Here is a 229,156-nt window from a genome sequence, read left to right as displayed (position 1 = left end):
GTTTGAATTTTGGCTCAGCTATGATAAAACCATCACTTTTGACCAGTATAATGCTACAGTGTGGGTGTACCCATTTTGAAAATGGGAGGAAAAAGATAATAAAGAAGTTCAGGAAAGCTGTGGTCTCCCACCTTACCAAATTCATACAATGGATGCCAAGGGTCCAGGACAAGAAGTACATCAAAATCTAGCTGGCTTTGAAGTCTTACTGTTATCACTTATGTTAGGAGGAGCTGTCTCTAAACACACAGTTGTAGGGGAAACAGTTTTTTAAATGACTTTTTCCCCTTGAGGTTCTGTTTCTAGAGACCTGAGGGTGGGGAAGTATCTCAAGCAAAGAGAAGAAATAAGGAAATAATTCCTTTTTTCCCTCTCTCAGATCGGATCTGTTATTATAAAGCTCAAGGGGAACCTTAGCAGGTTCCATGGCAGGAGAGGTGACCGAGGCAGAGGGACAAACACACCAGGCAGATGGAGCTTACGTGAGAAGTTTTGTTAGAAAGGGAAGGGGAGGGGGAGAAAAGAGGTAAAGACACAGAGTGGAAAGAAGAGAAGAGGGAGACAGGAAAAGTCATATCTGTCCCAGGGGAACAGTGGGAAACAGAGAGGGAAAGAGAGAGAGAGAGTGGGGATCCTTCTTTTAAAGGGGTTCTTCGCACCTGCATGCAGACTAGTACTCATGGAACCCTGGGCTGACCAGAGTACTGCCTGAGTGCATTCTGCCGGGCGACAGGGGCAGGCCAGCATAATGCCTGAAGTCTTACATTCCCACCTTTATTTATTATTGAAAAGGTGAGGAGTTAGGCATGGCAGGTTAGGGAATAAGGGTGTAGAGTTCTCAAGACTACGTCCTGCTGACACGGGGCGGGGTGTTGACCATCTTTGGTGGACCTGAGAAAGCTGATGCCATTTCTTGGGGTAGCTGGTTGTTTCATAGCAGTCCAGACTGCATGGAACTCTCTGGAGCCTCTTAGACCTGGCAAGATGTTGGCAGAGCAGAGGACAAGGTTGAGTTTAGGAAAAAACTTTTCTTAGGTCCTGATGCTTGAGGGAAGAAAGATCATGAGATGAGGAAGGGGTTCCTGAGGGGCCCCAAGATGAGGGAAGGGAGTCCTGCGATCAGGGAAAGGTTAAATGATATTTATCTGGAGTGAATCTGACCTATTTGAGTGGGACCCATTCGGCTCCCTGGAACTAATAAGAATCCTTTGAACTTGTGAAAATATAAGTTTTAGACACATTAGCATTTTTATTGCTAATGATCTGTACTGAAATTTGAATTGTAGAAATGGTCATTTACTCATGTCAGAAATGATTTGGTTGAAAGCATTAATGCTCTTAAAACTGACAGATATCTTTAGCACAATGCAGTTATCATAAAGTGGTGTAGAGCTGGATTAGTAGCTTATTAAAACTTTATTGATTAATGTTAAGACTATGAACAGTAGCATGAGAGAGAAATAAATCTGATAACTTGAATTTGTACACATTGAGTTACTTTGTTATACCTTAAAACATTTTTTACATAAACTTAATACCTCAAAACATCTTTTTAAACAAAGGAATGGTAAGAAGTTATATTGAAACCTATCAGCTGTCAGGCAGCATCAGAGTTCTTAAGAAGGATGAAATTTTAGCTGAATTAATTATTAGATAATGACAAAGACTTACTAGCTGGCCATATGGACAGCCATTTCCAGTGTCCTCCATAGTTGTTGAGGGCAGAGGCTTTAAGGACACCTGTCTTCTGCTGTTAGCATGGGGCCTGTGGATTAGGAGCTTTAGGAAGACTAGCCTACTGTTGGGGAAGTCCTGTGTATATGTCAATAAAGCACTGTTGGCCAATAGGGAAGTAAGATAGGTGGGACTAGGAGTCGAGGAGGACTCTGGGTAAGAGAAACACAGGGAGTCAAGATGTAGCTGTGATAAGGGTAAGAAATTCGGAACTATTCTCCGGTAAGAGAAATACTTAGATTAACAATTATGGAGTAAATACTTAAGTCAGAGCTAGCCAGTCAGAAACAAGCAAGACCAACAGCTTCAGAATTAATATAGCCTCCTGTGTGTTCTTTTGGGACTGATGCAGCTCTGGACCAGGCTGGCGGGAAGGCATCTCTTTACAGCCTACTGTTGGCCCAAGCAACGTGGAGAAAGTCAATTCCATTGTCCTCTTGTCCACAGTCCGAAGAGTCCTTCGTAGCAGTTGAGGTGAAAGGCAGGTTTACTCAGTGGCTAGCGTTACTGATTTTGTTGGTGGAGTTTCTTCAGTGTCCACCAGTCTTCTTAGAGGAAATGGAATGATGCCAGCAGTTGGTCTGTCACTCTGTTAAGAAAAGCTTTTTAATAAAACAGTTTAAAGGACTTATTCTCTAGATCTCTGAGCATTTGAGGGCTGTCTGTCTTTTTAGTATATCTCAGCAGACAAAATTTGTCTTTAGTCTTTAGCCTTACACACATAGGCGACTAGGTAAGGCTTTATTCCTGTAATTAATTTGTGTTTAGTATGACTACAAAGGCATTAGTGCAGGATCTGTCTGGAGAACTAGATCCAAGCTGAGAGGTTGTGGAGGGATGTTTTACTCAGAGCCCTCCATCCTTACTGTAACTGGTTTTAACTTAGTAAGTTAAATTTATGCCTGTAAGGGACAAAGAAATGAAGAAAAATCCCCTTTTGTAATAGAAGCTTAGCATTAAAAACTGACAATAGTGAAGATCACACAGTGTTGTGATAAAGCGCGAGGAAAACCTTGGCGGATTCCATGGCGGGTGAGGCTGACTGAGGCAGAGGGACAAACATGTCAGGCAGACAGAGCTTAATGAGAAGTTTAATTAGAAAGGGAATGGGTGGTGGAGAGAAAGAGGTAAAGGGACAGAGAGAGGACAGAAGAGAAGAGGGAGACAGGAAAGTCCTGTCTGCCCCAGGGGAACAGCAGGAAAGAGAGATGGAAAGAGAAGAGAGAGCATAAGTGGACAGTGTCTTTCTTTTAAAGGGGTCCTTTGTACCTGTGTGCAGACTAATAGTCATGGAACCCAGGGATGACCAGCGTACTGCCTGAGTGCATTCTGCCAGGTGACAGGGGCAGGCCAGCATAATGCCTGAATCCTTACAATATCCATTCCACATCGTTCATTCTGCCAACAAAAGCATTATAGCATACAGCTCTGGTCATGCATTTCTGGGCAACGAGGTCTTCCGAAGATTCCCATCACCTGAAAGTTCAAACTCTCTAGTTATTCTTTCCATTCTTATCTTTCATAAAAATAAATAAAATAAAATTGTGGATTCCTATGAAGTCCTTACTCCTCAGATTTGAAGCATCACTAAGATTCGCACTCCCAATTGTGATGCAATAACCCCTATTGAAGCAACTAGAGAATTTGAGAGCACTAAGAGATACTCAGATAAGCAGGACTCCAGGTGACAACACCCTCAGAAAATGATCATCATCAAGGAAAATAAAAAAGCAACATTTTATCTCAGGGTATTTTTAAATTTTGGAGTTTTCTGTTTCTGTGAAGAATGCAATTGGTATTTTGGTTGGAATTACATTTTTTTTGAGACAGGGTTTCTCTGTGGCTTTGGAGGTGGAATTACATTTTGGATCACATGGATATTATATTTTAATAATATTAGTTCTTTCAATTCCTGAATATGGTGTGTCATTTTTTTTTCGTTTTTGGTGTGTCTTCCTCAATTTTAAATCAGTGTTTTCATTGTAGATATCTTGCATTCCATTCATTGAATATCTTCCTGATTTTTTTTGGAGTGGTTGTGAATGGAATTACTTCCTTGATTTCCTTTTCACTAAACTCATTGTTGGTGTAGAAAATGCTTTTATGTGTGTATATAAATGGGTGTGAGGGTGGATATAGGCCACAAAACTAGAAAGGAAGCCATATGATGGTAAAAAAAGAGGTGTTGAGGATGGGGAAGAGACCAGCAGGAACTTGTGGCATCGGGTAGAAAGGAGGCTACTGAGAAGGGAATAGTACAAGAAGGGGCTCAAAGGAATGCGGGGACAAGGGTGAATGAATCACCAAAACCCAATTTTGTTTGAAAACTTCAATAGAAAACCTAACACTTTGTATGCTAGCTAAAAGTAAAATGCTATCACCAATTTTTGCATTTTGATTTTGTATACAATTCTCCTGACAATTTTAAAACAATTTTTTGTTTAGTCTTTATCTTTTCTGTACATAAAATTATGCCATCTGCACACAGGGATAATTTTAGTGCTTCCTGTTGTGTTTGGATCCTTTTAATCCTTTTTCTTGTCTAATTGCTCTGTTTAACATTTCTAATTCTATGCTGATATGAGTCGTAAAATAAGTGTTTTTTTTTCCTGTACCAGGCCTTAGAGGAAATGCTCTCAGTGTTTCCAAAGTTAGAATGATGGTGACTGTATGCTGTATATAGAATTGACTATGGTAAATATGGTTCTTCTATATATAAGTCGCTGGAGGTTTTATTATGAACAAATGCCAAATCTTATGGAGATTATTTTATGATCCTACTGGTAAAAGGTGAAATATTTATATGATGTGGAGAGAAAACAGGACACCTTTTTTTTTCTCTTGTGATGAGCATATAAATTTGTTCTTTATTATTTTGACATACTAAGTTTCTTGTATATGTTGAACCATCCTTGAATACCAGGGACAAATCTCACTTGATCATAGTGTGTAAGAATTTTGATACGTTGATGGATTAGATTTGCTTTGTGCTTTTTTTTATTTGTTTATGTTGGATTTTTGAGACAGGATATCTCTACACAGCCCTGGCTTTCCAGGAACTTGCTGTGTGGACCAAGCTGGCCTTGAACTCACCGAGATCCACCTACTTCTGTTTCTCAAGCAGTGGGATTAAAGGCATTAATCACCATGACTAGTTTGTAATTTGTTAAGTTTCCCACATATGTTTGTGAGGGAAATAGATCTTCATTAGTTTTTGTTTGTTTGTCTCTGTTTCAGTAGTAGGAATAAGAATGAGTTTAACAGATTTCCTTCCTTTTCAATATTTTTGTAATAGTTTGCAAAGGAAAACAATACTAAAATCCATACAGAACCACTAAGAACCCCAAATAGCCAAACTGATACTGAGCATGAAAGGTGAAGCAGGGAACATCCCATTACCTTGATTTCAGCACCATCTGCGAGCCTATAGCAACAACAATAACTTGGATCTGCCCAATGCATCAATACTAACACTGATGAACCAGAATACAGAACCCAAAAATAACCCCTTTTATTTGCAGTAATGTAAAAATATCTTGTTTTCTCTTTGATAATTTCATACAGATGTACAATGTATCTTGATGCCATCAACTCCTAGCTCCTCCTTCCTATTCCCCTTAGGTATGTCTGTCACTCAATACATCCCTTCCCCACCTTCATGCTATTTCCTTTTTGTTTCTACTGTTGTCTTGTGTTTTGTTTTGTTTTGTGGTAGGTCACTGAGTTCAGTTAGTGCTGCCTGCTGGAATGTTGGCTGATATTGGTTTGATCTTGTGCAGGTAACCACACCTGCAGAGAGCTCATGAGTGGAATGGCCATGCCACATCTTTAAGACCATATTTCATAGCATCCTTTGCCATCTTCCAGCTCGTATGTTCTTTTCATCCCTTCTTTGATATCTGCTGAGCCTTGGAGGCATGGTGTCGATATAGCTGTTCCATTTAGTCATTTAGTCTCAGCACTTTGACAGTTGTGAATTGCTATAATAACTGCTGCCGAGTGTTTATGAAGCTTCTCTGGCCAAAGCTAATAGCAGCACCAACCTATGAGGATAACTGTAAATATTTAGAAAAGCAATATGACAACATGTGTGCTTTGCAGAACAGCAGTAATAAGTTCCCTCTAGACCACCCACCATCCTCTCCCAGCCATGGGCTTTTGACCAGGCTTATGGTACTAGATATGAGTTGTCTACTGCAAAACCTCACATGCAATCAAAAGTGGTTAGTTGCCTTAGAACCTTCGAGCCATTATTGCACATTTTCCCTGCAGTTCAGTATTGTAGCATTCAGGGTTCTCCACTGGGTAAAACCATTGATGTCTTTTCTTCGCCAGGATTCACATAGCTCTTTCTGTCACCATGAAGTCTAGCTAACAGGGAAGAAAATTTAGGTCAGTTCCAGCTTGATTTCTCAATGTCCTTGATTTCACAGTATCTTCAGCAATAGGGTCTTTCCATCTACATATAGCTGGCAACCAAGAGCAATGGCAATAGCTTGTGTTGTTTGGTGCTTCTGGGGCTTCTGACTGCTAATTCACTGGGAGGTATTCCACATGTTAGTCAATAGGTTTTTCAGAAAGGCATCAAGAGTATACATTGACACAAGAAAAGTCTTTTTAGTAAATGATGTTTATCAACTGAGGTAGATATCTGCAGACCACTGAAACTAGACCCCTAGTTGTCACCATATACAGAAAACAACTCAAAATGGGCCAAACTGTAAGACCCGAAACAGTAAATCTACCATGTAGAAGCTTAGGGGAAACAAATGAAGACATTGCCATAGGTGAAAAAAATCAGATGTGGCTCCAAAAGCATGGGTAATAAATGCAACAGCAGACAAATAGGGATTTGAATTCAGATGGGTGTATACCACCATAAAGAAAAACATGGACAATGGAAGAATACTTGTAAATTATTCATCTGATAAGTAATAACCTGCAGAATTAATTAGGAACCCTCCCTCAAAATACTCAACAGTAAAAAAGGCAGTTCAAACACAATCTGAATAGATAGATGTCTCTTAAAAAGTACACATGACCAAAAAGTATAAAAAGTACTTTAATTTGAATGTTACCTTAAGAGTCTCTCTTCATGACAAAACTACCTTTTGTCTATTTTCTATGCATTTCCCCAACTATTTTAAAGTCCTTGTCAGAATCTATACGAATGTTTCTGTGTTTCTAGTCTTTTTCCTTCTTTTGGTCACTTGACTCTAATAACTTCTGATGCAAGTTGTATAAATGTACCAAGGCTGCAAACAATGTTCTTTTCTTTAAAACAAAGTCATTAGACCATCTGTACATTTTGATGGGAGAATTTAACCCGTCTGCACTCAACATTATTACCGATAAGAACTTAAGCTACTACTGTTCTGTTAATAAATGTGGGTTAAAAATGCATTCTTCTTTCCTTTGTGTAGTTGTCCTCATCATTTGATAGTTTTCTGGAGTGATAGATAAGTGATAAGCCTTCATTTCTCCCCCATTTATATGACTGCTTTGCCAGGGAGGTTTATTCTTTTGTGTGTTTTCATGAAGGTTTAGTTATCATCCTTTTGATTGAATACAAACCTCTTTAAACATTTCTTCAGTTCTTCCTTGTCTGGGAAAGATTTGTTTTCTCCTTTATGTAAGCTTTGGCTGACAGTTATTTTCCTTTCAAGCTTTTGAGTAGATCACTTCTGCTTCTTCTTGCTTGTGCAATGTCTGCAAATGTGTCTCCTGCTCAGCTAGTGGAGATTTTCTTTCACGTGTTCTGATAATTCTGTCTTGCTGCTTTAACACTTCTTTTTGTCTTGGCATTTGAAAATTTACTTTTCATAAGCCTTAGATGGACCTATTTTGTTTGATTCTGTGGGACATCTGACTTTTATGAATATATAAGCCAACGTCTTTTTTAAGATTCAGATTCAGGTATTTTGTCGTATAGATTTTCTTTTTTTGGTTTTTCGAGACAAGGTTTCTCTGTATTGTTTTGGAGGCTGTCCTGCAACTAGCTCTGTAGACCAGGCTGGCCTCGAACTCACAGAGATTAGCCTGCCTCTGCCTCCCAAGTGCTGGGATTAAAGGCGTGTGCCACTAACACCTAGCCCACTAACACCCAGCCCATATAGATTTTCAATGACTTTCCCCTTCTCTTTCCAAATTCCTTTCAGTTTCGTTTTTATTGCCACAGATACTTTTAAGGGGATGAATAGTTTCCATTATATATATACTTCACCTTTAAAAAATCCACTTACCCACATATGGATACTAAATCTTGATTCTTGTGAATAATGCCACAGTATGTACGGGAGTAGGGATACTTTTCAGTACTCTGATTTTACAATCTTTGAATGTTGAATTGCTGGGTCACATGCAGTCATAGTTTTTATTTTTTTGAGAAACTTCTATACTGTTTTTTCATGACATCTTTACTAATTTATGTTCCTGCCTACAAGGGTTCCTTATTCTTAATGGTTCCTTATTCTCCATAACCTTGCCAATACTTGCTACATCCATCCTTTTGATAACAGCCATTCTGACAAGGGTGAAGAGAAGTCTCTTTGTTTTAATATGCATTTCCCTGATGATCTCTGGGCCTGAACATTCATCCACATATGTGTTGGCTCTTTGTATGTCTTGTCTTGAAATAAAAAAGTATCCAGTTCCTTTGATCCCTTTAAAAATTGTGTTGTTTTTCTCTGGAGCTGTTTGAGTACCTTACATATTCTGGATAGTAACCTTTTACCAGGTATATCATCTTCAAATATTTAGTCTTATTCCATACATTGTCTTTTTTATTCTGGTGTCTCTTTCTTTTGCTGTGTAGAGCTTTTCTGCGTGAAATAATTCTATTTGCCTATTTTTGCTTTTGTTACTTGTGTTTTGAGGTCCCATAAAAAATCATTTTCTAGGTCTCTGAGTTGTTTTGTAGTTCAAGCCTAGTGTTTAAATTTTCAAGTCTATTTTGAGCTGATTTTGCACATGGTGTGCCACTAGCAGAAGCCTAGCCAGATCCTTCTGTGTGTGAACATCCCATTTATCCCGGCATCATTTATTGAACAGACTCTTACTCCTCATCACGTGTTCTTAGCATCTTTGTTGAACATCATTTCATTACATCCTCTTTCTGTTTGATGTCACTACAATGGTATTTGAATTACTTTATTTTGCAGTTTATTTTCAAGTTTGATACCTCAATGTCCCTGGCTTTGTTCGCTTTGTTCATGGTTATCGACTTAAACTCCTTTGGGGTACCACATGCATTTTGCAATAGCCTTCCTGGTATTTTTATGAAAGTGTTGCTGAAAATTTCACAGGAATTGCAATGAATCTGTAATTGCTTTGTATAGTATGAACAATTTATAATACTAATTGTCAAGCTCATAACCATGGGATACCTTCCTGTTATTTATATCATGTTCCATTTTTACATCGGATGCATGAGTGACCCAAGACATTGGAGATCAGGATTGCTACATCAACCAAAATATACTCTTCCCCCAAGTACCCTGAGACTGTAACAACAATTGGGATCTACAAATTTTGGAGTTTCCTGTTTGCAGGTTATGTTCAGTTCACCTGTGTTCTATTTCTTCTCACCTTTATCATATACATTATGTTGGTAAATTGCCCTGTGTTGTTTAAACTTATTTAAAATAAACTCTGGGAGGGAGAAGGCCCCCTCTTGTCTCAGACTCAAGTATGTTTATGTCAAATGTCCTCCAATACCCTCTGCCTTGTGTCAGGGTTATCATCTGGCCCTGTGGCAAAGCGAAAGGAGAACTAAACAGATGAGGGAAAACATGTGAAGAGCTAGAAGGCAAATCATTTTCAACAGTCATTACTATTATTTATACCAGGGCATAAAAATACCTGCAGTGGGAATTTCCATTGGGAGCTCCAGTTGACTGATTCAACATAAGGTTCCTCGGTGGTTCTGTGTGGATGTTCTAGGCACCATTGTGATGGGGTTCCTTTTGTTTTCTCTCTTAATCATACTACTCTAGCAGTCTCTGCTGAATGTTGTGGGGCTCAATTTGATGATGTTTTGATTTCTAACTTATTGTTTTTTTCATTTTTTGTCAAGTGCTTAATAAGTTCACTCACTGGAAACTGAAAGTCTTTTGTAGCTCTTTCTCTGGACCGTACAAAGTGAACTTTTATATTACCTCTTAGTACAGTGCTTGCACCATCTTCTATGACATTCTTCCTATTGAGTTTTCATTCGCAATTCTCCAAACTATATTCTATGTGACCCAGGCTCATTATATTATCAATCAAAGGAGACTGTCCAGAACCCCAGATGTGACTTGAAAATAAGGGGTGTGTGGGCACATGTGTGTTGTATGTAGCACCTTCTATTACTTTTTGTGTCGTGTGTCGAGTGTGTGTGTGTGTAAGTGGTGTATACAGAATCTTCTATTATGTTCTGTCACGTGTATGTTGTGAGTGTGAGTGCTGCATACAGCATCTTCTATTACTTTCTGTCTTGTGTGTACGTGTGTGTGTGAGTGTGAGTTGTGTATACAGCACCTTATTCTCTTACTTTCTGTCTTATTGCTTCCAGACGGTCTCTCACTGAACAAGAAGTTGCCATTTCAGCTAGGATGGCAGTCTCACAAACTCTCAGAATCTTTCCATCTCTACCATTCCCACCTGCCCAGTGCTGGGTTTACAGGCACTTGCAGCCTTGCCCAGTGCTGGGTTTACAGGCACTTGCAGCCTTGCCCAGTGCTGGGTTTGCAGACACTAGCAGCCCTGCCTAGTGCTGGGTTTACAGGCACTTGCAGCCTTGCCTTGTCTTTTGTGTGGTGCTCAGGATTCAAACTTGAGTTCTCAGGCTTGTACAGCAAGCACCCAATCTCCTCAACTCCACACACCTCACCTCAAAAGGTCAATATCTACGGCAACCTTAAAAAAGTTTGGTCTTGCCGGATGTTGGTGGTGCACGCCTTCAATCCCAGCACTCGGGAGGCAGAGGCAGGTGGATCTCTGTGAGTTTGAGGCCAGCCTGGTCTACAAAGCAAGTACCAGGACAGCCTCCAAAACAATACAGAGAAATCCTGTCTTGAAAAACCAAAAAAACCGTTTGGTCTTCTATCCATTTCCCTCACAATTGTGGCTGTTGCTTTTAAACTCTTATAACCTTCCTTTCTCACCTAAAATTTATCCCACTAGCCCTTGCTTGTCCTTTTAACTCTCATCTCTTTTGATTTTAATCTCTGCCGTTGGATTCTTCTGGTGATGGAAGAATTCCTCTCCAAATATTGGTCCCAGGAAACAGTTCAGTGACCCAAATCAAAGCAACCATTCTCAGGCAGAGGGCTGGGAAAAACTCAAAACTGTTGAATATTAACTAAGTTATCTGTTCACATAAATCTTTCATGCAGGGTAAACTTTCTGAAAATATGTGTGGGCATGTGTGTCTGCATGTGCTTGGGATATATGGCCTTTCTCCCAGGCTGTGCTGCTCATCTTCAGATATTTATTCTATTATTTATTATCACTGTCTCTATTATCTCATTTTAGATACTCCAAAACAAGTTATAGGACCAGGGCATAGTTTAATGTACCTGTGAAGTGCTAGACTTTGGAGAAAACCTCAGTTTCTCTTGTGTATTTTACATCAGCTAGGATGCTGAATGACAAGAGTAACACAAGCTTCGGAATGACAGAGTGCTGCGTATCAAATCTGGCTAGCCCACCCATCATTATTACGATACAGTTGGGCAAACCATTGCAGTCTCGGGATCCTCGTCTTTAGTGGTCATAGCACTTACTTCGAAGATTTAATTAGAAAGTTTCGTCAGAAACTGTCTATGGAGAATCTCTATTCTCACAGTACCTCTACCGACTCTTCTAGGTGTTGTGGTTGTGGTAAGAAAGGAGCAAATAAAACCTGCTGCTCTCACGATGCCTGGAACCAAGGGATATACTGTATAAACATGGCCTGATATAAAATGAACACAGTAAGGAAGTGACAGCCAGACTTTGACTAGACTTCATTTACAAAGAAAACACAATGTTTTCTTTTCTTTGTGTGTGTGTGTACATGTGCATGCATGTACTCAAGTATGGACAGATGTGCATGCATGTGGATGCCAGAGGACAACCTTGAATGTAATGCATATTGCTTTAAATAAGGTCTCACACTACTCCCCATGTAGGCTAGGTTGGTTGACAAGCGATTCCCAAGAACCACCTTTCTCTTCCTCCCCAGAACTGAGATACAAGAATGTGTCGTCAAGTCCAGTTTGTTGTTTTCTTTTTTAATGTGGGTGTCAAACTCATGCTTGACAGACAAGCATTTTACTGACTGAGCTGTCTCACAAGCCACAGAAGGTACAACGGTTATGTCTCTGAATTCTGAGGTATCTCTGTTGGCAGAGCTGCTGTTTGGTCCATTGTTTCAGGACAGAAGATTGTATCCCCCTGTGGTCCTGCCTCTCAGTGATTCCTGCTCCGTAGCAGTCTATTTCCCACAGCTTCCTTCTGCAATGTTAGGTTCTTTCTGTAGGACTAACACATTGAGGCAGTATCATGGTGCGTAGATTCTAATATTAGGCGTAGATGATAATGGGACTTCCACCTTAAGTATTCAGCTTCTGCCTCCCTCAGATGAGTTATTCAGAGGGAGACTTGCCATGCCATATTAACCTAATAATGATATCCACAAGGCGAGAAATTGGGGTCTCCCAACAATGGTCATGTCAGTGAACTTGGATACCCTAGCCCCAACCAATTTGCCAGATAGTTGTATCATTGGCTAACAGTGACCACAATTTTATGGGAGGCTCTGAGAAAGACCCATTCCAATAAATAACTCTCACACACCTATACTGTTGGAAAACTAAATACTTGTTACTTTGCACACTTGGTATTTGAGAATTTTATTTGACCATTCTTGGTCATGATACCTCCCACCTCCATTCTCCTTATACTCTGCCACCAACCAGGTGACACAAAGAGGTTAGCCCCAGGGTTCTTAGACTAGGGTTGGCCCTTCTGTACCAGCCATGACTGAGCCTTTCTTCTTTAAGAGATGACAATCCTGGCCCTATTGCATATTCTGTAGTCACGGGACATTTGTTTCCCCTTTGGGCTGATTTTATCTATACATTTCAACACATCAGCTAAGAAAGCTTCCACCTGAGTCCCTGAGGAAAAGAGTCACTTCAAAGTTATTCCATTGTCATTTTCACATTTCTCTCTGGAGATTAGGTTCAGGGTGTGGGTCACTCATGCCACAGCAGGTGAGCTTTCCTCCAGTCTTGTTAGGGCATGGACCGAGACTATCAAGGCAGAGGCTGATAATGAATTTCAAGGTCAAACCAGGTCTTGGAGATTCAGAGTCTAAGGCCTTAGGCAAAGCCTGGCCCCTCTGAGAAGCTGCTAGGTTCATCTTGCTGTGATCAAAACTAAGTCGGACCCAGGCGGTGGTGGTGTACGCCTTTAATCCCAGCATTCAGGAGGCAGAAGCAGGAGGATCTTTTGAGTTCGAGACCAGCCTGGTCTACCGAGGGAGCTGGGGTCAGAGGAAGTTGACTGAACCGGGTGTGTGTGTGTGTGTGTGTGTGTGTGTGTGTGTGTGTGTGTGTGCACCCACAGGCTGGAAGTCAATGCCAGCTCTATTTCTCAACTGTTTTCCACCTTAGTTTTGAAACAGGATCTCACTAAACCTAAAGCTCACAGATTTGGCTAGACTCTTTGAACAAGAATTCCCTTGTCTCTGCCTCCCTTGCCCGGTGATTACAAGTGTATGCTGTCACTACTGGCTTTTTAAAACACGGGTTCTATTGATTGAAATTAGGCTCTCATGGTTTTGTAGCAGGCAGTTTGCATCTGATTGAAGGGCAGACAACCATACCTGGGTTCTTTTTCTTCCACTTTCAGACAGAGAAGGTTGTCCGCTATCTGCCATTGATGTGGGAGAATGGTAGTGGGTCACTAAGCCCGAGTCTCCCTGTGTCACAGGAGTGGGAAGGTGATGTTATGAGGACCAGCTGCTTGTCAAGGGAACCTTATGGACTGCCTCAACTGTCCAGTGCCTTGTGGTCACTGCCACCACTTTACACATGATTAAAGAATGGTGGTTCAGGGATGGTGGGACTCAACCGAGACCTCCCTGCCATGGTGTGGCAGAAATAGAACCGGGATGTTGCTTAGCTGAGACCAAGTCCCATGTTCCCATGGGACCACATTACTAGCACTTCCAAAGGTTACCCTTGGGCAGCTTCCCAGCTCTCCTTTGCCCATATGTGAGGCCACCTAGCCTGAAACTTTTTGAAGGTAATTTGAGCAATAACAGGAGTTTCTAATTAGTTCATGATATGGTTTCCTTTCTGAATCTCCAGGCTTAAACAAAGAGGTAGCTTTGATCCCTGTCAACAAACATGGCAACACAGCCAGGTGAGTCACACACCACTCATTCCCAGTGGCTTTCCAACGCCTGGGCGCGTTACAGTACTGACCACTTAGTTTGTCTAGATTGTCTCCATAGAATCTGTTTCTTAGCACATGCCTGGCAAAAATAATTCACATGTCATCCACCTGTGCTACCATCCTGCCAGAACACCTCAGGGAGACAAGGGAAGTCTTTTAGTAAGAGAGATGCCTTCTTTCTGTTTGAGGACATCAGAGACTATCAATTGATTTTAAATTGGATGACAGTCAGGCTCATAGGATGCAAAAAAATAAAATGAGTCAGGGACTTGGAAAATGAGAGCAAGTTTGGAACACTGCTGACCAACATAGGTAGAAGATCATTCAACATTATGACCATGTGGAAAAATTTGAAATTTTGACATATGCTTAAGATATGAGACCATGTCATTAATCTTACAAGTTCTTGGTCAAAGAAAACCAAGTAGCTGGGAGAGAAATTCTCTTCCCAAGTCTCTTATATTGGCCACCTAAACTTCTGTCTTGAGATTTTAGTATATAAATATTTTGTTGAGGAATACATGAGCGGAGGAGGGATAGACTTCTCCTAGGATATTGCCTCCATTGACAGGATAGAAGCACTAGGCCACTGTGTTGAAATCTCTGGTGGGACAAGCCTCTTGAGTGGAACAAGACATGGTAAAGTAGGTGCTGTGTGGACACATTTAATAACCTTACAGTAAATGCACTCGTTGCTCATCCAGTGGCAATACTTGAGTGTGAAAGAAGCATCTAGAAGCAAATCTCAAAAACAGCCACAATACTTTTCCCATTAAATTTTACAGAGGTTAGAAAGCCAGAAAAAAATGAGTATTACAGAGAGAGAGAGGGAGAGAGAGAGAGAGAGAGAGAGAGAGAGAAATGGTTCATCTCTCTTCCAAACATATGGTGTACCTGCTAACAGATGTGATGGAATTCTGATATCTATGGTGTCCATGGAGGACTGGTTGCAGGAACCCCTTGTATACAAGATTCTCAAGTTCCTTTATAAGTTGGGATTACATTTACATATTATTTCATGCACTTAAATTCATCTCTAGATTACTTATACTTCCTAACACAATGTGACAATACCAGGTACATAGCTGTAATACTGTTGTTCTTCAAGAAATACTAACAAGTAAAATTTCTGTTCATGCTCAGTACAGGCACTGCTCTTGCTAAATATTTTTGATCTGTAGCTTGTCAAATCTTCAGATATAGAATCCATGAATGTAGAGTTAAGTGTGTTTCTTTCTCACATTCTTTTGTATGTTGTTTTGAAAACACAATTCATATTAAATTATAGTGCAATTTGTACCTTCCTTTTCTTCTATACTAGACCATAAGCAGCTTGCACATTATTATAAATTTTAATTAATGCTAAAATAACTAACTACTTAAGTAATATTAATTGGTATGTGCTAGACTTCATGCAAAAACACATTGCATTCACTTAATTTCCACTGAAGTCAGCAGGCTCTGTTACTGCTCTGATAACACAAAGGCTGACCCTGAAGTTTAATTAGGTCAGTTCACTTGTCAACAGTCACTCAGGTAAAAGCCAGAGTTAGACTGACAGCTCCTGTTTGCCAGGCTACTGAACATCAACTAATTTTTTTTGAAAGGCTCCTTGCAGTGACTGTTTTTCTTCTTACTTAATGATACAAAGAATATGGAGGTCTTACAACCAATGGCACTCTTAAATGTATGCAATTGGTGGTCTTATGCCAAGATTACTCATTGTATCTTTATAACCCCCCACATGAACTGGTACACACATGTGCACACAAACACACACACAGAAACACACACAAGCACGTATACACAAATGTATTTTCTATTTTTCTCCATGGGTTGGCCTGCTATTGTAAGCAAGTATTCCAAATTCCCAATGAACTGCTTTAATTAAGCATTTTGCAGTGAGGAAGAGACAAAACACCAGGTTCACCAACCCAACATTTCACCAGAGGAAGGCAGCTCTTCCCACTAACCTATGCTCCAGGCCAACACTCCATTTTCCCTGCCACATACTTTGCATGTCCAGTTTTCCTCTTCTCCAACATTATTTCAATGGCTGTAAAATATTCTAGCTACTAGGAAGGATGGATCACTTGATGGCCCTTATCTACAGGTATTTCTATTGAGTCATTGTTTTCACCGAGTAAGTAAGATAGGAGAAGGGAGTAAAAGGTGTTGGGAGAAACTCAAGAGTAAGAGGAGGAAAAGAGAGTACGAAGAAAGTGTCCATTTTCTCTTGGTTCTGTCGGCTACTTTGTTTCTGATCCAATATCAAAAATTTCATTATTGGTTTCAAATATGCCCTAGAGTTAATGTCCTTGACATTTGTGAGTCAATATAAATTTTCAATGATCCAGTTCCTAAAAAATTAACCAGTTGGAATTTTAATTAGATAACATTAATTGTGCATCTGAAGCCCAAGGGAAATTTTGGCTGTTGGTGACCTTGTGACCGATGGCCCTGGGCCAGCTGTGGCACTTGGGGTTGGCAATGCCAGAACATCTGGTGAAGCCAGCACTTCAAGACACTCCTCAGCTCCTGGAAATCTTGCCATGAGGATGACTCATGGTTTCATGAAAAGCTGCTGATCTCATGAGTTTCAGAAACCATTGCATGGTTGGGCAGGGACTCTCTGCTGAATGCCGTGCTGAAGGCTGCCTGAGGAGCAACACTCCTTCTGAGGTGGTGACATAGCCAGAAACTGGTTCCCATCTAAACCCTGGAAAGTACCATGGGTAAGGTCATGTCCAAGCATGTCAAGATCTTTATGCAATTGCTATCTTCATCGTCCCCAAAATCACTTTCCACCAAATCTAAATGATGGGTGGAGAAAATAAATCCAATTGTGTTGATTTCTATCCCTTGTTATTACTAAATGAATGTGTGCTAATAACTCCCCAAAGGAAGAAAAAACTTAATTGTTTCAGAAAAAAAAACTAATCAACCTTTCTGAACAACGAAGGAGAATCAGGAAAAGAAATCCCGAGGCAGAAAAAGAAAACTCAAGTGAACCCATATGCTCAGAGATGACCAGTGCTGAGACCTTGACCTTTTCTCTTCTGGACTCTTAAGACACATTGAAAAATATCTGATACGTTGAGGAATTTCATGGAGAGTTTTCCTTTCTTTATGAGAAATCAAGAGTCAAAATGTCGGGTCCTGCTGGAAATCTCAGTCCCAGCCTCATGTTTTTCTTCTGAGTGTTAACTAGCATTTTGAATTCCCTTGCTCATCTGTGTACATTCACAAGCTTGCATGAATGCCTAGATCCCGATAGTAAAAGTTGTTCACACTCCAAGGGTTTGTACAGTGCCCTTACTTGGTCCATGCCATTGTGCTATTTGCTTTTAACAATACCAATACACACTGATCTCCCACTACCATTTTAACTGCTGAATACTCCTCCATTATATAACTATAACACAGTTTGCCAAGTAATTTCCTCAGTATCTCTCTACCTTATTTTTTGAGACATCGTCTCTCTCAGTGAATCTGGAGCTTGATAATTGATCAGATTGACCGACCAAGGGCCTCCACGCACCTGCTCATCTCTATCTGCTAAGTCCTGAGATTGCAGGAGAAGTGTGCTGCCACCCTTAGCTTTCTTATGGATGTGGAGTATGCAAACTCAGGTCCTCATGCTTGCACAGAAAGTGTTTTTTTAATCAACTTAGCCATTTCTTCAGCCCACCAGTGTGTGTGTGTGTGTGTGTGTGTGTGTGTATGTGTGTATGTGTGTGTCCACATTTACTTTTATGTGTTGTTTGAGTTTTTCTAGAGAACTACTTTAGAGTTCAGACAGTTTTAGAGTACTTGGGTAAGATCGAATTGTCTCCAGACTAGTAGAATCAATTACCCTCCCACCAGCATTTGCAAATACCAACAACATGTCAGGTCCTTGCCGAAACTCGACGTCTATGAATCTGATGGATGTGAAACGCCATCTCATTGCTATTGTGATTTGTATCATGCAGACACTAAATGATCATGAGACATTTCCACGCACTCATTGTCTTAGCCTCTTTGCCCCTCTTCATTTCCTGTTCACACTGGTTTCCCATTTCCTTGTGTTGGAGTTTTAAAATTTATCTGTAGAAATATTTTAAGATTTATTTTGTTTTTATTAATTTTTTAAATGTATATGGGTGTTTTGCCTGAACTAGGTCTGTGCACCATATTGGTGTTTGGTGTCTGTGAAGGTCAGAAGAGGGCACTGGATCCCCCCTGGAACTGGGTTATAGATGGTTGTGATCTGTGTGCTGGGATATAGATGTGTGTGCTGGGAATCAAACGCTGGGTCCTCTGAAAGAGCAGTCAGTGTTCTTTACCACTGGGCCATCTCTCCAACTCTGATATGTAGGGATTTTTAAATGATGTCATATATGAACCTTTTCTGGTTATGTGATTTGCATGTGTCTATACATAGTACTTCCCATGTCTTTTATTTTGTGGAAGATATTGTCTGCTTTGCAGAGGTATTAACTGCAATATATTTTTTAAAGATTTATTTATTTATTATGAATACAACATCTTGCCTCTATGTATGTCTGCAGGCCAGAAGCACCAGATCTCATTAAGGATGGTTGTGAGCCACCATGTGGTTGCTGGGAATTGAACTCAGAACCTCTGGAAGAGCAGTCAGTGCTCTTAACCTCTGAGCCATCTCTTCGATTTTTAAATGAAGTCATATATGAACTTTTTCTGGTTATGTAATTTGCATGTGTCTACACATAGTACTTGGCATGTCTTTTATTTTGTGGAAGATATTGTCTGCTTTGCAGAGGTATTAATTGCAATATATTTAAATTTATTAATATTTTCTGTAGACATAAATTTTTGTTCTGCCTGCTCCTGCCGCTGCCAGTTCCCAAATAACCACTCTAAGGCTTAATATTAATTATAATTTGACCTTTGGCTCAGGCTTCTTGTTGGCCATAATTCATTCCTTTGTTCCTTCATCCCTCCCTCCCTCCCTCCTTCCCTCCTTCCTTCCTTTCTTATATTCCAATGGTTTGATTGATTCCCCTTTTCTCAGGAGTAGTAGGCAATACTTCTTAGCAAGAGAACTGGAAGGGTTGCTGAAAAGCTCTGGCCTCAGTATAGGTTATTAAAGAGATACAGAGGGTGTCTGGCATCTCCAGGGACTTTTTCTCCATCCACCATAATCATGGGCACAATATAACACTGATTTTTATTCAGAGCTTCTAATTGCTTCATCTCCTCAGGGTTAAAGATCAAATCAATACCTGAATGTTCTGAAGGACATGAGGTCACGAGAAAGCAGGCAAATGAGAGGCTCACATAGGATAGTGTGTACATTAAATATTGCTAGAGGCAAGAAGGGCAAGCAAACACTGGGTTACTGGCGTGGTGGTCACTGGTGATGATGATATGGGATGAGAGAGATCAGGTAGAAGAGAATTTGAAGCAGCTATATCAGATTCTACTGTAAAGGATAGAGCATGGGCTAGTGCCAGGGAATGGATGTAAGTCCAGAAGACAAACAATGTGTTAAAAACTGGCGAGGAACAATGTTCCTAACTTCATAAGAGTATCAGAGACTCAGAAAAGCAAATGTGAAGCTGTTTGCTTCTTTGTTTTTGATCTTGCAAAGTTAGGTGATAGCTTAGAGGAAAGACAAAAAATGGCTCCTCAGTTTGGCATTGGCTGAGTTCTTTATGGAGACAGAGTCTTCACAGTGTCGAGTGTTGCCCCTCCCTAAATCTCCTGTCTTATTTGTTCTAGATGCCAAGCCTTATCTAATATATATCCCAGGGCTCAAGATTCCCACATTTTCTGAACGAGTGCTTGGTCACGTACCAGAGTGCTTGTAACTTTTCAACCATACGATGAACTGAGAAGTGCCCAGGCAAGCAGGTGCTAGCTGCTCACCAGGGAAGACAGGGGCCTAGTGCCTCCGGCTCATCTGTGATTCATTAGTGAGCGCTAAGCACACCCCATACTGAAAATGGACCGTAATGATTTATTTCTTTCGAACAGATGGCAACATCTGGCAAAGCGGTCTCTATGGAAGAGAGAGGGGAGGGCTACTGAATGTGTTTTTGCTTCGGGGTGGAGCTCTGGTGCGCAAATGAAGGACTTAGTACCATTCAGGGCAAGAAGTCAGGCAGAGGATGCAGGTGTAGGTGTGGGAGCTGGAGACAGCAGGAGAATAGAGAAAGGAGATGACACTGAGTGAGAGCGGAGCTCTCATGAGGATGCACAGAAACAGGTCTCTTGTTGTGTATGGTGGTAGCCACTACACTCCCAACTATTAGGGAGGATAAAGCAGGGAGATGAACGAACCTAGAAGCTTGAGGATAGCCTGGGCAACATAATAAAACCCAGTCTCAAGAAAACAAAGCAAAAAAATCAACCTTTAATACCTAAAAACTAAACCTAGTAAAGCAAAAACAAATAGGCTCCACGCATAGAACTTAGGATCCTCTGAGGAAGAGAAACAAAGCAATAAACAGAAAACACAGTACCTACATTTGCTTCCACAATGAGTCAGAAGATGGGGTTTTAACCAAACACTATATGGGGCATACAGAGGTGCAGGTAAGTGAGCAGCTTTCCCATCACGTGACCAAGTCTTTCCACAGAGCTAACATTCTGCAAAAGAAATAGCACAAGTAAGTACCCTCTGAAGTCCTTCCTCCAAGTCAACAGACTATTTTAGATAACACAGTAAAGAACACCTTGCTACCTAAAACTTCCTTCACTCCTTCAGTTATTTCCTTAGGAAAGATCTCTAAAAATGGAATTTCTGGGTCAAAGTCTGACATTTTTCTGTTTTTGTTATATTTAGCCAGATTGCTAGGTTTCACAATTTGAAATTTCATGGAAAATCATGGTAAAGTTTTGCAAAGCACTTTGGCCATTGAAGGGTAGGAAACTCTGTAGTAAGACTACAAAAAAATGAGTTTGAGCAAGACTGAGAATAATTTTAGAGTATTCCTAATGTGATGGGGGATGTTCTTCTGTGTATATGTAAATAAAGCACTGTTGGCCAATAGGGAAGCAAGATAGGTGGGACTAGGAGTCCAGGAGGATTCTGGAAAACAGAGGCACAGGCAGTCACAATGTAGGACACCAGAGGAGTAAGAGGTCTGGACCCTTTCTCCAGTAAGAGAAGACCACGTGGAAATACTCAGATTAGCAGTTATGGGTTAATAATTAAGTCAGAGCTAGCCGATAAGAAACCAAGCAAACGGCCAACAGCTTCATAATTAATATAGCATCCTGTGTGTTATTTGGGGGCTAAAGCGGTGAAGGGACCCAGGCAGGAATCCCACAACAAATGGCAGTGGCTGGAGGGAAGACTGCACGTTATACTAATGACTTTGGATTTCTTTTATTTTTTTTCATCTTTAATTTTATTTAAATTAAAAACAAGCTTGCTTGACATGTCAATCCCAGCTCTCTCACCCTCACCACTTCTCCTGCTCCCCACAACTCCCTAACCCCCACCCCCTACCCCATTTGCCCTCTGCTCCCCAGGGGAATCTTCAAAGTCTGTCATATTTATTCCGGGCAGGGCCTAGGCCCTCCTCCATGTGTCCAGGCTGAGACAACATCCCTCCATGTGGAATGGGCTCCCAAAGTTCATTTGTATTCCAGGTCTAAATACTGGTCTACTATACAAGGCCCCATAGATTTCCCAGGCCTCCTCACTGACACCCACATTCAGGGAGTCTGGATCAGTCCCATGCTGGCCTCTCAGTCACCAGTCTGGGGTCCAAGGGCTTCCCATTGCTCCAGTCAGCTGCCTCTGTGGGTTTCACCAGCCAGGTCTTGACTCCTTTGCTCATGACTCCTCCCTCTCTGCAACTGGTTTCCAGGAGTTCAGTTCAGTGCTTAGCTGTGGGTATCTGCCTCTGCTTCCATCAGCCACTGGATGAAGGCATTTAAGGTAATCATCAATCTCATTATTGGGGGAGGGCATTTAAGGTAGTCTCTCCACTATTGGTTAGTTTGCCAGTTGGTGTCATTCTTGTCAATCTCTGAAAATCTCCCTAGTGCCAGATCTCTTCTCAAACCTATAGTGGCTCCTTGATTTCAGCCTATGGATATGAAGAAGTCCTCAGGCTTTAAGTGGAGTGCACAGAACTGCTATTAGGTACATGCATTTAGGACTAACTCAGGACACAATGCAACTTGAAGTACACAGTACTTCTTGGATCTCCTCCCCACTGGCCACAGAACACCATCTGCAATTGAGATCACAAAGCTAATCTTTGACCACAAGCACACAGGCACCAGAACAGCACAGAGACCTCCTGTAGTATCTTCAGACATTTTACGCCATAGGATCATCTGACTTTACTACCTTGAGGCACTTGAAGCTGCCTTCATCCTTATGATCTCTATGCAGGATGCAAAGAAGACAACCCCTTCCCATAAATCTGCTTTTAGAACTGGTAAGAATGGCTCTGGACTTCCAACTTAGAAAGCTCTATTCTGTTCTTTCTCTAGTTATGACCTTTGCTGTAAGGTGAAAGTTCCATGGTACCAAAGGACGTGACTCACCTAGAGTCCATATTCTTTATTTAAAGCCACAATTCCAGACATATTAAGTTTCTGTTCAAACAGCCCTGAAATTTCTTCAGGAGTTGGTAGGAACTGTCTCCCTGTGTCCATGGTCCTGAGGATGGAATGTACCTCTCAGAAAAGTGGAAAAATAGTAGAAGGGGGATGGAAGTTGGACACATGGGCTGGCAAATCTACAGATACGTGTGTGCAAGATATGGCTGGTGCAGGTTCCAGAGGAGCAGGGAGAGGGCTCCTAGAGAATGTCAGGGTGGATTATGAGTTATCATGCTACAGTGTATCCCAGCCTTCTGTTTCTACATATTTTCTGCAGGAGGGGGAGGCACATGTTTTTTTTAACTGTAAGTGTGCTTTCCTTATTCATATTAAATATTAAGAACATGACAGCTGGGCTTTCACTTTGACTTTGATCTGAGTTCACCCCTTGGTTCTGTAACCTACCACAGTTTGATGCAGATGTTCTTTAGAATCCATTCCTTGGCATTCTACCGGCAGGTCTGGACAGAGTTATTCAACATGGATGGATCAAGGATATATTGCAAGACATTTTATTTCATGCCAGATGAGTGGGCTGGCAGTGTGAAAGACGCTTGAAAAGGTCTTGGGCTTTGGCTATCTGTCCAAAGCCCTGTGAGCTGGTGGTTTGGCATGGCTGATTTTTCAAAAGCTCTCCTCTTGGCAAACCAGTTTGAAGCTTTTCTCTGACGTCATTGCGGCTACTACTCTGGCACAATCTGGTTGTAACTTTGGCACTCAAGTGAATTGTGGCCAAACTGAGATTCTATATGGCAGGCTCTTACTGAGTTGATTACAGTACATTGACCTCCCATAGCTCACACACCCGGTTAGTTGAATGATGAGATAGATGGTAGAATGCAGATGTAAAGAGGACTAAAATTACAAACCAAGGGCACCTCCTGGTCTACAGCATTTGGAAAAGAAGTGGGACATTGAGATTGGAACATTCAGAGAAAGTGGGGACAAGGATAAATTTGGCAGAGAGAAAAGTAAGGCAGGTATCATTGCAGGAACTGATGGCTCCAATGACGGTGTTGTCAAAACTGAAGAATGGATGAAGTCGCACCCTTTGGCCTTGTTTTCGTATAATGAGCACTCAAAAAGACTTGGACAATGAATAAATATATGAGTGAATGAGTGATTGAATAATCTATGCTTTAACTAGCAATGTGTTAACTGATTTTAAGTCTAGAAGAATAGAGAGCAGTTAGGACATGGGTATACCTGAGTGTCATTCTTAGGGTATTGTACTTCACTTGGCAAACCTGAGTGATTTATTAATTTCTTTATTCAAATGCAAATAAGCATCCAGGTGTTTAATTTGTGTAGGGCATTGTAATAAATACCAAACATAGAATTGTAATTAGAATACTCTACCAGACTCTTGTAGAATAGTAGGAGGAGTCAAATGACTCCAATAAACAGTCAAGAGCGCTTTATTGGAGATATGTCCCAAGTAAATGAGTGGAGACAATGGACTAAATTATCCTTCTGGAGGGTGTGGGACAATGAGTGTCCCCTAGCAGAAGTGACATCTCACCGGGGAATTTGAGGTTCTTGGAGTACAAAGAGTAACACTGGAATTTCTATTTTCAGTAATATAGAAGATTGGAGAGTATAATAAAAAGAAAATATAATTTTCAAAAACAAAGAAAGAAGAAAAACAGCTAGTATAATGTCAATTAAAGCTCTTTTAAATAATATGCCTTCTACAGATTACAGGAGAGAAGGGGCCCCTAGGATGCTCACCCTCTAGTGAGAACACAAACCCACAGGTAAGGCAGCTGGCAGCTTCTCTAATAACCGGTAACCTAGATTGTTGTGCGCATTTGTTTTGACAGCTGCACTTGTAACACGTGAAGAGAATGGACAAGGGCTTGCTCAGAATGGGCGTTAGAACAGAGATTCCCACATGACATTAAATCCTGGAGAGGGCTAGCCATTCTCTTGGTGAAAGAACACCCAAGATGAGGAGGCACACTCGATGTAGATTGCAAGGGAAGAGACACGTCTCAGCTTTGGCATGGGGTGGAAGTAACAATGATCTCCCCCACAAGTTCATGTGTGCAAGAAGCAAGTATCCATGTGTGCTTAAATTCCAATTTGTTCTACCTATGATATCAGAAGTCATTCCTGAGTTAGTTCTCATCTGTACCTAGCACAAGATACTAATCTTGCACAAATAATGTTTTATTGTTTATTTATCTTTTTATTTATTTGTTATTGAAAGAGACAGAGACAGACACACATACACACACATGGAGGGGGAGGGGGAGAACACATGTTTGTGTGTGACAGTCCGATGATCACTTGCAGGCATAATTTCTCTTGGTTCACCATGTGGGTTCTGGCAATTGAACTCAAGTAATCAGGCTTTGTGGGAAGCATCCTTCCCTGCCTAGCCATCTCCCTGCCCCCTTATTTACTTATTTGTTTATTTTATTGAGACAGAGTTTCACCATGTAGCCCAGACTATCTTAGTGCTCACAAAACTCCTGCTCCAGCCTCCTGTGTGTTAAAACACCCACATCCAACCTAGGCAATGTTTTAATGATCACATAAGTAAAATCACAATACACACTAGAAAACAGACTACCATAAAGAAAAACAAACCCATAAAGATTGAAGATGTTGACCCATGGATACAGAAGCAAAACTCAACATTAAATACAATGAAAGAAGATAGTAGGTAGATTTAAATCATGTAGAACTTCTAGAACAGCATCATGGTAATATTTTTTTTTAGAATTTAATCTTCTTATTAGGATGTTAATTTGAAGGCTGACTTGAAGAAACGTTTTAAAATTCAGCATCCAGGGACCATGATATGGAAAATAAGAAAGGATCATGAAGAGGAATGGGAGATTTAAAAGGGTCTTTAAATTGTTTTCTATATTTTTCCTAATTGGTTGGTGACACAGAGTGGAAAGTAAGTGGCTCCTGGATGTCAAAAAGGAGATAGTAGGAAGATCAGAGCTAACAAAGTTGAGAAGATGTGTGTTATGACGTTTTTTTAGATTTTAAGAAATACACCCATTAGTATTAGAGGTTCCAACAGATCATGAGCAAGATAAACACAAAATCAGCAGCTGGATAGTTGTAGCAGAAAAGACAGCATCTAGAGAAAGATACACAGACACAGCATGAGGAATTATAGTAAAGGGATGCAGTATTAGGAAGGATGAGAACCACTGGTCCAGGGTGACTTGCAAAACACGCCTCCTTTATCTCACCCTCAAATGCCCACTTTCTACTTCTCAGAGCCTGTAATATGTTGCTTTCCTGAAAAAATGAACTTTGAAGATAAGATTATGCTCTGAAGAGCTTGAGATAGAGGAGATCACAGATTATCTGGAGGAGTCCAGTGTAATGGAAGGCTAAATTTTGATAAATTCTTAGGGGGCTAAGGAGATAACTCAGCAGTTAAGAACTTACACTGCCCTTGCAGGGGCCCCAAGTTTTGTTCCCAGCGCCCATATTGAGTGACCTGCTGATACTTCAGCTCCAGGGAATCCTCTGGTCTCCAAGGGCATCTCATGTGTACATGTTCACACACAGCCACATGCACATAACTAAAAATGATAGAAATAAATCTTAAAATGATTGATTCTGTATATTAAAAATAAATTGTTTACCCAAGGACATTCAAGGGGAAGTCACACACCAAGATAGAATGTGTGCTCTACTTACATAGTTTGAATAATTAGTAACCAGAGTATTTCACATACAAAGAGCTTTTACAAATCAAGAAGACAAACAACCCAACAGAGAAGCAGCCAAAGCTACACCCAGACATTTCCCTAGAGACAACATGAATACCTAATAATCTATGGTAAGATGCTGAACCTTATTAGTTATCTGGAATGCAAGTGAAAAATCACAATGAGATTCTATTTCACACTACAGGATGATAAAATGACAAACTTGAAAACTCCCACAATGCTAAGAACTGGCTAGAAAACAGAGCAATACAAACCAACCCAAGACCATGTGGCAATACTAATCAATGCCATGTCACCTACTAAAGTTTGAAACACTCCCTGCTGTGGGAAACAGAAGTTCTACTTTTCTGGTGTATGAAGAAACCCTTGCTCTATGAAAATATCAATGAAATTATTTATGGTTAAAAATGGCTTCTAAGAGTTTAAGTGTATGCAAATGAGAATTTGAGAACAGCAGTTAAAAATACAAAACAAAATGACACATCTGACTAGCCTTTGTGTATTAATGACAGTAGCTCTTCCATGGGCTTTAAAGACAGGAAAGTCTGGATTGAAACCTGGCTCACCCATTTAGCAGCTACATGGCCTTGGTCTGATGGTACCTCTGAACCCTGACCTTTGTCACCATAGACTGAGGATCAAGCCCTTTTTATAGGCTGTTGTGAGAATTAAGCATATTATATACAAACATTCAGTGTATAATAATACGCCTTAGATGTCAACTATCATTCCTGCACCATTGATCACATCAGACGGGAACTCTACAAAAGAAAGAAACAAAGCACCAGCCACTACTGGACGTCTACAATATCTCAGTTACTCTTCAAGGGGAGAAAAGATAAAATCTTCAATGCTGGATAAATTCAAATGAGAAAAGAATATTCCCTTTAGGTAAAATGTGAAGCATCAGGGCGAGGATGTGGTGGGAGGAGGATTTAGAGAGTTGAGATCTAAGTGTGAGTCTTCTATGTGTCAGTTTATTCCATGTAAAAAGATCACTGTGAGGATGAGGAAGGTAATGCAAACTTTCAAAGCTCTGATAAGCAAAGGATTCTGCAAAACGTTGAATAGTTGTAGCAATGATGCTCTCACTCTCATCCTCCTGTTTATGCCTGCACCTATTTGGCACCCAACATTCTATTGCTGGTTCTGGGCCTCCTGAAACTCTGGGTACTCCTTTCCAGTTATCAAAACATACCCATCTGGGAAGATGGCTCAAACAGTAAAGTGCATGCTGGACAAACATGAGGATCTGGGCTTAGTATTTAGAACCCACACTTAAAAAAAAACAGGCATGGTGGTGTGTGCTTATAATTCAGCATTGAGGAGACAGATGGGCAGGTTCTTGGGACACAATAGCAAGCTAGCCTACTTGAGAATTCAGACCAGTGAGAGACCCTGTTTCAAAAATACCACGTAATTACAGGTGACGTGGTCCTCTGGCTTCCATACTCTTGTGCAAAATACACACACACGCACAGGCACACACTACCCATTCTAAATCTGGATCTTTGGGATATTATTGCTGGAAGGCTGGCTAATTAATAAACCAACCTGCATTCATCTGCCAAGAAAACCATGGACCCTCCCACTCCATTTCCATGTTGTTATGGGACCTGTTCCTATTGGTGGCATTTTTAAAGAGGGAAAATCTTTTAGTGAGAATACTGACAAATACTTGTAATTGTGGATATTGTGGTAAATTTTTGGATGGGATATAGCATGCCAAAAAGAACTCCCCAAAGCCTTGACCTCCTAGAGCATCTGGGAATAATGTTCAAATGGCATTTTCTGTTGCTCACAGAACATCCTGCTATGTTGTCTCGTCAGCTTTTGTTCTGGTGCTGCAGGGAGAATGCTGAGACAGAGTGTGACCCTCGGGTATATAGATGAAGACTGTGGCTTGGAACGTTAAGGGAGTGGCTTGCAGAATCTAACACCTACCTAAAAACCAGGCTTCATACTCCTCCTTCCTCACCTCGGGAGCACCTGGACCACCCAAGGGACTGTGGAATCACTGCGGACCGGCTTGCCCCCACCTAGTGTTCTCACTTCCTAGGGCAAACTGGCAAGTCACGTCAGCCAGAAGTTTAGACACAAAAAGTATGGCCTGCTGTTCTCTGTACACTCCAAAAGTAAAATATTTTGGGTTTATTCTGTCTTCAGAAAGCCCCAGCGATCCAGCATGGGCTGAGAGCAGGTGATGATTAGTAGACCTGTGTCCCTCCCTAGTGCTTTTCCTTTGCTCCCAAGGTTTTCCTCATCCAGAGCATCAGAGAGTTGACCCTTTTCTACCAGAAACTTTAGACACAATAATTAACTTAGCCTCCTAATAACTTAATAATCATGCCTGGTGTCTCAATGGGCATGATGTTTTCAGGCTACCTCACAGTCATTAATTAATTCTGCATCCAGCTGCCTGGAGCTATAGGTCACCCTGATCACCTTCAGGATGTGACTGACTCATCAAGACAGGCCAGGGATCTACTTAAGGTCACCTAGTGTCTGAAGCTAGCTGGTGGTAATCAGGGTTACCTCTAGGATCTTCTTCCTCTGAGTCTGATGCTCTTATCTGGGCCTCATTTCCCATTCCACTTACCTTGGTGAAGCCTGCTATCCAAACTCATGTATTCTGGTGTCCCCAGAACCAAGTTCAATAGTGAGACATAGTCTCACTATACAATATTTTACAATATTGTATGACTGACTAATATGCCTTATTTTTGCTTCAGAGACATGCATTTTATTAGAGTGTCTTCTGCAGCTTCAAAAATCAACCTATGTGCACAAAAGCGAAGTACACACAAACACAGGTGCACACACATACACACACACACAAACACACACACACACACAGAGAGAGAGAGAGAGAGAGAGAGAGAGAGAGAGAGAGAGAGAGAGAGAGAGAGAGAACTTCCCATCCTAAATCTGGATGACATTCCAATGGCAGGATCTCAGGTATGTGTCACCATCAGCACAAAGGCTGCTTTAGCAATGGGGCTCTTGAGGGAGAATATTCTTATACTAACCTCTAGGCCATGTAGGCTTGGACACCTTGCTGGGTTAGCCTTCAGGCCTTTGCTTTGCTAAACTTGGCCATCAATTCTCTGTAGGGACAGTAGAGAAGCAGAGCACTTGGATGCAAACATTACATACTAAGAGCAGGAAATCCATGCTTTAATAATTTCACCACATTCCCTTAGACAACCAAAACAGGTACCATGCCTCCCATTACCTGGTGATATTTGCTCTGGCCCAGCACATGTTTCCAAATTCTGACCTGCTTAAGTACATGACTCATCGTAGTCCAACATACTTGTGTGTGCACACATGCCCATGTCTGTATATATGTTCCAATGTGTGAAGAGGAGGAAAAGGGTCCCCTTGAGGGATGAACCCACCCAAGTCCAACTATCTAGAAGGCTCCTGGGAATTTGATTAATGTGTGATATGAAGTCTACTAAAGTGGAGGTGGCTAATGACAATGATGGTTGAACTTCATATGTTCTAAGAAGGGCCTCAGAAGGCTCAGGGACACAATGGCTTGTGCAAACACCTTTATGAGAGGCTTAAGGGACCCCTGAATGACTTGCTAACTCTGCTGTAGCTATTATTATTCTTAAACAGCAATTGGTTGGGATTGGAGAGCGAGAGAGCCGGGTTGTGGTGCCCAAGGCTTGGGAAAGCCTTTTCAAAAGCTGGTATTTTCATGAAGCTTCTTATGCAAAGGGGAGTTTTGGAGCAATTAATCCAGGCACAAACAATTGACACCTAATCAATTTAGCAGATGCAAACAGAAGATTCTGGAACTTTCTTTTATTGCATCTATCTATCTACCTATCTATCAATCAATCATGTGTTCATGTGTGAGTGTATGTGCCACAGTACTGCATGTGGAAGGTCACTTATAGGAATCAGTTCTCTTTCTACCATATGAGTTACCGTTGTTGAACCTAGGTCATCAGGTTTGGTGGCAAACGGTTTTACCCGATGAGCCATCTTGTCAGCCCCTGGAGCAAACTTTCTTATCCCAGGCTTTTTTCAGTAACGAGTTTAAGAACTTGGCAAAGACTTTCAAGGTAAAAATCTCCCATGGAAAAATTTCTTTCTGTCTTTCTTGTTAGTCCTTGAAAGTTCTAGGTTAGCGTCTTGCGAGTTATGTAGGCTGGGCGAGTGCTAATTCTCTGAGCCTTGGGTTTTCATCTCTGAAGATTTGGCAGGGTTTCAGTGGTGATTAAGCAAGATGATAATTAGGATTGTTGTTTGTGATAATGATAATTGTTAACATGTGCTGCATTCTTGCCATACGCCAGTTTACAGTTGTATTCCAGGTTTACAAATAACTTCTAAGATACCAAGCAGGGAATGGGGGCTAAAGGAGGTGACACAGAAGGAGTTTAAAATATCTATTTGCTCAAGACAAGATGTGTGAAGTAATTGCATTTTGACTAAGTTGGAAAGAGTGTGGAGATACAATGGAAAGGACATTGCAAAGTATTAATTATGGTTTTATCTAAGAGGTGGGTCTGTACATGAACCTAATTTTTCCCCCTATGTAGTAATCTGTATTTTTGAAATGACTACTTATTGCTTTGGTGGTATGAAAAAAATGATAGTGGGGTGGAGAGCATGTGGGTGGTGAGGATAAAGGCATTGTTCCCACCTGCCCCCTGTCCTGCCTTGGGCAACTGAGGCTTGAAGTCCTGTTCAGTTCACTTAGCGGAGCTGTATTAGCACTGTGGCTTTATAGAGGATACTCAGAACTAGACACTTACTGGTTAAATTTGATTTTGTGTGATTTTTACTCAGATTTTAAAAACCGTATTAAAAATCACTAAGCACCTTTTCCATTTATTTGCATGCACTAACCCTAACCCTAACCCTTCTCCAAAGACCTGAACCTCCCTCAATCATGGGCAAGATCAACATCTGTGTTAACATCCAGTGTTTGCAGACTCAGAAATAAACGTGGAGTCAAGGTCACTGTTTTGGGTCATAGAAAGGAATGTGCATCTTGGGGTTGAAGAGGAGTCCCAACCTCCTCTCAGTCTTGGTATTGTCCTTGTGTCACCAAATATAAGCAAAGGACCAAGACAAGTGTGTGGTAGGCAGGGGGGGGAGACATTGCAGACTAAACTATGCCCTCTTGTCAAGACATGTCAAGGGCATCTGGTGAGTGGGAACAAGAGAGCCATGAACTTGGTGGTGGAGAGAGGAGGGTAGGATAGGTAGAAATACCACCACCACACCCTGTGCTCTGCTCTACCTTGTCTGGTTCTCCCATACTCTCTCCTCAGTGCAAGAGATCCAGTCACACCAGGAGGGGCTTGGCTGATAGTAACAACAGCAGTAACGCCATTCAGTTTTAAGCCCTTCAAACAATATTTCAATAAAGTCTATGGGATAGTTGTAATTTCTGGTGATCTCACATCTCAGATGAGGCAGTCCTACTTGTAGAAGACGGGTGCCTTGCCAGTGAGTCTACAGCCTAGTTGCAGAGGTGAAGCTCAGCCTAGCTTGGTATGATTCCACAGCTCTGTGCTCTTAGCTATAAGCCTCACCAAACTCCCCTGGTCAAAGGCACCTCAGCTTCCCATCTTTCTTCATGTCATATAGTTCAATTTACCCACCATAGGAGCACCAAATGGGAACTCACTTTCCTGTAAGTACCTGCTTAGGATCCAACTCCCCCTTCCTTACCTCCCTTTTTTATTCTTCAGTCCCAGCTGAATGCTTCACTGGACTTCCCATCTGGAACTAATATTTCCCCTCTAAACTCTATCACAGAGAATTGTAAAGAGTAAATAAACAAGCAGTTTATATGTATAATTTATGTATGCATATTAAATTTGTATGGCTTTTAAACGAAGTGCAGTAATGGTCCCTCCCTTCAAAGATATACTTATATTCTAGTCCCTGGGATCTGTGGTTGTGTTACCTCATGTAGTACAAAGGACTCTGCAGATGTGGTTACCATGAAGACCCAGAGCTGAGAGCATCCTGAGCTATCCAGTTGGCCCTAATCTAATCACTGAGGCTTTTAAGATGGGAGAGAAAGAAGAGTAGTTCAAAGACGTGGTGTGAGACCTTCTCCTCCTGCCACTGGCACTGCTGACTCTGAAGATGGTGGAAGGTCACAAGCAAGGGAAAGTGTCCCTGGAATTCAAGGACCTTAGCCCCATAACTGCAGGTAACTGTCCACCAAGACCCTGAAAGAGTCGGACTCTTGTGTCTCCAGACAGGAGAGCATCATGTCAACATTCCAATTTTAGCTCTTGAGGCCTGTGTCAGAGTTGTAATCCACACCCTACAAAAGGATAAACTTGTGTTGTTTTAAGCCATTGCATCAATGATAATTTGCTACAATAGCAATAGGAAGGCAATAGGCATGGGGGTGCCTATGAGAACATTTGTGACATTTTCATCACCGTGGTTGCTTGAGAATGTGGATGCTTCTCAGGCTAGCTTAAAAAGCCTTAGTTATTTGTCATTTTGTCCCCAGAGCCTCAAGCAGTTATGAATTCCATGACATTTCATTCAGCCATCTTTACTATCGGAGTAACCATTTTAGCTCCCCATCAACTTGGGAACTGATAGATACAGTCAAGCCAGCAAGGGAATCGGAGCACTTCCCAGATACCTAGGTTTTTATCCCATGCAGGCACACAAGAAGTCTCTGCCCACTCAAACATCAGAGAGGGTGTGTGACTTAACTTTGGCCAAGAGCTCTGAATAAATGTTCTCTCTCTGTCTGTCTGTCTCTCCTCTCTCCTCAGCATGCTATCTGGTGATATTCAAGATGGTACTGGTCTGACAGCTTGCATACCATCAGGATTATGTGCAGCAAAACCTGGCAGTTGATCCAAGATGCGCATGTACATGAAGAAAATGAGAAATAAGATCTTGGCTTTAATAGCTCGGATTTTGAGGTGGCCGTTACATAATTTAGCTCATCTCTAACGAAGCCATTTTCTGACTTCTGTGTTCCTATGATTTCTACGAAAATGAGGCATATGAACAAGAGATAATCCAGTTTACTGCTAAGGACTCACTGAACCCCAAAGGAAAAGGAAATACAGCTTCTGACACAACTGAAGACATTAGGGGTGGCAGCCTATGCAGGCAAGTGGGGTACGGGCAGAGGACTTGAAAAGCAGCCTCACACACAAGTTCGAACATAAGCTCTGAGTGTTACAGACCTGCTTTGAATTCCATCCCTGGTCTTTGACATGAGACATTGGACAAAACAAGCCCAATATTTTCCCTTTGAACATGACACTTTTTTTAGTTGAAAATAATAAAATTTATTTTTTGAGTGAGTCAATTAAATTTTAAATAAAAGATATTTAGGACATCAAAGAGTACATTCTGTAGAAAAGAAAGGACATGTTTTAATTGCATTGAAAAAGGCATCACTGTCACAGGAAGTTAGTCTAAAACACAAGTTAGGCAAGATATTCACAAACTTCAGATTCTAGACATACTAGGGTGAAATACTAAATTCTGTCACTTGCATCCTGAACAAATCTAGTCTGGCATTTGCTGCCTTACATGAACTGGTCTGGAATTCATTCTTCACTTTCAATGCGGAAGTTACCAAGTGCTGTGTGCAATGTGAAACAACAAAATGAGACTTTTAACTTCAAGGCTGCCGAGTGTCAAGAATTGGGAAACAATGTATTCCAAAAGGCCAGCCTGTGGTGGTGACGCCATGAGGTGAGCATCTCATTGAGAGAAATGGCAGTCAGGGGAGATGCCACCACACAACATGCACATGAACGTGCCTCCTAAAACTGTGAGCAGCCTAGAAAACAAGGAAGCTGCAGCCCAGGGTTTCCAGAGAAAGGCCTTCCTCTGTTGGTTTATCATCTTTGTAAGGGCTTCTGAGGAGAGATGGCCTCTCTGTGACCTCTTTGTTTGATGCTTGAATGCTTCTTGCAAGCACAGAGCAAGCTCTGACTCACCAATACTATGTGGGCGGCTGGGACCCTTGTGGCTACAGCCAAGACTTAATCTCTAAGCCACCTACAGTCACGTCCATCTGCTCAAACCTGTGCTTCAGAGAGCCCCAGACCATAGACTGATAGAGTCAGGAGTGTCAAGAAGGGGCTCCTGGGAAGCCTTGAGCCTTGGTGAAGCTCCTTTATGATTAATTCTTGGCTTGCTGAAGCCTTTTCTTTCTTCTTTACTCAAGTATTCAAATACCTTACATCATCTTTTATCATTACAAAAACAAAATGAGATGATTACAGAAAACACTGATGAATAAGTAAATAAATAAACCAGCCAACCCTTATTCTGACATTTAATATCTTGAATTTCTCCTATCAGATCTTTCCTTGAGCATGTACATGCATATATACATATGTACAAACACAATACATAACATTATAAACATCTTCCTGTGAATATATTTATCACATATAGCTGTGTAGTATTCCACTGAATGAGGAATACAGTCCCAATTTTTAATCACGAAGATATATAGACCATTTTCACTTTGTAATTACATGGCAATATTTTGGTAAATGCCTTTATAATCACTCCTTTTCTCTGTTCTTCCATTATTTCATGATTTCTAGCAATAAAATTTCCCATCTTTCACTTCTCACTTGGGATATATTCTAGTGGCAGAGTTGTGGAATCAGAGTGATTTTAGGACAGTCGTCCCGGTGTTGGGTTGGATTTCTTTCTTGCAACTTCACAGAGTGATAATGAAATACATCCAGAGTGTTAAGTTTTGCTGTTATGGAGTCCGTTGCACAGTGCTGTGCTCTCCATAGCTATGTTTTAGGTTCTGTAGCAACACTAATCACAGCTATGCTTACGGGAATTGCCATTGCTTTCTGTGCTGTTCTCGGTGATCCCCTCCGGCTGGCTCTCAAAGGAGGACTGGGCCATTTCCCAGGAGCTCCTTCACGGAGCAGGGGATAGAGGTTCTGGCATGGTTTCTGCTCAGGAAGGTGACACTGAGCTTTGCCTGGCCCCTCCGAGCCCCTCAACTCTAACAATAGGTCTTTATGCTGCTTGCCTGGTGACACCTGCAAGAATGTGGTGTTCATTGTTACGCCCTTTCCTTGGCAGGTTCCTGTATTGAGTTTGGCTTCTGCTGACTAAAGTAAGGGAAGCTGACCTAGTTGAGATGAGAGGCTGAAAGAAAAGTCCCAGTGTTGTCATATGGCCCGAAGGCTCCATATGAACCTGTCAAAATAAATATATGTGAATTAATTATCCCAATGCAGCAAGTCCCAGTGCTGAGCACAATCTGCGGCACACAGTGCAGCATGCTAAGAGCGTTGCATGGTGGATGCAGGGGGGGCACAAAAGAATCCTGCCTTGCCTTGCAAGGGTTGTGTGTTGAGCACAGGAATGAGCTGCTTATATCTTCAGGAGTACTTGCACAAGAGGTGCAAGGCCTCTTATCATGCTTCATGGGTAAGGTTAAATGGATGCCTATTCTTCCATTCTTGAATAGATAAAAACCAAAGTTTGTGAACCTAACAAGGGCTGTGTTTAATGATAAAGAAGTTGGATGCACCAAGTCACCTATCAAGTGTGAGCTTATAATAAAAATACCTGTAATACATAAGGTAGCTAAAAATGCTAGAAGAAGTATTTTTGCTGAAATACGGGGACCCATGGGATCCAAGGTCTAGAGGTCTAACTCAGAAGCAGCATTCGGGTTCTTAGTGTGTGATAACAGTCCAGAAGAACAGCAGTAGAACAAACTGCCAGGATAACCGGCTACAATGAAGGAGGAAGAGGGATGCCATGGAAGTCTTTGACTATGTTATAGGTTTGTCTTTACTAGGGATCATATCCCTGAGGGAGACTCTGGGGGGTGAATTAATATTGAGTAAACAAAGCCAGGCAAAGGAAGTAGAATACAACTGTTAACAACGGAGTAAATGTGTAACAAAGGAAACATAGCCATGGCATGTTACTTGGCTCATGCATGGCCAATATTTTCATATGTATTATCATATAAACAGTAAATATTGAATTAACAAAAATAATACAGTTATGTGTGAGTGAATAGGCGAGTGGAAGTGTGTACTTTGAGGGAGAATCCAGGAAGAGTAAAAAATAATACCAAGAGGCTAATCCTTACCATCCACCGTGGAAAGTCAAAAGACATGCATCTAGGATGGAAATAGCCAGTTCTAATAGGAGAAGTGCATTGTTTAAAGATAAAGAACTCAATATCAAGGAGATTAAATTTGAAGGCTATTGCCTTTTGGGAGAGCAAGTTACAGATAGGAAAAAATATAGCAGGGACTCCATTTTTCATGGTGGCATTATAAATTGAACATTAAGGCTTCTAGGGAATATGAAAGTAAAAAAAATGATGGAGATTTCTTCTGAAGTCCCAATGGTTAAATCATTGGTTGATTTTTGTTTAAAATCATGTGCTCTCCTATTGCTTCAGGAACAATCACAAGAGAAAAGGGGTGGCTGGGGATTGTTTGTGGATGTCTACTCTACCTGTTGGGTTCTCCTGCTGAGATCTCATTTGAATGGTCTATTGCTTTTCGTTTGTTTGCTTGTTTTAATGTGACAGCATAGCCCATACATGGTACATATTCTAGCGCCAGTTTCTTCTTGGATCTCATGGGTTAAAGAGCAATGGCTCCCTACAAGATGCAAGACGTTATGTAGCCACACAGGAGATACATTCTTCTTTCTCCATCATGGTCTCTATCTTCCTCTCTAGTGAGAAGGATAGATATATAAAGCATCAGCCACATTTTTCACTTATTCACTTCTGAAACCAAGGCCATTCTTTGGGAAGTTAATAATTTGAGTCCTGTATGATACTAACAAGGGAATAAGCTAAGAGGGTCTCATAGTCCCCTTGCCATGCCTGCTGAACCAGGGCACTGTAAGCAAATGCTCAGGACCACAACTACTCTGTAGTGAATCTCTTGGTGGCACAAGTGAACAACCATGGGTCCCTTACATAATGTCGGCTTTGCCTGGACCCCTCCAATGGATTAACATCTTTGATCATCACAGCACTAAAAGTAGCCATTAGTCTTTCCCACATTTTGTAGATGAGGAAGCAAAGCCCAGAGACATCAATTAACAGGCCCACAGTCACACAGCCAGGAAGTTGAGATACAAACAAAGACAGCCTTTTTCAGAGCAGGTCCTTTCAAATGCTTCCCATAAGCACCCTTCTACTCCTTTCGTAATACTCTTTTTCCTGAAATTCTCTCATGGAGGCTTTCTCTAGGGCATTATAAACCTTTTTCAATCTCTCTCCCATTTGGATGTGTTAATTAAATGGGATTTTCAGTAAACATCTGGCCTGAAAACTAAAGTGGGGAGAAGAAATCCTACATTGACCAAACTCCTGACACAGGCTAGGCGTTTGAAATCCTTGGCGGCAATCTGATCCCTGTGTGGTAATGATTTGGAATTAAGAGTTAAAGTCTCACGCCCAGTGGCTGACACCCAGAAAAACTGCTCACTAATCTCTCGGTGCTCGGGAAGAGAGGTGGTGGGCCAGGAATGTCTTGGGTGACAGCGAGGAACAAGGGGCCCCTCTGCATAGCAGAAACTAGTGACTCCCCGAACCAGTGCCAGGCAGCCCTAACTGCTGATTTGAAGCTCAAAAGACCTTGGACTTGGGACTGAACCAGGTGGGGTGGAGAGGGTCTGGCCTCATTGAGAGCCTCCTGTTCCTCAGTCACTCCACTCCAGCCTCAAGGAACCTCTTTTGCGATTCTCCACCAGACCAGGCTTACTCCTCACTGAGAGGTTTCCACTTGGTTAAGAATGAGCTTTCCCATCTCACACTTGAGCGAATCTCACCTCCACAACATGTCTGCCAAGAAGCCATCCTAGTCGGTGGTAGGGCACATCCTTAATCCCATCACTCTGCAGGCAGGGGCAGGTGGAGCTCCATGAGTTTGAGACCAGCCCAGGCTACAGAGTGAGTTCCAGGACGGCCAGTGCTGTTACATAGAGAAACTCTGTCTCGAAAAACAAATAACAAAGCCATCCTATGCGTCCTGAGTTAAGGCAGCCACACACTCCCTTTCTCATCTTTCTCCTATATGGTGTGGAAAGGTAACAAAACAGATCTGGAGAAATGGCTCAGCACTTAGGAGCACTTGATGCTCTATCAGGAAACCCTGATTCAGTTCATAGCAACTCATAACTGCCTGTAAATCCAGTTTCAAGGCATCAATCACTCTTCCGGCTTCCACAAGCACCCACACACATATGGCACATACCCACACAACAATAAATCTTTTTTTTAAATAAAAAGTGACAAAATAAAAGGTCTTCATAACACTTATCACTGGTGTGTTTATGCATTTATTTTGTTTTTATTTATTTATTGGATGCTTCCTCTTTGGATGTGAAGCAGGGATTTCATCTTGCATAAGTTTCCACCTAGAGCCTAGAGACTAAGAATTGTGTTGTTCTACAAAAAATGTTTCTCACATGAATGATTGATATCCAGGAACAAGGCAGTGGGGCGGGGGGGGGGGGGCTTGGTCGTGAGCCCACACTGTAAGAGAACAGTGTGGTCTTTCCTTTGGAGTCCTTCCTCCTACCTAGCCAGCACTGAAGACCTCATTCCCAGTATAAATGAACCCTTTCTTTTGGAAGCTCTGTGACTCCTGTGGGGGATTAAAGCTAGGGTCTAAAGGTCTCCTTGTTCACAGGGAATGGTGGAGCAAAGGCTATCCTGTGAGGATGCTTCCTGCCATCCAATGCCACATCAGCCTGGCAGGAGCCATTTATCCTGGCCTGTCAAATCAGAGCTTTGTTTACTCTCTATGTCTCCTTGGAGGGTCCTGGAGAAGCCTCTAAGCTCTGAGCAATTAGCAAACCCAAGCATTCTTGAACCAGGGTGATAAGCTTGCCCAGCTCCCATCTTCCTTCCTTGATTCATATAGCTCAAATACTCATCTGGAAGACACTCCTGCTTAGGTAAGATGATGGGGGCCATGATGGTAGGGGAGTCAAACCCAGCGTCAGTGGGGCTTTCAAATCAAGCTTCTCCTTCCCTCCCCTCCAGCCCCACCCCAGTGTGGTGTGGTGCAACCCTGTCCTCATGGGTCACCAGACTGGTGAAACCAGAACAGTTGGAGGCCAAAGGAAGCACTTGATGACAAGAGGGTGGGGAGGTGAGCAAGTGGAGGAGTGGGGACTTCAGACAGGAACCTGGTAGGGGGCAGAGAGAAGCACTGGAGTGACTTATTTCCAAATAGAGACAGAGTTTAGAACAGCTTCACAGTGTTTATCACAGTGAGATCTTATGAGGTTGCTGTGAACGGGGCCCTGTATGCATTGTTATGCTATTTGGTTTTGATAAAAAGTGGCATTGTACAAGATGTTCCTTGGCCACGTAAAAGCTCGCTGCATAGCTAATGGTGGCACAGAGCCATACCACAAGTTGAGCAATGCCGTGGTGGGGATTAAGGCTGGTATTTTAATGTGAACTTTAAGAGAAGAATTGAAAGAGCAAGAAATAAGAAGAGACAGAGGACCAAAGAGAAACTGAGAAGTGGGAGGAAGCAGGAAGAAAGGAATGGAGAAAGGAATGAAAGAACAAAGGCGAAAGATGACATTTAACGGGGGACACACATCTTAGTAAAATGGGAGCGAACTCACCTGTTCTGGAGGGAAAGAAGGAGGGCATTCCTTTGCCCTCTTTTTCCTTTTTGCCTTTGTTCCAAAGCTTTGCTCATCTGTATGCACACTCATTTGTCTCCTCCTTTCCACTCCAGACAAGGAGCCAAACTGTCTGAGTGCTTTCCCCAATGTTTCAGGTTGCCAGAGAACTTTAATATACCCTTTAACTTGGGTCAAAAGCATAGACTTTCCCTTAACCTACATTTGAACCTGGTCCCAGGGACACATACATCTCACCCTATCAAAAACTTGTGGGTCATCATCACAAGGCCAACTTATTTCTTCATTTTGCACTCAAGTCATGAGGTTGTAGATGGTTTAAAATCTGGCCCCATTTCTGAGAAAAACCCAGTGAAGATCTTGGCATTCAAAACAATGCCTTCCACCATGTGCTTAGGACTAGTGCCGGATATGGAAACAAACTGATAGAATCATGGTTGAGTCCCTGGAACCCTCTGAAGAACCATGACCAACCCATCAAGGACAAAGAGCTATGACCTGCAAGCATGAATGACTGGCAGTAGAGTTGGGACTTGGTTGACTTCTGTTCTGTTGTCACCAACAGTTGTTCAGCACTGATGTCCTCCTTTCTCAAGCAGGTTAGCATTTGCTTAGAGACTTCTCATCCAGGCCATCCACTCTGACCCCAGCAACTTGGATATACTTTCTAGGTTATACAGGACCATCACACAGTGCAGGTCTTGGCATGTTGTTTCTTCTGCACACCCTCTCTTCTTTTTTTCCCCTTTTAGATAGATTTTAAATTTCTGACAAGTAACAACTGTACATACTTATAGGCACAGTGTGACATTTCAATACACACATGCAATGTATGATGATCAGAACAAGGCAGATCTATCACCTCAGACACTCATCATATCTTTGCTAGGAACACTCTAACTCCTCTCTAATGACTATTTTGAATCATACAGCTGCTGTCAATCATAGTGGCCTATTGTGCCATTTAACTCCAGCAGCTCCTCCTTCTGTCAGCTGCCTCATTCCAACTGCCTTTCTCCCACCTCTCAGATAGGCACCTGCTCATCTTCCATGACTTGTCTGACCTCCAAACCTCCTCTTTTCAGAGCAGCCTTTCCTGTCTCTGCCCTGCAAGAACCCAATGCATCCTTCTTTGTCCTTCAGTGTGGCCTGTACAAGCTCCTGACCTGTCCTCTCTGTCTTCCCCCATTTACCCAGAAGCCTTTTGAGCTTAAGGACAGTATCTGGCTTCTGTCGATATCTTCCCTGCCTAGTACTGGGCTTAGCACACAGAAGGACTCAGAAATTGCAAGTAAATAAATGACTGTGATGAATGACAGGAATGAGTAAATTTTCAGAAGAACTTAGATTTTAAGTATCAAGAGGTTAGTTTTAGCATGCTGGGCTCCTCTGGCTTTGCCCCCATGGCAAAACTATTTAAACTGTACTCTAATGAATAACTAGCACTTCATGAGACAGGAGCCCTTGGCTCACACCGGAGATTCAAGACCAGATGTGCTTTCTGAACGAAGGGAACAGAAACCATGAACTATTAAAGTTATATTATAATTAGTTACACACAAAGGAGAAAGGGGAGAGGAAAGAACACTTACTGGACCAGAAGTGATACTAAGTTCTTTAGGATATTTCGTGTGTTCTTCACAAACAGCCTGTGCTAGTGCACACTATTGTCCCATTGTACAGCTGGGGAAATTCCCATTTCAGATGGTAGACATGACAGCTAACCCAGAGCACATCTTCTCCTTTATTCTATGGGTTGTAGAATGCTAGAAAATGGCTCCTGAAAAGTTCTAGGGCTGAGGAGAAGGCTCAGTGAATTAAGCCCCTGATGAGCAACTGTGAGAACCTGGGCTTGAATCTCAGCACCTTTTTAAAGTCAGATGCTACAGCATCAGTCTGTAATTCCAGGACATCTATGATGATCTGGGAAGCAGAGACAGGAGAATCCCCGAAGTTCATGGGCCAGCTAGCATGCCCCAAAGGCAGAGAGCAAGATGTAAACTTACGGTTCTTCTCTTTCTAGTAAGGTTTCCAAGCTTCAAGTGGCTAACATGGCCAGAGTTTAGAGTTCCAAGCTTGAGTGGCTAACATGGCTTAAGTTTGGAGACAGAAACAACTTCAGAAATTCTTCAAATCCCCGAAGTCATACAGCTTTGGATCGATGCAGAGAATGGGGATAGAAGATTAACCAATGTGATTTTGAATTTTTAAATAAATGCTTATGTTCTCATAGCAGTACAATACTACAGACCAGTTTTCATCTTAACTCTGCTTTATGACAACTAGAAAGCGATTATTTTTGGTCTAACAAACTGAAGATGTCATCTTTCACTGAGAGCTCAGTGAAGTCCTGTTGCTGAGAGATTCATAAGGGATTTTCAGGGGTCTCACTGAGCGTTTTGAAGAATTTTGTGGGCTCCCAGACGTGGGTAATTAAGTGAGCTGACGGTAGCTAGGGGGATGTGCAGGGAGGGCTTACTCCCTTCCAACTGTGTTCCTAGCACTGACATTATTTAGTTAAATGGTCATAACAGCCTGTGAGTTGCTTATTTTAAATTCACCTATATTGAAATATAATTTAAGTTAGAATAAATATTTGCAAACATTTAACCATATCACAACCAAAATAAGGAATAATCCCCCACAAAAAGTTCCTATACCTGTTTATAGTGGTCCTGCCCCTCAACCCTCAGGCTAAACCAGTTTTCATGTCCTTGTTGTTGAGACAGGGTCTCTTGCAGCCCAAACTTGCCTTGAACTGTACATGGAAGCTGAGGAGGACATTGACTTCTGGTCCTCCTTATGCTTTCCTCCCAGGTGCTAGGATTACAGGTGTGTACCACTACACTCAGCTTTACGCAGGGCTCGGTGAGCACTCCACCAACTGAGAGGCATCACCTGACCAGTGTGTACTGTTACCCTGGCTTCTTTAACTCAGCACAATGCCTTTTAGAGTCATTGTTGTTGTGAGAAACTTACTTTCACTACCACACATGACAGATGGTGGAACTAAAATCTGTCATGTATAAATGACTTGATCCAGCTTGTAAGTAACAGAATCAGAACTCCATCCTGGCCAGGCTGATCCTAGTGCCCACGTACCATTTCAACTCCTCCCACTTCTGCACTGGTCATCAGGGCTCCTGACTTGGGTTTAACTAATCCATGAGCCCACACAGTGAGTGGTCCACCACCCCTCAGTCATAATGCAAGTTTCATATTGAGGAACCCTAAGATGTTATATACAGAAGTACGAACAGTGTTCCCTCCTTGTCCTCCTTTCTGCTCCTCCTCCTCATCCCTTCCCCTCCTTCATCGTTAAGATTTGACCCAGAAAAGATTTCAGCACAACACTCCAGGAGAAAAAAAATCTGGACGAGATAAACATTTTTCTGATTGTTAACCAGGAGTCTGCGCCGACCGCAGACTCCCAAATTTCTGCATCCTCAGCGGTGGCTGTCGCACAGTAGGGACTGAGTACTGACTAAATGGAGACTTCTTATGCAGTCACTTGATGCCCAGGTTGCCTTGAGCAAGGATCTCATCCCCTGAGGATTTGTCTCCTTGTCTGCACAGGCAAGTGTCCAGGAAGCAGCACAGTTAGCACCCGGTGCTAACTCCAAGGTGGCAGGCTTTCTTGTTTCTTTCTATCACTGCTATCTCCAGAACTGAATTCCAGTTGTGATTCAGATGTGATAATGTTCTGGAATGTAATGTGGAAGAACTGGGAGAAACCAGGGTTTAAAGATGAATTCAGCAAACATTTATTGGCCACGGACTTAGATGCCGCCCCCTGAATGAGGCTGACCCTTATCACGTGACGGATACATTGTAGCAAGGAAGTGGGCCACCTTTAATGACTCCTACTCACAACAGGCCTGGAGTATACTTTCCTAGGTACCTACCAACCATGAGGACAGCAATGGCCAGTTAATACTGAGTTAAGATCTCACTACGCTCCTATTGCATTGTTTACTCTTCACAACTAGCCCCAGAGGATCCAGAAACCCTTTTCCAGGTGAGGGAAGTGAAGGTCAGAATATTGAGTGACCTTGCAGGTCAATAGCCATGCTGCAATTTGGATTCACATGCAGAAAAGTTTTCAGCCTAAATCAACATTAGTTATTTCTTTTGAGACAGGGTCTCACTGTGTACCCCAGGCCGGCCTCCAACTCAGAGATCTGTCTGCCTCAGACGCCTGATTGCTGGGATTAAAGGTGTGTGCCACCATGCCTGGCTCCATTGCATTTTTTAAATTGAAATACTTTTTTTCAGGAAATATTTGGATCTGGTGGGACCTGAGGGAGATGAAACAAGAGCTATTCTAAGAGACGTGAACTGGGAAAGGTATGAGGGAGCCAGTAAGCCTTAAGTGAAGAAAGCACAGTAGAAACTCCCACTTCTATGATGGATCGTGGAAACTCTGACTTGGAGTGTGTTAAGAAGAGAATCAGTGAGGATGAAAGTTCTCCTTTTTAAAAGAAGGACAAGAATTATCTGGCACCCTCAAGCATCCTTTGTGCCACAATGAACTTTTCCCAGTGACCTGAGCCAAAAAGGAGCATCTCAGAGTTATGTTATTAGAGACATCCAAGTCAATAAACATTTATGTGTGAACAACTGAGGGGCTGCCACTGAAGTAAAACAATTCACACACTAGTTCTTTAGTGGCCAAGACTCCTCATTGGATATACGTCTTCTAGGCATGCACACTTCTCTACCCCTGGAATCAGACTGGCTTCTTCATTCCATGATGTCTTTTGCAACTCTGGGAGTATTATATGACCTGAGCTCCTCCTGTGGAAGAGACATAGGAGAGAGGAAACATGGCCAGGACTAATCCTCTGCAGACAGGTGGCTGTAGGTCTGGGTTTCAGTGCCTGCATTGAAGACAGACAAGGTGACTGTTGACCTTTTCCTCTTGTTGGCAGATGGTTGATTGCTTTACCGTCAAATATTAAGAGCACACACAAAATAGGAAGGGAGGAGGAGAAGCAGTCGTGTGACTCTTTTAACAAAAAAGCAAAGCTGTTTCACATGCTGTGCCTCACCCCTGCACAAGCCCAATAATCTCTCAGAAGCCAGAAACACACCATTTACCCACCACTGGCTGCACGGACAAAGTCAACATTTAGCTGTGTGCACAGAACTCCAAGTCATGGTTTAGAGGATGGAAGGCAGGAGTTAGATACTGGGCAAACAGGGTCTACTGTAGAGTCACATTTCCTCACACAAAGACCAATACAGCAAGAATTAGTTCCTTCTCTCAATAGCCTCAACTCCAGCTTGGAGACCAACATGACCTACTTCGAAAAATAATCACTGTGCAGTAAGCAGGGGAAAGGCGCTTCATTTTCCTGGGATGACCATAAAGAGTCCTAGGAACAGACTGACCTCACTCTAAAAGGAAAGGAGCTCCAGAGATGTGAAGAAAAAAGTGTGTCACATTGCTCCAATAGGATGTCTGGTGTGTCATGCAGGGTAGGTGGGAAGGTAGGGGCTGACAAGAAAATGATACAAGAGTTAAAGGGACGATGTCCCTGCCCTACTGGCTCTGTGAGCAATAGCATTGAGAAGATGATGGGTAGATACAATTTGCCCTTGTTCACCTTGAGGTTTTGCATCATTTCCTTTGGGAACCACTTTTCCATATTCTACAAGACTGCCGTCACATGGCCCAGCTCTCTGTTGCCTGAGAGTTGAGCCCTGACCCAAGAAGAACACCAATCCAAATCCTTTATGGAACTGATATGGATGCTGAAAATGAGGTTCTGTTCCAATAAATAAATGGAGCTCCCAAGAGTTATGTTTTCCTTCTTTAGAGAAAAAGAGCTTGAAAAATGGAAAGAGGAAGCATTTGGGGCATGGTACACTTGATTGAGCATCTGCCTCCTGTGTAGGGAGTCCTAGATTCAGGCTCCAGTACTGCTCTGTAATGGTGTACACATGGAAACCTAGCACTCAGAAGGTGGATCAGAAAGACCAAAGCGCATGGCTATCTTGGCTATACAGTAAGTGTAAAGGCAGCCTGAGCTAAGTGAACATTGTCACACAATAATTAAAAGAGGGCAAGAGGAGGAAAGGGAAGAGGGACTGGTGAAATAACTCTAAACCTTAATTCAGTTTATCTCAAACCATCTCTAGTCCATGAGTTGCTTAAGCTAGCTACATTTCTGTCTTTAGGGCAGCCGGTTTGAATTAGGTGACTGTCACTTGCAGGGTCCTTGAAAGCAGGGAAACCCAACTGACACTCTTAGAGTGTTCTGGTTTGAACCTTCTCAATTGTGCTTCCTTTAGCTGCCAGAGGAGAAGAGTCGTGTTTTCCACTGTCCCCTCATCCATGTGCTGTCTGAGAGAGCCTCTGTTTCTCACCCAGCTGGCTACATGGGCACCCACTTCCTGTCCTGTGAATGCGGGCTGTTTTCCCAGGCTGTTATCTGACTCCACCATCAGCCAGCAGGCTTCTAGGAAACCAGTGTTCTACAAGAGAGAATGCATGTGGTCAGAGCTAAGGGTAACTCGCTGGAGTTACTGTAAGCATAATGGAGCTCTGGACCTCGTTCATGGCTTCTGGTGTTCAGGAGTCAGCCATGAGCGGCCACAAACAAGACAACTCACGCTTCTAACAAATCCTCTGAGGCTCCAGGGATGACCTGCTGCTTCAGACAGCTTTCCTTTTAAGTGCTTCCTATGCCTCCAACCAAGCTGCATGCTAGCTGTGTGAGCCTGGGTGAATGATCTCACCTCCAAGCTTCTATTTCTTCACTGATAAGACAGGCCAATTACAATCAAATATTGTTGGCTTGCTGTGTTGGGGTTGCCTCCATCTCAGGGGAGGTAACTGCTATGAGCATGTTCCGCACAGGGTTGACACACTGTGACATTTCAGTCTGAGTTATTCATTGTCATTGTTACCTGTGTTGCTATGGATGCCACCAGCTTCATTTCAGTCTTTCAATGAATGAGGAAACTTATGCTCAGAAGCAGTGAAAGACGTAGTTAAAGCTACCTAGGTCAATCCTTGGCCAGCAAAAAGCTAGAAGCCAGACCTTCCTCTAATCTAGGTACCTGCATAGGAGCAACAGTGATCATAGAGTACCTAGAAAGAATTTGACCAAGGAAACTAAAATTCTCATTTAAAGAAGCAAGAGTATAACCTAAGAGGAGAAACTCTATGCATTAGAGTGAGTGACATCATATCATGAATGGCCACTGTTATTTCCATGTCTATACATAAGTTACAAGAGGCCAGGGCTGACTCCAGCAAGGCTCTTTGAAAGATGTGAGAAGTGTATTCTAAGACATCTGTGGGGGAGAAAGAGCTATGGGTAGTAGCTAAGTAAGCCGCAGAAGGTGAGAGGAAAGAATTCTCATTTGGGGAGAATTATTACAAGGTGATGGTAATAAAAGGCGTCTTGGTATTGTTAACATCAATATCACCGTGGGCAATTGGATCTCAAAATAACTATAGAGATGAGTCAGGCTTCTAAACTGATCTAAGGAGGGACTTTATGGAGTCTAATCCATGGCAGAAGAAAGCATCACAATTTTGTGGTGAAAAGCCCAGCTGTTTTGTAGACTGAGTAGGGGAGACCACTTCACTCTTTGGAGACAGTAAACAAACAGAACCTATAACAATGGAATTGCGAGTGGTTAAAGATTTAAATATGAAAGGTAAAACAACAAAAGGAATTGTGGACTTCTTTCCAACCAGTGGCATTATTAATAAAAGTTTTTGGCCAGACAGGAACAGGAAGAGATAAAAATGTGTGTTTGTAGAATAAACCCCATTGTCTTGCTACTCAACTTCATGTCAAAGAAAAGAAGTTCCTGGGAGAAAAAGACATAGATTATCAATGGGAAAAACCCCAAAACCTTAAAAGTTAACAGAGTAGTGAAGTGTCCTGAGTCATTCATTGCAAGCAACAAAAATTAAAGCAATAAAATCAAATATCCATCATATTGATTAAACTGTCATGATTCCATTATTTTACTACAGTGGCCAAAATTGACAAATGCAGGGACTTGAGAGCCAATTTTTCCCCCACAGCGCTGTCATCAGGACAACACAAATCATAACTTATTCCCTCTGATAGCTCCCTGTCCACTAAGATAAGGAGGGAAGATGTGGTGGTTTTCTGCTAATAAATACATAAATAAGGCTTAAAGTCCACCGAGTTTTCACTATTAGTAGTGGTCTATTCTGACTAATCTAACTAAAAGGTCTGAAAATGATCTAAGTAAAAACAGCCCATGTTTTTGAGTTGACAACTTCGTATTACAATAGTAGTGATTATTCCCAAGTGTATCTATAAATTAAAAGTGGTCAGCATGCAGCAAGGCCAGAATCCCACAGCATTGCTGGGTGGCAAGCATGCACTATTCTGGGCACTTTGTAGTGGCACATAAATTCTAAAAACAATCCCAAGAAACATAATCTGTAGACAACTCCAAAGGAATTCCTATTATTATTATTATTATTATTATTATTATTATTATTACCACTTCCACTTACAGAGAGCTGGAGTGGCTAGCCACATGAATAGCATGAATGAATAGACTGGGATCCAAATGGAGTCATTCTGAATTAGGGGAAATATGTAGGTTAAAGCCCAAGCCAGAGTTCCTTTGAGAGTGAAACTTTACATTAATGATAATCAGTTTGAAGTTGCATCTATGCAGAAGATGATCTAGTCAGTGTGGGTCATGTGGCACTCTCTAGAGTCCAGTCTCCTAGTTGCTCTGCAGTGCTGCCTCTCAGAGCAAGATCCTAGCATTTGGGCCTCTGATTGCACAGGCCAATGTCCTTTCCATCCCAAGGAGGCTGTATCTTCCAAACTCCAAAGGGAAAATAACAGCAAAAACTGGCTCAAAGGGAATTGAAAAAAACATGAATGAGGAATGTGATCTGGTTTCAGAGTTGAAGCAGTTGAGTCGGCCCCTCGGGGGACTTAGGCTGGAGCTGTCATTAGCAGAAGGATAAGCTCCAGTTAGGTTTTGGCTTCATGTCAAAGAAAGGGATGAAGAATCAGAAGATGTGAGCTCTCTCCCAACCTGGAACTAAATTGGCTCCTTGCTCTCACTCTACACTTGGGAAATGGAAATGTGCCCCTCCCTCGGGAATCCAGCCTTGCACGGAATTAGCAATTATGCAGGAACAGCTATACTAAGCTGATGGCTATACAGGGACAGCACTCCCCAGTGCCTTGTATCTATGATCTCATCCATTCCTTACGGAACCATATGAAGTGACATCTTCTTCATTATTATGACTATTATTCCATTCATTTTTTAGGTGAGGCAGCCAAGGCCAAAATGTATTCAGTTGCTTTCTGAGAGTTTCATGATTTAGAATAAATGCAGGTCTCTCTGCCTTAAAGGTCATGCCTTACTATACATTTCAGTTTCTCCATCCATTCTCCCCTATCAGACACAACAATGCCTTGTAGAGAGCGGGAAGGTCAATATCTTTACTCTGACCCATGTATGAACAAGGAGTAGTGGTGGTTCTTAAAGCTATCAAAGATCAGCTTCCTTTTTCAGTTAACCCTGGGAAAATCTACTTCAAAGGAAATATGTTGACTGGAGCAAAATTATATCAAGAGAACTTTTGAAAAATTTTAAATAAATAATTGAAGTCCAGTAAGATTGTGGTAATGGGACTCTTTTCCCAGGAAAGGAGAAAAGAAGATGCTTGCATAGACGTAAACTGAGTCACTATAATTGCATAGCATCAATGGCCCATGCAGGTGGGAAAGCGCCCTCTCCTCCCCCATGGCTATTTATTGTCTCTGGCATCCCAAACTCTCTTGGGCATGTTCATCAAATTATTGAAATTAAGAACAATCCTTGTTGGCAAGCAAGAGATCTCAACCTTCATCTGACCCTCAAAGTTTAATCCTTATTAACTTGCTTTTGCTTTTGAAGATGGATAAAATTAAAAGTCTAGGCGTTGGTGGTGAAAGCTCCTAAGGCAGTGGTAGTCCTCAGACTCACCCATGCCATTTCACAAGGTGCCCGTGTCCACTGGCCAGGATGTAACAGATTTCACATTCATAAAATAACAGTTACTCCTGTGTGTGATGTGACTGAAAGACCCTCAACTCTCAACTTACTTACCCCCTTCTCTTCTGAACTCAAATCCAACTCTTTGACGGATGGAAAGACCTTTAGTGGATTCTGATTCTACTCCCATCATTCACTCTAAATGACACAATCTTTTTGGAATTTTGTATCCTTCTTTCATTTCAACAAGAAAAGCAAAAGTGAGACTTACTTTTTGAGAATAAAAAAATTCAGAGACAACCCCCTTAGAGAATCCTCTAGCTCCTTTGGGAAGATTAGCTTCCTAATAACAGTTTCTGGCACCATTCCTCAGGCAACTTAGCTAATCTGAATAAATAGCTCAATGGTGTGGTAATGTGGGGTAGAGGCATGGTGGAGAGAAAAGCTATTAGGCAGCTGCCAAAACACACACACGTATGTATAAAGGTGGTTCTGACCCGAAGCCTCATAGGCAGTACAGAATTATCATCTCTTTTCATGCAGCTTAACTTTCACAACACTTTTCAATACTCAACTTGGCAAATATCCAAGTAAACACAAGAACAGAGCTGGCTTTTAAGGTACTGGAATTCCCAGAAAGTGGAGTTGAGAAGGGGTTAGAAATACTCCACACACACAAAAAAAAAAAATACAGGGTCACTGAATTGCTTGAAGTGTTGAAGCCAAGAAAGTTTCTTCTTTCTCAGTGACCTACTTCATGCCTTCTTTTGGAAGAAGAGACCATTGGGAAATGTACTTGATTCATGTTGAGGTTCTTGAGGCACAAGCTTTCAAGCTCAGTGAATTGTGTTGGGTGTGTGTACATTCTCATGTGTGTGCACATATGGAACATGCGTGTGTGTGTGTGTGTGTGTGTGTGTGTGTGTGTAGAGAGAGAGAGAGAGAGAGAGAGAGAGAGAGAGAGAGAGAGAGCAAAGACAACATCCAGTATTTTTTCCATTAATATTCACCTCATTTTCTGAGATACTGTCTTTCACTGAACCTGGAGCTTTCAGATTCATCTAGACTGGTTGGCCAGTGAGCCCCAGGGATCTTCCTATCCCTGCCTAGCCAGCCCATCTAGTTGCATTCAGCTTTTTATAGGGCACTGGCATCCAAACTCAGGTCCTCATGCTTATGTCCACCACAAGCACTTTACTAACGGTGCCATCTCCCCCGGCCTCGCATGTCTTATTTGCCTCTTCTCCATTTGAATACTATAAGCAAGATGCTTTATAAAAATTATGTCTTGGATTCTAAGACCATAATAAGATGATACTTTGAGCTATATCGTGATTTCTTTTTTCTATTTCATTAAATAATAATCACCCATTCCCTTAACAGAATTGGTCAGAAGTGGTAGCCACAGCAACAACTTCTATTTATCTTATCTTCCCTAAGTGTCTGACTTTGTTCCCACCACTTTGTGCGGATTGTTTCATATATGCATTCCAGCAACCTTCCTCATCCGTTTTACTGATGAGGAAACTCAGACATAGAATGTGTGTGTGTGTGTGTGTGTGTGTGTGCGTGTGAGAGAGAGAGAGAGAGAGAGTCTTACTGGGTTTAATTGTGGTTGCTTACATGAGCCTGGTGGGAGGGTATTTACTGGTCATTTACTTCTTGGTGTAGCCACTGATGAATAAGTTCATACTAGTAGATCAGAAGCTTCTTATGTTTAAGAAATGTTTGCACACCCCAATGCCATGAAGACACTATATTTTCCTTTCTGAAAGGTAAAACTGTTTTACTTTCACGTGCATTTAAAGTCTTCAACAAATTCGGCCTATTTGGTGGAAAAATCAAGTTATTTGTAGTGTACAGCCTGATACATGCATGATATATTCAAATATATATATATGTATATATTATATTGGGGATAAGTCAAACTACTAAACATATATATCTCTTCACTCTATGCTTTGTTTGTGATCAGAACATTGAAAAACCTATTGTCTTATCAAGTTTCAGCATATAATATATAATATATACACAAGATGAATTGTTATTAGCTGTAGTTACCATGATATACAACAGATCTCTGGTATAACTGAATTTAATATTCTCTTTGCCTAACGTGTCCTATTAATCTCTACCCTCTGATAATCACTGTTTATTACCTCTTTCGATATGTTTGATTTTTTACATTTAGATCGCACATATAAGCAGCGCCACATGGTGCTTCTCTCTCTGTACCAGCTCTTTTCACCTAATTGCGTTCAGGAAGTTCACCGACACTGTTTCAGTCACAGGATTCTCTTTTTCTTAAAGGGTGGCCAGTGCGCCACTGCGCATACACAGCACACGCCCTTCATCCATTCACCCACTGATGAGCACGCACGGGTTGACCTTATATTCTGGCTTATATGAATTACGTTACAGTAATGTTTCCTTTGCTATGGAATACTGGGTTAGCGCTCAAGAGAAGGTGGTTTATACAAGGAGCAAGCCTGAATCTTCTCTCACTCCGAGTTTTTGTCTTTCTGACGGTTGATTCCTTCCTATAGCACACACTTCCATCATTGAGGTGCCATCCAGGTGAGGCCTTCACTGGAGCTGAGCCAATGTCAGTGCCATGCTCTTGAACCTCCGATCTAAACAGACCTCTTTCCTTTATCAAGTACTAAGACACATTATAGTAGCAAAATAGACACACATGCCTTTTCTTTACTCTCTTGCCTAATTGCTTTGGCTGTAACTCCAAGTACTATGTTGAATGAAAGTGGTAAGAGTGGGCATCTTAAGCTATTTGCGCAAGAGACTACATAGACATGGAGGGTGGAGAAGACGCTACGCTTGTGAATATAGAGTACAAGATGCAAGGCAGGCATGCTGGTGGGGCTGAAGACACCGAGGGCCAAAGCCAGGGGGAGAAACAGCAGCTGTGGGGCAGCAGGAGTGGTCGCAGGGTGGTTTATTGAACGCAGCTCTCTCAGAATCCTGGTTTCTGGAGTGCAGAACTTCAAGGCAGTAAGTAGATAGATACCTTTACGTTCAGGAGATCTGATGGTAAGAATAGGTGGTGAGGTTTGCTGGCATTAGGAGAAAATTCCAGTATTTAAAGGCAAAGGGTCCTTCCAGCTCTAAGTATCTGTAATTCCACAAATCACCTTAATCATCAGGCTTTCCTGGTGAAATGAATGTTTTGTAAAATGTTCTAATATCATTACACAAAATTCACTGTCTCATTAAAAGTTGCTATTTTACTTGGCCCATTATCAGCACATTTCTGGTGTTACTATCAAAGCCTGTGATTTTTATAATAGTACAAATTAAGCATCTCCTATTTGTTTTGTTTGAACAGAATGTTTATTTGTCACTCTATCACCCCCTAACCTGGTGCAATAAAAACATATGAGGCCAAAAAAAAAGGAGTGGCTATCTTTGTTTTGTTTATAAGGAAACTTTACGGTGAAAAACTTTCAAGTTTCAAAGCAATACTTATTTTATGTATGAGTGTTTAGCCTGATTATATGTCTATGTACCATGTTTATGCGGTGCCTATGGTGACTAGAAGAGAGCTTCAGATTCTCTTGGTCTGGAGTTACAGACAGTTGTGAACTGCTGTATATGGATGCTGGGAATCAAGTCCACGTCCTCTGCAGGAGTAGCAAATGCTCATCTATTTTCCCTTCCCAGGGAGATCCATGTGTCCCTCTTAGAGTCCTCCTTGATACCCAGCTTCTCTGGAGCCCTGGATTGTGGTCTGGTTATCCTTTGCATTACATCTAGTATTCACTTATGAGCGAGTACATACCATGTTTGTTTTTCTGGATTTTGGTTGCTTCACTCAGAATGATTTTTTTTTCTAGTTCCATCCATTTGCCTGCAAATTTCACAATGTCATTGTTTTTTACAGATGCATAATACTCTATTGTGTAGATGTACCACATTTTATCTATTCTTCAGTTGAGGGGCATATAGGTTGTTTCCAGGTTCTGGTTATTGTGAATAAAGCTGCTATGAACATAGTAGAGCAAGTGTCCTTTTGGTATGATTGGTATGTCCTTTGGGTATATGCCAAAGAGTGGTAATATTGGGTCTTGAGGTAGATTGATTACAAATTTTCTGAGAAACCACCATACTGATTTCCAAAGTGGCTCTATGAGTTTTCACACACACCAGGAATGGAGGAGTGTTTCACTTACTCTACACCCTCACCAACATAGACTGTCATCGGTGTTTTTGATCCTAGCCATTCTGACAGGTGTAAGATGGAATGTCAGAGCTCTTTTGATTTGCATTTCCTTGATGTTGAACAATTTCTTAATTGTCTTTCAGCCATTTGAAATTCTTCTGTCGAGAATTCTCTGTCTAGATCTGTACTGCATTTTTAATTGGATTATTTAGTATTTTAATGTCTTGTTTCTTGAGTTCTTTATATATTTTGGACATTAGCCATTTATACATTTTGGACGTAGGATTGGTGAAGATCTTTTCCCATTTGTAGGCTGTCATTTGGTCTTATTTACCATGTCCTTTGCCTTACAGAAGCTTTTCAGTTTCAGGAGGTCCCATTTATTGGTTGTTGCTCTCAGTGTCTGTGTTTCTGGTGTTATATTTAGGAAGTGGTCTCCTGTGCCAATGTGCTCAAGGCTACCTCCTACTTTCTATTCTATCAGGTTCAGTGTTCTTGGATTTATGTTGAGGTCTTTGATCCACTTGGATTTGAATTTTGTACATGGTGATAGGTATGGATCTATTTCAATCTTCTACATGTTGACATTCAGTTATGCCAGAACCACTTGGTGAAGAGGCTTTCTTTTTTCCATTGCATGATTTTGGCTTCTTTATCAAAATCAAGTGTGTGGGTCTTCAATTCAGTTCCATTGGTCCATGTGTCTGTTTTTATGCCAATCCAAAGCTGTTTTGTGACTATGGCTCTATAGTAAAGCTTGAAGTCAGGGATGGTGATGTCTCTAGAAAGTCCTTTATTGTACTGGATTGTTTTAGCTTTTCTGGTTTGTTTGTTTTTCCACATGAAGTTGAGTATTATTCTTTTGAGGTCTGTGAAAAATTGTGTTGGGATTTTGATGGGTATTGCACTGACTCTGTAGATTGCTTTTGGCAAGATTGCCATTTTTACTATGTTGATTCTACCTATCCAAGAGCATGGGAGATCTTTCCATTTTCTGATATCTTTTTCAAAGATTTAAAATTCTTGTCATATAAGTCTTTCACTTGTTTGGTTAGTGTTACCCCAAGATATTTTATATTATTTGTGACTATTGTAAATGGTGATGGGGAGATGTCCTGGGTAAACTTGGGGTGGGGAGGGGTGGTTAAGGGGAAGAGGATGGGAGACAAGAACATGAGGAAACAAGATGGTCAAGTCGTGGGAGGCATGGGGTCGGTGAGCAAGGACAGAGGTATCTTGATAGAGGGCGACTTTAAGAGACTAGGGAGAAACCTGATGCTAGGGAAATTCCCAGGACTCCACAAGGATGACCCTAGTTAAGAACCCTAGCTACAGTGGAGAGGGTGCCTAAACTGGTCTTCCCCTATAATCAGATTGGTGTCTATCTTAGCTGTCATCATAGAATCTTTATCTAGTAGCTGATAGAAGTAGATTCAAAGATCCACATCCAAGCACCAGACCGAAAGGAGGATGAAGGGATTATATGAGCAACTGGAGTCAAGATAATGATGGAGATACCCAGTAGGAGCTCATGGACTAGATTGACAGCTGGAGAGTCTACATGGAACTGAATCAGGCTACAGTTTTGTAACCTAGTCTGTTTGTGGGACCCTAGCAGTGGGACCAGGATATATCCATAGTGCATTAGATGGCTTTTTGAAACTGATTCCAAATGTTGGGATGCCTTGCTCAGTCTTGATTGGATGGGTCTTTGTCCTGCCTCAACTAAATGTGCCAGGCTTTATTGACTCCTCATAGGAGGCCTTACTTTTCTGAGGAGTGGATGATGGGCTGGGGGGATGGAGGGAGGAGGAGAGGAGAGAGGGGGAACTGTTGGTATATAAAATGAATAAAAATATAATATAATATAAAAGGTAGTGAGGACTCTTAACCAGCAAGCTCTCTCTCTAAGCTTAACTCTCTACTTTTTACCATTAAGTGTGATGTTAATTCTGGGATAGTTTCTTATGACCTTTATTACTGTTGAGGTACACATTAACTTGTTGAGAGATTTGGCAGAAAAGATGTTAGAATTTATCAAATGCCTTTTTTTGCACCTGTTGATATGTCTATGTGGGTTCTGTCCTTCATTTTATTGGTGTAGCATACACATTTATTGTTTTATTGTACATTGACTCATCCTTGCACCTTAGAGATAAATCAGTTGACCATTGTAGGTGATCTTTTTAATGTGTTGTGAAATTTGTCTTACTCATATGTTGTTGAAGGCTTTTGCATTTATGCTTATAGGGGATTTTGAACTCTGATTTTTTTTTCTTATAACATGCTGTCTTAAGTTGGTATTGGGGTAATACTAATCCTATAAAATGACTATGTAAATATTCCTTCTTCAAATTTTACAGGAGTTTAAGGAGTGGTATTTATTTCTTTAAATGACTAGTGGAATTCAGCAGCAAAGCAATTAGGTCCAGAAATATTCTCTGATGACAGAATTTTAATACCAGGTCTATATCCTTGCTTATTGTCATTCCATTCACATTTCCTATTTAGTCATGGTTTGGTCTTGCTGAGTGGTGTTGATCTAAGAACTCATCCATTTCTTTCAGCTAACCTAATTTGTTGGCATAAATTGCTCATATATTGTCATGATTCTTCATACTTTTTTGATATCAGATATGACTCCTCATTCAATTCTGATTTTTGAATTCTTTTCTCCATTTTTAAAAAGAATTTTTAATTTTGTTGATCTTTTTTATTGCTCTTCTAGTCTCTGTTTTACTTGTTTATTCTCTCCAATATTTATTATTTTATTTCTTATCATAACAACTTTGGGCTTAGTTTGTTTCATAGTTTCCTGAGGTGTTACATCAAATTGTTTACTTGGGATTTTCTTTTACTGGTTTACTGCCACAACCTTCCTTCTTTAATTGATTTGCTGTGTCTCAAAAGTCTTGAAATATAAAGTTTTTACCTTTGTCTCAAGATGTTTCTGGATTTATACCTGAATCTCTTTTGATCTGTTTTGGGGTCATGTTATTCAGTTTCTAGACAGTGTTAGTTATTTTTCTTAGGGCTGCTACACAGTGCATGACAAAGCAAGCTAAGAGAGGAAGGGCTTCTTTTACTTCTAGTTTGAAGGTATGGTCCATCAAGATGGCAGTCCTGACCGCAATGGACAGAAGCACAAAGCACTGAGTGTGGCTTCTCGGCTTCCTTACTTCTTTGGGACCCCACCCTGCGAAAGCGTGGGTCTTTCTACCTAATTAACCTAATCTAGAAACCACCTCACAGACCTTCCCAGGGGTCTCTTTTCCTGATGATCCTAAATCCCTTCAAAGTGACAACCCAGATTAACCATCATACAATTTCAGAGGAATTTTCATTTATTTTGGCTGAAGCTTTGCTGGCGATGACGGAAGCACGCAGCAGCTGCTCATTCATGCTCAAGAGAAGGCAGGACTCTCAGGTTAGAACCATGGAGAGGCAGAACCTTCAAAGATTTACCTGTAAAGACTGGTTCATGGCAGGCAGGCCCCACTGTCTAAACAGTCCCCAGCTTTCAACACAGTGCCACAAGCTAGGGACAAAGACTGTGTGTGAGCATTCCAAATTTAAATGATATTTTTTAATTTTCCAAAATTCCTATTGTTTCTTTTTTATAAGGTATTTATTTTTATTTTATATGAATTGGCTTCTTGGTTTCACGTAAGTCTGCGTGAGCACGTCAGGTCCTCCAGGACCGGAGTCACAGACAGTTGTAAACTGTCATGTGGGTGCTGGGAACTGAACAACCCAGATCCTCTGGAAGAACAACCAGTGCTCTTAACCTTTGAGCCATCTCTCCAGCCCCTCCTATTGTCTTTTAATTGGATACCTTTGCAATTGAAAAAGATGCTTGAGAATACTTCAGAAGACTTGTATCCTAACAAATGCGCACATAAGAATCTGCACTCTGTAGCTGTTGGATAGCATGTTCTCTACCTCACAGATGCATTTCTGTAAAACAGTTCAGGTCCTGGGTCTAAAATACAGCAGTAACTGATTTGTGTGTGTGTGTAGTTTGATGAGATAGGGAAGCTTATGGCTAATTTTTATCTATCTGGCTGTCTAATTGACTGAGCATGATTTTTAAAATGATCATTCTTTTTCTCTGTATAATGAGAATTTTTTCTTATTTCTGATGTGACAGGGGAAACACTTGAAGGTTTGTCTCTGGACATTGTGCTAACATTGTCTGTTTGTAGATATTCTTTCCAAGGTCTAATTCCAACTAATTCTGCTTTGTTGAAGACTTAAAATTGGGGCTTGGTTTATAATTTGCAGGAGTCTTTATTTGTTAGATGAGCATAGATTTCTGCCTCTTTTTTCCATTGATGTGCTGCCTTTAACCAGATGTTAAACTCTACTTGGGGATGATGTGAAACTTTATTCCAGCACAATCCTATTGAATAACAATGAATCATCCTTACTACATGGTAATTGATTGTAAATGTTAGTTTATAATTTCATGGTGAAAAGGTAAAGTGGTCTACATGGTTTGGAAGTTATTCTAAAAAGAGGAGAGAACGGATTCCTCTTTTTATACTCCCTAAAAGAACACCCTTCAGGGTTAGTCCTCCTGTTTTTTGTACGTGTGGGAGGATATGCTAGTGAAACTAATTTTCTTTTGGGGAATGATTTTCATGATGGATTTAATTTTATATCATAGTATTAAAAAGTCTTGCTTGCTTTTTAAATTAGTTGTTGTAATTTAGCTTTTTGCCTAATTAGTCCATTTTATTGCAAACAACATATATAATAAACAAATAAATTAGAAATATAATATATTCAAATGGTGCAGTTACTTTCTTTCTAGTGTCTAATGATCCCATATTTTGAGTTAAGTCCCAATTGTGATTATGTGTGGTTTCTGAATTAACATCCTTGATTAATTTGCCAAGAGTTTATCAAATCATTGACCTTTTCAATGGTGACTTGTCTGCTTTCATCTTCTCCATTGTACACTGTTTTCTCTGACTTCATTTCTGGATTTTTTCTTTCCTCCTCCTTAACGTTCTCCATTTTCCAATTGTTAGTCATCCTCTATTCTATCATGCTTACTAAGACTATCCATTTCAAATGAATAATGGTATCAATATAGTTCTTTTAAATCTAAAGCACAACTTGGTGATATTTAAAGGGAAAACGAGAGATTAGCAGGCAGAGTTATGAACTGTCTAATTTAGTGTAGGCTAATCAGTCTTGTCTCTCCAGGACTAGCCTGTTCCCAGGAGTTGGCCAACACAAAACAAGCTCCATGTTTGTTTGTTTGTTTGATGGGGGGGTGCTGTATCATTTTGTTTTAGCCTGTTTTTTTTAAAGACTTATTAGTATTTTATATGTTTGCTTTGATTTTATTAGAGACAGTAAGAAAGAGAGAGAGAACATAATTTGAAGTTGGGCAGGTAGGGAGGTGGATACGACCTTGGAGGAGATGGAGAAGGAAAAAGCATATTATTTTGCATACAAAATATGTTATATGAAAAAATTTGTACATGTGGATTCATGTTTATATGTTTGGAGATGCATGTGCATATATGTGTGGAGGCCAAAGGATGACCTCAGGTGTCATTCTCAGGAATATTTTTGACCTCCTCTAAGATAGGGTCTCTCACCAATTAGTCTGGAGTTCAACAATTAGCTAGAAGAGTTGGCCAGCAATCCCTAGGGAGTGCCTGTCTCTATGTCCACAGGGTTGGGATTACAAGCATGCATCACCATGCTGGCAATTTTACTTGGCTTCTGGGAATTGAAGTTGAGTCCTAATGCTTGTGATGTAAGCTTTTACTGATTGAGTATATCTTCAGGCATTTTACTATTTTTATGCATTTCAATTGTCTAATAAGTTTCTCCCTTTCCTCCCTCTTTTAAAGCTTTTTGCTCCAGTTCTCTCTATTTTCTGCAGTACTTGACTCGTGATGACCCATGATACACTAACTCTGGTATCTGGTCATCTTCAGTTTTGTTCCCATTGCTTTGTCTACACTGTTTGTTTTTGGCTAGACTTTTGGTCTGTGTTCTTAGCATATTACACTATACATAAAGATCAAAACTGTCACTCAGTTAATTCTCTTTGATGGCTAGTCCCCAGTTAGATGAATGAATCAGAAACTAGATCTTACTATAGCTGCCCTTATGCTTGAAGAAGCCCAGACCCTGATGGGATTTGGGCAAATTGTTCCACTCTATGAGTTTAGAGATAAACAAACACACAAACAAACCCACCCTCTCTTTTTAGAGCATTTTATTGAAGCATATTATTATAGGAAACTCTTCCTTTTAAAGATGGTCAATATCCTAGTCTACTCCATGAACTATTGCAGAAATCATCGTTGTGTTTGACTGAGTCTTTGCTCTGTGGCTTAAACTCCTAGCCACATAGCTTAAGAATTCAATAAAGGTCTTAAGAAAGAACTGGGTATGTGTTTGAAGATTTCCAATTTCCAACTTGTCTGTCCAACCACCACATACTCTACTGGGTTCTCTGTTCCTTTGCAGAAAACCTACGTCTGGGCAAAGCCTGAATTTACAATCTCAGCTCTTGAGAAAAATCAATTTCAGAGGATTAGCACAACTTTCAACTATTCTTTGCTCCCTTCTGTCTTCACCTTTGAATTCCCATTGTCTCACCAGCTCTGCGATGGATTTAAGCAGATTTATTTACTTAGTTATTTATTTTGCCATTTTTCAAGCTCTTTTACCTTCTGTGGAAGATCTGATTTGTTTCAAACCAGCCTTATGCCTAACACGTAGGTATTTTGAGAAGAAAAAAATAACTCACAAAGAAAATTCTGGAAATGAATGCTCTAGAAATGGATTGAAAAAAGCTAGAAGTGACAAATGACCTTTCAGAGGGTGTCAGTGTGGCCCCTGAGGGTAGACAGAGAGGAGCAGGAGGAAGTGGGCCAGTGACACCTCATGGATTTGTAAAGGAGGTCTGGCTTTAGCTCCATTTCTACCTGAGTAACCCTCTCCGTGGCTGGCCTTAGGTCTCAAAGCCATTCGAGCAAATGGCCTCTGCCAATATTTATTGAATAAGTAAGAGTTAAAATAGATAAAAAGAATGACCCTCAAGACAGACATGTTTAACTGAAACCAGAAGTAATCAAGATCTTCTGTTTACACTGAAATAGACTCACCTACACATTTAGGTGACTGTGTTAGAGTGTCATAATTGGGGATCTTACCTGTGCAGTGCTGGGCCCCTGATGCTTCAAGGGCTGGACCCCTGAAATGCCATGTGGTTTAAAGAAAGAGCCTTTAGACACAGATGCACACACTAACAGCAGGAGAAGTCTGCAGGATATGGGAGAACTATGAGAGTCAGTAATTCTGGCTATGAAGCTTAGTGTTGTTAGAAAAAAATGACAGTAAGTGTCATGACATGTCATGTCTCTTCAGTAAAGCTTTAGTTGAACATGTTCCTCCAGTTCATTGAAACATTTCCCTTTAAATAATGCTTTTGATATAATTTTCTATCTCCATTAATGTCCTCCCCCTGGTGCTGCTACCACCACACTGTCTACCTCTGAGATTCTCTGAGTTCTCAGATGTCAGTGCTCTCTCCTTTGAGAATCTTTCTCCATCCCCAGGGCCCTAGGCCTTCTCCCCACTATCTGCACTTGGTCTTCATTTTCTGACTGTTTTTCACCCTCTACTAGACTCAAAGCTTCACATTTGAGAAGGATGGCATTTCTCTTGCTTCCCATTGAATTCTCTACCCTTTGTAGGGCTCAGAGCACAGCCGGCATCAGATAGTATTTATGTAAATAACGAACCTTTAGGAGTTTGCACTTTTAGAGTGTTTCAGACTTGGACTTCTGACATGCACTCCATCCCAGTTACAGTTCTAGGTGCTTCAAGTAAGCCATCGGGACTCCTTACGATGCCCTGGCAGAGCAGACATGTGTAGGTCCACTCAACACTGAGTAAAGTAATGGGCAGAGAAGGTTCAAGGTGATGGGGCAACCAGCAGAGGATATGAGGGTTGGAGTCACATGCCTTTGCCTCCAGCACCCAGTTTCTTTGGAAGACATTGCATGACTTCTGCATAAAAGGTTCCATGAATGCAAGACCTGCTCATCTTCTCTTCATTTTGGGTTCCCCACAGCCCTTAGTTCTCTGTTCATACTCCTCCAGGATCAAAAATTGAGCAGGCACATGTTAGTGCCGGAGAAGCCTTCAGAAACTTTTGAGAGTGCCACTTGATCTATTTCCCCTGCAAACAAATGAGCTCCCGGTGGCGCTCTCCTTTCTGACGTACTATTTTGTTTGTTTTTGTTAATTCCTCTCAGATGTTCTTTCCTGTATAATCTCCTTCCCTGTAGGTGATAGTTGGCATAGCTCACATCTGTTGAAATATCTGCCCTACCCAGGGAAGTAGCCAAATAAGCTGCAGTGCTCAGCAGTAACAATAAAGTCGGGAGAGCAATAAAAAGATGGTAATGCCTTGGGGTGGAGACAGCATTCCTCCAATCCCTTCTGATTCATCTGCTTTGAACTGGTGCATCAGGATTCAGGGCATCTTTTTGTCTCTGTGCTTCTGCTCAGAGTCATAGGCACACTCAGGAATGGGTTCCATAGCTAGTCCATGAAGGTACTCTGAAAAAAAAATGCTGGACTCTGGTCACCAGTCCTCTACCATGTCTGCATTTCTTCTTCCAAATTGATGTTTTGGACTCCTATTCCAAGACATATTCGTGGAAACCTTGCAACGTTATTATTGTTTTTTAAGTTGCAGTGTGTGTGTGTGTGTGTGTGTGTGTGTGTGTGTGTGTGTGTGTGTGTGTGTGGTATTTGAGCTTTTGTGGTTGCTCTAATAATCTTAACTATTAGAATTCATATTGTAACAAGTGATTGTTACAACTTAATTACAACAAGTGAATTTTTATTTGAGGGTGAGAAGCTGCACTGATAGGGTCTCCTTGGGCTTGCTAAAACAAGAAAGATTATTGTTTCTCATATCTAAGAAGTACAGAAATAGACGGTCTCTGACCCATCAAAGGACTAGGACTTCAATGGCTTCATTGGAACCTCATGCTAGGGTGTCCAACTGTCCTGGTGAATCTAGGATTTTACAGGGATTAGTCCTAGATGCCCTTTCTATTGGAATGTCCCCTCAACCCTGTTCATTGGCTGTATTATTTGCTGGCTTATTTTCCTAGTTCTCTAGGCAACAGCCATGATGACAGTTGTAAACTACAGATTTCCATGAGCCTCGACACCAGTGATCTCAGATAAGACAAAGGGTTTGAATCCTAAGAGTCCCAACAGCATTTGTTTACATGCCATATGAAGTGTGAATCCAGAGAGACAGGGTATTCATTTGAATACCAAGTGGAAAAAGGAACCACGCATGTATTATGCAAGGTGGAGTAAAATCCTAGAAAGAAAGATACTGGGAAAACAAAAAGGGGGTGCCGATCATACAAAGCTATTTATTATTTATTCTATACCAATAACTTATAATTATTACCAAATAAATATTTTAAAGGTTAGAATAAGGAAAACTATTTTTTAATGCTTATTGGCAAATAGAATAAAAGGATTGAGCTTGACCCCAACAAACAGTGATAAAAGAAACTGTGGAAATTACTTTAACAAACACCCTTCAGTCCCCTTATTAACAAGGTCTTTCCAACACCTCTAATCTGCTCTGTCCTACACACAAAGACTGAAGGGACTTGGGGATCATTGCATGGGGCTCCACAGGGGAAGCATTTCACTGTACAGTTGAAGAAAAGCTATGGAGCTTAAGGGATGGCTTAAAGGTCAAGAACACTTGCTTGTCTTCCAGAGGACCTAAGTTTGATTCCCAGGTCCTACATTAGTTGACTTGCAACTGCCTGGGACTATAGCTCCAGGTGATCAGGGGCCTTCTTCTAGCTTCAGAATTTAGAGGGCGTCCACACTCATATGGCATATAATCACAGAGATAAAAATAAAAAGAAGAAAAGGAAGAAGGAGAAGGTGAAGCAGGAAGAGGAAGAAGAAGGAGGAGGAGGAAGAGGAGGAGGAGGACTGATGGGATCTCCTTCATGAAAGATGTTTCCAAAAGACACTTATCCCAAATAAATTTTCCACTTGGTCCATAACTTTGTGATCCTTTAAATTCCTTTCAGTTAGAAATAAACTCTACCATTCAATTAGCTCCTAGGAAGAAGGACTCTTGGATTGAAATTTAAGGTATCCATGACTAATGATATCACACCTCTCATAGTTGTTTGGATTGGGGCAGGCTACTGAAGTGGAGAAGATGGATCCATGAGACTTGAGGAAGGAGCTTGAGTGGACTTGACAAATGCTGGGTATAGTCATGCACATCTATAATCTCAGCACTCAAGAGGCTAAGACAAGAATACTTCCATAAGTTTGAGGCCAGCCTGGGTACCTAGACTACATAGTAAGAACTTGGTTCAAAAAGGAAGAGCAAGAGGAGGAGGAGGAGGGGAAGAAAGACAGGAGGGGGAGTGGGAGGAAGAGGACAACGGGGACAGGAAGAGGGGGTAGAGAAAAGCCTTAGAAAAGAGCAGCCCAGGCTAAAGCACTAGAAGTAAAGTCCTGAGTGGTTTCCAGGCTCCTAGCATGGGGAATGAATGGGACCCTCAAGTGCACATAGGACATCTGGTCACTTCACTCCTTACCGTTTTTATACACAAGCAAAGACTGAATAGGAGTGTCTAGATCAGTTCTACTGGACAGAAAATAGAATTCTCAGGGTCATTACAGGACAGGAAGAGTATCCTGTGATCTATCTAGGGATGAAGGGTCTAGACAAGATCCTTCTCAAAGCTGACAACATAAACACTCCTCTCTGAGGAACACCCCCCACTTCCTCAGCAGGAAGAATAAACTACTCTAACACCCACCACTGAGAATGCCAGCGACTATGGGTTGACTTCATGCCTGGCTTGCTTAGAGCTGGCCCTGGCTCAATCATCCTTCAAAGCTAGTGGTTAGAGCATTGACTCAAGGCTCAGTATTAAAGCTAACAGAAGCATTAGCTGGGTTTGGTCTTTCTCTTTTGCAAACTTTGGTAGGGAAGTGCCCACTGAATGCCTGACTGAAGGTTGCAACACCTTTCCAGGTCCCACACGTCTGCCCATATGCCTTGCTTTATTTGTCTCAGCTGTATTGACTCTGCCTTCTAACATTTGATCTAATATTCTTGTGTGTCTGTTAACTGGCAAACATAAAGGAGCATAAATCCACAAAGGGTCTCGGAAGACTCTGCTCTTTGCTATATTCATGGGATTTAGAACAATGTCCGGTTTCAGTGAGCACTGTCAGAGTTAAAATGGAGTCACATAAGCAGCACATGTTAAGGCCAGCAGTTTATGAAGGAAGGTATCATGTCCACCTGTGTTTGACAGCAAGAACTATCCCTTTATACTCTACTGAGGTACTCCACTGTACAAAACCAATTGTAACCTGATGTAGATGATACTTCTGTAGGCACCCATTCAATAAGTCTGCCTAACCTCAGACTGGTGCCTCCATTTTTACTGATCTTAAATACCATTGCTTGTTGATGCAAATTAATGCTTATGTCCCCCTCTCTGTACCTACCAAAGGTTCTCTTTGCCTAGTCTTTTTTGAAGTCAACTCCAGTTTCCATGACAGGCATGTCCTGCATGGCAGCTTTGCTTGCTCATCCCAAATATTTACCGTTTTTTCTTTATAGAGACTTTCTTTGTTATTTAATCCACAGTGAAGAAATAGTTCTGAAATAATGAATGAAATTAATTTATACATGTAGAAAGTTTAGGAAAGTGTTGAACACATATTTCATACTCAAACATTTTAGTTATTGAACTTCAACAAAGTAGAAAGATATATTCTGGGGTTTTAAAGTTAAAATTCAGAAAATAGCACTCTTTTATGATAAGGCAGAGACAGGCTTGATCCCTAGCAGTTTCTGCTGCTCACACCTATGTTTCCTCTCCGTCCAGATTACTTTGGTCTCCCTTGGCCTTGAACTCCACTGCATGTTGTCACTAGAGAGCTTCTAAGTAAGCACATGGAGAACTTCCAGATAGACAATGATGATGTATTCTGCTTATGAAGACTGAAGATGTAAATCAGTGGCCTATAAAGACATTTTGATAAGGAGGAAGGCTCCAGATCTTGTTTGTGCCTTCAGAAGTTCGCAGACCTCAGGGTACAGTAGAAAACCGTAAAATGAAGTTCTGTTCTCTGTGTTAAACAGGCTTTACCATCTTGCAACCCATGTCTTACCGGTTGGTTTGTGGTTCCTTGGCACTCTGTGAATTCTGCTATATATACCAGGATGCTTCAAGACTCCTGTCTTTCACTAAGCACCCCACTTCCCAAAGCAGACATAGATACCAGGCTGGAAGGAAGTTTTGCTCTTACCCATTACTTTAAACATGAGTAAATTGCATGTTAAATAAACATCCACATTCAGGTTGATTTCAGACATTGCTTTTATAGTCCTGAGATGTCTGGGAAGTGCTTGGGAACACATGGAAGGTACATATGTTTGTTTTGTGTTTTAGCTTTTGGGATATCTCAGTATAGAAAGGCACTTCAGAAGCATGAGAGAGAGAGAGAGAGAGAGAGAGAGAGAGAGAGAGAGAGAGAGAGAGAGAGAGTGTGTGTGTATATGTGAGTGTGTTGTGTGTGTTGGGTGTTGGAGTGGCAGGGATGAGCAGTACCATTTACCCTATAATGAATCAGGCCATCTCAGACATTAAATTGAGGCAAACAAAGCAGGATGGCGGGGTATTGGAGCCTGGAGTCTTGTTGCTGTTCTTCCCAAGTGTCTGCTGTAGACCTCCACCATATCCAACTCTCCGTCATGCCCAACCCAAGGCTTGGCAGTCAGGGCCCAACAATTGCCCACATGTCTTCCACATCATCACAACTGATCTACTTGAAAGGGTCAAATAGGCCAATTTCCCACATCCTGTGCTTTTCTTTACTTAAAAGCACCAAATGACTAGCCCAGTGACAACCCTGTGAAAAATTTTCCATGAACTTAGGGGCTAAAAACCTTCCTTTATTTAATTTCAACTTAATTGCATCAATTAGGTTCCTTTCATGTTTGCTCAACAAACTCTTTTGTTTCTTTCACTCAGCTCTGAGCAACAGCTGCCAAATGGAGTCTTTGTTCTGGGAGCCTTTTCGAATGGTCTTCACACCAATCCTGTTTGTTTTCCTCAGGGGTTCTTCTAACAAACCTGAAGAAGTATGGCTATTAAGCCACAGAGGGCAAACTTAGTTGCCAGCTGCCATTTACCCCACCCCCATAAAGTGCCCAGAAAAGAAATAAGGCCTTTCTTCTCCACTCTGAAGGGAAAATGATTGAGTTGGAAGAGGCTTCTGAAACCTTCAGATATCTTGAATTTCCGTTATCATCTCTCCTTGAGATATCTCCTTCCATTATCCAATCTTAAGCATCTTCTGGAATGTTCATTCTCTCAGGCCATAGGAACATCCCCATTGCTTGCTTCCTTTGTGTCCCCCCCCCCCGCGTCTTTCTATCTTCTCACACTCCCCACAGCTATCAGATGGATATAAGTAATTCTAAAGTGAAGCCAAGAGAATAACCCCATTGCTGTCACCCCTAGGATTGAACCTTCCCCCACCTTCTCTCAGAATCTAGGGTATTGTGCTTACCCCTAAGCTGCTACTCCAAATTCTTCAGTCTTGATTCTACTTTCTCAACCCCTGGAACTGACTTGACCAAGGCAGTTGCCATTTAGTCCCTTCACTCCTTCTGTTTAGAAACCATTCTTCTAATAATGGAAGAGATTATTTCTCCTGTCTCCCCAGATCTGGGCTAGCTGTGGTTTCCTGCTTCATTATTAAGATCCAGAATATGTTCAAAGCCTTCCAGCTCTAAAATGTAAGAAGCTTGCTAACATCTACCTGGGCCTTTTGGAATATCCTCTTTGAAATATTTGCTCTGGGGATATTAGATACCATATAAGAAGTCCAATTATCCAGAGATTGACAAATTATAGAAAATTTAAGTCATGTGGAGAAGCCCTAGGGAGCAAATTCTGGTGAGAGAGAGAAGCCAGGCATTAGAGTTATCCATGAAGAAGCCATCTTGGAAATAGACGTTCAGCCCCAGCCACACCAGTGGACACAAAATGAATGACAGATGAACCAATCCAGCCAAGCCCCTCCACATTCCTTAAGCACAAAATTGTAATAAAAAATAAACACAGTTTTGGAGGTCTTTTTTTTAATACAGCAATAGTCAAGCAGGCAAACATTTCTTCTAACAAGTCTTTCCGATCTTCCTAAAGCCCATGTGGGGCTATTGCTCATAGCCCCATCTCATGGTCCTTACAGCTACTTTTCCACTCTTCCCTCTTGCTTTTTCCTTAAAAAAGTAAAACATCCCTTACATTGGCTGGAATTTTTTTTATCTCACTGCACGATTTTCTTGTAAGAGTCACTCAACAAATGCAAGTCCTTAGGATGTGCCAAACACAGAGATTTCAATGGTTAAGTATAGTCCCACAGTGCTGGTATTCTCTCTTCTATCAGGGGTTTTCGTCCCGCTGGAAACGGCTCCTACGTCCGTCTGATGATAAGCTCCCCAGAAGAAAGGCTGCCTGGTTCCTTCATATTCTTTCAATCCAGTATGGTGCTATTACAAAAGCAGGTGCACAATAAATTCCAACCCAATAATTAAATGAATTGTGTCTTTGCATTGGTATTGATATGGCCAGTTACCTTTAGATTTGGTTGAGTTCATCCAAGTTGATCTTTGCATAGTTCAACTTCCTGAAGAGGGTGCAATGGTCAAAATACAGCAAGAGTAATTGTAGCAAAAAAAAAAAAAACCCAGAGACATACTAGGGTTAGAGCTGAAGATCAGAGCAGCAAAGTAGCCAGCCACTAGAGCATTCTTACCTCTACTAATGCTCAGACCGAAGGGGCGATCCTGTTCTCAGACTGTATCCTCAGACTGCACTGAGCTCCTGTCTCCTCCTGCCTTATATTCCTCTCTAGTTCTGGGATTAAAGGCATGTGATCCCAAGTGCTGAGATCATCTTTGTGTGAGTTCTGTTTCTTTTTTAGACTGGATCAATTTCGTGTAGCTCAGGGTAGCCTTGAACTAACAGAAATCTGTCTTCCTCTGTCTCCCAAGTGCTGGGATAAAAGGTGTCTACCACCACTGCCTGGCTTCTATGGCTAGCTAGAGTGCCTAGCTTTGCACTCTGATCTTCAGGCAAGCTTTATTTGTTAGATCATAAACAAAATATCACCACAGGTAATGATTTCTGGTATCTGATGGCCTGGCTTGGGTACCCTACAAATTCAAATGTAACAAGAATGAGTAGTAGGAACATTCCACAGAAGGAAATGCTCAGAGAAACCTTCCATGCTGGTGAGAGGTCGAGCTTACAGGGACAGCTTTCATATCTCAGCATGTTACAAGCACCCACCATGAACCCAGTGCCCCTGTCTCTTCCCTGCAGATAGCAAACAAATAAAATAATGGGAGGAGGCCACAATTCTGTGGTTTTTGTTTTGATTTGAATATATCAAGTAATCTAGCAAATGAACTAGCTCTTAAAACCAAAGCAATGTGCACTTGCCTGAGGCTAGGTTCAAAAGAAAGATTTATTGAGATCAGAAGCTCCATGTATTTGTAGGAAGCTGCCTCACTGGTCCATTTTCCTGGGCTCTATTATCACTGGCTATGGAGTCACTTGGAGGGTCTGGCAGTTGTTTGTCAATATGGCTCAGAAAAAAACCCAGGGCATGGAGGAATAGCGTGTACTTGGCTCATTAATTCACCAAGGAGTGACTTCTCCTTTAATCTGAGACATTTGGTGATGACTGGAGACATTTTTGGTTATCACATTGGGGTATGGAAGGAAAGCTACTGGCATCTAGGGATGCAAGTCAAAGATGCTGTTGGACATCACACAGTTTGCAGAGCCACCCCACTACAAAGACTCATCCATTCCAACGTCCAGGCTGAGCTAAGATCGAGACACAGCGACAGAGAACTTCAGTGCTCATTAGAACCACCCAGAAGCCTTGTTGAAACACATCACTGCTTTGGCAGCTCTGGAGCAAGGCCCAAGAAGGTGAATTTTAACAAATTCTGACGCTGGTCTTCTTTGATTCCAGTCTGAACTGCTGCTCTGGCACTTCCTTTCTCGACACAGCAGAAGCTGAAGGTGGTCATCTGCTGCTGAAGATGGTGGGAAGGTCGAGGTAATGAGCCGCCCTGTGATTCTGTGATTCTGTGATTCTGGAAGACTTTTCTGCCATTCAACAAGAATCTTGCTTGGGTCAATGAACTTCATTCTGACTCCGTCTAACTGCTTACTGGGGAGGAACTGAGGAAAAAAATAAAATATAAGAACAATAACACACTTGGGGGGAATAAAAAGGAGAACCTGAACCAGGAAGGGAAATTAGCTACTCCTAGGGTCACTTTTTGGCACATCTTACAGAAAGACTTGGAGAGCAGGTGACAAAGGCTGATTCTCCGGAGGGGCAGCCAGACCAACAAAAGTTCAATTAGTAAGTCTTGGCAAATAAAGACAACAAACAATTTGGCAATAATAAATTAAAGCCATGCTTGGCTCCTACCCAGGCTCGATACTGTATCCCTGCCAGACTTTGTGAAAGGATGGCTTTGAAGACTTCTGAAAAGGGTCCATTTCTTGAACAATCCCTGCTTTTGTTTGTAGCCTTTCTTGGCTTCTCAGTGCTCTTCTTCACTTGTCATGAAGGGCATTCACAGCAGTGTCATGCACCAGTGTCCCAAGATGTTGCTGGTTCAATCCCTTCTTCCCAACATGGTAAGAGATGCCCACTGCCCATTTCTGCTGTCACCTGTAGAGAACTTCATAGGTGGAACCTACAGGCTGGGAGAATGAAAGAGATGAGATTTTTTTACCTTAAAATTCCCATTTCTAGGAAAGCAGAACAAATGCTGCACATTCGTAGACACACAGTTTCATTTTGATCATGTTTTTTCAGTATGAGGAAGCTAAAACATTTTACACAGCCCTGTATGGGACTCACATGTCTCTATATTCTTTGAGTCCCCCAGAATGCAGACAATAACATTCATGGGAATGACATGCTAATATTCACTGAGTTCTTCTAGCACATCAGATATTAGTCTGAATGTTTTGAATTTATTGTTTTCTTAAAGCCTATGAGATAACATTTTATCACTCATATTTTACAGGTAAGCCAAAGAATTATTGAAGTCCCTTCAAGTTAGGGCCAGAAATCATAATTCCTCTGTAGAAAAATGAATCTACCACATTACTGTGTGCTAGATGGATATTCTAGAAACCACGGAGAATCCAACTTTAGACAAATGTGTATATTTAGGCAAATACATTGCTATAGATCAACTCTTTCTAACACTGGGTGTGGGCTGCCTGGCAGCTTCTAACCCTGCTTTGGCTGCTGGCTCTGATGGTTTGGGAGAAAGAAGTGATGTTTGGACCACTCTTAGGAACACTGAGTCCACCTATTCTCAAAAGAAAGGAGAATCCACCCCTCCCCCAAAGAAAGGAAGGAAGGGAGGAAGGAAGGAAGGAAGGAGAAGGAAAGATATTTTTTAATGTTTTGTGAAATTCAAACTCATGGGCAATTTTGGCTTTGATTTCAGTGATCAAGTCACAGCTCATCTGTCTCTCTAGTGTCTAAAAGAGGTAGCAGAGACCCAGGATTGAGTTGCCCCAAGGGTACACACCAAATGATAGAAGGAGACTAGAACTTGGAACAACCCATCTGTATCTGCGCTCTTGCCATTGTCCCATTCATATTCCCTTCACAGGCTGTCCATGGCATAAGCCACATTCATTTCTGAACCCAGTGAATATGGTAAAATTCCCAAAATTGGAAGAAATTCAGCATCCAAAGAAAGGGTTTAATCTTCTTTCTGGAGGGCTGGAGTGAGGGCAAGAGACCTCACAGGTGTTCCCTTGTATCCTTATTTAGAGATGTGAGATGTGTATCATCACAGCTGCCTAACCTTTGAGATGACAATGATGCCACAGGGACCCATGTACTGCCACAGTTATAGAGTCTAGTAAGATGGTGCTCTATAGGCAGAGGTCTTAAGGTCAAAGAGGCTGAATGACCAGAACATACAGAAAGAGTGAGGGTATTAACATAGGCAATTAACATTGATGTTAAATGGTAGGTGATTGTGAATGGCAAATCAGACAGGCGTGGCTTATTTCACAGACAACAGGAGAGCACTGGAGCTTCCAAGATAGATTTTTGATATGACCAGTATTTTTCTTTTATGCAAACAACATGGTAGGTGCTTAGATTTTGGAAACTGATATCAGATGGAAGAAAAAGAAGACTAGAAAATTATGTATCAACCTAGACACAGGTGCTTAGATTTTGGAAACTGATATCAGATGGAAGAAAAAGAAGACTAGAAAATTATGTATCAACCTAGACACAAACGCATTCCGTGGTACATCAATTGTGCTTCTGGGTTTAGCAATAGAAATCAGAACATGCCTTTAATCCCAGCACTCGGGAGGCAGAGGCAGGCGGATCTCTGTGAGTTCGAGACCAGCCTGGACTACCAAGGGAGTTCCAGGACAGCCTCCAAAGCCACAGAGAAACCCTGTCTCGAAAAAACCAAAAAAAAAAATCAGAACATAATAAAGTACTAAAAGGGGGGCTGCGTATACAATCAAGCCCAAATAAATTTCCATCAGTAGGAAAATGGAAAAGCAGATGATGGGTTGTTAATGTAGAATATTATTCAATAGTATTAAAAGGTGTATGAAAAAAACTTGCTGAAGTTGCACAAGGAATGAAGCACGTTATGATACTGGTAATTCTAGAAGCTGAGTGAGAGTTGCATGGGGGTTCATTTTATTATTCTGTTTGTTTTATGTACATTTGAAGTCTTCCATAGTATAAAGTATTAATCATAGGCAAAAGGTCTGGGCCAGGACAGTGAGAAGAGAAAAACCACAACAAATGAAAGACGTTACAGGGATGGACTTCAGGTATCTTGGTGACTACTGGGGCACAGGGTGCTGTTTTTAAATTAGACAGATTTTTGAAAATAATTTACTTCAGTAGCAATGCCTTTAGGAAAGTGAAGATCAAGTTTCAAAAGGAAAAGAGATGGATTCTGTATATGGATACCATATGGGTTTTGACATTGGACTGGGACAAAGAAAGTATGACACTCAGCAAAGAAACAGGAAAGAAGGATGAAGTCCCTCCTTGAGTGTTCTCTTGAGTAAGGCATAAATTTCAGTCTCTGAAATCAATTATCCTATAGGCTAATTCAAGCATCAGGTCAGGTAGGAGTCATCCAAACTATGTGCGTTGGATGCTTGTAACATACCAAGCCAAGCAATGTATGTCCAATATAATGTGACTTGAGTGACAACAAAGACAACAGATCATCATGTAGAGTCCCAGAAGGGAGCTCTAAGCTCAGCATAGTTGAAAAAAGAGCTCCACACTTCAGGAGTTCTCAAAGAAGAACCCATAGTTCAGATGGAAACCATGCCAGCAGGTGCATTGGAGTTTATAAATTTCTGAAACCCTATAGGATTTCTACTTCTCAATTGGGGCAGAATTCATATAATTATAAACTTTTATAACCCCGAATTAGACTCTAGGAGATAATTGTTAGTCACATAGTATGTTAAAGACATTATGTTAGGCAGCATGGAGGAATTTAGGCTTGAAAACTGAAAAGACTGGTAACTTACTCTACGAATTAAATTTTAAAAAGCACGAAGAAAGATATAGCATGCAACCAGATCACAGAACAACCTGTTCATTTTAGAGGTAAGGACATTAAGTATCAGAGAATTTGTGCCACCCTCTCAAGATTGCATACCTATTTTTCCTGAGAACCTGGAGCTATTTTGATCCTTACTCTGGTGCCCTAACCAGATAGGTTTTATCTCTATCCCAGTGTTATTTCTATGGTGGTATTCCAACTCTTCCATATCTACTGTAGTTAACACTTGCTCGCTCCTTGCAGCAACCTTTTCAGGCTCCTTTGATGTCATGAACTCTGGTTGCAAGTGCTCAGAGTGGGTAGACGTGTGCTTCTCCCAGTGTGAGTCTAGTGATATATGCCATAAAACTCCACTCTGGACAAATGGCACTGCTGACTTACTCCCATTTGAAGCCAGACCTGACATCAATTAAAGCCTTCATATAATCTCTAGCTTGTGATTAAACACATTTTTAAAATACAATTAGTTATGAGCAGCTATGCAAGCCTTTGATTCATAATTGACTGATTGTTTCCAAAAAGTTGACCAAGGGAGCAATAATACCCAGTTGGCTCTACAAGACACATTGCAAACACACACCCTAATTCCTGCCTTTGCTCAGGGCTGAAGGTACCATTTGCCAAGTGGGACCCTATTTATCTTTCCAACCTCACTTTTCCAGACTGTAAATAGACATATGTCACCCACTAAGTCAAAATCTCTCTCATAGATTCCTATTGTCCTCTGGAAAAAGTCACAACTCATTGTCACGACCTATGAAGTGTTTTGTACTTTGACCTCTGTTGCTCATCTAACCCTGTGGGCCTTGCTTCTTGAATCCTGGTAACCCACCTTTTCAGATCATGGAACTAGAATAGTGATTTCATGAGCAAGTTTATATCTCTTCATCTGCACTTCTTTCATACAGTCACTGATTCATTCAGTAAATATTTCATGGGGCTTTATTGAGTGTCAGTTCCTATGTTGGACACTAGTGATTAAACGATAACTAAGAAGTCAATGAGCTTCAGTTCTTAGAGGTGGACATTAAAAAATCATACATGTACATGGTCACTAGTGTCTACATGTGAAGGGGTGGAGGAAGGTCATTCCAGGCAAAGTGGAGAGTCAGGGGAGAGTCCCCTATGGAAAGAAGAGGAAGAGAAAGTGAGTGGAGTGATTAGAGACACATGCTGGTTCTGGAAGCCATTCAGTTTTAATTTCCATCCTGGGGCAGGATTTTAAAGACATGTAATAACACAAAAATCTATTATTATTTTAAAAAACAACTTCTGTAGACTGCTAGGTTAAAAAAAAAGCAAAAATGAGAGCTTGGAGAAGTGTTAGGGTGCTGCTAAGGAAACACTGGGCCTTGGGATGGCCAGCTATCCTAGCTTGCCTACAACTGAGGGCTTCTAAAACTTCTAAAAGCAAAACTAAAGCATGCAACTTAAGTCAACCTGCAGGCAAGACACAATGGGGCCTTTTGGGATAAGATAGTACTCAATGGAGCCGAGCGGTGGTGGCGCACACCTGTAATCCCAGCACTCAGGAGGCAGAGGCAGGCAGATCTCTGAGTTTGAGGCCAGGCTGGACCAACAGCCTCCAAAACAATACAGAGAAACCCTGTCTCATAAAACCAAAAAAAAAGAAAAAAAAAGATAGCACTCAATGGAAAGATACAGGTGATCTATAGGTAGAATACTTATTGATGGACAGAAGAAGTAGGTAATGAAAAACGAGGTGCTTTGTGTTCTGGCTTTTGTAACCAGTCAGAACCTTCCGTTGATAATGCAAGAACAATTTCCCAATTTCCCATTTCTCTGTCTGCTCATGGTGGTTTTGTTTTGCTTTTTGTAGTGTTGGTGATCAAGTCCAGGACTTTGAACATAGTAGATAGCATTTTACAACGGAACTGCATTCCCAGCCCTGATTCATGGCTCTTTTGAGAAGAAAGCAAGCCAGCCTGGTAGAACAGCATAAAAGAAGCCAGCTAATCACTGCGTGGCAACTTCTAGGGTTTTAAGCAAATTGATGGCTTGAACTAGGGCCAAGGCTATAATTGGTCAGTTTATCTTGTGCCTTTTATTTTAGGAAGACAAAAGCAATTTATAATTTTTATGATGATCTTCTTAAGACCCTCCATGCCAACCCCCACCACCTATGGCTCCAGCTAACAGACAGACCAGGAGACAGACAGATGTGATCAAGTTAACATTGATCTGTTAACTTGATAAAGTGAAAGACTCTTATGTTCCCTGGATTACTAATGCTGCTGGGAGTACATATTTTTGCAGAGAGCTGGTTCCCCCCACAGTCAGAGGGTTGTGTTGCACAATGAGCATTCCCTATATGCTCTGGTTTTGCCTTCCACCCGTATAAGCATCTCTGTGACCCTGGACAAGTTACCTAGCCCTATAAGTTTCCATTTTATTCCCTGTAAAACAATGCTAGCAATTATCCACCTTAGAGCAACCAGACAAAAAATAAAGATAAAGTGTGTGCCTGCAGAATAAGAGGCTTTCAGGGATGGTTCCTTTCATTATCTTGACGCACATTCTTCTTATAGAGTATTGTAGCTTTTACTAATACAGTGAAGGGTGTTGAGACCTGGAGAGTCAACACATGTGTCTCCTTAACTAAATTTTAGAGAAACTACCCTTTGTTGTTTAAAAAGTAGAGAAGGGAGCTGGTAGAGTGGGTGGAGGCTCATTTCCTAGGACTCTGTTTCATCTGCCCTTGAATCTCAGCTATGCCACTTCAATAATCTCTGCAGCCACTTCATGCTTCCCTCTGCTAATCTGTAAAAAAAAAAAAAAAGAGGATGGTTTTTCAATGTAGCTATATGGCAGGCCTTTTGTAAATACTAAATGAGATTAACCATGCTCAGTGCTTAACATGGTTCCTGGTACACAGTGAGAATTGAGTAAATACTCTCTACAAACATGGGAAGAGGTTACCATTGGCTCTTGCCACTCTCCTGTTCATGACTGACATTCATGTTATACATCAAGGAGATTCTCGCCTTCTACAGAAGTTGGGTCATGAATAATTCAAAGGCTAAAATTAATTTCCTTTGAAAATACCCACCAACAGCCCCCAAAGTCCCATGCACTTGGTTTCATGTTTATAACTCTGTAAGCCAATATATATTTATGAATTTATAATGTATACATAGTATATAATAAAATAGATACAAGCAAAATTTGTATGTGAAATACTCTCATGGTATTTTCATGTCTTTACGAAGACAAAGTACTTGAATTTCCATGGCTAGCATATATGCATTATATTATCTAATTATGAAAGTCATAGTGAACATGTCTTTGCAAAGCTAGTGCTCTTTGTAGTCAAAAGGACTGTAGATAGAGCAATGCTAGTGGATCACTGATGCAGTGGTTCATAGTTACAAAATGTAAATAAATATTCAGCTAATCAAATACTAAGTGGCTGTACCTATCATCATTTGTTGAGTGATATGTATTGATTATTAGAAGTCTGTGAGTAACAACACTATGCTAATGTCTTGTGTGCAACATAGCCCTTGATTAATGATTTGGCAGTCACTGCTTAGGTTCCAGTCCTGGCTCCATTGTCTATCAGACTGGACTTCAGTATTCTCTGTTGCAATATGAAGGTCTTAACAGTGGGTGGTTCAAAAGGATTAGGAATTCATTCAAAGTGGCTAGAATAATGCCTTGCCTCTAGGGAACATGCAGATGGTAGCTTTTGTTATTATTATTTATTTTTCTGTTCAGGAACTATTCTCCATACTATTTCAGGCAAAAGAGTGTTAGGACAGAAAGCCTGTAGGATAATGTTCAGTTTGTATTCATGTGTAGAATCATATTTAGTTTGTATTCATTGCAGACTTGAGACATTCTCTTTCTCCTTACCATGTTCCCATCATAAAGGAACTATATCAATCTCACTTTTGAGATAAAGACACCAAACCCCAGAGCTATCATTGCTGAACAACTAAAATTTTGGAATTGCTTTGAAAAAAAGCCTACTAGAATGACTAAATGAAAATTCTGAACTAATAATTCAATACAGACTCTTCTTTCTAAAAATTTGTTATTTTCTTTTAACATTATTGTTGACTGTTACATGTGTGTGGCATGGTAAAATCTGTGCCTTAGTTTGTCTGTGTTAGTTGCTGAAGCACTGCTCCATGTATGAATTTGTACTCATATACTGAGAGTCTCAAAGAGGACAGCCGTTTCCCAGAGAACCCTGGGTCATGTGCCCATCTTTCCAGCTACCTTCTTGAAGAAGTTCTCCCTGGTATCAGATGATCCTATCATCTGTGCTGTATACCTCTAAGACATTGACCTCATAAACACTTTCCAACAGTTAACCAATTCTACCACTTTAACTAGCTCTCCCACCAAGAAAAGGTGGGAAAAGGCTGTTTTTGGAGATAAGATAACATTTGCCACAAGGAAAAACACAGATAAGCATGGCGTGATGGAACTTGTGGTGGGTGATTGAATAATTTGATTTTACTGTATTTATTCAGAATGATTTTTTTGATGTCTTCATATTTAATTGATCTACTTGAATTGACCTGTTTTGTAGAAGACCTTAATGTCATTGACTAACAAACAAGCCCAGGCAGTAGTACAGGCATCTGGTCAACCTGGAAATATTGAGCAACTATCTGACTCTTTACATTACGTTAATGATGTTGGTATCTTCAGCATATCTCTGTGTTGGGGTCTTTTTTATGCAAAGCAAAGAGTCTTTTATTGAAGTTATTTAATGAGCTAAACCCATTGGGATCTTTAGGTAATCTTGGTTTGCTCTGAAAAATCAGGTGACCACAGCTGTATCATCTATGTGCACTAGCTTTAGCCCAGAATGTTCTCATTAGTCAATCAGTCATCAGTTCCTTTCCAAAGCTAATGTCCTATCACTTTTGGATTTGATTTCTGAGAATGGCTTGCTCATAACTTGATTCTAAATATTACAGAGCTAAATTGTTGTACTCAAGTTAACAGGAAAAAATAGGAAGTACTTCTATGCTAGGAAGGCTACTCTGAACTTTCTGGTAGCAAGGAGATAATTTTTTCTTTTACTGTATTCTAATAATTGCTATTTATTTCCCTTATAATAAGGCATTATAGGATTATCTTTGTGTCCAAACAAGCAGAAAGGTAGATCTAAACAAGAAAACTTTAGGAAATCTAACACACTTCTTGGTATCAAGGAACCACTCAGGCTCATATTACTGAGATGTGTGAAACAAACCACTCTCTTCCTCCTGCCAAATATAATCAGTAGCCACATGGAATGGCAAAAGTGTTCAGTAAGTACCTTAGTGCTCAGGATTCAAAGAACTGCACTAGATTTCTACCAGGACTGTTCACGTTTTCAGAGCCAAACTAACAGGAAATGATTTTTTTTCCTGTTTTCATCGCACCAAAAGAATAAAGGAAAAATTGCCAAAGCTGACTTGGCAATGCACAGTGCTACCCAAGAAAAGAGGCATCATGGAAAAATGGAAAAAAATTCTAAAATCACCATACCCAACTCCTATTACTACTCACACATGCACACACACACACATACACACACACACACACACACACACACACACACACACGCACCACACCACACCACATCACTCCACTCCCTTGCTTCCTACCATTTCTTGCCCTAGTTCGGCCAATATAGAATTGTGTCAGCGTTAATTTCAGCAAAAGTCAAATTAAAAGCACTAGAACCATCAGGTTTTCCTCCGATGAGACAACAATTCACATCCTTACCTTTGGAGTCCAAAGACTGGCATCATTTCTCAATCTCTGCCAAAGAAAACAAAACTATCCCCTCCTCTGCTCTTAATCTCATGCCAAACAAAACACTGACTCTTTTCCCCAAACCCTAAACATCGGGATTAAATCTGCCTGTGGAGATAATAAGTCTGAAATTTGAATTTTAAATGACTTCTTAATCAATAGGCAGAATCAACACTTGATGGCTGGAGTGAACTCATTCTAGATGGCACTGAGTCCCTTCCTTCCCGGTAGCTTGTGATTCACACTCTAGGGCACATCAGTGCCACCAGATGCAGGTTTTCACAATCAGTTTTCCATTGGGATCTTTTTCCCACAGAAATACAGAGGGCTGTTGTTACTAAACCAGTCATTGCGGGATATGAATAAGTGTTAATAGAAAGATGTTTTAAGATTACAGCTGTGATGTCAGAGACAGCAGGTTGGGGATGCTAGGCAGTATTGTGTGGTAAAAAAGTGAATGTTTACAGAAGCATGGTGCCAGGGACAGCTTGAAGAAAATCAGTGTGTGATCCCAAATACAATTTCTTGGGGCTTTCTTTCTCCTTACTCTTTTACAAATAAAATATTTGGAATGGACATTTTCCCATAAGTCTTAAAAAAGTATAATTGATTTTTTAATTGCCTTTTGTTGTTAGTAGCTTTAACTGCAGGGGATGAGCTAAAATTCTCCTTTGCTAACATATCCTTTGGTATCTAACAGCAGCAAGACAAAACTTTTGGACTTTAGGACAGAAAAATACCAGAAGTCCTTCCCAAAGATGTGTCCTCCAGCCCTCGATTTGGCCCTTTCTACACCATATAGGTTAGGTTGCAGCACATTTACCTAGTAAAAGTTCCCCCTTCTTCTCCTTCTTTCCTGTTATCCATCCCCCCTTGGCTTTCTTCTTCTTCTCTTACTTTTGGAAAGTCCTTCCTGGCCCTTCTACCCCACCTCTTCCCAGTAGCAAGAGAAACTTGTAACCACACATAGAAACTGACAGTGAGAAAATGACAGACACATAAAGATATTGATCTGTACTGCCAAACCCAGTGATAACATTTTCCAGACACAAGTGGCAACTTTCCACAGTGTTTTCATAGGAAATACTGTCAAATTTCCAACAGTATCTTCAGCTGGGCACTGCTGGCCAGGTATCGAGGGTAAAAACACACTGGTTCCTGTCTTAAAATGCACTTTAAATCTATAAACTTGAAAATCTTTATGAAAAAAAGAATATTTCTCAGAAGTTACTCTTAGAGGGAATTTGTCCCTTTGTGACAATATATTTTAATATCGTAAGCAAATTTTCCTAATTTTTTTGTAGGATACCATTGTGGTTATTTATTTTTAACTTTTTAATTGATTCTTGGAGGAAATTTCATATCGCACACCCCAATTCTGCCCACCTCCCAGTGCCCCTACATCCTCCCCTCACCCCTGCAGCAACCCTCCACAAAAGAAAATCAAACAAAACAGAGCCAAACAAGCAAACAAACAAAACAAAAACTTATTTGCTTCTTCTTTCCTGTCTTTTCAACATCCCTTCATTCGTCCTGGTGGCATTGGGAGCCTCGGTGTGTCACACAATACACCCCATTGTCCAATCAGCTTTACCAGCAAATGTCCACGGCTACTAGGCTCTGGTCTAGTTCAAGGCCTCTAGCTTCTGGCACACCATCATTACTGGATCCTCACCAGAACTCCTCTGGGATATCCCGTGTTTGCCCCAAGTCATGGGTATTCTTGGGGTATTGTTCCACAGGAGCAGTCCCTTCACGAGCTCCAACAGGTCGTATGTTGTAGATTTTAGTGTGGGCCAGCCTAAGTCCGAGTGTGGAGCTCAGTGTTAGCTGAGTTGGTTAGTCCTGGCCACTGGGGCCACCTGCCTCAGGTGAGGGGGTGGAGTCAGCTCCCCTATGTTTCTGCCCTCAGGGATGCTTACCCTCGCCTGTGTTGAGGGTAGGCCAGCTCTTTTGCTTCAGTGTCCAGCAAGAGGCAAAGCCAGCTTTCTCTGGGTCAGCGAAGGGCGGGGCTGACTTATCATGGCCTTCTGATTTCATCTTGAATGGTTTCTTTGGCTCCCTGAGGTGACATGAGCCACAGACATCAGCCCATACCCCAGTTGTGGCTGGACCATGGACACAGACATGGTCCTCGGCAGCAGCCAGGTCTGGATGTCAGTATTGCCTCAGGTATCAGGGCAGGCCACTCAGATTGGCATGAGCTCCTACTGCAGTGTGGCCCTCGGACACCAACATGGCCAAGACCTGGGGTGTAACAGGAGCCTCAGACATCAGTACACATCCTGGCTGTAGCACAGCCATGGACCCAGACATCCCCTCAGCTACAGCCCTGGCACAGGTGGCACCATGGCACCAGGTAGTAGTATTTGCCACTCAGGTCTGTATGGCCCAAGCAGCAGCATGGCCTCTGGCACCAGTATGGTCCCAGGTGGCTGACCAGACCCTGGGGCAACCACACGGCCTTAGGTTGCAACAGGAGCCACAGATGTCAATTCAGACCCTGACTGCTGTAGGACCATAGCCATCGGCAGCAGCGCTGCCTGGACATCACCATGGCCCTGGATGGCAAGTGGACTTCCCACATCAGCCTACACCTTACTATCTTTACCATGGCCAGAGGCGGCAAGCAGGCCTCCAACTCCTTGGCCCCTTCATTTCTTCCTTTCTTCCTCTTTCCACAGCACAGGAATCATTCTACTTCTCTTTCTCTTCCAGTTCTCCACCGCATATTAGTTCATCATAATGGGATCCACCTGCCTGGTGCCTCGAGGTGCCGGGCAGGCCATGGATGCCTTCTTCCTGCCAGCCAGGTCCTTGAAGGCCTGCATTGCTATCCCAGCCTAAGCAGAATGAAATTTCCCTGATTTTAAAAACAAATTGTGTGCATTAGAAAAAAAGACTCTAAAAGTAAAAAATAATATGCTGAAGGAAAATTAAAGCTTAATGTCTTCAGAATTCTGCAAGTTGAAGTGTATACATGTTCTTGCTGTCTATGTTTTAAGCAGTTAAGGCCATTCTGGGGTATAGTGCTCAGGAATTAAATGATACAACCATTTATCTCTTTTGGAACATCTCACGAAGCAAGTCTTGTTGACACAACAGTGCTGAAGAGGAGGAGTGCTGACAGTGTGTGACCCTGGGGGATTTCCTGTGCCAGTTGCTCTGGTAGTTTAGACTCCATTGCCATAGTTAATGGGATTACAGTCACCACACATGATAATTTTCCATGCTTCCAGGACAGACATGATGCTACCTACCCTTCATCTGAGAAGTGTTCTTCAATGAGGACTACACTTGTACGCTTCATGCAATCCTCCTCAGAGATTTAAGGTCTTTTTTGAGGTGGGTTATTGATAATTTTGCAGATCTCATAACCCCACTCAGATGTTTGTGAATAAAAATCTGAAATCTATCATATGCCAGATAAAAGAGTAGAGAAATATTTCTTACCTTTAAAAGAGTAAAGAAAGGTGTTTTCCCCCTGTAGTACCTAAGAACAAAGGAGCTATTTCCAAAGCAACATATCAATAAAAAAGTAAACCAAGGAAATTTTATTGGGGGGATACTATACATACTCATATAGGAAAACACTTTGGGGGCAGGCACATTCTGAATACACTTGGTGAAGGAGCACATTGATGAACACACTCAGTTTAAGGTCACTGTCCAGGGAGTGTTGATGGTGGACATATCTGGGGGCATTCAAGGTCATAAGGTCTTATTTAAAAGGTTAACATGGCGATGGCAACACATTTGAGCATGCTCAGATTGTATCATAAAGATAGCTGATAGTAAAGTCTGGGAATTCTTAGTTTTCTCTAAATAGTTTCATGGGGGGGGCATTTTAATAGATTACTCCTGCCTTGCTTAGTAACTAGTAATACAACCTTGTATTAGAACATCTCATGTTTAGAAGTCAAAAGATTTTCTGGCTTTGGTCTATCTAGGACACATTTAAAAAATATATAGAAGCCTATGTTAACCCTAGCTTAATCTGAGGAAGCAGGGTTGTGAAGGCCCATGTCTTCATTGGGTTGGTATTTCATGGTTCTTTATTTACAAATTCTAGGGAAATGCCATGTTGTGATTTGGTGTTGACATCTCCTTAGCGCACAACACCACACCTGAGAAGGGCAAATGAAGGCTATGGGTGTAATTTGGTGGAAGAGCCTAGCACACAAAAGGCCCTGGGATCAGTTCCCAGTAGGATATTGTTAAATAGTGGTTGGGATGGTGGGTATTGGTGAATATGTATTGATAAGGAAAGAAACACTAACTTTTATCATCGTATACTCTCCAGTCATTGTTTGGTTTCAGCTTAGGAACAAACCTAAAAAGCAGATCAAAGAAACAATGGAAAAACAGGACATAGGAAGTAACCCAGGAGACAAAGATATTCACCCTACTCTCAAACCAGACTCAGGGTCTTCCAAAAAAAATCCATTTCTTTGTCTCTCTGTTCATGAAACAAATGATTTCATAGGTGCAGCATTGGAAAGTAGTTTAAGTATCATGAAGGGTACACAACTTTGATCACATTTCATACATGTCAGGCAGAATTGAGTTCAGACTTCTGCTCTAGCTCTTGCGAATTCATTACTTTGGACAAGAATTCTTCTCCATGCCTCTGTTTCATAGTTTCCTCAACCTTGGGGTTGTGGTGAGAGTCAACTATTGTAGCAGGTGTTGGATAACATAAATGGTACAAAAAAACGTCAGTTGTCAACCCCAGAAAGGCAGAAATCAGTGAAGGGCAAGAAACTAAATACAAACGAGGTGGAATGTGGTGCACACACTGGAGAGGGGAAGTGGGTAAGAGATAGAGGAGTTGAAAACCAGTTTCATGCAGAAGGAAGGATCTTAGCTGTGTTGTACAGGGAAAGTCTGATGAGCTCAGGCAAGGGGTTAGTTGAGAAAATTGTGCTTGAGGATTTAAGAGTTGATAGTGAGGAATGAATGTGAAGCCAGGGTGCAAAAGAATTCTCCATATAACTAATGATTTTGAACATTCATTCATTCTACAAGTGTTTATGGAGTGTTTAGTATGTTTGCAGGCATCATTGTTTAGTAGTACAATTATAAGTGAAGCATGGTTCATTCCCATCTGTAGTCTTACAGAAGTAAACATCCAGCCACATGGGAAACAGGAGCCACTTGCTCTGAATTTGCCAGGGAGACTCTGGCAGGACTGTCAGCCACTATTACATTTAGTAAGTCTGGAAGGGTAGCAAATTCAAATTGGATAAAGGAGACAGCTTCAAGTATTCCTGACTGGAAGCTGCTGGCATGGAGAGACTAAATTAGCTGAGATACTGGAGTTAGGCACCTGTGGGATTGACTAGGGAACAATATTTGATTTTCTCTGATTCTTCCTCAGGGACAAAAATCAGGGAAACTTTTCATTATTAATTAACTGCTGGCCATATAGGGGCAATTGCCATGAAAATTGTTGCTTGGCCTCCTACATTGTTACTATAGATCAAAATCTGCCTTCCTGCAAGTTTAACTTTTAGTAGGCTGGCTTCCTGGATTGTTTATTATAGATAAAAACTGATTTCTTGAGAATGCTGACGTGCTGTCAGGGTTCCCTATATAGATATGGATGTCTTTTGTATATGTGACTGTCCTGTTCAGTAGCATGGTTTCAAAAGGCTACGAGGGAACATATGCAGAGTAAAAGAGATTAGGTATTTATGGAAAGCCTGACAACTGGGCTAGGGAAATCTTCAGATATTGCAGCCAAGGAAGAAAGGTCTGAGGAGGTGTAAACTATGCAGTTGCTCTAAAGATGCAATGGCAAGCCATGGGAAAACAGAAGAAGGAACGGTCCAGGGGAATGGTCCAAGAAAATCCTATGAGCTAGACAGCTTTGTGGCGAGTTGACAGAAATGAAGGATCAGTGTAGCCATCCAGGCAGAAGAGAGCAGGATGTGAGGTGTGAAAACCAGGAAAATTTGGGTCACACAGAACTTTGTAAGCCATCGTGGAGACACAGCGCCGGAGCAAAGAGCAGAAACAGAGAGACATTGTGTGGTCCTACTTGCTGGTGTCCGGGTTCCTCTTGAAGTGTCCCTTGGTGACACAACCGTGTTCAAGGCTTAATCTCATGGAGACTAAGGAAGTAGTTAGGCACAGGTCGAGTGACCATTTAAGAATAAAGCATCTCTTTCACCTGATGACTTTGCTTTCTTCTTCATGGAGTAAATGGAAATCCAGAAAGAGTCCCCAGATGCAGCAGCTATCAGCATCTTGACCTGCATGCCGTGCCTTCCCCTGCTACAACTGAAGGTTTGTCTATGTTCTACCCGAACTCCCACTCCAGGTTCCAACCTTTCCCACTGAGTTGGGTATATTGTTCTAATGATCTTTTTCTCTCAACACTGCATGGCTCCTGTCAACAACAAATTTATTACCCCTGCTTCCATTATCAGAGAATTTTGCAAAACAAATCATTGCTTCCTTCCCTTACCCAGACTTCCCCACCAGCTATGAGCACTTCCTTGCTCTCCCTTTCAAGGGACTTGTCTTTTTTTGATGACTGTAATCACTTTCTTACCATTTGCTCAGTGTAAATAAAGTATGGTATATAAACAAGATTCATCTTCTAAAGCACACATTTCCATACATTTTGGAAAATGCATTGTTGTGTAGCTATTATGGTAATTAAACTGGAAGCATACCCCACCACCTCAAAGAGTTCCTTTGGGACTCTCCAGCTTAGTCTTCCTCTCACTCTCTCCCAAGTGATCATATATTTGATATCTATCACTGTGTGTTTTTGTCTCTTCCCAAATGTCATACAAATGGTTTCATGTATTGTTAGCTTGATCCTGTGTATTGCTGAGCTGCATCTAAGTATGGACACTATAATAAGTATTTGGACTGTATCCCGTTGGGTGATTATGAGTAAAATACAAAATACACAAATAAAAACCACAGAAAGCTGCAGGGATTTGCACTATGAGAGAAGACGATCCATTTCATGTGACATTTGAGGTCTTGCATCCTTTATGTTGATCCCATTAAGTCTCACTTCCCATCATTTCCCAATAGACGATTTCGTGCTTCAAGATCTGTGTCTTCCTATTGGAAACATGCTTTGTTCTCTCTCACCATGAGGGTTTCATGCAGTGTGCTCTGAGCCCAAAGGACTCACATATGTCACACCTATTCTTTATAGCTAATTAAATTCCAGTTTCTGTTTCAATGCAAATCTTTGATTATAGTGTCCAATCTATAAAACAGCATGATCTATTGCAATCCTAAAATATAGTCTTTCTATTTTTCAAATTAGGGGTTCTCTCTTCTCCCTAATTAGATCACATATATTTTGGAGTCAACAATTGTGTTTTATTTCATGTTGCTATTAGTATGCATTCTGGCATACATATATTGACCAAACACTAGCTGGCTGCCCATTGCTAACTTAAGCAAAAAGGCCCATGATCTGTTGAGATCAAAATGAACAGAGAAATAGAAAATATCATGGAAAAATATCTAAGTAAAATAGCAAGACACTATCTCAAAAACAAAATGGGTGAAGGGAGCGGTTTGGGGAAGTATTAAATGACCATTAAGTAGGTAAATATTCAAAATCACTAAACATTGAATAAACTAGAATAAAAACTATAATGAAATATCCATAACGACTAGTATTGCTATAATCACAATGATAGATAGTGATAACTGTTGCCAATGATACAACAGGACAGTCTCAGATATAGTCCCAAGAGAATTGAAAACAATGTACAAAAGCTTACATACAAATGTTCATATCAGTGTCATTCATGCTCCAAAGAGGAAATAGCCCATTATCCATTAGCTGATGAATGAGTAAACAAGATGTGGCAGATCTGGAAAATGAAACACAATTTGGCAACAAGAAGGAAAGAAGTACAAATAAGTGTTGCCACTTGAATAGCTTCAAACATGCTGCGTGAAAGCCACAAAGAACCATGGGAAATAGCCCAAAAGAGACAGAGTGGACATCATGGCCACCAGGTTCTGGAAGCAGGAAAGCTGGGTGGGTGTGTTCTGAAAGTATCTCCTCCATGAGAATGTTTGACTGGTGATGGCTGCACAATTCTGAATATACTAAAGTCTGAACTTTACACTTAGATAAATTATGCAGTTTATACATTTAACTTGAAGCAATTAAAAAGTCAAAGATACCTTTTATTCTTTTTCACTTTGTAGCTCAGGCTGGCTTTGAACTTGCTATTCTTGTGCCTCAGCTTCCTAAGTGCTTGGATCATAGGCCTAGGCCACCACATCTGCTTGGAATCATTATTGGTTTCTTTTTTTTTTTCTTTTACACTGGATGCGCAATATATAAGGAGACCTTTCTGGCTTAGGTACTTCTGAAATGTAGCCCAATTTTAACCATCTCTTGTTCCTTGCACCTTCACTCCCTAGGTTAAGCCAAGTAGTCACCCTGAACTTCTGCAGGGTCCCCAAGGGCTGTCTTTGCATTCATCTTGACCTCATGCAACCTCAACACATAGTCACCAGGATCCTTTCAGAGTCTGACAGGTGGTCACATTACTTTTGTCTTCAGAGTCACTCAACAAATAACAAAATACAGCATGGAATAAAGTACTGGTCACATCGATATCCTCAAGAGATAAACTCTAAGGAAAGAAAGGGGAGGAAGGAGGGCTGTGGGCTAAAAGAGAGTTGCAAGACACATCAAGGTTAAGCTGGTGACTGGAGATGAGACAAGGGATAGCAACAGGACATTCAGAAAACAAGCAAGCAAGTGCCTGATATCTCCTGTGGACAGGGAGAGGGAGGCCTGATAGGACATAGCCTATGGATAGACCTCCAGGGAACCGCAAATTTTAAATTCTTGATGTGGAAGGGGTTTGAAGACTGTGTTGCCTGAGTATTTCATTGAGCTATATATTTATTTTTTGTGCTTTTCTCCACCTATATCTTTGATTTTTAAAAATAAATCAGTCAAAAGCACAAACTAGGGCTTGGGGAGGTGTCTCAGTGCCAAAATGCTTGCCATGCGAACATGGGGACCAGAGTTCAGGTCCTCAGTCTCTACATTAAAGACAAGCGGGCAAGTGGACATGGCAGCCTGACTGCAATCCCTGTGATCTGGGACATGGAGGGTAAGGAGCCCCGGGGCAAGCTGATTAGCTAGACTAGCAGAATAGAGCCCTAGGTTTAGTGAGAGACCTTGTGTCATAAATAAAGGAAGAGTGATCAAGGAAAATACGCAACATCAACCTCCGACACACACACACACACACACAGAGAGAGAGAGAGAGAGAGAGAGAGAGAGAGAGAGAGAGAGAGAGAGAGAGAAGAGAGAGAGAGCCCTTCACAAGCTCTGCCTTTCTCTTCACTAACTTGCTTCTACTGTTCTGGCCATTCCTGATTCCACTCAGCTGGTCTTCCCTAACATTCCAGGCATATTGATCCGGCTCGTCCCTCTGGCGAAACAACCCTTTGGCTATTGAATCCATCCCATTTGCTCAGACCTCATATCTCAGTGCACTGCATATCATGGACTCTGCTGAATGTGACATCCATTCTCAAGCTAAAACACTTGTCTGTCATCCCCTCTACCTTTTTCTGGGCCCCATAAAACTTCTTACCACCCTTACTCTTTCATTGAGACCAGTTCTGTGGCCTGTCACTGATATATATGTTCCATGAGAGCATAATAAAACTTGATGTATTTTATTTGCTGATGCTACTGACAAAAAGGGAAAAGACAGAGTTAGAGAATGGCTCAGTAGCTAAGAGCACTTGTTTCTCTTCAGACCATGTAAGTTAAGTTCCCAGAAGCAGTGCTGGGAGGTTGGGAGGCTCATAATTATCTCTAACTCCATCTTGGGGGATCAGATGCCTTCTTCTGTCCTCCACAGATACCTATACACATGTCACACACACACACACACATCACACATACACACATGCCACACACATGCATGTGTACACACATACCATACACACATGCATGTGTACACACATACCACACACACACACACACACACACACACACACACATACACACAGGGGTACATTCACATACATACAATAAGATACAACTTTTTTAAAAGGAAGAAAGGTTATGGCGTGCATGATTTCACAAGTAAAGAGCCAACTCACCACATTGAGAGATTTTATTAATTACACAGTGAAAAGAAAAGGCAGGGATCACCCTGTGTGATCCTTACCCAAAAGAAATGATGCCAGGGCCTAGAGTGATGACTCAATCATTAAAAGAATTGGCTGTTCCAGAGACCCTGTGTTCGATTCTCACCACCCACATAGCAGCTTACAGCTGTCTGGAACTACTGCTCTATGAGATCAGATATCCTTTTCTTGCCTTCAGGAGCACAAGGCACATGTGTGTGCTACATAGACAAACATGCGGACAAAGCACATACATACATAAAATAGAATAATAATTTTAAAGAGAGTGACAACAGCAAACCAAAGGAGCCTGATGACTACCATGTGAGATTCCATAGTCAAGAATTTAGCTCATTTTAGATGACATCTAAGAAGTGTTACATCATGCTGCTGTGTTTGGGGAAGGGTGTGGCAGAAAGCCCCATCCCTCTGCAGCCCCCAGGAGCTTATGGGACACGTTTCTCAGCATAGCCTCACTGGTTAGCTAGGGCAAGGAATGGGAGATGATCCTAGCAGCCTCCACATCTTCACATGCTGTAGGGCTCTGAGAAGACTGCAGACATTTTACTAGGATTCAGCTAAGCTAGCCCTCTACCTGTGTGGGCTGTGTGGGTATGTGCAAAGTTTCTGGGGAGACAGCAAGAGCTGTTCCCTTTCAAGTGAACATTAAATATTCACTCAGCAATACACACGGTGCTGAAAGTCATCACATTGGGCTGGGTTATAATGTGACAGAAGAGGAAATATAAGAACATTTTGGGAGAAGCAATGTTTTTTCCAGCAAGAAACGTGATCTACAGTCAGACATTCCAAGGTGATGATTGTAGCTTGTCCCCATAATGGCTGGATACATGCTTGACCTAATAGGTGCTGTGCCCATGAAGGTATAATTTATATAAACCTCCTATCTTCTATTTTAATATTCCTTGCAGTGTTTACCTTCTTTCTGCTTGCACTCCACCCCAGTACTGGGGACCTGACCATCACGATGTCTAATAAATTATAGTGGCAATGGAACAATTCCCCATGAAGAGTGAAGAAAATATCAGCTTTAACAAACTTAAACTGTTACTCTTAGTATTCAAATGCCAGTATGCTACTCCTTCCCCTTAAGTAGAAGTTCATAATAAGGATGTCTACTGTTGAGCAGTGCGAATTCACTTAATCCTTACAATAACTTCAGAAGCCAGATTCAAACAGCATCACTTTAAAAGTAAGAAAATCGAAGCTCAAGGAGAGTTAGTGACTTGGTCAAGGTTATAAATAAGGCCAGAGTGAGCCTTACATCCAGTATAGGCTGTGCATTTTAACCCCTATCATACTAGTCAAGCAATTTACACTCTAACATGCAAATTTTTCCACACAGAAGCACATTGATAGCCTTTGTTCCAATGTCCATCAAGTGACCACATCATTTCTTCTACTCTTAGAGTTAGGTTATTTTACATTTTTCATGCAAAGTATTTTTTCTATGATTGGGACTAATTTCCTGACATTCAGATGCAAGGACAAAAGTAAAGACATGTAGTTGGCTAGGGATCTTGGCTCCTACTCGTTTTCCACACTGGTCAATATTCTGCCAATAGCCAGAAGCTTCCTGGCCCATCCCTGGATGTTCTGATCCAGTAGATATGGATAGTTCCCAGGAAATTTCTAGTGACTCTAAGGTTGGCCAATTAGGGGGAATGTCTGGTCTATTCAAGTGTCCTCCTTTATAAACAAATACTCTGGGATTAAAAAAAATTACTGTGTGTGTGTGTGTGTGTGTGTGTGTGTACAGGTATACATGTGCACATGTACTTGCGAACACACTATGGTAGACATTTGCAAGAGTTAGTTCTCTCCTTCCATCATGGAGATTCTGGAGATGGAATTCAGGTTGCCAGGGTTGACATAAGCGTCTTCATCTATTGAGCTATCACACCACCTATACTTAATATGTTTCTCTTCAGTACTGCCTTCAGGAGCAATTCAGTAATAGGCCTATGCCTAAATAAAAGTGGGTACTAATTCTAGTCCATCCAACAAACTAATAAATCATATGAGGGAATGGCTTCAGAGGTAAACACATAATGCACTACATTAAAAATACCAACTTTTTGTGTTACAGTGTTACAGTGTGACTTGAGAGAAAACTTACAAGAAAACAAGAAGGTAATGTCCATGTAGTTACCTGTGTGGGCAAACCTGGTGGGCTGGTCTGTGGGGAAGCTATTTTATCCATGATGGTCCATGTTGGTTGAGGAGGTGGCAGTGTTGGAACAGGGAATGCCAGATCTGCCAGAAAGTGTTCCAGGCAGAAGAAACTGCAAACTTGCAGTGTTTGAACAACTAAAGTAAAGTCAGCGTGGGTGGAGTGCAGCTAGTGAAAGCAAGAACACAGAGGAACTTGGAGGGCAAGGAAGAAAACCACATAGCACAGCTTGTTGGTCTTGGACAGGAATGATTGCTGTTATATCCCAGATACCACAGAAGGGCTATAAGCAGAAAATGGCATACTGTGACATACATTTTAAAACAATCACTGAAGTTCTTGGATGTAAAGGGGTGTTAGAAGAAAGGGAGTGATGGAGATTGTGAATTCCAAGCAGGGGATGATAATGTTCACCTAGAGTCATGGTGGTAGAATGAAGTAGAGTAAATGGACCGCAGCAATATCTAGAGAAGACTCAGTAGGAGAATTGATACCACACAGTGCGAACCAAGAGAAGTTACTATACTGAAATACCCAAAGCAACTAACTTACAAAAAAAGAGTAGTTGAATCATGATTTTGATGACCATTATCTGGTGGAATTACTGCTTTAGAGCTCTAGTGAATGAACAAAGTGTGGATCTTAGTAAACTGTTCATATCATGAGCCACAAGGCAGAGGGGGTGGAAGGGCTGGAGTCCTTCAGTCCCCTTTGGAGACAAGCGCTCAGTACATTACACTAGGGCTTCCTGCTTGATCTGATCCCATCCTTAAAGGTTCACAATGTCTCCCAATAGTGTCACCCTAGCAGCAAAGCCTTTAATGGGGTTACCACCATTATTTAAACAATAGAAAGTAGGAACTAAATCTATTTCCCCTTGTTATGGTTTCGATATGAAATGCCCTCAAAGGATCACATGTGGAAGACTTGGTACCCAGAGGGTAGATCCAGCCATTGAGAGGTGATTGGATCACAAAGGCTCTGACTTAGATTCTCGTTGAATGAACTGTTGGCAATTGTGTAGGCTGTAGAAGTTGGTGCTCTATAGGAGGAAGTGGGTCATTGGGGTATGTTCCTGGTTACCGCTACTGCGTCCCCCTCCTTTCCCTACTCCTCTTCCTCCTCTTTTCCCTCTTCCTTCTTTCTCTTCTTGCTCTTCCTTCCTTCCTCCTTCTCCTCCTCCTCCTTCACCTTCTCCTTCTCCCTCTTTCTTCTTTCTCTTCCTCCTCTTCCTTATTTCTCTTCCTCCTCCTCCTCCTCCTGTTTCTTCTTCTTTCCCCCTTTCTCTCCCTTTCCTTCTTCCCCTTTCTCTCTTTGTCCCTTTCTCCTATCTCCTCTTCTCCTCCTCCCCTTTCTCTGCCCTCACCTCTGCTTTCTGCGATTCTGAGAATACTTAAAACAAAATAAAACACACCATACCTTGAGTCTAAATCAGAGATTGTTAATCTTCATTGTTAACTGGGCTGGATTTAGAACCACTGTGGAAATCCCTCTAGATGTACCTTTGCAATTATTTCTGGAAAGATTTAAATAAGGAGAAAAAACCCACCATGAATGTGCATGGTACCATCCTGTGTACTGGGGTACCAGACTAAATAAGGAGAAAGCAAGCCGAGAAGACTCTATCTCCCTTTGCTTCTTGTTTACAGATGCAACATGACCACCTGTTTTCTGATCCAGCAGCCATGACTTTCCTACTATTCCCTTAAACTGTAAGCCAAAAGAAATTTCCTTCCTTAAGTTGCTTTTTGTTGGGTATTTTGGCACAGCAGGAAGAAAAGTAACTAACACAGAGACACGGGTCCCTATCCCTCCCACCCCCAGCAAGGAGTGTGCTGTATTGAGTAAGTAGCAGATTCTGTAAGAGCGCTGTTTGAGGTCAGATTTGAAACCCTGAACCTTGATGAGTATAACTCTCTCAGTTTTGGTGTGGAGCTTAGATGATTATACCTGTCATAGGTCTGGCATTTAAATCTGTAAGTTGATGTAGGTAATGTACACAGCATCCTTCTGGTCTCAGCCATTGACATCCCACCTGTTCATGGAATGAAGGTGTTTCCTCTTCCTGCTGCTGAGACTACTATTGCTGATGGAGGGATACTCAACTAGACAACTATGAACAAAGTTAGCCTGTGCTCCTTGAAATGAGCTATAGGCAGGACACAGACCTGCTCTGTGATCCTGCACAGGTCACCAGATCTGAAAATGCAGGATATGACTACAAAGAGTTCTGCGAAATGGACTTAAGACCCCAATGGACACTTTTTCCTTTTCAGGAGGGCTCAAATCTGAGCACGGGAGGGAAACACAAGGCCCACCCTAGTGTGCTTTTCAGTAAGTCCTGGCTCTCTTGATGTCTTCTTTCCTGTTCCATTCATCACAGGACGCTGGGTGGGGGACACTGGGGAAACTGAGTAGAGGGCTGTCTGCTGAATGTGAGTACTGTGCAATTATTGCCCTTAGCCCTTTCTCTCTGCAGGTGAGGACAGTGGGCTCAAGGATAGCAAAGGATCTATCATTACACCGAGGGCCACTGAGCTGGGCTGACACCGTCTCTGTATCATTACATCGAGGGCCACTGAGCTGGGCTGACACCATCTCTTTTTCGTTCTGTTTGTCACATCCAGCATCTTCTCTATCCAAGTAAGATGTGAAGGGCACAAGGAAGGCTTGGTGTCTGGACTTGGAATGTGAGAAGTCTCGTTTAACAATGAACCACCAAACACAGGTCCTTGTTGCTTTAGCTTGCAAAGAGGTCAGTACCCGAGAAACAGGAAGCCCTATTTTCTCCCTGTCCCAGCCAAGGCAGGCTGTGTGGTTTTACAGAAACTACCTAACTCCTCCATTGCTTTTTTCTCTTTCTCCACAGATACTCTTAAAGACGTTCTAGCCTCCGTTTCCCAAGCTGTTTGTGCAAAGGCGACAACACTTTGTTCCTCTTAAGCAGCCGCTGGTGGTACTAGCCAGCCATTGCCTCCTCAAGGATTCCTTCAGAAGTTTTTGGCTCCTTTCAGAAGTGTGTGCTCAGCTTGTGTTACATCTTTCCCTGGGAATGAGCAAAACCCCACTTCGGAACTCAAATCTAGTCAGGTGTGATCTTAGCACTTAGGAAACTGAGGCAGAAGGACTGCAACTTGGAGGCTACCATGGACTGTATAAGGAATTCCAGACCAGCTTGGGCTATATAGGGAGACCCTGTCTAAAAATAAAGAAAATGATAGAAACCCACGCCCATGAATTCTAAGGCCAATGCCTGTATGGGAGCAGTCCAGAAAACCAGCACCTGCCACCCTGGTCAATGGGCCCATTATGCATGGCTCACTCCACCGGAGAACACTGTGTCTCTGAGGGCCTGGCTGCAACTGGTCCTACCTGTTTCAAGTCAGTACATTCTGTTTGCTGGAGGGATGAAGGCAGAGCAGCACGCACTACCACCTCATCATCGTAAATGCCATTTCGGGTTAATGATTACCGTGCACAGTACTACTGCAGTCCAACTGCACACATAGCATGCCCTTCCCATGGAGCTTGGCAGGCAGCGCATAAAGGGTGCTATTGTGTATGCTGGGGGGAGAGAGGGAGAGGATCCTGCAGGTGCCAAGTGTGGTCTCATGGCTCATGGGCTCAGGAGGGGGAGGTGGGGACACTGTGCACATATTTTCTTGTTTTATAAGATTATCTATTTACATTCACTATTGACACTGGGGTACTGTTACTGGAGCTGGAATTCACGCCATTCAATAAAATACCCTATCAGCCTAACCTGACATTACAGAGCATCAACCAGGTCCCACAACTGCTGTTTCTGCCGCTGGCTGAAACTGGTTCTTTCATACCTAGGGCCATCCTCCTGTTGGTGGGGCTTCGCGCAGGCCTGTCTGCAGATTTACCGGTTGGAGTGTCTCTAACCGCCCGCCCGCCCTTATGGCTGAAGTTAATGACTCTCAGGCCCCAACCAGCCCCTTCTGCCTGCCAGAGACAACGCAGGAATGTTCCCCTTCCCCTCCCGAGGTCTCAGTTTACAGGCCTTTCACATCGATAATTAAGCAAGGTTTGCCACCTGCACACCTCTTTAGAGGCACTTCCCAAGACAGTCCGGAGGATGCCTTTAATCAGCCCAGCTGTGGCGCCACCTGTTTCTGTTGCCGCCTCCATACAGAGGGGATTGCTCAGGGCTAGACGGCTGTGACCTTGGCTGTGGCTGTGGGTCAACGAAACCAGCAGAACGATTTCACAAGAGCAAAAAGACCCTCTTGGGAGGAATAAAAAACCTCAGGGTCCAAAATGTCATGTGTATAGCATTACCTTTGCCTTCATGGCAGGCGTCACGGGATCCAGAGAATTCTAATAGAAGTCACAAGCATTAGCCTGTGAGCCGGTTTGTCTGATTGGGAAAGGCAGCATGGCAGTCCTGCGTGTTGGAGTTGAGAGAGCCACACTGAAGTGGTGAAAGGGAGTCCCAAGAGACCAAGGGAGGCTGACTCTGAACAAGGGGTTGTGGCATCAAAGGCACCACAGCAGTGTTTTCTGGGTGGTCCAAGTAAAAGATTCTATTTTCCTGCTTTTTAAAAGAAAACAAATACAACAATAAAAAAATAGCCTTTCATGCACATAGATTCCTAATGATTCCAGCAAATCATCTCATATTTCTCATTTTGGTCCAGTGAGATTGACTTCCCTCTTGAGCTCAAGGTATCATCTGGGACCAATCCATCAAGTCACAGCATCTGCTGCTTATACTGATCAGAGTTACAGTCACATGAGCAGGCATTGGCCTGAGCTAAACTAATGAACTCAAATGTAGATCTTCCACCAAAATGACTAGGGAAAGGGAGCTGTATTCTGTTGGAGGGGTTAAAGAAACGTAATACTAGACCAACTAGTGACCTCCTTGCCTTGGCATGTAAGGAACCTGGGAGGGAAATGGACTTAGAGGAGTATAGAAGGAGAATTTTCAGAGAGCCAAACACCTACATCTGACTGCACTTGAAACTAACCAACCTCAGACATTTAGTTACATGAAACAAACCCCCTCTTTCCCATACACTTTTTTTTTGGCAGTTTGGGTTTCTGCTGTAACAGAATAAAGTCTTGTATAGCAATGATTTTTATCACAGTCCACAGTGGCACTAGTCTCCATCTAGCTGCAGCAGTCTTTTGACCATGATTCTGCCAGGTTCTGGTAAACTTGGCTCAGTCCTAGACTTTGCTGTACCTATCAGTTAAATGGGAACTATGGTAGAATATCGGAGGGAGGGAAAACAGCTGCCTATATAGTAGCACTTTGATCTCCTTGAGGAAACACACTGTAGAAATTTCCAGTCTTATATTGATGATGGCAGACTAACCACTTTGGCATGTTGAAGATTCTAGAACTTTATCACTCACTCAAAGTGATGTATTCAGACCAGAGTTGAAGATCATCTAGAACTTTTCAGACATGTGGAACCTCGGCTTATCCTCATCCTCGGCACCAATACGGTTGGCTTTCCATGTGGTCCTGAGGGGTTTGTGAGGTGTGAAAGGGATCTCCTTGGTCCTGAACCTCAGGAGCACTCGTCCTGAGGAGCATCACCATCTGTTTTTTTTCTGGCAGCGTTGTGTGTGGACCAGGAGGAAGTAGGTTTCTTTCCTTTCAGAAACTTCACAAGTTAGCTGTGCATAGTGATGCACACCTATCTCTAATCATAGCACTTGGGAGGCAGATACAGGCAGATCTCTGTGAGTTCTAGGCCAGCCAGGGCTACGTTATAAGATCATGTTTCAAAAAAACAAACAGACAAGCAAAACAAAACAAAACCCCCAAATATTTGAAAAACACTTGTCGACTTCGATGTCCACACTTCATGGAAGATGATCTGACTAGGGTGAAACCAGCTGTCCACTCAGGATAAAAGTGAAGGCTCTGAAACCTTTGGAACCTTGGGCAGAATTCTTTAAAGAGACTCATGAAAAAAATGATAACTTGGTCTACATCAAAACTGAAAGTATTCTGAGATGTAACAGTTTTCAGCAAACTTTAAAGAAGTGTGGGACATGATGATTGGCTGTGATAGAAAGAGTCAAGCTACAGTGAGGTATAGTGTTATAAATGCATGAATGGGTATTAACGAAACCCATTACTTCTTAAGCTAACTTAATTGTTTTATAAAGTTAAATCTTGTTCTTCAGTGTTAAGAAAAGGCAAAGTGAAGACTGGTTGAAAACAATAACAAAACATGTTTGATAAAGGACTTTTCTCAAAACTCAATGAAGTCAATGACCCAATTAAAAGTGAGGAAAGACTTAACTCGATAGTTCACAAAAGAAGTTATAGGGGTGGAAAATAAACACGTAAAGAGATGTCACATTAGTAAAGTGAAATCTAAAACCACAGAGAGATAGATGCGCATGCCTGGTGGGTTGGCAAAACCCAAGCAAGCAAACTGAGCACCATGAAGACATGTACCAAGTAAGTGTTCGCCCAATGCTGGTAGAAACACAAGAATGCAATGGCAACTTTGCAAATGGCTGGATAGTTTCTTGCAAATTTCCACATACACTTATCATATCATCTGGGGATCCCACCCCTAGGTATTTGCCCAACAGAAATCAAAACATGGACTCACACCCAAAAATTGCATACATGAGCATTTACAGAAGCATTAGTTACAATAACCAAAACCTGGACATGATCCAAATGTCCTTCAACTGGTGAATGGATAAACAAACTCTGTATCCATACAATGGGGTACTTCTTAGCAATGAAAATCACTGAAAAAAATGTGTGGGTGAATCTCAAAAGACTTATGCTGTATGAAGGAAGCTAAATTCAGGCTGCATACAATATGACTGTGATTTCATTCTGAACCCTGTGAAACTATAGAGTGAAAAACACAGAATAGTTCCCAGGCTGCAGTCAAAGGCCGTGACTGGTGATAAAGGTATTAGACACCAGTTTCCTGGGCTGTTGTAACAGAGTGCCACAAATGCCGCGGTGAGGCAACAGGGATTCATTGTGAGTCCATCCATGTTCAATGCCTTTGATTGTGGACTATAAGGGAAGGGTCTTTTTAGGGCTCTCTCCTTAGCTTGTAGATCACCAAGTTCACATTTGCGCTAACTTCTTCCTTCACATGTCTGTCTACAAACTTTAATTATTCTCCCCATGGCAGGGCAGTGATGTATAGCCCACAATAGCCTTGAGCTTCCAATCTTCCTGCATCTGCTTTCCAAGGACTTGGATTACAGACATTTATACTCTGTTTCCCTCTTTTTATAAGGTCACCTGGAGTAGGGCAAACCCTAATGACCTTTTTTTAAAATTTTATTACCCCTGTATAGAACCCATAACCAAATAAAGTCATCTTGGTTCTGAAATCTAGAACTTTAACATGAATTTTGGGGGATACAACTCAATACATAAAAGACGCATAGAAAGTTGGGAAGGCTGGGAATGTACTATTACATTTTAGTCACAGAATGAAGTCATCTATATGTATTTATGCAGGTATGAAACTTCACTAGAAACACAACTGAAATGGTGAGTGGTAAAAAATAAAGCAGTAAGACTGGGCAGGTGAATAGCTCAGTAAAGTGCTTTACTGTGCAAAATGAAGATGTGAGTTTGATCACTAGAACCTATTAAAAGAAAAAGAAAAACAAACAAATAAACAAAACATGGTGGGGAGGGCACTGAGAGATGTTAGGAGGACCTGTTCCTCTTGCAGAGGACCAAGGTTCAATTCTCGGCACCCACATGGTGGCTCAAAACTGTCTGTAGTTTCAGTTCTAGGGGATCCAATGCCCTCTTCTGGCCTCCACAGCTATCAAGTGTGCAAACAGAGCCAGACACACATGCAGGCAAAACACAGATACACATAAACAAAACGATAAAATAGATCAAAATAAAAACCACTGGGCATGGCAATTCATGTCATGTAATCCCAGGTCTAAGAAGACCAAGACAAGTAGATCCCAGTGGCCAGTCAGCCTAAGCTATTTGGTGGATTCCAGGCCAGTGAGAGACTCAATGTCCAAGAAAAGGTGTATGGTGCCTCAGGAATTGTATCAGAGGTTGTCCTCTCACCTCCACATACAGGTGCACACATGTGCATACGCACTCATACACGTGTATACACACACACACACAGAGTGAAGCAGGTCTAAACTTTCAGTCCAGCGATGACTTCCCTGTCTGTTTCTGGTCTACCGCTCTTCCCCATCTGTATTATGAATCCTAAGTGTCCATGAGGGTAAGGGACAATGTTTTAGAACCCTGGAATTGCTGTCAGTTTCAGAGGAAATGATGCTTCCCACCACATGAAGCCATTGATCAGTAGAGTTCAGCATTTCATGGACCACCTTTCTTGAGTGGGATGAAGCAAGACAGTGAGGACCAGCTGGGAGAACCCAGTCTGGGACTCGCTGAGGTTGGCTGAAGTGTGCTCAGCTCCCAGGCGCTATGCATTTTGCCCGTGAGTCCCTGTCCTGTCAGTTTCCATCCGAGGCCACTCAGAGGTCACCTACAGAAGGAGAAAGGAGATGAAACAGCTTGCCAGCTACATTCAGAAACACAGGAAAGAACTCAGGAGGTGACCTCATCCTCGGGAGAGGAGTGAGGAGGTGAGCTTGTTCCACACGCTTCATGTGGGGCTATGGGTAGGCCAGCTACTTAGGGAGGTTGCTTCACCAAGGCGGAGAAGTGTTCAAGGGGCCAAAGATAACAAACCTTGGAGTCATTTTCCTTCCCCCTCCCATGACAGCTCCTCCTGTCCCTAAACTTTCTTACCTGTCTTATCCTGCCCCCCTCTGACTTGTTGCCATTTTGCAGGGCACTGACTATACCTGCTCAAACCAGATACAGCAGCTTGACCAGCAAGTGGGACAGAAGGAACAGACTGGGGCATGGGATGCGTACATGCTGATTTCCTGACCACAGCCTTCCTTCAGGACAGTAGTATTTGTAGCCAGGCATCTCTGAACATCGGACTTCATTGGTCTGCCCAAAAGGGTGGCAAAGGTTGGAGACTAGGCAGAGAGCCAGTTAGAAAGAAGGGAACCACAGAATTAATCCTCTCAAGGGGCTACTCTTCCCCAGGGTGACTGAGCTGAAGTTAAGAGACGCTAACGCCGCACGGTGGCACACTGGTGTGGAGGCAGATTGCCTGCGCAAGAACTACAGCGGGGCCCTCTGGAGTATCTGACCACATGGCTTGGTGCTTTCCAGTCGTCTGCCAGCAATGAGGTCACTGTTTTGCTAACCTTCTCACCCTTCGGATGCCTGTGGATGCTCTGTCTAGCTTCTAGTCCATTTCACTCTGCTGTTGTGTCTCTCCGCACTTCTACGCCAAGTGCATTAAAAAAAACCCTTCCCTTTAACTTAATATCATAAGCTAAGACACACAAACAAAGCCAGCCCTCACCTTTCCATGCCATGCATTAGCCTTCTCACCTGTGATACAGAAGCTGGGGGAGGGGGCTGCGGCTGCCCAAGACCAAGAGATACAGACTCGGGGGATCTTTGTGTCCAGTGAGGTATTTTCTTGTTGCTTTCTTAAAGACTTCTAAAAATACTGCTGCAGGAACCCCCAGTAACCCATGCGCTATAACCAGCGTCCCCGCTTGTGTTTGTTTTCTAGAGCTACCATAACAAAGGCTACAAGCCAGGAGCAGTTGTACATGAGGTAAGTGAGGCAGGCACGGGGCATGCTCCCCTCCATATGTACCTAGCTGCAGCGGCACGCAGAAGAATTCTCTCGGCTTTTGACACTGAAGTTCACATTCCTAGCTGTACCTTGCTTCTGTTTCAAGGTCAGCTATATGGCCTCTCTTTCCACATGACAGCGCCACATCAGATGGACCTTCTGAACCTAACCCTTCCCATCTGGCAAATGGAGCCCAAAGCAATGAGCCACTCAGTATGAAGGCTACTCAAGCTGATGAGAAGCCAGCCCATGCCCAAGAGCTTTCCTTTTACTTTCTTCTCAGACCTCTTACCTTGCCTCCAAACTTACATTGCCTTTTCCAGATCCTTCTAAATAACAAAAGCTAAAGGTCGGGGGAGCGTATTACTTGCAAGGTGCTGCGCTAAGCATTGCGTATGTGTTGCCTCACCTGCTTTTCATTTAACCTCACAACAACCTTGGGAGGCAGGTGCTACAATTATCCCCATTTGACAGGTGAAGGTGAGGCACAAAGGGGTTGAGTAACTTGCCCAAGTTCACACAGCCAGTCAGTGACTGCAAAGCTGCTACTCACAATGTGGCCTTTCTGATCCATTCTATTGCCCAACTACACGGTAGGTAGCAACAAGAGAGGTGCTGGGGTAATTGTATGGCTGAAATTGGAGGTGTCTGGTAAGCTCTACCCGCAAGTAAGAACAAGAATTTAAGTTAGGAAAACAGTTTTGGACTCTTTTGTTTGTTTAATCAAACCTCTCATCATTACTTTCTGGCCATCCATGCTATTATTGGTCAATAGTAAATAATGCCTCTAAATACCCCCACATAAAAGTTATCTAATGTGAAACTCTGAGTGTGCACTTCTAGATGTGTCAAGACAGTAAGATGGTTGGCTGCTAAAAGTCTATGGTCTATTTCAAAGTCAAGTTTAAAAAATCCTACAGCAGCTATCATTTAGATATTGGGTTGTCACTTTCAAATCTCTGTTTAGCACTTTGCTCGGGGTAGACACAGCACTGGACTGTTTGAGGTAGCTGGGTGTTTCTTAGACTTTTTTCCCCATTGGTCACTAAGGTTCATAATTATACCCTGCGAAGGGAGGGGAGGGCCAAGGAATAAAGGGAAAGACTGGGTACTAAACACGTGGTAGGCTTCTTTAGGCTCAGAGTTCCATGATGCCAGCAGCCCCTTTGGGTGTGGGCACCCACAGCCTAGCAGAAGGAATCAAGATCCAACTCAAGCAGGGCCTCCCCCTAGACAAAAGACAGGCGAGTCTAGCAGCAATGGCTGGCAGCTCCCCTTGGAGGGACCGCTCCCCCTGCAGGCATTTTACTTCCAGGCACCTTTTCACTCACTGTTCCCATGGGCTCTTTTTTGCATCACCTATTTTCTATCAAGGCTTTTAGCTTTGAGTAGCTGGTGTGGACCAAGTCTCTGAGAGCATATACATTTCAATAGGGTGGTTTTTGGAAACCCGGAACTCCTCATTCAGTTAGAGCCTCTGAGAAGGGATGGGACAGACTGTCACTGAACTTGGGGGTCACAGATCCACACATCTCCAAGCAGGTAAACATAAGAGTCTGAAATAGTCTCTTGATGTCAGAGCCTGTTGGGATGCTGGGAGAGTGTAGCAGATGAAGAGCCATGTTCTGTCTAAAGACATTCAAATTCCAGCTTCAAAAAAAAAAAAAAAAAAAAAAAAAAACACCACTCAGGACCTTGGGAGCACATTCCACATAGAGGGATACTCTCTCAGCCTAGACACACACGGGGGTTGGGGGGGTTAGGCCCTGCTCCAAATGATATGACAGACTTTGCAGATGCCCCACCGAAGGCCTCACACTCCCTGGGGAGCAGAAAGGGGATAGGATAGGATAGGATAGGATAGGATAGGATAGGATAGGATAGGATAGGATAGGATAGGATAGGGGGTTGGTGGGGGGGGGCAGGGGAGGAGGGGAGGGAGAGGGAACTGGGATTGACATGTAAAACAAGCTTGTTTCTAATTTAAATTAAAAAAGGAAAAAAAATCATTCAGGCAAATAACAAATAGAAAGTAAAACAAATGGCAACAGCTCAGCCTGAATGCAATGTGGTATCTGGTTTGGGTCACAGAATTAAAAAAAAAAGTGGCATTAATGATACAATTAATGAAATGTAAGTAAAGACAGCAACTTGGCTAGGAATAATGTGCCAGTGTTAATTCCTTTGTATTGACAAACATACATGCTTGTGAAAGACAATAATATTAAAGGAAGTTAGGTGAAGGGCAAATGGTAACATATTGTTTGATCTTTGCAAATTTTTAAAAATCTCAATCTTTCCAATATAATAGGTGTATTTAAAAACAAAAATTATGTCTTCGGATAAGGTCAACAGTAATAGTAGCTACCACTTACACAGCTATGGAGCTTATGATGTCCACGAATTTCCTATGTGTTAATTCACTTACTCTTCATGACAACTCTAAGGTAAGGAGAGATGTTACCTTCTTTCTTTGGATGAGAGAGCTAAAGCACAGGTCACATGGCCACTGTGTGGCAGAGCCAGGTTCCTACTCTAAATCACAGTTGTTTCTCCTACATCATCTCAAGCAAGGGATGAAAAACAGTAACAGGACCAGAGCTCAGCAGGTGATGATTTGCACCAGAGAGCCAGACTGGGACTCCAGGGCATCAAGGGAGACCCTCCTCAGCTGCAGTGTTGAAAGAACAGTACCACCTCACACTCATTAGGATGGCTACTCTATGAAAAATAGATAAAAGGAAAAGGGGGAAAGAAAGTAACACATGTTGGTAAAGACTGGGAAATTGAAATACTTGCTCACCATTGTTGAGAATGTAAAATGGTGCAGTTGTGATGAGAAAACAATTTGACTGTTCCTTAAGAAATTAAACATGTAGCAATTCCTCTTCTGGGTATAGAACAAAGAAGAACTGAAAGCAGGATTTCACTGTTGCTAAAGGATGGAAGCAGGCATCCCTGAGTGAATAAATGAATAACACAGAGAAAGAGGGGAGATGGAGGTGTGTACACAAACACACATACTCAGAAACAATAGACAGAAAACACACACATGCACAAATGCATACACATAAACATAAACAAATATTATTCGTTATTAAAAAGGAAGTAAATTCTGACACGGCACAACGTGGATAACTCTTGTATTAACTGAAACAAGCCAGCATAAAAATATCACAGTAGTCTACTTATGTGAGCTTCTGAGGGTTGTCACACTCATAGAGACAGAAAATACAAAGGTGGTTTGCTAGAATCAGAGTAGGAAACAGGAAGTTAGAGTTTAGTGAGCATAGGGTTTCCTTTTGAGGAGAGTTTTGAAGATGAATTATGACAATGGTTGCACAACAATGAAAATGTATCTAATGCCTGAATAATACACGTAAAGATGGTTAGGATGACGATTGGTGTGTTCTGTGTATTTTTTTAATCACAATTCAGAACAAAATAAAACTTAAGGGACACCAACAAACTTCAGGCACCAAGATAGATGTCTGAATGATTATATATTTACATGTGTGTGACCTGCTGTAGATCCAACCCAAATGATTGCACATGCTAGACAAGTACTCTACCACTCAGCTACAACCCCAGCCTAAACACAGCACTTTAAAAAGATAAAAATCAGTGCAAAAAGAAGTCCATGAAGAGACACATAAACATCTTAAATTAAGACTATCAGGGTTAATGTCTTACCAAACAGTAATAGAGTCTCAGGCAAAAGGAAAACCCAGGGATTGAGAACCATCGCACACCCTGGGGAGTCTGTGGGGCTATTAGGAGCATGAGCTGGGGTATCTACACTGAAGATGCTCACTAGATGGTCTAATGCCAGCCTCCCACTTCCATCACTAAAGCAGAACTATGTCGTTATGTATTGGGTAGCAGAGGAAGCTGAGTTCCACGGGGGTTAGCTTTGGCGACTTCTCTTTTTACAATAACCCAGTGTAGGAATACCTGGGAACTTTCGGCAGGGAAGGAGGTGATTAGAAGCTGTAGGCCCTGGGGTCCTTCCTCAGGTCAGCTCTATCTCCAAGGCTCTGTGACCCCCTTACCTGATGGGAGGAGCTCAGCAGCACACCAATCCTACATCTCTGCTGACAGGCTTTTTTTTTCTTCTGATTTTAAAATGAGCTTCAGACCTAATCACCCAGCAACCTGCTTCCCTTTGCCAACTGGCTTGGGCAGTTCCAGGAGGGGAGGCAGCTTCAGGACAAGTCTCTGCAGCAACACTGGAGGGCTAGGTGCTGCCGTTAACAATGCAAACACCAGGGAGTGTCTGCTGATTTATGGAATGAAGCCCACAGAGGTTTATATATCACCCCCTCATCAGTCCTGGGAAGCAGGCTGGATGGATGGGCTACATGTAACCACCCAGCTCCACTGACACTGTTTCAGGATTCTGGACTTAGGGAAGCCTTTTCATTTTCTGGATGGTGTTTCTAGCCAGGAGATCCTGTCATTAGCCTTGTAGGTTCACACCCCCAGGAAGCAGACAATTTACTCTCCTTTTTCTCAGCCTTCGGGATCTGGCCCTTTCTACCTCTGAAAGTCAAGGCTAGCCTTGCCCAGGCAATCTGGAAGCTCCAGGAACACAACTTTCCTACCCATGGCCTCTGCTAATACATCCTACTTCCACTGGTCATTCCCACACTTGGCTACTCAGTCACCTTGCCTCTTCCCCAGCCCAAACTGAATTTCCATTGGATTGTGCCACACAGGGGATATTTGACAACGTTTGCACACATTCTGATTGTCACAACTACGGCTCAGATGGTGGAACTACTGACATCTAGTGGGTAGACGATCAAGACTGAGTCACCGGAGTACAGTGTACCAGGTATTACTTCTTGCCTTGCACTGTCACCCAGCCACAAATGATGGATACCCAAATGATCCATAGTACTACATTCAAAACATTGTTTCAGGGGACCAGCTGCATCTACCCAAGCTCAAGCATCATTTCTTCTGGGGAGGTGGGCTCTGATGTGCTTCCCTGCCTTCCTTCCCCACCTCTACCAGCCAAATCCACCATACACTATGCCACATCCTCAACACATCCTTTCTTTCCTTCAAGGTTTGCCAAGCTTACCTTGGTTTGCCAAGCTATCTCTGTGCCATTGCCTGAGTATCTGTTCTGAAGTGCAAGGTTCAAAAAGTCAGAGGCCATCTATTCTCAAATATCGGTATGTGTTATGACCTCTTCTACCCTTCTCATGTATATGAGCCTCTACTATGTGCCAGGGAGTATTAGATGTCACACACAGTCATGCACAAGGAGAACACAGAACTTGACTTCATCAGTCTTTAACCTTTTGGAAAAACAATGATAAAACATGTTATTATAGGTGTGATAATGTTTCAAAGGGCAAAGAATGGGTTTTTAGATTCTGGGACTCAAACTCAGTTCGGCATCCTTGCTTGGTAAAGCACGTTACCAGCTAAGTCACAGCCCCCGGCCTTGGTTTGGATTTTTACTTGGGGATATATGTGACAATATGTACTTCAGAAGCTGATTCTGGTACATAATGCCATGGGCAGGCTTAGGGGGGTCAGGACGCAAATGCTATACCAGCGTGGTGATAAGGAATGGCAGACTGTGAGTAGATGGGGAAGTTGGCCAAGGTGTACATCCTCAGGTTTGATATCCCTGAAGATTGATCTTGAATTAAGGTCAAAGAGTCCAGCCTTCATACCCCCATCAGCTTTGTCTCAGCCTCTAGGAAACCTACTATGAGGCTGTGACCTGCATTAAGAAGTTTCTGATCAGGAGTGCAGATGTGAGGAGAGGAAGCATGTACTCTAAAGAGGGCATCTAGGCAGAGCACTAGAATTCACTCCTCCAGCAGTACATGTTGAATGCAACACACACACTCACACCTGCATCTCAGAGATTGAGTGCCCCTCAATGTAAGGTTAATAGAACCAAGTCTATAGTGATGATCAGCTTAGAATATGATAACCAGTTTTAAAAAAGGTCGCTCACCCCAGACTTCTAATTTTGTAATGGACTTCATGTTTTAGAACAACACCCCTCCCTCCTCCCCCAATGACACACAAATGGTCCTCTAGGCTGCTACAGAAAGTAACAGAGTCCATTTTGCAGTTATTAAAAGAAAAAGCTAATTCTGGATGAGAGGAGATAAGAGCAGGAACCACCCGAACTAATCTGCTGTGCTCTTCTGACACCACTGCGTTCCATAGGTGGCTAGGAGTGGGCTTGGAGCCTGGTGATCCGGGATCAGACATACTTCTACTGTCTGCTCATGTGAACTTGAGCAAGCTTGCTGGTTTGCCTCACACTTGTTTCCTCATCTACAGGACAAGGGTGGCACAGCACTTGCTTCATGGGATTGCTGTAAGGATTAAATGAACTAATGCATGTGCAGTGCCTCAGACAGACCTGAGACACAGGAAACACTTAAACGATGTTACTCAATCCCATTAGGCTCCATGATTTTTTTTCCCAGATAACTGGAAAACTTAGACTTTTGAACCTGCTCCAGAGCCACTTGCTAAGTGTTGCCAGCTGTTATGGCAATGCCACAGTCTTCAAAGCCCCAGAATCCTCCTAGATTTATGCTCTGCTATCTACAACATCAAGGATCAGGATAACCATGCTAGTCCCAGGCAGAACATATGAACTGCAACTTACTGGACAGGAGAGGAGATTTCTCTGCCTTTAACATTTTATGGAATTTACATATCTGTCTCCATTTCCATCTTATATACCAGGATTTTGTCTTGTGACCAAGTTTAGCTGAAAGGAAAGTTGGGAAATGTAGTCTGCATCTAGGGCAACCAAATATTGAGCTAAATTATGGAGGGCTTCTATTGTTGACGAAGTAGAGGGGGATAGTGGCGACCATGCAGCAATCTACCAAATGTCCTGCCTTTGCTGTTGACTTAGGGAGGTCAGGAAGGGATGGTCCCCACGAGTGCTGTGTCACCATGGCCTGCCTTGACGTCAATCAGAAACACGACTGCAACTGTTCTTTCTCTGACCAGCAGCTGGCAGCCTGATCTCCAGAGCTCACTGTATGGAGTTTGGAATGGGTCTTGACTGAGAATGGATACCCCTCCAGCAGAGCTAACTTCATAGCCCCTGTGTACACTGGGCTCCCAAGTCCTTCTACATCCTCTTTCTTGACAACCTTCCCCTCTCCTTACACTGGCTTAGCCCAGCCTCTCTGTAGATTTCAATGTTCAGATTGTCTGACCTGGCTGGAGTGATAGAGGCCCTGGAAGAGCTGCATCTCAGGGGTGGAACCTAGGTGAGCCGGATCACCAGCATATTCAGATACTTGTGATGTCTATCAGACAGACAGACAGACAGACAGACAGACAGAGACAGACAGAGATGGCAATAAAAGCTGCTTCCTACACTCTTATTTTACAAGGAGGTTTATGTACTTCCAGGCATTTTTTAACCCAAAATTTCTCTTGTTACCCTGGCTTGGTATGTGACTGCTCCAGAAAGGGTTTATGTGTCTTACCTTGTCTTAGGGAAGGGTCCCTCACTTCCTGCTTCAGGGGACATGGAGGACTCTTGCTGGGAGTTAAGCACTGGGCACTAGGGTAGCCCAAGTTACTCATTTAACTAGAGGAAACTAAACTGTATTCTTCTTAAAGGCAAAACATTGTTTACCCAGCCTATGAGCCCTCCTGAAACCGACTACTGTAAATGATTACTAAAGGAAAAAGGAAGCAGTAGTTACGAGACAACCACTGTACACTGGGAACTGCACCAGGGACTTAAATTGAGTCACTAAATCCTCACAACAGCCCTGTGAGATGGAGGATTTTAGCTCCATGTTGCACATGAGGAAACTAAGGCTCAGAGAGGCTAAGTGACTCCCCAAGGCTATAGATTTAAAATGTGGTAAAGCAGGACCGGAATCTGCAACTAATTCTTAGAGTGTGTCCTTTAACCTGTGAGAGCTGCCTCTTGAAAAGTACATTGAGCAGTCAGTGGTATTGGTATATGGGTAGTGAGGAGACACAATGACATGGGTGCTATAAAAACAACAACAACAATAATAATAAATTCAGTCTCCAGGAACATCAGATTAGCTAGGAAGACAGAGTAACTTTATTTTTAATAAAGATACACAACGTTACAGAACTGTGATAGTACAATCCATATCTAGTTAGGAACTAAAGGGGGAATAGAGACAATCACAGATGTTTAAGGTTTCCTTGGCTATACAGTGATTTCAAGGTCAGCATGGGCTATATTAGACTCAGTTCCAACAAAGGAGAGGTGATAAGATCAACACAAAACTGCACTTAACATGACCCACTAGCTATCCACCCTGGTTAGCTTGTAAGCTCTGCTCACATTCACCTTCATTTGTCAAGTGGTGAATTGTTATGTCCGGTGAGAGAGCAGACACAAACATAGTCATCGTGACCACGGGTTGTGTTCATATGATCACTTTACAATGAGATATGATGATGTGAATGGAAGGGGTCTTCAAATCAATGACTACACTACTTCGAGGCAACAGTCCTGCAGTGTGGATGGGGAAACACTCTAGGGAAAGGCTACACCGCCAGCATTCCTCCCTGTCTAGAGCATGTCTTCATCCAGACAGTTCCTAGAGGTTTTCTTTCTTCATGGTTTGGTTTGTGTAAAGCATCTAAAGCAAGCTCAGCAGCATAAAGCACGTCATTCTTGAATTTTTGCAAATCTCAAAAAATAGTTCACGGAATATACTCCGACTGAATAAGTGCACATATGATCTGAGTATAAAATAATAAACACTTCTCCTAAATTATCCTTTCATTTTTGTAATCATGAAACCAAAGGTGCATATTGTAGAAGGGTTGGAAATATAAAAGACAACCAAGGAAAATATATAGAATTATTTACAATAGTAATTAATTAGTGGTTTACCATAGTATTCTCAATGTTTGTGGTTCTTAAGGTCTTTCATGTGGTCCACGGGACCAGAAATCATTTCACAATATCAACCCATTGTCTACTGACTCTCATTCCATCATGATTGCACAAAAAGTCTTCTAGAAGCTATGTATCATGATAGCATCAGAATTCCAACAGACTGTGTGCTTATGCAACCTAATCTATATTTTCTGACTTTAATTTTGAGTACAGTAAATATTAATAAGTGTAACTCACAAACAGAAAAGTACTTGCTGATTCTCAACAGTTTCCAGAATATAAAGTGGTCCTCAGAACAAAATTTTTAAGAATCATTGTTTTAAAGTACAGCATAACTGTTTTATGACTGTATCCAATCTTAAAGCATGGGCATGTATTACACACATGCTTTTTGCTACAGTTTGTATTTGGACTGTATCCCAAAGCCTTTTGTGTTAAATGCTTAGTCCTCATCTTGATGATACTGGAAGATGATGGGATATTTCAGAGGTGGAGTATTGTAGGAGGCTTGCTTTTTAGGGGTGTGTGGTCTCAAATGAAATCGTTAGCTCTTCTGTCTCACATCTTGGCCTGAAGTGAAGGGAACTTTATTATTTGCTCTCTGCGATGATGTACTGCTCTGCATACACCAACGGGCATGGTCTGCCAAAACTGTGAGCTAAAAGTGACCTCTTGTGTTGTAAGTTGATTATCTCAAATATTTGTTAAAGTAACAGAAAGCCAACTAACACTTTGTATCCTGTTTTTTTCCACTTAGTTAATATATTAGATTGCAAATCTGTAAAAAAAAATATTTGCTTGTCTCTACATTATACAAAGTAGTTTATGTGCCATATGGGAAAACAGGAAATCCTTTGTACAGAATTTTTTAACAAGTTTAAAATATGATTATTCGTTTTGAGAATAAAAGTTAATATTTCTCATTGACTTTATTTGCCAAATTTTATCTAAATGTTGTTTTGGCTATTTACAGATACTGCCTACTCAGAGCATTTCTTACAGAAGTTCTTCATAATGTATTCCATCAATGCCCCTGCCTCAATCCCCGCTCACCTGGCTGACACCCATACCTAGTGCTATAAATAAGGTCACCTGTGACTGTCAGAGGCTCTATGCAATAAACAAAAATGGCCTCACTCATAGGCCAGCACCCCATACATCCTAAAAACAATTGGTAGCCAATGACTGACATGGAGATTCAAGAGATTGACATCTTTCCCCAAGGGATGCCCAATCATTTTGGTGAAATTTGTGCTGCAGAGTTTTCTGTGGCACTGGACCTCGGCTGGTATTCATCAAAGACTTAACCTTACTTAGGTTCTCCTATCCTGTGTTCTATTCTGCTTCTTTTTCCTTCTCCTGACAGTAAAGTTAAAGTAGACTGCTCTCAAAAGATTTACAACTCAGCCTCTGCTTCTGGTTAGCACCATCTAAGTTGGCATTGGTAGTAGCCGTAGAAGATGAACTGTAAATATGGGATCCTGGAGGTAGTTCACTCACTGGTGGGTGAAAATAAGGACTCCTGTAGCATTGGTTGAAGTGGTCACTGTATTTGGCACACTGCAGCAGTGTGAGTTTCACTTGGGATGGACCAGCCTGCAGGTAGGTGATGCATTAGCTAAACTTACATCTCCGGAGAGGTGGAACAGTCACTTTAAGAGGATAATATGGTGAGACTGCTGTCAAGTGTCATCCATCCATACAAGGAAGAAAATGCAAGGTTCACCTTAATCAGCGATTTGAAGCAAAGAATCTCTTTGATGTCACCTAGAGCTTGCATCTCCTGCAGCCAGGCAGCAGATAGAGCCAAAATACATAGAGCTTAATTAGTAACAATGCAGAACTCCAAGGCAGACAGCCCTTTGCTTAAGCAAATATCCCATGCCAAAGGTAGGACCTTAACAAGAAAAAAGCAAAACCCTCATACTTGGAATGTACAGGAGAACCTCGAATCCCAGATTTCAGATTTCCTGAATCTTCTTAATCTGCATAAATGACCCCTTATTTGCTGAAAGATAACCATCCCTCTATTTCTCGAAAATAATATACAGAAATCTTTTGATATAATGCTTGTTGTTCTTAAACCAGCCAACTATATTCCCTCCTAGCTACCAACCCTATAATTAGGGCCAAATATCAGCTTACTGGGGAAGTAGGCCTGTCAAGGGAGGGGAAGTACTATAGGCTGAAAGAGGTAAAGAACTGGTCAGTACGTCAGTACATTCCAGCAGAAACAGAGGGAATGGGACACGAGGATGCTCAGCAAATGGGGAGGGAAAGGGAACAGTTGTCAAACCTGAGTTAGCTAAGGGCCTCTATTAAACTAGTCTATTGCTAGGAGAGTGATTAGTTGCATTAAATGTGATGGAGATGCCAATCTGCCTGGGAGCTTATAGCACTGCTGCAGGGGAAGGGAGTAAGCATCAGAAAAACGAGTGTGCTAGAATGTGTCAGTTGCATAAGACTGGAAAACCCATCAGATGACTGCTCCTCCATTTACCAAGGTGAAAAGGAATGTTTTGGGAAGGGCTAAGGGTGGGTACTAGAGGCTGTTGTCTTTAGGCTGGGGCTGACAATAGTAGACATGGTTCCAGAAACCGGTTCTCAGTATCAGTGAGACTAATAGGGTACTGGTCAGTAGAGGCCAGGTGATAACACTCCAGTATCAGAAACCATTTTCATGTGAATTCTATCAGCAATGTTGTTACCCAGGGAAATCTGACCTAATGAATCAATAAAAATGCTTAATGAGAAAGAAAGATTGTGGCTAATAAAGCTATTTATACTGGTCAAATGCTTAGCATACAAGCATGAAGACCTGAGTTGATTCCTAGAACCATTGTAAAAATATGGGTATGGTAGAACATGACTGCAATCCCAGTGTTGGGAAGTAGAAGACATGAAGATCTCTAAGGGGTTTGTTGACTTCTTAGTGTAGTCAAATTGGTGAACACCTAAACCACCGAGGCCCTGTCTCAAAAAAAAATAAAAGTAAATAATAAAATGGAGAGAAATTAAGGGAGACACTTATACTGTCTGGTTTTATGTCAACTTAATACAAGCTAGATAAACAGTGAAAATAGAGCCTCAAATGAGAAAATGTCTCCATAAGATCCAGCTGTAAGGCTTTTTCTTAGTGATGGATAGAGGAGACCCAGTCCATGTGTGTGGTGCCATACCTAGGCTGGTGGTCCTGGGCTCTATAAGAAAGCAGGCTTAAGCCTGCAGTTGTGGTACTTGTCTTTAATACCAGCACTCAGGAGGCAAAGGTAGCCTGATCTCTGTTAGTTGGAGGCTAGCCTTGTCTACAAAGTGAGTTCCAGAACAGCTAGAACTATTACTCATAGAAATCCTGCCTTGAATAACCAAAACACCCCCTCAAAAGAAAGAATGAATGAAAGAAAGAAAAGAGAGGGGGAAAGGGAGAGAGAGAAAGAATGGAAGGAAGGAAGAGAGAGAGAGAGAGAGAGAGAGAGAGAGAGAGAGAGAGAGAGAGAGAGAGAGAGAGAGAGAACTAACACTGAGCAAACCATGGGAAGCAAGCCAGAGAGCAGCACTCCTCCATGGCCTCTGCTTCAGGTTCCTGCCCTACGTGAGTTCTTGTCCTGACTTCCTTTGGTGATGAACAGCAATGTAGAAGCATAAGTTGAAAAAGTCCTTTCTTTCCCAGCTTGTTTCTTGTTCATGGTGTCTCATTGTAGCAGTAAAAACCCTAACTAAGATGACACTTAACATGAACTTCTGGGCTTCACATTACACACACACACACACACACACACACACACACACACACACACACCACATGCACCTATACATCGCACATACAGGAGCACACATATACATACACACACAGAACATTTGCCCCCTGTATCAGATTAAATAAGACTGAGACTGGAGGAGCAGATATCAGGGAATAGCCATCACAAGAGAAAATTAGGATCTCTTGCTGTTTCTAGATCTCAGTCAATCCTTAGGCTCAGAATCCATTAAAGACACAGGGGTCGGCTTATCCCATTTAATAAAGTGCTGAAGCGCTATGGCAAGTGTCTCACTGTGATTCATCAAGTTCTTTGCCAATAGAAGGCATAGGCATTTGCAAAGAAAGCTATATCCTGAGGAAAGAGGAGTCTCCGTTCTTTCAAGTACTATTGGATCCAAGGTTACCCTGATCTGTAAGAGTGTCATCAGGTAGGAAGTGGAGCTCTGAGAATGTTTTAAAACTGCATTGACTCCACAGATGCATGCAATTGTGGTTGGAGGGGTTGAAGGAAATCCTGCACCCATTGTTCAACACAGAAGAACAAACGACTGCAATTCCAGGCAATGGCAGATTGCCTTGGACACATACATTATGTAGGGAATTTATCAGAGTGGCTCAAAGCTAAATGTTTAGGGGGATCCATATACTACTGTAAATTTAGCCAAGTAGCACCCCCAGCTATAGCTGGTTTTCACTAGAGAAAATAAATACATCTATACACACACACACCACAGAGTACACTTGCCTAGCATGAATTTGTCCTCAGTTCCATAAAACAAACAAATAAAAACAAAAAAAACCCACCACAAAACCAACCAACAAAACCTCAGACGGAACTGGAATTGTTGACATGCAGCAGATGTGATGAGCAACTTACCACATTTGAAGTTTTGTCTCAGGGATGCATTCGTTCCCCTCTTCCTGCGTAATCCTTAAGGATCTAACCTACAGAATGATGGTAGTTAGACCATTGCACTGATCCACTGCCTGTTAATGAAGCCATATGAGAAAGTGGTATATTTTCTGGGTGCTTTGGCAAGGTATACATGCTTCAAGGAGTAGACACCTGAGGAATTGCATTGTGAAGTTCTTAGGAGTTCAGTCAACTGGGACGTATGGAATTGTTTTAAGAAGTTGCTGTATTTGTGCCTTATGCAACTAGGAAAGAAACATAATGGACTGTGGTGTGTTGAACCCTAAATGGAACGTCTGTATAAACTTTCTGGCCAAGGATCAGGATTTATTTTGAAAGAGGCAGTGCACAGAATGTAAGATCTGGAAAATGAGGAGGAATGCTGTCAAATGATGTCTTCTGGACCTGACATGACAATCCCACTCACAAATCCACTACAATTGTTGTCACATGCTTAATATCAAACCAGCAAAATCTGCTGGCATTCCCATGAACAGCACTGATTGCACTCAGTGGAAAGACAGGAAAGTGGAGAAGAGGATATGTTAAGGGGGTAGTATCAGGGGAAGAGGGGGAGGGAAGAGGGGTGGAGATGATCAAGATGCATTGTATACACATGTGTGATTGTCAAATAATAAAAGATATTCCTTAAAAATTCAACTAAAATAAAATTAAAAAGAAAAAAGAAAGACACAATGTTTGGTAGACATCTCTGAGTTTAGAAAGCAGAATGACCCATACTGGAGGGTTAGTCATTTTATGAACTGACATAGAAGAATATTAGATGAAGAGGAATCTAATATTCACTCCATTAAATCTCAGATATCATTTTCTTCTTAGGCTCTGCTGTTAGGGACGCTGACCCGAGACGGGTGCCTCAGAAGAGGCCAGGCTGTTCTGAGCCAGAGGATAGGTCACCTTGATCTTAGCTCTGAGTTTCTTCCACCCGAGAGATCTAAGCATGTTCTGTTACCTCTCTGGGCTCCATGTTCTCAAGTGTAAAACATGGGGTTTGCGTTGGTTCAGTACTTCTTAACCTTCTCCCATCAGATAACAGACATGACAGATAAGATTTACACACATGACACACTTCCAAGGGTGTGCACCTTGGCACCCAGAAGAAAAGCTGGATGGTACGTACAACTCCCAGCAGGCAGTCAATAACCCCACCTCTCCCTTTCAGCCAAGAAAAGATACTGGAGGGCAGAGGATAAACGTGGGACAACATGGTAGGGGCCTCCCAAATGCTGTGCTGATTTGTTTAAGCTCAATGGGCCATAGTCGAATTGCTTCTTGAGACTGACTTTGAGCAAAGCTCACAACGGGCATATCTTGACATGATTCGGAACCTGCAGTTTACACTTTCTTTGGAAGAATGACTTCTAAATAAGTTCCTCCCGAAGGAATTCTGGAATCTTTGTATAACATCAATGTCTCTGTGATACTTGAAGCTAGAACACTAACTACAGAACAGACAGGTCATTTACTCCCTGTTTACTTACTTGGTTCAGTTTTTCTGCCTTCCTTTCTTGTAGCATTTTGAAAGTTTCAGTGTCAAAGAAGAGAGGGGTTCTATAGTCAAGAAACTTTGGGGTGATTAAGCCTCTGTAGATTTCTAGGTTGCAGTTTCTCAGGTCTTTTAATCTAATTGGCTACTAAGGCTGTGAATCTCTAGCAGAGGAATTAAGTTCATAATGTTTTCCCCCAAGATTTTGAACATGGAACCAAGATGAAAAGAAATGCTTTAGAAGAACTATCCTTACAGTAAACTGCTTCCGTGCGGGTTCAATGGTTCATGAGTAGTTTGCAATAATTCTCTGATATTATCTATGCTTGCCTACCCACCAGCAGGAGAATTGCACGGCTGAGTTATTTGAGGTGACATCTACTAAATATATCCCCGCCCCTCCTCATTACTTCCCGGATTATTCTAGGTTATTTGTGGACTTAACAGACCAACAATCAAAAGACCCATCTTTGGACCTTTTGAGACACAATAACTAAAAGAAAACCTATTATGTTTGTGACTTGCGACAATGCTTTAAAATGTCACTTAAGCTAGGCGTTGGTAGCGCACGCCTTTAATTCCAGCACTCGGGAGGCAGAGGCAGGCAGCTATCTGTGAGTTTGAGGTCAGCCTGGTCTACAGAGTGAGTTCCAGAACAGAGAAAGCCTGTCTCGAAAAACCAAAAAAAAAAATGTCACTTAACCCGGGCAGTGGAGGCTCATGTATTTGATCCCAGCACTCAGAGAGGCAGAGGCAAGCAGGGTTCTGGGAGTTTGAGGCCAGTCTGGTCTACAGAGTGAGTTCCAGGACAGCCAGGGCTACACAGAGAAACCCTGTCTTGAAAAACAAAACAAAACAAAACAAACAAACAACAAAATGTCATTTAGTCATGACTGGCAAGATGCCTCAGCAGGCAAAGGCAGTCGAGGCCTATCCTGACCAATGGAGTTTGGTCCCCAGGACCCACATGGTGGAAGGGAAGAACCAAAGAACTGACACCTGTAAGTTATCCTCTGACCTCCACATTCATGCTGTGGCAACTGCCCACAAAAATGCACCCAGTGCCTGAAATACATAAATAACAAATCAAATAAGTGTAAATCCAAACTTTAAAAATAAACAGTGTTGCTTAGAGATACATTTGAAGAATAAAATAAAGCACGTCCCATAGTTGTAAGCACCCATTTACATCTTGAAGTTGAGAACCTAGCAAGTAATATAGATGTCTCAGTGACTAGGCAGTCAGATCTTTGCTTAGATGCCGCCCGTTCTAAGATGAGTTTTATAATTATCCTATTGCAAATAAGCTCCCTGTTATCCTCTGTGCCCTCACCAGGCTTTACACATTTTAGAATTTGTCACCACCCAGCATTACTCCATTCTGTCTGCCTTACCCACTGGAAATTAAGTTCTGTGTAGTCAAATCTTTGTTTCTTTTTTTCTAAGCTGCATACCTACCTTCTAGAACAGTGTACACAACATACATGTCCTTGATAAAGCATTTTATACAAGAGAGAAATAAGTGGATGCTCTCAGGGACTTCTGAACGCCCTGGGAGCAAAGTCCTATTATTATCTCCATTTGGCAATTGAGGAGACCAGACCACAAACAAGGTTAAGGCACTTGCTCAAGGACATGATGCCCAATTAGGAAGGCAGTGTTAATTAGGTTCCTTTTGAGTTAGCAAATCTGCCAGTAAAGACAGACACAGCCTTGGCCCAGATTCTAGAATTGTCAGAGAAGGCAGAGGGAGTCTCAGGCATGGGACAGCAGCAGAGAGGGTGAACTGCAAAACCAGGGCACAGAGAGCCTTGCAGGATAGACAGAAATTGCCAGCTTGGAACTCCCATTTTAAAAGTAAACCAGCCTGGTGCTAGCTGCTGACCGTTGAACTGTTTATAATCATTCTTTTTCTCCCCTTGTCAGGTCCCTGTTTTCTTTTTGTCTCATTTGGGTCTGTGGTTCTGCTTCCTGAGGCCATGCTGATTTACTGAGCTTTGACACCAGAAAGGTGAGCCAGAAAGGAAGACCTATGAACCAAGTGCAACATTTGTCTTCTCTTGATTTCTGTGTGTGTGTGTGTGTGTGTGTGTGTGTGTGTGTATGTATGTGTGTGTGTGTGTGTGTGTGTGTGTGTGTGTGTTTGGGGTGGGGTAGGGTGGAAAGAGGGTTAGAACAATAACTCCACAGGAAGATTCAGAATTAGCAGTGAAGTCCCACATTCAGACGTCCATCTGGTGGACATGGGCGACCACAAAGAGAAGAGTTCCTTGACTTTCTATTGATCCAAGCCAAGCACCTTGTGTTCCATACAGTGTCCCAGGACATGGGGAAAGCTTTCTTGAGGTCCCTCTGGTCTCACCAAGCCACTCCTTTATTTACATATTGGTGGTAAAGTACATCCACTCTGATTGTGAAATGCCTTTCATTGTTTTTAGTGAGTTGCTGTTTAGGTGTGGGCAAGAGGTCTTCGAAAATGTTTCATAGCAGTATCAGTCTGATAGATGTGCACCTAAGCAAAACCATTGACCTGAGAATGCTCACAATAGGTGAGGTAAGTAATTAAAGAAGGTGCTGTGTTTCATTATACAAACCACACCACATTTACAGTGAGCTAAACTCCTGCTAGCCCTTCTACAGTCCTCACACGTAATGGCTTAATCACTAAGAGCAGGTTCCAGGGCTTCAGAACAGAACAGAACATGTTTGTCCTTTACATGCCATTGGGAAAGAGAAACTAGATTGCATTGGGAAAAGGCAGCTTTCCCAGTCTCTAGTCATTGGAAGCTTGGCTTGGCTTCAGGGCTGGAATTCTGGTTTTCCCCCCAAAACTCCCTAGCACTGGGTTATGCAAATCTTAGGTGTAACAAGAATTGGGCATGAAATCAATTGCAGGTTTTAGACTGCGGCTTACCTGTGTGTTGGTAGAGCATATTATTGTTTTCTTCTCACCTGGGCTGTTTTCCTCTTTTCTCTGGAGATGAGAAGAGTATAAGCATGGCTTCAGTTTCCCAGGTTTATAGAATCCCAGTGAACACCATGCGTGGATGCCCAATGTCTTCCCATAGAGGTGGGCAAAACATCTACTTGATTTCCTCATCATTAGGCCAAATATATATACATACACACATGCTTATGTTCCTGCTAAAACTGATGACTATGTCCAGGTCATATAGTCCATGCAGATGTTCTTTTCCCAGACCCTGAGAAGAATATGTTTTCAGCCTCGGTGCAAAGGGTAATGATAACGACAAAGTCAAACAATGTCTCACAAGCAATATGATGATGAGGGGAAAATAGAGCAGAGCCTCTAAGGGATCTCAAAATGCTAGAATGATTATCTTGCAGAAGGTGTGAGAACTAGCTTTGTGATCATATACATTTGTTATATTTAGTATGTATCTATTTGTTGTTGTTACTTAAAGCTGAGTCTTGCTGTGGAGGCCAGGCAGGCCTTAGGTTCAGAATCTTCCTTCTCAGCCCTTCTATTGCTGGGATGACAGGTATCCACCGCTGTTCCCAGCTAGAAAATAGTGTTTTAGATCCCAGCCTTGGTGTCTGGAGTTGAGATGAAATGAGGGCATGGTGTTCTTGGCAAGTGATGAGAACAGGTAATGTGTCCCCCGCACTCCCTAGCCTAAATAGGTTTGTTTGTTCTTGTAACAGACCTTTACTTATTATTACTTATTATTAAGATGGCTGGTTTCCTTAAGAAGTGTGTATCCAACTAATCCTCCACATAGATTCTTGGCTTCAGCAAAGACAATGAGTTTGCCATATTCAGCGTAAAACTTGATTGCACTTGCCTCCAGGCCTTTGAGCAAGCAGGCCTGCCTTTCCTGTGATCACGGCTCTACAGGAATAGTGCCTAGGTAAAGGCCCAGGAGTGTTTCAAGACCCAGGGCGAAGGAAACAAAGAAATGCTTAGTTTTCATTGAACACTGTGATGTAGGAACTTAAAAATATGTAGGGATGTCAACTTCATGAGTTATTAAACTTAATATTCACAAACGTCTCATTACAGTACAAACAATTTGTGGATGAGTTGTTTTTCTAACTTAAAAATTCTCATGGGTACCTACTGATTGCTGAAAGAAATCATTAGCCAATTATAAAATAATTAAAATAATTTCATTATTTGGAAATATAATTATATAAAAATTGTAACCAATTATGAATCAAAGGAGTTACTAACATAGGAATAATTTCAAAAGCCAAATTAGAAAATATTTTGCCCCAGAGTTATGTTGGTTGTGGGTGCATTCCAGTATGTTTGATAAGATTGTGGGCGAATCTACCTAAGATTCAGGAATCTCCAAATGTCCCCTTGTGGGAGGTATTTGCCCTTTCTGGAATACTCTCTTGGGTGATTTCTGTCCTCTACATTTTTCTCTACCTGAGATCTGTAGTAGAAATCCTCCCAAGAACTTTTCTTTAATTCTACTCTACTTATCTCCCTCAATATTTCTTTAACTATCAAACATAGACTTTGGGTTTGCTTACATTATAGACAACATATATTCTTACCTTATTTTGTTTTGAAGACCTTTATTAACTCTATTTTACATATTTATGTTATATTTCAAATAAATGAGAGCCTTAAGAAGGAAAGTCCTTTGCCCCAGTCTTTACAGGGAAACTGGGTTGAACTGCCTCCTGGAGGGGGACTTTTGTTGAGCTTGGCACTGGGCTCAACATGTTTATACTTAGTTTATAAGAACGTTCTGTATGTCCTGTGTTCGGCACTATGTTAACACAGGCACTGAATAATGCTTTTATAAATGTTAGCTCATTTAATTGTAAGAGCAGTCCTCCTGGGCATTCCTGCTAACCCATTTTACAGCTGAGGATCCTAAAGTCCCAGGTCAGTCACAAGGCAAAGAAACAACAGAAATCAGACTTGAGCCTGGTTGGCCTGGTTTCAGAGCCCTAACCTGACTTGTAAAGTGTGACTTGAACTATTGAGAGTGGAAGGAGGTGCTGCATAGATGATTAGGGCCAGAGAGGATGACAATCGGAGAAGCCTAACAAATAGGGACAGCACACATGTTTCGGATTCAAGACTGAAAAGGTATTCCAGGCAGAAAGAATGTCCTGTGTCATAGTCTGTGTACAAGCAGATTCTGTGATTTGTCCTAGGAGATGCAGCTGACTATATGATTGGACTTTGGTTTCCTTGGAGAGGATTGACAAAGACACGACTTGAAAGGGAACCAAGGAAAAGAGAATGCTGTTGATCACGATGAGGTATTTGGCTTTGATCAGTTTTGACTTTGGTAGGCTGACTGTTAATTCTCTTCTCTCTCTCTCTCTCTCTCTCTCTCTCTCTCTCTCTCTCTCTCTCTCTCTGCTCTCTTTCTCTCTTCTCTCTCTCTCTCTCTCTCAATTTCCACATGACAATTATGAAGGAATATCTTGATAAATGCAGCTATGTGAATAAATAAATAATGAAACAAAAATTTTTAAAATGCATCCATATGGGAGAAATACAGAAAAAACATTAAAGTGAGAGATCATGATCACCCTAGGTTTTGCAAAGTTCAAAGAGCTCAGAACACACTAGCCTGGACAGTGTTTGGGGAACCATACCCTATCCAATCTTGCTATACTGAGAATAATTAGCATAATTAACACAGCTCCCGTGAAAGCATGCAAGTTTGTAATCTAGCAATCCCACCCCAGGTATATTCAAATATGGAGATTTCTTTGTGCTTACTTATAAGGATGTCCATATCACAGCATATAGCACAAGATTGAGAGGAAATCCAAAAGTGCCTTTTGAAAGCATTGTTTTTAATATTTAGTCTATCTTTAGTTATGTGGATGTGCGGGTTATCTATATATGAATGCAGGTACTCACAGAGTCCTAAGTTGTTGGATCCACCTGAAACTGGAGTTATATGCCTCTCCTCTACTGCCTAGATTCTTAGTTGGGGTCATCTTTGTGGATCTCTGAACATTTCCTAGTGTCAGCTTTCTCTTTAAACCTACACTGGCTCCCTCTATTAAGGTATCTCTTTTCTTGCTCTCCTCTATTCCTCCCCTGTCTCAGTCTTCCTGACCCCTCTTGTTCTTCCCCTTCCTCTTCTCCCCTTCTCATTTTCCTTCCTCCCTCCCTCCCCCCAGTTGTGCTCCCAATTTTCTCAGGAATTCTAGTCCCTTTTCCTTTCTCCGGGGGACCATGTATTTTTCTCTTAGGGTCTTCCTTTTTTCATAGTTTCTCTGGTAGTGTGGATTGTAGGCTGGTTGTTCTTTCCTCTATGTCTAATATCCATATATGAATGAATGCATACCCTGCTTGTCTTTCTGCCTCACTCAGTATGGTTTCTTCCAGTTCTATCCATTTGTCTGTGAATTTTGAGATTTCATTGTTTTTTTTTCCGCTGAGTAATACTCCCTTGTGTAAATGTACCACATTTTCTCCATCCATTCTTTACTTGAGGGACATCTAGGTTGTTTCCAGGTTTTGGCTATTACAAATGGTGCTGCCATGAACACAGTTATATGTTCTTGTTGTATGAATCTGTGTCCTTTGGGTATATGTCCAAGAGTGGAATTGTTGGATCATGAGGTAGACTGATTCCCATTTTTCTGAGAAACCATTGGGCTGGAGAGATGACTGAACTGTTAAAGGCTAGGCTCACAACCAAAAGTATACAAAATCTCTAAGTTTTCAAATGTTTTCTCACCCTCATTTCATTGTCCTTTATTTGCTAGGCAGGTCCATCAATCTATGTCTCATGGATTTAACTTTCCACAAAACTCTCAGCAAAGTTAGCTTCCCACAAGAGGGAGAAGGGCAAAGAGCTTGAACACAGTCTGCAAAGTTACAGGCAGAAGCTGGCTTTGGAGAATGGCTGCTTTTGTCTACTGTATGGTGTCTTACTGTGTCTCTGGCCTTCATATGGCACAGGCAGGTGACAGACACAGTGTGTCTCAGGCAAGGTGCTCAGCCTGGGAAGACTTTTGTTTATGCACTGGCTGTCTTAGCACTTAAACTCAGAGATGGAGGCTGTGAAACTTCTGCCTTGCTTTGGTTTAGGTGACAGTCCTATGTGTGTGTTCCTTGACACATTCCAGCACAGGAGTAATTTTTTCATTGACTTTTGTCAGTGTGAAGTTTGGGCTTGCTGAAAGAGATGGATTTTTGCCAAGTATCTAATATCAGTCTTCTTTGTTTTAAGATGCATATGTGACCTCACTAAAGGATTGCAGGGGTGAGTACAAACCAACTAAGAGCCCCATAGAATGCATGAGCTATCAGTCATAGCTAATAAAGGAAGCCAAGGGTCAAAGACCATTTCAACTGACAATGCGCAGTTTTCAACTGAAAACTGCCCAGTTGCTACCATGTGGTGTTTTCTCTGTCAGAAGACGACTCCTACCTGAAATGTCGGAGCGAGTTCTTGCTGAGCTGGTTCTGGGATTAAGCTGTGTAATTTCATCTCTCTCAGGTGTGGGACACTTGTGTGTACAGTAATACGATTCTGTACCGTCAGGGAAACAGTGTGCCTTTGTCAGCACTGTTGACTGTCGAATCCCTGAATCATGACCTCACTTACAGTCAATCCCTCTGCAGGCCTAAGCCCCTTGTGGTTGCGGTTTGCACTTCTGCTGGGAGGTGCAACATTTTGGCTGCCTGCACTTTGGTCATGTCACTCAGCACAGTGAAGCTGATGCGTGTCACCAGCCAAGCTGGACCTCAGAAATACTTTTCTTTCTAATCCTTTGGAGTCAGCTCCTCGGCACCAAGTGCCTGGCAAAACTACAATATTTTTAAGAAAGGGGGAAGATAAAAATATTCAATAATTTGCATTTGTTTTAGTTGACAGTTGTATCAATTACTTTTCAGATGCTTTTGTTTCTTACTGAATTCTTGCATCTCTGAAGTGTTGGATGTACTCTAGAATACAAAATTCCAGCTAGATTGGCAATCCTAACAACTAATGTTCACTGAATTCTCAACAAGAGACAAATACTGTTCTTCATACTTCATACACAGTTTGCTTATTAGTGCCATTCTTGTTGACTACTGGGGATCAATTCAAGGTCTTAGCCATACTAAGCAAGTGCTCTACAATTGAGCTATAATCAATGCTTTACAAAAGTTGTTGCACTTAATACAAGATACCTTCTCATGTTTACAGATTGGAGAGTGAAATATGGATGAAGTTAAATAACTTGACTAATGCATCCATTTAGGAAGCAAGCAAATAATTAATAATAATAACAATAACAATAATGCTACCTATTCTTTATTTTACAACTTGAGGTCATCTGTTCTTGAGCACTAAGACTTTAGTTTCTGTATCATAAAGCTATACAGACAACTTGTAAGATAAAATTGCTGCTTTCTTGTAATCAAAATTTGAATATCATCAATTTCTTAAGTTTCTAACTGGTGTGTGTGTATGTGTGTGTGTGTGTGTGTGTGTGTAGCAGCTGTGTGCTTGAGTGTGTGTGTGTGTGTGTGTGATTAGAGAATAAGCTTGTGTTGTTCTTTAAGTACCATACATCTTGTTCCTTGCGCTGTACCTTGAGCTCTTAGTAGTGTCTACCATATAGTAGGCACTCAACAAGCATGTCAAACAAACAAATGAACACCAGACTCAGAACAGAATGCAATACCTGTGGATTCTTATGTTCCTCACTCAGCAAAGCCAAGGTAGCAATATTTTCTGTGCATTTAAGTTCAAGTAGAGATATGTAGAAGATACCTATTTTACTGCCTTTAGGGGAGCCAGCTAATTGCCTATACCAGGTAGAAATGTTTGCAAGAGTTCAAAGAGTTCTTGAAGTTTCCTTTTTTGGTTGAGAAGTTAGTATGTAGACTAACTTAAATATGTGTATCAGGCTTTAGGTGGGAGGGAGGGTCTCTTTAAAATCTATCAGCAACATAACATTGTGAGCGTGTAAACACCGAGCTTTCTGGCTGCTGGTATAAACACTGACAACGTCTAACCTCTCTGGTCAGTACACACAGGAAAGGAGAACCTGTGGACCAGTCATGTGGACACTGGCTGATGGGGCCTTTTTCTTAGGCGACAGGTACTGGAGTTAGAGGCATCTTCTATGAGATCAATTCATGGAGCCTCAATGTTTTATATAATGTGTTTGTATAGTTTGGGTGAGACCTGGGACTAGCTGGTTGCAGCAGAGGGCATGCTAGGACAGACTGAGAATTATCGAGATTTTTGAGCCAAACTAGAGACCTTATCTACTGTCACTGATCAGTTTTTAATTCAGAGGAATTGAGTTGACCCTAAAGGCTAACTTTACAAAAGTTATCCCAGGGGTCTCCCTCCCTGCATCCCAGAACAGGTCCTGACATCATACTCCACACTTTGCAGAGACTGTAGCTTCTAGTGAGTTCTGTATTTGCATAAGCTAATGCACAGAGTGCTTTCCCTACACCTGGGACCAGAACAGGGTGAGCTGACACTTTAACTGCTCTCTGCTGCTTAGCAAAGATCATTATCTGCAGGTAGGGTGTGCTACAAAGAGCAGCCTGTGCCACTGACATCACATGGAGAATGAGATGGTCTACTTAGGGCACATGAGAAATCCAGGTCCTGGGAACCAGCTGAGGCTGGTTGCTTGCTTGGTAACCCAGCTCACTAAGCAGGATGTAATTTAAATAAATGGTCTACGCTAAGCTTGAGTTGGTGGTGCACAGCCAGAAAGCTTCAGCTCCGTCTCCATGACACACTTCTTCAAGGAGTGGTGTAGGCGTATTCATTAAGGTGGTATCTCCTTAGTCCTCTAGCATGCTGGGTCTGAGTTTTCTGGTACTTTCTACAACGGTACCCAAAGGACTCCCCACTGTCTGCATTGCCACAGTCCAAGTAAAGGCAGAAGGAAGTGAGTTTGCAGCCTTTTAAAACTTGAGGTAAAGCCCTGTTCTTTCACTACAGGGATGGAGAGATAGAGTCCTCCTCACTGTCAAGTTCAGAGTCTTGAGAACTGAGATGTATAGTCAGTTCTAATGTCTGTCTGTCCACATTGCTCAGCTAAGAGGCTGTAGCATCCGAATAACAGCAGCAATGGAGACCCTAAATACTTATCAGGAAAGCCCCCTTCCATTGCCCCTCCCCCCACTTCTTATAGAGGGCGCAGAGTGGAAGACTGTTGTGGTGAGGTTGTACAAGCACTGGAAGATTCCATAAGACAGTGCATGCTGAATTTTAAAGTTTCCAGAATTTAAGCAAGTGTCCTTTAGCAAAGACTGGGCTTTTCTTTTTCTACTTCATATTCTTGATTATTTAGCGGGTTATGATGTTCAACCGTCTACCCTTTTGAAATTCCCATATGTTAAAGATTTGTTTCTATTTTTTTTAATTTATGTGCTCCCATGTGAATCTGTATATGTGTGTGCCTAGCATGTGCAGGTGCCAATGGAACCCAGCAGAGGGAGTCAGGTCCTTTGGAGATACAGGTGGTTGTGAGTCACCAGATGTGGATGCTGGAGGTGGGACTGAGATCCACTGCAAGAACAGAAAGCACTCTTAACTGCTGAGCCACCTCTCCAGTCCCAGAGATTCTCATATCTTACCAAACACTGTCCTCTTCTTGTTTCCCACAAGTCCTCTTTCTCCATTTCTATAACTGATTCCTTTCCTCTCTTATGCTCCCTACCTCACATGCTAACTTAGGATTTCTCTGCATCAGTGGTTGCCAGGCTGTGGGTTGCAACACCTTTGGGGGGGGGGAGTCTAATGACCCTTTCATGAGGGCCTCCTAAGAGCATCAGAAAACACAGATATTTACATTATGATTAACAACATCAGTGAAACTATAGTTATGAATAGCAATGAAAATAATTTTATGTTTGGGGGTGACCGCAACATGAGGAACTGTATTAAAGGGTTGTAGAATTAGGAAGGCTGGGGATCACTGTTCTATATCCTTGGAAAAATCATCCCCACTCATGGCCTCAGTCATCTATTTCATCATCCCTCCAGATTCCAAATTCTAGAACAAGAGGCACCCAATCTCTCTCTCTGTCTGCCACAACTCTAGTATCTCAAAGAGTGCCTGAGACATATTCAATAAACACTAGTGAGTGAACAAGTAGACAAGTGTACCACTGCTGTGCTGAGAAGTCTTACTCTTGTTCCAGCATCCACAATCTACTTCTAGAAGTTACTAGGTAGTTCCAGCTTAGCATCCTACCATTTCTGTGAAGTGGTACTAAGAGTTTAGTAGCATATTGAAGTTTTCAGGGCTGCAACATTTGTTGGACCCTCTTGTGTACTGGATTAGCAAGTTGGGGTATGGGCTTCCTTCCTGAGGAATAGCAGTTTGATTTCTTCCAGTGATATAGATCTGAGATCTTTTTGATGGGGAGGAAGGTCCCAAAGAAGCAAGCTGTGTGACATGCTTGCTAAGCAGACATCAAAGGAGGATACTAGGCACATCTGAAACAACTGGTTGCTCATTTGAGGTGACAATATCACCCCATTCATTTGGGCAAATGTGTCCATGTATTCACTAAAGAGAGGAAATGTAATTTCAGGTCAAGTTTAGACACTGGAGAGTAATGAGCTCATAGCCATGCAGTCTGATCTTAACAAGGCTTCCAGATCTGTCTCCTTGTTGCCTTTTCTTGCTGCTCCTGCAAGTTCTTTATATTCTCATAAAACCTGGCTGTGAATGTCAAAGTTAGAGGCTGTCCTTAGTTCCTAGGGGTACGGTCCATTGAGGATTTGTGTGGCTTGAAATAATCAAAGGCAGGATTATCAGAGAGAGAGAGAGAGAGAGAGAGAGAGAGAGAGAGAGAGAGAGAGAGAGGTTTAGAGACTGGATAGCATCTCCTGGTTGATTCATCCTGTCCTTCTAATTGCTGCATACCTGTTCTGTAGTGTGCCCTGTGGTGGGTATTAGCACAATTCCAAGATGGTCAACGTGCTGTGTCCATGGATGTTATCTGTTCTCTATGTTTCTATAGCAGGCTGGTTTGGTGTTAATTTTCTTCAGAGAGAACATAGTACAGCTTCAGTTCACTTTTGGTTTGCATGCTTAAACCAAATTGGCCTGACCATAAACAAAGCCAGGTTTGGTGTGACAGTGACAAATGATGTGGAATCATGGTATATCTGCTTTTTCAGGTTGCTTGTGACCTCTGGACTAGCTCACAAGTGACACCATGTATCCACTTCTGGGTGAGTACCTGAATGAACCCACCTGGTGGGTCTGATAAAACTCAGCTCTTAACAATGAGTATTTTAGATGCATGGGCACTTGGTATATTAGGATACACCAGAGAAACAGATAACAGTAGATAAGAATCTTAATGTATGCAGGTGGTACTTATGATGGTTCTACTTAATGACAGACTTTATGTTGGTATAAAAGTGGATATGCATTTAGTAGCAATCATACTTCAATTTTGATCTTTTCTTAGACTATCGGTAAGTTGTATGATGCCTTCTTGTGATGCAAGGCAGTGGCACTGAACCACAGCTTTCAGAAACCTGCATAATCATGAGGATAAAAATAATGAATACTAAATTATATGGTATATTGCATTTGATAAGCTGTATAAGATATTCTTTACTTTATTAAAGGCATTTTGTTAGTTGATTTTGCCCAGCTCTAAGGCTATGAAAGTATTTTCAACACAGATAGTTTAGGCTAGGCTACTATATGATATTCAGCAAATTAGGGGTATTGAATGAATTTTCAAAATGAAATGTTTTTGTTTGTTTATGATGGATTTATCAAGCATAGTCTCATTACAAGTTAAGGTGCATCTCTATACACATATATACACACAAGGAAAGAGAGGGAGGGGAAGGAAAGAGAGATGAGATAGAGAAACGGAGGTAGTGGGAGAGAGGGAGTTTTAGTGAATTGGTCCATACCACTGCAGAGTTTGGAACCCACAATTTGCAGGCTTCAGGACAGCTGGAGACTGGAAAGCTGATGCTTCAATCTGTGGTCCAAAGGCAGCGTGGAAGCAGAGGTCCTTCTTCCTCAAGGGATTTTGGTCTTTTTCTTTAAGTTTCTTGTCTTATGTCACAGAGGGGGAATTTTCTTTACTCAGTCATTTGATTTAAATAATCAGATATATACTTTTAGAGTAACATCTAGACGGATGCTTGACCAAACATCTGACCACCAATGTTCCCTTCTGCCAGGGTCCAACACTAGAGTTTTCAAAAGACAAGTAATTATCCAGTGTAAACAGTGTGGTCTTGATTAGAAGCCTTATGATTGCCACAATGTTCCCATTATAAACTCTCAAACATCACAGGGCCTTCCAGTCATTCATTTCTAATATCAGGGAACTATTACAGAACTTTCTTGCTCTGAGTCCTACTGGAAGTTAATTGACTACTAAGACACCTAATATGTGGACCAGGTCAGGGTCCCTATATGTGAAATATAGTTATTCAGAAAAATGTAATTGTAATATTTGCAAAAAATTGGGCGAACCTGGAAATCAAGTGAAATATTCCAGACTCAGACAAATGCTGTCTATTTCCCTCATACAAGTAATATAGACTTAAGGGGAAGAGGGAGGAAGGCCTAATGGGGATGGATGGTAAGAGAATTCACGTGACATAAAAGCAGAAGAGAGGATCATTTGAGGTAGGAGGAGAGAACCAGCAGGAGGTGGGCTGATAGAGAGCAGGAGAGGAGGAGGGGGAGAAAGGAGGAACCAACCAAACAACACACATGGAGCTGCCACAAGGAAACCCATCTTTGCATAGTAAAAGACTAAAAGGCTCTACTTTCACCAGATTTTAAGATGTGGCCACATCTGTAGACTTCTTGGAGTCTTCATTCTGGGGCAGGTGTCTCTGCATACCCCAGGAAGTTAACAGAGGATCGCGAAACCGTGGAATCAGCTTTTCTTCTTGGCCATAAAGAATGGATTCATACAGACTTTTTTCTCCAAAAGTTTTTCATATATTTCTAATTTTGTCTGGTTAACTGCAAGAAATCATACCCTGATTTCTTCAAAGCAATGTGCCAAACAAAATTGCCTATGAGCAACTTAATGTCCATGTCACAGATCTGTACATAATGCATACAAAAGGCCACTATGACAGGAAGGTGAGGGAGGCTTTTGTTTCACACAATTGCCTGGCATTTGGTTTGCCACATGACCAAGCATGGCATTAGTCAATGTTCCATAATAGTTAATTAGCCATTAAATGATTCTCTCACAGTAGTTGTGAGAATATTGGTAACCATGAAAAGTGACGTGCTCTTATGAAAAAGCCACCTCAAAACAAGTTTGGAGAGGAAGTGAACTTGAACACCACTGCTGCCTTGAGAGACAGTGAAGGCAAATCTAAAGGGATTCGGAATCCAAGTACTGACACAATGTAGTTAAAACTCTATTTTCAGAGCAGAAGACATGACTCAGTCGGTAAAGTGCTTGCCATATAAGCGGGGGACCTGAGTTCAACCCCAAGAACCCACATTTTGTGGTGTGCTTGGAATCCCAGGCTAGAGAGGTGGAGATAGGCGGATCCCTGGAGCGTGCTGGTCAGTCGGCCTAGCATATTCAGTAAGTTCCAGTCCGTCTCAAAATAAGGCCCTTGAATAAGCACAGGGAATTGTCCTCCGGCTCCCACACATACTCACACACACACTTTTAAAATAGTGTCCTTTAAATGCCCTCTCTTCTATCAATTACTGCAGTTAGTTGTATGCCAGCATTCACTAATCACACAATAGAATCAATCAGCTCATTTCAATAAGCATTAATCAATGCCATACACCAGCAATCAGTATGTCTCCTAGAAATATCCCAAAGAACTCCTTCCCTCTTCCTAAATTTCATGGCCTGTTTTGATTTTCTACTTTGCCTCCTTTTCCCTAGAAATCAGAATTAAATTCCCACTTTGAGTTGTTGATTGCCCTCCAGCACCAGGAATAGCATGCCTTGCTGCGTTGGAGATAGCGTTTGGAAGCATATTGTTTTGCTTCAGGTGGTTTGATGAGAATGCCACTTAGCATATGTAGTGACTCTGGCTCATCACACAAAAGGCATGATTTTTTTTAACAAAATAAATGCTTTAGCTGCTAACCTTTAAAGAGTCAATGCTACTCACTTACTTAAGAAGCAAATCACTGCCAATATTTCTGATATGAAATAAGATGATTTACTTTAAAACAAACCTATAATACATAGCTCATCACTCACAACCTTCTTAATGCTATCATCCCAGAGACTAAAGCCCCTACTGCTTTTCCTTGTTCCCAATTTCCTCCTCCCGTTTATATTTAATAAGCAAAATTATATTTGTTGCCATATTACATTTCCCCCTTTTCTCTTCTTTTAAAAAACTTTTTAGACACACATTTCTTTCTTAAATTCTTTGGCTGTTCTGCATGAACTTTTATTTCTTGTTACTTTGTTCTCAGTAAATGTAATCATTTTTAATACTGTTACAATGACCTTGAGCAGAATCACTTCACTTTCTTCTACTTTTTGACTGGCATTTTCCAAGGGCCTTTGCCCACTTATTTCAGCTGATCTTCTACAATACTCAGCACATCTCCAGTACTTGGGAATTGATGTGTGCTATGGAAACCCATTGTTAGTGGCCAGGCAGTCCCTCTACTCCATCTCCTATCTCATGGGTGTCCTGCATAATCTCTGGCTTCAGGTGCAAGCATAGGACCCAGGCCTGCAGGTTATAACACTCCTTTCTTTAGCTATGGAGATTGTTCCAGATATTAGGTTTTTGACTCAGAGTTACCAGGCTCCCTCCTCCCTTCCAGAGATAGAAAATTTTACTGTGGCCAAAGATAATTGAGCCAACATACAAAGAGAAGCATAGAAAGAAGAATCAAGATTTGGAAACAGAGGTTTTGGGCTGTGTGTGTGTGTGTGTGTGTGTGTATGTGTGTATGTGTGTGTGAACTGTAGAGGGAAAGCCAGGTGTGATGACACACACCTTTAATCCCAGCACTCGGGAGGCAGAGGCAGGCAGATCTCTGAGAGTTTGAGGTCAGCCTGGTCACAATAGTGAGATCCTGCTTAAAAAAGAAACAAATAAAACCCATAAGGGAGATACTGAGATAGTTGCTCATTCAATAGCATCCCGGAGTTCTAACGTTGTCATATTAATCATCTTTATGCATACTATTAAAATACGTATGCACTTTTACTGAAATGTCACAAAGAGTATGCCTGATGTTTACATAAGTAATGAGGAGAGGTAAATTAACCTGAGTATATCTCTATGTGTATGCTATCTTTAATAATTTTAAAAATCACTAATAAAGTGCCTGTGCATTGGTTGAGATTTGTTTACTCAGGTTAAGCAAATGCCAGGAAATTCAGAAGCTTAAAACAAATTCCCAGACCAATAGCTTACAAGTTTCAAGTGAGTTAACTCGTCTAGTCTTTTGTAACATGAGGATTTATGCAAAAACAATTTTTTTTGGTTTTTCGAGACAGGGTTTCTCTGTATTGTTTTGGAGGCTGTCTTGGAACTCGCTCTGGAGACCAGGCTGGCCTGGAACTCACAGAGATCTGCCTGCCTCTGCCTCCTGAGTGCTGGGATTAAAGGCGTGCGCCACCAACGCCCAGTTTAACAAAATATTTTTAAGTTGTCAACAATGGATGGACTCGGGGTATGGGAACAAATAAGACCCAGCCCCAAGTCACAGAAGTTTGTGTTCATTGGAAGATAGTGGTGCCACCTAAATCACATGATTCTGTCTTTGTTGTTGTTAAGTTGGAATTTAAAAAATTAATTAATGTCTTTCACATATTGAGTTCAGTCTCCCCTCCCTCCTCTCCTCCCACTTCCTCCCCCTTCTTCCCCTCTGCTCCCCCAATCCATTCCTCTTCAGTAGTAGTCACTCAGACAGGGATAGGCCTCCCATGGACTTCAGAAAAGTATTGCATATCAAGCTGCCTTAAGGCCAAGCAACTCCCCCTGCATTCAGAGGGGGCAAGGCAATCCAGCTTGAGGAAACGGTCTCCAGAGCCAGTGAAAGCACCAGGGACAGCCCCTGCTCCCATTGCCAAGAGTCCCACACATAGACCAAGCTATACAACTGTTACACACATGCTAAGGGCCAAGGTCGGTCCCATGGAGGCTCCCTGATTGTTGGTTCAAACTCTGGAACACATGATTTTTAAAAAGATGATCTGAGAAGTCAAAGTGCTGACTAAACTGCATGACTTTTTGCCATCACTATTATAGTTATTATTGTATTTAGAGATTCATGGTGGCTAATGGGAGGACTCATAAAATTAAAGATATCTAACAAAGCTGGGCGTTGGTGGTGCACATCTTTAATCCCAGCACTCGGGAGGCAGATGCAGGCGGATCTCTGTGAGTTTGAGGCCAGCAGCCTGGTCTACAGAGTGAGTTCCAGGATAGCCTCCAAAACAATACAGAGAAACCCTGTCTCCAAAAACAAAAAAAACAAAACAAAAGATATCTAACAAAGATATCAGATAAACTTTATTGGGTCAATAAGATTTTACAACCCTATTCCTCCAAATTTCTTCATTTGACTTGTAATATTTTATTGATTTATTTATGATCTCCCTCCTAATTCTGTCCTAACCAAGGTTTAAGACTTTACAATCTATTCCATTAACCAAATGACCAATTATGTCATCTATAGTGACAATACCTCATTTTGTATACATAAAAGTTAATATGACATGCATTTTTTTCCTAAGCTCAATTATCTCACAGTAAAATTGGGAGCAGGTGAGGTTGACATTTCCTTTGACTCTTCCTTCTTTAATATTGCTGGAGGGCCACGAGTCATCTATTCAATATTGATAGGCATTTGATTCTCGGGGAAGGTGATGTGGATTTACCAAGTTCACAGCAATGTCATTTCCACCCAGGTTTGGGCAGGGACATTAAGTGCTGAGGATGTCTACTGCTATTCTCTTGCCTGTTGTTCACTCATGTGGGTATTTTTTTGCCAGTTGCATTAGACAGAGGGCCATCATTTGACATTAGCTTTGACTTACATATCGATTTTCTTGTTCTAGAGTACTTTAATTGATACTGTTTTTAGAAAATAACTCAAGCACAAATGAGCAAAAATTATATACATATACAATCAGTTTTACATTCAAAGCTTGAGGAGAAGTGAGTATGAACAGGAAAGTTTATGCATGAAGAAAGAGAAGGGTGACAAGTTAGCTAATGAGTATCAAGAGTAGTAGTGAATCACTTAGCATTTATGCAAAGGGACTGTATACCAGGACAGTATCCCCTCTGCTGCATGCATATAGAAGGCAGTGGATAGAATTAACCCTGAAACCATGAGTATTTGTGAAAGGAATGGGGAAATTTGTGAATGATTTAAAAACACATTAAGTTGGCAATTGATGGTGATGGCTTGATAAACATCTTCAAGGAAGCATACAAGACCATCTCTAAACAATCCATGCCTATAACCATAGTACTTGTGAGGCTAAAGCAGAAGAAATATGACTTTTGAAACTAGCCTGGGATACACAGAAAGATCCCACTTATGAAAGAAAGAAAGGGAGGAAGGGAGGGAGGGAGGGAGGAAGAATGAAAGAAAGAAAGAAAGAAAAAGTAAGGAAGAAAGCCAAAGAAAAGAGGGAAGGAAGGATGAGGAGATGGCTCAGTCAGTACAGTGCTTGTCACACAAACATGAGGGCTTGCATTTGATCCCCAGAACCCATGTAAAGCCATTGCACATGCTTCTAATCTCAGCACTGTGGTGAAAGAGACAGAGACAGATCTTACTGGCCAATTCAGTGAGCTCTAGGCCAATGAGATGTCTAGTATCAAAAAAATCAAGATGGATGGTTCCTAAGGGACAATGTCTAAGACTGGCCATAATGCTCATATACACCCGCTCACTCATGTACACCAGCATAAACACCCACAGACTCAGACACACACAGAAAAAAAAAGAAGGGAAGAGTTGGGGAGAAGAAAGGAAGAGAATTTATTTTGAAATGATAGGACCTTTATTGCAAAATAAATATGAAGTAGTATGAGTATGAATAAATATGAAATAGGTAGTCATTAAAAAGTATATGTAAAAAATAGAGGAAAGACACCACTACAGTTACATTAAATAGGTTAAAATCAGTCATACAGTTGAATAATAAATGAAAACCCAATGCACCTTTAATAAACAGTTCTTGAAGTAGTTAGTTTTGGGAAATGTTAGGTCCATAGGGCCAGCAAAGTTCATCAAATCTTGAGTTTACCAATTTAGTATTCATTAATGAAGGCTGGACCCAATGATCCAATCACTTACTTCTCCGAGGCTCATGTTTGAGCAGCTACCTGCATTAGGGGCCAAGTCCTGAAGACAGGAACTCCTTTGGGGACTCCTCATACTTAGCCATAACAAAAAGGAAATCAAATTTCTTTCTTTTATTGTTTCATTTTAAAGAAGTTCGGTGAGAAAACTTTAATCACATTTGAAGTGATACAAATAACCTATCAATCAGCCTACCTTGACCAGAGCTGCTGATGAGACCCTGGCCGTTTTCTTTCTTAAAAGGGAAATATTTGACCAAATTGAACATAAGGCAAGACATTTCTTAAGATTCAAAACAGTTCATTGGGATTAAAGAACTCTAAAATAATTTGAGAAACACATGACAATCTTTTGACTAAAATACTTATCTTTTATTCAGTTGGAAGGCAAATGCACGCACTACACTTCATTTAATAAAAGGTTTGCTTTATGGCTCTCGTCAGCTTAATCTTTCACTTGTAACCAACCTTTGTCATCCTATTTGAAGAAGTCATAGAAGAACAAGAGTTCAAGGACATGAAGAATGTCAGCGAGAAGAATGCCTATTGCTTCTCAAATCACTGAACACTGACATGCCAAACACTGGGAACCAGCCCTCCTGTACCTTCATTCAGTTCAAAAACAGGTCCTATTATTTCAAAGAAAAATGCTAACGTGATGAAGATCCACCAGTTCTCCAATCCCCAGACCAGATTTACTGGAGATGTGCTACTGCACTGCAGTGTTCATGGTTTATCTGAATGTCAATGGCCTTGAGGAAAGCTAGTCTAGGGTTTCCTGGGAAGGAGGCTATTATTTGAAGTGCAAATCATGTATCTGATAGGTAATGTTCTAAGATGTTTATATACATTGTTTTGTTGAAATTCCATGTATTTATTTCCTAAGCATTAATTTCACCTAAAAAGAGAAGAATTTCTATCTTGAAAGATTATGAACCCAAACTCTTCATAAACTAGTCTTGTATTAATTGGGACTGACAGAAAGGAAGGCAATTAATTGAACACCTACTATGGATCAAGCACTATGTTTTTCATGTATGTTATCTCATCCTTAGTCTCACTTTAAAAATAAGATAAGTGAAATTAGGCAGAAGCAAGCTATGCTCCCCAGAGGTGAAATCTCCACCAAGAATTTAGATAATAGCTGGGCAATGGTGGTTTATGCCTTTAGTCCAGCACTGGGGAGGCAGAGGTGGGTGGACCTCTGAGTTTGAGGCTGCCCTGGTTACACCGGGAAACCCTGTCTTAAAAAATAAAACAAAAATCGATGAGATCAGTGAGTTTTGAGAAAAGTCGTTAAGGGATGCTGCAGTGAACCATCTGAGACTACAGAACTGAAGAGAGATCAGTACTGAGACTAGCTTAATCTAGTCTCAGAGTGGTGGGGGCTGACACTAGTCAGAATACTTTATGTATCAAATTTAAAAAGTGCTCATTCCTCCATTCCACAGTTATGTGGAAGATACTCAGTGAATTTTAACAGTGCTTTAAATATGAAAAAGAATTCTCTATGAGTGTCTACAAAAGGAATTAACGCAAAGGCAAATATTTTGCTGTTACATGCTTTAAAATAAGCAAATACTAAGTAAAAAAGGTTTTATTCCACCTCTGTGCCACCTAAAACTGTACAATTATGAGCACATATTTAGTGTGGGGGAGATTAAGTGTGACCATTGGTAGTATTCAGTGACAAATCAGTGGTATCAAGAAAATTTCCAACTCATTTAAAAGCCGTCAAGTTTTATTTAAGGCATAATTAAGTTTGTTTCATCCTTGAAGATAGTTAGGTATCCACTTGGTTCATACAATTCCATTTTCTCCAATCGGAAGCTGTGCTGGATCCATTCCCATCTTCTTCATGGAGACTGCGATGTCAAACAGGTAGTCATAACACTCACACCTGCAGAAAAGGAGGCACAAGGACCGAACGCATGTCAGCAAGAAGCTCTCCGGTTCTCACCACCATGTCTCCGAACACTAGATTTGCTTTGTTGCTATATTTGCTACAGAGTGCATACCAAACGTTTCCTACTTTGACTCCAACGATTTTCAAACATGCAAAGGAATCACACTGAATTGCTCAACTACATCACTTACTTCCCGGGAGATATACTACTCACATGAAGTTACATTTTTTACTATGTGCCATTTTTTTAAAGTAAAATTTATATTATTTAAGATCTGTGACTCTCTTCCTCTGTAGCAAACTTCACAGAGTCCTCCTGAATCAGAGCTGACCTAATCAATACGTCCTGATGACCCAACAGGGTAAAAATTAGGTCTCTACAAATAACAATGACAGATTACCTAAGTTGAAACCAGCTGACCAACAAACACGTGGCAAACTCTAATTTTAAACCCTAAAATGTGTTGAGTTCCCTTTCACATTCTGAGTGTGATTTGTAGCAAGTATTCTCAAATTCAGTCTTACATGGTTTTTGCTTTCTCCCACGTCTCTCCCCACACGTACACCCCGTGACGCCTGACGAGCACTGCACAGGAGTCTGGGTATGCATTCATCGCCTGAGCCATTCGTTCCTTGAGGTCCTTCTCTTCAGGAGTGTTCTCAATAATGGGTACCACTAACGTGTCATCATATCTACAAACAGAACAGGATACTCTATTTGTAATTTTTCCTGTTGGTAACTAGTCAGATACTCTTTATATCTAAACAGCACTCCAACTTCAAAACAAGATTTTGCAACTCATTTTGTATATCTTGTATAAACATCTACACAAAAAGATACCATTGGAATTTGGCAGGCAGCCCTGATTTTAATGGCAGAAATCTGTATAATATAACAGAACCTAACAAAGAAATCAAGACCATACAGCATTTCCTTGAAGCAAAGATAATCAGAACATTTTAAACATGAGATGAAACACTGAACTATGTATTGCATAGTGGGAATATTCCCCAATATAAAAATCATTTAGTTCATCTTGGCAGAATACCAAAATCAATGTAGGTGTGGTTTGTGGCACCAGGATACAAAGAATCATTTAGCAACAATTACCAAGGTTATGATAAAAATCTGCTGCATTAGAACTTTGGTTTCCACTTTTTTTTCTCAGTAAATTCATGAGATAAAGTTGGAATGTAATAATATTCAAGCAAGTGACTTCTCTATAAGTAAAACTAGGTCCATTCTTATTTATTTATTTATTTATTTGTCTGTCTGTCTATCTATCTATCATTTATCTATTTTTATTCATTTTATATACCAACCACAGTTCTCCCTCCCCTCTTTTCCCACCCACGCCTATCCACTCCTCAGAAAGAGTAAGGCCTCCCATGGGGAGTCAACAAAGCTCGGCAAGACCTCCCTCCCCCACATCAAAGCTGAGCAAGGAATCCCACCATATGCAATGGGCTTCAAAAAGCCAGATCATGCACTAGGTCCATTCTTGATGTCACTTGTAGCCAATGACAACTCAGACAAGTGTTCCATTATACATGGTTTCCTCTCACACTGCTCTTCACCAAAGCAGTGAATAAACTTAGCAACAAAAATGCTCAGTGTTATCAAAAATAACCTTTCAGGCAGGCACAGACTAAGCATCTGTCATGTGCCTAATAGTTTGGGCAACCATTATTGTAGTAGTATAGACTTGCCCATGACTCCACTGTACTTGAGACAGAAGTAATTATATAATACCATAGTGAAAAGGAGTGAATTACTGTTCTCACATCTTTCCTGAAACTAGCCAGAAGAATGACAGACATATTTTCCTATAACATTCACCACACAGTCAGAAATATTTGCAGGAGCAAAATAATTTCAAAGTACAGTGAGACCAGAAAACAAATCCAAACAAATCCCTCATTTCCCACACAGGATACTGATTCTCACAAGTTAAACAAAACCTGAAACAGAGCCATGGAAGTCCTTTGCACACTAGCATCCTCTGACTGACTGCCAGTATCCTTTGGACTCTAGCATCCTCTGACTGACTGCCAGTATCCTTTGGACTCTAGCATCCTCTGATTGACTGTCAGTATACTATGAACTCTAGCAGAGGTATGTGGCTTCCAGAATGCACAGCAGCTACAGTAATACATGCTCACCTCACCTGGAAATGAGGGGCACTTAACACTGGCTTTATTTTGCTTAGCTCTGCTGCTGAGGACTGAACCCAGGGCCTTTCGAGTGCTTAGCACATACTGCTTTAACTTTCATCTTTTCTACATAATTTTCATAGCACTGAGGATGGCTTTAGGCACACAATAAATAGACAAGGAAATCAAATGTGATGAATTTTCAGCACCCTGGTTGAAACACGTCCAGACTGTTCCCTGCAGTCAGTGAGACACTACTCTGGTGTCTTTAGTAACAGGGAGCACTTCCCTCTAAAGGGGATGGAAAACCAGGCCCCAGAAATTAGGAAAGGTGAAGGTTCAGAAGAATGCTACCAACTAAATGCAAGGCTCAGCTTATACCTGGACACTGGGAACCTGTTTCTTCAGCTATTCGAGTATACATTTGTGAATAAAGGCTACATGTTTTGCAGACTGGCTAGATTTAGTTAGGTCATTGTTTTATACTTTTAAGTCACCCACATCACAAATTCTGAAATATAGTCATTTATCTAATAAAATGAATAGGAAGTTTTTATAATCAGCATATTCTAGAAACACATTAAATCAACAAACTCCATTGGTAGTCGTCCCAGTTCAAGCCTCCTCAAAACAAAGTGGAGGTGAGGAAATCTTTTTTTTTCAGTGCTGAAAAGGGCTGCCCTCACTCATCTTGATAGAAATTCCAGTCAAGGCTTCTGTTCATGTTAATGGAGCAAACATTCCATTATTCATGTCACTAATAATTCACCATGGCAGGGGAACAGAGGAGGAGTCTGTGTAGCTGAGAACGCATCTCAAAGCATATTGTTAAGAGGGTTATTACTGAATACAGATCCCACTGCATCTCATTTTATGTATAAAAAGATCATGGCCCAACTTACCAAAGAGAAGCAAGAATGCATGCCAAATAATTTAATAATAAAATTATACCTGTAATACCCTCCTGAGGTACATTTCTTTATTCCTTTGATCATCTCTTGATGTGTAATTTTAAACTCCTGTCCTGGGAACAGAAGGGTGGCCATGACAGCAGCCTTAGAGTGGGTATGAATCACAGCGCCTGCTCCTGTAGGATGAAGAGTCAGCTGCTCAGTGAAGAGAACTTAAGACTTTAAGAGAAAATCAACACCCATGCTTATGTACTTTATGTATGTATATGTTTCATTATGGATGTAACTTTACTGCCATAGGAAAAACTGGTGGTGGGTAAGATGGTGTCCTAGTTGGTTTTTGTGGCTGTGATAAAAATGATGACCACAGGCAACCTGGGAAAGGAAAGGGTTTATGTGGCTTACATATCCTGGATCACAGTCTACCACTGAGGGAAGTCAGGGCAGGAACTCAAGGCAGGAACCTGGAGGTTGGAACTGAAGCAGAGGCTATGGAGGAATGCTCTTGAGTGCCTGTCTCTCATGGATGGCTTAGTCCACTTACTAATACAATCTAGGACCCCCCACTGTGGCACCATGCACAGTGGGCTGCACCCTCCCACACCAGTCACTAATCAAGGAAATGTCCCCACAGACCTGCCTACAGGCCAGTCTGGTGGAGGCAACTCCTCGGCTGAAGTTCCTCTTTGCAGGAGACACAGCTAGGTCCAGCTGATGGGAACTAACTAACTAATGGGAAGAGCATAACAACAGACCTTCTTCAGAGGCTGATGAGAGGATGGAATGAGGGGGAACAAAATTGTTGTACACGTTTATACTCGAGCGCTGTTAAGTAACGTCATAATGACTATTATTTAGTGAGGCCAAGGCTGCAAGTGTTCTTTAGACCAATTACCTCTCATGGTGTAAGCATTCATGAAAAGAGGAGTACACTGGCTCTTTTTGAGCTTCTTAGATGCTGGAGGCCCACTTATGTCCTGTTCATTGATGTCACAAACAAACATATCTTCTGGCTACTTACAGACAGAGAAAAAGAAAAGAAGGTCTTAAAAAATACAATTAAAATGCCTCTACTTGGTGTACTTACACAGTATGTGCTTATGCAAACATGTTTAACATTCAAATTAAACATTCATGTTTGAGTCCCCAAAATTTTAGTACTGAGAAATTTTTTTAAAAGTTTTACTCTGTGACTACATTGATGGCTCATTGGTTAAGAGGACTGACAGTTCTTCCAAAGGACCTGGATTTGGTACCCAGCACCCACATGGTGGCTCTCAACCATCTAATTCTAGGGGCCATGACACCCTCTTCTGGCCTCCATGGGAACTGCATGCACATGGTACACAGTCATACATGTAGAAACACTGATACACACAAACTAATAAAATTAAAAATAAAGTCTTATACTATCAAAAACTTCTTGAGAGTTAAAAGGTTACTTTCTTTTAGAATTTGAAGGATAAAATCAGATGTAGAAATAATTATATAAGCAATGATATTGCTGTCAGTTCATGGACTTAGAAACTATATTTCTGGCAAAACATATAAAGAAATCAACATGCCCAGATGGGTGTTACAACATAGTAATGATGTTGTTCTTCAAGTTTTCAGGTGTGTTGAGCTAGCTTTTTCTTAGTGATGCCTGCATAGTTCTGATTTGCAACTTCCAAAAACCAGGCCCTACCACAGACTACAGTATAAACTTTCATTAAGAGAGCCACTTTTCTTTTTTCTTGCCATTAATCTAAGTTTTAGATTTGAGGTGTCATTCTAGAATTGATATAGAATGCCACTTCTCCAAGTTTTGAAACAAAATTCCCCCACTTTAAATCAGAACAGCTTTGCAATTGAGAATATGGATCGGTTTGTGTGACCTGAAGCTGTCAGTAGGGCCAGCTAGTCTGATAAAGGTGGGATGAGGTTGTGCTATTCACTGCTGCCTGCTGTGTTTTCTGAATGAGAGTTTGAAGATTACTTATGTTTTAAAATTAGGTTTATGTGTGCCTGCATGTATGTATATACACCAAGTGCATACCTGATAATCTCAGAGGTCAGAAGAGGGGCTTCAGATGCCCTGCAAATGGAGTTATAGGCAGCTGTGAGCCACTGGGCGGGTGAGAACTGAGAACCAAACCCAGATCCCCTGCAAAAGCAGTGAGTACTCAGAGTGAGCCTTCTCTCCAGCCCCATGGGGGTTTAAAACCCATGCTGGATACGTGGAAGATACTCGCCACCTTAAAAACCATTTCATAATTACTCAACAAATATTTAATAGTTACTTAGCAAATGTTTGTTGATTAGTTATTTAAATTATTACATCAGAACCACCCTTTAAAACTAACATAACCTTTTAGAAGCCATTCCACTTCATGGAACGGCAGTCAAGGACAGGGGACAGAGGGCTTATGAAGGGTCCTTTAGCATACCTGAATCCGTTCCTTTTGCACGCCTGAGGGAGCAATGTAGATTTCATTGCTGGTAACACAAAATATAGACATTGGTTTTTGTTTAGCTAAATTTCTGGTTTTGAACAGATAAGTGTATCCTTGCAGTGTAACCATTAATGTCCTTTATACACCAAACCCGACCGGCTGCTTGGTTGAGCGAAGGCGTCAGAGTGCACAGAATGAGTTCTGAGCTACTTTGAAACACTAGAAAACTCGTGGTAGTTGCTTTTGTCTTTCCTGATTACACACACACACACACACACACACACACACATTTCTTTTCATGGGGTTAAAAAAAAATAGTGGTAGCCAGACTACCATCTAGAGAAAAGGTCAATTTGGACATGTTAATTCTTTAGCACTTTTGGAACGAATGAACAGAATTGCAGTACCCTATGTAAAATACAGTCAGCGATAAAATCAGGCAAAAAATATATATCACTGAGAACATTTTTGCATTGTAAACAATGAGGTTCTAATTTATTGCATGAAGTCATGAAGCACAGAGCCCTCTGGTGGGCAGTTTGCTAAGTTACAGCATGAACACTGGGTAACTGTAGAATTTCCTCTATGACAAGCACACAAATCTTGGAAATTATTTGGCAATAAAGCAATCATAAAAGAAATGAAATTAGGATAATGAGCATGGTTGCATATGCCTATAGTCATAGCACTTAAGAGGCTGAGCAGAGAAGATCATGAGTTCAAGACCAGCATGGAGAATGCAGTGAGCAAATATCTGAAATAAAATAACACACACACACACACACACACACACACACACACACACACACACACACACACACACACACAGAGACAGACAGACAGACAGAGATACGTTGTTTTGTTATGAGTGTTAGCTGAGACCTATACCCTATACCATTCCTACAAGGCCATCCATGGTGCTGTCAAATTTGACTTGCAACGTAATTTTCAGATCTTCCCCATTCTCTCCACACACAGAATGGTCATTTTTCTCACTCTTCAGTTTCAGTTGCCAGAGCACATTAATGAGTTACAACAAAAAACGGCACCCAGGGACACAGCACCCGGGACTGAAGCTCTTACCACGGAGGCAGAAATGCACAGCAGACAAATATCAAAGGCTTCAAAGTGACAACACAGATGGCCTATATGAGGCTGTCAGAGTGATCACCACAAAATACACAGACTTGGAACTGACAGGTATGTCCGTGATGATTTCTCGGTAAACTCTGCAGGTCCAGATAAACCACTGATAGGTAAGCAGAATCCAGGAAGCAGTGGGCTCACGCATAATTAGGTTTCCCGAAGCCACTTACAGTGCTCAGAATCTGTTGCATGGCAACAGTGTGGAAGCCCTTCCTCCAGAGCAGGAAGTCCCAGAGATCTACTTGGCAGCCTTGTGATCAGAGACGTTCTAGCTGTGCTAAGTCTATTTGTTTTGTTTTTGTAAGTGGGAGTTAATTTACACTTTGATTTACTTTGAGCAATTCAAAGATAAGTACGTTTTTGACATAGCAATACCAACCCAGAAAGAGAAATACGGGAAAAATACAAGAGTGACAGCTTTTGTTTTAGGAGATACCACACAAAAAGACTGAAGGAAAATGCTTGGTTCTATAAGCCACAAATAAAAAGAACTTGGAAGTTCCAGAGAATGAGTTCTGGAGTATATTTCTCTATACTCCCTGCTCTTTCACTCTATGGTAAATAAAACGACAGAAGAACAAGAACAAGAGTTCGTACTACATCAGTGTTCAGGTGTGTCTACTTTTACTTACCCTCTGGTCATTAAGGATCACTGAAATATGTCTCAATAGGTCATCTACAACATGTGCTTTTCAAATAGGATTCTAACAGCATGCAGCAAGCTGAGTGTGGCTGGCACATACAGATGAAAATAAGAAATGGTAAATTTAAACATCATAGACCAAGCCTAAAGGCAATGGCTGCTGAGTGTCAGGGAATGACTTTGATGACTCTATGTGCATCCTCACTTTCAATATCTATTGTGTCCTCGCTGGTGTGTGTGTGTACATATTCTGGTACCATACACTAGTCATGTAAGCTGGAGTGTTATTAGCTAAACCTTGAAATCTGTCAGTGCCTGCCTTAAAACTCTGCCTCTTCCCTCTTGTGGCCTCTAGAGGGAGCTCCTTGCCCATTAAAAATGAGGAAAAACTACATATGATGCAACTTTCCTATAAATTGATTGTAGTGCTATAAAAGTCATTACATATTAGGAGATGTGCCAATAAATGGTTTATGTTGACCACACACAATCAGTATGTGGACTAGTACAGTTCTTCTAGAAAGAGAAGTCCTTTACAATTTCTTTCTTTAAAAAAGTTCTTTTTTGAGTTTTCATTGTATTTTTTTGTTTTTGTATTTTTTTTTCCTCTTCATTTTTTAAATTTATGCTAGAAACAAGTTTGTTTCACATGTCAATCCCAGCTCCCTCTCCCTCCCTTCCTCCCCATCCCTTCCCACCAGGTCCCCCAGTTTGTTTTTGTATTTTTGAGACAAGGTTTCTCTGTGGCTTTGGAGTCTGTCCTGGACTCCAACTCACAGAGATCTTTTAACATATATCCAGAAATGAGTATTTTATCTCAGTTTGGTAAGAGCTCTATTATGTACAAAAATCACTCTCTTCACATGGAAATACATATAAGCTAACACATTTAGAACATGATTTATTATATATCATACACCAGGGAAATTAAATTACAGGCACTCAACTTTTAAAAGTAAAACAGGAACAAGTTATTAATAGTTTTGGGTATATTGTGAACAATGCAACTAGAAAATTTAGGCAAATCAATCTGAATGTCTGCACAAAGCTGAAGCGACACATTAGTAGCTGGGGTGACTGACGGTGAGAGGGGGCAGAGAGGGACGTGCAGACCCATCAGGGACCACTGGATCTGTACTCTGAGAGAATCCTTATATTCACAGCTGTACAAGCTGCTGACTTTGCTACTTCCCACTACTGAATTATTATTTCATGAATTACATTGTAATTTGAAGCAGATGAAATTACAAAATCATCATCTTGTAGGATATGTAATACAATTCCTTTTGTTTAAAATGTTCTGATTTTACTCAATCCATTTACTATCATGAAATGTAGACTCCTTGGGATCTATCTATCTACACATACGTATGTGCACATACATATATACACATATACACATCAATATACATGTATACATATACACATACATATCATGTACATATATACTCAACATATAAATGTCTTAATTACCTAATTTTGCTAAAGAGGAATGGTGACCTGGAAAGCAGAAATAAAGCACCATCACTCGGTTTAACATTCCGCCTCAAGACAGTAATACTCATACATTTCGGGAGGAAAACATTAATCCTTCTTCAGAAGCCTCGGGAGAATGAGGCATCACCTTGAGCATCATTGCCAGTGCTGTGCTTACCCCTCATCTGCTCAAAGACAAGACATTCCCAGAATCCAATGAGCAACAGAAAACACATCCTTTTTTCTGACGTAAATCCAGTGCCTCAAAGGAGTAAATATCAGCAGGTGCTACGTCCATTAATATCATAGCTCTGCTTAGAATAGCACACGGCCTGTTTCTGAACTCAGTAAACGTGGATTCTTGAATTTTTAATGATTAATAATTTGTATTTAAGTGACTTCAAAATATGTCTGACCTTTTGAAATAAATCTTCGACTGTCTAGATACATGAACATACTTGCTGGACTCTTATCCACCTTCAGTATTCCAAAGAGAGAGAACCAAATTATCCACTTAGCAACTGGGATCCAAAAGCCTTCAGTGTTCATTGTGACTGTTGCTTCTGCTCCTTGGTTCCGCTGGGTTATGTAGTTATCCACCGATCATGTAGAAAGTAAATGGCTTCAGTCTCATAGTACACTGCCCATCAGCTGGGTTTGAACACACCACCTGTGGCTGGCTGAAATGGACAACCCCAGAGCTGAAATCAACCAGAAACTTACCCATGCCTCAAGCTAATTCCTCCTCCAGTGCCGGTGACCCAGCCCAGATGGTAAAACTGTTTGCAAAGTTCTGGGATCAGGAATCTGGGATGTTCCTTGTCCTTAAACAGAAGATAATAGTTTTTTTAAACAGACTCTTTTTAAATTGTGTATTCCAGCTGGCATTTCTATCAAGGAACAAGTTAAGGACATACAAGGAAACCTACCTAAGAAAAGAGGCAGTTAAGGAAACAAACACAGTCTGTTCCTAATAATTAGAAATTGGATTTACTTAATTATTTGGCAACCAGGGATTGGTCAGTGGGGCCTGTAGTCTATGGAACAGGCTGTAAGAACAAGGCAGAGAAATGCCAGGGGTCTATGACAGTGTCAGCAGAAAGACTCTGGAACCCAGTGTTAAAAGGAACATACTTCTGTCTACACAGCAAAATTATTCACACAAAACACCACTAGAACACCACACATTAGACATTGCAGTTGTTACTTGCCCAACAGAGTTTGTGTTGGTTCAGTTTCATTTTTATCTTAAAAATGTTGTTTTCAAAGTGATTTTAATATCTTCCCTTATTACAATTATAATAAACACTCACTATGAAAACTAAAATCTGGACTACTGACCTCAGCCCTGGGTAAAGGGGTAAAATCATTCTTGAGGGCAGAGGGAAATCATTTCAACAGACTGGATCCTCAAGTAGTTGAAAATCACGCCTCCCCAAATTTGCTTCTGATTCTCGTTCTTCCCCTCTGTCTCCATGCCTCTCTCTCCATATATAGACACAGATACAGATAGATATAGTTTTAGGTATTATGGATGACTGTTGATGAAGCAGCCTTCAAAACATAAAACTGAGAGCATGGGAGAAAGCCAGACATTTTGTAAAGCCCGGAGCAACACGCGTCTAAGAGTTAGCAGGACTCACAAACTACATTATACATTATATCTAATTCATTGTTTATATGGTGCGGACTGCACTGGCTGGCCTTTATGTCAGCTTGACACGGGCTACAGTCATTTTGGAAGATAGAACCTCAACTGAGAAAATGCCCCAACCAGACTGGTCTGTGGGCAAGACTGTGTGTGGCGCATTTTCTTATTGATAATTGATGTGGGCCCAGCTCGGCGGGGGCGGGGCTGCCCCTGGGCTGGTGGTTCTGGGTTGCATAAACTATGAGGAAGCGGCACTCCTGCAGTTTCTGCTTTAGCTCCGGCCTCCAGGTTCCTGCCTGGCTCTCCTGCCCTGACTTCTCTGGATGATGGACAACAAGCTGTAAGCTGAGATAAACCCTCTCCTCCTTGTGCTGCTTGTTTTCAGTGTTCATCATAGCAACAGAAACCTTAAGTGAGGCACCGAGCCTCTCTTTTACTCAATCATTAGACGAGAACACTTTGAGGAACAAAATGACATAAAGTGAGGATAAGACACACAGCACAGAGCTGAAGAGATGGCTCAGCAGCTAAGCGCTTGCTCTTGCAGAGCAGAGTTCAGTTCTCAGCACCCCATCAAGTGGTTTACACTACCTCTATCTTCAGCTACAGTGGGTACTGAAGCTTCTGGTCTTGTCAGGCACCTTCATGTACACGTACACACACACACACACACACAGGCACACACACAAACAGGCGAGCACACTTTAACAAAAACTGGAGCGAGAGGGATGGTTCAGAGGTTAGGGCCTATTCCCTCTTGCAGAGGGCTGGAGTTCAGTTCCTAGCATCCATGTCAGATGGCAGCTCACAATCACTTGTTACTCCAGGTCCAGAGGATCCAATGCCCTCTGCTGGAGCCTTTGGGCACCTGCACTCATGTGCACATATCGCATAGAGCTACACACATACACACATATTTAAACATAACATTTAAAACACTCAGTACAAAACTGTGTGGCACAATACTCACTCCCATTTTAAAGAGTTAAAGTTCTTGAACACTAATTACTTAAGTTAATAGTAAAATGGATTTCTTAACTTTCTCAAGGAAACTAGCCAAAAATTTCTATGCCCCATATAATTTGCCATTTCCTTTTTGGGGGGAATATAAATGATATTTTAATTACACATTAAATACAGCTAATGGGAAGACTCCTGCAGTGTTCCAATCATTAAGATCAAATGTGCGCAACAAATTGCAAACATTACAGAAAATGGTCTATTATTATAGATCCCCCTTCCCTTTTATCTTTCCCCAGTATTGAAGTATTAGAACAATTAGCCAGCTTCCTGCTACAATGTAACAATGACAGGGCACATGGTAACTGCATCTCCTTCAGTCATTCAGATCAGCACGATACAATCACAGGGAAGTAATGGAGCCCTGGCAAAGACACATTTGCTGAAGGGGCAGTCACTTAACCTGTGCCGACCAAAAGTGTGAAAACGGAAATGCTGTCTTGGGAACTAGCAAGAAGGGAAGGCTTAGCTGCTGTCCATTGCTCCCCTGGATGCCAAAAGTACCTGTCAGCCGTCTTCAGAGCTGGCTTTCAGTGAGCATAATAATGTATTTACAGATGAGCAGCTCTGTAGCAGATGCAGACTCGGTGACATTCAGAATATATTATAGACATTAAAGTGTGGAAAGCTTTCATTCCACTTTGAAGAAGTTTCAGCCTTGACTATCACAGAAATACCTCCTTACGCCTCCATTCACTTCCTTTCCTTGCTTTTCTTTCACCTTAAAACACCAGCATGTACCTGGACCCAGCATGTCCTGGGAGACTCTGACACAAACATAAACTGTCAGGTGAGGGGTGACATTGGATGGTAAAGCACATGTTTATTAGTATAAGCAAGGGCCCAGATGGGACCCAGGGATGCTTTCTGGCTGTTGGTTTCCTTATATGGATCAGTGATTCCTAGACTTCTGAATTTCAACACCAGTTTTCTTCCTTTCTGCATGAGTTGGGGTTGGGCACGCGTGTGGAGGTCAGAGCAGCACTCGTGGAGTCAGGTCTCTCCTCCTGCCTCTGTGTGGGTTCTGGAGAATGAACTGGGGTCAAGGGGCTTATGAAGCAATTGCTTTACCCATTGACTCAGCTCACAGGCCCATGGGCAGTTTTATCAATCTTAGGGAATGACACATGGTTGCCAAGTAATGACACTAATTATATTTAACTCTCCACTATCACTGAAAGAGAGTAAGGAGAGTAACGTCAGAGTAAAGGGTAATCTTTTAACTTGAATACAATTAATTTGGGGGAATTCATATTTTCATTGTTCTCACTTTGTAATTGCTATAAAAATTCTCCCCAGGACTGACACTTAGAGGTAGAAGGCACACTTTTCCTGTTTGGTCTCCTTGCTTGCATTTTCTTCTCCAGTTCATTCCTCATCATACCATGAGCACTAAACTAACGCAATACTTGATCATTGAGCGTGGTCCCTCAAATCAACAAAAGCTCAAATACTACTTCCTTGATCTGTTATGTCCCTTTATGTCCTAATTTACTTTTTAAGTATTTTTTCACTATTGTTTCATATAAAACCCTCAGTTCTAGCCAAACTCCTTATAGGATCAATTGCAAGATGGTTCTTAGGGATCACTGTATCTGCATGGTCACACTGCCTGCCTGCCTGCCTTCAGGGTGTCAGGGTTGGCCCACGTGCTAACAGACCACAGCAAAAGTGGCTACTGTGCCACTACTCAGATGAGGCCATATGACGTGAGGTTTCAGTGTTGGATCTTGGGAATATCTCTCTCTGGGATCACTGGTTCTTTGCTGTGTCAGCCCATGCAGAAGGCCACCACAGCCTTGGATGACCAGATCCTCCTTGTGCAAGCCACCCTTAATGTGACCACTGTTTGGGCAAACAGCCTGATTGTTGCCTCACGAGACTCTGACCTAGAACTCTGCTCAGCTGCTCCTAGATTCCTAATTGTGATCATCCATGGGACACAATCAATGCTGTTTTCATCTGTTACATTTTTGGGGTGGTATACTGTATAGCGATAGTAACTAAGTTGTGGCTTCCTTCCAGGCAAGAATACAGTTTTCTTTATACTGTTGCTGCTCATGCTGGATCTTCAGTTGTTTTAATTCTCAAACCCTGCTGGTTAGCTTTTTCTCAAGGAAGATGTGTCCCCCTCCCTCCTTGCTTCCTGGCATTTATTATATATACTTTACTCCTTCACTCAAGAAACCCTGAGTGCTAAACACATGATGGGCCCTGAAGAAAGAAGTAAAAGATAAGATCCCCTCTGAGGAGCTTAACCTACTAACAAACTTCAGTTACGGGTTGATAATGTATAATACAAAATGGGTGGGGCATAATGGGAATAGAAGCTATAGACAGGGAGGGAAAGAGTTAGGAAGGGGGCCCGAGCTCATGAAGGGTGGTGAGATGTGCTGTGCAGGCGGATGGGGGAGAACGCAGGAGATGTTACTGCTACAAATTAGGCTCTGAGGATGAAGGTGGGGAGGCAGGGAATATCTGACTCTTCAGAACGTGTGTGTGTGGGGGGGCATGCCAGCTGTGTGGTCAGAGGACAACTTGCAGTAATTGGTTCTGTCTTACGATGTGTGCCCTGGGGACGAACCCAGGTTGTCAGGCTTGGCAGAGAGCACTTTTTCCCACTGAGCTGGCCCCCTAAGTAACAAATACTTTGAAGAACTGGATTTGGAAGCCAGACCAAAGTGGGTTTCACTCACGTCATTTAGAACTAAATGAAATTTGCAGGCATAAAATCCTAAAGACTCTTTCAGTAATGTTATGGCAGGGAGCCCTAGGTAAGGAGATAGACTGAATAAGTCAATATAAACAATTTCCTATAATATGTAGTAGTAATTGCTTTTCAGACACTGTAACAAACTACCTGGGGGTAATTATTATAAGAAAAGGTTTGTTCTGGCTCAGTTTTATAGGTTCCAGTCCATGACTAGCCGGGTCTATTACTTCTAGGCCTTTGGAGGGGTGCAGGATATTCATGGTAAAGCACACAGTGTCACAAATGACTCACCGAATGGCCAGGAAACAAAAGAGAAAGAAAATACGCATGGTGTACCATACCCTTTGGGGTCACATGCCCAATGACATAGGATCTCTCGCTAGGCTCCATCTTGTACAGGTGCTTCTACCTCCAAATGGTGCAAACCTAGGGAATAAGTCTTTACCATATAGGCATTTGGGGATATTCAACATGCATATGATAGCATATGCTAAGGGGCAGACAGAGTTAGAGGACAAGAAGTGACTGAAGGCACAGGAGAGCTATGGCCTAATAGATAGGTTCTCTTGTGTGGGGGAAGAGAAACGGAGATTAGGAGAAGAGAGAGGCAATTGCCTTCGAACAGGGAAGAATGAGGATGCAGGTAAATATATGACACTGCCAGCAATAGGAATTGCCAACATTTATCGGGTGCTTGTTCTGTGACAATACAGACTACTTTATCCTTACACCGACCCTATTATACTAAAAGATGAGCTTGTCTAAGACTACCAGATACTAACGGCAGAGCCAAGATTTGAATCCCAGCAATATGGATATAGATATGGATATACCCACTCCTTTACTTTTAAATTATACTGTAGATGGAAAAGGAAGAAGTTGAAGTTGAAAAGCTTTTATCTAACAGCTTTTCCCGTCATTGTGATTTCAGGGCAACAGGCTTGGGGCATGAGATGAAGAGAGATGGTAAGGTTTTGGAATAACCACCTAAAACAGCATGAAAGGTAGCTCCCCAGAGGAACAGAACACAGGGCTGGACACTATAATGTGTATAGATTCACCGATTCATAGAGCTGACCTGTCCTTGAGCAACTTGGGGAAGAGAAATTCAAGAAAAGGCACTCGTTGCCACAGTGTTAAGGATACTCAGATGAGGGCACATAGGGGCAAAAATAGGCATGAGAAAGGAAAGTGTGTGTGATGAACAGAGAGGGACTGGTCAGGGCAGATCTGGGCAGGAGTTGGGGGAACTGAGTGAAGGTGGGCAGAAGGCTGAGGCCAAGGAAAGCAGGAGGCAGGGATTCAGACGGCCTTTGACTGTGCTATCAGTACAGAACCAGGGTCACCGCCCACATGAAGCTGCCTCCACCCCCACCTCATAGCTGCCAGCAGACACCCTACAGTGACTCCATCATGGCCATAGGGAAGTGACAAGCACTCTGCTGGGACTATGAAGTTATAAAGGGCCAAATGATTTCCCTGCCCTCAGTCTAGGGAATCAGAGGCAAACTTACTGCAAACACCTACTACTCACACGCATCTTCTGTTTTTCAGAACCCCATAAGAGAAGGAATGCCTGCTGTGTCTCTTGGGACTGGCCTCTATTCTAACTCTGCTGTGCTATTTGTTATTAATAACTTTTCTGATAATTTCTGACACAACAGAATGACCTGAGTCAGATCCAATTAGATTGCACCTTACAGTCTCTACATATGACATCATGATAGGTAAGGCAAAATAAAAAAAATAAAAGTGATGCTTTCCTGGGTTTTCTCGCCAAGCTTAGCTTTCTAAGGAGTAAGAAACATGTTCTTGGTAAGCTATACCTACTACAGTGCTGTCCTCAATAAACACTGCATGAACTAAGATCACATTTCTTACATTAAAAAAAGCCTTGTATCAAAGGGTTCAAACTTGTACCTTGTGGTTTGTGCTGTCGTGTTTTATGCCCTGCTGGTGAAGACATAAACACACAACTAAGTCTTAAAAGACGTATAAATTAACCAAGAAAAAAGTAGTTACGTGTCTGTGCTGGCTAGTTTGATGTCAACTTGACGCAAGCTACAGTCATCTGAGAGAAGGGAACCTCCAGTGAGAAAATGCCTTCACAAGATAAGACTGTAGGTAAGACTGTGTAGGTAAGTCTTAGGGCATTTTCTTAGCCATTGATGGGGGAAGGCTCAGGCCATTGTGGGTGGAGTCATCCTTTAACTGATGGTCCTGGGTTCTAAAAGAAAGCAGGCTGAGTAAGCAATGAGGAGCAAGCCAATAAGCAGACCCCTCTGTGGCCTCTGCATCAGCTCCTGCCTCCGGTTCCTGCCCTTTTAAGAGTTCCTGTCGTAACACTTCCTGAAAAGGGTTTAAGCCAAATAAACCCTTTTCTCCCCAAGTTGCTTTGGTTATGGTGTTTCACCACAGGGACAGTGACCCTAACTAGGACATGGACCAAATCAGGCCCACAAGTAGTTTACTTGATCTGTACAATGCTTAGAACCCAAGCCAACACTTTTAAATCAAGAGATTTCACACAAAATGTGACTTTCTAGTTTCCCTCTAAAAAGGCAGAATGTAACAGTGAGTCCACACCCCCACACAGCAAGAAAAAGCTAGAGACATGTGACAGGATCTCCAGTCAAGGTCATTCTAAAATGCTAGGTATTCATAAAGTTTTTTCATAAGTCACTATCTGAAACTAATTTCCTCTTTTGCTTATGAAAAATACCTTCAACTTCTTATTCGTGTGTGGCTAATTTTTGTCTTGGTAAATTCATTGACACTTGGATCCCAGTTTATCTTACCAACCTGCCTAACTTCAAGGTTTTCTTTTCTTTATTTTTTTTTGTTTTGTTTTGTTTTGTTTTTTCAAGACAGGGTTTCTCTGTATCTTTGGAGCCTGTCCTGGAACTGACTGTGTAGACCAGGCTGGCCTTGAACTCACAGAGATCCGCCTGCTTCTGCATCCAGAATGCTGTGATTAAAGGGGGGCACCACTACCGACCAGCCAAGGTTTTCTTTATGAATCTGGGAAAAGCCACTTATCCAAAGACAATAATGGTTCACAAATACTATGCACTAAAAATTTCCTGTGTTTTATTTTTAATTGAGACCTTAGGCCTGAAGATGGGCCAGTAAAAGGAGACAATTTCGTGCACTTCCCCTTTGTCTTCTGCAGAAGTTTAGTTTTCTTGTTCACTATTTTCTTAGCATGTAGAAGGCATTTCACCAGACTGTAGTGTGTTTAACTGGAAGAAAAAACCATGCACCCCGAGGGCCCATTTGCCTTAAATTAGAAGAATCACTTCCAGGATCTCCCACCTCATAATGTCAAGAAAGGCAGGCAATACAACTGCTCAAAAAAAAGGTGCTGTCTTCCAGGCACAGGGACAGTCCAGGTTGAGCAGTTCCACTACGGGTAAGGAGAGACCTCGGACTGGCGTGGACTGTGCTGGGGATCAGGCATCTAGAACATCCAATCGAAGCCCTACCCTGAGTGGCGTAGACCGCTGTCCTTACCTGCACGCTGCATGGCCGCGAGCAACAGTCTCCTTGAGCGTGACAGCCAGACATGGTTCCGACCTGTGCTCGGTTATCCGCCGCGCGCTCTCGGCAGGCCTAAGCGCCCCGCAAGAACGCTGTGACGCGGTGCAGCGGGTAGCCTGGGGGCGGAGCAACAGCGAGAGTTGGAGGGCCCCTCCCATTGGGAGAACCTGCGCCGGCGCAGACCAGCTAGCGGGCGTGCCATGAAGGTTGGAGGCGGTGCTAGAAGGGTTGGTCTTGGAGTCCTAAGGTGCGGAGCGTGCATTGTGGGCGGGGCTAGCACCTGCAAGGCGGGGCCTGGGCGGGCCTTGAGGCCGCCGGTCAGTCTGCGCCGTAAGCAGTCCCGGAGAAGGCCGGGAAGATGGCGGCCTCCTGGAGGCTACGCTGTGACCTGCCGCTGCTACGTTACCTCCTGGGCTTCGGCAGCCGTCGAAGCCTGGGCCTGGCTCAGGGTGCTGCTGCGTGGCCTGTCGGCCGTGGAGCGAGCTGGAGGTGGTTTCATGGCACTCAGCTGCTGCAGGGTGAGTGGCTGGCGCTCGTTGAGCTTCTCTCTTTAGCTGAGCAATGGGCCTGAATCAGGGGTGTTCTTGTATGGGGACCCGCTTTTGTGAGTGTAAGTGCCGTTGCCTTCAACCTTCCCCAAGAACGGGTCTTCTGACTTAGCCTATAGCTTGCCGCAAAGGGCCGTCTTCCGATTTGGGAGAGCTTGACTTCGGTCCCTGGCCTCCAGGGCTATATGGCTTCTCTGTGACCTTGCTTTGGAATTTGAGTTGTTTAGATATTACTGAGATGGGGGTCTGTCCTAAATCCTCTGTTTTAGACCCTTTTCAGTCACATGTCAGATTCCTTTAGTTTTATCATTCATCTCTAATGTAATAAAGATGACCATACACTGTTACCCATCCTTATTCATTCAAAAAGGGCCTGTCCTTATTGGGAAACCTTAAATCTTAGCTCCACTTAATGGCTCCTTTGCAGCGTACAAGACTTAATTTAGAAATACAGAATCACAGACATGACCAGAATGTTTCATGTAAAACATGTAGCATGACATTCATACATTCTCCTGCATGAAATTGCTCTTAAGTAATGGTATTGCACTTGGAGGTATGCACACTGTCCTTCCGTTATTTAACATGCAGTGTATCAACTGGCAGGCCTTTCTTACATGTGTGAGTATGGGCTGGGGTTTAGAGGGTCAGAGACGACATTTTTCAGAATTATTAGACGTGTAAGTCCATCGTTCTTAGCACCCTCAGGTGCAATAGGCATTGTCCACACTTTCTAAGCTGTCTGAGGCCCAGAAAACAAAACAAAACAGCTTATATAGTAAAATGGGAGCTTTGGGGTTCCTAAAGCATGGGTAATGGGCACAATTTACCTAAGTCATTTTTGGTATAAGGTTTAATAAATGTCCCCTTGAAAGTGTCCTTTAACAATGTAGTATATACTATTTTCTCTGTCCTGTCCTCATCCGCATTTGTTAAAATTGAACTTTCTTACGCTTAGCAGAAACGCTGACTCAGGTGATGCTTAGGAATCTGTTAAAAGCTTAGGACTGGGGGGAATTGCCTGTGAAGGGTCTTATCCTTGCTTGTGAGATCTTTTTGAGAGTCTGAATGTCCTAAACTCTGTGTAAAAAGAAAAAGAGTATATGTGCTTGCACACAAAAATGGGCAGTTTCCAAGATTTCCTTACAGTCGATTGCTTCTGCCTTTAGAAATTCACATAGAATCTTGACATTTTGCCTATTCCTCACCCTCTACCTCCAGACAGACACCTTGAACAACTTGTCTCTAAGCATCACCTGTAAGGAAGATGGTACTGAATGAGTAGTTTCTTATCACCGCTGCACTATCAACTTAAAGCACAAATTCATCGACTTGCAGTTCTTGGAGCCAGAAGCATAAAATGGATGTCATCAGGCTGACATCAAGGTGTCTAGCTGAGTCTGTCTTCTTTGGAGGTTGTAGTAGATAGTCTGTTTCCTTGTGGTTTTATGTTGTTGTTTGTTTTTCTTTTTTCTTTTCCAGCTTTGAAGGGCTTCTTAGATTCATGGGCTCCTAGTTCCTGTCTACCTTCCAGCTCAGTAATGGCTAGTCTATCTCTCTTGCCACTTCCTTCAATCATGTAGAATGTAAAGGTTTTAGACTCATGAGGTATCTCATGGAAGTCTTGGAGGGCAGGTAATGTGTATCAGGATGTAGATAATAACAGGCATTCCCTGAGATTCAGTGTCATAAGAGAGAATGAAGACAAAGTTGTAATGGAGGAGAGAGTGTACTAATGATGTCCAGAAATAGGTACATCTAATGAAGAAATCTGCAGGCATTTGAGGATAAGTCATAGGAGCACATGCCATTCAATCAAGGTGATTGGAGCTCATATCATGACATGGATTCTTGTACTTGAAATTCTATAATTTTTGTTTTCTTCTGTTTGATTGTTTACTTTGAGAATATATATTTTGTTGCCCAGGCTGGCCTTTGACTACAAAGACCAACCTGGCTTTGAATTTATACAGTGTGTGTATTCCTAGCAGCTACAGATCGTCTGATTTTGGGGATTTTTTTTAAATAGCTGATTTGTTCTAGTTTTATCAAAAGTTCAAAAATATCACCTCAAAGTATACTACATTGCTATGTTCAATATTTAAAACTGATAGGTCTTGGGGAGAATTTGGAGTAGAGATTTTGTGCTTAAGTTTCATTATCTGCTAAAAGATGAATTCTACAAGTGGAATCCAAATGTCAAGAAGTCTGTCCTCACAAATCAAATCACTCAGGCAAGAGATCAGGTAAAATAGAAATAAAATCATAAACTTCCACATGTAAGAATTATTTTTTCAGGAGTAGTGGGAGGGGAAACTGTGTTCAAATTATATTGTATGAAAAACATATTTGTAGGTTTTGGAAATTATGACAGAGACCTCTGATAGGGATATTATGCTACATGTGGAGCACAAATTTATCTACTGACTTACCTGTAGGCTTTTGTTAAGTTACTTGGACACATATGAACTGTTTTAGGAAACATGAAATTACAGTGTTGTCTTTTCATCTTTGTATATAGGGGATGATGAATGATGGCTTAAATGTCTAATGATTCCTAAAAATGTCCTTTGCACCCATCCTAAACTCCAGCCATAGTCACACATGTAAGAAAGGGCTGCCATTTTATATACTGTATGTTAAATGATAGTGTATCTCAGAGTTTCTCCATGAGTAAAAATTGTAATTTAATAAAACTAAACTGCTTTCTGGATAATCAAAGACTCTATGAGTTGGGTACATTTATTGAACCCATTTCTCTTTAACACACTTAAATAGGATTTTAAAATCTGTAAATTTGGAAATACTCTTGTTTGTCTTAAGGTATTTATTGGCTGCCTTTGTGAGCTATGGCACATGTTGTGTGCTTAGTTAGTACTTCTTAGAATTTTTTATTAACTTTCCTAATGATCTAAAACTTTGGCATTATTGCTATTTATTTGGGTAAAGCTACAAAAGCTCAGAAAAAAAAAAAAGCTGTGCAGCTGAATCATAAGTGGACTAAACAATGCTCTGTGTGTATGTTTAACCGATCCCTTCTTTCATTCTTCCAACTGAAATGCTTTTTGAGAAGGCAGTGTCACTTATCACTTGCCTAATTGCATAAAGGTGCAAATGTCTATCAGGTAGTGGGCACGTGGCACTGAGTAGAACACATTCTTGGAATTCTGCCATCTGGCCCATTCAGTCATATTAAGTTCTAGACATGCAATCCTGAATTTGTTTGATATCCTTATTTTTACAGTGTTTATGGGCTACTTGGGAGAGATAAACAATGAATATAGGAAGGATTTTAGTGGGATATATAGTGAGCCCATTATGGTGATGAACCAAGGAATACCTAGAGGAAGAAGTGGCAGTCCTTCCAGGCTGAAGGCACAGCCGAAACCCCCAGAAGCCATATTATACTGGTTACAGAATGACACAGCATTTGGAGTTTCTCTGTGTCTACCTTTTGACTGGATGGGATTTGGGTTAGTTTTTTTTTTATTATTATTGTTACTATATTTGGTCATTTATTTGGGTAGGGTAGGAGTGCCACAGAACATGTGGAGGTCAGAGGACAACTTGTGGGATTCAGTTCTCTCCTGCCATGTGGGCTCTAGGAACTGAACTCAGGTCATCATATTTTGCTGAAAGCTCCTATTGAGCCATGTCTTCAGCCAGAGACTTGGATTACTAGGGCATTTATTATTACCTCAAGCATCAAGGTGGAATGTTGTTTGTGTTTTTTTCATGTACACTGCAGTGAGGTGTTGGAAACTAAACACACAAATCCAGGTGGTAATGATATTTTGGGGTAGGGTTAAAATTAGGTATGCCAGAAGAGTAGTGCCCCTATAGTGAATGGCATCAATATCTTAAAAAGAGGAAGTCAAACCCAAACTTAGGGTAGCATGCTATACGAAACCTCACTATGCCAAACCCAAGCCAACATACTACCAAACCCAAGCTAACATGCTATACCAAATCCATTTGTGTTGTATTGGGTAAACTAGTTCATAAATCAGTCACCAACTTTGAGCTCTTTCTTTTTCTCTAAAAACAAAAATGAACCTTAGTGGGGGTGTGGACAAAATACTGTGAGAGCCAGAAATGAGGAAGGAGTGCAATAAAACAGTGTCTTCTGGGCATGAGGGAACTGCTGCATTCCCGAAACCTTAGCAACTAACTAAGGTTCCCTATATAGGATCCACACAAGACCAAGCCAGTCAACATTCCAGCATGGGGGTGGAGCTCTTGACAGTTGATGACTGCTAGTCCTTTTAGGACTTAGTACTTTGGTAGGTTGATCTCAATCCAGTGGAGAGCACCACAGCCTCCCCCCACATGTATATGTATGTGTATATGTATATGTATATGTATGTGTATGTGTATATGGATATGGGCAGAACAAATTCTACTCCATGGGTTTAAAGAAAAAAGTGTACCTGATGTTGGGAGGGATAGACATTGAGGGATGGAGTTAAGAGGGAAGAATGTGTTCAAATGCATTGTATGCATTTATAAAATCCTCAGAAATTAATACAAACTGTACTTTTAGAACGAGCCTTGGATAGCAAAGTTTAGGAAATGGGTTCAGAAGTAATATATTATTTACTGAGAGCTTCCCTTACACTGTGCAGTCTTCCCAATAGTTAGCATGAATTAACTCCTATGGTACTCACAGACCCAAGGTATATGTTCTATGGTAGTCAGTTTCAAACCATCTGGCTGACACCAAAGCTACCTATCAAGAAACTGCTGGGTCATAGACAGCAGAATAGCTCTAGCAGCATGCTGACATTTTATTCACTGTGTCTATCCTAAGTGAATACTTGTGCATTCTCTTTGTATTGGGAATGAGACATACTTTAATAGCTACACCGTGAAATAGTAGTTTAGAAACAATTCTGGTGTAACTACCATTTAACATAATTTTGGATAAATGCAGTTTTAGACTACATGAGGAGTAGCAGAATTACACAGTATAGTTTGAAAATGTTTATTTCTTACTATCATATGTTTCCAATTTGCCTTCTTAGTGTTCCCTTAAGCCTTACTTCCTTTTGACAGAAAAATGTGTAGACCCCTTCCTTGACTCTTGACACGAATGTCCGTTTCTTTTGCTAAAGTAATTGGAATGATGATTTCCTTTTGCCTATGTTGCAGTCTTGAAAATAAACTGGGATCCATGTAAACTTTTACATTCTGGTTTAATGCCAAGCAGCCCAGCTCAGAGCTCTTCTGGAGCCTTTGGAGTATTCAATGTGAGAACATAGATTCTACTCTATGAAACTGTACCCTTTCTAGCAGCCTTCTATGAAATACGCAGTGACTACTTCCTGAAAGTATGTGAAACAGTCAATAAGCTGGTGGTGGAGGCAGGAGGATGGAGGACAGGGAGCTGGAGGCCAGCCTGGAGTACATAGTGAGAGTCTCTCTCAAAAATCACATAGCCCTGGGATTAGTTCCCTAGACTGTGGGATGGTGCTGGCAGTATCAACAGATTGCCTAAAGGAAATGAGTTGTATATTGTTGGGGAAGTCTTATGCCAATAAAGCACTGTCTGGCCAATAGGGAATCTAGATAGGAGGGGCTAGGAGTCCAGGAGGATTCTGGGAAGGAGAAACACAGAGAGTCAACATGTAACGCCATGGGGGTAGGAAGGCTGGAACTATTCTCCGGTAAGAGACATACTTAGATTAACAATTATGGGGTAATTACTTAAGTCAGAGCTAGCCAGTAAGAAACAAGCAAGGCCAACAGCTTCATAATTAATATAGCCTCCTGTGTGTTTATTTGGGGACTACAAAGCGGCAGAGCCCAGGTGGCAAAGAAAAAGCTTCTCTTAACAGAATGGTTGTCAGGAGTGGGATTGAATTTCCACTCAAAACAACGAAAGCTTTAAAGGAATTTTAGAAACAGAAGAACAGAGAGAAGCACAGATTTTGGTAGCAGCAATTTTCTCAGGTGTGCTCTGTTTTGCTAACTACAAGCCGAGATTCACGTGGCTCGCTTACCGGAGTCTTCCTGACTCGGCATAAAAAGAAAAAAGAAAAGAAAACAAACAAAACAAGGTTGTTTTAAGAGACTCTGCTAACGATTAAAAGGTGTGTACAAGTTGTACGTACAGCTGGAAGTGGCAGCTTTTGCTGGAGGTCAGCATGGACTGAGGTGGTAAACTGGAGTCACCCCGGAGTGGGCATTGTATTTACTGTGTCTGTTTCTGCTCACCACATTTCTATAACTGCATAAGAACTTTCTTCCATTTTCTTCCATTACAGAAACATTTCTAGGGGAGAACTGCCACTGGCAAGCAAGTATTCAAGACAGGGAATTTACTAGCACTGGTTTTGAGAGGGGCACATATCTTTTTGAACACGGATACAAAGCTTTCCCCCTTCCCTTTTCAGAAAAATAATGCACATGTGCAATATTTTGTGTTTCAAAGGGACAAGGATCCTACCACAGTTTACCCATAAGTACCACCTAGCCTGTTTCCAGGAACATCTTGGCTGTTTCTTATAGAAAGCATTTGTGCTGCTTTGCAAACATACTGAATAAATCTGAGAACAAGAAAGATATATTTTAACATAGAAATTTCAGTTATAAGCATGTATATAAATCACCACAGTAAAGCCAGTAATTGAAGTCTTGACTCAGATCTAGAGGTGGGTTAAGGCCACTCATACATCTAGGATCATGAGACCACTTGTCCCTAAACATAAATACTTGTGTTTTCATTTGCTCAAACTCTTCCCTCAAGTGAAGAACTTTTTCATTATGTAAATGCCTCTCCCAAGTTTTTCCATATAATTAAGCATCCAGATAGGAAATAGTGCTTTCTAAATGGTATTTGGAGAAGGATTTAGTAAGTGGCATTTTTGTGAATTCAAGATGCTTAGAACAAGATGCTACTACCCACTACCTCCCACTACCTAGAGGGAGCTGGTTGGGAGGACTTTTGAAGTGCTTTGTCCTATAGCAGAGGATGCAGCCAGCACCTGATGACCCCACAGGAAGCATGGTGCTACAGAAGAACCATACCAACTTCACTCTTCTCTCCCTTCAGTTTCCCATTGGCTGACCTCAACTGGAGGTCAAGTGTAAGGAGTCAGTCTGTGTAATCCACTCAGTGTAGTGTGGGCAAAGACAAATGAAGATAGTCTCTACATCACTGACTTCTTCCCCTCAGTTATGCTTCATTTCTCCCATCATTTTTAGCAAAAACAAATGCAACACACCCTTACATTGTTAAACAGGCAGGAGAAACAAGTGCAACATACCCTTACATTATTAAACAGGCAGCAGAAACAAATGCAACACACCCTTACATTGTTAAACAGGCAGGAGAAACAAATGTAACTACCACACCCTTACATTATTAAACAGGCAGGAGAAACAAATGCAACACACCTTTATGCAGTTAAATATTCCATAGCAGCACCTGACTCTTGTTTTTGTTTTTTGTCATTATTTCCTCTATTTTTGATATAATTACATCATTTTCTCCTTCCCTTTTCTCCCTTCAATTCCTCCACATACCCCTCCTTGCTCTCTTTCAGATTCCATTTCTTTTTCATTATTGTTGTTACTTGTGTGTGTGTGTGTGTGTGTGTGTGTGTGTGTGTGTGTGAATGTTTTCCTAAATATAACCTGCTTAGGCTGTTTAATGTTGTATCTATGTTTTCAAGACTGATCATTCGATAAGCAATCGATGTGTTCTCTCCAGGGGAAGATAATCCCCCTGCCTCAGCATTCCTTAGTTGTCTGTAGTTCTTTGTGTGTGGTTAAAGCCTCATGGTCTTTCCCCCAAGAACTTTGGCATGTCTTCTGTCCTTGTTCGGCTCCTGTTTAGGCAGTCATGTTGTGGGACCTTATGGGCATAGCTTCTGACTTTACTAGGAGATACATCTCATAGCAAAACACCCTGATCCTCTGGCTCTTAAAATCTTTCTAACCCTTTTTCTGAAATGTTCTCTGAGCCTTAGGTTGGGGAGTTGTTTTGGAGTTGTTTTACACTGGGACTGGGTTGCAAATCTCTGCCTTTTGATTGGTTGTGGCTTTCTTTAATGTTTTCAGTCAGATGCAAAGAGAAGTTTCCTTGATGAGAATGGGAACAAATACATTTTGAAAGGAAAAATATTGGCTTAGGATCCTCAAGACCAAGTCTCAGCACAAAGAAAGGACTGGGTAGGAATAAGGGAGAAAGGCAGGAGATAAAGGAGAGGGAGAAGGGGAAGGGACAGGAACAAGGAGAAAAGGAGTACTTGCCCCAGAGGCAAAAGGATTGCTCTGGATAGAGAGGAGATAGACCTGGCCTATAGGAAAATGGCAGTTTATAAAGGTACAAGGGGGGAACCCCATGTCAGGATGAGGTGTTTAATTTTAATTGGGCATTCTAATTAGATGAGCCAAAGGGGGCTTTTGATTGCTGAATTTCAATACTTTGATAGCTGGACTTTGGTAGTCAGTGTCAGGAGGAGGGATTGACCAAATAAGGGAATGGACCTTGGGGCCAGCTTTAGGAATGGAATCTAATGGTTTTTAGCAATGGGGAGAAGGGCAGAGCCTGCCAGAGACACCTGATCTAGTGGACTACTGTACCTTCACATTTAGTAAAGTGGTGGTTGTAGGCTCTCCTCCTAGATCCACGACTTCACCAGCCCTGAGTAATAATTGGCTAGGTTTCCTGTATCAGGCATGGTTTCCCTCATTCAGTGGCTGTTAAGTCCAATTACGTTAGAAAGCTGCTGGATGCTAAGGTATGCATGCCTCTACCGCACCCTTAGGGTTATTGTGCCAGGCTGGCTATTGCTGTGGTTCATAGGTGCCATACCTGATAGGACTGTTGGTTGCTTCCCTCCTTTGGAAGCTTGCATGGCACCTTTTGCTATTATGAAAGCTAGTCGTCAGTAAGTAGACTTTCAGGTCATTTCCAGCTCAGTTGTTTCCAAAGTACGTGATGCCTTCAGTAATAGGGACTTACTTTCCACCTCTGGGGGAGGGGATCCAAAGGCAGTAGCAATAGTCTATAATGTTTTGGCAGTCTCCTAAGAACCCTGACCAACAAAAGAGGGCTTCTCATACCTGGGGTGGAGTTTTTGTTAGGTAGTGGTCTTTGACTCTTGGAGGGAGCAATGTCAGCTCAGATGAGAAATGTTTGTTTAAGCGTGATATGTATTTTTATACAGACCCTAGATTTGGTGTTTTATAGGGTGGTTGTTTGTCATGCATATGTAACATAAAATTTTTCATTTTATGAGGTCCTGTTTGGTGCATTGACATTGTCATGTAACTGTCCTTACCATTTGTCACTAGAACTTACTTGTCATCCTATTCTGAAGCTGCCCATTAAACAGTAACTCCCTATCCCTGTTTTCTCCAACCCATGGGAATGGCTCACCTACTTTCTTTCTCTGTGAAGCTACCTTGAGTAATACCATTTGGAGTAAGGGCAGACACATATCTGTTCACATCCCCACAGTCAGTCTTCGGGCTGGATGCTGAGAAGTGGAGTTGCTGCATTCTATGGTAATTCCTTGCACTTTTTTGAGTAATCACCATGTTGTTTTCCACACTGGTTGTACTATTTTACATTTCTTCCAACACTGTACATAATTCTAATTTTTCTATATTGTCGTTTACTTTTTTTGTTTTGTTTTGTTTTTAGGAACAGGGGTTCTCTGTGTAACAGCCCTAGCTGTCCTGGAACTCATTCTGTAGACCAGGCTGACCTAAAATTCACAGAGATCCGCCTGCTCTGCCTCCTCTGAGTGCTGGAATTAAAGGTGTGCGCCACCCCTGCCCTGTGTTTTTTTAAATATTTTACAGTTCTCATCCTGATGGATATTAAATTGCACTGGTTTTGTAGTTGTTTTGCTTTTAATGAATCCCAGCTGTTATAGTTCTCTGGTCCCATGACACTTTTTTACTACTTGGGCATGTCCATTTCTATGTAAAGTACATATAATCCTTTTGAGGTCAGAATTTTGCTTTTGCCTAGGTCTAGCCTGACAAAACAGACCACTCCATTGGCATTTGTTAAACTCCTAATTGGGTTTTAGCCCTGGTAGCCAGTAGTATGATAGCATTGAAGGTAAAACATTTGCCAATGATTTTTATGAGAGATACAGTTAGCATAGAGATGAAATAGGGCAGATACAGAAGTCAGTGTACCTTAGCTGACAGACTATGACTGGATGATGGGGAGAGTTTAGGCTGGGAAGACGAAAAAGGCACCTGTGACTCCATCTCTCATTACTCCAGGAAAGAATCGTGATATTCTGGAATACTGTAGGACATTTCAGTACACTTAACCAACTATCGGGACACCTTTGGAATTTATCTTCTAAGTGCCTATCAAAAATACACTGCCTGCCAATAATACATACTTAAGTTAGTCTTCTCCAGAGCCCATTGTAAAGACTTTACACCTATTACCTCATTTCTTTATAAAAGTCTGTATTGTAATTTTACAACTGAGGAAACTGAGGTACAGAAAAATAAATCAACTTCCAGGGGAAGGAGCTGCAATTTGACACAGGTAGTCTAGTCCTGCTCTCTATTCTCGTCTCTAAAAGTTAAATATTTTATTAGTAGGCATATACTTGTTAATAAGAAAACATTTCGATTAGTACAGTAATTCACACTGTGGTAGCATTATGTATTATTAGTGCAATAGTGCATATAGCAAATGCCAACAGAGGCTTATAACCCTAGAGTATGTCTCTACCCCATGTCTCCTCCCGCTTCTCCAGTCATCTTCCTTAAAAGCCACAGGTTTGCTTCTAAGCCTTCCTTTGGCATTAGACAGTCCTCTTATTTGCATTTTAGACATTGTCTGTGGTTGATTTCTGGTCAGTAGAATCCTCTCTTTTTCCATACTCAGTGTAGTTATTTTGTTCTCAGTTTATTTCATTGACACTGCTTTTTCTAAACATATACAGCTTGCCCCAGAGGACCATGATCCATCCCACATTTTAAAACTTGTTACCTTTGTTTTGCATTTCTTGAAGTAATTGCTGTCCTGCAGCTGTCCTTCATAAAAGTACATCAGCTAATGTTTTTGTTTGACTTTAATTTTTCATTTCTGTGCATTCCAAGCCAGGTAGGTTGAGCCTAAATTCCAAAGGCCTCTTCTTAATCCCCTCCAGAGAAAGGACTCTCTGGTGTGCTGTTGAACAAGGATTGGGTTGTTACCTAGCTCTGGGCTGAGACACCTGGGCACCCAACTCCTCCCTATTCACCAACCCCTCCCTGGCATAAGATGTAGCTTTGTAGGATCCTTTTAGGCAGCTGTTTACTTTTCTACTTCCAAAGTTGTGTGCCTTTGTTCTTCTTCTTTTTTTAAAAATTGGTTTCTGTTTTCAAAATGACAAGAACAAGGACATTTTTCTCAGTGTTAGGTAAGTTAGTGGGGAGGGAGTGAAAGTCTATAAATGTATTGGTTTTTTGATGGGTCCTCCTACAGAGCTCTCAAGTACATTACACATGGAGGCTTATTATTGCTTATGAATGCCTGTCCTTCGCTTGTCTTGTTGCTAGCTAGCTTTTCTTATGTTAAATTAGCCCATCTACCTTTTCTTCTGGACTTTCACCTCTCTCTTCTGTAATCTTATTTTCATTTCACTCTTACTCCATGGCTGACTGGGTGGCTGGCCCCTGATGTTTTCCTCTCCTTGTCTCCTTGCTCTCCCTCCTTGGATCTCCTTCTGTTTATTCTCTCTGCCTGTCAGCCCTGCCTATCCTTGTTCCTGCCTTGCTATTGGCCATTCAGCTCTTTATTAGACCATCAGGTGTTTTAGACAGGCAAAAAACAAAAAATCACAGCTTCACAGAGTTAAACAAATGCAGCATAAACAAAAGTCACACACCTTAAAATAATAATCTACCACCATTTATTTCAAAACGTATTTTTAAAAGAACAATTAAAAGTACCTGTAGTAACACTACTGACTAGAACTGAATAGCTGTTGTCATTTAGAGTACCTTGTTTTAGTCTTTGCTTATGTGCAAACAGTAGGTAGCAATTGGATATCATATATTACCGTTGTCTTTGGAGTGCTTGTTAGCACGTCAGGCAAGCCCTGTAGCAGCTGTTTTCATACATATTGTTTCTGTCACAGGCTGTAGATGTCTCAATCTGTTCTGCCAGCACCACAGAAAATAGTGAGGCACAAAGAAAGCTAGCAAGCAGTCGTTTATTTTAAAGTGACACTGCGATTGCCTTTATGCATTGCAGGAGTCTTACTGTCCCGTTCCCTGGTACTGGGTTTAAATCACATGTCCTTCATTCTGCTGTATTCCATTCAGCCAGCAGATGGCAGGATTGCTTTGTTTTTACAGCAAATTTGAAGCTGTATTTTATTACTGAGTTCCTGTGTTAGAGCTAAGAAAGTACTGAGCAATTTACTTTTGTCTTTGCCTATTCATTCAAGGTATTTTGTGCTTAGGTAACAGTTCAATAAATGGGCTGGATTGTGCCACTTGGCTGTACCATATATAAACTCCTCAATGTCCTTAATCACTTTCATTATTGTAATGGAATTTAGATTTGCTTCACGTTAACAATGCAAAGCAATTTGTTCTGCATTTGTATTTTAAGAGTTTGTTATAGTAATTTCTGTGTTAATCCAATGACCTTTTATAATTCCTGTATCTATCATGAATTTAAATCTCAATATAATTGATTTTGCTAAAATAGGAGTTGTGTTGCCAGGATAAAAATATACATTAGGAAGGAGAAATTAGAATCAGATTATTATGCCACATTTAAAATTAAAGCTGAATATTGCTGTAGGAAAATTGACAGAACAGATTTGAAGAACTAAATAAACTACTTCAATTTGGTGATGAATTGTTCATATAGCTCATATTGTACAGCAAGCAACAGCATTCCAAGCAGTTGCCATTTATTGTGTTGTTCTTATGAGACAGAAAGACAGTAAAATAATTTTAATGGTTTGTGAGACATTTAAAGGTTAGTGTTTCAAAGATGGAAGCAGAAGCAGAAATCCACAACTAACCAATGGGCCAAGCTCCTGGAGTACAATCAAAGTGAGAGAGGAGCAAAAATATGAACAAAGGAGTCAAGATCATGATGGGGAAACCCACAGAATCAGCTGACCTGAGCTAGTGAGAGATCACTGACTTGGGTCTGACAAATGGAGAACCTTCATAAGACCAAATAGATTTCCTGAAAATAGGTGACAGTGATGTGACTGAGACAATATATGAGGCCACTGGCAGTGTGTCCAAGATCTAACTCTAATGCACAAGCTGACTTGGTGGAGCCCATTCTATATGGAGAGATACCTTGCCCAGCCTAGACACAGGGGTCTGGGGGTGGAGAGGTGCCTTGGTCCTGCCGCAACAAGATGATGGGACAGACTCAGTAGACTTCCTAGGGGAGGCCTCACCCTCTCCATGGAGCAGATGGGAGGAAGAGAGGGGAGTGGAGGGTTTGGGAGGAAATGAGGAAGGGGAACTGGGATTGGAGTGTAAAAGCTTAATTAAAAAATGAACAAAAAAGGTTAGTGTTTCAAAAGGAAATACTAGAAATATGCAACACTATAATAATCTTCTTATTATTTTTAGTGTTTTATAGCTTTTGCATAACTTATGCCAGTCAGTTAGGAATATTCTAACTTATTTATGAAAAGAAACAAGTATTGAACTGCTACAAAAGTTAAATTCTAGCAAAATATTAAATATGTCTTAAGTATTATTTCAAATAAACTGGTATAACTAGTTGAGCAAAAACCTGACTTTATCCTCATATTTCCTGTAGTCTCACTGATAGTTAGGCAAGTTGAAATTAGTAGGAAATAGTTGAAATTAGTGAAATGTACTGTTTACTGGAATGAAGAAGGCTGTAAATACTATCTAATGAAAATGAAATAGCATAGGTGCAAGTTAATCCCATTCCAGGGAGCTAACAAACATGCACTATTTTCATAGTGTTGATAGCAGCCACAAAGGGCAGATAGTAGCTATATCTAGGCCTGATACCTATAGCCTGGTTTATTATTGTATGCTTACTTTCCCCATCATAAGAAAAAAAATGTTTGGGAACGAAGTGTATAATGTTCCAATCCAAAGAGGATCTGCTAGGCTGAAACATGTATTCTTGTTAATAAGTTAATTCGAATGGTTTAAAATGGCATTTCTAGTCGGAAAGTCTACAGACAGGTTGGTCAGAATTAGAGTATATGGCATACCTGTAGTAAGCCAGCACAATCAGTCAAGAGACAGCACTGAATAATGACAGTGTCCAAAATAGCTTTGTTTGCTTTTTGTCATCTTCACAGAGTGAAAGGGTGGTGATCTACTGCAGAATTTTTACATTTTATTGTCATCATGCAGAGAAGCAATTGTAGTTCACCCATAAGGGGTGACTGTGTGAAGAATGGTTATGATTTTGTTTTTACTTTTAAAATAAGAATTCTGGAGTTCTTGATGTTGTACTTTGAAAAATAATGCTTAATAAATGCAGACATTTCATAATACAGACTTTAACATTAGGAGTTGTGGGACTGAAGGTCTCTTGGGTGAGAGATTACCATAGGAGATAATAAGAGCTGGTCATACCATGACATCTGAACCAAGTGTAGAAATACTGGAGAGTATGTTTTGAAAGAACTGATTTAATGTTTATCATAAATCTTTTGATTGTGAGAGCACTGTATCCTTTTATTTCACCTCTCTGAAGTAGAATTCTAGGTGGCAGAGTGACATTTGTATGATCATGGCATCCTGTCCCATTATGCCAGGGTTGAACTTTTTAATAAGAGCCATATATGGGGAAGGGTTGTTTGTTTGTTGTTTGTATTTTTGAAGCTATGCTTTTTAGAGAGTGACTTGCTTCTTACCATGGTACTATTAGAAATAAGGGTGATTTTGCCTTCTTATTTTCCAAGCACATTTGTCCTTGAATTTAAAAAATAAATGTTGAGTTTGAGCTTAATAAACATTCTTTAGGCAGATGTGTTCGTTTGTTTAGCAAGCTGTGAGAAGGTAATCAATACTGAACACAATCCAAGATTTAAAATCTCATTACTTCAAAGTGTGTTTCATGTATTAAGTTTTGAACACTTGCTGAGCTTTTCATAACTACAAGTGTACAATCATTGTAATTTGGAACTAGACTTACATTACTAATGCTTCAGTAGGTTAGCATTCACACACATGCAGGTATGTATGTGTATTTTCTCTAAGTAGATTCCTACTTCCAATTGACTTAAGACTGATGACCTCTTAAGAGAACAAGAGTATTGAGGTGGTACAGTTAGTTGTATTATTTCTACCTATCTAGAATCCTAATGTGCTGCTTTTAGTGCACAAAGGTTTGTTTTACTAAGAAAAAGACTTTCAGAGCTGTGTTGTGTAGCTATAATTTGCATCTCAACTAGTGTTCAGTTGAGAATTAAATGAAATTATTGGTGATTGTGAAAAAAGCTAGAGTGGACAGGAGTTGAATCCTCTGTGTTCTCCAGGCTCATTCCAAATAACAATGCTCTAGTATAAATTTGGAGTAGGAGGCCCATTTAAGGTCACCAAATACCCTGAAACTAGATAGAGTTACAGATGGTTATAAGCTGTCACATGGGTTCTGGGACACAAACCCAGGTCCTCCGGAAAGAACAGCAGGTTCTTTTAACCACTGAGCTAGCTCTCGAGCCCATATTTATATCTGTCCTAACACATTTGAGATTAGCTGCTCTCTGCTGCATTTGAAACATTCCTTATCAATTGTGAAGGTGCTTTCTTAGTACTGCAGTTCTTTATGCCCAAGGAAGGAGGAGTATTAGGTATTTTGTTAGACTTATGAAGAATGCTCATGTGGAGTTGATATGTCTGATTTGCCGTGGTTGATTTCTTGGTGACTAGGCTACCCATAATCAGCAGTTAAATGATGAGTCGCATTTAAGGGGCATTAAGGAACACAGAGACCCAAAGTGAGGCCTCACCTTGGGAGACTAAATTCTCTACTACGAACTACAATTCTATCATTGAAAATGGGAATGTTGCCCTGGTGGTGATGGCACACACCTTTAATCCCAGCAGTCAGGTTGCAGAGGCAGGCAGATCTCTGTGAGTTTGGGGGCAGTCTGGTCTACACAGTGAGTTCCAGAACAGCCAGGGCTATTTATTACTTGGAGAAACCTTGTCTTGAAGAAAAAAAAAAAAAAAAAAACAAGGAAAAGAAAATGGGAATGTCAATAGGGAATGTAGTGTAGACTCATCTTTAGGCAGTTATGAATAGTCATTCCACTTTTCCAGCTCTTTAACGCTGTGATACCAGTTAAAAGTCAGATAAATAGAGATTAGATTGATAGGTAGAGTCTAAACACTTGGCTTGGTTGGAATAGGGAATGGCTTAATATCTGAAGCCGTCTGTGTTGGACTTCTCAGGATAGCCCTGTATTTAGACTTTGGGCTTTTGGTTGCGGGTGAAAGGTTGTGTGTGAATTGCTGCCTCAAACCCACAGAACCCCAGTGACTGGAGATGAAAGAAATGTACCTATTGATCTCTTTGAAAAAATGATTGATTACCACCCAGCCCATGGAAGGAAGACCCAAGAGGAAAACATATTTCCTATAATCAGAAAGCTTCAAAGAAATGCTTTCTCCTGACTACGTGACTTAGAAGGACTGAACATGCCTTTACCGTGAAACCATAGGCATTCTTCATTTGAAACTACAGTAAAATCAAAGGAAATTTCTGATCCCCTTATGCATTCGTGTTAAATCCTCTTGGTTGTAACCCTCTAACATCAATAGAGAAAAGGAAACCATATTCTAGCTCACATTTGGAATGTGTGAGCTGTGCTGCACAGTCCTCGAGAGTTCATTGGGACAGGGGACATTCTGTGTTGCTCTGGTTTTCTACTCCAATAACTTTCATGTAAGTTGTAATGTAAAATTCACATGATCTTCCAATGAGGTCCTATACAGTGAAGACTCTTGGGAAGTCTGCTGCGTGATCAGGTAGTGTCTCCATTAGATGTCTAAGGAGAAAGTAGTGCCTTAGCTATGCTTCACTGAGAGATCTTGTGGGTCAGGGGTACATTTTTAGATCACTTATTGGGCTAAATAATCTTTTCTGTTTTCAATTTCAGCGGATCCTATTAAGATCCTAATGCCATCACTGTCTCCTACAATGGAACAAGGGAACATTGTGAAATGGCTGAAAAAGGAAGGTGAGCAGTGTGTGCCAATGTCTTCCCACTTGCTCATTTGATCATTTGATTTCCATTACTCCATGTATTTGATTTAAGTCATGATGTAAAGGAAGAAGATGTGTTTCTTTGCTGGCTAGTGTAAATTTATGTAAATAAAAACTTCCCATATTGGTGTATTGGGGTTTTCTGGGTTAAACCATGTCTTTTTACTTTCACATAATGGTGAACATTTCAAGACTTTGCCTTTTAATGTTTAGTTCTTTTCATGGTCTTTGGTTTCAAAATCACTGTTATTCTGCTTAATTTGTAACCTTTTATGTATCTGCATGTTTTCATAGAACTAGGGAAGTTGGGAGGGGTGAAAGAACAAATAAATAAGAATATAAAGAAACGCTTAAAAAAGAAGTAACAGCAACAGGGAGGAGCATAGTTTGCTAGCTACTGGGCCGTTAGGCTCTGTAAAATTGTGTGTGATGGGTACTTCAAAACACAGACTGGTGGAACAGAATAGAAAATTGGATAATAAATACGCACAGATGTTTTGAGTTTGAAAACCACACAATATTAGATTCATTGTTTGTGTTCTGTCGAGACTAAATTACAAATAAGTCAGATACCATATAAAAATAAAAACATTTGTTGCAAGTACTAGGAAAAAGCTTGATAGATTCCTCTACAGCTGATAATGTTGTGAATTCCCTGCCTCTCAGAATCCATAGGCAAAAATGGGAAAAATTGTTAAATTTGCTGAAAAAAATTACTTTGCAGGGCTTGAGAAAATGCTTAGCAGTTAAGAGCACTGGCTGTTGTTCCAGGGGAAGAACTCATGTTTGAGTCCCAGCACCCATGTGGTAGCTCACAACTATGTGTAACTTCAGTTCCAGGGAATCCAACCTCCATGGGCACCAGGCACACAAGTGATACACATGCGTACGTGTAGACAAAACACTGACGCACATAAAACAAAGTAATAATGTGTTTATATAACAGAAAACATGGTAAGCCACATAAAAAGAATCTAGTGACAAATTGAAAACAAGAATATTTGTGGCTTGTATCATGAAGTGTGAATGTTCCTAAAACAATTCAATATATGAACAGGTGGGTTACAGAAAAATGTTCCAAGTTCCAAATTGCTCTTAAATGTGTATCAAAAGATGTTTAATCTGTGTACTGATAAAGTAAGCAAATAAGTACTACTGAAATATCATGTTTCGCTGTTATACAGAAATGTAGAAGTTTGACATTTGATCTATGGATGGAATGTGGAAGTGGGTGCTCTCAAATACTGAGAATGCAAAATAGTCTAAACGCCAAGAATCCTCAATGTCTAGAAAGATTATGTTTGTATTTACTCTCTGTTTCCAGGGACACACCTTAGTGTTACACTGGTAAAAATAAGACAGAACAAACCACATGTGAGGCTATTTATTACATCCCTGTTTACAATAACAGAAAATGGAGGCAGCCCAAATGGTGGTGAAGATGAGAGCTATTGACTAACTTTTACAATGCCTATAATGGTATAAAGAAGTGAACAGTACCTCCTGTTGTGGAGTGATGGTCAGTGAAAAATCGCAGGGTAGAGATGAGGACAGTGTGATTTATCACAACGAGGAAGGTCAGTGCCCAGGCTGTGGCAGCCGAGGACTGTGGTAGAGTCAGTGGTAGAGCACTCACCAGCAGGTGAGAGGCCCTGGAATCAGCACCAGGGGAAGGATAAGATAAAAACTTAAAAACACCAAGTGCTTGTGAAGAAGAAGACAGGGTGGGGTCGACAGAAAGGCTAAAAGGTGAATGTCTCTGAATAGAGCTCTGGTTTTCTCCTGGACTTTGGAAAAATACTTGTTTCTGCATGATCTTAAAACAAAACTAAAATGTAAACGAGCCCTAATGGGGAGACAAATTGAAACAGGTGAACCTCATCATATATCTGGTTGTGGGTAAGGCTATTTTAAATGTCAGTAAATTTGCCTATCAATGCCTAATATATTCTAGCTGAAAGAGCTCCAAAAACAATCCGGAGGGTGAATGATGGTTGGATTGTTGGTGTGAATGTCAGGCTTCTATATGTATTTTCCAGAATAAATCAAAGGAGTAGTTGAGCTCATGGATTTGGGACCCTGTGCTTTGTTGTGGGTCACAGATAAAACAGGTGAACAATAGCAGAGGTTAAACAAAGACACCCCGTGACAGTAATTTTCGAGGTCTTTCCTGGAAATATGTAGAAACAAGAACCAACCTAGCGGTCATGAGCACTGCCATAAAGTACCCTGCTTTAGTCTCTCCAGTTCCAGCTCCCACTGAAGTGAGTGAAGCTCCTTGGAGCTTGGCTATTGCTAGAGTTGGAAGTGTGCCTGTGAACCTACAATACCCTGTTAGTTCAGGAAGCAAGGACACAATCAAAAACCTAAGAGGGCATTTTATAGACCTCAGTACCAAAGATGGGGTAGTTTAAGATCAATAAGGATGATGAACAGTGTTTGAGTGTACACTAAGTGTATTTGAACCCTAAGTTCTCCGTTACACTAAAAACTAATAGTAATTGGAAAACTTCAGAGGATTTTAGGAAATTAAATTTTGAAGCTAGTAATAAGTGGAAAGCCTCAACTATCCTTTCCCATCTTTCCTCCAAACTGTAGCTGAAGGTAACCACATAATCGATAAGAAGAAATGTCTCATTGTTGGCCTACTTAAGCTGTTAAAAGTGTAAAAGTCATTCTAATGTCAGTGTGTTCACTATTTTACTGTCCGTTGTGAAATAATAGATGTAGCTAGTGATCGTCAGTGGCTGCTAGCTCAAGATAAGAGAGGCAGCCGGGGAGCCTCTGCTTCCTGGTGTTAATATACCCCACCTGTCACGAACTGAATGTACTTAATTTAAGCCTGCCACGATCAGGATACCAGTGAAAAGTGGAGCATGTTTCATGACACCATGAGGAATGCTCAACAAGCCATAGACTGGGGAATGCTACAGGCCAGTTTCTTGAACAAATAAATTTCAAGAGTGGCATGTAGGGAGGCTGGCCTAAACCATAAAAGACTTAAGAGGCCAAGGCTGTGTGCAGACCTTATTTTGATTATGATCCAAGCAAACAGAAGAGACATTTTAAAGCTGACTGGATTTTGAATGCTATGAAGGAACCACTCTCTTTAGAAGTCTAAGGGTGCTGTAGTTCTCTCCAGGAGCTAGGATTTGAAACACTTGTGTATAAAATAATGCTATGACTGTGATTAGCTGTGAGATGACCGTGGTGGGAGCTTTAAGGCCAGGGACAGGGGTGGGTGAAACAAGACTGCTTATGAGCCTCTTGATGATGTGACTCATGAACGTCCCTTGCCACTTCTGTGTCTGTTTGAACATTTGTAATAATGTATATATTTTAGAAGTTGTACTTAGTACCTGTGGAATACAAGCTAAAGTGAGAGACCACTCTTTAGTGCTTTAAAGCATCAGATGAATTTGGTTGTTGGTGTTACTAAGTTATTAAGAATACTTGATGCAAAACTGTCTTTAAAGTTGTGTTTATCTACTTACTGTATGTAGCAGCCATCTTTCCAGACCTCAAGTGTCTAGCATGGTGCTTAGAAAAAAACAAAACAAAAAAACCCTGAGTTTCCAGGCCAAGGAGGTGAGTGTGCTATGACTCTTATGATAGACAAGGGGAAAAAAAGTACCATCAATGTGAAGGAAGCTGGGAAACACCCTCTAGTTTCTGGACTCTTCTTTTTCCTTTTTCCAATTTTTGGTCATTGTTCCATTGGTAGTAAAGAGTAATTGTTGTGCCCAAATTCTGAACCTCCCCAAAATCACCGAGACCCCATCCAATGCAAAAGCAAAGAGTCTTTAACTGTATTAACTTCGTTCCTCCCTCCATCTGACATGGTGGATGGAGGGACAAAGATTTTATTGGGACAGAGCAAGGGGAGTGTCTAGGGGTCCACAACAGTCTCAGGATTGATGCACTTCTGGGCTTGAGCTACCTGTCCTCTGTTGACTTGTCAACTGGTTGCTATGGCTTATACGCCCTCCAGGGCAGTTGCTGTGCTCTGTTACTGTAAAGCACATCCAGAGCCTGGCAGCTAACTTCTGATTGGTTCTTTGCCTCGTGGAAGGTATCTGACCTCCTAGTGAGGTCCTGCAAGGTCAGACGTGCTGAGTCAGAGGCCTACATCTTACTGGGTCTTGTCTGCAGCCTGTCATGGATGCTAAAACAGGGAGCTGTGTGAGGGTCTGGTCCCTTCATAATTCCTCCAGATATTGGCCACTGGCAAGTGTCTTATTACATGATGTCTAGCTATCCTTCCTTCCTCTTTATTCATGCTCCAACATTGAAAGAAAGAGGACAAATTTTTAATCTGTATTCAAAATCAGTAGGTATACAGAGAAATTTTAGGCAACCAGGTACACTCTCCCTAGTGTTTGTCTTGAGGGCTGGTCAAGCAAGTGCTAAAAGAGAACAGAGGAGGGAAGAGCAAGTGGCTAGCTCTAGCAAGGGCTTTGAGGTGTCCCATGTGATGTGAGCACAGATGTCTTTAGAACAAACACTGCTGGTAAATGGTCCAGTCTGGTGTTTAGTGAATAGTACATGCAATGTTGAGAGCATGGACAAAGATTGTAACCCTCACCGTTATGTTCTGACTCCCAGAGGTCTAGCATTCATGATGTCACACTTCTGCCACTGATAACATGTGTGGAGACCAGTGAGAGAGTGGGCAGGTATTTAGTTGAGAAATGTGCCAAAGTCCAACAGGGTTCAAGTCCCAAAAAGGAGATGTAGAGTCAGTGAGGGGAAGAGAGAGAGATACAGACAGAGACAGAGAGGGCTGCCTCCTCAGAGAAAAAGAGAGGGAAAGTAGGCAGAGCTTGTCTCTTAAAGGGACCTTTGCACCTTTGTGCTGAGCCATGGTACTGCCTGACATAGGTCCTAGGTCTCCAAGTGGTGGAACCAGGTTGCATTTGCCTGGATGGTAACAACTCCCATAACGTATGTGAGAATCGTTAAAAATGGAAGTAAAGGGGTGCTGGAGAATTGTGATTCACAAAATGAAAATGCTGGGCCTTTTGAGGCAGCCGTGGTTGCCATGTGGTTCATGCCAGAAGTGAGCTTGCTAAATGAGCTTGGTGGGTTAGGACACGACTGCCTCTCTTTGAGAAAAATCTGGTGCTAGGAAAGGCATGAAGATGCAAGATGCATGACAGAATGGGCCTCAAAGCAGAAGTTTGGTCATAAAGATCAGGCCGGGATGGAGGTAAGGGGTATGGTATATTACAAGATGCATGACAGAATGGGCCTCAAAGCAGAAGTTTGGTCGTAAAGACCAGGCTGGAATGGAGGTAAGGGGTATATATAGTATAGCTGACGGGCCTTGGATATTACATTTGACTGGTAGCATTGCTTAGCTCTTTTTCTTTGTGGGAAATGTGTTTGTGCATTGGTATGCTTTCTTCCCTGGTTATGAGCAGTTTGGGCAGCTGCTATAAGCAGTTCATTCGTGAGCACTTGAGTAAGGCCAAAAGCCTGGAATGTGACAGAAATCCTTGAAGGCTTTAAAGATGAGCTAGCCAGTCCCTATAGAATAAATAGACTTTTAAAAAAAAAAAAGTGAGCAACTGCCAAGAGTCCACCCGGAGCAGGGAACTGAAAAGTGGAGCCATGCGTCCTACTGGGCCTGAGCTGTGACTCTGCCACTGCAGAGAAGGACACAGATTTGAGCTGGTCGAGAGGTGGGAAGACAGAAACCAGGGGTTAAATTCAGGCTTGGGTGTGGTTGGTTTGAGATTTGAGGCAGGATACTAAGTGTGTTACAGAGCATAAGGAGTGGGTTGGAGACAGAAGTGTTAGTCTTTAGCATATGGGTAGAGTTCAGTGCTGTGTTACAACACAGTTATTATTGACTTGTCAATCTGTGTATAATAAGAATGTCTATTCCCTTAAATTTCCTCTCATGGGCTAACCTTGTGAGGTCTTGGGGTTCAAATTTACAAACAGGACTTTGTGAGGGAGAACTCAATGACTGAAGCAAAGGGTCCTCAGTTTTTAATACCTTTGAATTATCTAGCCAAAGCCATCCTGGTGGGACACAGCCTATAATCCAAGTAGGATTCCAGGGTTCAGTCCCATTTGCTGAGGGCTCAATCCCAAACTTAATGATGTGGCCAGAAGTGGTCATCTAGGAGTGAAACTCAGAAGCATAGCTAGTAGGCCTATTCCCCCAGGATCTGCCACTAAACCCAAAATATGTAAATTTGAATTTATTAAACATATAAGAGAAGGAATTGAAAATGACAACATAGACACATTATGCAAAAACACCAGGCAGAGAGAAGACCAAATGGAAGTTCTAGTCATGAAAAGTGTTGACCATAAAACTGGAAAGTAATGCTGAAGGTTGGGTAAAGTGTGATCACATAACTGAACAGATTTGTGAACTGAAGAACCAGTTCCGTGCCTCACAGGGAGGTAAAGCAGTGGGAGATCAGAAAGAGAAGGCTAAAATGAGACATCCAGTAGGGCTGAAGGAGAAAATAGAAGACAGAAAAGATTCAAAGAAACGTCTAGCAGTGCCTTCTGGAACTCTGAGAGTCATGTAAACCAAAGCCAGTGCTTGCTTTGCATGGCTACTGCCGTTGTTTAAAGTAATTATCAGTGGCTAAGGAAGTAATGTGATCCCTGGGAGTCATTGTAGCTTTCTTTCCCTCTTGACTTAGAGCCTTGTCTATTTCCGTATTCATTACTGCAGGGAGTTGGTACCCTTAAGCAAGGATTCAGAAAGATTAAGTTCCTTCACGCTGAGAATTTACAGGCCTGTGGATGTGAGTGTCGGCTCACTGGAGGTCTGCTGAGGTCCTCCCAACGGAACTGGGCAGTGCAATCAAGAGGCAGATGAGTGCAGTTCAGCCATCTGTTCTGCTTTTCCTACAGTGCACACTTTTCATGTGTGGCAGGCAATGATGTAGTTTCATCTTCTGGAGCATAATTCCCTGCTGTTTGCTTTTACAATCATGTATGAAGCCAGCTTGTGTGTGTGTGTGTGTGTGTGTGTGTGTGTGTGTGTGTGTGTGTCTGTCTGTCTGTTGTTTAGTAATATATTGGAAGTAATTGAGACCATTCTTAATCCTTGTTTCTTGGTAGTTCAGGAATCCTTTAGAGATTGTTGTCACTATGATCTAATGTGCTGAGTGCAATACATCTATAATAGCTTGGTTAATTCCTTTTGTGTTGAAAACAAATATATATTCTGGCATGTATTTTTTATTCACTGTCTTTGTTTGATAGATCTTTATTGACAATAGTCGTTATAATTTAAAACAATTATTTTAGTATTTAAAACATGTAAGAAGGTTGAAATTGCAAAGAAAGACTAGATAATGATCTGATACCCTCTAAGCAGAGTGTGATCTTCATAAGCGGTTCTCAGAGTCTGAGACGTGGTAATTACAGCCGTGTCTGACAATGCTGCCATGACTACGTATGTGTCAGATGATAGAGGATGCAGCAAGGTGAAACCTGCCCTAAGATTCACACCTGTCCACTGTGTCTGAATGAAATCTTGGCTTCAGAGTTCCAGCAGAGTTCATCTTCATTTTCTAAGTTACAGAAAAGTAAGATAAGAACATATACATTAACTCCACCTTTTGAATGGGTGAGTCAGAACAGTGTTGTATTTTATATTACAGCATAATTTATATATTTAATTTCACTCTAAGACTGGGATAGAAATACCATAAAGATAGAGACAGTGCTTTGAAAATGTTAAACTGCTTCTACGATCCCAGTCTCTTGAAAGAGGAGTTGAGCTGGAGTGGAAGTTTCCTATTTTGGGGCATGTTTCAATGTTTTTTATGTGATCTCAGTTTACTTTTCTTCAGTCGGAAAATCAAGTGTATTTTAAAGACTCTTGGTTCCTACTTTGTGTAAGTCTGTTTTCTGCTCTGAGGCAAAGCCCTGTGGAACAAAACTGAGCTGAGACAATGGTGCAGAGGTTGGGAAGTGCCTGGCTGGCACAGGCAGAGTGGGGAGTGTGTTTCCTCAGAATCCACTCTTATGTCCTTCCTTAGCCTGAGAACTGTGACTGTGTCACACCACTTTTGTGTAAGTCATAGATGATCTGTAACTGGTGTCATGCTACTATGCAAAATTCTGAAGCAGGGGTTCTGAAGGACACTGTGTCTGAAGGAAGCTTCATTACCTGAGTAGGTGCCACCAGAGTTGTCAGAGTGGTTTGTACTATAGCAGAGGCCTTGGCTTCTGTTTGTGATGCTAATGTGGAAAATTTGAAAAGAGAATTTCACAGTAACCCTTGTTCAGTACAGCACTGTTTTGACAAGTTTTATCAAGGAAGTAGTTTACATTCCCATAACAATCATCGATTTTTGGCACACTTCCATAAAGGAATGGATGATGTGACTGTCAACACAGTCCAATTGTAGACACCTCTCACCCCAAAGACTCTGATGCAGCCACTTCCTTCCTAGTCCAGCTCTTGCCAACCTGTCCTGCCTATAAACTTTTGCCTTTTCTCGACGTTTCTTCTAGAATGTAGGAGAAAATGGGCTATTTTGATTGGCTTCTTTTATCAGCCTGGTGGTCTCCATGACTCACTGTATCACAAAAGAGCACATTCTCCTTGACCTTCATACAAATCTAACTTACCGGCTCTACAGAAAACAGCTAGCTCTCCTCCACACACATCTTTGAAACAGATGGCTAGGCTTCATTTTTGGTAGAACAAAATTGTTTTGTAGAAGGCAGGGGATTGTGCTTGTTAATAAAATGAACATCACTGTTAAATGTGTTTGAGACATGTTTAAGAGAGAGGGTCGTCTCTGTGGACCTCATCCTCAGTTCTGTCAGCTGCCGATCGGGACAAAGGACCTGGATGATGCTGCTGGCTTCGGTGCCGGGGAGCGGCTCCCGGGCGGGCCTCTGCTCTGGCCCCTCCTGGGGCCCGCACTCTCGCTCCGGGCCCGCTCCACCTCCAACACTGACATGGACCAGGAGGAGATGGTACAGGAAGCAGAGGAGCTACTATCTTCTACAGCCAACCATGTGGTGCTGAGAACCCACCGGTGAGCCTCAGCTAAGAATGTCTCACTAGAACATAAATTGCTGGGCAGGATTGAACCCTTTGGTGTAGCCACTGCTTTCTTGGTGCCTTCCATTCTCGTGTGTGCATGCTGTACATGAGTGTTTGCTGAGTGATGTGTCCAAATGACAGACTGGGATGAGGAAGGCTGCTTCTGATTATTAGTGGCTTATTAGCTGGCAATATCTCTATCTTTAGTTTTAGCAGGAAATGTTGCATATGCTATTTAAAGGTGTATGTGAGTTTGTTAATATAAAACTTCCAGGTCTGTGATCTTGCTTTTCATAGCCAAACATTCAGAATCTTCCTGAGAGTTGGAGAGATGCGTAACTTGGTGCAGACCGTTAGCGTCTGGGATTGGAGACAGCGAGGTTGGCAGAGGCTCCTCAACACTCTGCCAAGCAGCTCAATGCTAAGCAGTACTGGAGCCCTGGGTTTGGGTCTTTGGGTTTCATTACTCAGTCTCAAATACCCTGCGTACACTCACAGTGATTATTGCTAGAGCTTCAGTCTTGTGATCATTATCGACAGTGGTTCCTCGTGTAGTAATTATTTTAAACTCCTCTGTGGTTCAGCAACTGCCTGGCTTTTCTGTGTCTTGCTCTTTTGATCACACGTTCTCTTGGCTCTCTCAGCCTGCTCATATTGCTGACCTAGTCTGCAATGTGAATAGAGATGTGGCTTCACAAAGAAAGAAAAGAAGTGTCTTTTTCAGATGTTACACACTTGCTGCAAATCAGATGTTATACCAAAGTAAATGTAAAGAGCAATTTAATATTTTCCTTCTGAGGAACTAATGATTTCTGAAGTTAGTGAAGTTTTCTTTCTAAAGCATTTCGATCTGAAGTTTAGCAGGGGGACACTGCCTGAGACTTGGGGAATGGTGGGTTATAATGAAGCTTATGACTGCTAACTAGGAGAAAGTATCAGCAGCTGCAGAGAAACATTCTCGGGGTAGTTTGTGATTCTCTTCTAGTGAGCAAAGGATCAGAAAAGCAGAGGTGAGTCAGTTGAGTGACTCAGAAACTCACATGCCAAAGTATATTTGTACATGGTTCTTTAAAGGTTGTTGGAATTTAAATGAGAATGAAAAGTAGTACATTATTTTATTCTCTTTCTTTATGGCCAGAGTTCATTGTCTGTGCATATAAGAAGTATTTGAAAAGTTGCTTAGTCTAGTCACTTCTCCCATTGCTCCAACAGAAACACTGGGGCGAGGTCCCATTGGAAACAACGTTTTCGACTCTTTTAAAGCACTGGTGATTAAAAAAAAAAAAAAAAAGATGCACATGGCTGGAGCAGAAGGGAAGCCTGGCAACAGCTCTCCCTCCCTGCTGACAAACACAGGTTTCTGTGGTCTGTCCCTGCCTTCCCCCAGTCTGATCCACGTGTTCCACTGGTGCCTGGAGTGTCATGTTCTCTTCCCAGGGCTCTGGGTGTGTACATTTTTGCCTGGCACACTGCCCTTTGCACTTGTCCACTTGAGGAGCTGACCTCTTCTTCTAGGAAGCTTCTCTCCCCTTCTAGAAACTGAGTTAGATGGCCCTCCTGAATATTCTCCGGGCATTCTGACTTCCTACTCTTCTGTCATCTCTAGCTGATTTTCCCTGGGAGTACAAGGAGCTTCTTGAGGGGAGAAATTCAAAAAAGCAAACCTGCTCTAGTTTCCCGCTACAGCATCCTCAGCGGATAAACAAGTTTTTTCAATAAATATTTGTTGGCCAGAAACTTCCTTTTGAGGATAGATGAGGTAGGAACCTTTTAGGTGTTCAGTAAATACCAATCTAACAAGTAAGTTTACTTCATTAAAATGCTTACTATTGGATTGGTAGTTCTGGGCTTCTGGAACGGAGGTAAAACCTCCTGATTGTTCATTTTGGTATTCAGTTAAGTTTCCACACCTTAAATTTTCATGGCATATTTATTAATGCTTTAGGTTTTTCTTTCATTCTCTTACTGTTTTGGTCAATTAATATCTCTGCTGCATACAACTGGGGACTATGTGTGAGTAGGTATGCTATATATCTCATATTTTTCTGTCCCTGTATTTATCATTACGTTTTGGTTTGTGTCTGTCGCTTATATGCCTCATTTGCAAAAATTTTAATTTTGCGTTCATTTTGATAATCTATAACAGATGGTTTTAATTCACTTATACTTACTGTGATTACTTATATACTGGGCTTATTTCTGTAATTTTTTTAGACTTTTTTATTTTTTATTCTTTTTATTCTTATATGTCCATTTTCTATGAGACAATCATTTTGTTGTTTTCTGTTTTTTCTGAGTTTTTAATCCTGTAGATTTTATTTGTATTTTAAATCCTTAAATTTTGCCACTTGAATCTAGAGTTAATTGTTTTTCTTCTAGCTGTACCAAAGTGGTGGGCACAGTTAGCACTCACTGAACCTTCCCCTTATCTATCGTGTTATCTCTTGGAGTTTGTTTTTACTTTTTAAAATCTTCAAGTGCTACATTTTAAATGTGCGATGAGTATTAGCGCCTTCAGTGGTAACTTGTTTCTTGTGTTCATCTGTCCTGCTCCTTTCCATCTGCCCTGTTTATGTCTGCTTCTCTTGAACTGCATTTTGTAAACTATTTGTAAATTTTCCTACACTTTGTTCCTAAAAAATACTTGACAGTTCATCCTTAATTTATGGTTTGGCTGCGTCTAAGATTGCAGACGATTTTTGTCTTCGGTGTAAATGTTCCTTCCTTGTCCTCTGATCGTGCAGCTGCTGAAGTTTGCTCTCTGTCATTCCACAGAGGTAATCTGTTTTTTCCTCTGATAGCTTCTTAAAATGTTTTTTTTTTCTGTTGTTCATAGTGTGCAGTCTCTGTGGATTCATGTTTACACAATGTAATACACTTTTGTTTCCTGCTGAATATTTCATCAAAGTAAAGCACATATAAAATTGAAGCCCATTTAATTTTTATATACATATATTCCCTTGTTCCAAGCCTCCCTCCATGCCACAAGCCTGCTTTATGTACCTGTACCCATTCTAGTCAGCACAGCCATTCAGAATTCTTCACCCTGACACCCATCTGGTACTGGGAACATCTCAGCAATGGTCTCTTCTCACCTGCTTCCCAGCGGTCCTCTAGCCCCTCTCCCTGAAACTCCTGAGAAAAACATTGGCCTCAGATTGTCCCTCACCTGCTTCCCCTTCTTTAACTCTCTGTTTGCCCTCATTGCTCTCAGTGCCTCTTTCATTACCATGCTTTTGCTGTGTCTCATTGGTGCCTTAGTTCAGTGGCTTGAGTTCTTCGCACATTTTAAAATTTTTTCCTTGACACTATTTTGTTTCGTTACTATAATTTTTTTTAAAGCCCTAGTGTTTGTAATGGCTATTTTACCTCAAACTATTTATTTGAAAATATTTGCTATTGTGTCTTTTCTAAAATTCAGTTTCTGTTCTAATTATTGTTTGTGTGTTTTGCTTCCATGATATTAGATTTCTTAATTTGCCTGAAATTCGTGTATTGTGATTTGCTTTTGAGTGGACAGTTTCTTTGTTGTTTCCGTGTCTTTCCTCCTGCTTGCTCCCCACACCCTGGGTTTTGTTCATGTTTTGTCTTTAGGGGTAGCTTGCCATAGCTCATGTTGTTGAGAGATGTTTCAGCCCTCCCATTTCATATCCTTCAGCCCCTGAAGAAAGTCATAGTCTGTCAACAAGCCTTGATTGCTCGCTCATTCTGCAAATCTTTCCATGCTTCTTAGGCCAGAACCCTGCAAGTCTGCAGTGTTGGATCCTGGCCCCATATTTTGAGTTTCATCTCTTTTCTGTTGCATAGAAATGTATTTTATTTTCTGTTTATCCTTTTTATGCTTTATTTACTCGTGCTATGTATTGCTATCAGGGTTTCTGAATTTGCCCTAAAGTGTTAACCAAAAAGTATTAAATTGATAAAGCTTTTCTCTTAATGGAATAGTCAAATTGTGCTTTAAAAAAAGGGAAGGTCACCTGAGAGGAAGAAGGATCAGGAATCCAAGGCTATCTTTGTCTGTTCAACCTTAGCATAGACAACATGAGACATCATTTCAAAAGGAAAAAATAAAAATAAACAGACTTGGAATCTTAATCCTAGAGAAGAAATGCATTTGTTATTATCTCTATAAGTATGAATTCATTTTTAATATTCAGACTATATTTGTAATCATTTTTATTGTAGCATATATACTTAGTATAGAGCTTTTAGAAGACACAAGATGTCCACATGAGCCATGGGTTGAATGCAGTATACATACACATACACACACTAAATAATAAACAAAATGTAATTTTAAATTTTTTCAAAAAACAGAACAACAAAACAAACTTGATTTTGTTTTTTAGGTGAAGCTGTGAGTGCTGGAGACTCATTATGTGAAATTGAGACGGACAAGGCTGTGATCACCTTAGATGCAAACGATGATGGCATCTTAGCCAAAATAGTGGTAAGACGTGACTGTCTTTCCTTATGTAAATTCCTTACATAAAGCCCCTCCTGTTTGTCTTGTTATTTACTGTATAATACATTTTAAAATCACATGTACAGTGTTTAGTGCCAAAATTTAGTAATTGCTCTTTTCCCCTAGATTTTTTTTGTCATGTATATGATGGTTTTAGGATAGAATTTAGGCCATTTATACAAAAGCAAATAACTTAGCCGGCTCAAAGCTGTAGGTGCGTAAAGCATGGCTTTGGGGCTGTGCCATGTGCTCGCTGTAGAGCCCATCAGCATGTCTCTACAGCAGACAGTATGGTGTTGGTGTAGCAGCTGACACTGTGGCAGCACAGTCGATGCCAGTTGATGGTAACTGAAAGGGGCTGCCAGTCCTACGTGATGTATGACGAGGAGCAAATTCATTTTGCTGGAGTCGCTCTCTTAGAATGTGGAAGTGGGGAAGATTAAGTGAGAAAATATATAAATGTTCACTACAGAATTCTAGAAGTACTGCTGTATCTATCAGTGCCACTGTTTACTTGGTTCTTGGTAACTCTTAGTCCCTCCCTGTCATCTTGGTCGATTGTGACTGCCTTTACCACTTGAATTTCACAAGCAAGCTGTCTCTCTATTGACTGTTCTTTGTTGATGAGTGTTTGGCTCTGAAACTCCAGCTCATCTCTAGGTGAAGCTTAGGTATAACTTGGCTTTTGTCTGTTCTATTCACTTACACAATACTTTAGGATTTTATACTCTAGTGTGATATAGACCTTCTTTCTGTCATTTGTGTTTCCTACTATAAAATAATCTTGTTGGGTTAGTTTTCCTAGCTTTTGATGTATTATTCTTAACCCTGTAGTATTTCTAACATTCATTTCTTGCGATGTATGTTATCAGCATCTCAGTCAAAACACAACAATGAATACACACTTAATGCACTTGAAGGAAATGTGAATTAAAGGGTAAATATTTTTCTGTCTTTGTAACTAGAAAAATCCACACTGAAAATAGTTTGCTTAGTAATTTTATGGTGTTTTGCAAAAGAAAAAGATTGCTTGGTTTACCATATGCCTCAAACTCAACTACATTTTCCACTGTGTGCCTTTGGCAGCCTGTTCTTGCTGCAGCTCTTGATTGTTTGCCTTAGAAGTCTTCCAGGATAATAGCATTTTCCACTTAACTGCTCAGTAATGCAGTTCAAATTGCTAGCCATTCCAGTGGGTCAGTGGTGTCTGTTTTTCTAGTCCTAATGCCCCGAAAAGAGGTGGGAAATGGATATAGTTGGCAGCTGCTTTAGGGACAGCTATTTTCCCACCAGAGGAAGGATGTACATAGATTTTAGGCCTTTGTGACTTCAGTAGCATCCTAATGCTTTCTAAGTAATGGGAATAGTAACAGTATATTGCTGCCAGCATGCAGTTTTAGCAGGCAAATGGGAGCAGAAATGACTAAGGTGGTATTTCTAGTCTTATTTTCCTTCCATCTTTCTCTGTCCAAGCAAGAACGGTGTCTTTGCTTTTCATTGTGGGATAATACTCATGTTAGTAAACATAATAAAATGATTTGCTAGGAGGTGGTTGAACTTATTAAAGGTAAGGATGCTATTAAATACATCCTGCAGCTATTATCACTAAAACAGTAGTGTGTAGTTGGAAGTTACAGTTTTGACAAGATTACAAAGTATAACTTGTTCACTCTTGGTAATGTAATTCCTTGGTCACTGGGAAATTTCTGTGTTTTTTTGTCATGCAATTTTGTCTTTGTAAGCAGTGTTATAGCTTTTGTATTTAAATTACATTTTAATGTAAAATATATTACATGTTAATTAGAACCAGAAGATGCTTAAATGCTCCTACTATGTTAATTAAGAATAAATACTGGATTCTGAGGTGTGAGTCAGGAGGATGGGATACATTGGTCTCCAGTGATCAGTTTCCTGGAAATGTTACTCAGGTATTTGAGCATTTTCAGGAATGGTTCAGAAGGTAGAGGCTTCTGCCACCAAACCTGATGGTCTGAGTTCAATGAAAGCTGTCCTGACCTCCACACATGTACTCCCCAGTAAAACAAATTAAGTTTTGCTGTGTAGCCCTGGCTGCTCGGAACCCATTCTGTAGCCCAGAAAAGTGGAATTCGGGAGCCACCTGAGGCCTGACGACTGTGCACTGGGGACCCCATCCTGATGGTCCAGCCCACCCAGAGACTAGCAAGGCCCCAGTGCTAGTCTCACCTCCACCCACAGGAAGAGGAAAGCCATCAGAGTATTGGACCTACTTGTACCCACCAGAAGGGACCCTTGGACCAGTACCCACCAGGAGAGGATGATACTCCTCCTGTACCACTGTAAGAAGGGATGGGAAGAAGACAATATAAAAACACATTCAACAACAGAAAAACCAATATGACACCAGAGTCGAGGGACTCTACACCAGCAAGACCTGAACATCACAACTCAATGAAACAGAAGAGGATGACTTTAAAAACAACTTCATGAAAATGATAGAGGCCCTCAAAGAGAATATGAGAAAATCCCTTAAAGAAATGGAAGAGAAAACAAACCAAAAAATACAACAAATCAACAAATCTCTTAAAGAAAGCCAAGAAAAAATAAACAAATGAAGGAAACAATTCAAACAGTTCAAGACATGAACACGGAAAGAGACAATAAAGAAAACACAAATGTAGGGAATGCTGGAAACATAAAGCTGGGTCAATGATCAGGAACTATAGATGCAGGCATAACCAACAGAATACAAGAGATGGAAGAGAGAATCTCAGGCATTGAAGATACACTAGGAGAAATAAATTCATCAACCAAAGAAAATCTTAAGTCCAACAAATCCCTAGAACAAAATATCCAGGAAATATGGGACACCGTGAAAAGACCAAACCTAAAAATAGGTATAGAAGAAGGTGAAAAAACCCACCCCCAAGGTACAGAAAGCATATTCAACAAAATCATAGAAGAAAACTTTCCCAGCCTAAAGAAAGACATGTCAATGAAAGTAGAAGAAGCTTACAAAATACCAAATAGAGTGGACCACAAAAAAGTCCCCTCACCACATAATAATCAAAATCCCAAACATATAGAATAAAGAAAGAATATTAAGAGCAGCTAAGGAAAAAGGGCAAGTAACATATAAAGGCAAACCTATCTGAATTATACCTGACTTCTCCATGGAAACTGAAAGTCGTAAGATCCTGGATAGATATTCTGCCAACATTAGGAGACCACAGATGCCAGCCCAGACTACTATACCCAGCAAATGTTTTAGTCACTGTAGATGGAGAAAACAAGATAAATATTCCACGACAAAACCAGGTTTAAACAACACATATCCACTAACCCAGCCCTACAGAAAGTTCTGGAAGGAAAACTCCAACCCAAGGAGGTTAACTACAACCAGAAAAACATAGGCAATAGATAATCCCAGTTTACCAACAGCCAAAAGAAAAAAGGGATGGAAATCCACACACAGTTCCACCACCAAAAACAAATTAATGAACAATCACTGGTCATTATATCCCTTAATATTAATGTTCTTAATTTGCGCATAAAGAGACACAGGCTAACAGAATGGATACAAAGGCAGAATCCATCCTTCTGCATACAAGAAACACACCTCAACCTCAAAGATGGACGGTACCTCAGAGTTAAGGGTTGGGAAAAGATTTTCCAATCAAATGGAACCAAGAAACAAATGGGGGTAGCAATCTAATATTTAACAAATTATATTTTAAACTAAAATCAAAAGAGATGGAGGTCACTTCATATTCATCACAGGAGAAATCCATCAAGATGAAATCTCAGTTCTGAATATCTATGTACCAAATACAAAGTCATCCACATTCATAAAAGAAACATTACTAAAACTCAAATCACATATAAAACCTCACACACTTATAGTGGTAGACTTCAACACCCCACTGTCACCACTATACAGGACCAGCAGACAGAAACTTAACAAAGAAACACAGGAACTAATAGAAGTTATGACCCAATTGGGTTTAACAGACATCTATAGAACATTCCATCCAAACACAAAAGAATATACCTTCTTTTCAATGCCACATGGAACCTTCTCTAAAATTGACTACGTACTTGGCAACATAGCAAACCTCAACAAAAGAATTGGAATAACCCCTATATCTTATTGGACCACCATGTTTTAAAGTTAGAATTCAACAACACAAATTGAAGAAAACCTACAAACTCATGGGAATTGAACAATGCATAATTGCACCATTCCTGGGTCAAGGAAGAAATACAAAAAGAAATTAAAGTCTTCCTAGAATTCAATGAGAATGAAGACACAACATGCCCAAACTTATGGGACACTTTGAAAGAAGTGCTAAGAGGAAAATTCATAGCACCAAGTGCCCACATGAATAAACTGGAGAATAGTCACACTAGAGAATTAACAGCACAACTGAAAGCTCTAGAACAAAAAGTAGCAAACTCATCTCAGAGGAGTAGATGCCAGGAAATAATCAAATTGCGGGCTGAAATCAATAAAGCAGAAACTAGGAAAACAATACAAAGAATCAGTGTAATGAGTTGTTTCTTCAAAAAAATCAACAAGATAAACAAACCTTTATTCAAACTAACTAAAGGACAGAGGGAGAACATGCAAATTAACAACATCAGAAAGGAAAAGGGGGGCATAACATCAGACACTGGGGAAATCCAGAGAATCATGAGGTCATACTTAGAAAAACTGTACTTGACAATTCAAAAATTTAAAGGAAATGGGCAGTTTCCTGGAAAGATATCACTTACCAAAATTAAATAAAGAACAGATAAGCAATTTAAATAGACCTATAACCCCTAATGAAATAGAAGCAGTCATCAAAAGTCTCCCAACCTAAACAAGCCCAGGAAAGGGTCTATTGGAAAGGGGTACCAAGTTAAGAAAGGTAAAAGTAAATGGAATAGAAAGGTAAAAGTGAGGTATTGGTATTAAGTGAAAGAAAAGGAAAAGGTAAAAGTATATGGTGTTGGCATCCTGGGTTTCGGCACCAAATGTAAGCATTTCGGGTCGGATCGCGATGGAACAGGAGTGGGTCAGGTAGAATACTGAGTGTTACACAGCTCAGGTGGAAGATATCCTGGAGCTTGGGAGCCAAGGATACTGAGTGTTACACAGCTCAGATGGAAGGTATCCTGGAGCTTGGGAGCCAAGGACCACCACAGGTTGCAGTAAGCTTAGCAGCATACAGCCTTGCCTCAGAGAAAGGCTTTCCCAGTGTATAGGCTCTGCTCCTGCAGGACAGGGTCTTCCAGCTGGGCGTGTTCGCCCAGTGTAACAGTTTTGTTCAGCAGGAGGTTTCTCGGGCTAAGTTGCTACAGTTCAGCTCAGCACCTGGAGAGCAGATAGTGGGAGCGGAGTTTAACAACTCTGCCAAGGGAAGGTTTCCCGGGCAAGTGTTACAGCCCTGCTCCCTCTGCTCTTCTCTGCCCTGCCCAGGGTCGCCTCTGCTCCGCAAAATATCTTCACCCAAAGCTCATTGAAGGGGTTTATTGGAAGGGAAGAATCCAGGAGTGTGGCTGCCCTCAGCTCTCTGCCAGAGTGGCAGAGGACAGCTGGTAGCATGAAGAGACACAGGGTTTATATAGGGCTTCCAGGGTGGGGATTGGTCAGATTTTAGTGCTGAGCTCAGATTGGCTAGAGCTCTGCTCAGGGATTGGTTAGTTTTCTGCACAGGATTAGGGTCAGATTTGGCTCTGGTTCAGAGCCAAAGTGTGTTTCTTTCTCTCGTCCTTTTTAGCCTTTTGGCTCCAATGTTAGGGCCAGGGTGCATTTCTTTCACTGACTCTGATTCCAGGGACAAAGTGTGTTCTTTTGGCACTGGTTTCAGGGTCAGGGTACATTTCTTTAGTTCTGGTTGCAGGGCCAAAGTATGTTTCTTTGGCTCTGCTCAGGGTGTGTTTCTTTGACTGGCCCCTTTTCCCTACATATGGAATGGAAAATGCACGGAGAATCTGGATACTGTGTGCTGTTGTGTTGTCTTTAAACTACTTAATTGCTAAGGAAGGAACAACAACTACTAAAAGACATCTGATTATCAATGCTGGTGAATTAACCCAACTTATACAGGTAACTTGGGAAAAGAATTTCTTTTTTGTTTACACAGAAAATAAAAAGCTGTGAATTCCTTCCTGACTAGTATGGTTTGATGAAGCAAGACCACCTGAAGCAGTGGCCCAGGTGATCCAACATCTAAAACAGCTGAGATGATGCAGCCTTGCGAACTACAAAAACAAGGACTTGGCCAGGTTTCTGTTGTTTTGTCATGATTCCCATGGTATTTCAGCACCCCAAACCAGCAGGAAGTAGTTTGGAAAGAACAACGCCCACATTCCCAAATATTGTTTTTAAAGTTTGTTTTCATTTACACAGGGTTGGGTATTGATACAAATTTAAGGTCAATTTTTTGAGTCTTCTCTAAAAAATTTTGGCCAAAAGCCTGGCCTCTCCACCCTGCATCTACAGAATTACAAAGAGTGGGTACAGCTGTAGCTCCTGAGTATAGCTCAGAAGTTCTTAAATGGAAGGATGGTGAGGGACACACAGGAATTTTTCAACCTTTTGTCTTAATTCAAGGATTGACTGGAGCTATTCTGTCACAAGAGATTTCAATTAAGGAAGTTTTATTTCAACAAACTAATCGTGACTTAGGGGAAAAAGGATGACTAAAAGACTTATGTATGTGTGTATGGTGTGACCACACCGGTATGTATGAAGTGTGATTGTGAATGTGTGAATATTGACAAAAGGAACTGCTTGAATTGTCTTGGATATAATTAAAAGGATACTTGAATTGCTTTGGATATAGGTAAGCTCTCTAAATTGCTTTGGATACAGCCAAAAAGGTCATCCTGCCAGTCAGTGTCTTAACGGGAAAGTTTGGTGATTTGAGTTCTCAGAGCCAATCGGTGGAAAAATAGCAAAAGCCTACAACATGGCCTGATAGAAGTTAATACATGATTTGAAAAAAGTTTTTGAGAAAAAGCTTCAGGGAAACTGCTACCCTATTAGATCCCACCTACAAAGGAGTTGGTATAGATGCAAATGTCAGCTAAGATATAAATGAGGCCTTGTCAGCAAAAGCCTTACAAATTGGATTAGAAAAGGAGTATTCACAAACTTCAAGTGGTTTTTCAACTTCTAGTAAATGATTCATTTAATTTGTGTATCATTATGTTTTTAAAGCTCTTCAAGTAATAAAGACAGTTCAATACATAATAACTAGTAGTGATCAGGTTAGAATATTGTTTGAACAAATTCAAACTACAATTCTTCTAAGAAAATTGCCACATCTTGTGGGTGACATGAGAGCTCATTCAAACCTTCCTGATCCACTGGCTAAAGATAAGTATTCAGGTTCCTTGATGGTCACTGCACAAACTGGAAAAGCCACATTGTTTAAAAAATGGTTTGCTTACATGGGAATTCCAAAAATGATAAAAATAGACAATGGGTCTAGATACTCATTGGAAAATTGGTCAAAAAGTAACTTCAAAAGATAAAAAAAGGAAGAGTTAATGTCCCCAGTCTCCACATGATGCGAAATTTTTTAAATGTGGATGCCATTGAGCAATCTGCAGACAGATTCTGGCATGATGGAACTTGAGCGACTTTTGCTCAGGTCAAATGGAGACATCCATTCACTAGACAGTGGAGAAGACCCGATTTTGCCCTAATTTGGGGTCGAGGGAGTGTTTGTGTTTTTTTACAGGAAAAGAATAAAGCTAGATGGCTTCCAGACTGTTTGGGGAGAAAAGAACTAGACCTAAAACCATGAGAGCCTGCCCAAGCCAGTTCCAGACACACTAAACCAGTGTTCCTGACCCTTGATGTCATGGAATAAGAAAGGAAACCGCAGGTTCCAGAGTCCAGTTTCTCAATCTCCTAGTCACCTAAGACACGCTAATTTATATATAAAGAAGGGGGGAGATGTTGGGTCCCAGCCCTCATGGATTTCTGTGCATTGCTTGTCAGCTGATAACTACAGGTGTATCCTGTTATCAAGTCCTGCCTTCAGCTCCAGCCTTGCCCATCTGACATCAATATCTAGCATGAGGAAAACATGAGCTCTTACACCTGGATTTCTCCACTGTGCTATAAGTCTGTATATAAGGTTGCTCCCTCCTTGCAAAAGCGGCAGACAGGCACACACCCATATGCATGCACTCACACACTCATTCTCCTGACAATAAAGGCAGTAGACTCATTCTCTTAGCACAGACAGTTGAATGTCTTGGCTTTCATTTCCTGATATCTTGTACTTGTTCGTGGAGCAGATGCCACAGCCACAGTTACCTCCATAAATGCATATTAGCATGTGAAGGGTTATACTTAGAATTTGAACCTGTGTAACCCAAACCTGTGTAACCCTTATTAATCTCTGTAGATCATATTTGTAATTATGGAAGTACCCCCTCAAAACTCAGAGAAAATTATACTAAATGGAGGATATTCTCAGTTCTAATCTTTTTCATATTGAAAAGGGTGTCCTTTGGTAGTTAAAAACGTAATTATGTCCACTGTATAGATACTGACACCAACTTGAAGTGACAGGAGGCAGCTTTGCATAAACAGTGTGGACATGGTGCTGATCTAAGTTATCTGTCTGTGGTCAGTTCATTTAAATCCTAGCTGTTGCATCCTGAGCAAGTTGTAACCTTGGACTTCAGGCTCCTCGTCTGTTTATTGGGATACTAATTTACCTCCTGGGCTCTCAGGTGCATTGAATGTATCAGTAGAACCTTGCCTGGCTCTGGGAAGGCAGGCAGCTGTTATTTAGTGTCTCTTCTACATTTTAGCTGTCATTGATGTGCTTTCCTTTAAGTACTTCTTAGATTGGGTCTTTTTAAGCTGGATTTTAGTGAGTATATAAACTAAGAAGGTAATACTGAAGAGTAAGAGCTATTTAAAACTTTATAGAGACCCTGAGCCAATATATCTGTTAGTTACTCGACTCCTCTGCACTGACTGCTGTTTGAACTTCACAAGTCAGCTCAATTTTAAAAGAATAAAAATATTTAAATAATTACTTGGTGTGCGTGTTATTTTGTAATGCCATAATTAAAAAAGATAGCATTTATCATTAGCTTTTGTTGTACTTCTTTCTTATAAGAGACAGAGGGTCCCAAGTAGCTCAGGTTGCCCTCTGACTTGCTGTGTAGCTGAGTATCTCTTAATCTCCAGATCAGCCTGCTCCACTTCTGGAATGTTGGGTTACGCATGAGTGTCACTACACCTGCCTTTACCTAGTAGCTTTGATGAAGTGGACTCTCAGGTGCCCTTTCAGCTGGGAATCCTGTTGTAGACACTTTATGTCTTAATCTCAATATCCTGCCCTTTGATTCTCTTGGTAATCCTACCTGAGCGGTATTTAGAACATTTGCCAAACTTAGTGTCAGCTTAAGTAGCTTCTCTGGTTTAAAAAAAAAAAAAAAAAAAAAAGCCTGTACTGAGCTAGCCAAGGCTAGGGAATGAAATTCAACCTCTATTTGAATATCATTAGGAGGCAGTTTATCTCTTATATTCCTGAGTATGTGCTGACCTATTAGGCATGATTTTCCAGTCCTTACCAAATGTACTTTGTAGTCTAATATTGATATTTGTTGAGTATGTTTGTTTTTTTATATCTGTAACTTCTTTATCCCTCCTAAGGAATTTGTGAAATAGCTCCTGTCGCTATTTTCACTTGACAGATCAAGAAACAGGCATGGTGAAATAATCATTACTCTGCTCACATAGCCAGTTGCTACTAGCTGTTGTAATAGAGCCAGTATTAACACCCAGGAAGTTGTGCATATGGGAGGAAAGACAGTTGACCTGAACAGACTCAAGACTCAGGATCTTATTTATCAGCTGTGAGTAGAACAGAGAGTAAAAATACTTGACTTATTAAAGCACACTGGCATAAGAGCCATATATGTTTTTGATTGAGTAAGGCAATGCTTATTGTCCTCAGACTTTGAGTGTTTTGCTAGAGCAATGAGCCAGGAGAGGGAGAATGTAGCAAAGTCCTGATATGTTTCTAAGTGTGATTTTGTTTATGCTTTTGTTACTGTGACTGAACCAGCTTTGACTATTTGCTAACTGCAACATAAGTAAGTGCACCAAACTGGCATGCCTGGAAAAGACTTCTTTCTGAGTTAAGGGAATAGGGAATGTCTAAAGTTTGTTTCAAGATTTTAACAGCGTTGAGTGGAACTGTTATAACCATTCTCCTCTCTAGCTTCTGTTATATAGTCAACTGTAAAGTGATATATTATCTGCTCTTTTCCATTATATGTTTCCTGTTGTCATTTTTTAAGTCAGGAAAATTGTGAGTACTGTAAATTTTACTTGATATTTTGATACAGTTGGTTACCAACTGACTGTGACCATGTCCCTGTCATTGTGCTAGGGTGTGTGGAGTAATTTGTATGCTTTGTAGTAAGTGAAACAGAAAGTGAGGTGTCAGTTTCAGTGTTAGGATGTTGTCCAAGTCACCTTTCAGAAATCTACTTAAGTGGAAGTTTTCCCTCTAGTTGCTCTATTATTTGAATCTTGGCTTTTTTTTTTTGTTTTGTTTTGTGAGGTTTCCTTGGTGAGTGTGGAGTTTTTGTTTTGTTTTTGGTGGGGGCAGGTTGTAAGTAGACATTGATTTTATCTGGTTCAGTTTTGAAAGGACGTGTACTTCATAACACTGCTGTTTTGTTGTCTTTTTAATTAGTTACTTTTGATATTCAGTTAACAATTCATAAACAGGTAGGAGAAGAAAAGATGAAAACCCATTACAATTTTTACTCATCTTTTCAAAAAGAAAAGGTAGGGCTGGAGAGATGCCTCCCTAACTAAGAGTACTTGTTGTTCTTGCAGAGGACCCAAGTTCAGTTCCCAGAATGCACATGGTGGCTTCCAGTCATCCATAACTGCAGATGTAATGAATCCTGTAATCAGAGTTTCTGTCACACCCGGTCTCACAGCTCGTTAGTCCCAAATAATCACACTGACGATTATATTAATTATAAGCTGTTTGGCCGTTGGCTCAGGATTCTTCTTGGCTAACTCTATCTTAATCATTAACCCATTTCTATTAATCTCTGTATCTCTACATGGTCTTGGCTTACTGGAGAATACCCAGGCATCCTACCTTCCTGCTGGCTATATGGCAACTCAATCACTGCCTTCCTCTTCCCGGCATTCTCTTAGTCAGTTAGCCCCACCTATACTTTCTGTCTGGCTACTGGCCAATCAGCATTTTATTATATTGATAAGAGAAACATATATTCACAGCATACAGAAGGATATTTCCCTATCATCTCTTTTCTATCTGAATAAAAAGAAAGGTTTTTAACTTTAACATAGTAAAATTATACATAACAAAATAGTTATCAAGCAGGAACTATAGTTAGAATATTTAGTCCATTAACGTTTGGCATAATTTAAAGAAAATATTCTATCTTCTGTCCTATCTTTGTGAGTCCTAAGTTTTATGTGTAACTTATCTTTTATCATAACTAAGGAAAACCATAACTGTCTTCAACTCCATCAAAGACCTTAGAAGGATAATATGTAAACTCTAGAGTTAACAGACATCTCACTGCCTGGACAGTCACCCAAAGTTTTTTGTGTTTTTTTTTTTTCCATAATATTGGGGCATCTACCTTTAGCCTATAGACCTAGAGTGTTGGGCAAACTTCTCAGTGAAGCAGGAAGGAGGAGGAAGTCTTAAAGGAATACCATTGTCTACCACTACCAGAACTATTCAAGATTGTCATCTTTTAATAAATTAATTGCTGTTGACATATTTAAAATATTTTTGTCTTAAATAAAGAAGTCTTTATCTAACTTAGAGTCTTAGTTGACAGATGCTATCTGAAAACTGTCTCATTAGTTAGGAGTGTCACCAATGTACTCATGAAAACCTCAAAAGATATTTCCTGAGTTTTTAAGTAGATATTCCAGGAAAGACTTAAGTAATAGGGAAAGACATAACCTAACCTTAAACTAACCAGAATTGTTAACTAGCTTTATCTTTGTAATGGGACACTTTCTCCCCACAGACTAAATTTACTGGGAAAAGCTTACTTAAAATTATATTCTAGTAGATAGGACTAATTTGGATAATTTAATCCCTGTGAGCTGTTAAAATTCTTTCACTATTGTAGAAACTAGTGAAGATAAGTAGCTGACATCTCTAACCACAGACTCAATGGATGTGAATTAATAGACATTGGAGAAGAAGTCAGGGAAACTGGTTTTGAAGGCTATGAGCAAAAGGCCTGGGTCTTGCTGGTTTCTGGAGGCAGCATTCGTTCTGGAAAAGGAGGAGGACCGAGAGTGCAGGGGCCAGAAGGTGGCGCTCAGTCTGTCTCGCACATGCAGAAGTGCCTATCTGTGATCCTGGGTCTTTCCATTTCTGATCAGCATTTATTTTTTTAAATAGGTTGAAGAAGGAGCTAAAAATATAAAGCTGGGTTCACTCATTGGCTTGATGGTTGAAGAAGGAGAAGATTGGAAACACGTGGAAATTCCCAAAGATGCCGGTGCTCCACCTCCAGTTTCAAAACCACCTCCAGTTTCAAAACCAGCAGTGCCTCCTCAGCCCTCTCCACAACCACAGATTTCGAGCCCTGCCAGGAAGGAACACACAGTAGGGACACCACGGTGAGTGTCTGAGTATCCATGTATGTTCAATCAAACATGATTATTATCATGTAAAAATGGCTACCATTGTTTTGAGGTTTGAAATCAGTATCCTGTTCCAAGCGTTTTCATTAGGATTTGCTGGCCTTCCACTTTTTCCTCTTAAGAAAATTGTAGGAGTGAACCCCACAAAGCTATCCACCTATGAGGGCGGGGACATGTAAACTGACACAGGTAGATATAAAAGAAAGTGAAAGGAAAAGGAACCTCCCTTTTGTCTTGGAAGCCAGCCATGCTTCTAACTCCTAGCTAGTGCGACTCTCTCTCTGGTAAATAAATATATTGTTTTTCTTATAGCATTGAATGTCCTCTTTAGAAAATGAAACATAACAGTGATTATTTTGCATCCTTCTTCATTTGATATTAGTGTATACCTGTTTTGTTTTGACCCTCTGAAAGCCTTGCTTGCCCAATATACAATAAAATTACAGAATGACACTCATGTGACCAAGCTTCATTTTTTTTCTGTTCCCATTCACAGAATTCTAATTACTAAAATGTGAATTCTAGTCTTCAGAGTATAGTTGATATGAGGTGGAGTTGTCATTTTAGCATGTGTTCTGTTCAAACAGTTCTGTATTTGAGATCCTGACGGGTAGCTTCTTCTCAACCATCCTATGATAATACAGGTGCTTGTGAACATTGTCCCTGCCTCACCAGTACCAGTGTTGCACAATATGCACCTCTCCACTGGGCTTTTATGTGGGTTCTGGGTATCTAAACTCAGGTGCTTATGTCCCAGCCCCGGCATTACCATGTACAAGCATACTGTGATGATTTGATCAAAAACTACAGTGTGTAATGATCGGGTCCGGGTAATCACTAATGAGTTTTCAGTTCCCCTCACCACAGAGTAGTTCTGAGTTCCGAGCTTGGGCTCCCTGTGTTTTCACCTCCCTGACTTGTAACAGTCAGAAGCCATGTCACCCGTGTTGAGCCTCACAGTCCTCTCTCCATTGCAGAGATGACACTGTGTGTGCTCTGTCTAGTTAAGACTAGCCATGATTAGACACGCTTAAGAATCTGCCATGACTGTTAAAACCACCTGACCCGTGGAACTACACAGTATTGACCACACTATGACTTTTCAAAATTGCTTTGAAGTCAGTCAGTTGTATCTTCCAGGAAAAAAATGTTAAATTTCAGAGTCCTGAAAAATCTAATAAAGACTCAGTAGCATGAGAGCCTTTCACCTGGGTCTACCTCTCCAAAATTCTAGGAAGCATCATAGTTGACCCCCTCTATTTGCTCCTTTTAACATCTGACCCAACTTGTTTTACTTCGTTTGTCTGTGAACATAGACATTTACAGTGGCTACTTCACTTAAAGGTCTTGATAGGAGAGTCTGCACTTCTACAGGGCCAGGAGTGTGTGTACCTCAGCTCTTTACGTGTAAAATCGGTGGAGTTTTCTGCTGGGCATGTTCATATTTATTCCAAAAGCTTGAAAACATGCATCAAAGGTACAATCCAATTTCAGCAGAACAGTCTAAATCACAGAACAGTCTAATTCAAAGTGGGAGAAGGGCTTAGGGCTACTTCTTCCAGTGCTGAGGTGACTGGTAGACACATGGAAATGGACTCCACCACTGTGTGACTGACACCACTGCACACCCAGCAAGCTGTCTGCTTTAGACACCCCAGAGTATGGCAAATTCATGTGGAGACTCTGGAGCCCTCACAGATAGTGGGGATGTAAAGTCAAAAGACTGCTGTGGAAAACATGTCAGGTCCTCAGAAAATCTCAAGGGGGATTTCTCTGTCATCCAGCAACTTCTGATATTCCACGATCTGTACACAGAAGAATCAAAAACAGAGATTCAGTGTTCTTGAATCTGTGTTCATGTATTCCTCACAGTAGTAGAAACAACTCATACTTTCAAAATGCTATGTATGTGGACTGAAACATTTAGCCTGGAAAGTCAAGATTAGTCGATATATACTAACTAGTACACAGATGAACCTTGAAGCCAATAAACAAACCTGCCAAAAAAGGACAAATACTGTATTTTTCTCTCTACATTCCCAAAGACTTGATTGAGAGGGACAGTAGGACAGGGGTTCCTGGGCCGGAAGAGTGAAGAATTACTGTTGATTGAGTGCAGAGTTGCATTTGGGAAGATGAGAGAATCCAATGATAGATAGCCATGGTGCCTGCACAGCAGTGTACTTACATTCAAAGCTGCTCCATTACATACTGAAAGTGCTTGGAGTAGAAAATTAGCTTATAGTTGTACTAAGTGTATGAAGGAGCACCGTGGTTGGTTCTCTCTTGGTGTCCATGATATAGAACCATACGACTTGTAATCAGTCAAATTGGATGCCTTTCTCCTAGTGAATTTTTACCCTTATTTAAAGATTATTTGAATTGGTAACTGCTTACTGCTTTACAAAACTGTCTTGACAGTAAAATAAATTGACATAGATTAACTTATGTGACTGTGACCATCTTTGAGAGTCACTTTAGATTCAGTGTTAAGATCACTTTCTAATTATCAGCAAAATTGTTGACATTTAGATCTATTTGAATCAATGTGTTAATTCGTTTCATTCATCTTCATGTTTTTATTCTTAGGTTTCGCTTAAGTCCAGCTGCCCGCAACATTCTGGAAAAACATTCATTGGATGCCAGCCAGGGCACAGCCACAGGCCCTCGAGGGATCTTCACTAAAGAGTATGTGTGTGCTTTTGTAATCATCAATCCCTTCACTATCTTGTTCTGAAAAGATTTGAAGAGCTTATTCTGTGTTGGAATTTAAAATGAGGTATACTGTTCTCTTGTGGTTTTAATTGCTTTTGTTAGTGTAAATTATGGTCTTTGCAAGGATTGTTTTCTCAATAATTGCACCATTATTAAGAAATAGGTCTAATTTAGTAACTAAGCCACATCCTCAGAACTAGTGATGATGTTGAAAATTAGAGCACAGAGCAGAGAAACATTCTTCAGCTGTTATAAAATCATCACCAATCCCATTTAAATTTCCCGGATATGGCAATATACTTCTTAAAATAATTTAATCCTTCACTCTTCAGATTGTTTATTTTTTCCAGAGGTGTCTTCATCTGCAGTTAATTCTCTTTGGGGATTTCCTTTTTTCTTTCAGTGATCTTTCTGGGTTGATCCCATTTTAATTATAAATATTTTATAATATGCTTTCAAATCTAATACACATATCAGATTTCCCTTGTTCATTTTATTTTCAACAATGTAGCTGTGTTGGTATATCCTCCTCCTGAATGTAAAGCAGTTCTTCGGGTTCTGTAGGCTGGGGAGAGACCATGATCATTTATAAGATGTGTTGAATTGGCTTAGTAAGACCTGGCCTCTGTATGTGGGTGACTTTCCACTCAAGAAATTGGTGCATCTTTGTTTAAAATTGTCTATTAATTAAGAGTCGAATACTACAGATGAGCCTTTCTCTAATAGGACTTAGCCTAATAAAGGTACAACAGAGGCTAATCAAATGGACCTGTGACCACATGTAGAGTCACCATAGCAATGTGTGCACCTTTGCTGTTGGCAGTTGCTGAGTTGATGTTTTTAGAATTGTGTTTATTCTAAGCTTAGTGAATATTGATTGGAAATGGTGATGTTGGCTAGAATTTTATAAATTTAGGTAGAACAAATAGAAATACAGTGGTGATTCTAGCTCAGGTAGCTCGTCTTTTTTTCACTAGCTTATATCTTAATTTTGTTAGCCACCTACTAGTCTGTACCTTAGTAGAACCCTGCAAAAATGAACTAAGATGCTGGGTGGTGGCAGCGCACACCATTTATCCCAGCACTTGGGAAGCAGAGGCAGATGGATCTCTGTGAATTCAAGGCCAGACTAGTCTACAAATTGAGTTCCAGGACAGGCTCCAAAGCTACACAGAGAAATCCTGTTTCAAAAAGGCAAACCAAAAGAAAGGCGGGAGAGGGGGGCACTAAGACAATAATCATAAGATAGATTTTCCTTGTCTGTTATCTGAGGGATAGGATAAAGGGCTTGTTTAATTCATTAACCATTGAAAATTTGAAGAAAAGCAAAATAATTATAGCTGTACCTGAGAAGGATCAGCATGGCAAGTTTGTGCAGTATAAATTGCAACAGATAAGGGCCTCTGAAGTAAGGGGATCAGTTGAGGTAAGGATCATCAAATAATGCAGGCAGGAGGTAATGAATACTGCCCTTCACGTGGTTGGAAGTCATGCAAAAGACATCTAGAGTGTATATCTGGGATCCTGATCTGGGTAATGGAAATCTTGGCTCTAGAAGTAGATTGAATAAGGGGTTTGAGGAAGTGTTTGCATTAGCAGAGTAACTGATGTCTAAGCTTATTGTCAGCACTGAGAAGCCTTCTAGGGATCAGATGATGAAGATGAAGGAAATAGTTTGAGTAGATCATGAAGCAGTGGTTGTCATAGAGATGAGCAGCAGCTGCATCATTTAGAAGACTCAGTTTCTCTGGTAGGATATTGGGAAATGGTCCACAAGTCAAGGAATATAAGGTCAGAGGAAAGGTTCCAGAATTTAGTGGCTGGTAACCTTTGGGAAAGCAGCTTCATGGTAGGGCAGCAGTAGAACAAAGACATGGGACTTTCTGCTCTTTTTTTTTCCTGAGTCAGGGTTTCACCACATAGACTAGGCTGACTTTGAACATGTAGTAGCCTTTCTCCTGCCCGCCAGGTGTGTGTGTCACTATGCTTAATGCATACACAAGTATATTAAGAACTGGACTAAAATTGTGTTAGTACAGTTATCTTCTTGATACTCTAAGGAAACAGTGTTAGGAGCCATGCTTAGGATGCTTTTGCCTTCTCTCTCCCACTGTTCCCCAGTTCCTTCCCCATCCTTTATGCCTTCTCTACCAGAAGGAAGTCAACTTGAGTCTTTAAGTCTGAACTTTGACACATTTCGTGAGAAAAAGCAATCCTTAGTGCATGTATTATATAGGATTTTTGCTCTTGTATGCTGTTTGGCATTAAGTGAAGTTTAGAGAGAGGCATTGCCCCGGTGGCTTCAACAGAAATGCCCTCTTCTAAAACAGTTGTAAAGCTTGAGGCTTTGGTACTGAGCTTCCCCCAGTATGCTTTAGCACATGTCCTGGAAATGATGTGTGCCATCTCCCATCCATTCCTCCTCAATCAAGGACACAGGACAAGTGGTATGGCACTGATTCTGGCCTGTCGCACCTGCTGTGCAGCCTGCATCCGAGAATGTAGCAAGGTGGTCGGGATAGATGACACAGAGACCGGTCGGTTGCTTTAAGAAAACTTTATGCTTCCCAAGTCAGCTTAGGAGGAGACCCCAAGTCAGCTTAGGAGGAGACCCCAAGTCCGCTTAGGAGGAGACCCCAAGTCCGCTTAGGAGAGAGAAATCTCTCCAAGAAAAAACGCTTCCCTTTTTAAGGACTTCTGCCATCCATATACATACAATTCTCCAACAACTCTCCCAGACCTCTCACCCTCCTGGCTGGTGGTTTAATCTCTGGCCCCAGAATCGGGGAGACACAGCAGGGGGAACAGGAAGAAGCATCTAGCCGTAGGGGGTGTCAAAGTCATGGTGTTTCAGTGAGCAAGCCCTTATCTGAGCCCTATCAAGAGCTTTATAGCACTGAATTGTTTTCAGTAAACATTATCTCACAGCTGCCTGCTCCCAGGCCGAAGGGGAAGTGGGTTTCTGCTCAAGGTCTGGTGTCCCCACACTGGCCACTAAGCCGCACTGCTGAGCCATTGTATTTGTGGAAAAGAGCACAGGCTCAGAGCTGACTTTTAATTTAATCTTAAAACAAAGGTAGTGTTCCAGATACATGTTGTGAGGAAGCATAGAGTCATCAGCCCACCTGCCCATGTGACTCTTTGCAGACAAGTGCCAGGCTACAGTCAGAAGCTCGTGAGCATGGTTAGAATCTTCGCCTTAATATCTTTGGTATATATGACTATTAAATCAGAACTGGACTAAATTGTTTTTGTTCATGTCAACCACAGCTTCAAATCTTGTCTTGTTGGCAGTTATCTAATTTTAAGTAATAGTCTTTAAAATTAGTTGATGACGCACCAGAGGGGTGGGAAAAGTTCTACTTGAGCTACTTTCCCAAGCAATTCATTTGTTTTCTCCTTTTTTAGAGTTTTTAATGCCCAGTCAATGCTTTCAGTTTAATCTGATTAATTGTTTAATGGGCAGAAATTAAAATCATCTCTGCATTATAGCAGCTAAATTGTTGACTGTTACTAAACAACAGTTAACAGTTACACTTCATGAGTTATATAATAGTAAAATCAGTAATAAAAGCTTATTACAAATCACTACTCAGAATTATTTTCTACTTTTTTATGATTAATGGCTCCTCTTCACTTTTATTCCTCACCAAGTACTGTTTTGCCCAGTAATCTTAATTACTTCAGAAGGAAAACCAACTCACATCTTCCTTGATAAGGCAGTCATGCCAACAGGGAGATAGGGCTGTGTCTAGTTAACACCACTACCCACGTTGTTTTTAGATTGATGAGTCAGGTACTAGCCTTTTTGATGTTTATTATGTCCTTGTGTTTGTTTTCATCTGATGACTGAGAAAGCTAGAAATCTATGTAAGAAGTTGTGTCTGGTATTTGGGGATAATACACTTTGCTAGATAAGTATTTAATTATTTCACATAAAATGGGAAGGGACTATAATGTTGGACTGTAACTTAAAGAACTGTAAGGGAAATTTCCTTTCTGGGAGGTGTCATTCTGAGTCAGTAGGTTTTATTTTATATCAGTGCTTACATTTTCATCTAGATGGCATTTGGGCTCATGACATCAGTCTCCAGGAATTGTATCAGCTATCCTTGACCTTGACACAATTTGGGTTTAGGTTATAAATATTATGGGTAAAAATTGATTTCCAAGTAGCTGGTAAAAAAACCCAAAGGTCCATAGATCACTCCCTGGGACACTTTCCCCTTCACTTCCTCTGCCACTCTGTCACCATCTCCAGGTTGTAAGAAGCAGCACTGCCAACAGCTATTCTTCTGTGACTTTGTGTATGGTGAGTAAAGGGCCCTTGTCAGAAGGTCCTACTGGTAATTTTAGATTAGGCACATTCCAATTCCTTGGTCAGTACTGGCATTCTGCTCATTGTGGGTTAATCCGTAGCTAGTCTGTTCTTAGGAGACAGCTCTGCTTTCATTTTATTTAGTTTGCATAGCATGTCCACTGCTTTTAGAGAGGTAGAAACAGGCTTTGCAGCTGGCTCTGAACCTGGACATAGCCAAGTGTTCTCAACCCTAGCTGTACTCAGCTGCCTTCCTCCGCACCTTGCTCACCACATTTCTATTCTGGCCTTCCTTCTCTTAGAAACCTCATCTTCTTGGAAGCCACATGTTTTCTGCCTAGGTACACCCTTCTCCCAGCCCTTTAACCTGCCTATCTACACCATCCTTCATAAACACCGAATCTGCCCAGGCTGTCTGTTTTAAAATAACTAAGTCTTCTCACTCATTGCTCCGTCTCATTACTCTGCTGTATTCCTTTGTAAGGGTGCATTTCCATTGCTCTTGTTTCTCCGTGTGACTGATGGATGATTCCTATGTAGAATAAAGAAGAGTCTCGTCTAAGAACGTTTTTCTTCCAGTACCTGGACTGAGTGGGTGCTTGAGACAGACTGAGTTAGACACTGAGTTTAACTGTTTTGAGTCCACATGTGTCTAAATTAGGAGTAATACCTCTCCCACCCAGCTGATGGGAGTACATAACCTGTGACACTGGGTTGGCTCACCTTCCTACTCTTCCCCCACTCTTTCAGTTTTAGGAATCCAGAATGATGTAGCATTTCAATTGCTTTGTCAGTTTGATCTCTCATCTAAACTATTCCAAGAACACCTGCACAGAAATGCCTGTACAAGGACTGGTGCCACCCATAGTGGGCTGGGCCCCCTATATCAATTAGCAATCAAGATAGTCCCCCACAGACATGCCCACAGGCCAGTTCAACCTGGACAATCCTTTAATTAAGACTCCCTTCTCAGATGACTCTAGGCAGTGTCAAGTTGACAGCTAACTATAACCTAGCAAACTGAACTCAGGACTTCACATATCTTATAGTCTTAATTATATCCGTCTGTAAACTAATGTACCTTTGTTTCACAAAGTAGTATGAAACATGGGTCTGTAAGTCCTTCATTTATTTTTCATTCAAAGTGATAATGATTTAGCAAGTATTCTTATGAAAGCCATAAGTTTTGTGAACATGGTACTTTCTTAATGCCATGTGACAACTCTCACATGAACATAGAGTAAAATGTTTTAATTACTACATTGCTCATCTAACTAGTGACACTTGTCTCCCAATAAAAAACAAGTTTACTTATTAATAAAAATTGCTGTCTTTAACCCAATACTGAGGGGTTCTGTGGGGTACACTCTAGGATCAAATAGACCTATCACAGAATTTTGCTCATCATGTTGAATAAGATACTAAGTGAAGCAAGAAGCTTTATTCGGGAAAGAATTATCTCAAATATGCCCAGTGAGCTCTAATTATTATAAATTCCAATTATTAATTGGGTTTTGAAAATGTATGACTATCCATTGGATACCTAAAAAGAATCAGAAGTCCATCTAGGCCAGTGGTTCTCATCCTTCCTAACACTTCGACCCTTTAATACAGTCCTCATGTTGTGGTGACCCCAACCATAAAATAATTTCATTGCTACTTTAAAACTGTAATTTTTCTGCTGCTATGAATTGTAATGTAGATATCTGATATGCAACCCCAAAGGGGTCAAGACCCATAGGCTGAGAACCACTGATCTAGAGGAAAGACTTGCTTAGATTTTGTAGTATTTGTTTTTAGTGTTTGTCTTCTTCTTACACCTTCAGCACTGTTTTCTACGTTTATATTCCTCTCATTTCCAGAGATGCGCTCAAGTTAGTTGAGCTGAAACAGATGGGCAAGATTACGGAATCCAGACCAGCCCCTACTCTGTCGGCGTCTGTGCCTCCTCAAGCCGCAGCTGGGCCATCTTACCCTAGGCCAATGATCCCGCCAGTATCCATCCCTGGGCAACCTAATGCAGCGGTAAGGTCTTCTCAGTAAGGTTTTATGAGAAAGAAAATAAAAGCAGGCACTGTGTGCTTTATAACTACTTTTTATCAATCCATTTAGACAGTAGCTTAAAGTTGTAAATGTAGACACCACCCCAAATGGTTTTCTTATAGATTTGCTGGCACAAATGGAATTGTTTATATGGCACTGTCTTCCAAGTAGAGCTGTGATTCTGTTCCATTTTACCACGAATTCTAACCCCCTCAGTACAGTACATGTGTGCTGTAGCCATTGCATTTTCCTTGAATGTAAAAATAACTCGTAGATCCTTTTTATGGGTATATTTGCTTTTTGTTGAGGGGATGAAGAGCTATTTAGAATTTACCATACAACACAGTCTACTTTCTTCCTCAGAGACAAGCAGTGTCACAGTTGTTGTGTTTTTCTTCTTCTGTTTACCCCATTTTTCTTCTCTGTGTCCCTTAAAATTATGGACATAAACGCACACTACTTTCACTAATTGAGAAGATTGTTCATTATCATGCTTGGAAAGGACTGAGGACTAAGTTTCACGGGCAACTTTTTTATGCACATTAACATTGTACTGTCTGCATAAAAATTTGGTGGCGCACGCCTTTAATCCCAGCACTCGGGAGACAGAGGCAGGCGGATCTCTGTGAGTTCGAGGCGGGGCTGGACCGACAGCCTCCAAAACATTACAGAGAAACCCTGTCTTGTAAAACAAAACAAAAAATTTGGTAGTGTCAGATCTAAGTTCTTCAAAGTAGGAAGATAAGTCTTTCATCACAGGATATAGAGAGCAAGTATTCTATGTGATCAGAACACTTTGCTAGCAGAAAGTGTCCTTAAAAATATCATTTGTAAAAGAAAAATAAATTATTGGTTTTTGGTTTTTAATTATCCTTTGGTGGCTATAATTCCATCCTAGAATGGAATGAAGGGTAAGGAAGAGATTAAATGTAATTGGACACCCATACCTCTACAAGAAAATTTATATTAAGGTTTTTATTTTCTCATTTATACTTTATATTTTAAATTCCTAGGAAATAATATATTCATGATTGTTTTTAATTCACAAAAATGTATGCTCTGTGACTGATTATCCATTATATAATGTGTTGTCTTTTTGTACAGTATGCCATTTTTTTTAATTTTTAAGGTTTATTTATTTATTACACATACACTGTTCTGCCTACATGCCAGAAGAGGGCACCAGATTGAATTGTAGATGGCTGTGAGCCACCATGTGGTTGCTGGGAATTGAACTCAGGACCTCTGGAAGAGCAGTCAGTGCTCTCAACCTCTGAGCCATCTCTCCAGCCCCCAATATGCCATTTTTATAAGACTTGCCTATAGGCAGCATTTGTAACAAAATCTGCCTACAGGCTGACTGGATGGATAGGTAGAGAGTTCTGTATTCTTCTCATACTCAACATACATGTGTATATGTGCATATATATGCATTGTACATATGTATATAGTGATATGTTCCTCCCATACTCAACATATCTGTATGTACTTGTGTGTACAAAAATTGTACATATGTACATGGTGATGATGGATTGGTTTATTTCTAGCTATCTTAAACATGGTAATACAAAATAGCTTATTCATAACTGAAATTTAAATTTTGCTGTTTTTGTCTATAGTTGTGTAAACTCAAGCCAGATACTTAGATTTCTTGTATTCTCCCTATTATAAAGATTTCTAGTAGTACTTTCCTTAAATTAATCTTTTATGTCATAAATTATTAGGTCTCTAAGACTGGATTTCAGATAGGTATTTTATTCATTTCTCCCATTCTACTTACCTTTCAGTGGACAAATTGGGTTTTCTTTTTTGCAGGGCACATTTACTGAAATTCCTGCTAGCAACATTCGGAGAGTTATTGCCAAGAGGTTGACTGAATCAAAAAGCACTGTGCCTCATGCCTATGCCACTGCTGACTGTGACCTTGGAGCAGTTTTAAAAGTTAGGCGAGATCTGGTCAAAGGTCAGTAAAGTAGACTTTACTTAATGCAGAGTGCATGCTAACCTAATGATCAAGTCCTCTATAAAATGCACCTTGTGTTACTTTTAATCATCTCATAACCTGAATCATTTCATACTCTACTCTGGCTTGTTTTAGCACAGGGATGGGTAGGGAAGGAAATGGGGTTTTTTCCTACATGAAATAGAGTGGGTGCATAATATTGAATTAATCACAGATTATTACTTTGTACAATAAGGATTTCTATTCTTCCTTGCTTTCTTTCCAAAAATCTCCTTTGTGATGTTTCCATCCTGCCATTCACCTCACATTCTTCCTACTCTCCGCCACACAAAGCCATGCCAGTGGTGTTATGGTGTCACTTACTGGCTGGTGGTTACTCTCACAAGTAAAAATAAGCTTAGCAGTTTTGTTTCCCGTAACTTGGTGGGTTTTGTTTGGTTGGTTTGCTTTGTTTTGGTAAGGACAGACTGTCTCAGGCTAAATGCTTATCTTAATTTTGAATTCCTTTTGATATTACTAGGTAGACAAACAAAGATCTCAATAAAACCCTTAACTGATTTAAGAGTGCCTTGGGTGATAAGTACATTTTAGACATCATGTGGGTGCTACCCTTCTTTATGCAATTTTAAATTGTACTTTAAAACATATTTTCTGATATTAAGTTGAATTATCTCTCCAAACTCATTTCAAAATAAAGTTTCAGAGAGGTGTGGATTGTTAGCATGTAGATTTTATTTCAACCTTCCCAATCCATTTGCTTTTTCTTTCCTTATTGCACTGACTAAGGTTTTTGGTACCATGACAAATGTCAGTAGTATAGGCCCATATTCTTTATATGTTCCTGTGTTTTGGGTGGGGAGAAGCATTCATTCCTTAACATTTATAGTAAGATTTCTATAAATCTTTTTCAGGTTGAGGACATTCCCAGTCTCTGTATTCTGAGAATTTTAAGCATGAGTGGATACCGAATTTTTGTCAAAAAGTTTTTAATCATCTTTTGAGAGAACCTTTCCCTTTTGGTTAAGATGCCAAATTACATTGATTGAACTTCAGTTGTTAAATCAATGCAATGTTCCTCACACAAAGCTTCTTCATGTGCTGTTTGGTTTTATTAACATTTTGTTACGAATCTTTGCATAGGCTGAGTGTCAGTGGCATTCAGGAGGCTGGGATAAGAGTACTGCAAGTTCTCAGCTGGTCTGTATATGTATAATTATATAGCAAATACTGCCCGTAAGAAATACTGCCCTTCTGATTTCTTTCCTTGGGTTTGCTTGTGTTCACGGGGTTTGTCTTCAGATCCTGTAGAAAAGTTGGCAAATATTTCTTCTTCCTTTACTTTATGGAGAATAGGATTCTCTTTTTAATGTTGATAGAATTTAAGAGGGATTTTAACTGATACTTGGGGTTTGTTTGGTATTTTCAGATAAGTTCTCTTTGTAGCCCACAGAGAATCATGATCATCCTAACCCTAGCACTCTCTACATAGGGTTATAGGTGAACATTACCAAATTCAGTTTCTTAACTATGTGTGTAGTAACTATCATCAGTGCTTGAAATTTCCTATAGTTAGGAATTGAAAATAAAAATAGTTGATGAAGTTACCTTTGCACATGTTGGATCTGAGATAGAACCTTGGAGATAGAACCATGTTGTGTGAGGATGAATATACAGTCTGAACATGAAAGTTAGAAGTGGAATTGGGGGGGAAGTTATCATCATCTTAACGTGTCAGAACCATGGAACTGAAAGCTCCTGTCTGGAGCATGGGAACAGTAGGAGGAGGGGCTAAGAGTGAGTAGTCAGAGAGAAGGACCAGGAGAGTCTGGGCAACCAATGATGCCAGTAAGTGCAAGGTGAAGAAAGTGATCGTGTGCAGGCTGGTTCTAAGGACTGCAGTACGATGAGGGCAGAATTCTAGGTGAGCGCTGTGGATTTAGGCTGTGTCACTGGCCGGGGCTTATGGCCTTAGGATTCTGGGTTGTCACTGTATGCCTATAGAAGCAGCTGAGGGAGCTAGGTAAAGTAAATAGAATGAGTTGCCAATAAGACTACCATATGTCTGGATTTGTACAGACTAAATCTTTAGCCTGTGGTTGTCCTTATAATGTTTCCAAATACTGGAAATGCACTTAGATTTCTACTCCTAGGGGAGGTTTTAAACACACCAAACAGAATGTTTATATATTTCTGGCTATGTGACTAGAGGACTCTTACTGCATGATTTTGCAATGTACAGGCCGGTACAATTTGTCTAAGCTCTATTTAAAATCTCCCATATACTTTTGAAGTGAACTATTGTTCATGGAGAATTCCATGATGCTGCAGTAACAGGATACATGTTTCTTTCCATGTATTATTCACTAGATCGTGACCTTAAGTCTTTCTACAAATTTTTAAAAGAAAGGGGTGTGATTTGCCCTCTCAGGTGCCATCATACCCATTGGCAGAAGCAAAGGGAAAAGTCAGACGTTTAGTTATGGTCAGTGACATGAAAAGGGAGGGGACCCAGATTTGCCCTTGAAATAGTATGTGTACTGCAAAGGAAATTTAGCCCCATGGATTTGCCATAAATGTACAGAAATCCTCAGCGTTCGTGCTCAGACCTTGCCAGCATCACTTCATCTTTGGAAGTCGCTGTATCCTTTGGCACTGAGTTAAAAAGCAGATTCCAGTTAAGCACCTTTTTAGTGCTTAAAGATACTTGTCTTACATTCTTTTTGCTGTATGCTCTGTTAGTAAAAAAGGAAATTCTCAAGACTTAGAGGTGAACTTTAGTGGGGAAGAATCCCACTGAGATGGAATGCAAGGTCCTGAGCATAGTAATGCAGATTACTGCTGTTGTACCTCACTCAGCCCTAGAATAGTGAGCTTTTGCATCCATGACTTCCACTGTGTTAGGACATTTTACTAAAGCAAGGAGACCTGCTTCATGAAACAAATATAGATCTGGTGTTTTTTCATCACTGTATGCCAGACTTGTCCATAATCTGCAAGCTGAAATCATAAGGGTTAGTGTTACAAATACCAGTTTGAATATGTTTATTTTTCTTTCAGATGACGTTAAAGTCTCAGTGAATGACTTTATCATCAGAGCAGCAGCTGTTACTCTTAAAGTAAGTAGCCAAAGCAAAATAACTATGGCTTCTAAATGTCTCTTGACTTAAGATGTGTACAACTTCATTGCTAAAAATATCCTGTTACTTAATTTTGTTTGCTTTACAAGTAAGGAAACTGGAATAAAAAGGATTCCCAACGTAATTATAGCAGAATAAAGACCATTTTATTCAGTAAACGCTAATTTGTCCTCTGTTGTACTAAGTGAAGAGTAAGTCTGAGCAGTGACGATGAGTGACAGGGTAACAAAGGCCTTCATGGTTTCTGCAGTTGTGACTTTATGGAGTTCTGCTTGGTTTGGGTACTGGATCACCATGCCATGCAGTGTCTGCTCTGCGTTGTCGTGTCACTCGCCAGCCCTGTTGGGACTTGATGACATCAATTCTGGCTCTTTGCTTTATCTTTAGAGTTTTATAGAATTCACTGAATCTGGTTGATTTTTTTTTTTATGAGATCTTAGTGCTTTCTCATTCACCGTCATAGTTACTATTTACCTGATTTTCAGCCTTCTCTTCATTTTTGAAATGTGTTACCCGCATTGTGCAATTTCCCAAACGTGTTAACCTGCGATTCTTCAGTGTTGATGTTGTCTGAGACGTTTTAAATGACCTTCTTGTATTGTTGCAGACCTGTGTTTCCATTTCCTTTTGTTAGTGTTTCTTCCTTTGTTTAGGTCTGTATTAGAAAACTTGAATGTGGAATTCATTTTAGTAATTAGTAAAAAGGGCTAAGATTATGAATATTGTTTTGAATTTAATTTGGATTGTATCCTGTGGGTCTTCATTATATAGTTATTAATTAAATGTAATTCCAAGATAGCCTTCCATGTTGGGGGTTTTCCGTGTGTGTGCGCGTGCGTGCGTGTGTGTGTGTGTGTGTGTGTGTGTGTGTGTTTCTGAACATGGGCTTGTACATGTGTGTGTATGCCCATGGAGTCCTTAAGAGAGCTTCAGATCCCTTCAAGCTGGAGTTACAAGTGACTCTGAGCCACCTGATGGGACTCTGGGCATCAAGCCCTGACACTCTAGAAAAGCAGTATCAGCTCTCGGCCTGAGCCATCTCTCTGGCCCCTTGTTTTCTGTATTTTGTATGATCTGAATAATTTGGGATCTTTTGGGGGGATTAGGACTTGTTTTTTACTGTTTTGACAATGTGCCATTATTGTGAATGGACAGTACAGAGAAGTTCTAAGAATAGCTGACTAATTGCAGCATAAAGGAGTAAAACGAGAATCTGTGTGAGTGAGAAAGTCATCCTAGCAGAGTGGCACAAGCACAGCAAAATAGACAGAGTGGGGGCAGGCTGATCTTCCCTTGGTAGATGGCATGCCTGGACACCAGCCTCAATCTGCTGGCTTTTGATTTCTGTACTCTGTACTGTTTTTGTCCTGTGATACTCAACAGCATCAACACACACCTTCCAGGCATTTAGTCATTTTGTATATTCTTTTCATCCTTCAGGGTAGTTCTCTTTATGTTAAATCTGTAACTGTGCACCTGTAATGTCTATCTCCTGTTGTGATGCTCAGGAAATTTCTTTTAGATAGAGGACTCATTTACTGAAGGCTTGCTAACATGTATTACAGAGTTGTGCTAAAAAGACGAGTTTTTTGACAAAGGAAAGTAGTTGAATGTCACTACTGTTTTCTGCTACGTTGTCCCCTCAAGTTCCTATTTGTCACATAGTTCAAAACATGTGTATCATCAGAATTGTCTCAGTGATACTGCTGAAAACTGTTTGTTCTTCTCAAACATGAACAGTGATCAATGGTGATCCAAGCCATTTTTTTCCCAAATCAAAGTCTTATGTATTTCCTTCCGTCCAGCTGTATTACTATGCACAATAATGTAAGTCATATTTCTCTGACTACCTTAATCTCAAACTGCTTCCTTCATAGCATGTTTCTTTCCTACTTGCAGCAAATGCCTGGGGTTAATGTCAGCTGGGATGGAGAAGGCCCAAAGCAGCTGCCCTCTGTGGACATTTCAGTGGCTGTGGCAACTGATAAAGGTTTAATTACACCAATTATAAAAGATGCAGCTGCTAAGGGCGTACAGGAGATCGCTGACTCTGTGAAGGTATGTGTCCAGACGTGTATTTGAGTGGACTTTCATCTTGGCACCTGCTGAGGCTTTTTTGTTTTTAATGTGTGTATATATATATGTTAGGGAGGGCATGTACAGATGCCCTCAGGCCAAAAGAAGGTGTCCAGATGCCCTGGAACTGGCGTTGTAGATAGTTGTGAATGTAGGTGCTTGGAAATGAATCCCAGTCCTCTACAAGAGCGGTCCATACACAATCTTAACCATAGAGCCATCTCTCAAGCCTCCTTCCGAAATTCTTGACATGATTAGGTTGCACTGTGGTTTTTGTGGGGAGAAGTGGTGAGCTCAGCTGTTTCTTTTGCATATGTAGGCATTGCCTATTTTAAGGAAATTTAAAGTTCAAAATGTCTAAAAATAATGTATAGCCAAATTAGAGGTCAGCTTCATTCATGTTCTGGACAAAACCTTAATTTTTCAAAGTCCAAAATTTAGTATGAAAGATGGTCTTAGTTAGGGTTTCTGTTGCTGCGACAAAAACCATGACCAAAAAAAAGTTGGGGAGAAAGGATTTTATTTGGCTTACACTTCTACTGCACTGTTCATCATTGAAGGAAGTCGAGACAGGAAATCAACAGCAAAGGAGCCTGCAAACGGGAGCTGATGTAGAACCCATGGAGGAGTGCTGCTTACTGGCTTGCTCCTCACTGGGTTTCTCATCCTACTTTCTCATATAACCCGGGACCACCAGTCCAGGAGTGACACCACCCACAACGGGCCCTCTCCCATCAATTACTAATTAACAGATTAAGGTTTTATGGAAACATTTTCTCAATTAAGGTTCCCTCCTTTCAGATAACTGTAGTTTGTGTGACAAGTTGACATAGACTAGCCAGCACAACAATGTATTTCAGGTAAATTTTAAAGTTGTAAATTAAGACCACTGAAGCCGAGGCAAAGATACTTTAGCTTTCTTGAATCTCTTGAAAAACAATTTTTGAAGTTCCAATGAAGGAATTTTTGTCAGTAAAGCATATCACATTACAAAGTCATGATGCATGCAGGTCAGCTTTGGCAGCCACCCTAATTCTCAAGGGCATTTCTTCACACAAGTATTACAGGTCTTGAAGTGTTCACACTGAAACTTTAATACTCATTCGATTGATTATTTTCATTTTTGCTGTAGCAAAGATGTATTTTATGCTGATTGGTAAAACAAGTTATATAGTAGATAGTTGGCCGAGGTTAAGACTTCCTTGGGGAGCTCACTGTTTTTAAGCATAAAGCTATAAAAAATGATCTTACTTGAAATTTTAGAATTATGCATAATTAAAGGTGAATTTAGTGGGTCTAACATTTTTAGTTCTTCATTCTTGGAAAAGATTTGCAGCATATATCTATATGGATTAAGATGCAACTATTTTTCTTAATTTAAAGGTTTACTAGCTAGGTCAGTTTAAAAGTCAAAGTTAGTAGACTGGTTTTCTTGGTTAAGTTGTTTCTTCTTGCCCACAAAGGATGCATTCCAAGGCCTCCTCATAGATGCCACAAAACAATCTATGTGTACTTTTTCTTGTACAGACAGACCTGTGCAAAGCTTAATTTATGAATTGGCACAGTATGGGATAAACAATAACTCCAAAGTAGAACAGTTATATATCAGTATCATGTAATAAAATTGCCAGCATCATTACTCTTGCCCATTGGAAACATTTTTAAGTACAGTGTGAATTATGGAACATGAGCATTGATCCTGTGGAGAGAGCTGCTCGGTGTCTTGTGGGCAGGTAGTATATGCAGCATGAAACACTGAATCAGAGAGGCAGTGCATGCTTTGATAGCTCCATGTGTTCATCATGCTCCTCAGAACAACATGTAGCTTCAAAGTTACTAATCATGTCTAGCATATTCAATTTCATAGTTTCAGCCTATAGGTTAACCACAGGGTAACTAAAGTGCCATCCACAAAGTAAAGCTACAGGGTAAAGGAATACTGTTCATGAACTTCATTCATCCCAGGATTTTCAGCACTATTGAGAAACATGTACTTCAGTGTTGTGAAGGTGAAATGAGATCGAGTGTTGAAATAACTTTTTAAAATGCTAGTGGAAGTTACTGATCTGTAGAGCTGGGATTTACCCATCTTAGTGTGCATTAAATTTTAACTATTATCGGCTTCATTGGTCTGAGCAATTTGGCAATTTTTACTACTATATAATACCACATCATTCTCTGGTCCTTACATTTGAAAGAATCTTATCTTAAGAGATGAGGAAGTAGTCCCAGCACCTGTCAGGTTTGCTGAGCGCAGACTGAGGGTACAGCTGCTTCAGGCCAGGTCAGCATGCCGTTCTTGACCTGATGGCAGCCAGGTTCTAAACTACGTGCTGTGCCTAATCTCATCACTTGTGGTGACTCAGCTGCAGCTCTCTGGTAAGAAATGCACTCACTCACCTGTGCTTTTCTGTTGAATTCTGACTCCTTACCCTTCAGGAAAGGTAAGCAAGCTAAATTCCAGTTTTGGAATTACAGTTGCCATTTATATGTAAAGATTTTATAATGTGTCTTATTCAGAAGTATAATGCTTTTGTGTTTGAACCGAAGTCATTTAGAATGATTTTAATCCTAGAAGTAAAATCATTTTGTGACTATATAGACTAGTATGGCTATCTCTTAAATGAATGCTTTGCAATCTTGTTATAGAATTCTAAAGGTGTTTGTATAATTAACAGTGACAACAGTGACTGTAATAACAGCATCTGGCATTCTGTGTATCAGCTCCCTCCCCCTCCCCCCCGCCTTTTTTTGAAAGGGATCTCTCTATGTAGCCCTGGCTGTCTTGGAACTTGCTTTGTAGATCAGGCTGGCCTTGGACTCATTGAGATCCACCTACTTCTGCCTTTCTCCCAGGTGCTGGGACTAAAGTTGTATACCACCATGTTAGCCCTGTGTGTCAGCTTTTGTTGTAAGCCGTTTATATGTATTAATTCTCTTCAGTTTTCTTTAAAGACATCCTATGACGGACAAGATAATAATTTCATGAGATTGAGACTGCTAAGGAATATATTTAAATAATTTGTGTAAGCTCCTGTGCTGTTATGTGATGGGTCTCTTTTTCAACCCTGTCAGCTGGGCTCTAGAATAGAGCCTGTGCTACCAACAGCTAAGCTTTATACTTCCCACTAAGTTGTTTAGTGGTAGTTGTGATGCCATTGTTCCTCTAAATCAGTAACCTTTTTTTAAAAAGCAAGCAAACAAAAACATATCCATATTAAAGAAATGAACAGATGGAAATACCTGAAGAATCAACAGTTACACCACACATACGACAGTGACTTGACTGGCTACATAGAAGAAAAGGAATGCAGCTATACAGCTACAGTGTTGTGGCTATTAGACAAATCTCGAGACTCAGAATTGAGATCCTGAGACAAAAAGTTAAGAACAGAGTCCTGAGTTCACCAGTCATGCACCAAATAAGCAGTAAAGACCATGTAGGAATGTGAGATCAGGGCTTCAGGCATCTAGTAAGCAGGCTCTGAGGAGACTGGCACTCTTTGCCTAGGAAAGTGGGAGCCATCTTTGAGAGGGCCCTGGATCTTGGGCAGGTTGACTCAGGACTCATGCTGGCAATATACAGCTTCTCCTGGACCCTTACTTGACTGGCTCTTTCTCAATATTTGTATTTGTTCCAGTGCTGCCTTCATAGGCCTTCTGTAGCATCCGTGGCTTGCACATTTTCCTATCCTGTGTTCCATGACCCCGTTGCCTCACTGTTGCAAAGTAACGTGTTCATTTGTTGACCTTTCAGGTTCTCTGTTATCTGATGTTAACTATCCTGTTCCATGGCCATAGATCCAGTTCTAGGAGAGTGCTTGGAATGAATTAGCTGTTCAGTAAATTTGTATTTTTAATAAAACTTGATAATATTTTTTCAAGGGCTTGTGGGTCACTGTAAACCCATCTGTGGAACTGTGGCTAAGTAGACCAATGCTACTTACTCACTTCATGACCCCAAGTCATCCCTAAGATGTCAGTGTGGGGTTAAAGGCAAGTTCCAACCAAATTCAAGCAATGCAGAGTATACTGCATTGTTTGTATATATCTTACAGAGAGTTACTATATTACATATATATTATATGTAGTTAGTATTACTATATGTGTAATTATATTTATATATAGTAGCAAACCCTAGGTCCTGTGCTATGCTAATTTCTTCATCAAAAGGCAGAGATAGGCTTTTCCTTACAATCAACAAGACATGTACAATACTATAATTTCTCCAAAACCTACTGGATTGGCAAGAATGCTTACTTTAATATTTTTGTGGTACAAGGGGAAAGCTTTATAGGCAGCTTATAAGTATCGTGTATAGAATACAAGGAGCCATTGCACAGCATTGGTACATGGCAAACTGAGAGCTTGAAAGCTTCACAAGGGATTTCCTTGAGCTTTAACTTCTCAGATTGTCTGTCCTCAAGCTTCCTGTAATTGCATTAGACAAGTGTTTAAACATTAACACTTGCCCTTAACTACAAGAGTATACCTGTGCAAATATGTCCAGCGGCACTGTTAATTAAAACATGATTTTGTTGTTGTGCTCTGTTCTTTTTTCAGGTTCTGTCAAAGAAAGCAAGAGATGGAAAATTGTTACCTGAGGAGTACCAAGGAGGATCTTTTAGGTAATATTTAAATAGAGTAAGACTTACTCAGTCGATGTCAGGTGTGTGTGTGTGTGTGTGTGTGTGTGTGTGTGTGTGTGTGTGTGTGTGTGTGTATTTGTTTTAAGACATTTTAAAAATGCAGGCCCAATATCATGTACTTTAAATAGCAGGACATGTGAAAGTGTTGCTCAAAGTAGTTCGGCTTTCCTATCACAGCAAGAGGGACCTATTGATTGTGAAATAAACACTCTTTATTAGCTGTTAGCAATCATAAAATGATGCTCCAGGTCTTAAATTTTTATTTTTTAATTACTTTATAAACCTCAACCATTTCATGTCTTGTGATTTATTATTATTATTATCATCTAAATAATGAACCTATGATAGTTTTTCATTGCCAACACTAATTTTAAGTGTCACTAACATAAAATATACTCAGCGTAGCCTGTATATTTTATAATGTGAAGATACAGAACATATCCAAATGCCGCTTTTTATCCTTCCTAATGTCATTTCTCTTTCTTTGAGGGGAGGATGGGGTGTGTGACAAAAGTCAGGAAACCTGCTAGACAAATTCTAAAAGTGCTATAATACCTGCCATCCCTCTTTCAAAGGTAATGCCATTGTGAAGATGATTATAGCTTCATTTTGGTGCTTAATCTTTGTAGAATTAAAAGATATATAAATAATACTTTGTATAATTACAGTAATCCTTATTGTCTAGCCCTTTGGTGTCATGTTCTTGAGAGTTTCACTGTGATTGCTGTTTGAAGCAGTCATTTGTTTGATGCTGTAGTATATGGTAACCTCTGTGTTAGTATCCATGTCAGTCTTATTCCCCATAGGTATTAAACCTCTTTCCAGATTGGTGCTCTTGCAAATATGGCACCGTGCACATGCTTACCATGTCTTATGGTGCATATTTTTATTGTGTGGTCCTAAAAGTAGAATTCATAGATTAAAAGCTTTGATAGAATCTGCCAAAGCATTTTCCAAAATAGTTATACAGATTTACACTCCTGTTATTGTATGGAGTCCTAGTGTTCTGGGTACTTGACAACATTTTAATGTTAGGCTTTAAATTTTACCATTTCTTGTGGGGGGGGGCATTAGTGGTGCTTTTTGCCATCAGGAACATGCCAGTGAATAGTGATGACCACCTGTTTATTCATCAGTTATTTGCTTACCTGGTTGTGTTCCTCAGATAAAGGCATTGTTAAAGTCTTGCCATCTGCTTTTTGAAACCAGCCTGTAGGACTTAGCACATGCAGATGCATAGCCTCCGTAGGACGCATGGACAGGTGACTTCAGATCCCTCTTCCATGCCTCTGACTCTCCTGGTATTGTTTTAATGAACTGAGACTGCATTTTAAAGAATTCCTTTTGCCCATGTGGTTCCTCTGGCAGGAACTCTGGTCTTTCCAGTGAAGCTCTCCCGGGTTGTCTTCTGGGTTGCCGTTGGGAGGCACTGCCATTCTCTTTCCATGTGATGCTAGGTCATGGTCTGTCTGGAATTAGAGTTCCATGCAGTCTAAAGTTGGATTCAGGGATCTTTCTTTCCCATAAACACATGAAATCAGCCCAGGATTGTATACCGCAAGTTTTCTCCCATAGCACTGGGAAGGTGACTTGGCTGTCCTTCCTGCTCAGCTTCCCTGTTGTGTTTTCTTTGTTTGCCTGGCTTTTGCTCAGTGAGCACTATAACACAACTATCGTAGTTTGGTAAAGAAACCGCCCAATTTTGTTCACACTCACGATTATCTTTTCTGGCTCTTCATATTCCAACAAATTTTAGGGGTCCTTTGTCACTTTTCAGACAGATACACAACATATGCGTAGCTGAGATTTTGATTGGGATTCTGCATTAAATTTGGCAATTCAACCAATATTGAGTGTTTCTGCATGCTTTAGTTCCTCTTCATTCTATCTCTGTAGAGGTCATAGATTTTCATTACACATACTACCCGATAACTCTCTTATGACATTATGCTAAATGATACTATTTTTAGATTTCACAGTTAAATGTTAACTTATGTATAATATAATGATACTGACCTTTTGCCTGGAAACATAAACTCACTTACTAATTGTGTTTCTGTGTAATGTTTTGGCTCTTCTGTGTAGACTACAGTAACAGCTGAAATCCTTCTGTTACTAGTCACACTTTACATTTCTTTTCCTTGAAATATGTCACTGATTAGGACCTCCAGTTAGTACTGACAGTTTGATAATAAATAGTTACAAATATTCATGTGTATGCTGCTAAACATATTCTTTGTTTTTAAGAAGTATGATATAAAGTTCATTAGCACACTACAATTTTTTGATAAAGTACAAATATATATATTTTGGGCCATGTTACCTTCAGCAGTTTTTTCCCCCTCTAGTATTTCCAACTTGGGGATGTTTGGCATCGATGAGTTCGCTGCAGTGATCAACCCTCCTCAGGCCTGTATTTTGGCAGTTGGGAGATTCCGACCAGTGCTGAAGCTCACTGAGGATGAAGAGGGGAACCCCCAGCTGCGGCAGCACCAGCTTATAACTGTCACAATGTCAAGTGACAGCCGAGTGGTTGATGACGAACTGGCTACCAGGTTTCTTGAAAGTTTCAAAGCAAACCTAGAGAATCCCATGCGACTTGCATAGTCTTCAAAGACCAGACGTTTGCTGAGTAGTTGTTAGCCAGATATGCAGTTGGTATAAGTATGAAGTAGGTGAAATGCTTATTTATATAAGGCGAAAGCTTTTCGCCCAAGCTGTCTTCATTTTCCCTGTATGTTTATTGTAGAAATGTGTGATGATAAACTGACTAATAAAGAACATTTGGTTAGTCAGATCCATTTTTAACCTCTGGTGCTGTATAGAAGGGTATTAAACTGATGTAAATCGCATCCCTTGTTTGGTTCATTTGGAATTTGGGAATAGTAGTGAATGTATGATATTATAAAGTTAAACAAAATATATAGAACCCTACCTTAATCGTGTTGAAGTTATGAGTGGGCTTCAAAGAGATGTCTGTCCATATTGGGACCTCTCTTTTTTTAAATAAGCAGTGCTCTTGATATACTTGAACAATTTAATATGTACAGTTAGTTTATTCTGGATTAGTAAATAAGGATTACATTTTACTAGGGGTTGTGACAACATTATTAAACTTTTGTGTATATAAAGCTAGGTGTCTTAGCTATATATATATTTCCAGTCTTATTTTTCATGTCTATGACACTGTGAACTTCTAAAGAATAAATAAAATGAAGAAAGAGGAAGAAGAGTTGTTTGTTCAGAGACCCTACCTCATAAAAGTTGGGGCAGTGACTGGGTTTGCACCAGTCACCTCAAGTGTATGAGAGACTGAGAAAGGAGGGTAGCTCTGAACTGGGCTACTTTGGCCACACAGTGAGACTCATCTCACAGAGGGAACTGGAAGAATTTTTTTCGGTGAAAACCTGCAGTTGATCTAAACTTTAGCAGTAAACTCTTCTTGCTGACTTGGAATAAGTGGAAATAAATTATGTTCTCTCTTACTGCACTTTGTAAGTTTGTGTTGTTTTCAATGCAAAGTGTTGTTTGTTAAAGCATTGTAATCAACTTTGTATTGTATAATCAAATGTTAGGAAATTAAAAAATTCTAGTTTACTTTAATATGACATGTGAAATAGGAAAATAGCTGATAAGCTCAGCATGATGGTTTACACCTATAATCTTGGGAGACCAAGGCAGGAGGATTCCCATGAGTTCAAGGCTAGCCTGAGCTACAGAGTGGCACCTTGTTTCAAAAGAGACTAGAAGACCTAGGAAGCAGAACAGAGGGGATATAGCCTTCTTTTATTCCATCTGTTGAACCAAATTGTCCTTTATTGTCATTAATGTTAGAACAGCTCCTCGCTGTTAGCAACTCTGGCAAGATAACGATATTTAAATTGAATGGTAATGAATGGTAATTTAATTCACCAGTCACAGAAAGGCTCTCCTTAGTGTCAGTTGACATAAATCCACCAGAAGAAAGACTATACAGTACAAGTTGTATTAAGTATGACATGATGAACTATAGCCCTAACAAAAGAACCTTCAAAAATAATTAGTGCCCCAGTAGATCACTTGCTAAGAAAATACTTAATTCAGCTATCCATTTTTAACAAGCCATTTTTGAATGTACTCTTTAAAACTTTCCTCAACTTGTTTTCAAAATAACTTTTATAAGTTGCTTTATTTTTAAGGCCAGTTTGGCTGAAGTTCTTTAAATCTGTGGGTGTGGGCATGTGTCCCCTGGCGCTTGCGCAGAAGGCAGAGAACAACCTTGGGTGAGGATTCTTGCTTTCCACCTTGCTTGATGCATGATCTCTCGTTCGCTGCTGTGTACACCAGGCTAGCTGACATGCTAGCTCCTGGCAGTTTTCTTGTCTGTCTCCATCCCCATGTGAAAACAGGTAGGCTTATTGTGCCTGACTTCCACATGGGTTCTGGGGATCCAAACCCAGGTTGTTAGGCTTGCATGGCAAATGCTTTACCCTCTGAACCCTCTCCTCAGCCCCCTTCTCTAACCTGAGGACTAAAGCAGGAGGCAGCCATATTTGCACTCTGTCTTCTGTGGGCAGTGTCATTAGCATGGCGCATTCATTTCCTGTAAATGCAAAGGACATTGATCCCCACCTACTGTGCACAGAGGGGCTGTTTCAGCTGAAGCCATTTCAGTGTGTGGGCAACAACACAAACCTGGCTGCTTCTCGTGGTTTGACTCCTTTAATAATTAGGTAACAATTGGTGCAGATGCTTGCCCCTTTGGTCAAAAGTAATTTCCAGTGTCTCTGAGACAATTGGGCTCATGTAAGAAAACTGTCACTTATGGAAAGAATCCTATCATAGCATGAGATCAAAGAGTGAACTCGGTTTGAAGGAATGTGTGCACATGGTCTGAACTATATGTCCATTATTTTTTATTACATTAAATTATCTGGATGCTGCTGACCAGACTTGAATTAAGCATTTCCGGGTAATTTATGAACACTGTTACAGTGTTACATAATAACAAGTGAGATTTAAATTTTCCTCTTTGTTTTGTTTTTAACTCTTTTTTTTTTATTTTGAACTTAACTTTGCCATTAAGTAAAGTATATGGGTAAAGTCTATAAGTAAACCGTAATATGGGCTTATCTGGAAAATAAGCCTTTTCTCCCCTTTCTCTGAAAGGTAGGTGGTGCTATGTGTTAATATATTGTCATTCGAGTAGGGGAGAAATCATCTGGCTTACGATCTTAGCTTTCAAATTCTGTTCTTATGCCAGGCGGCATCGTGATGGGTTTGGGTTCCTTTGCATAGTGAAGAAATGAATGAACTGTTTGATGCAGATAAATACCACTTTAACCAGTGCTATGAATGGGAAACACTAGATTTCTGAAGAAAGGAGTAATGATCAGAATGACTTTAAGGTAGTCTGGCCATGATGCCAAGTGGATTACAACGGAGGATGCTAGGTAGCAGGAAACAGCTGCAAGGTTTGTGCTAACTGAAGCATGACTGAGTCTGGATCAGCTTCATCTCAGGGGTTTTTAAGAAGAGGAAGAGGAGGTGTGTGCACCGTGTCAGGCGTCTGTGTTTTATGACACTGGGTAGGTGTACCCTTTCCATGACAGTGCCACAGCAGAGTGAAATTCCCCTTCCAAGACACAGTCCCTGATGGTTCACCATTGCCATATGAAAAGGGGTGAGGTGCTGATAAGCAATACAGCAAGTAATGTGTTTCAGGATGCATTTAGGCTTGTAAATGAAGAGAATAGTCAAATAAAGTTATTTTGAATAGTTCTGCCTGGTTACTTATTCTGGTATCTGCATTGGTTTTGGAATTGGCAATGGGAACACAGTGATTTATCTAGTTAGTTATAGAACAATGAACCCACTTGCCTTCGGGCATCTGAGTGCACCACATGCGTGTCTGGTGCCCACAGAGTCCAGAAAAGGCTGTTGGATCACCTGACGCTGGAGTTGCAGTCAGTGGTGAGCTGCTGTATCAGTGCCGGGAGCTGACCTGAGTCGTCTGCCAAGGCAGCCAGCGCTCCTAATCATTGAACCATCTCTTAAGCATCCTCAGTTGAAGTGTACAAAGGTCACGTGCAATGAGCTTTCTAAGACTACTAGCTTCTTGAGTTTGTTTCTTTGATCATTAGTTTATTTTCACATTTTTAAAGTCATTTCTCTGGTTTTCAAAGGAGTCCAAGCCACCTTTGTCTAACTGAGAAAGTGAATGTTGCCAGAGCTTTAAACTACAACATAGGCAACATAAATTTAAGGGAAGTGTAGGGTTCTGTTAAGAGAAAATATTAGCACAATCAGTCAAGATTTTCACATCTAAATATATTTTAAATTTTTCTTTGTTTATTATGATATCCTCCTTTGCTCCTATCACAGACATGTAGGTCTTGGCTGTTGTGGCCAAATAATGTTAATCATGGCCTTTGTAAATCATAAGCTGTATGAACACAAGGTATTAAATTATTATTTGTATGTTTTATTTAAACTTTTTATAGGGTCTTGTTCTATAGCTCTGGCTGTCCTGGAACTTGCTTTGTAGACCATGCTGGCCTTGGAACTCACAGAGATATACCTGCCTCTGCTGGGATTAAAGGCAAGTACTACAAACATCTGGCCCACACTTAACTTTCTCTCCATGGCTCATCAGGCTACTTGGCAGAGGATGGTATTTACCCAGAAGCTATAGGATGAAGATTGATAGTCACCCTTCCCAACACCTTAGCTTCAGCTCTGTGGGGCCATCCTTTTCTAAGTGAGCATTCAAGTTTGCACGCTTGCATCAGGAGTGTTTTAAGCCTAGCTTCACCCTGGTTTGAAATTACTAGACTTTGACAGTAAGCTTATTCTGTGCCCTAATAACTTATCTGTGGAGGACAGGAAAGCTCATTTGGGTGGCAGATGCTTATCTTATGTCATCTCCTCAGCTCTGTGTGGGAGATATATCCTGCTCTACAGACTGGAAATTACATGAGCTGATCTCAGACAAGCTGCACCTGAGATTGAGCTTGTGTGGTACAAAGCTGAATGTGTTACACAACCTCCTGAGTTCAGACACTGAAGTTCTTCAACAGTCACTTCATGTACCTCCTGTATCACTGTATTTTCTTTGTTGTTCTTTCTGGTAAGCTTGCACAGAAGCCCAGCGTTTGGGAGGCAGAGGCAGGCCGATCTCTATGAATTTGAGCCCAACCAGGTCTACAGAGCGAGTTCCAGACAGGTTCCAAAGCTACAGAGAAACCCTGTCTCGAAAAACAAACAAACAAAAAATGTGCAAAAGATACTGAGGGATCTATTTTTTGTCTTGTTTTCAATAAAATATATATATATATCTATGAAGTAGTACATTAAGTATCATGACTTACACATAATTCCCAATGAAATCCTTAGAAAAGCCAAAGCTTAAAAATGTTAAGGGCTTTTACTCTTAGGCATATACCTAACGGATGCTCCAGTGCTACCACAAGGACACTTGCTCAACTATATTCATGGTAATCAGACTAAATGTCCCTCAACCAAAGGATGGATAAAGAAAATGTGGTACAATAAAATACTACTCAGCTGTTAAAAAACTAAAAAGCATCATGAAATTTACAGGCAAATGGATAGGACTATAATAAGTAAGTAAATAAATAGCCCCCACTAGAAAGTGAGGTAACCCATATCCAGAAAGACAAACATGATATGTACTCATAAGTGGATATTAGCTGTTAGGTGAAGGATAATCATGCTAAAATCCACAGACTCAGGCTAAGTAACAAGGAGGACTCTGGGGGTTGGGGAATGTATGGATCTCCTTGGCATGGGGAAATAGAATAGATTTGGGGAGGTGGACTGGGGGGCAGATGGGGGACAGGATTGATCAGTCAGTGGGTGGGGTGGCTTGAAGGGAGAATACTGGAAGAGATGACAAATTGAGATGGAGTGTGGAAGGCTCCTACTAATGGAGATACAGAGCCTGAACCATATATCTTCTGTAAACCAGCAAGGCTTCCAGTGGTGGGCCAGAGACATCAACCCAGCCATAAAACATTTGACCTACAACTGTCCTGCTTGCAAGATGGTCTGGGGGTAATGGTGGCACAGAACTTCTGGGATGGCCAACCAATGACTGGTCCAACTTGAGCCCCATGCCATGAGAGTGAGGCCATGCTTGATACTGCCTGGATAGCCCAGAGACCTAGGATAGAGCCAAACATGACTAGCAAAAAGAAAGGAAGGAAGGAAATAAATAAAAGGAGAAGGAAAAAAGGCAATTAAATTATTCCTAGTCCAGTTGTTATCAGAGAGGCATCATCCAGCAACTGATAGGAGCAGATGCAAAGACCCACAGCCAAACATGAGGTGAAGCTCAGAGAACCACGCAGAAGACAAGGAAGGATTATAGGAACCAGTGGGTCAAGGACACCATGAGAACACAGCCCACAGAATCAACTTATCAGAGCTCATCAGGGTTCATAGAGACAAAAGTGACAATCGGGAAGCCTGCATGGGTCTGAGCTAGGTCCTCTACATATATGTTATGGTTGTGTAGCTGATGTTCTTGTGGGACTCCTAA

General features: G+C 41.1%; 2 protein-coding genes, 6 long non-coding RNA genes and 1 other non-coding gene across 13 annotated transcripts; 3 read left to right on the top strand and 6 right to left on the bottom strand.

The window, feature by feature from the left end:
- Window positions 1-39,258: 39,258 nt before the first annotated feature.
- Window positions 39,259-45,909, top strand: LOC121140216. The gene is made up of 2 exons (XR_005877015.1): window positions 39,259-39,404; window positions 44,385-45,909. It is a non-coding gene; the product is annotated as an uncharacterized LOC121140216 (long non-coding RNA).
- Window positions 45,910-68,489: 22,580 nt separating this feature from the next.
- LOC121140215 lies at window positions 68,490-69,219 on the bottom strand. The gene is made up of 2 exons (XR_005877014.1): window positions 69,184-69,219; window positions 68,490-69,054 (listed from the first exon to the last, which is right to left on the bottom strand). It is a non-coding gene; the product is annotated as an uncharacterized LOC121140215 (long non-coding RNA).
- A 660-nt stretch (window positions 69,220-69,879) lies between these two features.
- On the bottom strand, window positions 69,880-109,474 carry LOC121140455. The gene is made up of 3 exons (XR_005877296.1): window positions 109,354-109,474; window positions 70,882-71,159; window positions 69,880-70,625 (listed from the first exon to the last, which is right to left on the bottom strand). It is a non-coding gene; the product is annotated as an uncharacterized LOC121140455 (long non-coding RNA).
- LOC121140456 lies at window positions 98,374-106,337 on the bottom strand. Its single transcript, XR_005877297.1, has 2 exons — window positions 105,913-106,337; window positions 98,374-100,678 (listed from the first exon to the last, which is right to left on the bottom strand). It is a non-coding gene; the product is annotated as an uncharacterized LOC121140456 (long non-coding RNA).
- A 2,835-nt stretch (window positions 109,475-112,309) lies between the features above and the next one.
- LOC121140214 lies at window positions 112,310-127,594 on the bottom strand. Its single transcript, XR_005877013.1, has 4 exons — window positions 127,495-127,594; window positions 119,857-119,916; window positions 115,400-115,467; window positions 112,310-112,545 (listed from the first exon to the last, which is right to left on the bottom strand). It is a non-coding gene; the product is annotated as an uncharacterized LOC121140214 (long non-coding RNA).
- Window positions 127,595-127,930: 336 nt separating this feature from the next.
- On the top strand, window positions 127,931-144,716 carry LOC121140454. Its single transcript, XR_005877295.1, has 3 exons — window positions 127,931-128,000; window positions 129,050-129,103; window positions 144,599-144,716. It is a non-coding gene; the product is annotated as an uncharacterized LOC121140454 (long non-coding RNA).
- Window positions 137,913-155,914, bottom strand: LOC101825367 (APAF1 interacting protein). 4 transcript variants are annotated; one of them, XM_005064854.4, is made up of 7 exons: window positions 155,758-155,914; window positions 147,584-147,684; window positions 143,590-143,638; window positions 142,056-142,173; window positions 141,201-141,336; window positions 138,621-138,788; window positions 137,913-138,089 (listed from the first exon to the last, which is right to left on the bottom strand). In XM_005064854.4, exons 1-7 carry the CDS (start codon window positions 155,809-155,811, stop codon window positions 137,990-137,992), a joined length of 726 nt encoding a protein of 241 aa, XP_005064911.1. In that variant the 5' UTR covers window positions 155,812-155,914; the 3' UTR covers window positions 137,913-137,989. The 4 variants fall into 4 exon arrangements, with proteins under 4 accessions (XP_005064911.1, XP_040601867.1, XP_040601868.1 ...); XM_040745933.1 differs by lacking the exons at window positions 147,584-147,684; window positions 155,758-155,914 and adding exons at window positions 143,199-143,237; window positions 144,679-144,817; XM_040745934.1 differs by lacking the exons at window positions 147,584-147,684; window positions 155,758-155,914 and adding an exon at window positions 144,679-144,817 and having other exon boundaries at window positions 142,056-142,176.
- A 98-nt stretch (window positions 155,915-156,012) lies between these two features.
- Window positions 156,013-224,099, top strand: Pdhx (pyruvate dehydrogenase complex component X). 2 transcript variants are annotated; one of them, XM_040745931.1, is made up of 11 exons: window positions 156,013-156,031; window positions 173,438-173,518; window positions 186,931-187,031; window positions 199,469-199,689; window positions 202,303-202,401; window positions 208,609-208,771; window positions 210,605-210,752; window positions 213,810-213,868; window positions 215,789-215,947; window positions 220,529-220,593; window positions 222,963-224,099. In XM_040745931.1, the coding sequence occupies exons 2-11, from the start codon at window positions 173,458-173,460 to the stop codon at window positions 223,219-223,221; spliced, it is 1,335 nt and encodes a 444-aa protein (XP_040601865.1). In that variant the 5' UTR covers window positions 156,013-156,031; window positions 173,438-173,457; the 3' UTR covers window positions 223,222-224,099. The 2 variants fall into 2 exon arrangements, with proteins under 2 accessions (XP_040601865.1, XP_005064912.1); XM_005064855.4 differs by lacking the exon at window positions 156,013-156,031 and adding an exon at window positions 156,070-156,302.
- LOC121140585 lies at window positions 221,111-221,171 on the bottom strand. Its single transcript, XR_005877509.1, has one exon. It is a non-coding gene; the product is annotated as a U7 small nuclear RNA (small nuclear RNA).
- Window positions 224,100-229,156: the final 5,057 nt, after the last annotated feature.

This window comes from Mesocricetus auratus, unplaced genomic scaffold (assembly GCF_017639785.1).
Source record: "Mesocricetus auratus isolate SY011 unplaced genomic scaffold, BCM_Maur_2.0 Super-Scaffold_100004, whole genome shotgun sequence".
NCBI classification, from domain to species: Eukaryota; Metazoa; Chordata; class Mammalia; order Rodentia; family Cricetidae; genus Mesocricetus; species Mesocricetus auratus.
This window is presented reverse-complemented; position numbering and strand designations above follow the sequence as displayed.

Coding starts and splice junctions, on each gene's coding strand:
- LOC101825367 (XM_005064854.4), bottom strand. CDS start 155,811: ATGTCTGGCTGTCACGCTCAAGGAGACTGTTGCTCGCGGCCATGCAGC. Junction 147,685..155,757: donor CGCGGCCATGCAGCGTGCAG/GTAAGGACAGCG, acceptor CTTCTGTTTAAG/GACAAGGAACATCCCAGATT. Junction 138,090..138,620: donor TGGGAGAAAGCAAAAACCAT/GTAAGACTGAAT, acceptor CCTTTTCTGCAG/GTGTGAGTGTTATGACTACC.
- Pdhx (XM_005064855.4), top strand. CDS start 156,143: ATGGCGGCCTCCTGGAGGCTACGCTGTGACCTGCCGCTGCTACGTTAC. Junction 199,690..202,302: donor CACACAGTAGGGACACCACG/GTGAGTGTCTGA, acceptor TTTTATTCTTAG/GTTTCGCTTAAGTCCAGCTG. Junction 210,753..213,809: donor TAGGCGAGATCTGGTCAAAG/GTCAGTAAAGTA, acceptor TTTTTCTTTCAG/ATGACGTTAAAGTCTCAGTG.